We start from the raw sequence: 218,252 nt of genomic DNA, 5'->3' as shown, positions 1-218,252 counted from the left end.
TGTGCTCATGTCACATATATACTGTGCTCATGTCACATATATTACTGTGCTCATGTCATATATATAATGTGCTGCAATGCTCACATATATACTGTGCTCATGTCACATATATACTGTGCTCATGTCATATATATACTGTGCTCATGTCACATACATACTGTGCTCATGTCACATATATACTGTGCTCATGTCATATATATACTGTGCTCATGTCACATACATACTGTGCTCATCTCACATATATACTGTGCTCATGTCATATACTATACTGTGCTCATGTCACATAATATACTGTGCTCATGTCACATATATACTGTGCTCATGTCATATACATACTGTGCTCATGTCACATATATACTGTGCTCATGTCACATATTATACTGTGCTCATGTCACATATATACTGTGCTCATGTCACATATATACTGTGCTCATGTCACATATATACTGTGCTCATGTCATATACATACTGTGCTCATGTCACATATATACTGTGCTCATGTCATATATATACTGTGCTCATGTCACATACATACTGTGCTCATGTCACATATATACTGTGCTCATGCTCACATATATACTGTGCTCATGTCATATACATACTGTGCTCATGTCACATATATACTGTGCTCATCTCACATATATACTGTGCTCATGTCATATATATACTGTGCTCATGTCACATACATACTGTGCTCATGTCACATATATACTGTGCTCATCTCACATATATACTGTGCTCATGTCATCATACATACTGTGCTCATGTCACATACATACTGTGCTCATCTCACATATATACTGTGCTCATGTCATATATATACTGTGCTCATGTCACATATATACTGTGCTCATGTCACATATATACTGTGCTCATGTCATATATATACTGTGCTCATGTCACATATATACTGTGCTCATGTCACATATATACTGTGCTCATGTCATATATATACTGTGCTCATGTCATATATATACTGTGCTCATGTCACATACAGTGTGCTCATGTCACATATATACTGTGCTCATGTCTCATATATACTGTGCTCATGTCATATATATACTGTGCTCATGTCACATACAGTGTGCTCATGTCACATATATACTGTGCTCATGTCACATATATACTGTGCTCATCTCACATATATACTGTGCTCATGTCATATATATACTGTGCTCATGTCACATACATACTGTGCTCCATGTCACATATATACTGTGCTCATCTCACATATATACTGTGCTCATGTCATATACATACTGTGCTCATGTCACATACATACTGTGCTCATCTCACATATATACTGTGCTCATGTCATATATATACTGTGCTCATGTCACATACATACTGTGCTCATCTCACATATATACTGTGCTCATGTCATATATATACTGTGCTCATGTCACATACATACTGTGCTCATGTCACATATATACTGTGCTCAACTCACATATATACTGTGCTCATGTCACATACATACTGTGCTCATGTCATATACATACTGTGCTCATGTCACATATATACTGTGCTCATGTCACATATATACTGTGCTCATGTCATATATATACTGTGCTCATGTCACATATATACTGTGCTCATGTCACATACATACTGTGCTCATGTCACATATATACTGTGCTCATGTCACATACATACTGTGCTCATGTCACATATATACTGTGCTCATGTCATATATATACTGTGCTCATGTCACATACATACTGTGCTCATGTCATATACATACTGTGCTCATGTCACATATATACTGTGCTCATGTCACATATATACTGTGCTCATGTCATATATATACTGTGCTCATGTCACATACATACTGTGCTCATGTCACATATATACTGTGCTCATGTCATATACATACTGTGCTCATGTCACATATATACTGTGCTCATGTCATATATATATACTGTGCTCATGTCACATATATACTGTGCTCATGTCACTTACATACTGTGCTCATGTCACATATATACTGTGCTCATGTCACATACATACTGTGCTCATGTCACATACATACTGTGCTCATGTCACATACATACTGTGCTCATGTCATATATATAATGTGCGCATGTCACATATATACTGTGCTCATGTCACATATATACTGTGCTCATGTCACATACATACTGTGCTCATGTCATATATATATACTGTGCTCATGTCACATATATACTGTGCTCATGTCACATACATACTGTGCTCATGTCACATATATACTGTGCTCATGTCACATACATACTGTGCTCATGTCACATACATACTGTGCTCATGTCATATATATAATGTGCGCATGTCACATATATACTGTGCTCATGTCACATATATACTGTGCTCATGTCACATATATACTGTGCTCATGTCATATATATACTGTGCTCATGTCACATACATACTGTGCTCATGTCACATATATACTGTGCTCATGTCACATATATACTGTGCTCATCTCACATATATACTGTGCTCATGTCATATACATACTGTGCTCATGTCACATACATACTGTGCTCATCTCACATATATACTGTGCTCATGTCATATTATATACTGTGCTCATGTCACATACATACTGTGCTCATCTCACATATATACTGTGCTCATGTCATATATATACTGTGCTCATGTCACATACATACTGTGCTCATGTCACATATATACTGTGCTCAAGCTCACATATATACTGTGCTCATGTCACATACATACTGTGCTCATGTCATATACATACTGTGCTCATGTCACATATATACTGTGCTCATGTCACATATATACTGTGCTCATGTCATATATATACTGTGCTCATGTCACATATATACTGTGCTCATGTCACATACATACTGTGCTCATGTCACATATATACTGTGCTCATGTCACATACATACTGTGCTCATGTCACATATATACTGTGCTCATGTCATATATATACTGTGCTCATGTCACATACATACTGTGCTCATGTCATATACATACTGTGCTCATGTCACATATATACTGTGCTCATGTCACATATATACTGTGCTCATGTCATATATATACTGTGCTCATGTCACATACATACTGTGCTCATGTCACATATATACTGTGCTCATGTCATATACATACTGTGCTCATGTCACATATATACTGTGCTCATGTCATATATATATACTGTGCTCATGTCACATATATACTGTGCTCATGTCACATACATACTGTGCTCATGTCACATATATACTGTGCTCATGTCACATACATACTGTGCTCATGTCACATACATACTGTGCTCATGTCATATATATAATGTGCGCATGTCACATATATACTGTGCTCATGTCACATATATACTGTGCTCATGTCACATACATACTGTGCTCATGTCATATATATATACTGTGCTCATGTCACATATATACTGTGCTCATGTCACATACATACTGTGCTCATGTCACATATATACTGTGCTCATGTCACATACATACTGTGCTCATGTCACATACATACTGTGCTCATGTCATATATATAATGTGCGCATGTCACATATATACTGTGCTCATGTCACATATATACTGTGCTCATGTCACATATATACTGTGCTCATGTCACATATATACTGTGCTCATGTCATATATATACTGTGCTCATGTCACATACATACTGTGCTCATGTCACATATATACTGTGCTCATGTCACATATATACTGTGCTCATGTCACATACATACTGTGCTCATGTCATATACATACTGTGCTCATGTCACATATATACTGTGCTCATGTCACATATATACTGTGCTCATGTCATATATATACTGTGCTCATGTCACATACATACTGTGCTCATGTCACATATATACTGTGCTCATGTCACATACATACTGTGCTCATGTCACATATATACTGTGCTCATGTCACATACATACTGTGCTCATGTCACATATATACTGTGCTCATGTCACATACATACTGTGCTCATGTCATATACATACTGTGCTCATGTCACATATATACTGTGCTCATGTCACATACATACTGTGCTCATGTCACATATATACTGTGCTCATGTCACATACAGTGTGCTCATGTCACATACATACTGTGCTCATGTCACATATATACTGTGCTCATGTCACATACATACTGTGCTCATGTCACATACATACTGTGCTCATGTCATATATTATAATGTGCGCATGTCACATATATACTGTGCTCATGTCACATATATACTGTGCTCATGTCACATACATACTGTGCTCATGTCACATATATACTGTGCTCATGTCACATACATACTGTGCTCATGTCACATATATACTGTGCTCATGTCACATACATACTGTGCTCATGTCACATATATACTGTGCTCATGTCACATACATACTGTGCTCATGTCACATACATACTGTGCTCATGTCACATATATACTGTGCTCATGTCACATATATACTGTGCTCATGTCACATACATTACTGTGCTCATGTCACATATATACTGTGCTCATGTCACATACATACTGTGCTCATGTCACATACATACTGTGCTCATGTCATATATATTAATGTGCGCATGTCACATATATACTGTGCTCATGTCACATATATACTGTGCTCATGTCACATACATACTGTGCTCATGTCACATATATACTGTGCTCATGTCACATACATACTGTGCTCATGTCACATACATACTGTGCTCATGTCACATATATACTGTGCTCATGTCACATACATTACTGTGCTCATGTCATATACATACTGTGCTCATGTCACATACATACTGTGCTCATGTCACATATATACTGTGCTCATGTCACATACATACTGTGCTCATGTCACATATATACTGTGCTCATGTCACATACATACTGTGCTCATGTCACATATATACTGTGCTCATGTCACATACATACTGTGCTCATGTCACATATATACTGTGCTCATGTCACATACATACTGTGCTCATGTCATATACATACTGTGCTCATGTCACATACATACTGTGCTCATGTCACATATATACTGTGCTCATGTCACATATATACTGTGCTCATGTCACATACATACTGTGCGCATGTCACATATATACTGTGCTCATGTCACATATATACTGTGCTCATGTCACATACATACTGTGCTCATGTCACATATATACTGTGCTCATGTCACATACATACTGTGCTCATGTCACATATATACTGTGCTCATGTCACATATATACTGTGCTCATGTCACATACATACTGTGCTCATGTCACATATATACTGTGCTCATGTCACATACATACTGTGCTCATGTCACATATATACTGTGCTCATGTCACATACATACTGTGCTCATGTCACATACATACTGTGCTCATGTCATATATATTAATGTGCGCATGTCACATATATACTGTGCTCATGTCACATATATACTGTGCTCATGTCACATACATACTGTGCTCATGTCACATATATACTGTGCTCATGTCACATACATACTGTGCTCATGTCACATACATACTGTGCTCATGTCACATATATACTGTGCTCATGTCACATACATACTGTGCTCATGTCATATACATACTGTGCTCATGTCACATACATACTGTGCTCATGTCACATATATACTGTGCTCATGTCACATACATACTGTGCTCATGTCACATATATACTGTGCTCATGTCACATACATACTGTGCTCATGTCACATATATACTGTGCTCATGTCACATACATACTGTGCTCATGTCACATATATACTGTGCTCATGTCACATACATACTGTGCTCATGTCATATACATACTGTGCTCATGTCACATACATACTGTGCTCATGTCACATATATACTGTGCTCATGTCACATATATACTGTGCTCATGTCACATACATACTGTGCGCATGTCACATATATACTGTGCTCATGTCACATATATACTGTGCTCATGTCACATACATACTGTGCTCATGTCACATATATACTGTGCTCATGTCACATACATACTGTGCTCATGTCACATATATACTGTGCTCATGTCACATATATACTGTGCTCATGTCACATACATACTGTGCTCATGTCACATATATACTGTGCTCATGTCACATACATACTGTGCTCATGTCACATATATACTGTGCTCATGTCACATACATACTGTGCTCATGTCACATATATACTGTGCTCATGTCACATACATACTGTGCTCATGTCACATATATACTCTGTGCTCATGTCACATACATACTGTGCTCATGTCACATATATACTGTGCTCATGCCACATACATACTGTGCTCATGTCACATATATACTGTGCTCATGTCACATACATACTGTGCTCATGTCACATACATACTGTGCTCATGTCATATACATACTGTGCTCATGTCACATACATACTGTGCTCATGTCACATATATACTGTGCTCATGTCACATATATACTGTGCTCATGTCACATACATACTGTGCGCATGTCACATACATACTGTGCTCATGTCACATATATACTGTGCTCATGTCACATACATACTGTGCTCATGTCACATATATACTGTGCTCATGTCACATACATACTGTGCTCATGTCACATATATACTGTGCTCATGTCACATACATATTGTGCTCATGTCACATATATACTGTGCTCATGTCACATACATACTGTGCTCATGTCATATATATACTGTGCTCATGTCACATACATACTGTGCTCATGTCACATATATACTGTGCTCATGTCACATACATACTGTGCTCATGTCACATATATACTGTGCTCATGTCACATACAGTGTGCTCATGTCACATATATACTGTGCTCATGTCACATACAGTGTGCTCATGTCACATATATACTGTGCTCATGTCACATACAGTGTGCTCATGTCACATACATACTGTGCTCATGTCACATATATACTGTGCTCATGTCACATATATACTGTGCTCATGTCACATACATACTGTGCTCATGTCACATATATACTGTGCTCATGTCACATACATACTGTGCTCATGTCACATACATACTGTGCTCATGTCACATATATACTGTGCTCATGTCACATACATACTGTGCTCATGTCACATATATACTGTGCTCATGTCACATACATACTGTGCTCATGTCACATATATACTGTGCTCATGTCACATATATACTGTGCTTATGTCACATACATACTGTGCTCATGTCACATATATACTGTGCTCATGTCACATACATACTGTGCTCATGTCACATATATACTGTGCTCATGTCACATACATACTGTGCTCATGTCACATACATACTGTGCTCATGTCACATATATACTGTGCTCATGTCACATACAGTGTGCTCATGTCACATATATACTGTGCTCATGTCACATACAGTGTGCTCATGTCACATACATACTGTGCTCATGTCACATACATACTGTGCTCATGTCACATATATATTGTGCTCATGTCACATATATACTGTGCTCATGTCACATACATACTGTGCTCATGTCACATATATACTGTGCTCATGTCACATACATACTGTGCTCATGTCATATATATACTGTGCTCATGTCACATACATACTGTGCTCATGTCACATATATACTGTGCTCATGTCACATACATACTGTGCTCATGTCACATATATACTGTGCTCATGTCACATACATACTGTGCTCATGTCACATATATACTGTGCTCATGTCACATACATACTGTGCTCATGTCACATATCATACTGTGCTCATGTCACATACATACTGTGCTCATGTCACATATATAACTGTGCTCATGTCACATACATACTGTGCTCATGTCACATATATACTGTGCTCATGTCACATACATACTGTGCTCATGTCACATATATATTGTGCTCATGTCACATATATACTGTGCTCATGTCACATATATACTGTGCTCATGTCACATACATACTGTGCTCATGTCACATATATACTGTGCTCATGTCACATACATACTGTGCTCATGTCACATATATACTGTGCTCATGTCACATACATACTGTGCTCATGTCACATATATACTGTGCTCATGTCACATACATACTGTGCTCATGTCACATATATACTGTGCTCATGTCACATACATACTGTGCTCATGTCACATATATACTGTGCTCATGTCACATATATACTGTGCTCATGTCACATACAGTGTGCTCATGTCACATACATACTGTGCTCATGTCACATATATACTGTGCTCATGTCACATACATACTGTGCTCATGTCACATATATACTGTGCTCATGTCACATACAGTGTGCTCATGTCACATACATACTGTGCTCATGTCACATATATATTGTGCTCATGTCACATATATACTGTGCTCATGTCACATATATACTGTGCTCATCTCACATATATACTGTGCTCATGTCACATACATACTGTGCTCATGTCACATATATATTGTGCTCATGTCACATATATACTGTGCTCATGTCACATACATACTGTGCTCATGTCACATACATACTGTGCTCATGTCACATACAGTGTGCTCATGTCACATATATACTGTGCTCATGTCACATATATACTGTGCTCATGTCATATATATACTGTGCTCATGTCACATACATACTGTGCTCATGTCACATATATACTGTGCTCATGTCACATACATACTGTGCTCATGTCACATATATATTGTGCTCATGTCACATACATACTGTGCTCATTCATGTCACATATATACTGTGCTCATGTCACATACATACTGTGCTCATGTCACATATATATTGTGCTCATGTCACATACATACTGTGCTCATGTCACATATATATTGTGCTCATGTCACATATATACTGTGCTCATGTCACATACATACTGTGCTCATGTCACATATATACTGTGCTCATGTCACATACATACTGTGCTCATGTCATATATATACTGTGCTCATGTCATATATATACTGTGCTCATGTCACATATATACTGTGCTCATGTCACATATATACTGTGCTCATGTCACATACATACTGTGCTCATGTCACATATATACTGTGCTCATGTCACATACATACTGTGCTCATGTCATATATATACTGTGCTCATGTCATATATATACTGTGCTCATGTCACATACATACTGTGCTCATGTCATATATATACTGTGCTCATGTCATATATATACTGTGCTCATGTCACATATATACTGTGCTCATGTCATATATATACTGTGCTCATGTCACATATATACTGTGCTCATGTCACATACATACTGTGCTCATGTCATATATATATACTGTGCTCATGTCATATATATACTGTGCTCATGTCACATACATACTGTGCTCATGTCACATATATATTGTGCTCATGTCACATACATACTGTGCTCATGTCACATACAGTGTGCTCATGTCACATATATACTGTGCTCATGTCACATATATACTGTGCTCATGTCACATATATACTGTGCTCATGTCACATATATATTGTGCTCATGTCACATATATACTGTGCTCATGTCACATACATACTGTGCTCATGTCACATATATACTGTGCTCATGTCACATACAGTGTGCTCATGTCACATATATACTGTGCTCATGTCACATATATACTGTGCTCATGTCACATACAGTGTGCTCATGTCACATATATACTGTGCTCATGTCACATATATACTGTGCTCATGTCACATATATACTGTGCTCATGTCACATACAGTGTGCTCATGTCACATATATACTGTGCTCATGTCACATATATACTGTGCTCATGTCACATACATACTGTGTTCATGTCACATACATACTGTGCTCATCTCACATATATACTGTGCTCATGTCATATATATACTGTGCTCATGTCATATATATACTGTGCTCATGTCACATACATACTGTGCTCATGTCATATATATACTGTGCTCATGTCATATATATACTGTGCTCATGTCACATATATACTGTGCTCATGTCATATATATACTGTGCTCATGTCACATACAGTGTGCTCATGTCACATATATACTGTGCTCATGTCACATACAGTGTGCTCATGTCACATATATACTGTGCTCATGTCACATATATACTGTGCTCATGTCACATATATACTGTGCTCATGTCACATACAGTGTGCTCATGTCACATATATACTGTGCTCATGTCACATATATACTGTGCTCATGTCACATACATACTGTGTTCATGTCACATACATACTGTGCTCATCTCACATACATACTGTGCTCATGTCATATATATACTGTGCTCATGTCACATATATACTGTGCTCATGTCATATATATACTGTGCTCATGTCATATATATACTGTGCTCATGTCACATACAGTGTGCTCATGTCACATACATACTGTGCTCATGTCACATACATACTGTGCGCATGTCACATATATACTGTGCTCATGTCACATACATACTGTGCTCATGTCACATATATACTGTGCTCATCTCACATATATACTGTGCTCATGTCATATACATACTGTGATCATGTCACATACATACTGTGCTCATCTCACATATATACTGTGCTCATGTCATATATATACTGTGCTCATGTCACATATATACTGTGCTCATGTCACATATATACTGTGCTCATGTCACATATATACTGTGCTCACGTCACATACATACTGTGCTCATGTCACATATATACTGTGCTCATGTCACATATATACTGTGCTCATGTCACATATATACTGTGCTCATGTCACATACATACTGTGCTCACCTCACACTGCATACTGTACATTGTGCTCAACTCATGCTGCACTCACGTCACACACAACTCTACTCAGGTCACACTCACACTACTCACTGTACTCATGTCACACTCAAACTGTGCTCACATCACACTGCATACTGTATACTGTGCTCATGTCACATATATACTGTGCTCATGTCACATACATACTGTGCTCATGTCACATATATACTGTGCTCATGTCACATATATACTGTGCTCATGTCACACTGCATACTGTACATTGTGCTCATCTCATGCTGTACTCATGTAACACTCACACTGTACTCATGTCAGACTCACACTACTCACTGCACTCATGTCAAACTCACACTGTATTCGTGTCACACTCATACTATACTTATTTCACACTCACACTGCACTTGTACACTTCGCACTCTATTCATACCACACTCATTGCTCACATTTGCTGGAGATATACTTTGCATTTACACTGTACTCTTAATTACATGATACTGGATATCACACAGGAATCTACATATAAATACTCACTGCACATATTCTGTACTTACAGTATCCTATGTACACTCCTGCAGTATAAACACTACACCCACAACGTTATACACATACCTCAACATTTCACTACTGTCCCCCATCACTCCATCCATTCAGACGTTCCACTGTCCTCCATCACTCCATCCCCTCATTCTTTCCCCACTGTCCTCCATCACTCCATCCCCTCATTCTTTCCCCACTATCCCCCATCACTCCATCCCCTCATTCTTTCCCCACTGTCCCTCATCACTCCATCCCCTCATTCTTTCCCCACTGTCCCTCATCACTCCATCTCCTCATTCTTTCCCCACTGTCCCTCATCACTCCATCTCCTCATTCTTTCCCCACTGTCCCTCATCACTCCATCCACTCATTCTTTCCCCACTGTCCCTCATCACTCCATCCACTCTTTCTTTCCCCACTGTCCCCCATCACTCCATCCCCTCATTCATTCCCCACTCTCCCTCATCACTCCATCCACTCATTCTTTCCCCACTGTCCCCCATCACTCCATCCCCTCATTCTTTCCCCACTGTCCCTCATCACTCCATTCCCTCATTCTTTCCCCACTGTCCCTAATCACTCCATCCACTCATTCTTTCCCCACTGTCCCTCATCACTCCATCCCCTCATTCTTTCCCCACTGTCCCTCATCACTCCATCCCCTAAGTCTTTCCCCACTGTCCCCCATCACTCCATCCCCTCATTCTTTCCCCACTGTCCCTCATCACTCCATCCCCTCATTTTTTCCCCACTGTCCCTAATCACTCCATCCACTCATTCTTTCCCCACTGTCCCTCATCACTCCATCACCTCATTCTTTCCCCACTGTCCCCCATCACTCCATCTCCTCATTCTTTCCCCACTGTCCCCCATCACTCCATCCCCTCATTCTTTCCCCACTGTCCCCCATCACTCCATCCACTCATTCTTTCCCCACTGTCCCTCATCACTCCATTCCCTCATTCTTTCCCCACTGTCCCTCATCACTCCATCCCCTCATTCTTTCCCCACTGTCCCTCATCACTCCATCCACTTAGACTTGTCCCACTGTCCCTCATCACTCCATCCCTTCATTCTTTCCCCACTGTCCTCCATCACTCCATACCCTCATATTTTCCCCACTTTCCACCATCATTCCATCTCCTCATTCTTTCCCCATTGTCCACCATTACTTCATCCATTCATACTTTTCCCAATGTCCCTCATCAATCCATCCCCTCATTCTTTCCCCACTCTCTCCCACCACTCCATCCCCTATTTCTTACTCCACTGTCCCTTATCTCTAATTTCCCTCATACTTACCCCACTGTCCCTCATCATTTCATCTTCTCTTACTTTCACCACTGTCCCCATCACTGCATTCACTCATTCTTTCCCCACTGTCCCCCATCACTCCATCCTCTCATACTATCCCTACTGTCCTTCATCACTTAATTACTTTATACTTATCCTACTGTCCCTCATCACTTCATCCTCTCATACTATCCCTACTGTCCCCCATCACTACATCTTCTCTTACTTTCCCCACTGCCCCTAAGCACTTAATCCCCTCATACTTTCCCCATTGTCCCCCATCACTCCATCCCCTCATACTTTCCCTACTGTCCCTCATCACTCCATCCCCTCATACTTTTCCTACTGTCCCTCATCACTCCATCCCCTCACACTTTTCCCACTGTCGCCATCACTCCAACCATTCATACTTTCCCCACTGTCCCCATCACACTATCCCCTCATACTTTTACCACTGTCCCCCATCACTCCATCCCCTCATACTTTCCCTACTGTCCCTAATCACTTAATCCGCTCATACTTTCCCTACTATCCCTCATCACTCCATCCCCTCATTCTTTCCCACTGTCCCCATCACTCCATCCCTTCATACTTTCCCTACTGTCCCTCACCACTACATCCCCTCACACTTTTCCCACGTACCCATCACTCCATCCATTCATACTTTCCCTACTGTCCCTAATCACTTAATCTGCTCATACTTACCCTACTATCCCTCATCAATCCATCCCCTCATTCTTTCCCACTGTCCCCATCACTCCATCCTCTCATACTTTTCCCACTGTCCCTCCTCACTCCAATTTTGCATACTTTACTCACTTTCCCTCATCACTTCATCTTCTCTTACTATCCCCAATGTCCCTCATCAGTTCATCCCCTCATTCTTTTTCCACTGTCCCCATCACTCCATCCCCTCATTCTTTCCCACTGTCCCTAATCACTTAATCCGCTCATACTTCCCCTACACAACCTCATCACTCCATCCCCTCATTCTTTCCCCACTGTCCCCATCACTCCATCCCCTCATTCATTTCCTACTCTTCCTAATCACTTAATCTGCTCATAATTTCCCTACACTCCCTCATCACTCCATCCCCTCATTCTTTCCCACTGTCCCCATCACTCCATCCCCTCATACTTTCCCTACTGTCCCTAATCACTTAATCCGCTCATACTTTCCCTACTGTCCCTCATCACTCCATCCACTCATTCTTTCCCCACTGTCCCCATCACTCCATCACCTCATTCTTTCCCCACTGTCCCCATCACTCCGTCCCCTCATTCTTTCCCACTGTCCCCATCACTCCATCCCTTCATACTTTCCCCACTTCCCCATCACTCCATTTCCTCATTCTTTTCCCACTGTCCCCTATCACTCCATCCTCTCATACTTTTCCCTCATCACTTCATCTTTTCTTACTATCCCCAATGTCACTCATCAGTCCACCCCCTCATTCTTTTGCCACTGTCCCTATTACTCCATCCCTTCATACTTTCCTCACGTCCCCATCACTCCATTTCCTCATACTTTCCCTACTGTCCCTAATCACTTAATCTGCTCATAATTTCCCTACACTCCCTCATCACTCCATCCCTTCATACTTTCCCCACGTCCCTATCACTCCATCCCCTCAAACTTTCCCTACTGTCCCTAATCACTTAATCCGCTCTTACTTTCCCTACTGTCCCCCATCACTCCATCCCCTCATTCTTTCCCTACTGTCCCCATCTCTCCATCCCCTCATTCTTTCCCACTGTCCCCATCAATCCATCCCTTCATACTTTCCCCACTTCCCCATCACTCCATTTCCTCATTCTTTTCCCACTGTCCCCTATCACTCCATCCTCTCATACTTTCCCCACTGTCCCTCATCACTTCATCTTTTCTTACTATCCCCAATGTCACTCATCAGTCCATCCCCTCATTCTTTTGCCACTGTCCCCATCACTCCATCCCTTCATAATTTCCCTACTGTCCCTAATCACTTAATCTGCTCATACTTTCCCTACACTCCCTCATCACTCCATCCCTTCATACTTTCCCCAAGTCCCCATCACTCCATTTCCTCATACTTTCCCTACTGTCCCTAATCACTTAATCCGCTCATACTTTCCCTACACTCCGTCATCACTCCATCCTCTCCTACTTTTCCCACTGTCCCTCATCACTCCAATTTTGCATACTTTCCTCACTTTCCCTCATCACTTCATCTTTTATTACTATCCCCAATGTCACTCATCAGTCCATCCCCTCTTTCTTTTGCCACTGTCCCCATCACTCCATCCCCTCATTCTTTCCCACTGTCCCCATCACTCCATCCCTTCATACTTTCCCCATGTCCCCATCACTCCATTTCCTCATACTTTCCCTACTGTCCCTAATTACTTATTCCGCTCATACTTTCCCTACACAACCTCATCAGTCCATCCCCTCATTCTTTCCCCACTGTCCCCATCACTCCATCCCCTCATTCTTTCCCACTGTCCCCATCACTCCATCCCTTCATACTTTCCCTACTGTCCCTAATCACTTAATCTGCTCATACTTTCCCTACACTCCCTCATCACTCCATCCCTTCATATTTTCCCCACTGTCCCCATCACTTCATCCCCTCATACTTTCCCTACTGTCCCTAATCACTTAATCCGCTCATACTTTCCCTACTGTCCCCCATCACTCAATCCCCTCATTCTTTCCCCACTGTCCCCATCTCTCCATCCCTTCATACTTTCCCCACTTCCCCATCACTCCATTTCCTCATTCTTTTCCCACTGTCCCCTATCACTCCATCCTCTCATACTTTTCCCACTGTCCCTCATCACTCCAATTTTGCATACTTTCCTCACTTTCCCTCATCACTTCATCTTTTCTTACTATCCGCAATGTAACTCATCAGTCCATCCCCTCATTCTTTTGCCACTGTCCCCATCACTCCATCCCTTCATACTTTCCCCACGTCCCCATCACTCCATTTCCTCATACTTTTCCTACTGTCCCTAATCACTTAATCCGCTCATACCTTCCCTACACAACCTCATCACTCCATCCCCTCATTCTTTCCCCACTGTCCCCATCACTCCATCCCTTCATACTTTCCCTACTGTCCCTAATCACTTGTTCCGCTCATACTTTCCCTACTGTCCCTCATCACTCCATCCCCTCATTCTTTCCCCACTGTCCCCATCACTCCATCCCCTCATTCTTTCCCCACTGTCCCCATCACTCCATCCCCTCATTCTTTCCCACTGTCTTCATCACTCCATCCTCTCGTACTTTTCCCACTGTCCCTCATCACTGCAATTTTGCACACTTTCCTCACTTTCCCTCATCACTTCATCTTTTCTTGCTATCCCCAATGTCACTCATCAGTCCATCCCCTCATTCTTTTTCCACTGTCCCCATCACTCCATCCCTTCATACTTTCTCCACGTCCCCATCACTCCATTTCCTCATACTTTTCCTACTGTCCCTAATCACTTAATCCGCTCATACTTTCCCTACACAACCTCATCACTCCATCCCCTCATACTTTCCCTACTGTCCCTCATCACTCCATCCCCTCATTCTTTCCCCACTGTCCCCATCACTTCTTCCCCTCATTCTTTCCACACTGTCCCCATCACTCCATCCCCTCATTCTTTCCCACTGTCTTCATCACTCCATTTCCTCATTCTTTTCCCGCTGTCCCCTATCACTCCATCCTCTCGTACTTTTCCCACTGTCCCTCATCACTGCAATTTTGCACACTTTCCTCACTTTTCCTCATCACTTCATCTTTTCTTGCTATCCCCAATGTCACTCATCAGTCCATCCCCTCATTCTTTCCCCACTGTCCCCATCACTCCATCCCTTCATACTTTCCCCTCGTCCCCATCACTCCATTTCCTCATACTTTCCCTACTGTTCCTAATCACTTAATCCACTCATACTTTTCCTACACAACCTCATCACTCCATTCCCATTATTCTTTCCCCACTGTTCCCATCACTCCATCCCCTCATTCTTTCCCACTGTCCCTATCACTCCATTTCCTCATTCTTTTCCCGCTGTCCCCTATCACTCCATTCTCTCGTACTTTTCCCACTGTCCCTCATCACTGCAATTTTGCATACTTTCCTCACTTTCCCTCATCACTTCATCTTTTCTTGCTATCCCCAATGTCACTCATCAGTCCATCCCCTCATTCTTTTTCCACTGTCCCCATCACTCCATCCCTTCATACTTTCCCCACGTCCCCATCACTCCATTTCCTCATACTTTTCCTACTGTCCCTAATCACTTAATCCGCTCATACTTTCCCTACACAACCTCATCACTCCATCCCCTCATTCTTTCCCCACTGTCCCCATCACTCCATCCCTTCATACTTTCCCTACTGTCCCTAATCACTTGTTCCGCTCATACTTTCCCTACTGTCCCTCATCACTCCATCCCCTCATTCTTTTCCCACTGTCCCCATCACTCCATCCCCTCATTCTTTCCCCACTGTCCCCATCACTCCATCCCCTCATTCTTTCCCACTGTCTCCATCACTCCATTTCCTCATTCTTTTCCCACTGTCCCCCATCACTCCATTTCCTCATTCTTTCCCACTGTCTCCATCACTCCATCCTCTCGTACTTTTCCCACTGTCCCTCATCACTGCAATTTTGCACACTTTCCTCACTTTCCCTCATCACTTCATCTTCTCTTACTATCCCCAATGTCCCTCATCAGTTAATCCCCTCATACTTTCCCCACTGTTCTTCCTCACTTCATCCCCTCATATTTACTCCACTGTCCCTCATCACTTCATCCCCTCACCCTTTTCCCACTGTCCCCATCACTCCAACCATTCACTCCATCCATTCATACTTTCTCCACTGTCTCTCATCACTTCATGCCCTCATACTTTCTTCACTGTGCTTCATCACTTCATCTTCTCTTACTTTCCCCACTATCCCGCATCACTTCATTCCCTCATACTTTCCCCACTGTCCCCCATCACTCCATCCCCTCATAACTTCCCCACTGTCCCTCATCACTTCATCTTCTCTTACTATCCCCATTGTTCCCCATCACTTCATTCCCTCATACTTTCCCCACTGTCCCCCATCACTCCATCCCCTCATAACTTCCCCACTGTCCCTCATCACTTCATCTTCTCTTACTATCCCCATTGTTCCCCATCACTCCATCCCCTCATACTTTCCCCACTGTCTCTCATCACTCCATCCCCTCATACTTACCCCACTGTCTCTCATCACTCCACCTCCTCACACTTTCTCCATTTTCCACTCATACTTTCCCCATTGTGTCACACACAGTTTGGCCGAACGTTTCCTCCCATGTGTCCGGACCCTCTCCGTTTACCTCTCCAACAAGTAGGCTCAACTTAAACTATTTTTATACTTTATGCCCAATGTAGGATCTTTTCTTGCTACAGATGATTTAGACGGACTGCGAATGAAATGGGAGACAGATTTGGGTCCCGTGAATGATGAAGACTGAAACTTTATGCTGCATAGTGCTAGAAACACCACGTCCCCCACTAGATTTAGACAAATCCAGTTTTACGTCCTTCATAGGGTTTATCATTCTCCACCGGATTAAGGGGGGGCACAGGGGGCATGTGCCCCGGGCCCCCCTCTCTCCGAGTGCCCCCCGCCACTGCGCGCATAACCTCTGATGATTTTTTTTTTTGTTCTTCCTCTTTTATTTTTTTTAATGGCGACGGCGGCGGCGGGGGGGGGGGGGGTTTGCGGGCGGCCAGGTTCAGGGCTCCCTTCGTTGGTGGGGGGAGCAGGGAAACAAAAAAAAGAAAAAAATATATACTCACCTGATCGCTGCGCCGGCGTCCCTCCTCCTCCCTCCTCCTCCCTCCTCTCTGCACTGTTAACACTGAATGCCAGGCATGATGTCATCAAGGCACGCCTGTCATTCAGTGAGGAGCAGCACGGAGAGGACCAAGAAGACAGAAGAGAAGAAAGAAGCTAAAAGAAAGGTAAGTAAAAAAAAGAAAAGGGAATAACGCAGAAAGGCACAGTATGGAGGAAAAAGGGGGAGAAGAGAGGCACACAATGGAGGAAAAAGGGGGAGAAGAGAGGCACACTATTGAGGAAAAAGGGGGAGAAGAGAGGCACAGTATGGAGGAAAAAGGGGGAGAAGAGAGGCACACTATGGGGGAAAACGGGGGAGAATAGAGGCACACTATGGAGGAAAAGGGAGAAGAGAGGCACAGTAAGGAAAAAGGGGGAGAAGAGGCACAGTAAGGAAAAAAGGGGGAGAAGAGGCACAGTAAGGAAAAAAGGGGAGAGGCACAGCATGAGAAAAAAAGGGAGAGAAAGGCACAGTATAAGAAAAAAGGGTGAGAGACACAGCATGAGGAAAAAGGGGGGGGAGAGAGGCACAATAGTGGGGACAATTAATTAATTTAAGATGGGGTGGTTTGGGCGCTACTGAATGTGGGGGTGAGTTTGGGGAGAATGAGGTCCCTTTATTAAATGTGCCTATGAATTATTTAATGGCAGTGACGGTTGCGGGAAATAGGTATATTTCTGAAATGTAAATACTATTAATTTATTGCTGGGGCTGTTTGTAGTGAGGGAAATAGGTTTATTTATTAAATGTGAATACTATTATTTTAATGTTGGGGCTGGAGGAAGGCCTAATTATTAATCATGGGTGGTACTTATTTAACGCCGGGGTGGCTGTCATTTTCTAAATGTACCCATTTTTTTTTCCAAATAGGGCCCCTAACATTCCAGGATCTAGATAAGCCACTAAAGAAACCTGCAGCACAGGTGGTGAAAGTGAGAAGAACAGGTAGGAGAGAGCAGCAACGTCTGTGAAATGTTGTGATTCTAGTGGGACAATCCCAATTTTTGGTGACCGTTCAATGGTGTACACAAAAATGCAGGGTTTTTTTGTCTGTAGGAGGGTGGCCTGGCCATGCCCAATGATGCATTATCAATGGTATTTTAATTTGCGGTATCATTGCTAGTTTTAATGTGCATTATAAATTTTATTTTTAAAGTGCGGTATCATTGCTAGTTTTAATGTGCATTATAAATTTTATTTTAAAAGTGCGGTATCATTGCTAGTTTTAGCGTGCAGTATCATTGCTAGTTTTAGTGTACGTTATCAATGGTATTTTTAATGTGTGATATCATTGCTAGTTTTAATGTGTGGTGTCAATACCCATTTTAATGTGGTGTTTTGGTGATTGTTTTAATGTACAGTATTTTAGTTTGTGGAAGCAATGATTTTTCTTATGCAGACAACCTAAGCGAGCCCTCTGGGAGAGCTGTAAGTGTCATACTGTGGGCTGTAGGTGATGTAATGCAGGATGTGTCCCTATGCCCTTAATTTTAGATTTTAGGGGCCCCCCTGTCTTAAGTGCACCGGGCCCCCCGAAGCCTTAATCCAGCTCTGATTCTCCACGTGCTTCAGATGGGTGCGAGGATGATTCAATTTGTCCTAAATGCAGAGACACATCTGCCACATTTTAACATCTACTCTGAAGCTGTCTTATGGTGGGAGATTTCTGGTCAAAGGGGATACATACTACGAGTATTGATATTCCATTGTTATTTCATAGGACGTGCTTATTTGGTATAGGGGTGAACTTGTTAATGGGTAGAAATACAACCCGATATGTTATTAATCTTCTTACTTTAGCTAAAGTTATTATCTCTAGAATGTGGATGGCTCGGGGATGCCCCTAATTTTAATGCATGGGTGACTTTAGTTAATGAAACCGTGGGACATAAACGATTTACTTATCAGTCCAGAAATACGATGCCGAAATAGTTTTTCAAAATAGACTTTGATTTAGATTTTGATTCTGGCTAGAAACCCTTTTCTCCCTCCTCCTTCCCTTGATCTAACATCTAACACTAATACTATTTTTATGATATCACTCTCACTGCTTATATATTTCATCTTTAATCAAACAAACTAAATAGAAGTTATTATGTATACTCTTATTTATACTATGTTAATATTTTAATATCTATTCTCTTCTGCAAGAAGCTGGAAACAAACAGATTGAAATCCTCAATGTCAAATTCCCATATATTGTTATTACTATATCATCAATTTGAAAACATATAAAATATATATTATATTACATTGAATGTTATATACATTATATATTTTTTGATAGCAATATATTTTCTTTAAATGTAAAGTTGTATTTAATGTAATGATAAATCTTGAATAAAAACATTTGATAAGGATACTACGTTTATAGAACAGGTATATGGTATAATAAACAAAACTCTGCACTGAGAGGAAATAACATGAAATATAATATACAAATATCAAGCATTCAAAACTGGTTCCAAACTGCAGGTGACTATATTCACAACAGTAAATACTATTCAGTAGTATAATGGACTAAATAGCTGAACGAAGTAATCACCAATAAACGTGCTAAATTATGAATCCTTGTTGATGTGTCACATAGGCAACGGCTATGTAGTGGCCCCTCTGGAGCCCATATAGATATACACCCAGGATATTTCACTGCAGTTTTAGTCCCGCTGGCTTCTGCGATTTGTATATGCTGTTATGGCCAGTAGCAGAATAAACTTTCTGGTACAATGTGGCAATAAATAGACAATACCCAACGCGTTTCGCCTGACAAATGGGCTTCCTCAGGGATCATTGAAGTACCAAGGCCCATCTAGACCTATATATAGACCTGATTGAATGTAGATCAGTGATTGATTGGTTCTGCTCAGAATGCTGCACGTGTGTTAGTTTGTCTGCACCAATCAGCTCCTTGTTCAGCATGAGTGTACATCCTATGTGGATTCAAAAGTCCTCTTTGTCCTTAAGGACAAATAGTCACATGTTCTGATTATTGTGCTTCTATTTTCTGTACATATTTGGTTTGCATACTATTTAATGTGTGTGAGCCAGCCTTCGGGCATTAAGAGTGTATTTTCTATTTACAAACCTGAATTCTGTGATTATTTGTCCCTAAGGAAATAACAAAGGGAACTTTTGCATCCACATGGAGGCTCTTAGGACAAGAATCTGGTCCATTTATGATATGGAGCATATGACCGGCACCGGGAGGAACTCATCTGTCTCCTTTCTTGGTGAACCACAAGTACCAGCATGCCCTGGCACCCAGAGCCCCCTAGGGCCTGTAGTGCACCAGAAGAAAACGTGAATAAATAACACACACACACGGTCTTCTAAAGTACTTTAATTGGAATATAGGCTCACCTTCATCATCCTCGTTCACCCTCTTTATTTCTCACCTGGGTCCGGTTGGCATCTTTAAGTAAAAGTCAACGTCTTGGTAAAATAATAAACCATTAATGAGGCGCCAGTAGTAACAGTAGTGGTTATACAGTTATTTTTATGACCAGGGGATTTTCCAACCTCTGAGGTCAGGTAGTAGGTAATCTCCTGATTATCAATATCAATCAACGGGAGGAAACTACGGGACACAGTGTGGACTTAATCTGTATATTACGTCAAACTCTACTTAAGCCCACAATGTCCAAAATCTCAATTTCTACATTATGGGCCTTGAGTCCTGATCGGACGTGACTACATACAAGTTGCGCTTAAAACAAAGAGTACGGAACTTGTGCATAGTTCCAACCGCATTCAAATCCAAACGGATCTCAGGATGCCTTTCAATTTGAATCTGGGTGTAAGTTCGCTCTGAGTAGCTGCTTGTCGTATGTAGAACAGACTGCAGGATATACGCACAAGCATATGTGTAATATAAGGTCTCATTAGATCAAAAGAATGCTTATTATAAAATGAATGAACAGTTCTATACATTGTAATCATTAATAAAATATTGATTGTTCAAATACATATTTTATTTATTTACATTAAATACATAAAGATGCTCTCAGTGCGCACTGTGCCCTGTCACCCGCCCTGTAGCTGGTGGAAGGGAAGCGGCTAAAGCCAGAAGTACTTACGAGATCCCAGGACTTGAATCGTCAGTATCTCCATCTGAACGCCCTGGCGCACCCTGACTGTACGTCACCTGTTAGTCTGTCCCTGCCCTCCCCTGTTCCGCATATAAAGTCGTAAGCTGTCGTTAATGTCATTTTAGTTTCGGACATGACTTGCATGCAATTGTGTCATTGGCATGAAGTCCATTTTAAAGCTCACGCAGAGCAATATCACGCAAGATACGACACATCATCACCATCATCTTCATCACCATTTATTTATAGAGCACCACTAATGCCGCAGCGCCGTACAGAGAACTCACTCACATCAGTCCCTGCCCCATTGGAGCTTACAGGCCAAATTCCCTAACACACACACACACACACACACACACACACAGACAGACACACAGACTAAGGTCAATTTTTTTAGCAGCCAATTAACCTACCAGTATGTTTTTGGAGTGTAGGAGGAAACCGGAGCACCCGGAGGAAACCGGAGCACCTGGAGGGAACCCACGCAAACACGGGGAGAACATGCAAACTCCTCACAGGTAAGGACATGGTCGGGAATTGAACTCATGACCCCAGCGCTGTGAGGCAGAAGTGCTAACCACTGAGCCATCGGACTGCATCTGAGCATGAGTCAGGCCCACAGTACAGATGTGTGTTTCTGTAGAGATTATAGCACACTCTATTTCTATAGAGGTAATTGTGGACTGTACGCCTGTAGATTTACTATTCTGTATTTCTGTAGCGGTTATTGTGGACTATACTTCTATAAAGGTTATTGTGGACTGTACTTCTATAGATTTTATTATTCTGTATTTCCATAGAAGTTATTGTGGACTATACTTCTATATATAATATTATTCTGTACTTCTGTAGAGGTTATTGTGAACTATCTTTCTATAGAGGTTAATGTGGACTGAACTTCTATAGAGGGCACTGTAGACGCTACTTCTATCGAGGTTATTGTGGACTATCTTCCCATAGAGGTTATGGACTGAACATCTATAGAGGGTATTGGGAACTGTACCTCTATAGAGATTATTATTCTGTACTTCTGTAGAGGTTATTGTAGACTGAATTTCCATAGAGGAAATTGTGTATTGTAGTTGTATAGAGGTAATTGTGGACTGTATTTTTCTAGAGGTTATTGTGGACTATACTTCTATATAGATTATTATTCTGTACTTCTGTAGAGGTTATTGTATACTATCTTTCTATAGAGGTAATTGTGTACTGTACATCTGTAGATTATATTATTCTGTATTTCTGTAGCGGTTATTGTGGGACTGTACTTCTATAAAGGTTATTGTGGACTGTACTTCTATAGATGTTATTGTGGACTGTACTTCTATAGATTTTATTATGCTGTATTTCCATAGAAGTTATTGTGGACTGTAATTGTACAGATATTTTGTGGACTGTATTTCTGTAGATGTTATTGTGCACTGTACTTCTATAGCGATAATTATTCTGTACTTCTGTAGAGGTTACTGTAGACTGTACTTCTATATAGGTAATTCTAGACTCCTTTTCTAGAGGTTATTGTGGACTATCCTTCTATAGAGATTCTTATTCTGTACTTCTGTAGAGGTTATTGTGGACTATCTCTCCATAGAGTTAAATGCGGACTGAACTTCTATAGATGGTACTGTAGATACTATTTCTATAGAGGTTATTGTGGACTATCTTTCATAGAGGTTATTATGGACTGAACATCTATAGAGGATATTGTGGACTGTACCTCTATAGAGATTATTATTCTGTACATCTGTAGAGGTTATTGTGGACAATCTTTCCATGGAGGTCAATGTGGACTGTACTTCTACAGAGATTATTATAATGTACGTCTGTAGAGGTTATTGTGGATAAGTGCTGGGACCAATACAGACAATGTTCAACTTTTGGCTTTTGTCAATTAGCAATTTAATTACCGCTAACTTATGTCTATTTGCAGTGAGAGAACTAAATTCTACAAAAAATCAGATGAGATGAGTGCTGACCCCACATTACTGATATTTTGGGCAGTTTAATAGCATTACTCAAATGTGCACATCTACGCTAAAAATGCAGCAACCAATCAGCAAGCAGCTTGTATCTGTCTATTGCAAGCTAGACAATGAAAGCAAAACCTGTGATTGGTCGCTATGTTTGCAGTGAAGAAGCTGTGTTTTTGCATACCTCACAACTGTCCAAATTGCAGCGGTGCAGTCCCAAATGGCTGATCTAGAAAGGGGTGGGGATTACATGACAAGGGGCGGAGCTTCACATAAAAGTGGGCAAAAGTCTAAGGGCTAGATTTACTAAGCTGCGTGTTTGAAAAAGTGGGGATGTTGCCTATAGCAGCCAATCAGATTTTAGCTGTCATTTATTTAGTGCTTTCTACAAAATGACAGCTAGAATCCGATTGGTTGCTATAGGCAACATCCCCACTTTTTCAAACACGCAGCTTAGTAAATCTAGCCCTAAATGTTGGGAGGTATTGTTTTTGTATGTTTTCTATTTACCCGGCAAAAAACAAAACAAACAGGGATTTAATGTTTGAAAATATGATGTAAATAAAATAACGCTTTTATTTTCTGAGCAGCAAAGTTACATTACCTTAAAACTCGGCATCTTTTGAGATTTATTGACTTTCAGTTAATTTTAGCCTCTCTTTGTGTTTATTCTCCTGACATGTAAGTAGGACGCTTCTAATTTTGTCTCACTTTAATGTCTGATGGGTGATCAGGTTTCTTGCAAAAAACTATTTCAGAGAAATAAACCTCTATGTAAAGGTTAGAGCAACAGTGAAATATTCTTAGCACACAATGTCATGTTAGAACATGCTACACTTATTTATAGGACCTAAATGCAGGAGGGGGGGTAGAAACCGGAAAAATACTTTGTTTGTCCTACTTTGATGTGGCCATTTTTTCACCAGTTCAGCAACTTACCGGCAGAATGTCTGTCACTGGTCAGACTGGTTTCTGCTGTGTGATTCTCAGTGTATCCTGAATATTTGCTGTTCTGAAGCTCGGTCTACTCATCTTGTTGCTCCTGTCCTTGTATCGTTTGCCCTGCTCACAAGTTTACAATCTATGGGCATAAAACTTTCAATGTGGTTCTCAAAGTTCTAAAGTTTGAAAAGTTGAAACACATTCGAAAAATTTGAGCAATGTGAACCAGTTCGATCTGAGATCTCTACACTGTATTGCTTCTCTATACAAATGGCAAATTTCGGCGTTCAAACGCATTAATGTTCGCCGTGCAAATTAAAAAGTTATTATTTTCAATGCTATGGAATGTACCATCTGTGCACCAGAAAAAAAAAAAACATGTTTTGGTTTCTTTTAACTGTGAGCTGCAAACATAATAGAGTTCAAACTTCAAATTCAAGTTACCAGTCCAGCTCTGGGTGGTGTTTCTTTTCAGGATTGGTTCGGCCAAAAGTTTGAGTAGTGGAACTGGTTTGAAATAGTTTGAGTAACTCTGCTCGGAGTCCATCCCTGGACAATATTTTTTAAAGGTCAGAAAGTCAGTGTACTGTCAGCTGCTGTATAAAATTATACCATTGCGATAGACATAAATGAAATAATAAATAAGTAAATAAAATAATCTCATGAATGTCGAATTCTATTCTAAAATAACATTAAAATGGCTTACAAAAATTAAAATAAGTAGATCGCTAAGACGCTGGCACAGTCTGACAGACTAATGAGTCCTTTACGTTCCATTCTGATGATTTTTGAAACACTAGATCATTGGATAAAACGTTGGCACCTATTTCATTAAGGTATATTTAGGTCATTATGGAAGTACGGAGCTAGGACTATAAATATATATATATATATATATATATATATATATATATATATATATATATTCCTCAGTATATTAACTAATTGCATCAATTCTACAGACAAGACAATTGCATCTCCTCTTCTTTAGATTACCCCCTGAGTTCATTGTCATTAAACTGTAATCTTGGCTGAAGTGATGAACCAGATAAAAAACATGGGGATAAAATTGTGATTGAACAATCAATGTGTTTTTTAAATTTATTTAGTGGTTTGTTTAATGCCGATTTTTGGGAAGGCGCAGTGTCTACATAATCAGCCCTCAGCTTTGGGCTGTACATACCGTATGTATGATGGATATAAAATGCAACAGTCAGTAGTCAGTGCATAAAATATACTCAGAAGTTGCAACATGATGAAACTGTATTTTCATTTTTTGCACACAACAGCAAAACATAGTGAGATGTGATTACTGAGATAGAGCAGTCTCTTTAAGCTGGGTGCACACTACACAGTTTTCATCCAATAATCGGCTAAATCAGCCGGCATACGCCCGCTTGTTCAAAAGTCGGGTCAGTGTGTGCAGTTACACGATGGTCGAAAGTCTGCCCAAATGGACGATCGTCGCCTCATTTAGTTGGTCGTACCGTTTAATATTTTCGTTCCAATCTCATTTCCGCTGTGTAGTGCGTAGAAACTTCCGACCGATCCACAACAATGAGTACGAAATTACATTTATTGCTCACGACAACATGGCTGTAAAAAGTCGCTAAAGGGACGTCCGCTCTTCCTTTATCGTCCTAAACAAGGCTAGTGGGTATGCAGTCCATGGACCAAGCGATCGGAACATCGATCGCATGTGAAATCGATCGACATAAAAAGTTGGTTGAAATTTCTGTAGTGTGTACCCAGCTTTACCCTGTTCACTTGAGAAGTTGTCTGTTCCTTAATTAATCTGTGCTAGATAAAAAAGGAGAAATTTTCCTGTCACCAATGACACATATTGACATCGGCACAACTTGTATGACTCCTCAGTACCGACATTATAACGTCACATTAATATTGCTTTCACGGTGCACAGAGAATATGAGACCACCTCCTATCGTCATCTTGTGTTTATTGTGCAGGAGAACAGGTTATGTGGCCCCCGCTGTGGTCTGAGTTCCTCAGTGTCGTGTCCAGGAAATGTCCCGAAAATTAAACAATAGGTTAAATGTCATCTAATTTAATATAAACCAACTATGAACGAGTTACTGTACACAAATATGACCTGCTCCTGCACCTCTGTTTAATTACCTCTGTATAGAAATGCTTTATATATTTAAACACTAGGAGCCTGATTCATTAGTGATCTTATCTTGTGCAAAAGATAAGATGCTTATTTTAAGAAGAAGCGGGGAGATAAGAGTGAAGTTAAGAGGGATTTTCATCTTAACTTAAGAAATTATTCACTTACACAGTGGATTTTGCTTCTTATCTCCCTTTTCTGAGCATGCACAGAGTGGATTTGCTTAAGATAAGCAAAAAACGGCAGATAAGATCACTAATGAATCAGGCCCCAGTTTATTAAAATGTTGAATTGATAAAAGGTATTTCTACATTTTGTTTTCAAATTAAATTGTATTGGAGCACCGTTCACATTAGTAAATTGCCAAAGTGTTTCAAATTTAACAAACCGTCTCGAACGCAAAGGAACCTGTTAAGACTATTTCAATTTTCTTTACATTGTTCTAACAACCCAAGAAATTCAAACGAGCTTCTGGAATTTTACAACTGTTTCCACGGACTCAGTTCAAGAACAGGTATGCGGCTGGTTCGTTCGTCTGCAGATATGAGAAGAGAAAACCATTCAGCTCAACGATGAGCGTAGGAACAGATCTAACCTTCAAGTTTCCCCGTAATTCCCATTTCAGTTTTGATCTGGAGAAGCGGCTGTTTAAGTAAAGGTGGTGCACAACAAGTCCCAGCGTTGAGCGAGACAGCTAGGGATCACATTACTACATGGCTTTGTGTTGGGGCTTTCTACAAGCTTTGATAAGTTGACATTCCAGGCCTACGCCCAATACTCTAGACAATGGCTTTGTAAACAATGTTCCTGTGCTTTTGGACTAAAGATGTTGAAATCAGTCATTTATGGTGGATAAACAGAGGTATGTGTCTCCTTATCCTGTGGCATGAACACATTGTGTGTACTTCAGCCTCAGGAGTTGTCCCATTCAGTTCAAGACTTTGTCCCTACAGGTCTGGGTGGGTCATTGTTACTGAGGACAATGTGGCAAGCTTATAAGCCACAGATACACAGATAAACACTGGGGCACGTTTAGGAAATACCTGGGACCTTACTAATCCACACAAAAACATCCCAGATATAAACAAGTTTGAATAATGCTCATGTTTCCCAACAAAAGATTTTGTGCTTGGAATTGATGTGTTGTGAGGTCTCAGTGACTCCCGAAGGCTCATATTTAGAAGCACTATGAACTCTGTAACAGGGGTGGGTTATAAGAACTGTTCTACAGGTAACTGTGTAGAAAAGGTGGTGTTGCCCATAGCAGCCAATCAGATGCTGTCATCTTCTGTAGATGAAAGGAAACGTCTCATTGTTCTCTACGGAAAAACACCAACTCTTCCTTCAAGTTTCCCGATAAACGTCCGTTCTAGTGGCCTCGGAAGTTCCAGCCTCCTCACAAGTGACCACTCACATGAGCTCCAGCAGCAGAGATGGGGTAAAGGTGGCAAGTAGAGCAGTAACCGCCCAGGGCACAACGCTGAAGGGTGGGTGCAGTGTATGAATATTTTGGGTTAATTTGGTTAAAATTGAGGGCAACAGTTCTCTTTCTTGCCCCAGGCTCAAAAATTTTAAGTTACGGCTCTTGTGTGCCGTGGCTCCCTGGGGTGCCTCGGCGATCTCACAGGGGTGCCTCGGCCAGGGCCAGTGGTAAGCAAGGCGGGGGACTTCTTGGTAAATATTTTGGCTTAGGGGTGCCTTGAAAAAATTATGGACACCCTAAGGGTACCTCGAACTGAGAAAGTTTGGAATCCACTGGGTTAGACCCTGCAGCACAATGGTAGTATGTACGCACTTTACTTATTCTGTGACAGAATTACTAGGAAAAGAGTCGCAGTTTCAGATTACTTATTAAAGTGCAATAAACTTCTACGCCCGGCTAAGGCAACCATTTTTTGAGCATAAATCATTTAAATGCAGCCTATCAATCCTCTAGTAAGCACTGGATATTTCGGCTGGATTCCCAATGCTTCAGTGACGCTTCCTCGTGATTTTGTAAGAAAACTCGCTTAGAGAACTGTTATTTCCCCTCAGCCAATTACACAACCAGATATAGCCAGTTAATAGCACAAACACAGATAAATATGTAGAGCGATGTAATGAACATGACATGACTGTTTGAATCCTATTAGATCTCATCACTGCAAGATATGGAGCAACGTCTTCTCCACTGCAGGATTTGTAGAGGGTGGGTGGGGGGGTAAAATTTTACATCTACATTTCTAATTTCCTACTGATGACTATTCTACTGACCATTCCCCACATATTTCCATAGAGCTCCAGTATGTGTAGCGTATCTGGTATGAAAAAACTGGGCACTTGCATATGCGCCCGTGAAGATTTACGTGAATCTACCACTTATGCCAGCCTGCCCCCAGAAAGGTGGGACGGGGCGTTCTAACGTAGGCGGAGTACAGTTTGGGTGTGTTTGTTGAGAGACATATACGGTTGAGAAAGCCATATTGTTTGCCATTTTCTTTGCGGGTGGTCAGGGACAGTTGCAAATAGCATATGAGGAAGATGATGGTCTCTGACAGACGCTGATTGGTGATGTCGCCGGGGCATATACTCTTTTGTGTGCGTGTTTAAGGAAAGATTTTTTATTTTTTGCGCATGAGATACGGAGTTCTTTCAGCTGTGTTAGAGAGGTTTTAGCAATTTTATTGATGCCTGATACATAACGTGTTCGTTGCACATAGAACATGGGCACAAACGGGACATAAGTGTCTGTGACATGCCTGGTGTAAACTGAGAGCATATCATCATCATCAACATTTATTTATATAGCGCCAGCAGATTCCGTAGCGCTTTACAATTGGGAACAAACATTGATAAGACAATACTGGGTAATACATACAGACAGAGAGGTAAGAGAACCCTGCTCGCAAGCTTACAATCTATAGGACAATAGGAGTTAGAAACACAAGGGCATGTGCTACGTCATATTGCACAATGGACCAGCTAGAACGCAAAGGTAAAAGTACTGAGTGGGCTGTGTGTGTTGCAATGTTGGTCAGAGGGTTGTTGTCTTGTGTTAGCAGTGTAGAGGGTGGTAATAGGGTAATCTAGGGAAATTGCTACTTATAACGACTTGCGCGGGTCTTAAGATGCATACGGCTCAGTATTTTTCCGTAAATAGGCTATTTTTACATCCGACATTTTAGAGCGCAAATTACGCCCAAGTTGCGACCAGCCCTGCATCAGGCCCAAACTATTCCTAACTTGCTTTGTTGTGGGGTATCCTGCTAGGCCCAGATGTTCAAGGGACTGTTTTATTGAAGCGACACCTGGAGCTGAAATCTTTATTACTGTTGCTCTGACGTTGCTCAAATAGGTTATTTCACCTCTACCCTGTTATCCTACAATGAAGACTTGCACGACACGATTAGACAATCTGACTGTACGAGGATTGTGTTACTGGCGACAAATGAGCCGTGGAAGACTGAAATATGTGAGAAAATCTAAAGTAAATATTCCCCTGCACTTACAACCCGTGTCCTCTGACCCTGATCTCTCCCTGGTTTCCCATGTAGGAAAATCCATAATCCACTCAGCAGCTATTAGCTGTGTTTCCACAGTTTGCAGGAACAAGCTGCAGACCCGGACAATGATTAGTAACTTACGTCGTGCAGCCAATTTCCTGAACATTCTATTCTTCCCTGGGCAGCCTTGTATGACCTCCAGGCGGTCCCTCCTCTGCTGGGCGTCTTCCAGCGTTGTTTATTACTACAAAGCATAATACCCTGCTATAGAGACATAGAGCCACTGTAATGGCAGCAGATATTCCTTGTCGGGCCATTATTCACGTGGTCCAAAGATGTTTGTTACTGTTAATAAATAAAAGAAGAGGTTATCTCAGATGGGTTGATTCAGATGGGGACCTCACTGTCTAGAGTCACACCCTGGACCACATACTGATCCAATAAAGGTTTGGCATAGACATCCCAGTCTTGATGTTTCTAAGGAGAGTGGTCTGTCAAACGGAGAGTGGTCTTATGTCAGAGAGGCGTTATCTATGTGGGTCAGGGCATGGTTTAATATTCGGATCAAGACATGGTTTAGTACTTGATTCAGGCATCTTGGTAGTTGTGTGGTAGGTTTAAATCTGTCTGGATACTTGAACCTGCTAGGCACTTCAGCTGTGTCTTCCTCTGTGAGGTGATTGGTAGACTCCGCTATTTAAAGCATTACCTGTCATACACTCATTGCCAGTGATAGTGTTGAACACACTAGCTTCCTGGTTCCTATACCTGTGTTCTATTTTTCCTGACCTTGCCTCTGTTGTTCCTGGCTCTGCATTCATTTGCATCCTAATAACTGGATTTCATCATACAAGTCTGCTGGTTCCGGGCCCTGCTTATATTGGACTCCTGATGCCTAAATTAGATCATACAAATCTGTTGATTCCTGGCTCCTGTTTTCTGGTCTCCGTATACATGCTATTCATATATAGCGCTACTCATAATCCCCAGGCATGTATTTATCTTTAGCTCTCTTGATGGGCTACATGGTGATTATTGTACTCTGTGTAAATCTGCATCAGCATTGCTTCAAAAACATTGTTTATTATTTGCATTCCCTCAAGCTATATAAACTTTCATCAGTATTTCTTCAGATATATTGTTTACATCTGTGCTGTTACAAAAAACCTGTTATACAACTGCATGATTCCTACATTACATTGTGGTTAAATACTTATCCTTGTTTATCGGTCTGCTCTTGATACTGCAAATTCCATGTTTGTTTTTTTTTACTACAATATAACCTCTTATTCCTTTGATTTCCTAACAGTGCTTATACTCCTGGAGATGAAAATGATCACTCACATCTTTAGCCAAAAGGAAACATTAAACAATGACAATGATACAGACCAAGATCTCTGGTGGGTATACTATACTGACCCAGATCTCTGATAAGCAGACACAAAAAAAACACAAGAAAAAGTGTATTTATGTACCAATGTTATCGCTACAAATTAAGTTATATGAGATTACATACAAACATCTGTTGTTTTCCCCTTTAAAAGTTCGAATCGCCATCAAGCAATCAGAAGCGGGGAGATAGTGTTGCCGATCATCATCATCATCAATGCACCTGTCCCTCCGGTTAGTCGTAATTACATGAACACGTCCTTTCTATTCTTGGCCTACAGTCCTTCCCTCTCCGATTCCTCTTTACCAAGCATAAAGAGTGTAAGGTCCAACAAAGTCTGTGAACGGATGCCGGCGTATCCATTTTTAGTGCGCATGTATAGTATGGAAAAGTGAATTCTATGCAAAAAAATAGACATATATTCATTTCTTTATGAGCCCCTAAATGTTCTTCACCATCAGCAGTGACAAGAGTGACACACGCTGGCTGTAGAAGGTAATACACCCATCATCATCATTAACATTTATTTATATAGCGCCAGCAAATTCCGTAGCTCTTTACAACTGGGGGCAAACATCATAATAGACAACTGGGTAATACAGACAGAGAGGTAAGAGGGCTCTGCTCACAAGCTTATAATCTATAAGTAAATGGGAGTCAATACATGAGGTTAAATCTACATATTGCATATTGGTCCAGCCAGAATGCAAAGGTAAAAAGTGATTCATATGCTATATGATCCAGTCACACAGAAATATTGGGCTGGGGTCATAGGTTTGTAGTCTTGTGTTAACTGCGTAAAGAGTGGTAATAGGGTAACCTAGGGAGGTTGAAAAGGTGGTTAAGGAATTTTATAAGCTTGCATGAAGAGGTGGTTTTTTTTTGTGAAGACCAGAGGAAATTTTTGTGGGTGCAGCCTGACATATTCATGTTTACACCCATCATATAACCAGTTAATTTTTTTCCATAACTTCAGAAATATTTCACAGTAACTGAAATACCCTCGTTATATCTAACACAGGGAACAATATATCAGCAATGATGTGCAATCTGCCTATTTTCCTTTAAGAGCTTCTAACAGCCTGCACACATGGAGGCAGACCTGGATGTTACTTGCTCCCAGCTAAAACATTCACCTGGGCTATATACTCTCATTGTTTAACACTAACAATACACAACTATTAATCATGTTGTCTCTCTGCAGCTCCTGGCTGATTAATTCTCCCTGTGACCTGGTGATAGGACCCTGCCCTCCCCCTCACACCTCCCTCACTGATACAATCAGGAGCAGCCTGTAACTCTGTGTAACAGTAACTGGAGCTGACAAAGTGAAAGCACTCAGCCATGTGACAGCTTCTCTGCCAGTAGTGTGATCTGCACCATGTGTCTGCACCCAGGGAGGGGGAGATAAGGTCATGTGACAGCATCAGTGCCTGTAGTGTCACCAGCACCATGTGTCTGCACCCAGGGAGGAGGGGGATAAGGTCATGTGACAGCATCACTGCCTGTAGTGTCACCTGCACAATGTGTCTGCACCCAGGGAGGAGGGGGATAAGGTCATGTGACAGCATCACTGCCTGTAGTATCACCTGCACCATGTGTCTGCACCCAGGGAGGGGGGGGGGGGGGGAGAAGGTCATGTGACAGCATCACTGCCTGTAGTGTCACCTGCACCATGTGTCTGTACCCAGGGAGGGGGGGATAAGGTCATGTGACAGCATCACTGCCTGTAGTGTCACCTGCACCATGTGTCTGCACCCAGGGAGGGGGGGATAAGGTCATGTGACAGCATCACTGCCTGTAGTGTCACCTGCACCATGTGTCTGCACCCAGGGAGGAGGGGGATAAGGTCATGTGACAGCATCACTGCCTGTAGTGTCACCTGCACCATGTGGCTGCACCCAGGGAGGGGGGGGGTAAGGTCATGTGACAGCATCACTGCCTGTAGTGTCACCTGCACCATGTGTCTGCACCCAGGGAGGGGGGGGGGGGATAAGGTCATGTGACAGCATCACTGCCTGTAGTGTCACCTGCACCATGTGTCTGCACCCAGGGAGGGGGGGATAAGGTCATGTGACAGCATCACTGCCTGTAGTGTCACCTGCACCATGTGTCTGCACCCAGGGAGGAGGGGGGATAAGGTCATGTGACAGCATCACTGCCTGTAGTGTCACCAGCACCATGTGTCTGCACCCAGGGGGGAGGGGGATAAGGTCATGTGACAGCATCACTGCCTGTAGTGACACCTGCACCATGTGTCTGCACTCAGGGAGGGGGGGGGGATAAGGTCATGTGACAGCATCACTGCCTGTAGTGTCACCTGCACCATGTGTCTGCACCCAGGGAGGGGGAGATAAGGTCATGTGACAGCATCACTGCCTGTAGTGTCACCTGCACCATGTGTCTGCACCCAGAGAGGGGGAGATAAGGTCATGTGACAGCATCACTGCCTGTAGTGTCATCTGCACCATGTGTCTGCACCCAGGGAGGGGGGGATAAGGTCATGTGACAGCATCACTGCCTGTAGTGTCACCTGCACCATGTGTCTGCACCCAGGGAGGGGAGATAAGGTCATGTGACAGCATCACTGCCTGTAGTGTCATCTGCACCATGTGTCTGCACCCAGGGAGGGGGGGATAAGGTCATGTGACAGCATCACTGCCTGTAGTGTCACCTGCACCATGTGTCTGCACCCAGGGAGGGGGGGATAAGGTCATGTGACAGCATCACTGCCTGTAGTGTCACCTGCACCATGTGTCTGCACCCAGGGAGGAGGGGGATAAGGTCATGTGACAGCATCACTGCCTGTAGTGTCACCTGCACAATGTGTCTGCACCCAGGGAGGAGGGGGATAAGGTCATGTGACAGCATCACTGCCTGTAGTATCACCTGCACCATGTGTCTGCACCCAGGGAGGGGGGGGGGGGAGAAGGTCATGTGACAGCATCACTGCCTGTAGTGTCACCTGCACCATGTGTCTGTACCCAGGGAGGGGGGGATAAGGTCATGTGACAGCATCACTGCCTGTAGTGTCACCTGCACCATGTGTCTGCACCCAGGGAGGGGGGGATAAGGTCATGTGACAGCATCACTGCCTGTAGTGTCACCTGCACCATGTGGCTGCACCCAGGGAGGGGGGGGGTAAGGTCATGTGACAGCATCACTGCCTGTAGTGTCACCTGCACCATGTGTCTGCACCCAGGGAGGGGGGGGGGGATAAGGTCATGTGACAGCATCACTGCCTGTAGTGTCACCTGCACCATGTGTCTGCACCCAGGGAGGGGGGGATAAGGTCATGTGACAGCATCACTGCCTGTAGTGTCACCTGCACCATGTGTCTGCACCCAGGGAGGAGGGGGGATAAGGTCATGTGACAGCATCACTGCCTGTAGTGTCACCAGCACCATGTGTCTGCACCCAGGGGGGAGGGGGATAAGGTCATGTGACAGCATCACTGCCTGTAGTGACACCTGCACCATGTGTCTGCACTCAGGGAGGGGGGGGGGATAAGGTCATGTGACAGCATCACTGCCTGTAGTGTCACCTGCACCATGTGTCTGCACCCAGGGAGGGGGAGATAAGGTCATGTGACAGCATCACTGCCTGTAGTGTCACCTGCACCATGTGTCTGCACCCAGAGAGGGGGAGATAAGGTCATGTGACAGCATCACTGCCTGTAGTGTCATCTGCACCATGTGTCTGCACCCAGGGAGGGGGGGATAAGGTCATGTGACAGCATCACTGCCTGTAGTGTCACCTGCACCATGTGTCTGCACCCAGGGAGGGGGGGATAAGGTCATGTGACAGCATCACTGCCTGTAGTGTCACCTGCACCATGTGTCTGCACCCAGGGAGGGGGGGGGGAGAAGGTCATGTGACAGCATCACTGCCTGTAGTGTCACCTGCACCAAGTGTCTGCACCCAGGGAGGGGGGGGATAAGGTCATGTGACAGCATCACTGCCTGTAGTGTCACCTGCACCATGTGTCTGCACCCAGGGAGGGGGGGATAAGGTCATGTGACAGCATCACTGCCTGTAGTGTCACCTGCACCATGTGTCTGCACCCAGGGAGGGGGGGGAGAAGGTCATGTGACAGCATCACTGCCTGTAGTGTCACCTGCACCAAGTGTCTGCACCCAGGGAGGGGGGGATAAGGTCATGTGACAGCATCACTGCCTGTAGTGTCACATTCGCCATGTGTCTGTACCCAGGGAAGGGGGGGATAAAGTCATGTGACAGTATCGCTGCCTGTAGTGTCACCTGCGCCATGTGTCTGTACCCAGGGAAGGGGGGGATAAAGTCATGTGACAGTATCGCTGCCTGTAGTGTCACCTGCACCATGTGTCTGCACCCAGGGAGGGGGGAGAAGGTCATGTGACAGCATCACTGCCTGTAGTTTTACCTGCACCATGTGTCTGCACCCAGGGAGGGGGGATAAGGTCATGTGACATCATCACTGCCTGTAGTTTTATCTGCACCATGTGTCTGCACCCAGGGAGGGGGGAGAAGGTCATGTGACAGCATCACTGCCTGTAGTGTCACCTGCACCATGTGTCTGTACCCAGGGAGGGGGGGGATAAGGTCATGTGACAGCATCACTGCCTGTAGTGTCACCTGCACCATGTGTCTGTACCCAGGGAGGGGGGGATAAGGTCATGTGACAGCATCACTGCCTGTAGTGTCACCTGCACCATGTGTCTGTACCCAGGGAGGAGGGGGGAGAAGGTCATGTGACAGCATCACTGCATGTAGTGTCACCTGCACCATGTGTCTGCACCCAGGGAGGGGGGATAAGGTCACGTGACAGCATCACTGCCTGTAGTGTCACCTGCACCATGTGTCTGCACCCAGGGAGGGGGGGGATAAGGTCATGTGACAGCATCACTGCCTGTAGTGTCACCTGCACCATGTGTCTGCACTCAGGGAGGGGGGGGATAAGGTCATGTGACAGCATCACTGCCTGTAGTGTCATCTGCACCATGTGTCTGCACCCAGGGAGGGGGGGATAAGGTCATGTGACAGGATCACTGCCTGTAGTGTCACCTGCACCATGTGTCTGCACCCAGGGAGGAGGGGGATAATGTCATGTGACAGGATCACTGCCTGTAGTGTCACCTGCACCATGTGTCTGCACCCAGGGAGGAGGGGGAGAAGGTCATGTGACAGCATCACTGCCTGTAGTGTCACCTGCACCATGTGTCTGCACCCAGGGAGGAGGGGGAGAAGGTCATGTGACAGCATCACTGCCTGTAGTGTCACCTGCACCATGTGTCTGTACCCAGGGAGGGGGAGATAAAGGACAACATTTCCCAGCATGCACAATCTGTATAAGTCACATTATCTCCACCATTTGTTGCAAAGTGCACAATACCCTCTTGATTCAGAGCATTCACGTGTGATTGATTTAATAATAATTATATTGATATAACTATTTGTACAGGTAGGCATTCCAAGTATTCCATTACTGCTATAAACAGCTGTTAAATATCCCACTAGAAGCACCAACATTGTTCTTCTTCTCTTTGTCTTCCTCCTGCCCCCACCTGTCTATGCCACGCCCCTTTCATCATACAAATAGAATTATCTTACTTTCCTATCAGACATTTGTTTAGATGGAGGACAATGGAAGAGAAGAGGAGGAAACAGGTGAGACCACCGAGGACCTCTTATGGCTGCCGGCTGTAATCACACTCACTGCCTCACACAGGTATGTCTGAACTTACTCAGATGATTTTTCCAAACTGTGTAACAATCCTAGAACTGCCATAAACTCTTAGTTTTATATATTAATAGACATTAGGGTTTACGGACTTAAACTTAATTTTTTAAAAAATCATGATTACTCTTTGAATGTGATGAAATTTGGTGAACTTTCCCTTTTTGACCCTACGGTCACTATTTGCTACGTAATATGTTGGTGATTGCTTCGGAAAATATTTTGATTGCAAAAAAATGTTGTGAATGTAAAATATTCCCAGCAGTTTAGATATCTCCTCAATTTTCGAGAGAATAGTGAAATCCTGGTCATGAGTGTGCTCAGTTCAGGCCTGAGGTGCAGGAGCCTGGAATTTGTATTTCCGCATCATCTGACTCTCATGTTACTGATCTTTCCATGGAAGACTGACACCTGCTGGTGGGAACCGGCAGTACAGGGTGGAACTATGCACAAGTGGTAGATGCTTATTTCCAGCTACAATTCACTATTTACCTTCAATTTGGAGAGGCTTAACCCTTTCATGGCTGTAAGTGGCGTGAATCTGGAGGACTCAGGCAATCTTTGCATTTTTGGCACTAGGATAAGCTTTTTTATTTTGTAGCCTCACTTAATGTTCACACTTTATACTGTTACTGACAGAATTTGATACATTTACTTTATTATGTTATGGGCATTAGATACATAAACATTAAGCAAAATCACAAATAATACTCAGCTCCTGTGTTGTTTGTAAAAGTAATGTTTGAAATATACAATTAACACAACCCAAGAAAGTGACCTCAACATGATATTGCCTAGTGCTCCCGAGTATGAGTGTACCAGGTATATACACTTTATACAAGTTTTGACATCATTATGGGGGCAGAAATTAAAAATAGCTGTGTTAGGATCCTGGCTCCAGTCTTCGGTAATCTGCTGTGTTAGGATCCTGGCTCCAGTTTCCAGTAATCTGCTGTGTTACGATCCTGGCTCCAGTCTCCAGTAATCTGCTGTGTTAGGATCCTGGCTCCAGTCTCCAGTAATCTGCTGTGTTAGGATCCTGGCTCCAGTCTCCAGTAATCTGCTGTGTTAGGATCCTGGCTCCAGTCTCCAGTAATCTGTTGTGTTAGGATCCTGGCTCCAGTTTCCTCCAGTAATCTGCTGTGTTAGGATCCTGGCTCCAGTCTCCAGTAATCTGCTATGTTAGGATCCTGGCTCCAGTCTTCGGTAATCTGCTGTGTTAGGATCCTGGCTCCAGTCTTCGGTAATCTGCTGTGTTAGGATCCTGGCTCCAGTCTCCAGTAATCTTCTGTGCTAGGATCCTGGCTCCAGTTTCCTCCAGTAATCTGCTGTGTTTGGATCCTGGCTCCAGTCTCCAGTAATCTGTTGTGTTAGGATCCTGGCTCCAGTTTCCTCCAGTAATCTGCTGTGTTAGGATCCTGGCTCCAGTCTCCAGTAATCTGCTATGTTAGGATCCTGGCTCCAGTCTTCGGTAATCTGCTGTGTTAGGATCCTGGCTCCAGTCTTCGGTAATCTGCTGTGTTAGGATCCTGGCTCCAGTCTCCAGTAATCTTCTGTGCTAGGATCCTGGCTCCAGTTTCCTCCAGTAATCTGCTGTGTTGGGATCCTGGCTCCAGTCTTCGGTAATCTGCTGTGTTAGGATCCTGGCTCCAGTTTCCTCCAGTAATCTGCTGTGTTAGGATCCTGGCTCCAGTTTCCTCCAGTAATCTGCTGTGTTAGGATCCTGGCTCCAGTCTCCAGTAATCTGCTGTGTTAGGATCCTGGCTCAGTCTCTGGTAATCTGCTGTGTTAGTATCCTGGTTCCAGTTTCCTCCAGTAATCTTCTGTGTTAGGATCCTGGTTCCAGTTTCCTCCAGTAATCTGCTGTGTTAGGATCCTGGTTCCAGTTTCCTCCAGTAATCTGCTGTGTTAGGATCCTGGCTCTAGTCTCCAGTAATCTGCTGTGTTAGGATCCCGGCTCAGTCTCTGGTAATCTGCTGTGTTAGGATCCTGGTTCCAGTTTCCTCCAGTAATCTGCTGTGTTAAGGATCCTGGCTCAGTCTTTGGTAATCTGCCGTGTTAGGATCCTGGTTCCACGTTCCTCCAGTAATCTGCTGTGCTAGGATCCTGGCTCCAGTTTCTTCCAGTAATTTGCTGTGTTAGGATCCTGGCTCCACGTTCCTCCAGTAATCTGCTGTGTTAGGATCCTGGCTCCAGTCTCCAGTAATCTGTTGTGTTAGGAACCTGGCTCCAGTTTCCTCCAGTAATCTGCTGTGTTAGGATCCTGGCTCCAGTTTCCTCCAGTAATCTGCTGTGTTAGGATCCTGGCTCCAGTCTCCAGTAATCTGCTGTGTTAGGATCCTGGCTCAGTCTCTGGTAATCTGCTGTGTTAGTATCCTGGTTCCAGTTTCCTCCAGTAATCTTCTGTGTTAGGATCCTGGTTCCAGTTTCCTCCAGTAATCTGCTGTGTTAGGATCCTGGTTCCAGTTTCCTCCAGTAATCTGCTGTGTTAGGATCCTGGCTCTAGTCTCCAGTAATCTGCTGTGTTAGGATCCCGGCTCAGTCTCTGGTAATCTGCTGTGTTAGGATCCTGGTTCCAGTTTCCTCCAGTAATCTGCTGTGTTAAGGATCCTGGCTCAGTCTTTGGTAATCTGCCGTGTTAGGATCCTGGTTCCACGTTCCTCCAGTAATCTGCTGTGCTAGGATCCTGGCTCCAGTTTCTTCCAGTAATTTGCTGTGTTAGGATCCTGGCTCCACGTTCCTCCAGTAATCTGCTGTGTTAGGATCCTGGCTCCAGTCTCCAGTAATCTGTTGTGTTAGGAACCTGGCTCCAGTTTCCTCCAGTAATCTGCTGTGTTAGGATCCTGGCTCCAGTCTCCAGTAATCTGCTGTGTTAGGATCCTGGCTCCAGTCTTCGGTAATCTGCTGTGTTAGGATCCTGGCTCCAGTCTTCGGTAATCTGCTGTGTTAGGATCCTGGCTCCAGTAATCTGCTGTGTTAGGATCCTGGCTCCAGTCTCCAGTAATCTTCTGTGCTAGGATCCTGGCTCCAGTTTCCTCCAGTAATCTGCTGTGTTGGGATCCTGGCTCCAGTCTTCGGTAATCTGCTGTGTTAGGATCCTGGCTCCAGTTTCCTCCAGTAATCTGCTGTGTTAGGATCCTGGCTCCAGTTTCCTCCAGTAATCTCCTGTGTTAGGATCCTGGCTCCAGTTTCCTCCAGTAATCTGCTGTGTTAGGATCCTGGCTCAGTCTTTGGTAATCTGCTGTGTTAGGATCCTGGCTCCAGTCTCCAGTAATCTTCTGTGTTAGGATCCTGGCTCCAGTAATCTGATGTGTTGGGATCCTGGCTCCAGTCTTCGGTAATCTGCTGTGTTAGGATCCTGGCTCCAGTTTCCTCCAGTAATCTGCTGTGTTAGGATCCTGGCTCCAGTTTCCTCCAGTAATCTGCTGTGTTAGGATCCTGGCTCCAGTCTCCAGTAATCTGCTGTGTTAGGATCCTGGCTCAGTCTCTGGTAATCTGCTGTGTTAGTATCCTGGTTCCAGTTTCCTCCAGTAATCTTCTGTGTTAGGATCCTGGTTCCAGTTTCCTCCAGTAATCTGCTGTGTTAGGATCCTGGTTCCAGTTTCCTCCAGTAATCTGCTGTGTTAGGATCCTGGCTCTAGTCTCCAGTAATCTGCTGTGTTAGGATCCCGGCTCAGTCTCTGGTAATCTGCTGTGTTAGGATCCTGGTTCCAGTTTCCTCCAGTAATCTGCTGTGTTAAGGATCCTGGCTCCAGTCTCCAGTAATCTGCTGTGTTAGAATCCTGGCTCAGTCTTTGGTAATCTGCTGTGTTAGGATCCTGGTTCCACGTTCCTCCAGTAATCTGCTGTGTTAGGATCCTGGCTCCAGTTTCTTCCAGTAATTTGCTGTGTTAGGATCCTGGCTCCACGTTCCTCCAGTAATCTGCTGTGTTAGGATCCTGGCTCCAGTCTTCGGTAATCTGCTGTGTTAGGATCCTGGCTCCAGTTTCCTCCAGTAATCTGCTGTGTTAGGATCCTGGCTCCAGTTTCCTCCAGTAATCTGCTGTGTTAGGATCCTGGTTCCAGTTTCCTCCAGTAATCTGCTGTGTTAGGATCCTGGCTCTAGTCTCCAGTAATCTGCTGTGTTAGGATCCCGGCTCAGTCTCTGGTAATCTGCTGTGTTAGGATCCTGGTTCCAGTTTCCTCCAGTAATCTGCTGTGTTAAGGATCCTGGCTCCAGTCTCCAGTAATCTGCTGTGTTAGAATCCTGGCTCAGTCTTTGGTAATCTGCCGTGTTAGGATCCTGGTTCCACGTTCCTCCAGTAATCTGCTGTGTTAGGATCCTGGCTCCAGTTTCTTCCAGTAATTTGCTGTGTTAGGATCCTGGCTCCACGTTCCTCCAGTAATCTGCTGTGTTAGGATCCTGGCTCCAGTCTTCGGTAATCTGCTGTGTTAGGATCCTGGCTCCAGTTTCCTCCAGTAATCTGCTGTGTTAGGATCCTGGCTCCAGTTTCCTCCAGTAATCTGCTGTGTTAGGATCCTGGTTCCTGTTTCCTCCAGTAATCTGCTGTGTTAGGATCCTGGCTCTAGTCTCCAGTAATCTGCTGTGTTAGGATCCCGGCTCAGTCTCTGGTAATCTGCTGTGTTAGGATCCTGGTTCCAGTTTCCTCCAGTAATCTGCTGTGTTAAGGATCCTGGCTCCAGTCTCCAGTAATCTGCTGTGTTAGAATACTGGCTCAGTCTTTGGTAATCTGCTGTGTTAGGATCCTGGTTCCACGTTCCTCCAGTAATCTGCTGTGTTAGGATCCTGGCTCCAGTTTCTTCCAGTAATTTGCTGTGTTAGGATCCTGGCTCCACGTTCCTCCAGTAATCTGCTGTGTTAGGATCCTAGCTCCAGTTCCTGGTAACCTGCTGTGCTAAGAGTCTGGGCAGTGGGAGGAAGGCTTTGGACAGCCTAGTTAATGATGATAAATGTTTCTCCCATGAATAATAGCTCTCTGGGGAACCACTTTATGTGGTGAATGAAGATAAATAATAAGGTTTGTGTCTAGAGGTCGCCCTCCTGAGACATGATCTGGGAGACAACATGAAAGGGAAATGTTAGCTTCCTGAGAGTGACCCTATTAATTAATGCAATTAACCTCCCAGTTCTGGGGTCACTGCAGACCAGTCATCATCTTTAGAACTCTATTACGTGAGTGGTTAATGGTTAGTTAATGAGATGCTGAGAGCTGGACTGACACTAGATGTGGTTAATGGCAGGATGTGTATCAGAGTATAGTGTGTGTGTGTGTGTATATATATATATATATACTGTATATATATATGGTACCTTCCCATCTCTGTATTCTCCGTACTGGTAACGCTTATTAGATACACTCACCCAGGTGCCTCATTATGTCCCCAGCAGCTGCCTGTGGCACACGGGGTGGTAGCCCCATAGGCTTCACCCACTTCATACTCGAGGCGTCCAGCTGGGCAGAGATATTCTTATTTTCCCCAGAGAAGCCCAGGGCCGTAACTTCCTGCACTTTATTATTATCAAGTTATTTATTACTTTTTGTCACGTTCACCTTTGTATTTCTTGCTTGGACTTAGTGTCTGAAAGTTCCCTTACACGCTCCAATGCCAGATCTAGGGGAGGTGGTGTGGCCCTCACGTTCCTGCCTCTTTGACCTCAGCGAGGATCTTTAATAGGTTGGGGGAGATCCCGTGAATCCCAGGGTAAAGGGACCGAGCTAGCCTATTGGTGAAGGGGGAATAAAGAACCTTGCCCAATATGGATCTTGTGACATCAGGGGCCCTTTTTCTTATGATTAGGGCCTGAATGGTGCGGTGATTGTTGGAACAAAACAATGGTACAATACACTGGTGCAAATCAATGGTACAATACACTGGTACAATATAATGGTACAATACACTGGTACAATACACTGGTACATTATAATGGTACAATACACTGGTACATTATAATGGTACAATACACTGGTACACTGTACACTGATACAATACAATGGTACAATACACTGGTACATTATAATGGAACAATACACTGGTACACTGTACACTGATACAATACAATGGTACAATACACTGGTACATTATAATGGAACAATACACTGGTACACTGTACACTGATACAATACACTGGTACATTATAATGGAACAATACACTGTTACAATACAATGGTACAATACACTGGTGCAAATCAATGGTACAATACACTGGTACATTATAATGGTATACTGTACACTGATACAATACACTGGTACAATATTATGGTACTCAGGAAATATACTGGACAAGATAATCCATAGTTGCCAACTCTGCAGACATTCTCACTAGGAGGCTGCGTCTCTGTGGCAGCTGCATCTCTGTGGCGGCTGCGTCACTGTGGCGGCTGCGTCTCTGTGAAGGCTGCGTCACTGTGGAGGCTGCGTCTCTGTGGCGGCTGCGTCACTGTGGAGGCTGCGTCTCTGTGGCAGCTGCGTCTCTGTGGCGGCTGCTTCACTGTAAAGGCTGCGTCTATGTGAAGGCTGAGTCACAGCGGAGGCTGCGTCTCTGTGGCAGCTGCATCTCTGTGGCGGCTGCGTCACTGTGGCAGCTGCATCTCTGTGGCGGCCGCGTCTCTGTGAATGCTGCGTCTATGTGAAGGCTGCGTCACTGTGGTGGCTGCGTCTCTGTGGCGGCTGCGTCTATGTGAAGGCTGCGTCACAGCGGAGGCTGCGTCTCTGTGGCAGCTGCATCTCTGTGGCGGCTGCGTCACTGTGGCGGCTGCGTCACTGTGGCGGCTGCATCTCTGTGGCGGCTGCTTCAATGTAAAGGCTGCGTCTATGTGAAGGCTGAGTCACAGCGGAGGCTGCGTCTCTGTGGCGGCTGCGTCACTGTGGCGGCTGCGTCTCTGTGGCGGCTGCGTCACTGTGGCGGCTGCGTCACTGTGGCGGCTGCATCTCTGTGGCGGCTGCGTCACTGTGGCGGCTGCATCTCTGTGAAGGCTGCGTCACTGTGGCGGCTGCGTCACGGTGGCGGCCGCGTCTTTGTGAAGGCTGCGTCTATGTGAAGGCTGCGGCACTGTGGCAGCTGTGTCTCTGTGGCGGCTGCGTCTCTGTGGCGGCTGCGTCTCTGTGAAGGCTGCGTCACAGCGGAGGCTGCGTCTCTGTGGCGGCTGCGTCTCTATGAAGGCTGCGTCACTGTGGCGGCTGCGTCTATGTGAAGGCTGAGTCACAGCGGAGGCTGCGTCTCTGTGGCGACTGCGTCTCTATAAAGGCTGCGTAACTGTGGCGGCTGCGTCTCTGTGAAGGCTGCGTCACTGCGGAGGCTGCAACTCTGTGACGGCTACATCACAGCGGAGGATGCGTCACTGTGGCGGCTGCGTCTCTGTGGCGGCTGCGTCACAGCGGAGGCTGCGTCACAGCGGAGGCTGCGTCACTGTGGCAGCTGTGTCTCTGTGGCGGCTGCGTCTATGTGAAGGCTGCGTCACTGTGGCGGCTGCATCTCTGTGGCGGCTGCGTCTATGTGAAGGCTTCGTCACAGCGGAGGCTGCGTCTCTGTGGCAGCTGCATCTCTGTGGTGGCTGCGTCACTGTGGCGGCTGCATCTCTGTGAAGGCTGCGTCACTGTGGCGGCTGCATCTCTGTGGCGGCTGCGTCTATGTGAAGGCTTCGTCACAGCGGAGGCTGCGTCTCTGTGGCAGCTGCGTCTCTGTGGCGGCTGCGTCTCTGTGGCAGCTGCGTCTCTGTGGCGGCTGCGTCTCTATGAAGGCTGCGTCACTGTGGCGGCTGCTTCACTGTAAAGGATGCGTCTATGTGAAGGCTGCGTCTATGTGAAGGCTTCGTCACAGCGGAGGCTGCGTCTCTGTGAAGGCTGCGTCTATGTGAAGGCTGCGTCACTGTGGCGGCTGTGTCTCTGTGAAGGCTGCGTCTATGTGAAGGCTGCGTCACTGTGGCGGCTGCGTCTATGTGAAGGCTGCGTCTCTGTGGCAGCTGCTTCTCTGTGGCGGCTGCGTCTCTGTGGCGGCTGTGTCACGGTGGCGGCTGCGTCTCTGTGAAGGCTGCGTCACAGCGGAGGCTGCATAACTGTGGCGGCTGCGTCTCTATGAAGGCTGCGTCACTGTGGCGGCTGCGTCTATGTGAAGGCTGAGTCACAGCGGAGGCTGCGTCTCTGTGCCGGCTGCGTCTCTATGAAGGCTGCGTCACTGTGGCGGCTGCCTCACTGTGGCGGCTGCGTCTCTGTGAAGGCTGCGTCACAGCGGAGGCTGCGTCACTGTGGCGGCTGCGTCACTGTGGTGGCTGCGTCTCTGTGACGGCTGCGTCACAGCGGAGGCTGCGTCTCTGTGGCGGCTGCGTCTTTGTGGCGGCTGCGTCTCTGTGACGGCTGCGTCACAGCGGAGGCTGCGACACTGTGGCGGCTGCGTCTCTGTGAAGGCTGCGTCACAGCGGAGGCTGCGTCACTGTGGCGGCTGCGTCTCTGTGAAGACTGCGTCACTGTGGCGGCTGCATCTCTGTGAAGGCTGCGTCACTGTTGCGGCTGCGTCACGGTGGCGGCCGCGTCTTTGTGAAGGCTGCGTCTATGTGAAGGCTGCGTCTCTGTGGTGGCTGCGTCTCTGTGGCAGCTGCGTCTCTGTGGCGGCTGCGTCTCTGTGGCGGCAGCGTCACGGTGGCGGCCGCGTCTCTGTGAAGGCTGCGTCTATGTGAAGGCTGCGTCACTGTGGTGGCTGTGTCTCTGTGAAGGCTGCGTCTATGTGAAGGCTGCGTCTCTGTGGCGGCTGCGTCACTGTGGCGGCTGCATCTCTGTGAAGGCTGCGTCACTGTGGCAGCTGCGTCTCTGTGGCGGCTGTGTCTCTATGAAGGCTGTGTCACTGTGGCGGCTGCCTCACTGTGGCGGCTGCGTCTCTGTGAAGGCTGCGTCACAGCGGAGGCTGCGTCACTGTGGCGGCTGCGTCACTGTGGCGGCTGCATCTCTGTGACGGCTGCGTCACAGCGGAGGCTGCGTCTCTGTGACGGCTGCGTCACAGCGGAGGCTGCGTCACTGTGGCGGCTGCGTCTCTGTGACGGCTGCGTCACAGCGGAGGCTGCATCACTGTGGCGGCTGCGTCTCTGTGAAGGCTGCGTCACAGCTGAGGCTGCGTCACTGTGGTGGCTGCGTCTCTGTGAAGGCTGCGTCTTTGTGGCGGCTGCGTCACAGCGGAGGCTGCGTCTCTGTGGCAGCTGCGTCTCTGTGGCGGCTGCTTCACTGTAAAGGCTGCGTCTATGTGAAGGCTGAGTCACAGCGGAGGCTGCGTCTCTGTGGCAGCTGCATCTCTGTGGCGGCTGCGTCACTGTGGCGGCTGCATCTCTGTGAAGGCTGCGTCACTGTGGCGGCTGCGTCACGGTGGCGGCCGCGTCTTTGTGAAGGCTGCGTCTATGTGAAGGCTGCGTCACTGTGGCGGCTGTGTCTCTGTGAAGGCTGCGTCACTGTGGCGGCTGCGTCACTGTGGTGGCTGCGTCTCTGTGAAGGCTGCGTCTCTGTGAAGGCTGCGTCTATGTGAAGGCTGCGTCACTGTGGCGGCTGTGTCTCTGTGAAGGCTGCGTCTCTGTGGCGGCTGCGTCACTGTGGTGGCTGCGTCTCTGTGAAGGCTGCGTCTCTGTGAAGGCTGCGTCACAGTGGAGGCTGCATAACTGTGGCGGCTGCGTCTCTGTGGCGGCTGCGTCTATGTGAAGGCTGCGTCACAGCTGAGGCTGCGTCTCTGTGGCAGCTGCGTCTCTGTAAAGGCTGCGTCTCTGTAAAGGCTGCGTCACAGCGGAGGCTGCATAACTGTGGCGGCTGCGTCTCTGTGGCGGCTGCGTCTATGTGAAGGCTGCGTCTATGTGAAGGCTGCGTCACAGCGGAGGCTGCATAACTGTGGCAGCTGCGTCTCTGTGGCGGCTGCGTCTATGTGAAGGCTGCGTCTATGTGAAGGCTGCGTCACAGCGGAGGCTGCATAACTGTGGCAGCTGCGTCTCTGTGGCGGCTGCGTCTCTGTAAAGGCTGCGTCTCTGTGGCAGCTGCGTCTCTGTGGCGGCTGCGTCTCTGTAAAGGCTGCGTCACAGCGGAGGCTGCATAACTGTGGCGGCTGCGTCTATGTGAAGGCTGAGTCACAGCGGAGGCTGCGTCTCTGTGGCGGCTGCGTCTCTATGAAGGCTGCGTCACTGTGGCGGCTGCCTCACTGTGGCGGCTGCGTCTCTGTGAAGGCTGCGTCACAGCGGAGGCTGCGTCACTGTGGTGGCTGCGTCACTGTGGCGGCTGCGTCACTGTGGAGGCTGAGTCACAGCGGGGGCTGCGTCTCTGTGGCGGCTGCGTCTCTGTGACGGCTGCATCACAGCGGAGGCTGCGTCTCTGTGGCGGCTGCGTCTCTGTGACGGCTGCGTCACAGCGGAGGCTGCGTCACTGTGGCGGCTGCGTCTCTGTGACGGCTGCGTCACAGCGGAGGCTGCGTCACTGTGGCGGCTGCGTCTCTGTGACGGCTGCGTCACAGCGGAGGCTGCGTCACTGTGGCGGCTGCGTCTCTCTGACGGCTGCGTCACAGCGGAGGCTGCGTCACTGTGGCGGCTGCGTCTCTGTGAAGGCTGCGTCACAGCGGAGGCTGCGTCACTGTGGCGGCTGCGTCTCTGTGAAGGCTGCTTCACTGTAAAGGCTGCTTCTATGTGAAGCTGCGTCTTTGTGGCGGCTGCGTCACAGCGGAGGCTGCGTCACTGTGGCAGCTGCGTCTATGTGGCGGCTGCGTCTATGTGAAGGCTGTGTCACAGCGGAGGCTGCGTCTCTGTGGCAGCTGCATCTCTGTGGCGGCTGCGTCACTGTGGCGGCTGCATCTCTGTGAAGGCTGCGTCACTGTGGCGGTTGCGTCACGGTGGCGGCCGCGTCTTTGTGAAGGCTGCGTCTATGTGAAGGCTGCGTCACTGTGGCGGCTGTGTCTCTGTGAAGGCTGCGTCACTGTGGTGGCTGCGTCTCTGTGAAGGCTGCGTCTCTGTGAAGGCTGCGTCACAGCGGAGGCTGCATAACTGTGGCGGCTGCGTCTCTATGAAGGCTGCGTCACTGTGGCGGCTGCGTCTATGTGAAGGCTGAGTCACAGCGGAGGCTGCGTCTCTGTGGCGGCTGCGTCTCTATGAAGGCTGCCTCACTGTGGCGGCTGCGTCTCTGTGAAGGCTGCGTCACAGCGGAGGCAGCATCACTGTGGCAGCTGCGTCTCTGTGGCGGCTGCGTCTATGTGAAGGCTGCGTCACAGCGGAGGCTGCGTCTCTGTGGCAGCTGCGTCTCTGTGGGGGCTGCGTCTATGTGAAGGCTGCGTCTATGTGAAGGCTGCGTCTCTGTGGCAGCTGCGTCTCTGTGGCGGCTGCGTCTCTGTGAAGGCTGCGTCACAGCGGAGGCTGCGTCTCTGTGGCAGCTCTATCTCTGTGGCGGCTGCGTCACTGTTGCGGCTGTGTCTCTGTGGCGGCTGCGTCTATGTGAAGGCTGCGTCACAGCGGAGGCTGTGTCTCTGTGGCAGCTGCGTCTCTGTGTCGGCTGCGTCACTGTGGCGGCTGCGTCTCTGTGAAGGCTGCGTCTCTGTGAAGGCTGCGTCACAGTGGAGGCTGCATAACTGTGGCGGCTGCTTCTCTATGAAGGCTGCGTCACTGTGGCGGCTGCGTCTATGTGAAGGCTGAGTCACAGCGGAGGCTGCGTCTCTGTGGCGGCTGCGTCTCTATGAAGGCTGCGTCACTGTGGCGGCTGCTTCACTGTAAAGGCTGCATCTATGTGAAGGCTGAGTCACAGCGGAGGCTGCGTCTCTGTGGCAGCTGCATCTCTGTGGTGGCTGCGTCACTGTGGCGGCTGCATCTCTGTGAAGGCTGCGTCACTGTGGTGGCGGCCGCGTCTTTGTGAAGGCTGCGTCTATGTGAAGGCTGCGTCACTGTGGCGGCTGTGTCTCTGTGAAGGCTGCGTCTATCTGAAGGCTGCGTCTCTGTGGCGGCTGCGTCTCTGTGGCGGCTGCGTCTCTGTGAAGGCTGCGTCTCTGTGAAGGCTGCGTCTCTGTGAAGGCTGCGTCACAGCGGAGGCTGCATAACTGTGGCGGCTGCGTCTCTATGAAGGCTGCGTCACTGTGGCGGCTGCGTCTATGTGAAGGCTGCGTCTCTGTGAAGGCTGCGTCTCTGTGAAGGCTGCGTCACAGCGGAGGCTGCATAACTGTGGCGGCTGCGTCTCTATGAAGGCTGCGTCACAGCGGAGGCTGCATAACTGTGGCGGCTGCGTCTCTATGAAGGCTGCGTCACTATGGCGGCTGCGTCTATGTGAAGGCTGAGTCACAGCGGAGGCTGCGTCTCTGTGGCGGCTGCGTCTCTATGAAGGCTGCGTCACTGTGGCGGCTGCCTCACTGTGGCGGCTGCGTCTCTGTGAAGGCTGCGTCACAGCGGAGGCTGCGTCACTGTGGTGGCTGCGTCACTGTGGCGGCTGCGTCACTGTGGCGGCTGAGTCACAGCGGGGGCTGCGTCTCTGTGGCGGCTGCGTCTCTGTGACGGCTGCGTCTCTGTGACGGCTGCGTCACAGCGGAGGCTGCATCACTGTGGCGGCTGCGTCTGTGACGGCTGCGTCACAGCTGAGGCTGCGTCACTGTGGCGGCTGCGTCTCTGTGAAGGCTGCGTCACAGCGGAGGCTGCGTCACTGTGGCAGCTGCGTCTCTGTGGCAGCTGCGTCTATGTGAAGGCTGCGTCACAGCGGAGGCTGCGTCACTGTGGCAGCTGCGTTTCTGTGGCGGCTGCGTCTATGTGAAGGCTGTGTCACAGCGGAGGCTGCGTCTCTGTGGCAGCTGCGTCTCTGTGGCGGCTGCTTCACTGTAAAGGCTGCGTCTATGTGAAGGCTGAGTCACAGCGGAGGCTGCGTCTCTGTGGCAGCTGCATCTCTGTGGCGGCTGCGTCACTGTGGCGGCTGCATCTCTGTGAAGGCTGTGTCACTGTGGCGGCTGCATCTCTGTGGCGGCTGCGTCTCTGTGAAGGCTGCGTCACTGTGGCGGCCGCGTCTCTGTGAAGGCTGCGTCTATGTGAAGGCTGCGTCACTGTGGCGGCTGTGTCTCTGTGGCGGCTGCGTCACAGCGGAGGCTGCGTCACTGTGGCGGCTGCGTCTCTGTGAAGGCTGCTTCACTGTGGCGGCTGCGTCTCTGTGGCGGCTGCTTCACTGTAAAGGCTGCTTCTATGTGGCGGCTGCGTCACAGCGGAGGCTGCGTCACAGCGGAGGCTGCGTCACTGTGGCGGCTGCGTCACAGCGGAGGCTGCGTCACTGTGGCGGCTGCGTCTCTGTGGCAGCTGCGTCACAGCGGAGGCTGCGTCACAACGGAGGCTGCGTCACTGTGGCAGCTGCGTTTCTGTGGCGGCTGCGTCTATGTGAAGGCTGTGTCACAGCGGAGGCTGCGTCTCTGTGGCAGCTGCATCTCTGTGGCGGCTGCGTCACTGTGGCGGCTGCATCTCTGTGAAGGCTGCGTCTATGTGAAGGCTGCGTCTCTGTGGCGGCTGCGTCTCTGTGGCGGCTGCGTCTATGTGAAGGCTGCGTCACTGTGGCGGCTGTGTCTCTGTGGCGGCTGCGTCACAGCGGAGGCTGCGTCTCTGTGGCGGCTGCGTCTCTGTGGCGGCTGCGTCTCTGTGGCGGCTGCGTCACTGTGGCGGCTGCGTCTCTGTGAAAGCTGCGTCACAGCGGAGGCTGCATAACTGTGGCGGTTGCGTCTCTATGAAGGCTGCGTCTCTGTGGCGGCTGCGTCACTATGGCGGCTGCGTCTCTGTGACGGCTGCGTCACAGCGGAGGCTGTGTCTCCGTGGCGGCTGCGTCACTGTAGCGGCTGCGTCACTGTGAGGCTGCGTCACTGTGGATGATGAATAACATTGTTCTCAGCAGTGGGTAATTTACACGCTCACTGCTGGGGCGGCCGAGGATCACACCACGTCTATACTTTCTGCTAGGAAACCTATTTTTAATTAACCTAGTTCTATGTTATTTTTATATAAAAATGACTTTATGGAAAATAGAGATAAAAAGGTGCAAATGTTACATAGAAAGAGAGAGGGGCTTGTAAACAAACAAGCCCCTCTTTTTAGAAAAGATTTTATAGTGTTACTAAGAAAGAAACCCATGAAATTTAATGTTTTCTTGTTTTTTCTCGTTTTTCTCTGTTGGAACGGGTGTGAACCAGGCTGAATGCTGCTGAACAGGCTCAAACATGGTTGAACCTCTTCTACTTTCTCAGTTTTTTAACTGGTTCTATAATTTCAGAAATTCTGTAAAATGTTCAAATATTAGAACTGATTCCCCTCAGGAACGGTGAGCGGCTCCAGCGTGTCTAGTCGGCATGAATGTATAAGGACCATAGCTGGGGTTTTCACATGCGACAATGTCATGGGTGTATCAAGAATACGCCAGTGGCGGTCCTGCGGGCAGACTAATAGGGAAAGGAGCTGCTGGAGGCTGATCATTGGAGGTCACTGGAGCAGAGTAATAGAGATATTGCAGTCATCTAACAACTGAGTAGAACAGGACACCTTGTTGTATCTCCTCAAGGATGGAGAACGTCAGATGACAACCCAAAGGACTCCTGTCCTACCAGCATAAAACAAAGAGGTTCGGTTGCAGTATAGTGAGGAACCCAAACACTGGTTTCTGGAGGAGCAGAGAAACATCACCTGCGCTGGTGAATGCGAGTTTCTACTGTGTATCACTCATGGAAGGACCAGAATAGGGTGATAACCGCATGGGTCAATGGACAACAACCTTCTGGGTGCTAACAATGTAGACTTTTGGTCCCCCATGTAGTGGTGCAGAGATACCTTCTTTCAAGGGCACAAACTTTGTAATGCTGCATGATATCTGCACATTAATATAGGGACCTCCCCAGTCACCAGATTGCAATCTTCTTTAGCGTAAGTGGAACAAGTTATTCCAAGAGGTGTCAGTAAGTCCGCGTTTCCTTACACATGGACATGTTTGAGGCTTTCCGTATGCACGCTGGGCCCTGGAGCCAGTGTCTCGGGATAAGAGAACACATGGGGAAAGTCGATAATCCACTGGTAGGACAGGATATGGTTCAGCTGTTCATTCCTAACATTACTTATATAAACATGGCAGATAGGCCGCGCATTAACTCTTCTGTCACCTGATACACGATGGCTACTCTGTCCTTTCACAGTGACAGGTCATCTTATTGTTGCAAGATATGTAAATATATTATCTCTATTTATCTCAGCTGATCTGAGGATTGTAAAATCTGGGACTATTATTCGAGGACAGAAATACAAACTCAGCCAGTTCTAATCTCTCTGAGGAGGATTTATTACATTCCGTGATCATAACTATGTGGCTAGATTACACAGGACCCCAGGGTTATGTTCTTCAACGGGACTGGGTGTATAAGTAGGGATATAGGAGCCTGCGGGGCTGGGTGTATAAATAGGGATATAGGAGCTTGCGGGGCTGGGTGTATAAGTAGGGATATAGGAGCCTGCGGAACTGGGTGTATAAGTAGGGATATAGGAGCCTACGGGGCTGGGTGTATAAGTAGGGATATAGGATCCTGTAGGGCTGGGTGTATAAGTAGGGATATAGGAGCCTACGGGGCTGGGTGTATAAGTAGGGATATAGGATCCTGTAGGGCTGGGTGTATAAGTAGGGATATAGGAGCCTGCGGGGCTGGGTGTATAAGTAGGGATATAGGAGCCTGCGGGGCTGGGTGTATAAGTAGGGATATAGGAGCCTGTGGAACTGGGTGTATAAGTAGGGATATAGGAGCCTGCGGGGCTGGGTGTATAAGTAGGGATATAGGAGCCTACGGGGCTGGGTGTATAAGTAGGGATATAGGAGCCTGCAGGGCTGGGTGTATAATACCGGTTTCATACTGCCGCCCCGGCAATATCCCGGGTTTTTGCCGGGGCTCGGAGCGTCCCAGCTCAGAAACACCATTCATACTGCACCTCGGAACCCAGGAATTTCCCGGGTTGACCCCATTCATACTGCACAAGTCTGTGCCCTGGCAATATGTGGGTGTCATCACCAGAGCAGTTTTCATTGGCTGAAAAATGGTGATGTCATTGAAAGGTGACTGGTTTTCACGGGCTCCCACCGATGACATCATCCTCCAGAGACAGGCAGACAGCCAATCAGCTTGTTTTCTGTGAAACCCGGGTTGAAAAACCCGGGTTGCACCATTCATAGTGCAGGCAACCCGGGTCCGACCCGGGAATTACCCCTCGATAAATCCCGGGTTGAAGACCCGGGTTTTTAGACCTGGGATTTTTGATTTGTACCATTCATACTGCACCAAGACCCGGGTCGTTTGAGCTCGCCCCGGCAAAAACCCGGGATTTTGGTGCAGCATGAATGGGGTATAAGTAGGGATATTGGAGCCTGCGGGGCTGGGGGTATAAGTAGGAATATAGGATCCTGGGGGGCTGGGTGTATAAGTAGGGATATAGGAGCCTGCAGGGCTGGGTGTATCATTAAGGATATAGAAGCATGTGGGGCTGGGTGTATAAGTAGGGTTATAGGAGCATGTGGGGCTGGGTGTATAAGTAAGGATATAGAAGCATGTGGGGCTGGGTGTATAAGTAGGGATATAGGAGCATGCGAGGCTGGATGTATAAGTAGGGATATAGGAGCCTGCGGGGCTTGGTGTATAAGTAAGGATATAGGAGCATGTGGGGCTGGGTGTATAAGTAAGGATATAGGAGCATGCATGGCTGTGTGTAAGTAAGGATATAGGAGCATGTGGGGCTGGGTGTATAAGTAGTGATATAGGAGCCTGCGGGGCTGGGTGTATAAGTAAGGATATAGGAGCCTGCAGAGCTGGGTGTATAAGTAGGGATATAGGAGCCTGCAGGGCTTGGTGTATAAGTAAGGATATAGGAGCATGCATGGCTGTGTGTAAGTAAGGATATAGGAGGCGGAGGGGCTGGGTGTATAAGTAGTGATATAGGAGCCTGCAGTGCTGGGTGTATAAGTAGGGATATAGGAGCATGTGGGGCTGGGTGTATAAGTAGGGATATAGGAGCATGCGGGGCTGGGTGTATAAGTAAGGATTTAGGAGCATGTGGGGCTTGGTGTATAAGTTAGGATATAAGAGCATGCATTGTTGGGTGTATAAGTAGGTATATAGGAGCCTGCGGGGCTGTGTGTATAATTAGGGATAAAGGAGCATGTGGGGCTGGGTGTATAAGTAGGAATATAGGACCATACAGGTCTTGGTGTATAAGTAGGGATATAGGAGCCTGCGGGGCTGGGTGTAAAAGTAGGGAAATAGGAGCCTGCAGGGCTGGGTGTACAAGTAGGGATATAGGGGCATGTGGGGCTGGGTGTATAAGTAGGGATATAGGAGCATGTGGGGCTTGGTGTATAAGTAGGGATATAGGAGCCTGGGGGCTGGGTATATAAGTAGGGATATAGGGGAGCATGCGGGTCTGGGTGTATAAGTAAGGATATAGGAGCATGTGGGGCTTGGTGTATAAGTTAGGATATAGGAGCCTGCGGGGCTGGGTGTATAAGTAGGGATATAGGAGCCTGCGGGACTGGTTGTATAAGTAAGGATATAGGAGCATGTGGGGCTTGGTGTATAAGTTAGGATATAGGAGCCTGCGGGGCTGGGTGTATAAGTAGGAATATAGGAGCATGTGGGGCTGGGTGTATAAGTAGGGATATAGGAGCCTGCGGGGCTGGGTGTAAAAGTAGGGATATAGGAGCCTGCGGGGCTGGGTGTAAAAGTAGGGAAATAGGAGCCTGCAGGGCTGGGTGTATAAGTAGGGATATAGGAGCATGTGGGGCTGGGTGTATAAGTAGGGATATAGGAGCCTGCGGGGCTGGGTGTATAAGTAGGGACACAGGAGCCTGCGTGGCTTCTGAAGAAAGTGTAGAACACTGAAACTATTGTTGGATATGATTCTGTAATGTATCCTTACTTATACACCCAGCCCTTTATTTAATGTGTTGATATTTTTTTAAAACCTGTGCTGGTCGGTTCATATATATTGAACATACATGGATTTTTTTTGATCACTTTCTGACAATATGATAGTAATAATAATAAATCTGGGGCTGCATTTAGCAGAGAGTTTGGGGATGTGGGGATATTTCTGTGCTGCATAGATTGCAGGTCTGTGGATATACTCCTCAGCTCTCCCCACTGTTGCTCATAGGTTACTATCAGAGGTGCCTGATTACATTCTGGCTGCGGTGAGGTTCGGAAGCATCCGTGTGGCTCTGAACATGTGATATAAGATGGCAGCACTGATGTAGTAATGTGAATATATTGGAATATGTAATAATAGAATTGCTGACGTCGGGTTCAGCCAGCATTAGTTTTGTAAATGCAGCTTATGTTGTGCATAGGATAAAAGTGTGTTAGTGACATTAGAGTCAGACACAGAACATAGCGGTGCGAGGATGGAGGGCTGGGATACAATCAGGCCATTTAGTTCTAGGAGATAAGAACAAGATCTCCCAGGCTGTATTTATCCAGCAAACTGGTCTCTCCCCAGTGTCCTTAGATTGTAATACGAACATTGTGAGTATTATACGCCCCCTAGTGTCAGTTGTGAGGATATTACAAGTGACTGGTGAATGTTATGTCCGTATAGAGCAGACGTAGGCAACCACTGAATTTTTACCTAGCAAGCCACAGACTGCCCCCTCCGCTACAGGGCTGGTCATGTCATTAAAGATGACAGTAGGGAATACGCTAGTGTCTCTAATGTTCACACATATATATATATATACACACAGCATACTTGTAACTTCTTCTATGCTGCCGGTGGGAGGTGGGCGTGCGGGGGGCGGGGACCTGAAAATCGCGCCGTTTTGGACCGTAATGACGCAAACGTATCATTTTACAGTGGGAGGCGGGGCCAAATGCTGCGATTCCCATTGAATCGCTGCATTTTGGACTGAATTCTGCCCACTTCACTAGGAAGTGGACAAATGCGGGAGACTGCCATACACTCCCGGGAGACCCACCCGGAATCCGGGAGTCTCCCGGACATTACAGGAGAGTTGACAAGTATGTAATATACAATATATGAGTGTGTATAAATATAATTGGGGCCACTAACAGAAATCTCAGGCCCTGATACATTAACTTCTTGAGGCCCCTTCCATAGCCACCAATGAGGGTGAGGCCATTCCAGCTGGCCCCTCCCACTACGCAGGCAGGCCACTGTACTTTATACCTGCCCCCGCTCTATATAATAGTCACACAGCACCCATGTACATGTATGTATGAGCACACGTATGTACTGCATTGCACTGTGTGTCTGCAGCAGCTGGACCCTCATCTATATTTACACGGTGACCTCTCTGGACTAACTGGGATTCCCTGCACTGCAGCCACCATCAGCTCCCCGCGGATTGTCCTGTGTTCCTCCATTTGCACGGTGCATTCTCCACACATCACATTCCCGCTCTGCAGTTATTTGTCTTTCTCTAGACAGAGTTTTACGAGTGGGGAATCTGATTCCAGACAGAGCTCAGTAAACAGCTGCACAGACCGGCTTATAGATGGGAAGAGGCTCAGACTGCAGGAGGGTGTTTCTGTCTTGTCAAACATGGGGCCTTAGGTGGGCTGTGAGAATGTGCAGACCCCAGCAGCTGTCCCACAGACGTGTATCTGTACAGGATATACAGGGCCTGCGCCACAAACGTTATCAATGTGCAGCATTATACAGTTATCAGTCTCACGGGGTAATTCCCACACTGAGGACCAGGGGATCACAGTTATACCTGGTCCAAAGTGTGATCTCGTTATGACTGAGATGGCGAAATAATGTGGGAGGCTGAGGAGTAATCATCACATGAGATGAAGGGAAGATTCTTTACAGGGCAGGCCCAGAGCCTGGGACTAACAAATTGTATTATATAATTATAATTAATATATATATATATATATATATATATATATATATATATATATATATATATATATATATATATATAAATATATAGAGCTGGTAATCGTACATCCACCATCATAGGATGGATTCTCATAGATGATTTATGGGCCTCTGCTCCACTCAAAGAAATGGGATACTCAGGATTTGTGTCAGATATTAATATGGAAAACACTGAATTGCTCTCACAAGTTCCAGTACTGACCATAGTGACAGATTCTGCAAACCATTTCCTGCCTGTCAGCTTCCTGGATACAATATAATTGCACCATTTCCTTCCTGTCATCTCCCTGGATACAATATAACTGCACCATTTCCTGCCTGTCAGCTCCCTGGATACAATATAACTGCACCATTTCCTACCTGTCAGCTCCCTGGATACAATATAACTGCGCCATTTCCTGTCTGTCAGCTCCCTGGATACAATATACCTGCACCATTTCCTACCTGTCAGCTCCCTGAATACAATATAACTGCGCCATTTCCTGTCTGTCAGCTCCCTGGATACAATATAATTGCATCAACTTCATTCCTGTCAGTTTCCTGCATAAAATATAACTGCAGCACTTCCTGCCTGTCAGTTCCCTGGATACAGTACCACTGCCTTCCTGTCAGCTCCCTTGTTTTATTGTGTCATTAACTAAACCACACCTATTTTGTACTGAATGGGGGTGGGATGTGTAACTGAACAAATTGGGATACACTCAGTGGCCAATTTGAAAATTGAGAAGTGACTGTAACCGTCCCAGCTGAATACAGAGGAAATGCAGAGTGCTGGATCCTAGCTGTAGTATAAGTGTTACTACTAATAATTAATAAGCAGATTGATGTAGGATAGAGGTCTGAAGAATTTTTTTCTCCTGTGCTGAGCTGAAGCCAGGAAGGGTGTTCCCAGCCAGTACAATGTCTTGGGAGAAGCTGGATCACAGATGTTTCCAATACCAGATCCATTACATACTTGGAACGATAGCAAATGATTTGTTAGTAATCTACCCTACCAAGCTCGATGTGAACAGTGTAACTCTGCCTCTCATCAACTCTGAACTGTAGGACTCGGCCTGGAAACCTGTACCGGGTCTTTCAAGGCTGCGCACGGAGAGCCATCAGCTGGACACAGCTGTACAGTCTCTGTGATCAGAACCAATGAGGATTGTCTGGATCCTGACCTTAGGAGTGATGACAGATGATGTGTGTTGTGTGAGGGTTTATAATACACACGATACAAAGAATTACATTCCAGTACAGATGAGGACATCACAACTGCTCATTTTCTCAGTCTGAGTCATGTCTGCAGTGTTATTTCTGGCCCAGAACCTATTCTTAGAACAGTGCTACATTTGTCTCATGGCATTACTTAGTGACCTAACGTAATACTAGAGCTGCCCCGGGATACTAGGAGCCGAGACACATGATCATCTCGCAGCTGACATATCATATGGAGCATTGTCTATATAACTATATTACTGTAAAATGCTCATCCAGCAATACAAGAATGAATTAAGGACCTTTTCACAGTAGGACAAACCCTGTTTATATATGTCCCCAATGTGTAGCATGAAGGAAAATCCACTTTTATGTAAGCTTGATGTCCCAGTGGAGATTTTACTGGCTTCAGGTAACGGGGGGAGGGCTTGAGCAAGAACTGTACCTGCTGTTACCAATTGGTGCCAGAAATTACTGCAATGCCTTTAATTACCAACTACCATGAGCCAAGAAATAATGCTGCACCTGTAATCACCAACTGCCCAGAGCCAGGAAGTAGTGTTGTACCTGTAATCACCAACGGACTAAAGCCAGGAAGTAGTGTTTTACCTGCTATTACCAACAGCTTGGAGCCAGGAAGTAGTGTTGTATCTGCTATTACCAACAGCTTGGGGCCAGGAAGTAGTGTTGTATCTGTAGTCACCAACGGACTAAAGTCAGCAAGTAGTGTTTTACCTGCTATTACCAACAGCTTGGGGCCAGGAAGTAGTGTTGTACCTGTAGTCACCAACGGACTAAAGTCAGCAAGTAGTGTTTTACCTGCTATTACCAACAGCTTGGGGCCAGGAAGTAGTGTTGTATCTGCTATTACCAACAGCTTGGGGCCAGGAAGTAGTGTTGTATCTGCTATTACCAACAGCTTGGGGCCAGGAAGTAGTGTTGTATCTGCTATTACCAACAGCTTGGGGCCAGGAAGTAGTGTTGTATCTGCTATTACCAACAGCTTGGGGCCAGGAAGTAGTGTTGTATCTGCTATTACCAACAGCTTGGGGCCAGGAAGTAGTGTTGTATCTGCTATTACCAACAGCTTGGGGCCAGGAAGTAGTGTTGTACCTGCTATTACCTACTAGTGTCATGCCTGCCAACACCTGGACCTATAAGACAGCACTGTACCTGTAATCACCAACTGCCCAGAGCCAGGAAGTAGTGTTGTACCTGCCATTACCAACTGCCTTGAGTCAGGAACTAATGCTGTACCTACCAGCTGCCTGGAGCTAGAAGATAGCACTGTACCTGCTGCTTCTCCTGTGGTTATCAGCTGCCAGTAACTAGCTCAGTATCTATATCTACCAACTGCCCAGAGCCAAGAATTAGCACAGTGCCTGTATCCATGTATCTCTGGCTGTATCCATGTATCTCCACCTACAGCTATAATTGTAATTCTGCTACCTTATGTCTCAAGTGTTCCCTCACCTCTTACATTGTAAGCTCCTGTGGGCAGTCATCTTTACCTTCAATTTCATGTATGGAATGTGTATGAAGATCCCATCCATGTACAGCTCTCTTGGCGGTTTATAAATATGAGATAATACACTGAGCCCAGTGTGACAATTTCCTAAGAATGAAGAACGACTGTGTCTTTTCTACCTCTCCCACAGCTGAGCTGTTGCTTTCTGTAGGGCATGGATTTTCTATGTAGACATATCTATCACAATAACATCATCAGGGCGCAGAAATCTAATGGATTTATAATGACTTTAGTTTTACTCTTCGTATGAGTTTGGATAGTCATCGGAATTTCTGAGAAAACATGGACATAGATACCGAAGGAGGATCTCTGTGAGGATGTTATAATCCAGTGTGACGTTTACTTAGGATGGAGTCAGGAATCTCATGTTTCTTGTCTCTTACTGATTACATGGCGTTTACCTGGCTGAGAAATATCTCCTGAGGCTTTGTCCCATAGAACCATGTTGTTGCTCTCCTGCGTGACTGAACTCAAGGCTGGAGGTGAGCAGAAGGAAGGTTCTCCTCAGGCAATGATATTACTAATGTTACAGCCAAGCATGTCTACCAGCAATGTACTGTGTGTCCACATCTGCCAACACTTGTTCAACATAACAGCTAAAAGGCCACAAGAGGAAAACTACTTATTTGAGATATTGCCTTAAAAGGCTTCTGTTAAATGGAATTCATATCTTCTCATTATTAGGTGAAACATCCAAACCAGTCCTGGACAACTTGTGGCTCTCGTCGGGCAAAGCATTCTGGGGATTGTAGTTTTACACCACCTGGAGAGGAACGGGTTGTTTTGGCCTGCTCTATACTGAACGTACCAGTTTCCCAGTGCTCTAGCCAACCACTCCCGACCCTTGGTTTGGAAATCTATGGTTTAACATGACTCCATTTACTACAATGTGACGCTACAGGAAAATGCTCATTAAAGATATAAGCACTATTCTCTAGAAGATACTGTGTTCTGCAGGTAGACAATCCACACCTAGGCTCTATATATGTCCACTGTTGGGAGTAGTCATTCTACGGCTCCCGATGAGTGTCTGATGGAGACGTCCCACTGATTTACCCGCCTCCCAGTTACACCAGAGCAGCCGGCATCACAGAGAACAAATCTAAACGTGACACAAAGTAAAAGAAATGCAAAGTGAATTTTTCTCAATGAATGTTATTTATTCAGATATTTGGCAGGTGGCATATGTTAAAGGTTTGCTTCCAAAATATACAGTTATTTCAATTTACAAGCTACAAATAAACAATGTACACTCTCATATATCCCTTCTATAATATTACTTACATAAAAGCCAGCCGTGCCACAGACGGTTACCAGGGCATGTCCTGTAGAGGTTTGTATAAGCTCCATCATACCAGACTAACGTGTAATAGAACTGAAATCACAACTGACTTGATGATCATGTGTCTCTGGAACACATAACTTCATGTCAATTTCACAGACGGACAGATAACGGGTGGGAGATTACTGCGTGGTGTAATAATGGACAGAATTGTACATATAAAAGGGATTTACCACATATATAAGTATCGCTGCTTGGGAAGATGCGTATAGAGTGGACAATGTGACACATCAAAAGTCATTAAGAACTAATTTTAAATCCATAATATGGTTAAATCTTTACTTTTATTACTCCTAATTACATGAAAACTCCACCAAAATCCAAAAGTGTAGTTTTGGATCTAACTTAGGGAGATACTATAAGGAATGTAACCGTACTCACCATAGATGTGCCACTCACGGCATTTAGTGTTAGGTGGATATAAATCGGCCCCATGGAGATGTCTATGCGGCCACGTTGTAATAGGAGGCTGACTGAAATCCATACAAAATTAAACTTTTAGGTGTGGGTGGAATTGTTCTTTAATTCTAAACTGGCCTCTGCACCTCCACCTATATAGACTGGGAGACACAGATTATCCCGGTACTTGGAGATATGGATCATATGGAATGTGTGAGGATATAACTGTTCTTCCATCCACTGAATACACAGATTTCCCTAAACTTTCACTCATAAATAGTGCTGAGTTGCAAGTGACATTTCATTCATAGTAATAACCACACAGTGAACCCAAACATACCATTATCCCATACAGGAAAGTACCCAGCCCTTCATATCACCAGATAGTTCTCCTAATTCCATCATAATCCCATACAGGACAGAGTCCAGCACTCCATATCACCAGATAGTTCTCCTAACCCCATCATTATCATCCCATACAGGACAGCGTCCAGCATTCCATATCACCAGATAGTTCTCCTAACCCCATCATTATCATCCCATACAGGACAGCGTCCAGCACTCCATATCACCAGATAGTTCTCCTAATCCCATCATAATCCCATACAGGACAGCGTCCAGCACTCCATATCACCAGATAGTTCTCCTAACCCCATCATTATCATCCCATACAGGACAGCATCCAGCACTCCATATCACCAGATAGTTCTCCTAACCCCATCATTATCATCCCATACAGGACAGCGTCCAGCACTCCATATCACCAGATAGTTCTCCCAACCCCATCATTATCATCCCATACAGGACAGCGTCCAGCACTCCATATCACCAGATAGTTCTCCTAACCCCATCATTATCATCCCATACAGGACAGCGTCCAGCACTCCATATCACCAGATAGTTCTCCTAATCCCATCATAATCCCATACAGGACAGCGTCCAGCACTCCATATCACCAGATAGTTCTCCTAATCCCATCATAATCCCATACAGGACAGCGTCCAGCACTCCATATCACCAGATAGTTCTCCTAACCCCATCATTATCATCCCATACAGGACAGCGTCCAGCACTCCATATCACCAGATAGTTCTCCTAATCCCATCATAATCCCATACAGGACAGCGTCCAGCACTCCATATCACCAGATAGTTCTCCTAATCCCATCATAATCCCATACAGGACAGCGTCCAGCACACCTAATCACCAGATAGTTCTCCCAAACCCATCATAATCCCATACAGGACAGTGTCCAGCCCTTCATATCACCAGATAGTTCTCCTAATCCCATCATAATCCCATACAGGACAGTGTCAGGACACTATCACCAGATAGATAGTTCTCCCAAACACATCATTCCATACAAGACAGTTCCAGCACACTATATCACAAGATAGTTCTCCCAAACACATCATCATCCCATACAGGACAGTGTTCAGCCCTTCATATCACCAGATAGTTCTCCTAACTCCATCATTATCATCTCATACAGGACAGTGTCCAGCACAATATATCACCAGATAGTTCTCATAATCCCATCAACATCTCACACAATCAAGTGTGCGGCACAACAGATCTGTTTGAGCTTCATAATTTGCTGGTACAATCTAGAATTCATAGTTCCATCAATGAGGGCAAGCTATACTGGTCCCTTAGCATCTAAACAGCCCCAAACTATGATATTGCTACCACCATTTTTCATGGTTGGCATTAGGTTCTTATATTAGAATAAAGTGTTTGAAAGAGTAGTGGCTTTCACCTTGCTCTCATCCCATTATTCTTGTACAATATCTGCCTGACAATGGATTGGTGAAGCAGTTAGAAATCATTTTGCCTCCCTCCTTCTCCAGCCTAATGAGCATCGACAACTCTTTTTTGAGGTTCTCAGAAATTGACTTTATCGAGGCATGGTATTCATTCACAAACCCCTGTGGTAAAGACTCAGGTTTTTGTTTTTTTAAATAGGGCAGTGCCACCCAAACTCACATCTGGGTGTCATCCCATTGATTGACACTCTGGGATCTAATTACCCCTTGATAATCCTCACGGTTACCAATTTTTTCTGACAAAGAAATTTAATGTTGGAACATTTTGATTAATAACTACATGAACAAGTGTATAACTGTGTGTAATATGATTTATGGGTTCTCTTTATCTATGTTTATATTAGATGAAGATCTAACTACTTCCGGTCACATTTTTGCTTAAATTAAAAAAACTCTAAAGTTCTCACAAACTGTCTAGTCACTAGGTTCCCAAAGTGTGCGCCGCGGCTCCCAGGGGTGCCGTGGCCAGGGAAAAACCCCAAAACCTACCAATCCGGCAGCCCCGGGACCCAGCATTCTCCTCTCTCCACGCCTCTCACTGAATGCCGGGCGTGACGTCATCACGTCAGACATATTCGGTGAGAAGCGACGGAGAGAGGAAGATGCTGAGTCCCGGGTGCCGCCAGATAGTAAGAAAAAAGAAGAGAAGACAGAAGGAATAGAAGAGAGAAGGCCAAGTATAGTAAGTAAAGAAACGGAGGGGAAATGGTGATAGTAAACAGCAATGTAAAAGCAAAAGAATGAAGGAGGGGGCAGAGTGAGGATGAAGGGGGAGAGTGAGGATGCAGGAGGGCACAGACTGTGCATAAAGAAGGGCACAGACTGTGAATGAAGGAGGACTACAGAGTATGTGGATGAAGGGGGCACAGATTGTGTGAATGAAGGGGGCACAGAGTGTGTGGATGAAGGGGGCACAGAGTGTGTGGATGAAGGGGGCACAGAGTGTGTGGATGAAGGAGGGCACAGACTGTGGATAAAGAAGGGCACAGACTGTGAATGAAGGAGGACTACAGAGTATGTGGATGAAGGGGGCACAGAGTGTGTGGATGAAGGGGGCACAGAGTGTGTGGATGAAGGGGGCACAGTTTGTGTGGATGAAGGAGGGCACAGAGTGTGTGGATGAAGGAGGACTACAGAGTGTGTGGATGAAGGGGGCACAGTTTGTGTGGATGAAGGAGGGCACAGAGTGTGTGGATGAAGAAGGGCACAGAGTGTGTGGATGAAGGAGGGCACAGTGTGTGTGGATGAAGGAGGGCACAGAGTGTGTGGATGAAGGAGGGCGTAGAGTGTGTGGATGAAGGAGGGCACAGAGTGTGTGGATGAAGGAGGGCACAGAGTGTGTGAATGAAGGGGGCACAGAGTGTGTGGATGAAGGGGGCACAGAGTGTGTGGATGAAGGGGGCACAGAGTGTGTGGATGAAGGGGGCACAGTTTGTGTGGATGAAGGAGGGCACAGAGTGTGTGGATGAAGGAGGACTACAGAGTGTGTGGATGAAGGGGGCACAGTTTGTGTGGATGAAGGAGGGCACAGAGTGTGTGGATGAAGAAGGGCACAGAGTGTGTGGATGAAGGAGGGCACAGTGTGTGTGGATGAAGGAGGGCACAGAGTGTGTGGATGAAGGAGGGCGTAGAGTGTGTGGATGAAGGAGGGCACAGAGTGTGTGGATGAAGGAGGGCACAGAGTGTGTGAATGAAGGGGGCACAGAGTGTGTGGATGAAGGGGGCACAGAGTGTGTGGATGAAGGGGGCACAGAGTGTGTGGATGAAGGGGGCACAGAGTGTGTGGATGAAGAGGGCACAGAGTGTGTGGATGAAGGAGGGCACAGAGTGTGTGGATGAAGGAGGGCACAGAGTGTGTAGATGAAGGAGGGTACAGTTTGTGTGGATGAAGAAGGGCACAGAGTGTGTGGATGAAGGAGGGCACAGAGTGTGTGGATGATGGAGGGCACAGAGTGTGTGGATGAAGGAGGGCACAGAGTGTGTGGATGAAGGAGGGCACAGAGTGTGTGGATGAAGGGGGCACAGAGTGTGTGGATGAAGGGGGAACAGAGTGTGTGGATAAAGGGAGCACAGAGTGTGTGGATGCAGAGGGGGCACAGAGTGTGTGGATGAAGGAGGGCACAGAGTGTGTGGATGCAGGGGGCACAGAGTGTGTAGATGAAGGAGGGCACAGAGTGTGTGGATGAAGGAGGGCACAGAGTGTGTGGATGAAGGAGGGCACAGAGTGTGTGGATGAAGGAGGGCACAGAGTGTGTGGATGAAGGGAGCACAGAGTGTGTGGATAAAGGGAGCACAGAGTGTGTGGATGCAGAGGGGGCACAGAGTGTGTGGATGAAGGAGGGCACAGAGTGTGTGGATGAAGGAGGGCACAGAGTGTGTGAATGAAGGAGGGCACAGAGTGTGTGGATGAAGGAGGGCACAGAGTGTGTGGATGAAGGGGGCACAGAGTGTGTGGATGAAGGGAGCACAGAGTGTGTGGATGAAGGAGGGCACAGAGTGTGTGGATGAAGGAGGGCACAGAGTGTGTGGATGAAGGGGGCACAGAGTGTGTGGATGAAGGGGGAACAGAGTGTGTGGATGAAGGGGGAACAGAGTGTGTGGATGAAGGGGGCACAGAGTGTGTGGATGAAGGGGGGCACAGAGTGTGTGGATGAAGGGGGCACAGAGTGTGTGGATGAAGGGAGCACAGAGTGTGTGGATAAAGGGAGCACAGAGTGTGTGGATGCAGAGGGGGCACAGAGTGTGTGGATGAAGGAGGGCACAGAGTGTGTGGATGAAGGAGGGCACAGAGTGTGTGGATGAAGGGGGCACAGATTGTGTGAATGAAGGGGGCACAGAGTGTGTGGATGAAGGGGGCACAGAGTGTGTGGATGAAGGGGGCACAGAGTGTGTGGATGAAGGAGGGCACAGAGTGTGTGGATGAAGGGGGCACAGAGTGTGTGGATGAAGGGGGCACAGAGTGTGTGAATGAAGGGGGCACAGAGTGTGTGGATGAAGGGGGCACAGAGTGTGTGGATGAAGGAGGGCACAGAGTGTGTGGATGAAGGGGGCACAGAGTGTGTGGATGAAGGGGGCACAGAGTGTGTGGATGAAGGGGGCACAGAGTGTGTGGATGAAGGGGGCACAGAGTGTGTGGATGAAGGGAGCACAGAGTGTGTGGATGAAGGGGGCACAGAGTGTGTGGATGAAGGGGGCACAGAGTGTGTGGATGAAGGGGGCACAGAGTGTGTGGATGAAGGGAGCACAGAGTGTGTGGATGAAGGGGGCACAGAGTGTGTGGATGAAGAGGGCACAGAGTGTGTGGATGAAGGGGGCACAGAGTGTGTTGATGAAGGGGGCACAGAGTGTGTGGATGAAGGAGGGCACAGAGTGTGTGGATGAAGGGGGCACAGAGTGTGTGGATGAAGGGGGCACAGAGTGTGTGGATGAAGGGGGCACAGAGTGTGTTGATGAAGGGGGCACAGAGTGTGTGGATGAAGGAGGGCACAGAGTGTGTGGATGAAGGGGGAACAGAGTGTGTGAATGAAGGGGGCACAGAGTGTGTGGATGAAGGGGGCACAGAGTGTGTTGATGAAGGGGGCACAGAGTGTGTGGATGAAGGGGGAACAGAGTGTGTGAATGAAGGGGGCACAGAGTGTGTGGATGAAGGGGGCACAGAGTGTGTTGATGAAGGGGGCACAGAGTGTGTGGATGAAGGGGGAACAGAGTGTGTGAATGAAGGGGGCACAGAGTGTGTGGATGAAGGGGGCACAGAGTGTGTGAATGAAGGGGGCACAGAGTGTGTTGATGAAGGGGGCACAGAGTGTGTGGATGAAGGGGGAACAGAGTGTGTGAATGAAGGGGGCACAGAGTGTGTGAATGAAGGGGGCACAGAGTGTGTGGATGAAGGGGGCACATAGTGTGTGGATGAAGGGGGCACAGAGTGTGTTGATGAAGGGGGCACAGAGTGTGTGGATGAAGGAGGGCACAGAGTGTGTGGATGAAGGGGGAACAGAGTGTGTGAATGAAGGGGGCACAGAGTGTGTGAATGAAGGGGGCACAGAGTGTGTTGATGAAGGGGGCACATAGTGTGTGAATGAAGGGGGCACAGAGTGTGTGGATGAAGGGGGAACAGAGTGTGTGAATGAAGGAGGGCACAGAGTGTGTGAATGAAGGGGGCACAGAGTGTGTGGATGAAGAGGGCACAGAGTATGTGGATGAAGGGGGCACAGAGTGTGTGAATGAAGGGGGCACAGAGTGTGTGGATGAAGGGGGCACAGAGTGATGATTTTTGTTTGTTCCTCTTAATATTAGCTGTAAATTATTCTTTGACAGAAATATAATCGAAAAAAATATATAAAAATGTTCTTTTCCCTTGCATTTATGTGTATTATTTTTGCTAACAACATCCTAAGTATTTCTGTCCTGACCTAAATATTTATTATGTTATTTTGACCCAACTACTTATAAAACATGACTGCTTGCTAATTATTTTGGAGGGGTGCCTTGAAAAAATTATGGAGACCCTAAGGGTGCCGCAAACTGAAAAAGTTTGGGAACCATTGGTCTAGTCCCATTGTGGTTCTCCCAATCCCATCTTCATTCTATACAAGACAAGATACCAGAGCACCATACCACTGGATCGTTCTCTCAACCCCATTATCATCTCATACAAGCTACTCACTAGCACACCATATAAACAGTTAGCAATCCCAAGCCCATTGTGATCCTATACAAGCCAAGAGACCAGCACAACATATCACTGGATAATTTTCTCAATCCCACTATCATAACCATCACACCATACCACCAGTTCTCCCAATACATCTATGACCAGCACCGTATCACCGGATAGTTCTCATCCCAAATAAATCAGTGACCGGTACATCGTACCACCAGATAGTTCTCCAAACCTCACCCATCATCCCATACAGGACAGTGTCCAGCCCTTCCTATTACCAGACAGTTCTCCTAACCCCATCATTATCATCTCATACAGGACAGTGTCCAGCACTCCATATCACCAGATAGTTCTCCAAACCTCACCCATCATCCCGTACAGGACAGTGTCCAGCCCTTCCTATCACCAGACAGTTCTCCTAACCGCATCATTATCATCCCGTACAGGACAGTGTCCAGCCCTTCCTATCACCAGACAGTTCTCCTAACCGCATCATTATCATCCCGTACAGGGCAGTGTCCAGCACTCCATATCACCAGATAGTTCTCCAAACCTCACCCATCATCCCGTACAGGGCAGTGTCCAGCACTCCATATAACCAGATAGTCCTCCAAACCTCACCCATCATCCCATACAGGACAGTGTCCAGCCCTTCCTATCACCAGACAGTTCTCCTAACCGCATCATTATCATCCCGTACAGGGCAGTGTCCAGCACTCCATATCACCAGATAGTTCTCCAAACCTCACCCATCATCCCGTACAGGGATAGTTTTCCCAGTCCCATCAATACTCCATATAAGCCAGGGACCAGCCCGCTATATAACCGGATAGTTCATGTTAGTCTCAAATTAGATCAGCTCATTCACTAAACCAATACTCTGAGCTCCATTGGTTGGAATCTATGAGTCTCATCACCTGATCCATGGTTTGGTGCAGACAGAACTGAAGTAATTGAGAACCATACATGATATTGATGTGTAATAAGGTTTCCATTGCGCGTTTGGAATGGACTCATTCATCAACCGTACTTACTCTGTTTTTATGTGTGATTTGTACCTTGTATTATGTGTATGGCCGACTGACTGGGCAGCAGGGTTTTGCAGTACCTTACACACAAAAAAATGATGATGATGATGATGATGATTACAAGTCATAAAGTACTAGACCTAACAACTGGTGAAAGCTCAGCAGGAGGCGGAGCAATAAGATGATACGGCAGCAACTACATATAGAGCAGTACTGACCAAGTGATAATGTTGGGTCTGGAATCACACTGTACACTACAGAAAGGTGATCATATACCATAGGGGTCACAGCCTGGCGCTGTGCAGGGATTGGAGGCTGGGGAGGTCAGGTGACATTACTTTATGTTGTGCTTTGTACACCAATGATAATATCTCACAGCATGTCACAGCTAATCCTCAGTTACATCTATATAAAACATGTGATAATCTTATTGAGCTGCCTTAATAGTGCTCCATCTGCACTAAATACATGTGACCTGGAACAGAATGTGTATGTCTGACGTACAAAGCTCTACAGAACAGCCATCTCTACATTGTAAGGACACACGTGTCACGTGACTGCTACTGCCTGAAGATATCGTATCACATGACTGCTACTGCCTGATGACATCATATAACATGTCACATGACTGCTACTGCCTGATGACATCGTATAACATGTCACATGACTGCTACTGCCTGATGACATCGTATAACATGTCACATGACTGCTACTGCCTGATGACATCATATAACATGTCACATGACTGCTACTGCCTGATGACATCATATAACATGTCACATGACTGCTACTGCCTGATGACATCATATAACATGTCTGCTACTGCCTGATGACATCATATTACATGTCACATGACTGCTACTGCCTGATGACATCATATAACATGTTTGCTACTGCCTGATGACATCATGTCACATGACTGCTGCTGTCTAATAACGTCATACAAATATTAGCCATAAGACTGGCATGTTGGGGTAAAACGCAGCACACAGAGATTTGACAGACAGACACATTTATTATTTGTAAACATTGGACCATGAAATGTACCACCTTCCTGCCCGCGGATCCACACACACCGGATATATACCGAGATCTTCCTGTGTTGCTCAGTCCATGTGAAGAACACGGCACGTGTCCATGTTAGTGGGATCACAGTGTCCCAGGCCTCTTTACCCATGACAAGCACACACACACACTCGCTCCTTCCAGCTTCTGCAGACATGTTATGGCCCAGTAACACGCATGTTGTATGTTACATCGAGAACCGAGCATGCACTAACAAGGTTCCCTCGCCGCTCATATCTCTGCTGGCCGCGGCTGGTAAGATGTGTACATGGATATAGGAAGGCTCGCTGTGCCTGAGGAGAAAGAGCTGGATGTTACACTGCCCGGGACAGCAAAGGTGAGGGGGACACGTAGAGGACAGGTGAGGGGGACACGTAGAGGACAGGTGAGGGGGACACGTAGAGGACAGGTGAGGGGGACACGTAGAGGACAGGTGAGGGGGACACGTAGAGGACAGGTGAGGGGACACGTAGAGGACAGGTGAGGGGGACACGTAGAGGACAGGTGAGGGGGACATGTAGCGGACAGGTGAGGGGGACATGTAGATGACAGGTGAGGGGACCACGTAGAGGACAGGTGAGGGGACCACGTAGAGGACAGGTGAGGGGGACATGTAGATGACAGGTGAGGGGACCACGTAGAGGACAGGTGAGGGGACCACGTAGAGGACAGGTGAGGGGACCACGTAGAGGACAGGTGAGGGGGACACGTAGAGGACAGGTGAGGGGGACACGTAGAGGACAGGTGAGGGGGACACCTAGAGGACAGGTGAGGGGGACACCTAGAGGACAGGTGAGGGGGACACCTAGAGGACAGGTGAGGGGGACACGTAGAGGACAGGTGAGGGGGACACGTAGAGGACAGTTAAGGGGAACACATTGAGGACAGTTGAGGGGTACACATAGAGAACAGGTGAAAGGTATATGTAGGGGACACTTACTTGGATCACCTTATTTTTCGGTGCAGGTTATTTAACCTGAAAATTAGAGAATGACAGAAAGCCATGGGTTATTACCTGACTTATGACCTCTTGTGTGGAGGTAAAATCATCTTTGTAGGACATTCTGGGGGGAAGTTAGGTCAGGGTGAAGAAAACTTGAAAGGTGTTGGCACAGAGATCACAAACAACTAATTTGCATTTACAGAGACTTTCTAGCTCTGACATCATGGTGTAAGGGGAGGTGTCCCTTTATTCTGCTTCTCCCAGAAACTTGATCCTTCACAGGTTTATAATTTCTGTGTTTTATTCCTTTATATTTTAAAATAAACTATAGTTTTATATCTATGTATGTCATTTTGTTAATCTTAAACGTTGTTGATTTAATCTCCATATTAAATTACACTTAATAAGCCTGAGTCATTAAGGAGAGCAAAGCATAAAAAAGGAGAAACTTTGCACCTGGGCAAAACCATGTTGCATTGGAGGGGGAGGCAAATTTAAAATGTGGGGACAGATTTATAGTTAGGGTAGGACATGACCTAAATGATATTTAAATTTCAGTTTAAAAGTAAAGCTATTAAGTATTTGTGTGCTACATGAAAAAGCAAACAGTATTTTCCTCATGTGCAAAATAATAAACTAATTTGGACCCCTTGCATTGTAACATGGTTTGTCCTGGAGAAAATTTACTCGTTTTTTGCCTAAAAAAAATTAACGTGTCAGACTTAGCTTGGTTTTATAACGCTACATATTGAAACAGGGCAGATCATCTGGTTTATGATAACTCTTAGGCTTTCTGAGTAAACAAAAAAACTTGGTGGTGGCAGAGACAGTGTGTGATAGATTGGGAGCGTTTTAATCATTTTAAACAGCCCAGGTGGTTGTTTTTCGCTTACCCTTTTGTCCCACAAGCTCAGGTGAGTGCTGGATTGTGACACACAGTATAAACCCAGATACTAAGAATTACATCCAGCATACAGGACATGAGAATGGTCCATACATACAGACACGATCAGAGACTAAGAATTACATAGAGAATAAGGGAAGTAGCACTGTGGAATTGTCATATACTAAGAACTAAGCTCAGGATAAAGGATCTACAAACAGAGAAAGAGCATGTAACGCTAAGGAGTGTATGTACATAGGATAACGCTGCGCGGAGACACAATACCCGTTCACCTCTATCCTTCCCGTTCTGTATCTCCTTCTCCTCCTCATCGGCTCCATCGTCAGCTGCAAGAGAGGGAGACGGTGTTCATGAATGGAGGTGACATCACCAGGGGCAGGGTCACAGCAGAGTAGATGGGGCGCTGGCGGCCGTGCACTTACCTGAGTGCAGCTCCTTCACCAGGGAAGACATGGTGTTAGTAATAGAATCTGCAGCCACCAGTAAATCACTGCGGAGATTTCTCCTCGTACCTGTAAACCAGTCCAAACATAAATGTTACCCTGATCACAGTGACCCATAGCTTCACTAGGAGCCAGGGCCTCACAAGTGATGGGGGCCACATTAAGGTGTATTTCCACCAATATAAGTCATCCAGTCTACGGCTATCTATGTAGAAGGACACTTACCGTGTGCAAAGGCTTCCTGTACATCTCCTAGTCCGGCTATAGAGTCCTGAGGAACGTGGGTAGGTGTGGAGCTGGCTGACGTGGAGCGGACTGGCATGGGCATGGAGCGATTGGCACCATGACTCGGTGAGGAATGAGGAGACCCAGCTACTTGTGCCTAGAAAAGACGACAAACACCCAGGGTGTGACTATGATATATATGATGTGTGCTATATGTGGTACAGGGGGGTGATCTGTAGTGTTTTATTGCCCCTTACATGCCAGATGTTTACTCATTATTCAGTTGCTTGCTGAGCATTGACATATGTCTGTGAATGTACACCTCACATTTTAAATCACTGATTTGGCACAAACGATTTCTAGAATCTTCATTTAAAATGTTTGTAGATTAGAATTAGAAAAACAAATAGAAATAATAGTAGACAATTAGAGCAGATCTCAGTGTATACATCACATTGCTGCTCGCTTTAAGAGAGAGCACTGCGGCTGAAGCTAGAGGCTGGACGTGTATAACAACCTGATCACATCAAACGTATGAAAAGCTGTCCTATCTCATACGCTGGGACCACCTGCACAAGAATACAGCAACGCTTTCCATCTCGCTGTGTCTTTGTGTAAGTTGTAGATACACCACCATCTCCCTGGGGATGTAGTCAGAATGTCAACAATGGACACAATGACATTCAGAATGTTGACATCATAATTTTGACAGTCAGAATTTCATACCCAAACCTCTCCGAGCCAAAATACTAATACTTATTATTGTGTAGTTACTGAATGCCAGAGGGGCATACAAGCAATCTCCTTATAAAGCTCTGATAGTCCTTTACCCCCGACCCCTTGGGACATAAGACTCCGACAGGGGTAAGGGGACTCCCTGGACTATCGCCCTCCTCCCCAGGAGGAGACGAACAATAAATGTAATAAATAACCAGGTATAATGTCATGCCAGAAGGCCAGGGCAGAGGACGGCGGGCACAGGCTAACAGTGGAGTGTGACAATGAAAGATCGCCCATGTCAAACTGCCGTCACCGTGGATGTTGGGGCACTCACTGCTCAGACAGCACAGGGAGGCCACATGACCTGCGTCGGTGCCTCACCGAGAGTGGTGCCTCAAACCCCAACTGCTGACAGGCACCTCTACACTCCATCTGAGCCAAGTGGCAGAAGGATCCACAGAGACCAGACGTGTATGCTGGCAGCGTCGCTATGATGCTCTCTGGGAATCGGTATGTGACATCCGGTACGCCAGCATTACATGATCATACAACGCCTGTTATTCATCACACGGAGTAAGCGTTACAATGTAACAATGAGACAGGAAACGGCTGAAGGTCTATATACCGGGTGTCTGAGATGACCGACTCACTCCACTGTTCGGCTACGTCTCCAGCTACGAGCAGTCTGGCAGCTGGGTCAGCTTACATTGTATTATTATTACTGCAGTACAGGCCTCATCTGACTGCATTCAGCTGGAGAGCAACGGAGGCCGGGACTGAGCTCTGTCACTGGTCAGAGCAGGGAAGTCACACAGCTTACTAGTAAGAAACGTCAAGCAGGAAACTAGAGGAGGATTATTACAATGTGACACTACCCCACAGTCCACCTCTTTATAATAATATCCTGTGTCTGCCATCATGGTGGTTCCAAGCCCCAGCATGGAAAACGTTTCATTGAGCTATAATATAATAAAAAGGTTTAACAACAACCCAGACGACACTGGATAGACGAGTGAAGTGTATAAAGTATAACATGTACCATCGTCCTATACATCCAGTTATACGTTGGATACATCCACGGCCTCTGCCAGGTGGAGATCGGAGTATTTACAGGAGAGGACTGTACTAGGATCATTATTCCAGTTTATGGAACATAGGTTCTGATGTCACAAAATGGTATAAGTATCATCACCGTACACACGTGTCCATGTAACATCTATAGTCACAAACAGAGAGGGTATTATCACACGGTGCGACTCCAACTACACTCCTAACTCGTGGTTCTTATTTATGTTACTATTTAACGCAGCGGTTTATCATCTTCTACACTGAGTGTGATGAGAACAGCAGCTTGTACATGGGAACAGGGACAGAGAATCACGATTGTACATAGCGGGTTGGGACATCACCCGCAGAGCCCTCTTCAGCCATGCGTATGTGGTGTCAATGAGCTGGCTTCCTCCATTCATGGCATCAACACTAAATCCATCAGCCTGATTCATTAAAGCACGTAAATGCCGATACGTGTCATATGCTGCGTAAAATCACTCTAGGAATGCCCAGAACCGGTCTGTCCGCCAATGAACGCAGCAACATCCAATTCATCTTCAAGCGCAAATGACTCTTACAACAACCTACTATCTCACGGGTGGAATGGGGAGGGAAGAGCCACATGCACGTAGTCAGTACCAAGCTCTCCAGCGCATCCAGCAAGGTCTGATTCAAGCTTTGGGAAAGGTACGTATTTTTCTGTCGTATGCAGCATAGAACATGTCCTTGAAATCCAGATCAACTTTAAAAATTAAAAATGTATTTGATGTACAGTAGACATTCATAATATCCTAATAAATATATTGAATGGGAGGGTTGTTTGTAAAATGTTTTGTCATTAATGACTATATTATTAACAGGGGACGTTAATTGAATAGCTTATTTTCTGTGCGTTCAGTTGGGACTTTATATTCCACATATATTCTATATCAGTGTACTGTCTGTTAGAGCAGAGCGGACCTAGACTCGTAGTCACCAACAGACGTCTCTTCAGAGGTGCTCATGTCTGATCTATGTGCGCTTGTACAAAAACTTAACACATACGTTAGTTTTACGTGAATTAATGAATCGAGCCCAGGTGAGGCTGGAGTTGGCCAGACTGTGATGTGCAGGAGACGTCCCTCACCTAGTGCATCACACACTAAGGGGTATATTCAATTAGCCACGTTACTCGCAAAAGTAACGCGGCGCTAATAGTATTACCGGTATTACGGTAGTTCTAAGCCGGATTTCAGCTCGCAGCTCCCTGAAAGCCGGCGTTAAAGGTACCGTAATAACGATAATAGTGCACAAGCCGCGTTACTTTTAACAGTAACGCGGCCAATTGAATATGCCCCTAACAGCGGACTACGTTGAAAGTAATTAAAATAAACAGACCTCTGAAAACATCAACACAAAACAAACTAATAATAAAACACAGATGGTTGGAGGAAAACTTGGAAAAACTCCCAGACAAAGCTGAGACGATATCTGAATCTTCTCGTGAAGACGTTTTACTGAGATAACGGACTTGTGAGTAATGTGATGTATGTGTGGAAAAGTGATTCTTCTCCTCCTTCAGTCCCAAATTATTACCAGCCACTGTCATGTCTTACAGGGGGAGGCTGCCGACATGAAATACATTAACATGAACAAAAGAACCTAAACAATGCCAGAGATCATACTGGAATCATAACGAGGGCAACAAGTGTAATAAACATGACACTCAAACTACATTCTCCATTATGAGGACAGATAGAAGCACTGGCCGGAGAATACTCCACTCTCCGATATAAGGACAGATAGAAGGACTGGCCGGAGAATACTCCACCCTCTGATATAAGGATAGATAGAAGCACTGGCGGGAGAATACTCCACCCTCTGATATAAGGATAGATAGAAGCACTGGCGGGAGAATACTCCACTCTCCGATATAAGGACAGATAGAAGCACTGGCCGGAGAATACTCCACCCTCTGATATAAGGAGAGATAGAAGCACTGGCGGGAGAATACTCCACTCTCTGATATAAGGAGAGATAGAAGCACTGGCCAGAGAATACTCCACTCTCCGATATAAGGACAGATAGAAGGACTGGCGGGAGAATACTCCACCCTCTGATATAAGGACAGATAGAAGGACTGGCGGGAGAATACTCCACCCTCTGATATAAGGACAGATAGAAGGACTGGCCGGAGAATACTCCACTTTCTAATATAAGGACAGATAGTAGGACTGGCGGGAGAATACTCCACTCTCCCACATAAGGACAGATAGAAGGACTGGCGGGAGAATACTCCACCCTCTGATATAAGGACAGATAGAAGGACTGGCGGGAGAATACTCCACCCTCTGATATAAGGACAGATAGAAGGACTGGCGGGAGAATACTCCACTCTCTGATATAAGGACAGATAGAAGGACTGGCGGGAGAATACTCCACCCTCTGATATAAGGACAGATAGAAGCACTGGTGGGAGAATACTCCACCCTCTGATATAAGGACAGATAGAAGGACTGGCTGGAGAATACTCCACCCTCTGATATAAGGACAGATAGAAGCACTGGCCGGAGAATACTCCACCCTCAGATATAAGGACAGATAGAAGCACTGGCCGGAGAATACTCCACTCTCTGATATAAGGACAGATAGAAGCACTGGCGGGAGAATACTCCACCCTCTGATATAAGGACAGATAGAAGGACTGGCGGGAGAATACTCCACCCTCTGATATAAGGACAGATAGAAGCACTGGCCGGAGAATACTCCACTCTCTGATATAAGGACAGATAAAAGCACTGGCGGGAGAATACTCCACCCTCTGATATAAGGACAGATAGAAGCACTGGCGGGAGAATACTCCACCCTCTGATATAAGGACAGATAGTAGGACTGGCGGGAGAATACTCCACTCTCTGATATAAGGACAGATAGAAGGACTGGCTGGAGAATACTCTACTTTCTAATATAAGGACAGATAGAAGCACTGGCGGGAGAATACTCCACTCTCTGATATAAGGACAGATAGAAGGACTGGCCGGAGAATACTCCACTCTCTGATATAAGGACAGATAGAAGCACTGGCGGGAGAATACTCCACCCTCTGATATAAGGACAGATAGAAGCACTGGCGGGAGAATACTCCACTCTCTGATATAAGGACAGATAGAAGGACTGGCCAGAGAATACTCCACCCTCTGATATAAGGACAGATAGAAGGACTGGCCAGAGAATACTCCACCCTCTGATATAAGGACAGATAGAAGGACTGGCCAGAGAATACTCCACCCTCCGATATAAGGACAGATAGAAGCACTGGCCGGAGAATACTCCACCCTCTGATATAAGGACAGATAGAAGGACTGGCGGGAGAATACTCCTCTCTCTGATATAAGGACAGATAGAAGGACTGGCCGGAGAATACTCCACTCTCTGATATAAGGACAGATAGAAGGACTGGCGGGAGAATACTCCTCTCTCTGATATAAGGACAGATAGAAGGACTGGCCGGAGAATACTCCACCCTCTGATATAAGGACAGATAGAAGCACTGGCGGGAGAATACTCCACTCTCTGATATAAGGACAGATAGAAGGACTGGCTGGAGAATACTCCACCCTCTGATATAAGGACAGATAGAAGCACTGGCCGGAGAATACTCCACCCTCAGATATAAGGACAGATAGAAGCACTGGCCGGAGAATACTCCACTCTCTGATATAAGGACAGATAGAAGCACTGGTGGGAGAATACTCCACTCTCTGATATAAGGAGAGATAGAAGCACTGGCGGGAGAATACTCTACTTTCTAATATAAGGAGAGATAGAAGCACTGGCGGGAGAATACTCCACTCTCCGATATAAGGACAGATAGAAGCACTGGCCAGAGAATACTCCACTCTCCGATATAAGGACAGATAGAAGGACTGGCGGGAGAATACTCCTCTCTCTGATATAAGGAGAGATAGAAACACTGGTGGGAGAATACTCTACTTTCTAATATAAGGATAGATAGAAGCACTGGCCGGAGAATACTCCATCCTCTGATATAAGGACAGATAGAAGCACTGGGGGGAGAATACTCCACTCTCTGATATAAGGAGAGATAGAAGCACTGGCGGGAGAATACTCTACTTTCTAATATAAGGAGAGATAGAAGCACTGGCGGGAGAATACTCCACTCTCCGATATAAGGACAGATAGAAGCACTGGCCAGAGAATACTCCACTCTCCGATATAAGGACAGATAGAAGGACTGGCGGGAGAATACTCCTCTCTCTGATATAAGGAGAGATAGAAGCACTGGCGGGAGAATACTCTACTTTCTAATATAAGGATAGATAGAAGCACTGGCCAGAGAATACTCCACTCTCCGATATAAGGACAGATAGAAGGACTGGCGGGAGAATACTCCACTCTCTGATATAAGGAGAGATAGAAGCACTGGCGGGAGAATACTCTACTTTCTAATATAAGGAGAGATAGAAGCACTGGCGGGAGAATACTCCACTCTCCGATATAAGGACAGATAGAAGCACTGGCCAGAGAATACTCCACTCTCCGATATAAGGACAGATAGAAGGACTGGCGGGAGAATACTCCTCTCTCTGATATAAGGAGAGATAGAAGCACTGGCGGGAGAATACTCTACTTTCTAATATAAGGATAGATAGAAGCACTGGCCGGAGAATACTCCACCCTCTGATATAAGGACAGATAGAAGCACTGGCTGGAGAATACTCCACTCTTATTTTACACACATTAATAAAAATTGTTAAATTGACTGCAAATGAATTATTCAGCAGAATACATAAGAAAAATAAAAACAGTTGAATTTTGGCTAAAATAAGTCCTAGAGGTGAAAGAGCGCCACCTAGTGAGTGGTATACAGCAATACATAACATTTACTCCCACACACATGAATGTCTGGCAAGCAGCATTGCACTCTCTTACTTTCAGATGTTATCTTCTCCACACATCAGCTCAGGTTATTGTAAAGGGTGATGACAACGTAACCACATGCACAAAACCTGATCATTAACTGAACTTTCAAAGCCTCCTAAAATGCTAACTTTTCCCAGGAAAAGTTTGGCAGAACATGAAAGAGGTTTTCACTTGAAGGTCGTAATGTCCGGTCTGATGGAAGGAGGCAGAATTCATTCATTACCAGGATCCCAGGTGCAGCATCTTCCTGGGAAATCCTTCATTTCACCTCAGGAACTCATATGGAGCAAATATACTCTAAGAAATTCTCCATCACACAAGGATACCAGATCCATCTTCTATCTCAGTTAGTATATCTACAAACAGCCCCTTCTTCATCCATCTGTCTATATTAGACTCATGCGGCCGGATGATAAGAGAACCATGCTTGTATGGATGTAGTAAGCTTCATGTCTAAAGAGTCGGCTGTATTTTAATTGACAAACATGAGTAATTTATGGTGAAAATATAAAAGTTAGTAAAAGCAAATTCAGCCAGGAATGTGCAGATTTTTTCAAATTCAATTAGTACTAAATAATGCTCTATATTATATTGAAAACATGCAATACTATATAATTATTTGTTATGCCACCTCTTGCACCGGTAAAATAAACTCCCAATAACACAGTCTCACACCACTTGGGATGGGGCTGAGGGTGGTTTATGGATGGGGATCTATAGTAGGGACAATGCAGTCTGTCCCCCCCTTGCTCTGCTAAAGGAGAGGGAAGGAGAATATCACTTGGTATTAAGCCAGTAGTCACATTTATCTCATTAAACATGATATGGCGAGCTCTGAAGTCAAACTCATGTTATTTACTAATGAAGCGAATTCCAGATTTGATGATGTTTAATTTTGCGTATGTTAAAGTGTATCTGTCAGTTGGCTATTTTCTTATCTGTATACATATTCATGTGCATGCAGCCTATCAATCCTCTAGAAGTATCAGTTGTAGAACATTACGACCAAAATAATTACATTTCCAGAATCCCACCACACTTCCATCTCTACTTACTGTAGGTGTCTTCTCTCCTTCATTGTCTACTATTTATATTATTCCCTAGTTGACAATTTTGATTATTTTTTTGAAACCCCGCTATTGTCATTTCTTTCTCCCGCTCTATTTGTTGGGAAACACGCTCTTCATGTTTACAGACAAGATGCTGCCCTGCTGGACGGGGATCAAGTATCTCCGAACCTATTCAGGGGAACATTTCTATGGTAGAAACCTAGCAGAAGTTGGGGTGAGGGAAACATAATCTGACACTATAGACCGAGCTGCTGCCCGGGTTGATGAGGCTCTGATCATTAGAAGAGACTACAGGCTGTCCCAGTCCACTACGTCCCTGTTACTAAACTGTCACCCGGTCACACTACAAGGAGTCGTGCCAATTTACACAGTCCATACTGATCTCCTCCAATTTACGAACAGCGACTCATGCGGGATTAGTGCCAAAACAGAGATACCACAATTGTGAGCCAGGACATCTGCAATCTTATCAGGCCTGAGAAAAAGCCTCAACACCACAAAAGTGACATAGAGTATGTAGAAGTCCTACAGCAAGGAGAGCAGCTACTTCTACCACAACCTGAGCGTGAGTCGTAATAACCGCTGACCTGAGGGAAGAGCAACCAGAAACTATGTACCAGGGGCAAGGAATGTCTATCCAGCTAGTGAGGGGTGCCAAACGATGGGGTGCACTTAGACAGCAGCGTTGAAGTAAGACAGTGTTGATTGGGATGGGATCTTCCTACCAATGTCCTCCTGAGGAACAACTTAAGGAGGCCACACAAGGGTCTGCTCAGTAGGGTTGTACGTGGTTACGTTTTACAACACACTACTGGAGATCCGCACTGGAATACATTGGAGGATACAGGATGGACAGAGATTGGGTGATGAGGAGACCAGTTCTGGAATATATCGCAGGACATAGACAATGGAATAATGATTAATAATATGTTCTGGAATTAGATTAACGTGATGAATGCAGAGGACGGTATAAAGTTGAGGCCAGTCTAGGAATATATTGGGGGACGTGGGATGTACATAGACACTGGAACAATGAGGAGATGAGTTCTTCTGTTACAGAATACTATGAATGTTACCAAAACATTGATTCCCAGATAATAATCTGGATTGGGCAAATATATCCTACAGAAGATCTCACTACAGTTAGTAGGTTTATGGACCCGTGTGCAACAATATATCTACAAACAGCACAATTAAGAAGCCATTGCTGTAAGAAAAGCTTGTTATCACAGGCTGCTGTATGTTAGGCAATCGGCAGCATGCAAATGTCAGTGTTATCACACCAAATAACTGGTGAACATCTCACATTCCACTCGCTAATGGCTGAGATGAACGTGCTGCATGCAATCAATGCAATGACTTACTGTCTGTTTCTGCTCCTCCTCCTGGGGTAACATTGGGAACAGAATGAAGAAAGGAGAAGCAGGTTAAAGTGACAGCAGCAATCTACAAACTGCACTCAGAATGTGACCACATAATTATATATCAAACAGAGACTAAACCAATGAGCAACATATCAGAGGATACAGGATGTACAGAGACTGGTATAATGAGGAGATTAGTCCTGGGATATATCAGAGGATACAGGATGTACAGAGACTGGTATAATGAGGAGATTAGTCCTGGAATATATCAGAGGATACAGGATGTACAGAGACTGGTATAATGAGATTAGTCCTGGAATATATCAGAGGATACAGGATGTACAGAGACTGGTATAATGAGGAGATTAGTCCTGGAATATATCAGAGGATACAGGATGTACAGAGACTGGTATAATGAGGAGATTAGTCCTGGAATATATCGGAGGATACAGGATGTACAGAGACTGGTATAATGAGGAGATTAGTCCTGGAATATATCAGAGGATACAGGATGTACAGAGACTGGTATAATGAGGAGATTAGTCCTGGAATATATCAGAGGATACAGGATGTACAGAGACTGGTATAATGAGGAGATTAGTCCTGGAATATATCAGAGGATACAGGATGTACAGAGACTGGTATGAGGGGATTAGTCCTGGAATATATCAGAGGATACAGGATGTACAGAGACTGGTATAATGAGGAGATTAGTCCTGGAATATATCAGAGGATACAGGATGTACAGAGACTGGTATAATGAGGAGATTAGTCCTGTAATATATCGGAGGATACAGGATGTACAGAGACTGGTATAATGAGGGGATTAGTCCTGGAATATATCAGAGGATACAGGATGTACAGAGACTGGTATAATGAGATTAGTCCTGGAATATATCAGAGGATACAGGATGTACAGAAAATGGTATAATGAGGAGATTAGTCCTGGAATATATCAGAGGATACAGGATGTACAGAGACTGGTATAATGAGGAGATTAGTCCTGGAATATATCAGAGGATACAGGATGTACAGAGACTGGTATAATGAGGGGATTAGTCCTGGAATATATCAGAGGATACAGGATGTACAGAGACTGGTATAATGAGGAGATTAGTCCTGGAATATATCAGAGGATACAGGATGTACAGAGACTGGTATAATGAGATTAGTCCTGGAATATATCAGAGGATACAGGATGTACAGAAAATGGTATAATGAGGAGATTAGTCCTGGAATATATCAGAGGATACAGGATGTACAGAAAATGGTATAATGAGGAGATTAGTCCTGGAATATATCAGAGGATACAGGATGTACAGAGACTGGTATAATGAGGAGATTAGTCCTGGAATATATCAGAGGATACAGGATGTACAGAGACTGGTATAATGAGGAGATTAGTCCTGGAATATATCAGAGGATATAGGATGTACAGAGACTGGTATAATAAGGAGATTAGTCCTGGAATATATCAGAGGATATAGGATGTACAGAGACTGGTATAATGAGGAGATTAGTCCTGGAATATATCAGAGGATACAGGATGTACAGAGACTGGTATAATGAGGAGATTAGTCCTGGAATATATCAGAGGTTACAGGATGTACAGAGACTGGTATAATGAGGAGATTAGTCCTGGAATATATCAGAGGATACAGGATGTACAGAGACTGGTATAATGAGGAGATTAGTCCTGTAATATATCAGAGGATACAGGATGTACAGAGACTGGTATAATGAGGGGATTAGTCCTGGAATATATCAGAGGATACAGGATGTACAGAGACTGGTATAATGAGGAGATTAGTCCTGGAATATATCAGAGGTTACAGGATGTACAGAGACTGGTATAATGAGGAGATTAGTCCTGGAATATATCAGAGGATACAGGATGTACAGAGACTGGTATAATGAGGAGATTAGTCCTGTAATATATCAGAGGATACAGGATGTACAGAGACTGGTATAATGAGGAGATTAGTCCTGTAATATATCGGAGGATACAGGATGTACAGAGACTGGTATAATGAGGGGATTAGTCCTGGAATATATCAGAGGATACAGGATGTACAGAGACTGGTATAATGAGGAGATTAGTCCTGGAATATATCAGAGGTTACAGGATGTACAGAGACTGGTATAATGAGGAGATTAGTCCTGTAATATATCAGAGGATACAGGATGTACAGAGACTGGTATAATGAGGAGATTAGTCCTGGAATATATCGGAGGATACAGGATGTACAGAGACTGGTATAACGAGGAGATTAGTCCTGGAATATATCAGAGGATACAGGATGTACAGAGACTGGTATAATGAGGAGATTAGTCCTGTAATATATCAGAGGATACAGGATGTACAGAGACTGGTATAATGAGGAGATTAGTCCTGTAATATATCGGAGGATACAGGATGTACAGAGACTGGTATAATGAGGGGATTAGTCCTGGAATATATCAGAGGATACAGGATGTACAGAGACTGGTATAATGAGGAGATTAGTCCTGGAATATATCAGAGGTTACAGGATGTACAGAGACTGGTATAATGAGGAGATTAGTCCTGGAATATATCGGAGGATACAGGATGTACAGAGACTGGTATAACGAGGAGATTAGTCCTGGAATATATCAGAGGATACAGGATGTACAGAGACTGGTATAATGAGATTAGTCCTGGAATATATCAGAGGTTACAGGATGTACAGAGACTGGTATAATGAGATTAGTCCTGGAATATATCAGAGGATACAGGATGTACAGAGACTGGTATAATGAGGAGATTAGTCCTGGAATATATCGGAGGATACAGGATGTACAGAGACTGGTATAATGAGGAGATTAGTCCTGGAATATATCGGAGGATACAGGATGTACAGAGACTGGTATAATGAGGAGATTAGTCCTGGAATATATCGGAGGATACAGGATGTACAGAGACTGGTATAATGAGGAGATTAGTCCTGGAATATATCGGAGGATACAGGATGTACAGAGACTGGTATAATGAGGAGATTAGTCCTGGAATATATCGGAGGATACAGGATGTACAGAGACTGGTATAACGACAATATACAAGTAGTGGATAAAAAATGGAATCATCTGAGTAAATGAGGGGTACCAAGTATATTGAAAGCAGGTTTGGTTCATGCATTAATAATACATGTAATATCTCAGCCTGTACACGGTCATGTATAGACACACTGCAGTCCTGTGTCCGCCTATAATTAGGGCTAGTGTGGCTGGAAGAGGTTGGGGTGCGTTTCTCAGGCGTTTCAGTGAACAAGGCAGCTGAACCTGCAATGTGTTATGACCAGCAGTCTCTAAGGTGATCTCAGAATGTAACTGTGAGGGACAGATATCCTCAGCGACGGATAATACTGGGTGGAAGCGCATCCTCCAGGGCGGTCACATCCGCCTATAACTTGATGTGTAACGCAGCGACCAACTACTGAGTTATTGGCTGTAAATACGCCCCGACAAGATCTCCCCAGAGGAAGATGGTCATAGTCCGGTGGCAGCGCACCAATCTGCACGTTTGTGAGATATCTGGTGTGAGGAACCACCGGAGAGGAAGGTGATATGGACAGAGGAATCATTTTTTTAACCATATTTTTGAGAAATGGATGCGTGAACGTGTGGTGCCAACTTGGAGAGGTCGGCAGCCCTGGTGCTACTGGAGGCCGTAGTGTTGGACCTCCGTCCACCAGTGTCCGTACAGAGACTTCCTTGTGTCTGTCCTGCACAGTTCCCGGCATCGGTAGACTCAATGTCACATACAGGTCGTACTGGCCACATGTGGTCCCCCAACGCGCTATTAAATAACTTTATATTGGTGATTCTATTTTTTTGACCAGTACCGGTGGCTTGTGTGTCATTGCTCAGTTATTGGTGGCACAGGAGCGTAGTACACATCACAGGAAGTTAAATAAAGATATAAGTGAAATAATGGCGCTAGGTTAATATAAGTTTAAATCATAAAATACTCCACACTGAGAGTACCCATGACCCCAGCACTGTGACTCAGTACTGAACCTCACCACCAGTCCTAGAGGAGCACATCTAACACGTCTGTCCCCTCAGCCACTATTTACCGCCTGTCCTTCCAATTATAACTATCTTCTAAAACATTAAGGGGTCTTTTTAAAAAAAAATTATTGCCCAATTTACTATTAAAAAGTCACAGGAGCAGCGATGCTCAGCTCCCTGGAGATACTGTCTGAGTGGTAAGAGTACTCTGCACATTGCACCAGACAGGGGAGATTCCCTCTACATGTGTGTAACAAGCACTGACGGTTCTCACATGTGCAGCGGAACCAGAATCCTGGACTCTCGCTGGGGAAAAAAAATAGAGCTAAAAAACCCCACAAAACTTAAAAATAAAGGGACATCCAGTTAAGGGGGGGAAGGGGCTGACAAATTACAGCCTGGGGGGCAAGACTTGACTCAGCAGCCTATTTTAAAGGGAAAAAATGCAGGTGGCCCAGTGACCCAGCCCAAGGTAGCGCAGGGCTACCTTGCCCCCCCCCACCACCTCTGCCTGCCCCTGGCCGGACCTAGAGCTTTCCCCTACTTATAAGTAGACCCCTAAATCTGATCATTCTTGTCGGGACACTTCTAGGATATTAGGAAAGGACAGTCATAGACCACTAGGTGGCAGTGACAGTGAGAACTGCACTCCATGTAGATTATAGACTGTAATGACGTCTTAACCTGCTCAGTACCTGGTGTACTGATATAATGATCACATAATCACCAGTAAGTGACATAAACACAGTAATATCAGCAGAATGTGTGAACACAACACTGGAATAACCGTCAGTAAAGTCACCACCACTGGTTACTGGCAGAACCGTTGTTTAAAGTTTCTAACAATATTACTCAGTGCATTTATTGTTACATGTTAGTAGAATGACTTGTTCCATTATCATTACTGTCAGAATATACGGTTATTAGTAAGAGTTACTGGGAGGACTCCCGCTTAAGGCTCAGTGTATCAAGGTGTGTAATAACCATCATCATCATCCACATTTATTTATATAGCGCCAGCAGATTCCGTAGCGCTTTACAATTGGGAACAAACATTAATAAGACAATACTGGGTAATACATACAGACAGAGAGGTAAGAGAACCCTGCTCACAAGCTTCAATTTATGGGACAATGGTTGGATACACAAGGGCATGTGCTACATAATATTGCACATTGGACCAGCTAGAATGCAAAGGTTACAAAGTATGTAGTGGGCTGTATAATCAGTCACACAACTATGTTGGTCAGAGGGTTGTCTTGTGTTAGCTGAGTAGAGGGTGGTAATAGGGTAACCTAGGGAGATTAAGAGGGTGGTTGAGGAATATTATAAGCTTGCCTGAAGAGGTGGGTTTTCAGTGAACGCTTGAAGGTTTGAAGACTAGAGGAAAGTCTTACTGTGCGAGGGAGGGAATTCCACAGAGTGGGTGCAGCCCGAAAAAAGTCCTGTAACCGGGAATGGGAGGATGTGATGAGAGTGGAAGAGAGAGACGCAGATCTTGTGCAGAACGGAGGTGTCGAGTTGGGAGATATTTTGAGACAAGTGAGGAAATATATGTCAGTGCAATTTTGTTGACAGCTTTGTATTTCAGTAGAAGAATTTTATATTGGATTCGTTGAAAAACAGGCAACCAATGTAGAGACTGACAGAATAACCAGTATGCTTGTAGTCGAGCTGCTACTTCTAGAAAAGACAAATACTTCAGTCTACGGACATCATTCTCACCTTCAGCAGCTTCATCAGTCCTTCCAGTTGTACCATGAGTTCCCTTCGACTCTCCTGAAGAGCTGACATTCTCTGTTCAAGCTCGTCTTTTCTCTGTCTGCATACACAATGGAAGGAGAACAAAATTATCACATTGTATTAAACGATCAGGCGTGTAGAGCAGGCTTACATATATACCGTTACCAATAAATACCGACAAAGCGGTACCAGAATGTAAGATTCTAAGGAGAAGGGGTCAGGAGTAAGAGTAGAGCAACGGACAGCCCAGGTATGGTCTTAGTAGTAATACTCTGTCTGAACGGGGAAGAACTCAGTCTGGATGCAGATAGCAAACTCTGCTGGTGGTGTCATACTGTATCTATATGCTGGTATCTGTACTCCCGAATCTTCCTCAAGCCGCTATTACGCCTGCTGTCCCGTCTGCTAATGAACTGGCTTCTAGCTGTGTGCAGAATAGGATCAGATTTACTCTCTTCCCTGTCATAGATGGTGAAATAATAAGCCCACGCTCGGTATATCCCATATTGTATGTGGTACCAGCTGCATGACAATATAAATGCCCATATTATACAAAACAAATAGACAGTTGTCAGCGCTTATCCTTTACACTGCACATCTGTGTGTGTCTAGCAAAAAGAAAACAAAAGGTATTAGTTCATATTTTGATCACAACATTTATGCCTGCATCCCAGCGTCAAACACTGACCTATATGCCAGTTGTCAGTGGTTTTCTTTTAAAATACTGCCTTATTGCCATGGCAGATGTCCAACAAGCCTATTTAAGGCACATTTGGGTGTGGCTCACAAGCCAGCCCTTGCTAGATGTAAACCCCTATAACTGGGAGGTGAGTGCATCTGATTTTAACTGCATTTTAATAGTGTTTAAAGCATATAGGTCAGTGTAGGACCTGCATATAATGAGGTGCCCTTGACGTTGGAATGCAGGCTTAAATCTTTTGATCAAAATATGAACTAACACCTCATGTTGTCATTCTGCTGGATACACACAGATATGCAGTGTAAAGGATAAGAGCTGACAACTCTCTTGTTTGTGCTGTCATCGCTGGTGCCTGGGTGAAGGAACGAATGGTTCCGTCTATTCACAGAGCACTGGGGGATGTTGTACGTGTGACTCTGGATGACGGCCGATACGTCCTCTGTGCAGACAGCATGAAGGAGTCACCTTCAGTGTCATTAGGTCAAAAGTCTGAGATGGAAATAGATGTCCTAATATTATCCAGCTTCTCCCGGTTATGGCTGATCGCTGTCACCTATACATAGTGCTGTCCAACGTACACCAATGTATTGTTCATAAGTACGTCTCCCGGGTGATAGACAACAGGAGGCACAGAGGGAAGGGAGATAGGGGCTACTGGAGTATGGGACACTAGTGTCCCCCAAACAGAGCAGCCACTGTGAGTAGGGATTAATGTGAGTTTTACGGCCGTGTCGTGAGGAAGAGATAGGGAGAAGTACCAGCCAAGTGTCCCCAGTGACCACTATATCCAGTAGGGATGACAGCGGATAAAATGAGGAAAGAGACTGGTAGATTAAACTAAGTGCAAGAAGAACTGATATCAGATATCAGGACATTGAAGGGGGACACAGGCTGACCCCATAGCAAGCCAGATTCTAAAGACAAGTGAATCACCCAGCAGATTCATGTCTACAGAAGCCGGGGCCACCGTAAGAACGGAGGTGTAGTGGGCTCACTTTTGGAGACTTTGGGGTACTATAAACGTTCTGTATTCAGTATACCTTTACTGAACCCAGAGGAACCTGTGGTACTGTTATATTTCACATTTCCTTTTATGTACAGAAGATATAAAGTGTCTGCATGTTGACATCTACATAAAGGGGAACGGAGGCTGCGGATGGGACTGACCAATGATACATAAAATGTTGTTCCACGGTCACGTATAAATCAGCCGTGATCTACTTACCGCAGCAGCCGGAGTTCTGCCAGCAGCGTGGGGTTCTGCTGGGCCTTCTCGGGGGTGGGCTGGGAGGCCTGCTCGTGCTCCAGGCGCAGGCGCTGAATTTCCTGCAGTATTTCTCTGTAAGAAGAAGAGACGTTTGTTGCTGTGAGTGACACTATGCCCCCTATGTATGTACAGCTCAGGGGTCTATCATACAGAATGGTCAGTAATGTGAGCACCATGCCGGAAGCTCCAGGAACAGAGCTGGCTCTGTATCCCCGGACAGGGTGACATTCACAGCACCGTGAGATGAGCTATTTTGGTCTCACAGTGCTCACCGTAGCTCCAGGCACCAGATGTGCCTCAAAGTACAAATACTCCAATATTACAGACATCTATTCCCGGAACACATTCAATGCATTGTGATTTACACGGTCAGCGCGGTACGGTAAATTCCTGGACATGCCGGGGAAGAGGTGCATTTATTTTGGCAATCACGGTTATGGAGGTTTGTGCGTTACACAGTGCACATATTACAGCATCACGTTTACCTGTTCTTATTCTCCAGCTCGGCGATCAGCTGTCGCTGCTGCTTGTTCGCATCAAAGCTAAAGCTGATCTCGGTGGTCGGACGAGGCTGAGGAACACAGACAATTTATATCATCACTCTCGTACCCCCCCCTCCCCCACCTATCCTGTATGTCCTGCACTCCACCTGTTATTCAGAGACTAACCTGTGTATAGCTCTGTATACCGGGATCTCCACTACAGCATGGAGGAAGAATGCAACATATCCGGCAGTATTACAACCAGTACACATGTATATCTCCTTATAGAAAGACTACAGCAGAGTTATGTTATGGTTAGTGAGCTGTCTCTGCAGCCCAGGATGATCAGTAATATCCATCCCTCACAACATATACACAGGCCTAATTATTACCTTCACTTGTTTCCTGACCGGCAGCTTCACTGTATGCAGCTATTTACAAACACTAGTCTCTATGCCGATAATAAGAGTGATTACTGTAGATCCATCGTCATGGATACGGCTTTACTCTCACAACATACGATGGAGGCCAGAAGCTGCTACTGAGGGTACACACTGCACCCATTGTATAGGCATCAATTATACTTACTAATATTATATATCATGAGGTGAAATATACATAACATGTAGATCACGACTCTCTGCCATCTGTATTCTACACAAGAACAGAATATCAGCCATGTTATCCGTTCACATACTCACCGAATTCCCAGCTTCAGCGGCCAGTCGGGCAGCGTATCGAGCGATCAAGCGATGCTCTTCGTCCAGTCTGCTGGGGCTGTCCAACACGCTAGAAACATGAATACAACATGCTGAAAATGGAAACGCCGTCTGTAATCATCTGCAGCGAGAGCGTGACTTAGGATACACACAGGGCGACATTTCTCCCCCACTTGCGTTTACTAACCTCTCTGCCTCCCGTGTAACAGTCATATCTCTTATTATTCCGTACAAGTGACACAATCCCCAGGTTGTCCTATCCTGGTTCTCATCCTATCTAATCACTCTTTCTGTGTTCATCTCTCCGAATTTAGACTTTAAGCTCCAATGGGGCAGGAATTGATGTGAGTGAGTTCTCTGTACAGCGCTGCGGAATCAGTGGCGCTATATAAATAGCTGATGATGATGATGGATCCACCTCTGCTCCGCTTCCTTTATCAGTTGGAGACCACAAGGCTCGGTGCTAGGTCCTCTGCTGTTCTCTATCTACACCACTTCTCTTGGAAAACTAATAAGCTCCTTTGGATTTCAGTATCATCTCTATGCGGATGATACAGAAATCTATCTATCCTCTCCTGATCTGTCACCATCTGTGTTGTCTCGCGTTACTGACTGTCTTTCTGCCATTTCATCTTAGATGTCTTCTCGCCAACTCCGACTCAATCTTTCAAAAGCAGTTAATAATATTCCCACCCACCAACAGAAGCTTCCTGCCTGACATTTCTATTTCTGTTGATAACATGATCATAGATCCCACCCTGCAAGCTCTCTGCCTAGGTGTAATCATTGGTTCAGAATTATCCTTTATTCCTGACATCCAATCTGTATTCATATCACCTTACACATATACCTCACACAAGACTGCAAAAATGAATTCATGTTTTCCCCCAATCTAGAATCTATTCTACAGGCAGCGGCTAGAGTCATTATGTTCTCTACTGCTCTGCCAGTCTCTATATTGGTTGTCTGCATTTACTGAATACAATATAAAGTACTTCTACTAACATACAAGGCCAACAACAAAACTGCACCAACATAATATATCTTATCCCAAAATATCTCCCAACTCGACGCCTCCGTTCTGCCCAAGATCTGCGTCCATCTTCCACACACATTATCTGCTCCCGGTTACAGGACTTTTTTTTGGGCTGCACCCACTCTGGGTAGTATCCTCCCTCGTACAAGACTTTACTGTAGACTCCAAACCTTAAAGAATTCCCTGAAAACCCATCTCTGTATACAGACTTCTCTAAGCCACCTTCTTAACCTCCCTAAGAGATTCCTTCTGATTACTCTTCTCTTACATTTATTCTCCCCCTATGCTCACACAAGGCTCTGACCCCCTGACTGGACCATATAGCCCCATAGTCCCCCTTTGTTGCTTTATCAGCCCCCTCTCTTGTGCAAAGGCTTCCATTAGATCCTGGAGTATGGCTGCTGGGAGTTTATATCCATTCATCCACATTAGTGAGCCCAGGCCCTGAGATAAAGTGCGGTGTAATAGAATCACACATTACATCTCTCTATATACCGTGCAGGAGCGCATGAAACCAAACCACATAAGTAGTATATTGTTCTACATGTACAACGTCCGATCTCACATTGTGCAGGAAGGAATAATGTTACTGTCATAGTCATCGCTTTCATTATTGTCCATGTGATCATTATCACCAAAGACACTTCTCCTGCATACAAGACAATCAGTGTGGGATCCCACGTACAGTGGCCACAGGGCCACGGTCTATGAAATGACAGGATTCATACATCTATCTATCGGTATGTGAATCCAGATGGTGCATCAACACAAGGATTACTACTTGCAGTGCACACAGTGAGCACAATCAGATCATAACACTTCAGGTCCTATAAACAAATAAGCCCTCAGCCTCAGTAATTTAGTGGAGCGCCACGCCACTAAGAACGCACTCAGCGGACCTGCAGAAAGTCTCTCCATGGTGTCTACTCCACTCAAGTCACTGCTCCAGCTTCTGTATAGTAAACCAAATGACTGTGAAGATGAACATTTCTCCAGACTCCTGCAGAGAACCCTGTCGTCTGAGGAGAGTAGGTGATGATGGGATGATGGGTGACAGACTGGTGAGTTGTAGTGCTGACATGTTCCTGTGTTCCTTTACTTGTGGGCAGTCATGTTAGATGCGTAGAGAACGTCGTTCCCTCAATATGTTCAGTTGCTGATGTGGGCACGGCCGATGAGGACACCTCTGCTGCTTATATTATGCATCCCAATTGTGCTCTTACTGCCAACACGTCTAATTCCACCTCAGAATTTAAATTTACCCACCAATAAGAAACAAGACAGAAAAGGTCATTAATAATACATGTGATTAGCGCAGTGACTCTCACACTGATTGTGATTAGGGCAGTGACTCTCACACTGATTGTGATTAGCGCAGTGACTCTCACACTGATTGTGATTAGCGCAGTGACTCTCACACTGATTGTGATTAGCGCAGTGACTCTCACACTGATTGTGATTAGGGCAGAGACTCTCACACGGATTGTGATTAGGGCAGTGACTCTCACACGGATTGTGATTAGCGCAGTGACTCTCACACGGATTGTGATTAGGGCAGAGACTCTCACATGGATTGTGATTAGGGCAGAGACTCTCACACGGATTGTGATTAGGGCAGTGACTCTCACATGGATTGTGATTAGGGCAGAGACTCTCACACGGATTGTGATTAAGGCAGTGACTCTCACACGGATTGTGATTAGGGCAGAGACTCTCACATGGATTGTGATTAGGGCAGTGACTCTCACACGGATTGTGATTAGGGCAGTGACTCTCACACGGATTGTGATTAGGGCAGTGACTCTCACACGGATTGTGATTAGGGCAGTGACTCTCACACTGATTGTGATTAGCGCAGTGACTCTCACACTGATTGTGATTAGGGCAGAGACTCTCACACTGATTGTGATTAGGGCAGTGACTCTCACACTGATTGTGATTAGGGCAGTGACTCTCACACTGATTGTGATTAGGGCAGTGACTCTCACACTGATTGTGATTAGGGCAGTTACTCACACACCGATTGTGATTAGGGCAGTGACTCTCACACTGATTGTGATTAGGGCAGTGATTCTCACACGGATTGTGATTAGCGCAGTGACTCTCACGCTGATTGTGATTAGCGCAGTGACTCTCACGCTGATTGTGATTAGGGCAGTGACTCTCACACTGATTGTGATTAGGGCAGTGATTCTCACACTGATTGTGATTAGCGCAGTGACTCTCACACTGATTGTGATTAGCGCAGTGATTCTCACACTGATTGTGATTAGCGCAGTGACTCTCACACTGATTGTGATTAGGGCAGTGACTCTCACACTGATTGTGATTAGGGCAGTGACTCTCACACTGATTGTGATTAGGGCAGTTACTCACACACCGATTGTGATTAGGGCAGTGACTCTCACACTGATTGTGATTAGGGCAGTGATTCTCACACGGATTGTGATTAGCGCAGAGACTCTCACACTGATTGTGATTAGCGCAGTGACTCTCACACTGATTGTGATTAGGGCAGTGACTCTCACACTGATTGTGATTAGCGCAGTGACTCTCACACTGATTGTGATTAGGGCAGTGACTCTCACACTGATTGTGATTAGGGCAGTGATTCTCACACTGATTGTGATTAGCGCAGTGACTCTCACACTGATTGTGATTAGGGCAGTGATTCTCACACTGATTGTGATTAGCGCAGTGACTCTCACACTGATTGTGATTAGCGCAGTGATTCTTGGGATACACCATGTACTACGAGGTAATAGACTTGTTCCTCTGAGGAGGGCAGGAAGTGAATTAAGGAACTAGATTGGGTCTCCCATATCTATATTGTCAAATCTAACAATAATGTTAGTGACATGTTACAAATACAATACATAGTTATTAGTTGTAGTAAATTATTATCAATCACCAACAGGTGTTTTCTTATTGCGAAGGGCTAATAAATGTTCCTAAAACTAACCGTGTCTCATTGCGAAGCCGCGTCACATAGTCGGCTATCAGTGCGTGTTCATCGGGTACCCGGCCGGCCGTGTCCGAGCTGTTATGTAACCTAGTGACAAGCAGCAAGAAATGAGACACAATGTTACCAGGATGATGGGACCAGGGGCCCTTGGGGGCCGCAGCCTCCAGGAGCTGTGATGAATGAAACAGACAATAGTACATTTACATGAGATGAAATACATGCATGTCTCTCTAGTATATGTCAGACATGGTTATGTTCCTCATAGATGTCCTCCTCCATGTGGTCTCAGAGTACATACATCTGACGTGTGCTGTGCGTGTGCTCAGTGGTCAGGGGAAGGTGTAAGTAACGGATGGTGATGATGACAAACATCCCAACCCCAGGTAATTATTGTGAATGATGATTCGCCAACACTTACTGAGACTTTTTAGTCACTCGGTCATCGATTAGGACTGGTCACGCGTGTTGTACCAAACATACAGACATGTATTTATGTTGTACACATGTATGGAGCAGTCCAAGCTGCATGACCGAGGTTATACAAGTTTAACTCATACTTCATAGCGATGGGATTCTTACAATATAAAATAAAAGATTTCTGTACATGTTCACAAGCTGGGCGCATCATGAACTCTGAATACTAACGCTGTCAGTCGCACACACTGTGTGTAACGTTGTCAGTCGCACACACTGTGTGTAACGCTGTCAGTCGCACACACTGTGTGTAACGCTGTCAGCCGCACGCACTGTGTGTAACGATGTCAGCCGCATGCACTGTGTGTAACGCTGTCAGCCGCACGCACTGTGTGTAACGTTGTCAGTCGCACAGACTGTGTGTAACGCTGTCAGTCGCACAGACTGTGTGTAACGCTGTCAGTCGCACGCACTGTGTGTAACGTTGTCAGTCGCACGCACTGTGTGTAACGCTGTCAGTCGCACGCACTGTGTGTAACGCTGTCAGTCGCACGCACTGTGTGTAACGCTGTCAGCCGCACGCACTGTGTGTAACGATGTCAGCCGCACGCACTGTGTGTAACGCTGTCAGCCGCACGCACTGTGTGTAACGCTGTCAGCCGCACGCACTGTGTGTAACGCTGACAGCCGCACGCACTGTGTGTAACGCTGTCAGTCGCACGCAGTCGCACAGACTGTGTGTAACGCTGTCAGTCGCACAGACTGTGTGTAACGCTGTCAGTCGCACACACTGTGTGTAACGTTGTCAGTCGCACACACTGTGTGTAACGCTGTCAGACGCACGCACTGTGTGTAACGCTGTCAGCCGCACGCACTGTGTGTAACGTTGTCAGCCGCACGCACTGTGTGTAACGCTGTCAGACGCACGCACTGTGTGTAACGCTGTCAGACGCACGCACTGTGTGGAACGCTGTCAGCCGCACGCACTGTGTATAACGCTATCAGCCGCACGCACTGTGTGTAACGCTGTCAGCCGCACGCACTGTGTGTAACGCTGTCAGCCGCACGCACTGTGTGTAACGCTGTCAGTCGCACCCACTGTGTGTAACGCTGTCAGACGCACACACTGTGTGTAACGCTGTCAGCCGCACACACTGTGTGTAACGCTGTCAGACGCACACACTGTGTGTAACGCTGTCAGCCGCACGCACTGTGTGTAACGCTGTCAGCCGCACGCACTGTGTGTAACGCTATCAGCCGCACGCACTGTGTGTAACGTTGTCAGCCGCACGCACTGTGTGTAACGTTGTCAGCCGCACACACTGTGTGTAACGCTGTCAGTCGCACACACTATGTGGAACGCTGTCAGTCGCACGCACTGTGTGGAACGCTGTCAGTCGCACGCACTGTGTGGAACGCTGTCAGACGCACGCACTGTGTGTAACGCTGTCAGCCGCACGCACTGTGTGGAACGCTGTCAGCCGCACGCACTGTGTATAACGCTATCAGCCGCACGCACTGTGTGTAACGCTGTCAGCCGCACGCACTGTGTGTAACGTTGTCAGCCGCACGCACTGTGTGTAACGCTGTCAGCCGCACACACTGTGTGTAACGCTGTCAGTCGCACACACTTTGTGTAACGTTGTCAGCCGCACACACTGTGTGTAACGTTGTCAGCCGCACACACTGTGTGTAACGTTGTCAGCCGCACACACTGTGTGTAACGCTGTCAGTCGCACACACTTTGTGTAACGTTGTCAGCCGCACACACTGTGTGTAACGTTGTCAGCCGCACACACTTTGTGTAACGTTGTCAGTCGCACACACTGTGTGTAACGCTGTCAGTCGCACACACTATGTGGAACGCTGTCAGTCGCACACACTTTGTGTAACGTTGTCAGCCGCACACACTTTGTGGAACGCTGTCAGTCGCACACACTGTGTGTAACGCTGTCAGTCGCACACACTATGTGGAACGCTGTCAGTCGCACACACTTTGTGTAACGTTGTCAGCCGCACACACTTTGTGGAACGCTGTCAGTCGCACACACTGTGTGTAACGCTGTCAGTCGCACACACTATGTGGAACGCTGTCAGTCGCACGCACTGTGTGGAACGCTGTCAGTCGCACGCACTGTGTGGAACGCTGTCAGTCGCACACACTGTAACGCTGTCAGTCGCACGCACTGTGTGTAACGCTGTCAGTCGCACGCACTGTGTGTAACGTTGTCAGTCGCACGCACTGTGTGTAACGTTGTCAGCCGCACACACTGTGTGTAACGTTGTCAGCCGCACACACTGTGTGTAACGTTGTCAGCCGCACACACTGTGTGTAACGCTGTCAGTCGCACACACTTTGTGTAACGTTGTCAGCCGCACACACTGTGTGTAACGTTGTCAGCCGCACACACTTTGTGTAACGTTGTCAGTCGCACACACTGTGTGTAACGTTGTCCGTCACACTGAATGAGGCCCTTTGTGGGCAAGTCCTTAAATACACATCTTCCTCAATACCCTTCCCAGGCCCCAGACAAGACTTCCTGAACCCTAACAGGACATATAAGTAGCAGATAATCTGGGTGAATCAGGTTACTTATGTCTGAATACTGCTAATCAACTGTAAGATTAGTTTCAAGCAGATGTATTAAAGTAAAAAATTACTATTTTTCTGTAACTGTTTGTGGCCGATATGTCAAACCAGTAATCAGATTAGTAATATTGTGTGTATCTAAGTTGTGTACTGCACACAACAGTTTAATCTGCGCAGTAACTCTTACAGACCCGGCGGTGTCCGGTCTCACCCTGCACACGGGGATCAGATAATTGTGAGTAGTAAAATTCATGAGAGATTAAAGCGCTTTGGTAATAAAAATAATAAAAGTGATATAGAGACGATACTAAAAACGTCTAACTATACAAGTGCTCAATGTGTAAGATCTACAATCAGCCAGATGGAGGGGATTAGTGTAAAGAAAGTCTGTAATTAGTTCCACTAGAGCTCATTATAAAACAGGAGGGAGAGTTGTAGGGTAACAGCTATAGAAAGTACCAGCATTGGATTTCCAGTAACGAGCGCTGAACAGGACTGAGCGCCTACATCGTACCTCCTGCCTGTCATGACGAGGGCGCCAAGTAACTGAGGTCAGTGCACGGAGCGGGGATAGAGGTAGCACATGGAATCATTACTCACATAAACTACAAATACAGTTCCAGTAAAGTCACTACATCATAATAATAATAATAATAATAATAATAAAACAATTTGTCCTGAAACCGCTACTTGGGGCCTCAATAAAAAAATTGAGAAGTAAATAGAATATTTCTCATATCATCCTTATTCCTGGGTGGGTAGAGATCACAAAACACAGCCATGGAGTAAACGAGACACAGGACAGCAAACGCTGGGTGTGAGTGCGGTACAGATGGATAACCAGAAGGGGTTATACAATATCCCCTGTGAGTAGCTTCTATATAATCAGAGAGGGGTCTCCCACTGCCGCTCTGACAGTTAATTAGGTCATTGTGGGCAAAACTAGCCACAAATGGCAGTATGTATGGGTCAGACCCGATGGATCAGTGTCCAGGCAGGGATGGATAGTAAGGCAGTATATACACGACTGATCACCGACACTGGGAGGCCTCTCTCAGATTTGGCCATGTACGGTAATAAGCGTCTGGCCAAATATGAAAGACCAGACAGTTCCATGCACATGTAGACTCACATTAGGATATCATTAGTGTGGTGGGACGATGACCACATTTAATATATTATCAGATGTTGACTGGCAGACAGAACACACATCAGTTTATGGGCAATTAGGTCTTAAACAGCCCACCAAAACCCCCACATGTATGGGCACATTAAATGGACAATGGCTGAGTATGTGGTCATCATTGATCCATGCTACATCTCTTGGGTTTGTCCACACATACATACCAGGCAGGTGAGGTGTGGAGCGGCCAAAACCAAAATGGAAATCGTTTCGCACAGTTGATCGTTCTGATTATGCTGGTATGGTTATGGTAAACCTCACTCAATAAACCCTCCCTTGACCCTACTCCCCTTTCTCCCTTCATGACTTCACTTCCAAGCTTCTTGATCGGGTTGTTTACAGCTGTCTCACCTCCTTCCAATCCCTCCTTGACCCACTTTAATCTGACTTTTGCTCCCTCCACTTCAAATAAACCCCACCCCCACCAATGATATTCTCACTGCTAAATCTAAGGGTCACTTAACTCTGTTCTTATCCTTCCCGACCTCAGGAACATCTCCGGTATCCCACCCTTTGTCACCTTGGAAGGAACCAAAACTCTCATTCACTCCCTCGTAATCTCCTACCTAGACTACTGTAACCTCCTCCTCTCTGCCCTCCTCAAGACTACTGCTCGCCTTATTTACTCTCCGGCCGTGGTACCTCTGCTGACCCCATCTACCAGTCACTATACTGGCTCCTTATATCCCACCCCTCCGCTTTGCCACCAACCACCACCGTCTTGCCCCACTAATTACCTATTTGCACTGCTGCCTCCAGGATTTTGACGGTGCTGCTCCTGGGCTGTGGAACGCACACCAACGCCCTATTATGTATCTCTTCATTCAGTCCTATCAGCTCTCCTCCTAACTCATCTGGCCTATGGCAAGCGGGTGCTACTTATAAATAAAAGATAACAGTAATCCCCTGACTATAACCGGGCTGGCAGCTGATACTACACATGGGGCACATGCTCCGTTGATAAGCTGAGTGGCAGGAACGTACCTTTTAGTGGGTGTGGGCGCACCAGAGGAGATGTGAGTCACCATGGCATCGTTCATGTTCGTTAACTGGCGTGCTGGGCTGAAAGAAGAATAAAATCAAATTACCAAACTAAACTAAAAATGTGCTATAATATTATTTCACACAGAGAACTATTATTATTACAACATGGTTACACCAGACCTCCCTGGGTAAGAGAGACAGATTAGGGACTATGTTCGGGTGGCACAGGGGTACAGTGGCATTTCTGCCTTGTACAGCTTGTCATGGAAAAGGGAATTATTGTCTATAAATGAGATCTCTGCAAGAGCTGGACGTTCCCATAGGTGATTTTATTTACTCGGGTCTATGGTGCTTCCAGAAATCGCATGGAGTTATATTGTAATGCAATGAGAGGCATCATTTATCAATGTCCCTGTATATACCTTCTACTGTAAGAGGAACGGCCTAGAGAACAAGACGTTCCACACTTGGATACATCTGGTGAAAGCAGCACATGTACAAGGACAGCGCTGGTCTCATGTGACAGAGACGTTTCATGGATAACAGCCGTACGTAGGTGTATATTAAGAACACTCCACTAGTGGGGTACAATGGGATATCACATGTTATGTGTCCCTATAAGCTGCACAGAAATACAATGGCAAGAAGAAGAAACTAACATTGTTTTCTGCAGGGATTTGAGCACACATTGTTTACCTCCTACCATGTACTATTTTACAGGGGGTGCATCTTTCAGGACCCCACTGTTACCAGATTCCAGTAGCGTACTGAGAGAGCGGTCAGTAAAAACAGGAGAGGAGATTCAGGCTACCGCTCCGCATACAGTGAACACGACTTTCCATTGGACAACAGTCACGGCCAACCCAACAAGGAGCTGCCTTTAGTACACACCCATCAGGAACCGGTCTACAGTTAGAACAGGCGGAGTCTGCCAGCCTTGGCACCTCTCACTTCTCCCTGTTGGAATAGCTACCAGATCTATGCCTACGTTCTGGTAACAGGCAGTCTGAGTACAACCGCTAAGGGTGCACGGTGAGGCCGGGGGGAAGGGGGATCCATAACTACCGGGGGCTGTCTAAGGGCTTAAATAAATGAAACAGTCCGTAACAAGAGACACAAGTCTCATGAATCCCTTGTATGCAGCCATCCACCTCCTTCGGTCGTTTACAACAGGAGGTCCTCAGACATAAACAAACCCACACACTGTATCGTTTACAAAACAATCACAATTTTGGATTGTACATTGTATCAACTGCACCACACAAAGTACATGTCTATGAGAAATGGAATGGAATGGAGTGGAGTGGAGTGGAGTGGAATGGAGTGGAATGGAATGGAGTGGAGTGGAATGGAGTGGAGTGGAGTGGAGTGGAAGGGAGTGGAGTGGAATGGAATGGAGTGGAATGGAGTGGAGTGGAGTGGAATGGAGTGGAGTGGAATGGAGTGGAATGGAGTGGAGTGGAATGGAGTGGAATGGAATGGAGTGGAATGGAGTGGAGTGGAGTGGAATGGAGTGGAGTGGAATGGAGTGGAGTGGAATGGAGTGGAGTGGAGTGGAATGGAGTGGAGTGGAATGGAGTGGAATGGAATGGAGTGGAGTGGAGTGGAGTGGAATGGAGTGGAGTGGAATGGAATGGAGTGGAGTGGAATGGACTGCATCTACTAAACAAAACTGAAATGTTTCCCCACAGACAGCCGACATCTCTCTCATTAAACACAACATGGGCAGTCAGTGACAAAGCAACAGATCCGATTCATTAAAATATTTTCTACTCACCCCATTTATCCAAAGTAATTGTATTATGTGAATGAATTTGATTACTGGTCGTCAACACACAGATACATTTCTGAACAACTCAATTACATTGTCTGACCAGAAGCTGCTGATCTCACGCTGACAACAAGCAGAGTCTGCAGCCTGGAGACAGACAGCAGAATAAAGATCAGACAGCGCCCGGCACCAGCGCAATGAGGAACGGAAGAGGCTGTTAATACTTATCCCCGGAGAATGGCGTTCTAGATACCATCAATTATCAGCCCAACGTGTTTCCAGTATCCTCTGACAATAACTTTACTGTTAACTCTGCCCTGTCATTGTCCCCCCTCCTACAATGAGACAATCAGACATGTCTCCCCCTCCTACAATGAGAGAATCAGACATGTCTCCCCCTCCTACAATGAGAGAATCAGACATGTCCCCCCTCCTACAATGAGAGAATCAGACATGTCTCCCCCTCCTACAATGAGAGAATCAGACATGTCTCCCCCTCCTACAATTAGAGAATCAGACATGTCTCCCCCTCCTACAATTAGAGAATCAGACATGTCCCCCCTCCTACAATGAGAGAATCAGACATGTCCCCCCCTCCTACAATGAGAGATTCGGACATGTCTCCTCCTCCTACAATGAGAGAATCAGACATGTCTCCCCCTCCTACAATGAGAGAATCAGACATGTCCCCCCTCCTACAATGAGAGAATCAGACATGTCCCCCCCTCCTACAATGAGAGATTCGGACATGTCTCCTCCTCCTACAATGAGAGAATCAGACATGTCTCCCCCTCCTACAATGAGAGAATCAGACATGTCTCCCCCTCCTACAATCAGACATGTCTCCCCCTCCTACAATGAGAGAATCAGACATGTCTCCCCCTCCTACAATCAGACATGTCTCCCCCTCCTACAATGAGACAATCAGACATGTCTCCCCCTCCTACAATGAGAGAATCAGACATGTCTCCCCCTCCTACAATGAGAGAATCAGACATGTCTCCCCCTCCTACAATGAGACAATCAGACATGTCTCCCCCTCCTACAATGAGACAATCAGACATGTCTCCCCCTCCTACAATGAGAGAATCAGACATGTCTCGCCCTCCTACAATGACAGAATCAGACATGTCTCCTCCTCCTACAATGAGACAATCAGACATGTCTCCCCCTCCTACAATGAGACAATCAGACATGTCTCCCCCTCCTACAATGAGACAATCAGACATGTCTCCCCCTCCTACAATGAGACAATCAGACATGTCTCCCCCTCCTACAATGAGACAATCAGACATGTCTCCCCCTCCTACAATGAGAGTGTGACAGGATGGACCTCCTATGCCACCCTGTTCATTTTGCTGGGGACTGGCTGGGCTTGTCCCCTTTCTTTTTTTCCAAAATGTGCCCCTCTAACACACTAGTAGTGGCTTTCTGCTGCCACCACTAGGCTCCTTCAATAGCAAATGCTTCCTTTTGGGTATCTCTTGCTGCAAAGGTACCCCCTTGCTGGTACACCTGGGCTGGTACCCCTGACCTCATTGCTTTCAGATCAGGGTGTGTGAATGGTTCCCCCTGGTATATCACACTGGCCAGAGTTGCAGGGTAGTGGGCAGAGCGTTGGTACTGGATGCAGAATCTCAATCTCAGAACAGCCAGATAACAGATTAGATTTGGTCTAATCTGTAGGTCACAGGAAATACCGCAGGTAAGTAGTCGTCAAAGCAGGATCTTGCAGCAGTGATGTTTTTAGCTCAAGTATCCTAATAAGGACAGTTACACGCTAGTTTGAGGTACTAGCATACATACATCCAAAAAGTTACAGATGGGCCGATACATTATATGGTCAAACAGGCTCTTTTTATACAGTTTTGGGGACACAGGCTGGCAGGAAGTAATCCAGCCTCCTGTCCCAGCTGGCACCTCAACGTCTGATATATTACTCATTTTGTAACAGGTTGTGATATATCCTCTAAGCTTGGATTTTAAATGCAATTTATACTTAACAAAATTTACACCAATGTTTGAGTTCCCAAATGTCAGGCGCCGTCCCACGATCTCTCCGGGACGGTCGCCTGTGCTGAATCCTCGCACGTCACTTCCGCGATGATTCAGTGCGTCCTCTTGGACGCGCAGGTCTAGGTCTCAGTGGCAGCTGATGACAGCGCTGCCACTCTCCAGCTCCCCATTGGCCATTCACACTATTTAAGGCACTTCCTGGCTACCCCCTGTCCCAGAGTATCAGGTCCACTTACCTGCCTCCAGTGCTCCAGTATTCCTGTACCTTGCTTGTATCCGACTCTTCTGCCTGCCTGTGACCCTTTGACACGGACCGTTTGACTACCTCTTTTGGATCTCCCTGTTGTACTGTTCTTCCTGAACGTTACCGACCCGGGTTGCCTCACCATCCCTCCAAATACTCCTTGTGTACCTCCATTAACAGCACAGTTACCGACCCGGCTTGTCTGGCAACTCTTCTCTCGTGCCTCGCTATCTGACTCGTGGAAGGACCGCGACCTGCGTGTCTCCTGCAGCGGAGACCATACCTCCTTGCGGGGGTCCCTGGTGTATACCAGGGGCACGTTAGATTCCGCACCTTCCTCCAAGTAGTGCCAACAAAAGCAGGTACGCAAAGCTTAGTCGTGACACCAAATCACTTGCTATAAACTTTATTCACGTAGTTCGTCTATCTTGCTAACAAGGCAGGATACAGGTAACTACCCCCGGCTGTTTATTCAGGCTAAAAAAGTATTGGTCACTCACAGATGAAAAATGTCTTATTAGCCTAATTGGGACTTCGTCTAGAGAGAGCTACAAAACCATATCATTACATATTGTCTCAAAAATAAAACATTTCCATACAAAATAGTTACTAATACAAAAATCGGTACATTTGCAATGATATAAATTGGCGCACAGCGCTACTAATTTAAATGTATTCATACAATAAGTTATTTATAAGTGATGCAGCCACCCCCCCCTCCCCCCTTGTTCATGCGAGCCACCAGCGGGCCGTATCACCACGATTTGGCTCCTGGTTCCACAGTTTCTTGAGCATAGACAAATTAGGCAACCGGCTTATCGGGTCTCACCAGAGGCCAAGTGTATATACTGGGAGGTGCAGGAGATGCCTGAGCTAGGTGTGATCCAGGATTCAGCTCTTACCGCCGTGACAGTCTGTCCGCATTGCTGTGGGCCTTTCCTTGCTTGTGCACAATATGAAAGTCATAAATTTGAAGTGCAAGGCTTTCACCACAACAGTCTGCCATTCACCCCTGAGGTGTGTTGTAGCCAATTTAGAGTCCGTCACCACCGTGAAATGTCTTACATACAAATAAAAGTCTCTTCACTGCCAAAACAATGGGCAAACATTCAGTAGATCATCATCATCATCAACATATATTTATATAGCGCCAGCAAATTCCGTAGCGCTTTACAATTGGGAAGAAACATTAATAAAACAATACTACATACAGACAGAGAGGTAAGAGGGCCATGCTCGCAAGCTTACAATCTATGGGACAATGGGAGTTTGAAACACAAGGGCACCTGCTTAGATAAGCCAAGGGGCTCCTCCCCATCTAGCCCCACCTGGCTAAGTACTGCTCCCAGTCCATACCGTGACGCATCAGTTTGCACAATAAAGTCCTTGACATAAATGGGCGCCAACAGTCTTGGAGCTCGCACCAGGGTTTCCTTCAATGATTGAAATGCCAGCTCACAATCGGGTGTCCAGTCAACTACTTTGGGGAATTTTTTTTTAGTGAGATCTGTCAGGGGTGTCGCCACAGTACTAAAGTCTGGGACAAAACATCTGTGGTACCCTGGGATCACAAAGAAAGCCAGTACTTGCTTATGGGTAGTGGGCTGGGGCCAGTCATGGATTGCCTCTACCTTAGCTAGTTTGGACCTAACCCTACCTCCCTCCCACAAAATGCCCCAGGTACTGTAACTCTGACATCCCGAAATGACATTTGTCTGCTTTGATGGTCAGACCTGCCCTACATGGTTCAGATGGTCCTCCCAGGATTTATTGAAAATGGCAATGTCATCCAAGTAAGCCTGAACAAAACCTTTACACCCTACCAGCAAGTAATCAATCACATGTTGGAAGGTGGCTGGCACTTTCTTCATCTCAAATGACATTGATGTTCCTGAGCCTCTGGTGTCTACCAATACCCCTTGCTCAAGTTAAAGGTTGAAATATCCTTTGCCCCAGTTAACTCGTCTAACAGAGCGTCAAGGCGGGGCATGGGACAGGCATCAGAAACGATCACTTTGTTCAACCAGCGATAATCTATGCAAAACCGCATTGTCTTGTTCTTCTTGGGAACCCAAACAGCGGCGAGCGCCTATTGACTGCACAATAGCTGGATCACACCTAGCTCAAGCATCTCCTGCACCTCCCTGTATATACGCTCTTTGGCCTCTGGTGAGACCCGATAAGCGGGATGTCTAATTTGCCTATGCTCACCACTGTCCCCGTGGTGCATCACCAAGGAAGTCCAGCTCTGCTTTCTAGTAAACTGAGTTGCAAAGAGCCGTAGCATCGGCTCAAACTGCTCACTCTTGCGGGCACTCAACTGCTCATCCCAGCCCTCTTCCTATACACCACCTTCACCCTCTGGCATCCGCGAGGAGGTCAGGTAGTGGGTCACTTCCTGGTTCCTCAGTCGGTAAGCAGCAAACCACTGGTACAGATTCCATACGCTTGTGGTATGCCTTCAACATATTCACGTGGTATGTCCGTTGCGGACTACCATTGCTATCAAATGACATCACATAGGTGATGTGACTTAGACATTTTGAGATCATGTACGGTCGAGCCCTGGCAGCCTGGAGCTTGTGGGCATAGGAACAAGAATCTTCAGCCCTATCTCAAATACTCTCACGCACTTGCTGAGAGGTTTGGCAGGCAGCATACTCAGTCCCCCCCCCCCCCCCCTCCGAAGTTACAAATTCCCATAGCATGTGCTTCAGAGTGCAGGTGAAACGCTCGCACAGTCCGTTAGTCTGGGGATGGTAGGGGGCAGTACGAAGTTACCGCACTCCGCCCAGAGACACTGGCTAGTTCACTCATGAACTATCTCTCTTGATTGGTTAGGATCTCACTTGGGAACCCTACTCTGCTAAATATTCCCAGCAGCGCGCCTGCTACCTTTTCCACAGTGATGTTGGAAAGAGCCACATCCTCTGGATACCAGGTAGCGCAGTCCACCACGGTGAGGATGTACCACTTCCCCGATCTAATGGGCAAAAGCAGTGGACTTACAATGTCCGCAGGCACTCGCTGGAAAAGTTCCCCAACTATTGGCAAGGACCTGAGGAGAGCACGAGCACACGCCACTGACACACATCACAGGACTTACAGTAGGCCTGGACATCATCCAACATTCCAGGCCAGAAAAAGTTCTGTATCAGGCACTTCAGTGTTCGGTCACTTCCCTGGTTTCCAGCTATTGGGATTTTGTGGGAAAATGATATCAGTTGCACGCAAAAGCTCCGTGGAACCACCAGTTGAACTTGTTCCCAGACTGGTCTATCCCCATCTACCTTCCTAGCTGCCTGGTACAGCAGCCCTTTACGTCAACTCACACTCCCCACCTCCATCCTTAAAAGGCCACTGCCAGCTTGGGATCATGCCTCCCAGCGAGGTATCAGAGAGCTGACCTGTCCTGAACTCCTTCCTGTGACCCTCACTATCATCTAAGTCGGGACACTCTGCAGGGTATCTAGGTTAGGGTTACTAGGGTCAATCAAAGGAAGGTTACTGTTGTCAGATATACTGTGGTCAGCTATACTCACTGTCAGAGCTGGCATACAGCTAGGGGCAGGAGCATCACCGGGCACCACGACCATATCAGATTGGCTTGAAACAACATCCTCTGCATTGCTAAGTGACATAGGGCTAGATTTACTAAGCTGCGGGTTTGAAAAGGTGGGGATGTTGCCTATAGCAACCAATCAGATTCTAGCTGTCATTTTGTAGAAGGTACTAAATAAATGAAATCTAGAATCTGATTGGTTGCTATAGGCAACATCCCCACTTTTTCAAACCCGCAGCTTAGTAAATCTAGCCCATAGTCTTTCCAGAAGCAAAGAGCTGGCTGGTTACTGACGAACTAGCAGCTGTGATCTTTTCCTCTAGGCTGGTATGTGCAGGGGGAGATCCTGAAGATTGAGAAATGCGGTTACAATTCCATTCCCAACATCGCTGCCCAAGTTCACATCGGTTGGGCCATACATGACGGCAACATTTCGCCATTTCTGGCCATCTCCTCAGTCCAGATACAGCCTTGCTACAGGCACTTCCATTTCCAGTCCATCTGCCACAGTAACTTTGGCAGTGCGACTCTGCAATACTGCGGCAGGATCAATAAGATGGGGACTCACTATAGTGATTGAGGCCAGAGTCTCTTAGTCCTTCTTCCTGCAGGGGTCCCAAATATTCAGGCTGCAGGTTCCTTCATGTGTTTTTATGGGGAATATTGGACAAACAAGTGACTCTTTCCTCCAAGTCACGCCACACTCCGTTGGGCTGGCAGGGGTGGAAAGAGTCTCTACAGGCTTACCTTCAATAGTTAGGCAAGTCAGCCGGGACCCAGAACCCAGAGATTAAGGGCACGAGTCTGGGGTCCTTGGTGTGACCGGTTTTCCCGCAGCTGTAGCACTTCTTCTCCAGCCTGGGCTCAAATGGTCTCTGATAACTCCCAGTGACAGGGCAGGACAGTGACTGGTGAGAGGACACTTGCTTTTGGGAGGGAGTATAAAAGTGGTGTCCCCGATTGTACAGTCCTTTGGGGTTGGCTGTTAACCTGGCGTTTCTGCCAGTGTGGCCTAACAGTCACATAATGATCTGCTAACTGGGCGGCATCTTCCTCCGGAGCGCACCAGCGGTTAAACTGCTCTTAGCACATTAAGTCTATTACCTCCTCCACGGCCTGTGCACCAGCTCCGTACACCCACTGGCCGACTCCACAGCCAGCTGGAAAACTCATGGGTAGCGTGGAGGTTCTTGGCACGGTCCCAGAACTTTTTTCGATAGGTTTCTGGGGTAATAGCGTACCGTTTGAGGGTCATTTTTACTATATCATAGTACACACAGTCCTCTGATGACACTCCACGATAGGCCTCCACTGCACGTCTTTGCAGTGTGGACACCAAATGCTTGACACATTCCACTTTGGGTACATCATGCAGCCTGCAGGTCCTTTCAAATACTTGCAGATACTTGTTAATATTACAAACACTGTCCTTAAAGTTAGGGATAGGTAAAGATGATAATCCTGATCTGCTGGCACCTTTCCCTTTTGGCGCCATGCCTCGATGACCTGTAACGGCTCAGCTGCAGTTGCCTTATCCCCTAAGGCCTCCAGCTAGACCCTAAGCCCAGCTGCTCAGCGCTCATTATAGGACAGAGGGGCTGGTTCTGCTGGTATCGTCTGTTGAGAAGAGTGCGCTGCTGTCTGGGGGTCTAGTTCACCTTGTTCTCGGTTTTCAACTGGGCTGCCATCTTGGCCACTGCCACCATCAGTTTCCACCACCGGGGTACCATGCCCTCAGCGGCTCTCTCATCTCCGCCCTCTTTGGCGAATTCCAAACAGGGTGGAGATGAGAGAGGCACTGCACAGAGTCTGAAGGTCTGCCCTGGAAATGTTGGTGTAATCAGACATCCTGTGTATTCTCCTGGCTACAGTTATTCCTCTACTGAATAACTCGGCTCTCCTGACTGGTGCATAAAAGCCGCCTGGGGTAATCCCACCGCTGCCACCAGAAATCTGTGACAGGATGGACCTCCTTTGCCACCCTGTCCATATCTCTGGGGAACGGCTGGACTTGCCTTGCTAACGTCTACTTTCATTAACCCAAAATGTGCCAGCACTTATAATGCCACTAGTATTATAATCCAGACTATACACACAGGGCTGATGAAAAGATGGCCGCAATTGTGCCCCATATTGAAGACGCAAATCGCTAAAAAAGCTGCAATTACCGCAAGAAACGTGCAGACCTACACCCTTAGCACATGCACCAGGATTACGCCAGGCATTTGTCACGTACACTTACATCCACGTTTATAACCATTTATATCGTTTGCAAAATATATATTTATTATTAGAAAATAAAACTTCAGAACCTCTCTAATACAGGAGAAACCACTCCCCGTCTTGTGTATATGGGAAAAAAAAAGAAACAAAAAAAAGAACACACACACACACAAAAGTAACAAAAGCACCTATCAGCGTCAGCAGAGAGTACACAAACAGCCAATCACAAGAAGTTTACTATCATCATGTGCAAATAATGCGACTTGGAAAGACTTATACGAGTCCTGCCCTGCACTTGTTTGAATCTGCGTAGTCAGCTCTTACTGTATCCGCCCTACGTTACAAAGGGCTCCCTCCCTCCTCCGTTCCACAGAAATCAGCTGCCCTCTTTCCCGGGCAAGCGCAGAGAGATTTCATGTAAGATACACTATGGAAACTGGCGTAGCAATCACTCTGCATCAGGCCGTGGTCTCACAACCAACCAAATTAACTGCAATGTCACAAGCTGATAAATACTAGTCTGAAATGGAAACTGACTGAGGACTCAGCTGGTGGACAAGATACAATAAAGTGAATTATCAGAATCAATGGCTGGAGCTCTAAGAGTGGTCAGACAGGATATACATTTGTTCTACCATGTCTATAGACAAGCCAGTCATATCCACAGGCTAGCAGTACACGTGATATTCCAGTGTACATATAAAAACGTGGCACAGGAAGACCGCAAAATAAGAGCTGCTGAAAACGAATAAGAAAAAATGTCTCCATATTATCATACAAGTTAACCCGTGCATGATACTCATGCATTCTAGTCAAATCAAGCTACTTAAGGTCTTAAAAAGGTTCTTGTCATGCATTTGGGCCTAGCCCAGGCCTCCTCAGGGGAAGAGCGTTACTTCCCGAAGCAAGCGCCCTTTTTTAACGTGGTTTTGTCCACATGTCACCACCTCATCATTCTTCTCCATCACCTCATCCTTCATCTTCATCGCCACATCCTTCATCAAGCTACTTAAGGTGTTAAAATCTCCCCACTGTCACCCCCGACAACCACCAACCACTCCCAACTGTCACTTCTCCTTCAAGAAATATATAGGTCAGTGTATAACTCTGCCCAGCAGGTGGTGCTGCAGCTTGGTTTTTTTTTTCCCACACACGCCACTTGGCATTTATATAGTAGATAATGCTAAGAATTTAGTAGGTCAGTGTATAACTCCGCCCAGCAGGTGGCGCTGCAGCTTGTTTTTTTTTTCACACACAGACTAACACACGCCGCTAGGCTTATATATATTAGATCAGCCCAACGGACTGATTATAATAGATGCAATTCACTGTGTAAGTCTCAGAATTGTCTTTTGTTCCCCACATCCTATCTCTCTTGAAATCCTGACATCTAAGAAACAGTTTCAGAATACGCACATATTTCACACAAGTCACTTTAACACAAGAACTCACAATATCCCGCAGTGACTATTGCAATTCCCTAACCAGACTGTTACCTCTACAATCGATTTTGACTAATTTTCCCCATTATAGAGACACACGTGGAGGAGAGGGGACACTACTGTGACTCACGAGGAGGAGAGGGGACACTAATGTGACACACGAGGAGGAGAGAGGACACTACTGTGACACACGAGGAGGAGAGAGGACACTACTGTGACACACGAGGAGGAGAGAAGACACTACTGTGACACACGAGGAGGAGAGAGGACACTACTGTGACGCATGAGGAGGAGAGAGGACACTACTGTGACGCATGAGGAGGAGAGAGGACACTAATGTGACGCATGAGGAGGAGAGAGGACACTAATGTGACACATGAGGAGAGAGGACACTAATGTGACACATGAGGAGGAGAGAGGACACTAATGTGACGCATGAGGAGGAGAGAGGACACTAATGAGCCACACAAGGAGGAGAAGGGACACTAATGAATGTGACACACCAGGAGAGAGGACACTAATGTGACACACAAGGAAGAGAGAGGACACTAATGTGACACACGAGGAGAGAGGACACTAATGTGACACATGAGGAGGAGAGAGGACACTAATGTGACGCATGAGGAGGAGAGAGGACACTAATGTGCTGCACGGCGAGGAGAGAGGACACTAATGTGACGCATGAGGAGGAGAGAGGACACTAATGTGACACACGAGGAGAGAGGACACTAATGTGACACACGAGGAGAGAGGACACTAATGTGACGCATGAGGAGGAGAGAGGACACTAATGTGACACATGAGGAGGAGAGAGCACACTAATGTGACACATGAGGAGAAGGGACACTAATGAATGTGACACACGAGGAGGAGAGAGGACACTAATGTGACACATGAGGAGGAGAGAGGACATTAATGTGACACATGAGGAGGAGAGAGCACACTAATGTGACACATGAGGAGAAGGGACACTAATGAATGTGACACACGAGGAGAGAGGACACTACTGTGACACATGAGGAGGAGAGAGGACACTAATGTGACACACGAGGAGAGAGGACACTAATGTGACACACGAGGAAGAGAGGGGACACTAATCAATGTGACACACGAGGAGAGAGGACACTAATGTGACGCATGAGGAGGAGAGAGGACACTAATGTGACACACGAGGAGAGAGGACACTAATGTGACGCATGAGGAGGAGAGAGGACACTAATGTGACACACGAGGAGAGAGAACACTAATGTGACACACGAGGAAGAGAGAGGACACTAATGTGACACACGAGGAAGAGAGGGGACACTAATCAATGTGACACACGAGGAGAGAGGACACTAATGTGCCACACAAGCAGGAGAGGGGACACTAATCAATGTAACACACAAGGAGAGGGGACACTAATCAATGTGACACAGGCTTAGAATGAACAGAAGCAGCTGCCAGTCATTGTATAACATGCAGTAGGGGGCTCAGAGCTGAGATCTTACCCCCGAGTTACTTTATATGACGTCCCACACATCTCACATCTCTATAGTCTGAGTATCACACAGACATTCAGTTCTCATCATGTCCTAAGGACCTGACATTACCCAACTATTAAACACCTGAGTCTATGTAACTGGAGGCACTTGGACAAATAACACAGTGCATCAGTGAAAGGGTTAATGACAAGCGATACACGATGAGAAACACAATACGCTGCCTACATTCATAGATCTGAGGATATACAGACACATAACACACATATAATCCGTTCACACATTACAGAAAGTTACCAACATGCAGGAGACAGACCTTGCAGAGACGCCTCTCGCCTGCTCTCTCGGACCAGCATCCTCATACACTCCACTAGGCTGTGTCTCTAAGGAAACGGCTGCTCATGTGACCAGGAATCTGGTACAGGAGCTTGGATGATGGATCTGTCAGAGGGAGGCAGGGGCAGTACTTACCCCGTACAGTCAGGTGAGGTGTAGTGTAATCTGCTGCGCGGTGATTGCAGACTGATCATAATAATCAGCAGCGATGCCCAGGGGGGATGTTCTACAGCCCAACCTCAAAGATCAGCGACTCGGACAGCTGCATCTACATCTAACACCTGTTCCATTCTGCGCTTTCGTGCAAAATGTTTAACTTCACACAATTGTTCACATTTTTGCAACCAAAATAAGGAGTGGTTATGTAATTTCCCCATAGAAAGCATAAGGGCGGCACAAAAAGTTTTCTTTAATTTATTGTGCACATTACTTTCATTTACAAGCAAAGAATTGTCAGACTTATACCCCTTTCTCCCCAAAATCCGAGTCAGACACAGTATAATGAACACGGTTTCAACCCGAGTCGCAACCCTTCACACCACACTTAGGTCTTGGGTATATCCCTGGTCGCCTGGACGTTAGTCCTCCACTCTTCTGGGCTTTTCACTAGATTTAGGAACATGGCTGCAGGGATTCTCTTCCACCCATCAGAGTATTAGTGAGGTTGGGCACTGATGTTGGGCGATGAGGCATGGGGTGCAGTCAGCATTCTAATCCATCCCAAAGGTGTACGATGGGGTTAAGGTCATGGCTCTATGTAGACCAGTCAGTTCTTCTACACCGAACACTGGGAAACCATTCTTTAATGGACCCCGTACATGGGGCATTGTCATGCTAGGACAGGAATGGGCCTTCCCCAAACTGTAGCCACGAAGTTGGCAGCACACAACTCTGTAGAATATCATTGTATGTTTCAGCATTAAGATTTCTCTTCACTGGGACTAAGGGGCCCAGGTCAAACCATGAATATCAGCCCCAGATCATTATTGCTCCTGTACCAAACCTTACAGCTGGCAGAACACCTTCAGGTAGGAAGCATTCTCCTGGCATCTGTCAAACCCAGATTCATCCGTCAGATTGCCAGATGGTGACACATGATTCATCACTCTAAGGAGCGCGTTCCTACATCCAGAATCCAATGGCGGTGTGCTTCACGCCACTCCCGTCGGTTGCCATTGCACTTGGTGATCTGAGGATTGTGTTTGGCTGCTCAGCCATGGAAACCCAATCCATGAAGCTCCCTACAAAACAGTTCTTGTGCTGACGTTGCTTCCAGAGCCTGGTTAGAGCTCTGTAGTGAGTGTTGCGACCGAAGACAGATGTTTTTTTACCCGCTTCAGCCCTCAGTGGTCCTGCTCTGTGACCTCGTGTGACCTAACGCTTGGTGGCTGAGTGGTTGATGCTCCTAGATGCTTCCACGTCACAATAACAACATGTACAGATGACCTGAGCAGCTCTAGCAGGACAGAGATGTGATGAACTGGCGTGTTGTAAAGGTGGCATCTTACGCTGAAAGTCACTGAGCTCCTCCGTACACCCCGTTCTACCCCTAATGTCTGACTATGGAGACCACATGGCTGTATGCTGGATTTTATGTACACTAATTAGGAGAGGTGTCCACATACTTTTGGTGATGTAGTATATATATATAATTTCCTGACTATGTCCGCATGCTTGACCTGGGGCCTAGTGCTTGTATGGGGATATGTTCCGCAAAAATATCAGTGAAAAGAACTCGCGGCTGCTGCTACCGGACTGTGGATCTGTTCTACACTCTTACCTGCACCTAGCACAGTGTTCGTAAATGTCCACAATATGGTACAAAGCAGAATATATAATTATACACAATTATCCTAATAGCTTTTTGCTTCTAAACGGAGAGCACCATATCACCACAAATAAGGAGACCTCCCGGTAAATACAGGAAAAATTAATCTATTACAGTATATTTAGTCTAGGAATGTATTCAGTAATATTATGCAGAACTATGATTGAAAGGAAGTCAATGTCAGACAGCACCATAACATGGAATCCATCAGCAGATAGAGAGCCTCACATTATCCTACTATCTCAGACATAGCCTCGGCCCCTGGACGTAGAGAGAGAGCAGAGACAGCACAGCAGCCATTACTGATCCTGGCATACAGCAGCCATTACTGATCTGGCACACAGCAGCCATTACTGATCCTGGCATACAGCAGCCATTACTGATCCTGGCATACAGCAGCCATTACTGATACTGGCATACAGAAGTCTTACTCCTGTCACATTCTGAGTTATGAAGCCACAGGGAAGACATGCTGTATATAGTGTATAAAACACACACAACGCTGTGTAATACAGCAAATTAGGCAGTATGTGTGTGATGTGCTATTAGGCAGAGTCTTTATTCTCCATCCCACAACTATGAACCATGACCATACACCAGCATTTCCATATACAGAATGTAATCCTATATGTATAATGTGACTGTGACAGGATGGACCGCCTATGCCACCTCTGTTGTTGCTGGGGACTGACTGGGCTTGCCTTGCCACCGTCTCCTTTATCCCAAATGTGCTCTCTAACCACAGCAGGAGGGCCTTGCTGCCACCACTAAGCTCTTTCACCGTCACCTAGAACCCCTTCCTTCTGGGTAACTCTTGTTGCTAGTGTACCTCCTTGCTGGTACACCTGGGCTTGTACCCCTGACCTCTTCCTTTATATCAGGGTTACTGTGGATGGTCCCCCTGGCCTATCACAATCAGTCCCTGCCCCATTGGAGCTTACAATCTAAATCCCCTAACATACATACACACAAATCGAGAGACTAAGAGCAATTTAATAGTAGCCAATTAACCTACCAGTATGTTTTTGGAGTGTGGGAGGAAACCGGAGCACCCGGAGGAAAGCCACACAAACACGGGGAGAACATACAAACTCCTCACAGCAAAGGCCATGGTCAGGAACCAAATTCATGACCCCAGTGCTGTGCGGCAGAAGTGCTAACCACTGAGCCACCGAGCTGTCCATCATAGACCCGTCTCTCATCTCCACACTACACAGAACAAGGGAAACGTGTACATGTAAATCACGTATAACCCTTCACGCATCCCTCTGTTTGCAGCCTTCGTTTCCCTCACACTGGAGAACATTATTACCATCCCAGTGTTCAGAAAGCAGCAATATCTTATACAAGTGCACAGACATCACCAACCAAGACATAAGGGTGAGGAGGAACCAGTGAGCGGTGTGGGCTGAGCTGTGGGAGGATGAGCAGAATGAAACTGGTGAATGGAGAGGGTAAAGCAGGATGCTGGGCTAAGACGAGACAGGTCTAATGGGGAGAGGAGTCCTGTAGACAGGTGTTGGGCGGCTAGAAGACTACTTAGACATGAGGTTGCAGATGTTGGTTGATTGACAGAATTGAGGATTAGATGCTTCAATGCCAAACTTCCGCCAATAGTATGAAATAAAAAACCCTCATACGTGACACAGCGCCAGCTCCTAAGAGCTCATTTAGCTCTTACAGCAGTTCAGTCATATTTCTAACATTGGGATTTCCCGGTTTGAACTCAGGTCTTGAGATTAAGCCGAGGGAAATCCCCATCATCATCATTTATTTATATAGCGCCAGCAAATTCTGTAACGCTTTATAATTGGGGACAAACACAGTAATAAACAAACTGGTGGGACAATGGGAGTTAAGTCTACATATTGCATTTCAGTTCAGCCAGATTACAAAGGGAAAAAACAAACAAAAACAGAACAAAAGGGATTAGTATGTTATATGATCCAGTCACACAGCGGTGTTGGTCTGGGGATCTGAGGGTTGTTGTCTTGTGTTAGCTGTGTAAAGGGTGATAATATGGTAATCCAGTGAGATTAAGAAGGTGGTTGAGTAATATTATAAGCTTGTCTGAAGAGGTGGGTTTTCAGAGAATGCTTGAAGGTCTGTAGACCAGAAAAAAGTCTTGCTGTGCGAGGGAGGGAATTACATAGAGTGGGTGCAGCTCAAAAGAAGTCCTGTAACTGGGGATGGGAGCAGGTAATAAGAGTGGAAGAGAGAGGCAGATCTTGTGCAGCAGAGATGTCAAGTTGGGAGATATTTTGAGACAAGAGAGGAGATGTATGTTGGTACAGCTTTGTTGATGGCCTTGTAGGCTAGTAAAAGTATTTTATATTGGATTTGGTAGAAAACAGGCAACCAATGTAGAGACTGACAGAGTGGTTCAGCAGAGGAAGAACAATTTGCAAGGAAAATCAGTCAGGCCGCTGCGTGCAAAATAGATCATAGGGGCTTGAGTCTGTTTAGGAGAAGACCAGTAAAGAGGGAATTACAATAGTCAACGCAGGAGATGATGAGTGCATGAAGTTTTTGCAGTGTCTTGTGTAAGATATGTGCGCATTCTGGAATTTTTTTTAGATGTATGTAACATGATTTAGATATAGAGCATGTGGGGAACAAAGGATAGTTGTGAGTCAAGGATCACAACTAGGCAGCGAGCTTGTGGGGTGGGATTTAAGGTCATGTTGTCAACAGAATTAGAAATGTCAGGTATACTCTTGTTGGTGGGTGGGAATATTGTATTTGAAAGACAGCCAGTATCGCGAAACACAGATGGTGACAGATCAAGAGAGGATAGATAGATTTGTGTATCATCTGAGTAGAGATGAGACTGAAATCCAAAGGAGCTTATTAGTTTTCCAAGAGAAGTGGTGTAGATAGAGAACAGCAGAGGACCTAGGACTGAGCCTTGTGATAAAGGAAGCGGAGCAGAGGTGGATCCAGAGAAATTAACACTGAAAGAGCGATTAGATAAGTAGGATGAGAACCAGGATAGGACAGTGCCTTCAAGACCTAGGGATTGTAGCGTTTGTATGAGAAGAGAGTGGTCAACAGTGTCAAATGCAGCAGAGAGATCCAGGAGAAATAGAAGAGAGTAATGGCCTTCAGTTTTTGCTGTGATCAAATCATTGACAACCTTGGTCAGCGCAGTCTCTGTGGAGTGTTGTGAACAAAAGCCTGACTGAAGAGGATCCAACAGGTTGTCTGCGAAAAGGAAGCGTGTGAGGCGAGTGTAGTCAATTCTCTCTAGTAGCTAAGAGGTGGGTGGGAGCTGAGAGATGGGGCGGTAATTTACGAGAGAGTTTGGGTCAGAATTTAGTTTTTTTTTAGAATAAGAGTAATCACTGCGTTCTTGAATAGTGATGAAAAGATACCAGTAGAGAGCGAGAGATTACAGATTTTAGTTAGAGGGGGAATGAGCACAGGAGGACAAGGACCAATTTGTGAGGGAATGGGATCAAGAGGACAGGAGGTAGAGAAGGAAGATGAGAAGAGAGTAGAAACTTCCTCTTCATTTGTGGGATCAGATGAAGAGAGAGTGTCAGAGGCTGCTACAAAGGAATTGAGCCGATTGCTTGTCGAGGGAGATGATACCATTTCAAGTCTGATCTTATCAATCGTGTCCTTGAAGTAGGAGGCAAGATCCTGAGCAATGATCGCAGATGGAGGGTTCGGGGTGGGAGGATTGAGAAGAGATTGATTTAGGTGTGTTAAAAATGTGTTTGAGGTCAGAAACCTGAGCATAGATGAGAGATCACAAGTATATTATATATCTGGTTGAACCGCCGTAAAATCTTATAGGACCTAGTGCTGTCGCGAATGACAGATATGTGCAGGGAAGGGGATAATGATGCAGACATATCACACGCGCTGATGCAGTGCTATGAAAGACAAAGATGGCAAAGCTCTGTTTGTGGAAATGCCAACAAAAAATCCATTTGGTGGTAGCTTATGTAAAGACAGAAAGTAGCCCGTAAGACATGAGCTGTGCCCAGAGTGAGGTACCCAGCAAATCCCCCGCACTACTGGAGAATAATGGTCTCTGCACAGAGAACGGACCCTGCATAATGCTTGTTTCATGCATATGATAATAAGAGCAGCTGCTCACTGCTGGAGAGAGAAGGAAGTGTCATCATCTGCAGAGACCCTCTAAGCTGGGGCTGTGCTGCCCAATCACTGCAGGAGAGAGCCTGTGCCAGTCATCATCAGAGACCCCCATCATCTGCAGAGACCCTCTAAGCTGGGGCTGTGCTGCCCAATCACTGCTGGAGAGAGCCTGTGCCAGTCATCATCAGAGACCCCCATCATCTGCAGAGACCCTCTAAGCTGGGCTGTGCTGCCCAATCACTGCTGGAGAGAGCCTGTGCCAGTCATCAGAGAGAGAGAGACCCCCATCATCTGCAAGGACCCTCTAAGCTGGGGCTGTGCTGCCCAATCACTGCTGGAGAGAGCCTGTGCCAGTCATCAGAGAGAGAGAGACCCCCATCATCTGCAGAGACCCTCTAAGCTGGGCTGTGCTGCCCAATCACTGCAGGAGAGAGCCTGTGCCAGTCATCATCAGAGACCCCCATCATCTGCAGAGACCCTCTAAGCTGGGCTGTGCTGCCCAATCACTGCTGGAGAGAGCCTGTGCCAGTCATCAGAGAGAGAGAGACCCCCATCATCTGCAAGGACCCTCTAAGCTGGGGCTGTGCTGCCCAATCACTGCTGGAGAGAGCCTGTGCCAGTCATCAGAGAGAGAGAGACCCCCATCATCTGCAAGGACCCTCTAAGCTGGGGCTGTGCTGCCCAATCACTGCTGGAGAGAGCCTGTGCCAGTCATCATCAGAGACCCCCATCATCTGCAGAGACCCTCTAAGCTGGGGCTGTGCTGCCCAATCACTGAGAGTCATCAGAGAGAGAGAGACCCCCATCATCTGCAAGGACCCTCTAAGCTGGGCTGTGCTGCCCAATCACTGCTGGAGAGAGCCTGTGCCAGTCATCATCAGAGACCCCTATCATCTGCAGAGACCCTCTAAGCTGGGGCTGTGCTGCCCAATCACTGCTGGAGAAAGAAGGAAGTGTCATCATCTGCAGAGACCCTCTAAGCTGGGGCTGTGCTGCCCAATCACTGCTGGAGAGAGCCTGTGCCAGTCATCAGAGAGAGAGAGAGAGACCCCCATCATCTGCAAGGACCCTCTAAGCTGGGGCTGTGCTGCCCAATCACTGCTGGAGAGAGCCTGTGCCAGTCATCATCAGAGACCCCCATCATCTGCAGAGACCCTCTAAGCTGGGCTGTGCTGCCCAATCACTGCTGGAGAGAACCTGTGCCAGTCATCATCAGAGACCCCCATCATCTGCAGAGACCCTCTAAGCTGGGGCTGTGCTGCCCAATCACTGAGAGTCATCAGAGAGAGAGAGACCCCCATCATCTGCAAGGACCCTCTAAGCTGGGCTGTGCTGCCCAATCACTGCTGGAGAGAGCCTGTGCCAGTCATCATCAGAGACCCCTATCATCTGCAGAGACCCTCTAAGCTGGGGCTGTGCTGCCCAATCACTGCTGGAGAGAGAAGGAAGTGTCATCATCTGCAGAGACCCTCTAAGCTGGGGCTGTGCTGCCCAATCACTGCAGGAGAGAGCCTGTGCCAGTCATCATCAGAGACCCCCATCATCTGCAGAGACCCTCTAAGCTGGGCTGTGCTGCCCAATCACTGCTGGAGAGAGCCTGTGCCAGTCATCATCAGAGACCCCCATCATCTGCAGAGACCCTCTAAGCTGGGGCTGTGCTGCCCAATCACTGCTGGAGAGAGCCTGTGCCAGTCATCATCAGAGACCCCCATCATCTGCAGAGACCCTCTAAGCTGGGGCTGTGCTGCCCAATCACTGAGAGTCATCAGAGAGAGAGACCCCCATCATCTGCAGAGACCCTCTAAGCTGGGCTGTGCTGCCCAATCACTGCTGGAGAGAGCCTGTGCCAGTCATCAGAGAGAGAGAGACCCCCATCATCTGCTGAGACCCTCTAAGCTGGGGCTGTGCTGCCCAATCACTGCTGGAGAGAGCCTGGGCCAGTCATCAGAGAGAGACCCCCCATCATCTGCAGAGACCCTCTAAGCTGAGACCAGAGTATCAAGTTAAGCAGTTGTCAACTATTAACTAGCAAATAAAGGTACATTGCCCTCATCACACTTACAGAGGTATCCGGCCACACTAAGTGACAAAAATCAACGCCTGTATATTGGACGATAACCATGAGATGTCTCTCCTGGATCAGGAGACAGAGCACTGCCCAGTATAACCTGGAATACTGGCTCCGTCTTCTGAATGAACTGCTGGGCAGCGCAGAATGCTTTTATATATCTTATGGTACTTTAAACAAATAAAAAAAATAAGAACAATCTGCAGACAAATAATGAATTCTAAGTTTGAAAATGTACTTTAGGACCCTACAGTTTCACAATAAAACTTCTGTCTGTAACGGAGTGCCCTTTGTAACACAGACATAGCTTAACAAATCACCCAGCGGGCACTACACAGTGAACAATAATGGTCCATTTGATAAATATATTAAGTGAAAGGAAAGAACTCATATCACTAATTACATCATTTGTCTCCAGTTACAGCTCCGCTCATTACTGTCCTGAGATTTCATACAGCAAGTTACAGTGACGAACAAACAATTCTATCTATGCTGAATCACATCCACAATAAGTATCACTCTCTGTTGTATCCATTACACAAACTGTAATCATTCCAAGAATGAGAAATAATGGCCGACTTCTGCCAAATACTTGTCACATTGTATCACCGTCCGCTTCTCAGACGTTACCTCAAACTATACAACTGTGTGACAGCGGTGATACATTAAACCAGCATATAATATACACATTATACCCAGATACACATTATACCCAGATACACATTATACCCAGCATATAATATACACATTATACCCAGATACACATTATACCCATCACACAATATACCCAGCATATAATATACACATTATACCCAGATACACATTATACCCAGCATATAATATACACATTATACCCAGATACACATTATACCCATCACACAATATACCCAGCATATAATATACACATTATACCCAGATACACAATATACCCAGCATATAATATACACATTATACCCAGATACACAATATACCCAGCATATAATATACACATTATACCCAGATACACATTATACCCAGCACACAATATACCCAGCATATAATATACACATTATACCCAGATACACATTATACCCAGCACACAATATACCCAGCATATAATATACACATTATACCCAGATACACATTATACCCAGCACACAATATACCCAACATATAATATACACATTATACCCAGATACACATTATACCCATCACACAATATACCCAGCATATAATATACACATTATACCCAGATACACATTATACCCATCACACAATATACCCAGCATATAATATACACATTATACCCAGATACACATTATACCCATCACACAATATACCCAGCATATAATATACACATTATACCCAGATACACATTATACCCATCACACAATATACCCAGCATATAATATACACATTATACCCAGATACACATTATACCCATCACACAATATACCCAGCATATAATATACACATTATACCCAGCACACAATATACCCAGCATATAATATAGACATTATACTCAGATACACATTATACCCAGCACACAATATACACATTATACCCAGCACACAATATACCCAGCATATAATATACACATTATACTCAGATACACATTATACCCAGCACACAATATACCCAGCATATAATATAGACATTATACTCAGATACACATTATACCCAGCACACAATATACACATTATACCCAGCACACAATATACCCAGCATATAATATACACATTATACTCAGATACACAATATACCCAGCATATAATATACACATTATACCCAGCACACAATATACCCAGCATATAATATACACATTATACCCAGATACACATTATACCCAGCACACAATATACCCAGCATATAATATAGACATTATACTCAGATACACATTATACCCAGCACACAATATACACATTATACCCAGCACACAATATACCCAGCATATAATATACACATTATACTCAGATACACAATATACCCAGCATATAATATACACATTATACCCAGCACACAATATACCCAGCATATAATATACACATTATACTCCGATACACATTATACCCAGCACACACTATACACATTATACCCAGCACACACTATACACATTATACCCAGCACACAATATACACACTATACATTATACATGGTCACACCAGCATACACTATACATTATACATGGTCACACCAGCATACACTATACACTATACATGGTCACACCCATCTAGCTACAGACGCTAGTAAGTCACCTGCACACGGCTCCTACGTTCCTCTCCATTACACCGGTAAGATCTGTACACCGGGGCTCCCAGAAGGAAATCAGGTTGGAAATCGCTGTAACCTTTATCAGAGCTGTCAGTGTCGTCTCTTCCCCACATTACGTTCTCTCCTTCACGGTCATTAACACAAGTCTGAGAGACATCTAATGTCAAAGTCTACCTGCTCAGGTAATATTTTACAGACTTGTACACTCCTTACATTATAACGATACCTGTTCTGTAATAAGGACAGCGCCACTCTACTCATTACAGTGCGGGGGACTTACCCGGCTGGTTACACAGTGTCTCATACAGGCTCAGCCAACGCCACGGGCTGGTTACAGAATAACTAAACTATTCCCGTTACAGCTCGGACAGGAGTGTCTGTAATACAGTCTATTCTGACGGGATCACTGATCCCTACACTGAAATACTTACAGAGCATTTATCACTTGTCACTCTGTGATCACACACTGTCCAGACATCCTATGTGCACAGCAACAGAGGGACGAGGTCCGTGTCCTCACATACATACATACATCATACATGTGTGATGGGCTACAGAGGATCTAAGCTGTGACTGATAGGTCCCGGCACACAGGAGATAAGTAAGGAGCACTAGACGTTACTAGAAGGAGCTACGTGACTATATAAAGGATACCTTCCCCAGCTTACTGCTTTTATATATATATTAAAATATTAACCAGGCAGTACCTTACGTGTTACAATAGGAGCAATAAATAAAATCCACGCATATTGGGGAGAACTGAATTGGCCACGAGGTCACGCAATGCGTCTCAGAATAGTCCACGAAGAAACGCGGAGTTCGAGGTTTTATAAAATCTCTGCTCATTTTTCCTTGCATCCCATGGAGGGAAATTAAGCGGAGATTTCTGTACGGTATTAGCCGGCAACGAGCGCAGCTGGACATTGAGGCACCGCGCAGCTAACTTGAACCTGCGCCGTTAAATCTTACACATAATGGTATATAAGACACAGGTTGAAAAATACAACACAGTAAGCACCATGAAGCTAATAGCACAGGACGACCTTCTCTGTCACTCACTGACTTTAAAGATAATAAAGCACTGATTAAACAATACTCACAGCTCCTCTGCTTCATTCCTCTGCTCTCAGGCAGAGTTTACATAACCAGTGCCCCACGCTGCATCCTGTCATACAGTCCTCTCACATGACACACACGTGACAGCTTTCTGTTCTCTCATTGCAAAATATAAAACTAAACAAAAAACTACATATATCAAAACATTATTTAATGTAGATCCCCAATTACCCACATATAACTTACAGGAGACCAGAAGGGGGTAACATCCTTGGCGTTTCATGCCCATATAACGGACAATCTGAGGGTTTGTATACAGGCCAAAGAACTGTCAGGTCACTTCTCATATAATTACAGCTGATAGTACAAGATATATTATTGTCATAATTAAGGTTGTACCCAATCCACTAGTTCAGGCTGAGCACTGAAACATCAGAGATGAATCCGAATCTTGTTGAAAGCATCCATGCCTGACCACAGGACACATACACGTATGTCACAGGATCATACCTAAAGGTAACCGGTCTTACGAGAAGTGTTATTGGATTATAATACTAATATTGCGTCCATTAGTGTGTGTATCCTGCGTGAATTCTCTCTGCGCATGCGTCAGAACGGGACTTACGCCAATAAACGCAAATGCTCGCTATTCATGTCTGGACACAGGTGACACTTGCAATTACTTACGAATCAAAGGGCGGAACAGGGGGTAGGAAGGTGGTGATGAACATAGGCGGTATACAGTACGCGCGTCCTGAGGGCGGTCCGATGGAGATTCGGACAATTCAAGTCCAGGGTTTCTCGTGAGTACGTGTCTTTCAGCCGTATCATCTGAACCAGCTGCAGGGCAGGTGTCAGTGCTGACTGATAGTGATGGGTGACACAGCAGAGCCTTTGTATAAATCCTACATGTATGCGTGCTTCTAGCTTCCACAGAACATGTGTGTACAAGGAGGATAGACTATAGCAATGCATTGTATGTACAGTGCTCATTAACATCATAATTTATGTGTTCAATATTTGTATCAATAATTATAGTATTATGTGTTGCTTATTTATTTGCTAAAATACTTTTGTTGCATACGTGTATCCTGCACTCTGTTCTCATGTTAACACACAGTAAGTAACGTTTAGGCAGAGTGTACTTTTACCAACATTATTATTAATTATTATTATTATTATTAATTTTTATTTATAGGGCGCCACAAGGTGTCCGTAGCGCCGTACAGGGACAAACGAGTTACAGTACACGGTGAGACAGCACAGTACAGTAAACAGTAAGCACAGTAAATCAGTAAGCTCAATGCACAGCTAGAGAGGGTGGGGGAGGGGGGAGGGAGGATCCGCAACCAACGGAGCCCAAGAAGGAGGGCGCGGAAGACAGGGAGACCCCCAGAGGGGACGGGGGGTGGAGGGTCCTCGAGGAGGAGGGCTAAGTAGCTGGAGAGCAGAGTTAGAAGTGGTGGAAACAGGAGGAGAGATGGCCCTGCTCAGAGGAGCGTACAATCTAACATTCAAATGGAAACGCATCTGGAGATCTGCGTGGACAATAATACCGGCAGAATTACGCTTCAGTTCTGTGCTATATTATAATCACAAGTTGGGTTCGGTAATAAATCAGAATCTAGATGTCTAAAATGCTTTAATTAATAAGTGAAACAAATTGGTTACAGTATTGGAGGATAAAACATGAGGACGTGAGCTGGGGAGAGAGGAGTTAGTACCTATATAGCTGGAAGCCCCTATGTGGAGGTCATAAAGCCCGCCCACTTGTGTCACATGACTACAAAGGAATGTACAATGTGAAGCACACCCAGTCCAGGGTCACTGGGCAGCTCTGTAGGGGATATCTGCCAACAGCACAGAATGTCCCACAAGAGACCATTTCTGGTGTCTGAAAGGGGCGTGGATTACCTGGAGAGACGCAGGCTGGGGGGCGTGGATTACCTGGAGAGACGCAGGCTGGGGGCGTGGATTACTTGGAGAGATGCAGACTGGGGGGCGTGGATTACCTGGAGAGATGCAGACTGGTGGGCGTGGATTACCTGGAGAGACGCAGACCGGGGGCGTGGATTACCTGGAGAGACGCAGACTGGTGGGCGTGGATTACCTGCAGAGACGCAGACCAGGGGCGTGGATTACCTGGAGAGAGGCAGACTGGGGGGGCGTGGATTACCTGGAGAGATGCAGACTGGGGGGCGTGGATTACCTGGAGAGAGGCAGACTGGGGGGCGTGGATTACCTGGAGAGAGGCAGACTGGGGGGCGTGGATTACCTGGAGAGATGCAGACTGGGGGGCGTGGATTACCTGGAGAGAGGCAGACTGGGGGCGTGGATTACCTGGAGAGATGCAGATTGGGGGCATGGATTACCTGGAAGACGCAGACTGGGGGGCGTGGATTACTTGGAGAGAGGCAGATTGGGGGCATGGATTACCTGGATAGATGCAGACTGGGGGGCGTGGATTACCTGGAGAAAGGCAGACTGGGGGCGTGGCCTAGAATATGGCAGAATATGCCTGAAGATTAATGTGCAAAATAAATTTATAGTTTTTATCAGAAGCTTGAAATATGGAGACATTTTCATTATCTACCAGTATACAGGAGAAGCGTTTACTGGAAAGAAGAGACATTCACAATACGCGGCCGCTGGAGGGGAGGCTGGAGGTTCTGCTGCACTGCGGCACAAACTGCTGGAGTCTCTACCTATAAATAGCATTCACACAACAAAACCAGATTCTCCTGATAGTTCAATTAACAATGCATGACACAATGACTGCTCCGCGGAATAAACACATGCAGTTTACTGACGGAGACTTTCTCTGATACAGTGAGACAGCGTTCTGTATAGGACAGATCCCAGACTAATCCCACAGGACACACACAGGATTCATCCGAATGGACTACGGAAACATGGCTGCCTGGTGGGGTATAAGATGTAATGTACCTGTCTGGTGACACAGGTGACTGACCCCAGACAGAGAGGTACCATAGTACTGTACTAAATAGAGAGGACAAGTGGAAAACATACGAGACATAGACGTGGAGGAGGTGCAGAGGGTGAGATGAAGGTATTAGCAGTGATACTGGCCATGAAATCTCAATCAATAACATATAGATTCTACGACAATGATCATTATATTGCTGCATAGGACAGAACAACAGATTGTGCGGTTGTGTAAAATAAATTGTTACAGCAGGTTTCCAAAGCAGCGCTGGTTAAATGGGTGATGGCAATATACACGTCTGAGCTATGTGTACATCTAGAAGTGTATGCCAGTCCACAGGGGGTGCCAGTCCACAGGGGGTGCCAGTCCACAGGGGGTGCCAGTCCACAAGTGTTGCCAAGCAGAAAGGGATGCTAGTCTGCAGGGTGTGCCAGTCCGCTGAGGATGTGGCACTGGAAACAACACAGCTCATCTGTGTTTCTATCACACAGATATCTGCCTGCTGGCACTGCCATCCGTTACCTCCTTATCACACAGATATCTATCTGCGGGCACTGCCATCCGTTACCTCCTTATCACACAGATATCTACCTGCTGGCACTGCCATCCGTGACCTCCTTATCACACAGATATCTACCTGCTGGCACTGCCATCCGTGACCTCCTTATCACACAGATATCTACCTGCTGGCACTGCCATCCGTGACCTCCTTATCACACAGATATCTACCTGCTGGCACTGCCATCCGTGACCTCCTTATCACACAGATATCTATCTGCGGGCACTGCCATCCGTGACCTCCTTATCACACAGATATCTACCTGCTGGCACTGCCATCCGTGACCTCCTTATCACACAGATATCTACCTGCTGACACTGCCATCCGTGACCTCCTTATCACACAGATATCTATCTGCTGGCACTGCCATCCGCGACCTCCTTATCACACAGATATCTACCTGCTGGCACTGCCATCCGTGACCTCCTTATCACACAGATATCTACCTGCTGGCACTGCCATCCGTGACCTCCTTATCACACAGATATCTACCTGCTGGCACTGCCATCCGCGACCTCCTTATCACACAGATATCTATCTGCTGGCACTGCCATCCGCGACCTCCTTATCACACAGATATCTACCTGCTGGCACTGCCATCCGTGACCTCCTTATCACACAGATATCTACCTGCTGGCACTGCCATCCGTGACCTCCTTATCACACAGATATCTACCTGCTGGCACTGCCATCCGCGACCTCCTTATCACACAGATATCTATCTGCGGGCACTGCCATCCGTGACCTCCTTATCACACAGATATCTACCTGCTGGCACTGCCATCCGTGACCTCCTTATCACACAGATATCTACCTGCTGGCACTGCCATCCGCGACCTCCTTATCACACAGATATCTATCTGCTGGCACTGCCATCCGTGACCTCCTTATCACACAGATATCTACCTGCTGGCACTGCCATCCGTGACCTCCTTATCACACAGATATCTACCTGCTGGCACTGCCATCCGCGACCTCCTTATCACACAGATATCTATCTGCTGGCACTGCCATCCGTGACCTCCTTATCACACAGATATCTATCTGCTGGCACTGCCATCCGTTACCTCCTTATCACACAGATATCTACCTGCGGGCACTGCCATCCGTTACCTCCTTATCACACAGATATCTATCTGCGGGCACTGCCATCCGTGACCTCCTTATCACACAGATATCTATCTGCGGGCACTGCCATCCGTGACCTCCTTATCACACAGATATCTATCTGCGGGCACTGCCATCCGTTACCTCCTTATCACACAGATATCTACCTGCGGGCACTGCCATCCGTGACCTCCTTATCACACAGATATCTATCTGCGGGCACTGCCATCCGCGACCTCCTTATCACACAGATATCTACCTGCTGGCACTGCCATCCGTGACCTCCTTATCACACAGATATCTACCTGCTGGCACTGCCATCCGTGACCTCCTTATCACACAGATATCTATCTGCTGGCACTGCCATCCGTGACCTCCTTATCACACAGATATCTACCTGCTAGCACTGCCATCCGTGACCTCCTTATCACACAGATATCTATCTGCGGGCACTGCCATCCGTGACCTCCTTATCACACAGATATCTATCTGCGGGCACTGCCATCCGTTACCTCCTTATCACACAGATATCTATCTGCGGGCACTGCCATCCGTGACCTCCTTATCACACAGATATCTATCTGCTGGCACTGCCATCCGTGACCTCCTTATCACACAGATATCTATCTGCTGGCACTGCCATCCGTGACCTCCTTATCACACAGATATCTACCTGTGGCACTGCCATCCGTTACCTCCTTATCACACAGATATCTATCTGCAGGCACTGCCATCCGTTACCTCCTTATCACACAGATATCTACCTGCTGGCACTGCCATCCGTGACCTCCTTATCACACAGATATCTACCTGCGGGCACTGCCATCCGTGACCTCCTTATCACACAGATATCTACCTGCTGGCACTGCCATCCGTGACCTCCTTATCACACAGATATCTACCTGCTGGCACTGCCATCCGTGACCTCCTTATCACACAGATATCTATCTGCGGGCACTGCCATCCGTGACCTCCTTATCATACAGATATCTATCTGCGGGCACTGCCATCCGTGACCTCCTTATCACACAGATATCTACCTGCTGGCACTGCCATCCGTGACCTCCTTATCACACAGATATCTATCTGCGGGCACTGCCATCCGTGACCTCCTTATCACACAGATATCTACCTGCTGGCACTGCCATCCGTGACCTCCTTATCACACAGATATCTATCTGCTGGCACTGCCATCCGTGACCTCCTTATCACACAGATATCTATCTGCAGGCACTGCCATCCGTGACCTCCTTATCACACAGATATCTACGTGCTGGCACTGCCATCCGTGACCTCCTTATCACGTTACTGGATGTCTGAGCACACAGCCAGCAGCTTCTACAGCACACGCTGATTATATGCTGAATCCTCACACCACATACGATATAACAGTTTCTGTGCTATATTACGTACAGATGGAGCACGCTGACCTTTATGTACTAACACTAAAACACAATATAATGGAGATATAACAGAAACCAATTGGAACAAGGACCCTGATCGCAGGAGCTTACAATCTAATAGGAAAATTAGCCTGAACACGGTGGGCTAGATTCATCAAGGCATTAATACTGAGCGCAACGCGCGTTTGTTTTATAATACACATACATTGGGCATACGTTTGTCCAACAAGGAGCGGAAGTGAAGATACGTGCGCTGATGTATACGTGTGTAGGTCTGCTCAGCTGTACTACACAGACACTGCAGGTACGTCCTATACATATGAGGAATATACATTCACAAACAAGCACACAGGAATAATACTAAAAAAAATCCATTAATGTCACCTGTTAATAATATAATAATATAAGCATTAAGGAAAAAACAGTTTACAAAAAGATTTTTTTTAAAAAAAACAAAAACATAAATTTACATTTTTACAGTTGTTCCTGGTTGCAAACACATGTTATAGCATGCATGCGTGACTGTCATCACTACTGATCAGGGCTTAGACTAGACCTGTAGCTGGTGCAAGAGATACGGCAGAGCTTGAGTCAGACGTGGCTGCGTGCGCTTGTGTTTGGCACGCCCTTATTCTGTACTGACTGTGGCAAAACGCCCCCTCCTCACCCTGTTTACTCCCCGAAATCGTTGGCTGTAGTAAGTGTCCTTTGTGTACAAAGATGAATTGAACATTGCTGTGTTTAGTGGTCCGGGGTTCTGGCCAAGCACAGAGATATTTTGTGTATAATACACTCAACATCGTAGGATACGTGTCTGTGAGGTATATCACACATCAGTGAGGAGTGTAGCTGCAGTAGTCATCACAGATCGGAGAGGAATCAGACAGAGGACGGTGGTACAGTATATATGATAATATGATGCATTAATTTGTAGCTGACTCGTATGTGTTAAATACAACTGAAGATTTGAGACTGAATACGGAGAGTGAACAACGGGCCAGAATTGAGAACAGGAGCAGAGAACACAGAAGGACTAATAGGATAATGAGGAATCAGTATGAATTATAGTCTATCCCTGGACCCCGTCCACAGGAAAGTGGCTGTCTGGTGACTACGTCACCTCGATGCGGTGGGATTCTGTGACTGGGATATGACCCACTTACTGTATTCAGTGTCCCGCTCATCTGTTCATACGCTGCTTATTGGCCAATCAGCTCCTATAAATGTTCACAGCACCACAGAGTATTAGAGGAGACTCTGGCGGGCTGGGGGTCCCCACGATTGAGCGACAGCCCAGTCACTCTAGTATGAAGGACTACACACTTCTGGTCACCCTGTGGTAGTGTAGGCCACAGCCCAGGCTATATGGAACTGATGCTGATTATGGATTTTAGAAGGGGACAAGCAGGTTTTAAAAAGAAAACAATATTAATACTAAAATATACACAAGTCATCATCATCAACACATTCTTGCTCCAGGCTTAGAGACACGCAGAAGACACGTCTGAAAATATACCAGAAACTGTAAATATGACGCAGTGCACTGTACTGTACTTGGAGGTCAACGCTCCTGATCCGCCTCTTGCCAAGGAAATCACTGTAATTACTGTACATACTAATTAATTGTCAATATAGTTATGATTTCAGTGCGCCAATGATTGTATATACGGGAGGCTCTTCCCGCCGCTGGCCCTTGAGCAGGTGACGTACAGCCGTCCGTGTACGACGCTCGCTACCCTCAAGTTGATCTCAGACGCTTTGCAGGACTCACCCTAAGCTCTGTTCATGGTGATGGCAGACCACAGCTTGATGGGGAACCGCAGACGTTTGATCACCCAGCAGTGGTCGCTGGGTATGAAGCCCCTTGTACAAGCTGCTAGTATGGTGGTCTCATGCCCAGCTCCGTCAGGTTCAGTTGCAGAGATTTGGGACATTGAGGTTCTGCAGAAATATAACAGGGGCTCTAGTCTACAGTGTCAGTCCTGGTGTGGTGGGAGAGAGGAGGAATTCCATTGGGAAGACAACTGAATCTTCATCATTTGTTGCCCTGTCCATTATCATCATCATCATCATCATCATCATCGTTTATTTGTAAGATTCCAGAAAACTCTGCAGCGCCGGACGGTCAGAATTACAGATCACACAATAATATGTGACCACTGGCTCCTGTGTCCTCTCTTCACCCGGGAAATAATGTAGCGAGTACTCACTGGTGCCTGTGTCATTCTTTGGTGTTTAAACCACCACAATAATTAGTGGAAATGTTTAAGCCTAAAAATATGCAAATTTCCCTGTAAGATAAAGGTGTTCAACGATATTTTCCTACATATCATAAATACATGACCGATGTTAAGCTCAACATTATTTTCATACAAAATTAAGGTTAAAATAAGCTTACCTTAGACTAAGGGATGTCATATCCACAGACACAGATATAAACAATGTATATATATATATATATATATATATATATATATATATATATATATATATGTACTCTGCTGATTAATGACTGTTCTATACCAAGCAGGGACCTTTATATCACAGCTGAGTGACATCACAAAGACTGGTTATGATGTCAGTTAGTCACATGGTCAGTCTGTTCTCTGGTTATGATGTCAGTCGGTAACATGATGATTGAGCTGTTAAATCTCAGCACTTTGCATTTTGATACTGAATGACAGGATGCTCCTTACAGGGGAACAGAGTTTATATTAGGCGTCTAGTTGTTGTGGTATTGGCCAAATGACTTGTAGCTCCACAATATTGATTTTCTAGGAGAACGCCGCTATTCACTGTCCTGGCTTAGAGATTAGACACCAATCCCAGAACAGACTTGTTTGACCTCTACATCCTGTACGCTTCATTCATAATGCTTACATATTACAGGCAAATCAGACAACCTGGGGATCAACCACCTCGAAACCCCTTCATTTATCCAGGAATTCATAGTATCAGACTAATGTCATCTATCAGGGCTCATAGGACAAAATAAGCTACTGTCCCCAAAATATGATATTAAATGACGGGTATGAGACCATGGGGTAAATGTATCATAGTGCGGGTTGTACAAGTCGCCGGAAATCGGTGAGATGACAGCTTAAATTTAAAGCGGCGCTGCCTTGTAAAGGGAAACTTACCTTTACAAGGCAGCGCCGCTTTAAATTTAAGGTGTTATCTCGCTGATTTCCGGCGACTTGTACAACCCGCACTATGATACATTTACCCCATGTGTGTCCCAGTCATCTGCCTCCTCCCACTTGCAGTCCTGATGCTGGGTAATGGAATGTCTGGTGGAGGGGGGGTGTAATCAGCAGCACGACTGACCTGTACGTTCACAATACAGAGAAAGCACAGCAATGGGAGCGTGTATAGGACCCTTCCACAGGAAGAATGTACCATCACAGAGGATGGGGGTGTAATCAGCAGCACGACTGACCTGTACGTTCACAATACAGAGAAAGCACAGCAATGGGAGCGTGTACAGGACCCTTCCACAGGAAGAATGTACCATCACAGAGGATGGGGGCGTAATCAGCAGCACGACTGACCTGTACGTTCACGCTACAGAGAAAGCACAGTAATGGGAGCGTGTACAGAACCCTTCCACAGGAAGAATGTACAATCACAGGAGGGGGGGGCAGGGCGGGGGTGCTTGATCATGATATTTACATCTATTTTGGTAAGATACTGGAGATGCTGCCATGGATTGGGTAATCGGTGCACTGGCTGAGGTATCTGATGTTATACTTGTACTTGCTGAAGCATTAGTTGGGGTTTAAATCTTCAAATTATTAACTTATCAATGAGTTGAATGTAACTGTCAAAATTTAAAAAATAATTAGTAGCTTAGAAGTTCTTCTAACACCCCCATAAGGGGGCTGCCCAGTGTCATTTTTGTTTCTATACAAATGTGATCTAAATCCATCCAGTGTAACGGTCAGAATAGGCTCCCGAGGTCAAAGTTCTGCCCAGCGTACGGGAGGTCCTACTGGACCACCACCCATTGGTTTCATCCCAATTGGTGAAGGGGTATCCAAATGCTCAACCAGACAGACAAACAAACAGACCAATAAATTTTATATGTAAGATATTTAGAGTGCTGTTTCTACGTAATATAATTACGAACGTTTCGCTAAGAGAATGAAGAAAATTTCCCTTAAAATACAGCAGTGTCCTGTCTACACACATTACACAGCATTTTATTGTACAAATGCAGCCTCTTATCTCAGATAGTTATCTGAGTAATCCAGCTGCTAAACCAGACAGTTCCTTGTTTCATTTCCATCAGCGCAGTCTCTCCCTGCGAGAATATAAAGCTACATAACGACACACGATAAGAGAAGGATCACTGTCCTCCCGGTTATAGAATGAATGACATTAAATAAAAGATAAATATTTAACAATTTTGAACAATATTTCTCTATTTTCACAGCAATGGTGCTGTCACAGCACAGAAAATTTGTCAGCAAATTTATAGTTATTGTTTTTAAACATGGATAAATATTCCTTATTCGAATAATTGTGAATTAATGTGTAAGCTATGACCTTTATAACACCCACAAGACAGATGGCTACAGCCTAGATGACCAACCAATAAAAACCTTCTAAGTCTCCTCATTCAGAGACCTCTTCTGCCAACCACGGACGGCGCCACGTTTGGAAATAAACATTATTTTCAACAACACATCTCTCCTTTCCTTCAACAAGAACCCTGTGAGCGATGAATCCTCTGGCAAAGCTTTAACCTAATTGGCCTTAAACGTGTGTGCGCTCCCTCTGCCAGCTCTCAGGCTCCCCTGGCTGGTTCCCTCATGTTTATTCATGTAGAGTAACAGCTGATAAATCATTCTGCTCCCTCTGATAGTTCCTCTGTTTCTCATGGTCATGATTGGAGTCTAATTAGGATTATCTGCTAATGTAGTTACAATCTATATCCTAATATCTAAAGTTACATTGGTCAAAATAGAATCCGGCAAATCCTGTTGTGTAAGCAAGCAAAGGATTAATGTATTTCAGTGAAGGGAAAGGACATACTTCAGGGGTTTGCTATGTGTCCCCTTACCCTGACTATATCCTGGGAGAAGCCCCATTATCACAGAATAACAACCCAGATAAGAGTTCCAAGGACCCTAAAAGACTGGCTGCAATATTTAGGTCAATCCAAATTCAGGTTATATTCCTTATCAGAAATATAATGGATCAAAGCAATATTGCCCTTAATACACGTTTGCATAGACCTCTGTATATATACATAACCCGATAGAGCAAATTAACAACATATACCTATAGAGACATGTGTCCATGACATATGGGGCCTATAGGGATGATGTATCGCAGGACTTTGTAACAGAGATAGGTTTGGTGGGGGGAGACGGTTTAGTCCATGTTAGACCAGTCCGGTGATTTTGTGGTGATTAACCCCTTCACGCCCACGTCACGGGCGTAGCACACGGCTGTATTCCTTCACTGATAAATTGGAATTTCCCTCTCAATACTGAAGGCACCACGTTGTGCTTAATGGGAGCCAAGAACGTGTCATAACAGAACTGCTTGGCACCGTTTGATTCTTCTGGATATAAATACACTGAAAGTCTGTTGTAAAATTCATTAATGCCCAACGGGACAGTTTATTTATTTATTTGGTTGAAGTCAGTGACTTGGCACAAATAGTGTGCAATGAGCATCTAAATGGTTTTCTGACAGCATCGGATGAAAATAATGAGTGTTTTTATCCCCTACAGTTCTAAGTTCTGCAAGGACCCTGCACAGCAGCCAGCTCTCAGTGCGCTACACAGAACACTACTCACCACACAGCACAGTGATAGGTGACAATGATATCACAGCGCCACCTATAGGAATACTCTGCAGAACAGACATCTGCTGACATCTAGGTTTATACATAATAAGGGTACAAATCCAGGAAAACATCTGTACTCACACGACATGAGATAGCTCAAGCGGTTTCTCGGGGTGCTCTGGGAATACGGGGCGATGCGGCTCTCTGCTGGGGACGCAGCCAAGAGATTTACTGATGGCGTGACTGAGCTTCTTAGCAGGAGACTTCTGTAGAGAGACAGACAGACAGGACATCATACAGGGGCTCCTGACAACACACTGTGTAAGGAGGGAGCAGAGGGGCAGGGAGGGGTCCATGGCTGAGATCAGATAACGTATGTAGCTATATAATAACATGTATGATAATGAGGGAAGCAGCATGTCTGGATCTGAGGTTCTCAGCCTGTGGTACAAGGACACTTTACATAGATTTAAGGGCCCTGATTCATTAAGGAAACAAAGGCAAAAAAATGAGCAAGTTTGTTCCTGGACAAACCATGTTACAATACAAGGGGTGAATATTAGTTTATTTTGCACATAAGTTAAACACTGGCTGTTTTTTCATCTAGTGCACAAATACGTGATAGCTTTATTAGTACACTGACATTTAAAGTTGCTCTAGGACCTGACCTACCCCAATTATAAATCTGTCCCCACATTTTAAATTTATATCCCCCTCCAAAGCAACATGGTTTTGCCCGGGTGCAAAATTATTCCATTTTATTTTTGCTTTACTTTCCTTAATGAATCAGACCCAAGGGATACAAAGTAGCAACAATCCTAACGAGTCATTTCAGAGCTGTAGTTTCACATTCTGATACTAACGTAACTTTCTGAATCAGCATTATGGGCCTGATTCATTAAGGAACTTAAATGAAGATGTTTCTTATTTAAGTCTCCTGGACAAAACCATGTTACAATACAAGGGGTGCAAATGAGTGTTCTGTTTTGCACATAAGTTAAATACTGGCTGTTTTTTCATGTAACACACAAACACTTGATAGCTTATTTGTACACTGAAATTTAACGTTGATATGTTTGTGCTACATGAAAAAACAGTCAGTATTTAACTTATGTGCAAAACAGAATACTAATTTGCACCCCTTGCATTGTAACATGGTTTTGTCCAGGAGACTGAAATAAGAATCCTCTTCATTTAAGATCCTTAATGAATCAGGCCCCTATGTTTTGCATGTAGTACCAGTAATGGCCTCTTGGGGCACTCTGATACACTGCTATAGTCATTCATAAAATCCAGGTGCCCATTGGAAATAAATTATAGTGTGCCACCCCCATCCCCATATGAATAACCTGCACCAGTGCCTATATATTATACTGCAGAGGTACAAGGTGGCGATCTGGGCTGGCTGGAACATGTAGTTCCACACAGTGAACTGATGGTAAATAAAAACACACCCACTCTCAAAGCATTTACAGAAATACCCCCCAGACCTCATTAACATTTTAATCAGCACCTAGATATAAAGAGATGACCGCAGCCGCTCCGTGATGAGCCGCTAGGACTGAATGGACCCAAGTGACGGAATATTCAGTGTGGATGGGGCGATGATACAACATACAGTGCTGTAATAGTCATGTGAGGATCACCGGAGTACATATATGAACGCTGTGTCATCTACATGTTACATGTGTTACAGATACGTCAGGTTATGTAGTAACGTTTTATCTGAGCACCTGATTTGTCAGCGCGTCAGTAATAGAGAAAAAACAAACCAAACATATAACTTTGTAATATACACATTTATTTCCATGTTTCAGATGTGTATCATTTATGAATATATCTTTAACTCATGTATTAATGTTCTGATATTTCCTACAGAATGAAACAATGACCCATTAATAAATAAAGATAAATGTTCTACTGCACGGTACAGGATAGAAGTGATCATACAGTATATTATATTACACAGAAGGAGACTGATGAAGGGGGCTCAGTGTGCACAACCGCAGAATGATTAGCCCCCCATTGCTGCATTTACTCCACAGTGCAAACTACCTAAAAACCGTGCACGGAACCACTTCAAAACAATGCTCATTGTGCAGGATAATGCACTGACCGTACAACATGTTACATCAGTGTGTACTGACCATACAACATGTTACATCAGTGTGTACTGACCGTACAACATGTTACATCAGTATGTACTGACCGTACAACATGTTACATCAGTATGTACTGACCATACAACATGTTACATCAGTGTGTACTGACCATACAACATGTTACATCAGTATGTACTGACCATACATGTTACATCAGTGTGTACTGACCATACAACATGTTACATCAGTGTGTACTGACCGTACAACATGTTACATCAGTGTGTACTGACCGTACAACATGTTACATCAGTGTGTACTGACCATACAACATGTTACATCAGTGTGTGCTGACCATACATGTTACATCAGTATGTACTGACCATACAACATGTTACATCAGTGTGTACTGACCATACAACATGTTACATCAGTGTGTACTGACCATACAACATGTTACATCAGTGTGTACTGACCATACAACATGTTACATCAGTGTGTACTGACCGTACAACATGTTACATCAGTGTGTACTGACCGTACAACATGTTACATCAGTGTGTACTGACCGTACAACATGTTACATCAGTGTGTACTGACCGTACAACATGTTACATCAGTGTGTACTGACCGTACAACATGTTACATCAGTGTGTACTGACCGTACAACATGTTACATCAGTGTGTACTGACCGTACAACATGTTACACCAGTGTGTACTGACCATACATGTTACATCAGTATGTACTGACCATACAACATGTTACATCAGTGTGTACTGACCGTACAACATGTTACATCAGTGTGTACTGACCGTACAACATGTTACATCAGTTTGTACTGACCGTACAACATGTTACATCAGTGTGTACTGACCGTACAACATGTTACATCAGTGTGTACTGACCGTACAACATGTTACATGAGTGCGTGCTGACCGTACAACATGTTACATCAGTGTGTACTGACCATACAACATGTTACATCAGTGTGTACTGACCATACAACATGTTACATCAGTGTGTGCTGACCATACATGTTACATCAGTATGTACTGACCATACAACATGTTACATCAGTGTGTACTGACCATACAACATGTTACATCAGTGTGTACTGACCATACAACATGTTACATCAGTGTGTACTGACCATACAACATGTTACATCAGTGTGTACTGACCGTACAACATGTTACATCAGTGTGTACTGACCGTACAACATGTTACATCAGTGTGTACTGACCGTACAACATGTTACATCAGTGTGTACTGACCGTACAACATGTTACATCAGTGTGTACTGACCGTACAACATGTTACATCAGTGTGTACTGACCGTACAACATGTTACATCAGTGTGTACTGACCGTACAACATGTTACACCAGTGTGTACTGACCATACATGTTACATCAGTATGTACTGACCATACAACATGTTACATCAGTGTGTACTGACCGTACAACATGTTACATCAGTGTGTACTGACCGTACAACATGTTACATCAGTTTGTACTGACCGTACAACATGTTACATCAGTGTGTACTGACCGTACAACATGTTACATCAGTGTGTACTGACCGTACAACATGTTACATGAGTGCGTGCTGACCGTACAACATGTTACATCAGTGCGTGCTGACCGTACAACATGTTACATCAGTGCGTACTGACCGTACAACATGTTACATCAGTGCGTACTGACCGTACAACATGTTACATCAGTGCGTACTGACCGTACAACATGTTACATCAGTGCGTACTGACCGTACAACATGTTACATCAGTGCGTACTGACCGTACAACATGTTACATGAGTGCGTACTGACCGTACAACATGTTACATCAGTGCGTACTGACCGTACAACATGTTACATCAGTGCGTACTGACCGTACAACATGTTACATCAGTGCGTACTGACCGTACAACATGTTACATCAGTGTGTACTGACCGTACAACATGTTACATCAGTGCGTACTGACCGTACAACATGTTACATCAGTGCGTGCTGACCGTACAACGTTACATCAGTGCGTACTGACCGTACAACATGTTACATCAGTGCGTACTGACCGTACAACATGTTACATCAGTGCGTACTGACCGTACAACATGTTACATCAGTGTGTACTGACCGTACAACATGTTACATCAGTGTGTACTGACCGTACAACATGTTACATCAGTGTGTACTGACCGTACATGTTACATCAGTGTGTACTGACCGTACAACATGTTACATCAGTGTGTACTGACCGTACATGTTACATCAGTGTGTACTGACCGTACAACATGTTACATGAGTGCGTACTGACCGTACAACATGTTACATCAGTGTGTACTGACCGTACAACATGTTACATCAGTGTGTACTGACCATACAACATGTTACATCAGTGTGTACTGACCGTACAACATGTTACATGAGTGCGTGCTGACCGTACAACATGTTACATCAGTGCGTACTGACCGTACAACATGTTACATCAGTGTGTACTGACCGTACAACATGTTACATCAGTGTGTACTGACCGTACAACATGTTACATCAGTGTGTACTGACCGTACAACATGTTACATCAGTGTGTACTGACCGTACAACATGTTACATCAGTGTGTACTGACCGTACAACATGTTACATCAGTGTGTACTGACCGTACAACATGTTACATCAGTGTGTACTGACCGTACAACATGTTACATCAGTGTGTACTGACCATACAACATGTTACATCAGTGTGTACTGACCATACAACATGTTACATCAGTGTGTACTGACCATACAACATGTTACATCAGTGTGTACTGACCATACAACATGTTACATCAGTGTGTACTGACCATACAACATGTTACATCAGTGTGTACTGACCGTACAACATGTTACATGAGTGCGTGCTGACCGTACAACATGTTACATCAGTGCGTACTGACCGTACAACATGTTACATCAGTGTGTACTGACCGTACAACATGTTACATCAGTGTGTACTGACCATACAACATGTTACATCAGTGTGTACTGACCGTACAACATGTTACATCAGTGTGTACTGACCGTACAACATGTTACATCAGTGTATACTGACCATACAACATGTTACATCAGTGTGTACTGACCATACAACATGTTACATCAGTGTGTACTGACCGTACAACATGTTACATCAGTGTGTACTGACCGTACAACATGTTACATCAGTGTGTACTGACCGTACATGTTACATCAGTGTGTACTGACCGTACAACATGTTACATCAGTGTGTACTGACCGTACATGTTACATCAGTGTCTACTGACCGTACAACATGTTACATCAGTGTGTACTGACCGTACAACATGTTACATGAGTGCGTACTGACCGTACAACATGTTACATCAGTGTGTACTGACCGTACATGTTACATCAGTGTGTACTGACCATACAACATGTTACATCAGTGTGTACTGACCGTACAACATGTTACATGAGTGCGTGCTGACCGTACAACATGTTACATCAGTGCGTACTGACCGTACAACATGTTACATCAGTGTGTACTGACCGTACAACATGTTACATCAGTGTGTACTGACCGTACAACATGTTACATCAGTGTGTACTGACCGTACAACATGTTACATCAGTGTGTACTGACCATACAACATGTTACATCAGTGTGTACTGACCATACAACATGTTACATCAGTGTGTACTGACCGTACAACATGTTACATCAGTGTGTACTGACCGTACAACATGTTACATCAGTGTGTACTGACCATACAACATGTTACATCAGTGTGTACTGACGATACAACATGTTACATCAGTGTGTACTGACCATACAACATGTTACATCAGTGTGTACTGACCATACAACATGTTACATCAGTGTGTACTGACCATACAACATGTCACATCAGTGTGTACTGACCACAGAACATATAAAAATATAAATGGTGTACATACATAAGGCGCCAATCTTAGAACACATCAAGATGAGAGGCAATTTTCTTTTCCTTAATAACCATCAATGGTAAAATGTAGTTCTCACTAAAACTCAAAAAGAATCAACATGGTGTAATATGTTCTTACAAATAAGATGGAAAATAGAGTATGTAAAATCCCTATATCCACCAAGTGCCAATAAATGGAGATTACACCCGGAAAGAGTGAAATCTGTGACTCTTCTGTTCCACCTTGTCCCCAGAGGACATATGCTTACAATGTGTCCTATGGATGTGCGCCTTTCAGAAAAGATCACAAATATTGTCCTCCTTCTTCCACTGGGAGATCATCCTTTCCTCAGCATGAAACATGAAATTATAACAAAGGAGGAATCTAGTGCATTATCTTTGAGACTTTACTCCACAATTAAAAATATTAAAAACATTTAAAAAACAAACATATAGTGAAAAGGATTCACAATCAGATAAATGCAGGGACTCGTACCAGAAGATTCCAGAAAATAGGCATGGATGTTATAACCAAAGTCTGTCATCAATCAATCCTATTCACTATATGTTTGTTTTTTAAATGTTTTTAATATTTTTAATTGTGGAGTAAAGTCTCAAAGATAATCCACAACCTTGCTGGACTGATGTAGTATCAGAGGAACAATTAAGACTATTCATTTGGCGCACTGTATATCTGTTATATATATATATATATATATATATATACACACACACACACACACACACACACACACATACATTCATAAACATTATATATATATATATATTACACATATACAGTTTATCTGTATTGAGACAACAAAGTACCATCAGACCGGACACTGTCAGGCATAGGTATTTATTGCATTGTAGTTGCGGATTCTGTCTGAGTCTGGTGCAACAATGCCACATACTTGATGCACGAGGCTTCTCTGTACCTCCACTCAGTTCCCTGTCACTCAGCTATCAGACAGATCATCTAATGTGTCCTACGTGGATGATAACAGCAGACTGGGGTAACAGTATTTGTATTTCCCTTTTTATTACATTGTTATGAGGACTACTGAGCAGGATACTATTACAAGTGGTTACCGCAGTAAAGGTTATTAATAATAATAATAATAATAACAATAACAATCAGTAAGTTTCTCTCTGTAGTCTTGTGCAGCTCTCGCTCAGCACACATCCGTGGGTCAGGGATACCGTACAATATAACAATATAACAGCCTTGTTCTCCTGTCAGAGGTGGAACCCCCTCTACAAATGACGGGCGTCCTTGGCTTGTTTACACGGAATCTACATTGTGAAGATCGCTTCCCATACAATAGCTCACAGTTTGTACCACATTCAAAACATATTTTTACAGGTACAATAAGCTTTTTCTATCCCTTAAGGACTCTGTGTTCTCTATTGTGAACTAAAAAATAAACCCACCGCACTATAACAACGGACACAGAGATGACGAACCTCGCGTTGAATGTCCTACAGACAGCCTGTTTCATCCTAGTTAGGACCCTGAGTGCAGGATGAGGAGGTTTAAAGACAGCACTTGAGACACTATAAAGATGATAAATTATTTTGAAGACCTGCAGGAATCTTTAACCCGACTAAATGAACCAATCCAGAACATCACTGCTACAGTACTACTTCCAGTATTTCTTTTTGCCAAGTGGCCGAAAAATTATTAACTTAGCTTCGACTCAATCCATGCGAAACGAGACTGACAGACTAACCACACACAGCCATCCGAGACACTTTGCATCTGTCCAGGATAATAATATGAATAATTTAACTTTTAGAGGAATTTGTTTGATGCCCATAAAAGAGACAGGTGGTGAACGAGAATTGGAATTAAATGCAAATTCTTTTTTATTTATTAATTGAATTATTTGTCAATGAAGGGCTAGATATAGTCTCATTTTTAACTAGTCTTGTATTTCACAGATGTTGTTGGTGTTTATTCATGTTTTCATTTATATTTGGGTCTGTAATTTTTCTAAAAAAAATTCTGCATTGTGTAAACGGCTCAGTGTGTAGCGGATGTTGGACGAGTGAGTGTAGCTTCATCCACTAGGTAAACACTTCTTAAGTGGTTACTAGAATCATCATCATTTATTTATATGAACCAGCAAATCCCAGAGCACTTTACAACTGGGGACAAACACAGTAAATAAAATAATACTCAGTAATACAGACAAAGAGGTAACAATTAACACTTGCATTAATATCTGTATCAATTCCGAGTTTTATTGGCATTCATGTGAGTCCCGCTAGTTGCTCAGATGGACTGACACGTGATTAGAGAACTAGAACATACAATTCCATCACACTGTCCAGACATACACACACCATGGCACCACGGTGGCTCAGTGGTTAGCACTTCTGCCTCACAGCACTGGGGTCATGAGTTCAATTCCCGACCATGGCCTTATCTGTGTGGAGTTTGTATGTTCTCCCCGTGTATGCCTGGGTTTCCTCCGGGTGCTCCGGTTTCCTCCCACACTCCAAAAATATACTAGTAGGTTAATTGGCTGCTATCAAAATTGACCATAGTCTCTCTCTCTCTCTCTGTGTCTGTCTGTGTGTGTGTTAGGAAATTTAGATTGTAAGCTCCAATGGGACAGGGACTGATGTGAGTGAGTTCTCTGTACAGCGCTGCGGAATCAGTGGCGCTATATAAATAAATGGTGATGATGAATTCTTCACCAATTTCCAAGAGGATGGAAATTCGTTGCACTGTATCGTGTATGGACACTGTGATTGGCTTCAAGGAAGCTTCCAACAAATAAGATAGTAATTTATTTTCAAATTTACGCTGCTTTTTTTCAACATAAGTCTGATTAGACACTGGATGCTCCACTATGTGCGCCATTAGCACACCTGCGTTATGGTGACAGGTGTATCGCCCCACAGCTGTTGGTCTGTTTCCACCAACTTAGAATCAGAGTTTTGGGCCTCACCCTCAAAGTTCTCTAGAACAACGGACCTGTCTGCGTCTCGTCTCCTTGACCCGCTGATACTTTCACCAATTCCTGACTACATCCCGTACACAGGCAGACCTTGTGCCGCTGGATCTATGCCCACATTGTGCCCAGAGGGATCTTATTAGTTCAGTGGGATAATATCTGCACAACGTGCTGCCAGATCACAGCCAATAAGGGCCATTATCGCTACTAAAACTAAAATAGACCGGTAGCGCAGCCGCTGTTTTGTGACATCACAGCCTATGTATACATGAACGCCATCTTTGTTACGGGGACATGCATGAAACTGTGGCCCAATCTGCCAGGATAGCGGGGTTCCTTGTTGGGATCAGACTAGGTGTGTGAATCCTCATAGCTATGCACAAATATACGGTATTATTATTAATTTTCATTTATATAGCGCCAACATAAGATGTTGCACTTTACATAGAAAGCCCCATTGGAGTTTTCAGTATGTTCAGGGAGGACACCGGAGCACATGGAGAACACCTACATAACCTCTATGCAGATGGGGCCCTTGTCAGAATAGAACGCTGTGATACAGCAATGCTAACCACTGTGCCACTCAATAGATAGTATTCTAGGAGTGGAGACGGTGTACTTAGAGCATGTTTCCTTGTTTAATAAGGAGGAATATCTCCCCGTAGAAGTATTAGATCGTTACAGATCCTCGTTATGGTGGTAATCAGGCTATAAGTCTGGAGGGAAGTATGTTTCAGGAAAGCACCCAGCTGGTCGCACCTCTACTAATGTAAGAAAAAGCTACAAACACAAACGTTCTACATGTAAGTCCCACCGTCCCCCTACAGGGGGGTCCTAAACTGGAAGTATAAGGCTGTGAGCCTTCTTCTTGTTACAGAAGACCAGAAAACCTGTTGTATTGGAACTACATTGATTGAACGCTATGAAAAGTCTTTGATGCAATTTAGATGTTTCTTCGGTACAGATTACAGCGTGAATGTCATAAAGGTGTCAGAATCAGCTGAGATTTTATAAGGTACAGAGTCTATTTTTAGTATATATATCTTTTATATCCAAAATGACACAATGATTTTCTTAACCAATCAAAATACTTCTTAATTATGTATAATGTTTGTTTCAGCACTTTTGGTAAAATTCTGCGTTATATTTAGACACTGACTGGGTGCCCCGCTATTTCTTTATCTGGCTTTATCAGACTTATTATACTGACATTCTTCGATTTCTACCCCTTATCCTGTCTATACTCCTTATTCCTGTATTCGGCCCTCATCCTGCTATTCATTTTATGACATTGACCATAAAATGTATTGTTTTGTTATCAGACCAGGTCACGTAGACCTTGTGTAAGATAAGTAAATCATTTCTTAAAGTGCAAGTATTAAAACATAATATTTTCTGTGCTTTTTAGTATGTTTATATATATATATATATATATATATATATATATATATATATATATATATATATATATATTTAATGAATACATATTGTGATAATATAGATTATTGTGAATTATTATTTCCACAAACCTTACACAAATAGAGATTTATTGAACATCGCAGACTTTCCATTAGACATACATAACGTCCAAGAAGATGTGCAGCAGCCGTTTAATCGCTCAGACCTTGGATTTCTATCAAGTATTTTCTTCCTTGAGCTGTATTGCTAATACATAAACATATGCAGCAGTACTACAAGGACTGGGTCCTCACGCAGCACAATGTATGGGGTAAAGGTACCAGGCTGCTCCTGTAACCATGGGCCCATGGCTGGTGTGCAGCAGTACTACAAGGACTGGGTCCTCACGCAGCACAATGTATTGGGTAAAGGTACCAGGCTGCTCCTGTAACCATGGGCCCATGGCTGGTGTGCAGCAGTACTACAAGGACTGGGTCCTCACGCAGCACAATGTATTGGGTAAAGGTACCAGGCTGCTCCTGTAACCATGGGCCCAGGACTGGTGTGCAGCAGTACTACAAGGACTGGGTCCTCACGCAGAACAATGTATGGGGTAAAGGTACCAGGCTGCTCCTGTAACCATGGGCCCAGGGCTGGTGTGCAGCAGTACTACAAGGACTGGGTCCTCACGCAGCACAATGTATGGGGTACAGGTACCAGGCTGCTCCTGTAACCATGGGCCCAGGACTGGTGTACAGCAGTACTACAAGGACTGGGTCCTCACGCAGCACAAAGTATGGGGTAAAGGTACTCAGGCTGCTCCTGTAACCATGGGCCCATGGCTGGTGTGCAGCAGTACTACAAGGACTGGGTCCTCACGCAGCACAAAGTATGGGGTAAAGGTACTCAGGCTGCTCCTGTAACCATGGGCCCATGGCTGGTGTGCAGCAGTACTACAAGGACTGGGTCCTCACGCAGCACAATGTATGGGGTAAAGGTACCAGGCTGCTCCTGTAACCATGGGCCCAGGACTTGTGTGCAGCAGTACTACAAGGACTGGGTGCTCACACAGCACAATGTGATTAATGGTACCAGGCTGCTCCTGTAACCATGGGCCCATGGCTGGTGTGCAGCAGTACTACAAGGACTGGGTCCTCACGCAGCACAATGTATGGGGTAAAGGTACCAGGCTGCTCCTGTAACCATGGGCCCATGGCTGGTGTGCAGCAGTACTACAAGGACTGGGTCCTCACGCAGAACAATGTATGGGGTAAAGGTACCAGGCTGCTCCTGTAACCATGGGCCCAGGGCTGGTGTGCAGCAGTACTACAAGGACTAGGTCCTCACGCAGCACAATGTATGGGGTAAAGGTACCAGGCTGCTCCTGTAACCATGGGCCCATGGCTGGTGTGCAGCAGTACTACAAGGACTGGGTCCTCACGCAGCACAAAGTATGGGGTAAAGGTACTCAGGCTGCTCCTGTAACCATGGGCCCAGGACTGGTGTGCAGCAGTACTACAAGGACTGGGTCCTCACGCAGCACAATGTATGGGGTAAAGGTACCAGGCTGCTCCTGTAACCATGGGCCCAGGACTGGTGTGCAGCAGTACTACAAGGACTGGGTCCTCACGCAGCACAATGTATTGGGTAAAGGTACCAGGCTGTTCCTGTAACCATGGGCCCAGGACTGGTGTGCAGCAGTACTACAAGGACTGGGTCCTCACGCAGCACATTGTATGGGGTACAGGTACCAGGCTGCTCCTGTAACCATGGGCCCATGGCTGGTGTGCAGCAGTACTACAAGGACTGGGTGCTCACACAGCACAATGTATGGGATTAATGGTACGCAGGCTGCTCCTGTAACCATGGGCCCAGGGCTGGTGTGCAGCAGTACTACAAGGACTGGGTCCTCATGCAGCACAAAGTATGGGGTAAAGGTACCAGGCTGCTCCTGTAACCATGGGCCCATGGCTGGTGTGCAGCAGTACTACAAGGACTGGGCCCTCACGCAGCACAATGTATGGGTAAAGGTACCAGGCTGCTCCTGTAACCATGGGCCCAGGACTGGTGTACAGCAGTACTACAAGGACTGGGTCCTCACGCAGCACAATGTATTGGTTAAAGGTACCAGGCTGCTCCTGTAACCATGGGCCCATGGCTGGTGTGCAGCAGTACTACAAGGACTGGGTCCTCACGCAGCACAATGTATGGGGTAAAGGTACCAGGCTGCTCCTGTAACCATGGGCCCAGGACTGGTGTGCAGCAGTACTACAAGGACTGGGTCCTCACGCAGCACAAAGTATGGGGTAAAGGTACCAGGCTGCTCCTGTAACCATGGGCCCATGGCTGGTGTGCAGCAGTACTACAAGGACTGGGTCCTCACGCAGCACAAAGTATGGGGTAAAGGTACCAGGCTGCTCCTGTAACCATGGGCCCAGGGCTGGTGTGCAGCAGTACTACAAGGACTGGGTCCTCACGCAGCACAATGTATAGGATTAATGGTACGCAGGCTGCTCCTGTAACCATGGGCCCAGGGCTGGTGTGCAGCAGTACTACAAGGACTGGGTCCTCATGCAGCACAATGTATGGGGTAATGGTACCAGGCTGCTCCTGTAACCATGGGCCCAGGGCTGGTGTGCAGCAGTACTACAAGGACTGGGTCCTCACGCAGCACAATGTATGGGTAAAGGTACCAGGCTGCTCCTGTAACCATGGGACCAGGGCTGGTGTGCAGCAGTACTACAAGGACTGGGTCCTCACGCAGCACAATGTATGGGGTAAAGGTACCAGGCTGCTCCTGTAACCATGGGCCCATGGCTGGTGTGCAGCAGTACTACAAGGACTGGGTCCTCATGCAGCACAATGTATGGGGTAAAGGTACCAGGCTGCTCCTGTAACCAGGGGCCCAGGACTGGTGTGCAGCAGTACTACAAGGACTGGGTCCTCACGCAGCACATTGTATGGGGTACAGGTACCAGGCTGCTCCTGTAACCATGGGCCCATGGCTGGTGTGCAGCAGCTATGGATACGGGCAGTACCCACCCACCCAGCCTGGCTCTATCAGTCACACACCACCCTGACCCGAGGGTGCCCTCCTCACACAATTAGGGGTAGAGAGAGGGGAGAACCAGGGTATACGTCTGCCAGAGTAACGCACACTGACCTCTGCATTATCTGGATTACCATAAAAAGCTGCGTACGCTGCAAATAAACGTATAACGCCATGTCCTCCTCTCCTGGTCAAAATTACATGAACTGATGCACTGATGCCCCCTGCTGGGGAGTAAAAGAACAACTATTCAATGTAAAACACATTTATAAAGGACATGCTTGTTACCTAGTAAGCGCGACACTTATTGGTGACGTGAAGGAGGCAATGCAAGTACGCGCCGACAAGACAATAGTTTCTAGTAATCCTTACTGATCATTCCATTTACCACATAAGTGTGATATCTGTATCCTCCATACTGCAGACCATCCACTGTATGATTACACAAATGGAGACGCTCCCGTAACACTTACACTAAGTGACTATGTTTGGAAATCAGGGCTTTAATTAGGTGAATCCAAATTCTGATTTCTAGAGATACAAATGTTACAGTTCTACCATCCGCTTTGATTGCTGGAATTAAGCAAATAAACCGACTGTGGGAAAAACTATTTAATGAAATCTGCTAAAAGAATATACAGGAAACTAATGTTGATACTGAACAGCTGCCGCTGGTTACACGGTAACTTCTCTCAGTTCAGAAGAATCCTGAGGGAGAGTGACAGCGATGTGCGATATTCTACGTTCATGGCCTGCGTATAACAGAGGACTGTAAGCTGCGGGCACGGCCCTCTCACCTCTCTGTATTACCCAGTACTGCTATATTGCTGTGTTTGTTCCCAATTGTACAGCGCTATGGACTATGCTGGCGCTATATAAATAAATGTTGATGATGATGAAGACAATCCTTTGCTCCAAATGAGAAAGTACATCCTGGAAATTTCACATGTGTGGCTGGATCACTTATAAATAACTTATTGTATAAATTTATTTCAACTAGTGGTGCAGTGCGCCGATGTATCTCACTGCAAATGTACTGATGTCTGTATTAGAAATTGTCAGGATAAGGGTGTAAAATATGATATGATGAATTAGAATATTAAATGTCAGGGCCCAAATAAAATATTACATTGATAAATAGAAGTGAACATGAACATCCCCTCTGATAAGTTTGTTTCCTTTTTTTTAAAACATTTGGTCAAGTAGCCTAGTGGGAGGTAATTAACTTAAGATATGCAGATCACAGACATCCATGGTTTTTGATCATGTATTCCACTTCCTAATTGACTTCCTTTCAATAGGTAGTGTAAACACAAAATAACCACTAGGGGGTAAATGTATCAATCTCGGGTTTTGTCAACTCCCACAAGTTCGTCCAGATGACAGCTTAAATTTAAAGCGGCACTGCCTTGAAAAGAGAAGTTTCCCTTTACAAGGCAGCGCCGCTTTAAATTTAAGCTGTCATCTCGCCCAACTCGCGGGAGTTGACAAAACTCGAGATTGATACATTTACCCCTAGGTGTGAATCAGGGAGAGCCATGTGCCTAGGTGAGAATCTTGGAGACAGAAGGTAAAACCAGGTATTTAGAAATAGTAACTTCAAAGAAATGCCTTCATATTTCATATTTTGGGAAATCCATGTGCCACTCCGTACTGAGGGGCAAAAACCACACAAGGGTTTTAAAACATAGATACTTCGGGATGAGATCTGTAATTCATCATCATCATCATTTATTTATATAGCGCCACTAATTCCGCAGCGCTGTACAGAGAACTCATTCACATCAGTCCCTGCCCCATTGGAGCTTACAGTCTAAATTCCCTAATATAGACACACACAGACAGACAAAGAGGGAGATTGACAGACAGGGAGATAGACAGACAGAGACTATGGTCAATTTTTGATAGCAGCCAATTAACCTTGCAGTATGTTTTTGGAGTGTGGGAGGAAACCGGAGCACCCGGAGGAAACCCACGCAAACACAGGGAGATATATCTGAGAAAAGTTACCAAAGGTAAAAACTTTAGGAATAGTTTTGAACAAACCCTAGGTGACACCCAGGGGACATTTCCGCCCCCTACATTAACATCCACACTGCCCTGTGAATGCCGTCCCAGTTCATTTTGCTTAAAAACCTGTGTTGTGAAGGGACAAATTGTCAGTTTCTTGGGGATCAATCTAATTGAAGGACTGTCCATCTTTTCTGCCTGCCCCAGGCATACAGATTATTATATGTAAGTGATGCTCTGTACTTTCATCCCATTTGATTTTATAACTGTTTGCAATTTTTTATTTGTATGTCAAATCTTTATCTAATTGTTTTTTTATTATGTGCAAACATCGTACTTTTTGTATATTAAATCTAAAATGTAATAGTTCTGTCCTTATTGCTTTAGACAAATCCATTGCCTGTTAAGGAGAGACAGATTGCTTGGCTGGATTAACTCTTTAGAAACCAGTGTGTGAAGGGTTAACTGTTTAGCTACCAGAGCACAGAGTGTGCGCAATTGGATAATTAAGTCATAGGTTTGCTATGGGCCTTATACGTAGCTGATGGCAGTTACTGTGGAGCCTGCGTCTGTTGGGAAAAGGACCAACGAAATCTGTAGCCTTAGAGAGAGGTGAGTGTGAGGTTTAGGCTGGAATCCTGTGTGTTCACTTACAGTAAGTTTCCAAGTCACGAGTGCGCAGAGGGCGGTTTGTGACAGATGAAGGGGTCCAGGAGCGGTTTCCTGACAAAATAGACTTTCATCCTGTGTCTTAGAGAGATAGGAAACCTAACAGCAAGTAATGTAATTTAGGAAAACACAGATTGATGTCAATTTTGTTAAGTTTAAATTAAAGTGTATTTAAATCCAAGTTTAGAGAACATATTACATCCTGATACTAATCATTGAATGTGATCTCTCAGACCGGTGGTAGTTATTTCTACGACTTCCATAACACTGACACTATTTACCCTGATATCCTGATCACGAAACTATTATTCTTGACATCTTCCTATTCCCGACTGTTGAAAAAGCTGAATTGCAAGTGTTTCCATCCACGCACAGTGGGGCACTATTATTGAGGAGGAAGTGCAAGTATGCGTCGGCAGGACAATGTAGAAGGATTACTAGAAACTATTGTCTTGTTGGCGCGTACTTGCATTGTCCCCTTCACGTCACCAATAAGTGTCGCGCTTACAACTGACGTCAATCTGTGTGCCGCACTGTGCGTGGGTGGAAATACTTTGCAATTCAGCTTTTTCAACAGTCGGGAATAAGAAGATGCCGGGGATAACAGTTTCGTGATCAGGATGTCAGGGTAAGTAGTGTCCGTGCTATCATCATCGAAATTTAGTACTCAACCCTCTCGGACTTTGTGGTGCCAAATAGGAAAGGGGGCTGGTTTATCCACTGTTAACATGTGTCAGAAACAGTATTTAGAGAGCTCTGTTTGGCCATGTAATGTATTATACCATCTGTACTTCTGGATTATCACTCGTACCTCCAACTAGTATGTATGTAATAGTCCTTGTAAGGCCTGGAAAAGTCAGTGAATATCGGCGAGTAGCAGATTAATACATTTACCCCTAGATATGACTCACATGCTCTCTCCCTCCTTTGCAGGCTGCCATGTTGGGAGGGAGGGCCTTCCCTAACAGCACAGAATGACTGACAGCTTGGCATACAGAAATGCACTGTGTGGATTGGCTGACTTACAAAAGGGCGGAGTTAGTGATGGTACAGCAAATCTGCAGTGTTAGGTGTTTGACCTATCTCTGATCCCACAAGCACACACCCCAATGATGTTGGAGGAGCTTCAGTTGTGTGTAATGAAGTGGGACAGTGATACTGAAAGCACAGGGTATTATAAACACCTGGGGCAGGATAACGCAGGGTAGTGTACAGACACCGGGGCAGGATAACGCAGGGTAGTATACAGACACCAGGATAACGCAGGATAGTATACAGACACTGGGCCAGGATAACGCAGGGTAGTATACAGACACTGGGGCAGGATAACGCAGGGTAGTATACAGACACCAGGATAACGCAGGATAGTATACAGACACTGGGCCAGGATAACGCAGGGTAGTATACAGACACTGGGGCAGGATAACGCAGGGTAGTATACAGAAACTGCAGGACAACAGAGGGTAGTATACAGACACTGGGGCAGGATAACGCAGGGTAGTATACAGACACTGGGGCAGGATAACGCAGGATAGTATACAGACACCAGGATAACGCAGGATAGTATACAGACACTGGGCCAGGATAACGCAGGGTAGTATACAGACACTGGGGCAGGATAACGCAGGGTAGTATACAGAAACTGCAGGATAACACAGGGTAGTATACAGACACTGGGGCAGGATAACGCAGGGTAGTATACAGACACTGGGGCAGGATAACGCAGGATAGTATACAGACACCAGGATAACGCAGGATAGTATACAGACACTGGGGCAGGATAACGCAGGGTAGTATACAGAAACTGCAGGATAACACAGGGTAGTATACAGACACTGGGCCAGGATAACGCAGGGTAGTATACAGACACTGGGGCAGGATAACGCAGGATAGTATACAGACACCGGGGCAGGATAACGCAGGATAGTATACAGACACCAGGATAACGCAGGATAGTATACAGACACTGGGGCAGGATAACGCAGGGTAGTATACAGAAACTGCAGGATAACACAGGGTAGTATACAGACACTGGGGCAGGATAACGCAGGGTAGTATACAGACACTGCAGGATAACGCAGGGTAGTATACAGACACCAGAATAACGCAGGGTAGTATACAGACACTGGGGCAGGATAACGCAGGGTAGAATACAGACACTGGGGCAGGATAACGCAGGGTAGTATACAGAAACTGCAGGACAACAGAGGGTAGTATACAGACACTGGGGCAGGATAACGCAGGGTAGTATACAGACACTGGGGCAGGATAACGCAGGATAGTATACAGACACCAGGATAACGCAGGATAGTATACAGACACTGGGCCAGGATAACGCAGGGTAGTATACAGACACTGGGGCAGGATAACGCAGGGTAGTATACAGAAACTGCAGGATAACACAGGGTAGTATACAGACACTGGGGCAGGATAACGCAGGGTAGTATACAGACACTGGGGCAGGATAACGCAGGATAGTATACAGACACCAGGATAACGCAGGATAGTATACAGACACTGGGGCAGGATAACGCAGGGTAGTATACAGAAACTGCAGGATAACACAGGGTAGTATACAGACACTGGGCCAGGATAACGCAGGGTAGTATACAGACACTGGGGCAGGATAACGCAGGATAGTATACAGACACCGGGGCAGGATAACGCAGGATAGTATACAGACACCAGGATAACGCAGGATAGTATACAGACACTGGGGCAGGATAACGCAGGGTAGTATACAGAAACTGCAGGATAACACAGGGTAGTATACAGACACTGGGGCAGGATAACGCAGGGTAGTATACAGACACTGCAGGATAACGCAGGGTAGTATACAGACACCAGAATAACGCAGGGTAGTATACAGACACTGGGGCAGGATAACGCAGGGTAGAATACAGACACTGGGGCAGGATAACACAGGGTAGTAGACAGACACTGGGGCAGGATAACGCAGGGTAGTAGACAGACACTGGGGCAGGATAACGCAGGGTAGTATACAGACACTGGGGCAGGATAACGCAGGGTAGTATACAGACACTGGGGCAGGATAACGCAGGGTAGTATACAGACACTGGGGCAGGATAACGCAGGGTAGTATACAGACACTGGGGCAGGATAACGCAGGGTAGTATACAGACACCGGGGCAGGATAACGCAGGGTAGTATACAGACACCAGGATAACGCAGGGTAGTATACAGACACCAGGCAGGATAATGCAGGGTAGTATACAGACACCAGGGCAGATAACGCAGGGTATTACAGACACCGGTTGCAGAATACAGAGAACATGTTAGTTACCCAGGACGAATGCTCCTTCATCTGATGCTGGTTGCTGTGCGGACCGTTGGCGTGACCCCGCCAGAAACAGTTCTGACAAAGCTGGTAACTGTGGCACTGCTGGCAGCGGTAGCGGAAACCCATCATACTTTCACACCGACAGAAGGAACATTCCACAGGGTGGAAGACTGCAGAGCGAGAGAGAGAGAGAAGGGTTAAACACATCTAATGTAATATTACATTTAAAGCCCATAAAAATAAAGCATATGGCCACGTGGAAACTTAGGTGCAAGGTCAAACAAATTTCTTCCAAACCACAATCAGAATGACAAAACGAGACCAAGCACAAGTAGAACAAAAAAATGCAAGGGTGGAAAAAAGAGATTGAGGGTAAGATCAATTGTGGAAGAGATAATGTAGGATGACATCAAAGGAGGAGTAGAGGGAATGTAGAGTCACGTCCGAGTGGAGAAGAGAGAATGTAGAGTCATGTCCGGGTGGAGAAGAGAGAGTGTAGAGTCACGTCCGAGTGGAGAAGAGAGAATGTAGAGTCATGTCCGGGTGGAGAAGAGAGAATGTAGGGTCACGTCCGAGTGGAGAAGAGAGAATGTAGAGTCATGTCCGGGTGGAGAAGAGAGAGTGTAGAGTCACGTCCGAGTGGAGAAGAGAGAATGTAGAGTCACGTCCATTGTGAAGAAGAGAGAATGTAGGGTCACATCCATTGTGAAGAAGAGAGAATGTAGGGTCACGTCTGGGTGGAGAAGAGAGAATGTAGGGTCACATCCATTGTGAAGAAGAGAGAATGTAGGGTCACATCCATTGTGAAGAAGAGAGAATGTAGAGTCATGTCCGGGTGGAGAAGAGAGAGTGTAGAGTCACATCCATTGTGAAGAAGAGAGAATGTAGGGTCACATCCATTGTGAAGAAGAGAGAATGTAGGGTCACATCCATTGTGGAGAAGAGATAATGTAGGGTCACATCCATTGTGGAGAAGAGATAATGTAGGGTCACGTCCATTGTGAAGAAGAGAGAATGTAGAGTCATGTCCGGGTGGAGAAGAGAGAGTGTAGAGTCACATCCATTGTGAAGAAGAGAGAATGTAGGGTCACATCCATTGTGAAGAAGAGAGAATGTAGGGTCACATCCATTGTGAAGAAGAGAGAATGTAGGGTCACGTCTGGGTGGAGAAGAGAGAATGTAGGGTCACATCCATTGTGAAGAAGAGAGAATGTAGGGTGACATCCATTGTGAAGAAGAGAGAATGTAGGGTCACGTCTGGGTGGAGAAGAGAGAATGTAGGGTCACATCCATTGTGAAGAAGAGAGAATGTAGGGTCACATCCATTGTGAAGAAGAGAGAATGTAGGGTCACGTCTGGGTGGAGAAGAGAGAATGTAGGGTCACATCCATTGTGAAGAAGAGAGAATGTAGGGTCACGTCCGGGAGGAGAAGAGATAATGTAGGGTCACGTCCATTGGGGAGAAGAGAGAATGTAGGGTCACGCCCGGGTGGAGAAGAGAGAATGTAGGGTCACGTCCAGGTGGAGAAGAGAGAATGTAGGGTCACGTCCGGGAGGAGAAGAGATAATGTAGGGTCACGTCCATTGGGGAGAAGAGAGAATGTAGGGTCACATCCATTGTGAAGAAGAGAGAATGTAGGGTCACGTCCGGGAGGAGAAGAGATAATGTAGGGTCACGTCCATTGGGGAGAAGAGAGAATGTAGGGTCACGTCCAGGTGGAGAAGAGAGAATGTAGGGTCACATCCATTGTGAATAAGAGAGAATGTAGGGTCAGGTCCGGGTGGAGAAGAGAGAATGTAGGGTCACATCCATTGTGAATAAGAGAGAATGTAGGGTCAGGTCCGGGTGGAGAAGAGAGAATGTGTCACTCACCGGACTGTGAGTGCTTCTTCCCGTATGTTTAGGAACCGTGGCCGTCCACCATCCTGAGGGTCTGCGCATGCGCAGCCCTTTCAAACCCTTCAGTACCTGTTCCTTTAACTTAATTGGCTGATCAGGCAACACTCCCCATATTAAGCACCTGTGGTCAATACCACGTTGCCTGATCTTGGAGTCATTCCCCATGAGCCTCTGAAGGTGTTCCTGTGTTTCCTCGTGTATTCAGCGCTGCTGATTCCTGTGGTTTCCAGACCACTTCTACTCCAGTGGTTTCCAGACCACTTCAACCCTCCTGTGTTTCATCGTGACTGTTAGCTGATTCCTATCCGCTGCCTCCGTGCACTACAGTCTTCAGACCACTTCAACCCGCCTGTGTTTCATCGTGACTGTTAGCTGATTCCTATCCGCTGCCTCCGTGCACTACAGTCTTCAGACCACTTCAACTCTGCTGTGTGTCATCGTGACTGTTAGCTGATTCCTATCCGCTGCCTCCGTGCACTACAGTCCTCAGACCACTTCAACCCGCCTGTGTTTCATCGTGACTGTTTGGCTGATTCCTATCTGCTGCCTCCGTGCGCTTCAGTCTTCAGCTCATCTCATCTCTCCCGTGTTTCCTCGAGACTGCTACAACTGATTCCTATCCGCTGCTCTCCGTGCTCAACAGTTCCAGCTCAGCTCTGCTCTCCCGTGTTTCATCGTGGCTGCACCTGCTGGTTGCTATCCGCTACCTCCGTGTACCTGCAGAGTCCTGCTGGCTGCTACTCCTCAGCTCTACTTGTCTCTACAACAGCTGATCCGCTCTCCGTGCTTCTCAGTGTTCCTGCTGGTCTCTACTCGCCAGTCTGCATCGGATCTGCGCCTCACTGCTTTCATCTCGTCTAGACCATCGATACTCGTCAGGGTCCTCCAGGAGTCCAGTTCTACATACTACTGCTTCCTGAGTATTTGTTCCCCTGCTGGTCTACCTACCTGTGCGCTGCACCTACTTGATTACCGCTTCACCCTCCAGGGACTTCGCATCCTGCCGGCCTCCAGCCGTTCAGGTATCTCTGCACTCCTGTCTGACAGCCTGCTCCTGAACCACGGTATGCATACTTCTCATTGACTGTGCTGGTGTATTGCATATCTTGCTGGACTGAGTTGTTCTCCTCTGGAGTTTACTATCCGCTGAGACTATTGCCATCATTGACTGTGTTATCTTTTGCCCGGATTGTTTCTGTGACTTTCTATAATTGCTGTGCTGTTCAGTCATTACTATATTGTGCATGTCATTGTGGATCAAGTTCTAGGTGCCCGTGTATCTTCTGTATTGCAGTCTCTCCCCGTGCTCCTCCTCACATATATATTCAGTGGTACAACTTGCTAGAGGCAGACCACTGATCCCTGTTTCCTGTGTCACCTGTTCCAGTATCCTCTCACATAGCAGTGGTACAACTTGCTAACGCAGACCACTGACTCCCCGGATACCTCCACTTGGATTCCATTCCTTCACCCAGACAGCGGTACAACTTGCTAACCGCAGACCGCTGACTCTCATCACCTCCTCGTTTCTGTTGGACATTCCTCCTCACTATAGCAGTGGTACAACTTGCTACCGCAGACCACTGACTACCCTCACGTGTCCTTTGTCCATACAGTTCCTTGTGTATTACTACATATATATTACCAGTGCTGCTAGTCATAGACTTTCCTGAGCATCTCTGTCATCTGCTGTTTCCTGGTCCGTGATCACCCTGCTACCAGAGTACCATATTACCACCTATACTGCTCTGGTAAGCTTATCACCTGGTGATCCCTGGGTAAAGACTCCTAGTGCCCGTGACAGAATGTAGGGTCACATCCATTGTGAATAAGAGAGAATGTAGGGTCAGGTCCGGGTGGAGAAGAGAGAATGTAGGGTCACATCCATTGTCAAGAAGAGAGAATGTAGGGTCACGTCCGGGTGAAGAAGAGAGAATGTAGGGTCACATCTGGGAGGAGAAGAGATAATGTAGGGTCACGTCCATTGGGGAGAAGAGAGAATGTAGGGTCACGCCCGGGTGGAGAAGAGAGAATGTAGGGTCACGTCCAGGTGGAGAAGAGAGAATGTAGGGTCACATCCATTGTGAATAAGAGAGAATGTAGGGTCAGGTCCGGGTGGAGAAGAGAGAATGTAGAGTCACATCCATTGTGAAGAAGAGAGAATGTAGAGTCACGTCCAATGTGGAGAAGAGAGTGTGTAAGGTCATGTCCATTGTGGAAGAGAGAGAATGTAGAGTCACGTTTATTGTGGAAAAGAGAGAATGTAGGTTCATGTCCATTGTGGAGAAGAGAGGATGTAAGGTCATGTCCATTGTGGAAAAGAAAGAATGTAGAGACACATCCATTGTGGAAAAGAGAGAGAATGCAGAGTCACGTTGATTGTGGAAGAGAGAGAAGGTACGGTCACGTCCATTGTGGAGAAGAGAGAATGTAGGGTCACGTCCATTGTGGAAGAGAGAGAATGTACAGTCACGTCCATTGGGGAGAAGAGAGAATGTAGGATCACGTCCATTGTGGAGAGGAGAGCATGTAGAGTCACGTCCATTGTGGAGAAGAGAGATTGTAGGGTCACGTCCATTGTGGAAAAGAGAAAGAATGCAGAGTCACGTCCATTGTGGAAAAGAGAGAAGGTACGGTCACGTCCATTGTGAAGAAGAGAGAATGTACAGTCACGTCCATCGGGGAGAAGAGAGAATGTAGGGTCACATCCATTGTGGAGAGGAGAGAATGTAGAGTCACGTCCATTGTGGAGAAGAGAGATCGTAGAGTCACGTCCATTGTGGAGAAGACAGAATGCAGAGACACATCCAGGTAGGAGAGAACATAGGGTCATATCCACAGTGAAGAAAAGAGAATGTAGAGTCACGTCCATGGTGGAGAAGAGAGAATACAGGTTCACATCCAGGATAGAAAAGAGAGAACAGAGTGTCACGTCTATGGTGGAGAAGAGATAATAGGGGACAAAAGTCCAGAGTGAAAACAATATATTACATATATAACCACTATTCAGTTTCAAACAGAACTAACTATAGTTAGCATTTGATCAGCAGGAGAATGTTCTGGTTTTCACTGTAAATTACATGTACAATACACAATGTTATAGAACCAACTCTTATTATTTGCTTTACAGATTTTTCCATAAGAAATACAATGCAACAATACGGGTGGGTCCAAATCTATCAGACATTGTAATGGAATATCCCAGGAATCAGACAGCAGACGGGCGTATAACCAGTAATTGTCAGTTATCACGGAGATTTATCTTAGAATAGAAGTCATTAGTTTGTGGGCTCACTCACTACACTATCGGAAGAACCCATATAACACAACTCAGATACATCGGATACTCACCATTTTCTACATGAGCAAGTCTATGCATTAGAGGTAACCAGACAAGGCACTGGGGAGGGGGGTCAGCCGTTAATGTGTCTAAAAACATGTTCAGCGCAATCTTCTTCTGCAAAACATGAATTCAACAGGTCAGTTTAATGGTGGGATGTTATTCACAGAAATACAGACAGAGCTGTGTGGCTTATAAGAGAGACAGGACACAATTAGAGGGCACAAGTCATGTCTAGTCTGATACGTCGTTCCTTTACAGATATGTATATTAACCAGTCTATAACCACCCTGTGTCATACATCCCAGGAAAACTAATATGGTGTAGAAATGTCACACGCACAAATCCCTCATGTCCCCCATGAAAAGAGATCCCAGGACTAAGGCTGCTGTGAGGGAACTGAAGAATAAAGTTGTTTCTGGTGATGGTCTAGGGATGGGTTTCTCATTTTATGACGGATTGTAATTGTACATTGAAATAAATATCCATGACATTGGTGAATAATGTAAAGCAAGACATTGATGGTAATTGAGGATTGTGATTGATGTTTATGAATGGTCAACGATCCTCCACGGAGCCTCTAGTGAAGCTCATGGTGACTCCGGTGGAACCAGTCTCTCCGTGTGGAGGCCTACCAGATTGGTTTTCTAATTGTATAGATTAGATTTTGTGAGAGTCTTATAAGCATTGATACAACACTGTGGCTGTTAATGGTACTTATAGGGACGGGTACTGACGGAGTACCTTGTGGGGTTCGGAGTCACAGACTTTACCCGATGCAATGTGAGGGATGTCCATGGTGAGCTATATTAATGGGTGACAGATACACTCCATTGTACCGGTCTGTTATCATGGTCATAGATCTGTGATTGGATCAGCTGGAGATTTGTGGTTTCTATACACTTTTTACCAATGGAGATCATTGCTGTTACTTTAGTGGACATTTGATTTGCATAAATCTTTAAAGTTGGCTGCTCTATCTTGTGTAAGTCGCCATTAATGGACCTTGGTTGTCCGTTAACAATCCACAGGTTCGTGACATAGGCCGGAACCGATAGGTTCAGCTTCTGCCCTCCCGATCACACAATGTAAGCACGCTGCTCAGAGAGCAGGAGCCACCCAGCACATCCACGTTTACTTTAGTAGTACAGGGAAGGCCCACGTCAAATCTCCTGTTATACCAACACTATAAGCTGCAGTGCAGCCGCATGTACGCTGTTATCACAGGCTGACAGAGTCAGTATGCAGGGGATATATGAACAAACCTCCACTCACATCAAAGGGTCTCCCTAATATACAGTGACAGTGGATATAAAGGGTCTGCACACCCTTACTGACGTTGCAGGGGTCTGTGATGTAAAGCCTGGGGTGACTGAATGTATATTTCTTCAATCTGTAGACAGGATTGGACGTTCTGTGAGCGATGGCTTCCGCCCTGCCACCCTAACCCACAGCTCAGACATGGGAGACTATAGTCAGGCGGAGGCAGTGACTGCCCTGATCAGTGTTCTACCCGTCCTGTCATCATAATCAGAGGGACGTCCTGATCTTGCCATGTCCCTTCTGTGACACACTGATTTATACCCCTCTCCTGATTGGTACCTTCCAACCATGAGATCCAGTAGATGTTCTGATCGCTCCCTGAGGACCACGGCTGTCCCAGTAACACTGCCGGGGGATCCTACAGGAACAGCTGATCACTGTCCCAGTAACACTGCTGGGGGATCCTACAGGAACAGCTGATCACTGTCCCAGTAACACTGCTGGGGGATCCTACAGGAACAGCTGATCACTGTCCCAGTAACACACTGCAGGGGGATCCTACAGGAACAGCTGATCACTGTCCCAGTAACACTGCAGGGAGATCCTACAGGAACAGCTGATCACTGTCCCAGTAACACACTGCAGGGAGATCCTACAGGAACAGCTGATCCCTGTCCCAGTAACACACTGCAGGGAGATCCTACAGGAACAGCTGATCACTGTCCCAGTAACACTGCCGGGAGCTCCTACAGGAACAGCTGATCACTGTCCCAGTAACACACTGCAGGGAGATCCTACAGGAACAGCTGATCACTGTCCCAGTAACACTGCAGGGAGATCCTACAGGAACAGCTGATCACTGTCCCAGTAACACACTGCAGGGAGATCCTACAGGAACAGCTGATCACTGTCCCAGTAACACACTGCAGGGAGATCCTACAGGAACAGCTGATCACTGTCCCAGTAACACACTGCAGGGAGATCCTACAGGAACAGCTGATCACTGTCCCTGTAACACTGCCGGGAGCTCCTACAGGAACAGCTGATCACTGTCCCAGTAACACACTGCTGGGAGATCCTACAGGAACAGCTGATCACTGTCCCAGTAACACTGCTGGGGGATCCTACAGGAACAGCTGATCACTGTCCCAGTAACACACTGCAGGGGGATCCTACAGGAACAGCTGATCACTGTCCCAGTAACACTGCAGGGAGCTCCTACAGGAACAGCTGATCACTGTCCCAGTAACACACTGCAGGGAGATCCTACAGGAACAGCTGATCACTGTCCCAGTAACACTGCCGGGGGATCCTACAGGAACAGCTGATCACTGTCCCAGTAACACTGCTGGGAGATCCTACAGGAACAGCTGATCACTGTCTCAGTAACACACTGCAGGGAGATCCTACAGGAACAGCTGATCACTGTCCCAGTAACACTGCCGGGGGATCCTACAGGAACAGCTGATCACTGTCCCAGTAACACACTGCCGGGAGATCCTACAGGAACAGCTGATCACTGTCCCAGTAACACACTGCAGGGAGATCCTACAGGAACAGCTGATCACTGTCCCAGTAACACAGCCGGGGGATCCTACAGGAACAGCTGATCACTGTCCCAGTAACACAGCCGGGGGATCCTACAGGAAGAGCTGATCACTGTCCCAGTAACACACTGCAGGGAGATCCTACAGGAACAGCTGATCACTGTCCCAGTAACACACTGCCGGGGGATCCTACAGGAAGAGCTGATCACTGTCCCAGTAACACACTGCAGGGAGATCCTACAGGAACAGCTGATCACTGTCCCAGTAACACTGCCGGGAGATCCTACAGGAACAGCTGATCACTGTCCCAGTAACACTGCTGGGGGATCCTACAGGAAGAGCTGATCACTGTCCCAGTAACACACTGCAGGGAGATCCTACAGGAACAGCTGATCACTGTCCCAGTAACACACTGCCGGGGGATCCTACAGGAAGAGCTGATCACTGTCCCAGTAACACACTGCTGGGAGATCCTACAGGAACAGCTGATCACTGTCCCAGTAACACACTGCCGGGGGATCCTACAGGAAGAGCTGATCACTGTCCCAGTAACACACTGCATGGAGATCCTACAGGAACAGCTGATCACTGTCCTAGTAACACTGCAGGGAGATCCTACAGGAAGAGCTGATCACTGTCCCAGTAACACACTGCATGGAGATCCTACAGGAACAGCTGATCACTGTCCTAGTAACACTGCAGGGAGATCCTACAGGAACAGCTGATCACTGTCCTAGTAACACACTGCAGGGAGATCCTACAGGAACAGCTGATCACTGTCCTAGTAACACACTGCAGGGAGATCCTACAGGAACAGCTGATCACTGTCCCAGTAACACACTGCTGGGAGATCCTACAGGAACAGCTGATCACTGTCCCAGTAACACTGCTGGGGGATCCTACAGGAACAGCTGATCACTGTCCCAGTAACACACTGCAGGGGGATCCTACAGGAACAGCTGATCACTGTCCTAGTAACACTGCAGGGAGATCCTACAGGAACAGCTGATCACTGTCCTAGTAACACACTGCAGGGAGATCCTACAGGAACAGCTGATCACTGTCCTAGTAACACACTGCAGGGAGATCCTACAGGAACAGCTGATCACTGTCCCAGTAACACTGCCGGGGGATCCTACAGGAACAGCTGATCACTGTCCCAGTAACACTGCCGGGGGATCCTACAGGAACAGCTGATCACTGTCCCAGTAACACACTGCAGGGAGATCCTACAGGAACAGCTGATCACTGTCCCAGTAACACTGCTGGGAGATCCTACAGGAACAGCTGATCACTGTCCCAGTAACACTGCCGGGGGATCCTACAGGAACAGCTGATCACTGTCCCAGTAACACTGCCGGGGGATCCTACAGGAACAGCTGATCACTGTCCCAGTAACACACTGCAGGGAGATCCTACAGGAACAGCTGATCACTGTCCCAGTAACACTGCCGGGGGATCCTACAGGAACAGCTGATCACTGTCCCAGTAACACACTGCCGGGGGATCCTACAGGAAGAGCTGATCACTGTCCCAGTAACACTGCTGGGAGATCCTACAGGAACAGCAGATCACTGTCCCAGTAACACTGCCGGGAGATTCTACAGTAACAGCTGATCACTGTCCCAGTAACACACTGCAGGGAGATCCTACAGGAACAGCTGATCACTGTCCCAGTAACACACTGCAGGGAGATCCTACAGGAACAGCTGATCACTGTCCCAGTAACACTGCCGGGGGATCCTACAGGAACAGCTGATCACTGTCCCAGTAACACACTGCAGGGAGATCCTACAGGAACAGCTGATCACTGTCCCAGTAACACACTGCAGGGAGATCCTACAGGAACAGCTGATCACTGTCCCAGTAACACACTGCAGGGAGATCCTACAGGAACAGCTGATCACTGTCCCAGTAACACTGCCGGGGGATCCTACAGGAACAGCTGATCACTGTCCCAGTAACACACTGCAGGGAGATCCTACAGGAACAGCTGATCACTGTCCCAGTAACACACTGCAGGGAGATCCTACAGGAACAGCTGATCACTGTCCCAGTAACACACTGCTGGGAGATCCTACAGGAACAGCTGATCACTGTCCCAGTAACACACTGCAGGGAGATCCTACAGGAACAGCTGATCACTGTCCCAGTAACACTGCCGGTAGATCCTACAGGAACAGCTGATGACTGTCCCAGTAACACACTGCCGGGGGATCCTACAGGAACAGCTGATCACTGTCCTTGCGGAAGGTGGATGATAATTCCCTTTAACATGATTTTGAATGTGAGTAGTTAACTCTGAACACAGCTACAATAAAGGTGTGATCACTTATGCAACCAGCATATTGTAGAATTTTTATGTCCACTTCTTTCTCCTAACGTCTATTTGTTTTTCATCTGAATTGTGTTGGTTACAAGGTGACCGTAAGGCGGAGAAGGGTCTCATGACATCTGCATTTCAGGGTGTGTAGACTTTTTAGATCCACTGTACATGTGAAACCTTGGACCCTCATATCAAGCGGCTCTGCAGCACCGTTTTATTTTATTCACTTTGTTACACTCAGATATTGTATTATTTATTCATTATCACATTAATATAGATTCTATATAACCATTCACATCCCAGTGGCACTAACAATCTTACGGGTAATATACCCAGAAATGGGGACATGAAGTGCCCAATGATTGCTGATCAATGTCTATAGGGTACTAAACTCCTCACACCCCCCGTGTCATGTGACTTGTCTGTCCGGTTCCCACACTGTACAGAACGTACCCGACTGCTCACTATACAACACTGTCACTACCATGGCCTGTAACCTGATTACACTGGGCTTTGTCCCAACACCAGCTGTGGGCAGCACGGTGGCTCAGTGGTTAGCACTTCTGCCTCACAGCACTGGGGTCATGAGTTTGATTCCTGACCACGGCCTTATCTGTGAGGAGTTTGTATGTTCTCCCCGTGTTTGCGTGGGTTTCCTCCGGGTGCTCCGGTTTCCTCCCACACTCCAAAAACATACTGGTAGGTTAATTGGCTGCTATTTAAAATTGACCTTAGCCTCTTTCGATCTGTGTGTCTATGTTAGGGGATTTAGACTGTAAGCTCCAATGGGGCAGGGACTGATGCGAGTGAGTTCTCTGTACAGCGCTGCGGATTTAGTGGCACTATATAAATAACTGATGATGTAGATGAATTCTAAGCTAGCCTGGGCCCCCACATGAAAGCATTACACGCCAGTCTGTGCCACCCGAAAACGTATTACAAGCCAGCCCGTGTCACACAGTAATGTATTACACGTCAGCCCGTGTCACACAATAATGTATTACACGCCAGCCCGTGTCACACAATAATGTATTACACGTCAGCCCGTGTCACACAATGTATTACACCCCAGCCCGGGTTCCCCACCAATTACATACCAGACTTTCGCACCCACAAATGATACTGCACCCGGCCTGCAACACCAGTCTGCCTGGTGCTCCCGTGTGACCGGAGACTTGTAACACCCGGATATATCTCAGCAGGTGGAGCATTATCCCATACATACAGGGATCACACTGATAGTTTATAACACTATAATCTCCGCCCTACCTGCGGTGTGAAGCACGATCGCACAGAGTGCTCAGTGTACCCAAACGAGGGGCCCTCAAACACCGTCGTCGGCAGCTTCAACACTTCCCTCAGGAACTGGTCGAACTTAGCGAAGACCATGCAGCCGCTGGAGTCCGACACTTGGGAGAAGATATCTGGTAGAGGAAGAGAAGAGCGGGGGTTACAGGGGTGACACCACGCACATACAACCTCGCTTCAGTCTCATGTATGATCATAGTCATGTGTAATATGTTAATGATCCCGATTACACACAGACTCGGGGTCAGTACGTGCTGTATACAGAATACCGCTGTGTGCCTATAGGCCCCACCTGTCCCTCCGACGTGTCCGGTCCTCCCATCCCGTGCACAGATTATATGTACATGACACGAAGGACAGAGACTCTCCACGCTCTATATACCCTCAGTCACTACATCTACAGGGGCCCGCACTGAGCATCTCACCCCCGTAAGAGCGTGGACGCTGCATTGGGACTAGCGCAGGGTTTGTACCTCTCACACGGTGACTTACTGGCTGCTCGTGCTGGAGGAGACGGATGAGTGACCAGCTAGGGCCACACTCAGTGCTCTCTGTAGGGAGTGAGCGGCACAGGGTGTACAGGGGGCAGCAGAAGGTGACTCTCCAGCTGTTCTACAAGTCACAAACTTGTCTGCCAGCAATTTAGGGAACAGAAAGTGAAGTGATGAAACGCACCGACCGTTACCTCCGGCTGTAAATGATGATGTTACAGGACGCAGCCCTGTCTGGTGGTCCTGTAATAGTCTTCATCATCATCTGACATCAGCATTGGGAGTATGAACACTACAGAGGGGACAGGACACTGAGCGGTTACATATCCACAGCCGGACGAGCAGGGGGACGTGTGAGGACATGGGATCTGGTGACACAGACGTGGAGCTGCATCCGTCCGCCTGCACGCAGCGCTGGTGTGACGGGAACAGGTTTAGCTGCGCACATCACCTGCGTCTGACACAGTCTATAACATACACAACATTATTACACGTGTTGTCTCCACGTAACCCCCCTTTTAGTCAAAAATACAGAAAAAAGCAAGTTAAATCAATGTAAACGTTGTAGGAGGGTACGAACACACAAATAAATTAAAGTTGTCAGAAGGGAGGGGGGACACATTAAACCTTAAATACACGTACTCTATAAAGTGCCACTGGGAAATCTCCCAAATATCGGAGCAGGAATGTTTTACCAAGAAAGGCTGAGATTTGTGGGGGAACAATTGTGTCCTGTGCACACCACATTACCGGGCAGGTGTAGGCCTGGCTCAGCGGCCGCTAGGACAGAGGACGAGGTTGTTAGGTTTGGATTTAGTGCACTCGCCCACAATCTCGCCAGATGTGTGTTACGTGGTTAGCGGCCAGTGACAGATACACACCGTGCTGGATAGTTATGTCTTGGTGGCAGAGTGATGTTAGTAAGTAGTAAATCCATCTCTACACACCAACCTGACCACAGTTTCTCCAGCAGGGGGCACTAGCCGACTGAAAATGTTCTGGAGTCTAATGGAAGATAAAATACCAATTAAGAGATAATGATGATTTAAGAGAAACCTCTCCTGGCAATGCACATAGTGTAAAGCACAGGTAAGCAACTGGAGCTCTGTGGAACTATAAGTCACAGCATGCCCTAGCAGCCAGTGGCCTGCCGTCCCCTAGACTGTAAGCTCTCAGTAACAGACCCTCTGTCTCATATCTGCTCCTCTTTTTCTACCCGGAATGTACTTAATATGTATATGTGTGATTTATATGTTTCCATTTTTAATTTGTACTTGTGTGATTTGTAACTATGGTAAATTAGTTTTGTGTGATCTGCATGATGACGGTGTGATTTGTGGCACCTCACAGATACACAATGATGGTGACTATATGTTAGAGAGCCCAGACCTGTTCTGGTTGTATCGCTAAACCGGACACTATCTGGCATCATGACAATTAAGAGCATGACGACACGGAAACAAGAGGCTGGCAGAGCTTGCTTGGCCTTGTAATTCCACAACACCACAGGTTTCCAGAGCCTGGTGTACGCTACTAATAAACTAAACTCGGGCTGTATTGTGCAAATATAGATATACAAAGGATTAAATACCAGAGAATACAATGTATAAACAAAGGAACGCATATAGCCATTTCCTCCATGGATCTGACCTGTGATAAACGCTGTATGTCTCTAGTTTATTGTACATATACACACAGAACTGTCCCTAAACTAAGCACACAACAAGTGACTGAAAACAGGCTGTGTACTTGCACATTCCTCCAGCAGAGGGCGCTATATGTACTGTGACCAGCATCCCACCAATCCCACACTGTCTACAAAGAGGAGGCTCCCAGCCCTCCCTTATATTATGTGCAAACTTACATCTCAACTTGTCCAGGATCTTCCCACCAGACATGGTGGCTAAGATGGCTTTCACTGAGAAGACGGTCAGCTTCCCGTGGCCCTCACTGCAACACACAGAGCAGAACACGATCAGCCAGGAAAACGAGATTATGGGTAGTATCAGCAGATACATCTAGCTTGACGGATGTCTGGTCGGAGTATTAATATATATATGTAATTAGAGTAAATAAGCCAGACCAGAAGAGAACAGACTTCAGGATGAGGAAACACCTGAATGGCTGGTGTATAAATGGTATTTCCCAGACAAAGAGGCTTATTACAATACATTTAGGCTGTAGACCATACCCCCCCCTAGCTGACCATATAACACAGCTGGTGGATTCCAGGTACAGGTCACTCTCTGGGATCACCCTAGGATCAGACACTCGGGAGGATCACAAGCCCGGCACACATGAAATGTAATCACCCTCTTACAGGAAGAGGGGACACTTCTTACCCATCAACAATTAAAGATACTTGTTGGTCACTCTAATAAAGAAAGTGTAATATTACTTCTGGTGCATGTTGTAGTGGACATGGTTACAGATGAAGGATTATGTCTGTGACGGCAAGCAGACAGTCAGTGACTGCCAGGAGAGGGAGAGTGTGACAGTCACTGCGAGAGAGAGAGGGAGATAGAGAGACAGAGGGAGAGAGAAAGAGAGGGAGAGTGTGACAGTCACTGAGAGAGAGAGAGGGAGATAGAGAGACAGAGGGAGAGAGAAAGAGAGGGAGAGTGTGACAGTCACTGAAAGAGAGAGAGGGAGATAGAGAGACAGAGGGAGAGAGAGAGAGGGGGAGATAGAGAGACAGTGATAGAGGGAGATAGAGAGACAGAGGGAGAGAGAAAGAGAGGGAGAGTGTGACAGTCACTGCGAGAGAGAGAGGGAGATAGAGAGACAGTGATAGAGGGAGATAGAGAGACAGAGGGAGAGAGAAAGAGAGGGAGAGTGTGACAGTCGCTGCGAGAGAGAGAGGGAGATAGAGAGACAGTGATAGAGGGAGATAGAGAGACAGAGGGAGAGAGAAAGAGAGGGAGAGTGTGACAGTCACTGAAAGAGAGAGAGGGAGATAGAGAGACAGAGGGAGAGAGAGAGAGGGGGAGATAGAGAGACAGTGATAGAGGGAGATAGAGAGACAGAGGGAGAGAGAAAGAGAGGGAGAGTGTGACAGTCGCTGCGAGAGAGAGAGGGAGATAGAGAGACAGTGATAGAGGGAGATAGAGAGACAGAGGGAGAGAGAAAGAGAGGGAGAGTGTGACAGTCACTGAGAGAGAGGGAGATAGAGAGACAGAGGGAGAGAGAAAGAGAGGGAGAGTAAGAGAGAGAGGATAGTGAGTGAAAGAGAGGGACAGTGTGACAGTCACTGAGAGAGAGAGAGGGAGATAGAGAGACAGTGATATAGGGAGATAGAGAGACAGAGGGAGAGAGAAAGAGAGGGAGAGTAAGAGAGAGAGGACAGTGAGAGAAAGAGAGCGAGGTCTTACCCGCTCAGCACTCACCTGTCGTATGCGGCAATCATGAAATTAAGCAGAAGGCTGATGGACTGGTCCACGCTGATCTGGTGGGTGGATGGAAGGCGTTTGTTTAGCTGGTAATAAATGGAGGATATAATGGTTTCTAGCCGAGACACATTGATTTCAGTGTTGTTATCCAGTGTGTTAAGGCCATTGTCACGGAAGGCTTCTATCATATTCCAAATGTCAACTAGGTGGACTGAAAAATAAAGAGAAAGTCTGTAGTCAATGCGGAGACAGAGGAGATCCTGTCAATGCTCATTTCATCTTAGTTAAATCACCAAACGCTGACCCCCCCAGCTTAGTGGTTAGCACTTCTGCCTAACAGCACTAGGGTCATGAGTTCAATTCCCGACCATGTCCTTATCTGTGTGGATTCCCGACCATGTCCTTATCTGTGAGGAGTTTGTATGTTCTCCCCGTGTTTGCGTGGGTTTCCTTGTGTGTGTGTGTGTGTGTGTGTGTGTGTGTGTGTGTGTGTTAGGGTATTTAGATTGTAAGTCCAATGGGGCAGGGACTGATGTGAGTGGTGAGTGAGTTCTCTGTACAGCGCTGCGGAATTAGTGGCGCTATATATAAATAAATGGTGATGATCACTAAAGCGTTCCTACAGGTCACTTGGAAATTCCCAGCTGGCAGTGTATAATGAATGCTACCTACCTAGATCTAGGATTCCTTCTGTCCAGTGCTTTAATCATGTGCGGACCTGGTGATCGAAGAAAAGCCGCAACTTATGGAGATATATCCGTGATCTAGTGATAAAGACGCTATCGCGCTCTAGTGACAGAGACACTGCTGCTTTCAAGTTATAGAGACACTACCGCGTTCTAGTGACACCTCCGTGTTATAGTAACAGAGACATTACCGTGTTCTAGTGACACCTCCGCGCTCTAGTGCCAGAGACACTACCACTTTCAAGTTATAGAGACACTACCGCGTTCTAGCGACAGAGACACTACCGCGCTCTAGCGACAGAGACACTACCGCGTTCTAGCGACAGAGACACTACCGCGTTCTAGCGACAGAGACACTACCGCGCTCTAGCGACAGACACTACCGCGTTCTAGCGACAGAGACACTACCGCGTTCTAGCGACAGAGACACTACCGCGTTCTAGCGACAGAGACACTACCGCGCTCTAGCGACAGAGACACTACCGCGTTCTAGCGACAGAGACACTACCGCGTTCTAGCGACAGAGACACTACCGCGCTCTAGCGACAGACACTACCGCGCTCTAGCGACAGAGACACTACCGCGTTCTAGCGACAGAGACACTACCGTGTTCTAGTGATACCTGTGTTCTATTGATAGAGACACTACCGTGTTCTAGTGACAGAGACACTACCGTGTTCTAGTGACAGAGACACTACCGTGTTCTAGTGACAGAGACACTACCGTGTTCTAGTGACAGAGACACTACCGTGTTCTAGTGATACCTCCGTGTTCTAGTGACAGAGACACTACCGTGTTCTAGTGACAGAGACACTACCGTGTTCTAGTGACAGAGACACTACCGTGTTCTAGTGACAGAGACACTACCGTGGTTCTAGTGATCGAGACACTACCGTGGTTCTAGTGACAGAGACACTACCGTGTTCTAGTGACGGAGACACTACCGTGTTCTGGTGATGGAGACACTACCGTGTTCTAGCGACAGAGACACTACCGCGCTTTAGCGACAGACACTACCGCGCTCTAGCGACAGAGACACTACCGCGTTCTAGCGACAGAAACACTACCGTGTTCTAGCGACATAGACACTACAGTGTTCTAGTGATACCTGTGTTCTATTGATACACTACCGTGTTCTAGTAACAGAGACACTACCGTGTTCTAGTGATACCTCCGTGTTCTAGTGATACCTCCGTGTTCAAGTGATACCTCCGTGTTCAAGTGATACCTCCGTGTTCTAGTGACAGAGACACTACCGTGTTCTATTGATAGAGACACTACCGTGTTCTGGTGACGGAGACACTACCGTGTTCTGGTGAAAGAGACACTACCGTGTTCTGGTGAGAGAGACACTACCGTGTTCTGGTGAGAGAGACACTACCGTGTTCTGGTGAGAGAGACACTACCGTGTTCTGGTGAGAGAGACACTACCGTGTTCTGGTGAGAGAGACACTACAGTGTTCTAGTGACAGAGACACTACCGTCTTCCAGTGACAGAGACACTACCGTGTTCTAGAGACAGAGACACTACAGTGTTCTAGTGATACCTCCGTGTTCAAGTGATACCTCCGTGTTCTAGTGACAGAGACACTACCGTGTTCTATTGATAGAGACACTACCGCGTTCTAGTGACAGAGACACTACCGTGGTTCTAGTGATAGAGACACTACCGTGTTCTAGTGACAGAGACACTACCGCGATCTAGTGACAGAGACACTACCGCGATCTAGTGACAGAGACACTACCGTGTTCTAGTGATACCTTCCTGTTATAGTGACAGAGACACTACCGTGTTCTGGTGAGAGAGACACTACCGTGTTCTGGTGAGAGAGACACTACCGTGTTCTGGTGAGAGAGACACTACAGTGTTCTAGTGACAGAGACACTACCGTCTTCCAGTGACAGAGACACTACCGTGTTCTAGAGACAGAGACACTACAGTGTTCTAGTGATACCTCCGTGTTCAAGTGATACCTCCGTGTTCTAGTGACAGAGACACTACCGTGTTCTATTGATAGAGACACTACCGCGTTCTAGTGACAGAGACACTACCGTGGTTCTAGTGATAGAGACACTACCGTGTTCTAGTGACAGAGACACTACCGCGATCTAGTGACAGAGACACTACCGCGATCTAGTGACAGAGACACTACCGTGTTCTAGTGATACCTTCCTGTTATAGTGACAGAGACACTACCGTGTTCTGGTGACGGAGACACTACCGTGTTCTGGTGACGGAGACACTACCGTGTTCTGGTGACGGAGACACTACCGTGTTCTGGTGACGGAGACACTACCGTGTTCTGGTGACGGAGACACTACCGTGTTCTGGTGACGGAGACACTACCGTGTTCTGGTGACGGAGACACTACCGTGTTCTGGTGATAGAGACACTACCGTGTTCTAGTGACAGAGACACTACCGTGTTCTAGTGACAGAGACACTACCGTGGTTCTAGTGACATAGACACTACCGTGTTCTATAGACAGAGACACTACCGCGTTCTAGTGATACCTCCGTGTTCTATAGACAGAGACACTACCGCGTTCTAGTGATACCTCCCTGTTCTAGTGACATAGACACTACCGTGTTCTAGTGACAGAGACACTACCGTGGTTCTAGTGACAGAGACACTACCGCGTTCTTGTGACATAGACACTACCGTGTTCTATAGACAGAGACACTACCGCGTTCTAGTGATACCTCCGTGTTCTAGTGACATAGACACTACCGTGTTCTATAGACAGAGACACTACCGCGTTCTAGTGATACCTCCGTGTTCTAGTGACATAGACACTACCGTGTTCTATAGACAGAGACTCTACCGCGTTCTAGTGATACCTCTGTGTTCTAGTGACATAGACACTACCGCGTTCTAGTGACAGAGACTCTACCGCGTTCAAGTGACAGAGACACTACCGTGTTCTAGTGACGGAGACACTACCGTGTTCTAGTGACGGAGACACTACCGTGTTCTGGTGATGGAGACACTACCGTGTTCTGGTGATGGAGACACTACCGTGTTCTAGTGACAGAGACACTACCGTATTCTAGTGACAGAGACACTACCGTGTTCTAGTGACAGAGACACTACCGTATTCTAGTGACGGAGACACTACCGTGTTCTAGTGACGGAGACACTACCGTGTTCTGGTGATGGAGACACTACCGTGTTCTAGCGACAGAGACACTACCGCGCTTTAGCGACAGACACTACCGCGCTCTAGCGACAGAGACACTACCGCGTTCTAGCGACAGAAACACTACCGTGTTCTAGCGACATAGACACTACAGTGTTCTAGTGATACCTGTGTTCTATTGATAGAGACACTACCGTGTTCTAGTAACAGAGACACTACCGTGTTCTAGTGATACCTCCGTGTTCTAGTGATACCTCCGTGTTCAAGTGATACCTCCGTGTTCAAGTGATACCTCCGTGTTCAAGTGATACCTCCGTGTTCAAGTGATACCTCCGTGTTTAAGTGATACCTCCGTGTTCTAGTGACAGAGACACTACCGTGTTCTATTGATAGAGACACTACCGTGTTCTGGTGACGGAGACACTACCGTGTTCTGGTGAAAGAGACACTACCGTGTTCTGGTGAGAGAGACACTACCGTGTTCTGGTGAGAGAGACACTACCGTGTTCTGGTGAGAGAGACACTACCGTGTTCTGGTGAGAGAGACACTACCGTGTTCTGGTGAGAGAGACACTACCGTGTTCTGGTGAGAGAGACACTACCGTGTTCTGGTGAGAGAGACACTACCGTGTTCTGGTGAGAGAGACACTACAGTGTTCTAGTGACAGAGACACTACCGTCTTCCAGTGACAGAGACACTACCGTGTTCTAGAGACAGAGACACTACAGTGTTCTAGTGATACCTCCGTGTTCAAGTGATACCTCCGTGTTCTATTGATAGAGACACTACCGCGTTCTAGTGACAGAGACACTACCGTGGTTCTAGTGATAGAGACACTACCGTGTTCTAGTGACAGAGACACTACCGCGATCTAGTGACAGAGACACTACCGTGTTCTAGTGACAGAGACACTACCGCGATCTAGTGACAGAGACACTACCGTGTTCTAGTGATACCTTCCTGTTATAGTGACAGAGACACTACCGTGTTCTGGTGACATAGACACTACCGCGTTCTAGTGACAGAGACTCTACCGCGTTCAAGTGACAGAGACACTACCGCGTTCAAGTGACAGAGACACTACCGCGTTCTAGTGACAGAGACACTACCGCGTTCTAGTGATACCTCCATGTTCTAGTGACAGAGACTCTACCGCGATCTATAGATAGAGACTCTACCGCGTTCTAGTGAAAGAGACACTACCGCGTTCTAGTGAAAGAGACACTACCGCGTTCTAGTGACAGAGACACTACCGCGTTCTAGTGACAGAGACACTACCGCGTTCTAGTGACAGAGACCCTACCGCGTTCTAGTGACAGAGACACTACCGCGTTCTAGTGACAGAGACACTACCGCGTTCTAGTGACAGAGACACTACCGCGTTCTAGTGACAGAGACACTACCGCGTTCTAGCGACAGAGACACTACCGCGTTCTAGCGACAGAGACACTACCGCGTTCTAGTGACAGAGACACTACCGCGTTCTAGTGACAGAGACACTACCGCGTTTTAGTGATACCTCCATGTTCTAGTGACATAGACACTAACGCGTTCTATAGACAGAGACACTACCGCATTCTAGTGACAGAGACACTACCGCGTTCTAGTGACAGAGACCCTACCGCGTTCTAGTGACAGAGACACTACCGTGTTCTAGCGACAGAGACACTACCGCGTTCTAGCGACAGAGACACTACCGCGTTCTAGTGATACCTCCATGTTCTAGTGACAGAGACACTACCGCGTTCTAGTGACAGAGACACTACCGCGTTCTAGTGACAGAGACACTACCGCGTTCTAGTGACAGAGACACTACCGCATTCTAGTGACAGAGACACTACCGCATTCTAGTGACAGAGACACTACCGCGTTCTAGTGATACCTCCATGTTCTAGTGACAGAGACACTACCGCGTTCTAGTGACAGAGACACTACCGCATTCTAGTGACAGAGACACTACCGCATTCTAGTGATACCTCCATGTTCTAGTGACAGAGACTCTACCGCGTTCTAGTGACAGAGACACTACCGCGTTCTAGTGACAGAGACACTACCGCGTTCTAGTGATATCTCCATGTTCTAGTGACAGAGACACTACCACGTTCTAGTGACAGAGACACTACCGCGTTCTTGTGACAGAGACACTACCGCGTTCTTGTGACAGAGACACTACCGCGTTCTTGTGACAGAGACACGACCGCGTTCTAGTGACAGAGACACGACCGCGTTCTAGTGACAGAGACACTACCGCGTTCTAGTGAAAGAGCCACTACCGCGTTCTAGTGACAGAGACACTACCGCGTTCTAGTGACAGAGACACTACCGCGTTCTAGTGATATCTCCATGTTCTAGTGACAGAGACACTACCGCGTTCTAGTGACAGAGACACTACCGCGTTCTAGTGATATCTCCATGTTCTAGTGACAGAGACACTACCACGTTCTAGTGACAGAGACACTACCGCGTTCTTGTGACAGAGACACTACCGCGTTCTTGTGACAGAGACACGACCGCGTTCTAGTGACAGAGACACTACCGCGTTCTAGTGATACCTCCATGTTCTAGTGACAGAGACACTACCGCGTTCTAGTGACAGAGACACTACCGCGTTCTAGTGATACCTCCATGTTCTAGTGACAGAGACACTACCACGTTCTAGTGACAGAGACACTACCGCGTTCTTGTGACAGAGACACGACCGCGTTCTAGTGACAGAGACACGACCGCGTTCTAGTGACAGAGACACGACCGCGTTCTAGTGACAGAGACACTACCGCGTTCTAGTGACAGAGACACTACCGCGTTCTAGTGACAGAGACACTACCGTGTTCTAGTGACAGAGACACTACCGCGTTCTAGTGACAGAGACACTACCGTGTTCTAGTGATACCTCCGTGTTCTAGTGACAGAGACACTACCATGTTCTAGTGACAGAGACACTACCGTGTTCTAGTGACAGAGACACTACCGTGTTCTAGTGACAGAGACACTACCGCGTTCTAGTGACAGAGACACTACCGTGTTCTAGTGACAGAGACACTACCGCGTTCTAGTGACAGAGACACTACCATGTTCTAGTGATACCTCCGTGTTCTAGTGACAGAGACACTACCATGTTCTAGTGACAGAGACACTACCGTGTTCTAGTGACAGAGACACTACCGTGTTCTAGTGACAGAGACACTACCGCGTTCTAGTGACAGAGACACTACCGCGTTCTAGTGACAGAGACACTACCGCGTTCTAGTGACAGAGACACTACCGTGTTCTAGTGATACCTCCGTGTTCTAGTGACAGAGACACTACCATGTTCTAGTGATACCTCCGTGTTCTAGTGACAGAGACACTACCGCGTTCTAGTGACAGAGACACTACCGCGTTCTAGTGACAGAGACACTACCGTGTTCTAGTGATACCTCCGTGTTCTAGTGACAGAGACACTACCATGTTCTAGTGATACCTCCGTGTTCTAGTGACAGAGACACTACCGTGTTCTAGTGATACCTCCGTGTTCTAGTGACAGAGACACTACCATGTTCTAGTGATACCTCCGCGTTCTAGTGACAGAGACACTACCGTGTTCTAGTGATACCTCCCTGTTCTAGTGACAGAGACACTACCGTGTTCTAGTGATACCTCCGTGTTCTAGTGACACAGACACTACCGTGTTCTAGTGATACCTCCCTGTTCTATAGACAGAGACACTACCGCGTTCTAGTGACAGAGACACTACCGCGTTCTAGTGATACCTCCATGTTCTAGTGACATAGACACTAACGCGTTCTATAGACAGAGACACTACCGCATTCTAGTGACAGAGACATTACCATGTTCTAGTGATACCTCCGTGTTCTAGTGACAGAGACACTACCGTGTTCTAGTGACAGAGACACTACCGCGTTCTAGTGACAGAGACACTACCGTGTTCTAGTGATACCTCCGTGTTCTAGTGACAGAGACACTACCATGTTCTAGTGACAGAGACACTACCGTGTTCTAGTGATACCTCCGTGTTCTAGTGACAGAGACATTACCATGTTCTAGTGATACCTCCGTGTTCTAGTGCCAGAGACACTACCGTGTTCTAGTGACAGAGACACTACCTCGTTCTAGTGACAGAGACACTACCGCGTTCTAGTGACAGAGACACTACCGTATTCTAGTGATACCTCCGTGTTCTAGTGACAGAGACACTACCGTGTTCTAGTGACAGAGACACTACCTCGTTCTAGTGACAGAGACACTACCATGTTCTAGTGATACCTCCGTGTTCTAGTGACAGAGACACTACCGTGTTCTAGTGATACCTCCCTGTTCTAGTGACAGAGACACTACCGTGTTCTAGTGATACCTTCGTGTTCTAGTGACAGAGACACTACCGTTTTCTAGTGACAGAGACACTACCGTGTTCTAGTGATACCTCCGTGTTCTAGTGACAGAGACACTACCGTGGTTCTAGTGATACCTCCGTTTTCTCGTGACAGAGACACTACCGTGTTCTAGTGATACCTTCGTGCTCTAGTGACAGAGACACTACCGTGTGCTAGTGATACCTCCTTGTTCTAGTGATAGAGACACTACCAAGTTCTAGTGACAGAGACACTACCGTGTGCTAGTGATACCTCCGTGTTCTAGTGATAGAGACACTACTGCGTTCTAGTGATAGAGACGTTACCGTGTTCTAGTGATAGTGGTTCTATGTGATAAGAGCATGATTTATTTTGTCTATGTCTGTATACCATACACCCTAGGTTCCCAAACTGTGCGCCATGGCTCCCAGGGGAAGAGGGGAAAAAACAAACAAAAAAAAAAACTTACCAATCCGGCGGCATCGGGACCCAGCATCCTCCTCCCTCCTCGCTTCTCACTGAATGTCGGGCGTGACACCATCATGCCCGACAATCAGTGACAAGCGACAGGAGAGAGGATGCTGGGTCCCGGGCGCCGCCGGATTGGTAAGTTTTTGTTTTGTTTTTTCTTGTTTGTTTTTTTCTTTCTTCCTGTCTATGGCGGGATGCAGAGGGGGCACAGAGTGTGTGGATGCAGAGGGGGCACAGAGTGTGTGGATGCAGAGGGGGCACAGAGTGTGTGGATGCAGAGGGGCCACAGAGTGTGTGGATGCAGAGGGGCCACAGAGTGTGTGGATGCAGAGGGGGCACAGAGTGTGTGGATGCAGAGGGGGCACAGAGTGTGTGGATGCAGAGGGGGCACAGAGTGTGTGGATGCAGAGGGGGCACAGAGTGTGTGGATGCAGAGGGGGCACAGAGTGTGTGGATGCAGAGGGGCCACAGAGTGTGTGGATGCAGAGGGGGCACAGAGTGTGTGGATGCAGAGGGGGCACAGAGTGTGTAGAGATGCAGGAGGGCACATAGTGTGTAGAGATGCAGGAGGGCACAGAGTGTGTTAGCTGTAAATTATTCTTAGACAGTAATTTAATTGAAAAAAATATATAAAAATATTATTTTCCCTTATATTTATGTGTATTTTTGCATACAACTAAATAAGTATTTCTGTCCCGACCTAAATACTTATTAAGTTTTTTGACCCAGCTACTTATAAAATGGGACTGCTCAGTAATTATTTTGGAGGGGTGCCTTGAAAAAATTATGGAGACTCTAAGGGTGCCGCGAACTGCAAAAGTTTGGGAACCACTGCCATACACAGATATCTGACGAGATAACAGTGCGCAGCTCTCTGCAGGAACCCTACAAACCTCGGAGGAAATCGCTAGATCTGCGCATAGAACGTTCTACTACTGCGTTCTGTGTGTGACGGTCTCTTACCGCGCTAGGTGTGTGACGGCCTCTTACCGTGCTGTATGTGTAAATGTCTTAATTTCTGAGGTATTGACTTGTAACTTCTGAGACAGGATGTCATTATTGGATTTGTATAACTTTTCTAAAGAAAGACCCGCCTGTTAATTAGACCTTTTCATCTCAGTGGCCAGCACGTCTGTTTAGCCTATATACATAGCAGGGGGCCGCTGCTATGTCCAAATAATGCAACAAGCAATTTTTAGGATAAAAGATTAGTGTCAATTTTGTAAACTTTGCATTGCATTTAAATCCATGTTTTGGGAAACATATTGCATCCTGATACGAAGATTAACTCAGACGTGGCGGAGCCATCCCGGATCAGGGGGCTGGCTGACCCTCTGCTGACGTATGTCGGAATGTGTATAAAAAGAGCACTGGCTTGTACTGAAATGTATCATTCTATCTGCACCTTTCTGGATGTCACTAGTACCTTCAACTAGTGGATGTAACTGTCCTTTTTAGGACTTCCTGAGCTGATAAACATCACTGCTAAGGAACCTGCTTTGATGCCTAATCCCTGTGACTTACAGATCAGACCCAAATCTAATACGTTATCCAGCTGTTCTGAGGTTGAGACCCAGCATCCAGAACCAACGCTCTGCCGCTACCTGCAGCTCTGGTCAGTGTGATAGGCCAGGGGGGATCCATCCACAGCAACCTGGATCTGAAAAAGAGGTCAGGGGTACCAGCCCAGGTGCACCAGCAAACGGGTACACTGGCAGCGTCAGTTACCCAGAAGGACGCGGTTCTGGATGCAGCTAAGGAGTCCAATGGTGGCAGCAGCTTAAGCCCCTCCTACTGCGGTTAGAGGGCGCATCTGAGATAAAGAAAGGGGATGGTGCCATGGCAAGCCCAGCCGATCCCCAGCAACACAACGGACAGGATGGCATAGGAGGTCCATTCTGTCACAGTGATCTTCTCTCACAGGCTCAGTTTAGACTGAAAGGGACATCACCATGAATTATTATATTCTATGCTTTTAATTTAGAAAATCAGTTGAACGTTTTCCTCTCTGATTTCTTGTCTTTAAGCCGTTGTATGCGGAGGTTCACACTGTCTCCCCAACAGCCCTGTGACATCACACATAGACTTATCACTCTGCGGAACACCAAGTAGGCCTCACGTCCTGCACTCTATCACTAAGCCTCTACGTGTGCATTGTCCCTGTATACATACATATATATGTTTGTTTTGCTGCAGCTCTGTGTTAGTGACTGCAAAACAGCATTGGAAAAAAACTGAAAAAATAATGCACCATCTTATTCCAATTAAGTTTAATGTATTCCCTATATACCTATATACCACACACAGAAATATCCCATATTAGCCCTTCCTGCCCTCACTGCCCAGTGCTGGGGTAACGGTGCAGCTCTCTGCAGGGTCCCTACAATGTACAGGGGTCAGACATCAGGTGATGTACGAGCAGGGACTGGGGTAAAACACACAGGAATAAATATACTTACGGTTGCAGCGCTTCTGTATAAATCTAAGCTTGCACGCCGTCCGGTAGGTAGACAGCCGAATCACATCGTAATTCTGCGCCCCTAAAATGTAACATTATGCAGCTATTAGTTCCCCATAAACCCTGCAGTACCCACCACCAACTAACGAACAGCGAGGGTTCCGCCATCAGGTTTCCACTGAAATGTTAAATCTCAAAGCATCTCACGTGGATTTCATTTTGAACCATAAATATCCCACAGATTACAGAACCTCGTCGCTAACTGAATTGGCCCCAAAAAATGAACAGTGATTTCTGTACCCTGAGCGCTGTATTGTGCACAGGAACAAGGGGAGCACACAACCAGATACCACAAGACCAAACTCTTGTGTTTCACTTTATTAATTAAAGCAAAAGTGAAATTAATAATTTACACATCTCTCTTAGTGACCAGTACAATGCTGTGAAGATAGACACAAGGACAAGTACTGAACTGTATACAGGTCAAACAAAATTAATAAAAATGTTTTTTACCCTCAAACACCGCTGACAACAGGTCAACAACAGAGATTTAGGATGGACATACTGAGAAATATGGCAGTGTCCGGTAGCGGTGTTTCCAGTAAGACAGGTAGGTTCACTTTCTGATGTCAGCTATACACACAGACAACTTACTCATTTCCATGAAGAGCTGCCGCTTCTCGGCCATCGTCCTCCTCCGTTTTCCGCTCTCTTCAATCATCCTGCAAAGTAAATCACACAGTTAGTCATTGGTCAGCACTGGGTGTATTTACATGAATGACACATTACCGCACATCAGCAGGGACAGTACGGCCTTCGCATACACTATAACTGTACGGGTCAGCACTGTGTTCTCAGAACAATCACCAGTAACCATCAGACATCACTATCGGGTCCCTTAGTATGAGTGGTTTGGGTGCACAGTGACGGTCATTAATGCTGGACATGGAACTGAATGAACGTAGGCATTGGACGGAACAGACAGGCAGGTAACCTGTGGCTTGTCCCAGCGTGCTTATGACCAATACTTGTAGTTCAACAACCGCCAGAGACGCAGAGGTTGCCTAGTCCGCATCTAGCATAGGACAATTACCATTCCATCCAGCTGTATCAGAATACCACATGGATGGGGGAGCGTACACACTATACCTGCATGTAAACAATAGGGGGCATAGTGCTCACTGACAGTGCACGGGTCCCTGCGTTCTGAATTAAGGGAGGTAGATGGGAAGTGTTCTAGTTATTTGGGGTCCTATACCCTCTGCTGATATAACTTAAAGACTGTAGAAGGTTTAACAGGGCACCAGACTACAGACTATTATTATTGTCATTGGTTTGAAAGGCGTCACACAGAGCATAGAACAGGGAGAACCCTGCTCCAGAGAGCTTACAATCTAGTGGGTAACACATGAAGTGTAGTATAATATAAACCATAGGTCGTCTTTGTAATACAATCCATCCATACCAACTTAAATTTGGGTCCTGAGACATTGGGGCTTTAATGTACTTGTGACTGGATCACTTATAAATAACTTATTGCATAAATATATTATTAGCGCAGTGTGCCTATTTATATAATTTCAAATGTACTGATTTTTGATACTGTGTTTTAGAAATGTACTGATTGCTGAGGTATTAATTTCTGAGACAGTATCTCATGTTTGGATTTTGTCACTTTTCTATAGGAAATCCCCAGTAAGTATATGTGTGCAGGGGATATGTTTTTCCTGTCTGGAGACTGGTAATCTCATGTTAATTAGACCTTTTTTATTGCTGAATTACCAACACATCTGCTGAGCCTGAAAGCACAGGAGGGATAAATAGACTTGCTGGAAGACCTCCTATGTGTAAGACTCAGGATGCAACTGATCATAGATTAATGTGAATTTTGCAAGTTAAATTGAGTTAAAAGCAAAATTAGAGAAAATGTTATATCCTGATGGTAAACATTCAATATAAAACCTCAGACGTTGTGGTGCCGCTAGCAGCAATGTAACAAGGAGTTAAACCCCTCCTGGCTGAGTTATGTGCAGGATGCATGAAGCAACTGGATTGGTTAGAGGGGCTGGAGGCTGGATTACCTCATGCCAGGGTATCTGTGTAAATCTGTATAAAAAGCAGACTGTTTGACCATGCAATGTATCATTTCATCTGTACCTTCTGGAGATCACTAGTACCACAAACTCGTGTAACTGTCCATATAAGGGCTACATGAGCTAATAAACATCACTGCTTAAGGAACCTGCTTTGATGCCTACTTACCTGCTGTAATTCCTGTCAACTACAGATTATACCAATCTAACCCGTTATCCAGCTGTTCTGAGGTTGGGGCCCAGCATCCAGTACCAACGCTCTGCCCGCTACCTGCAGCTCTGCCCATTGTGATAGGCCAGGGGGAACCATCCACAGCAACCCTGATCTAAAAGAAGAGGTCAGGGGTACCAGCCCAGGTGCCCAGCAAGGGGGTACACTAGCAGCGAGATACCCAGAAGGAACGAGTTCTAGGTGACGCTAAGGAGCCTAATGCTGGCAGCAGGCCCCTCCTATTGCTTTTAGAGGGGTGCAATTTGGGATAAGGAAAGTGACCGGTGGCAAGGCAAGCTCAGCATGTCCCCAGCAACACACGGACAGGGTGGCATAGGAGGTCCATCCTGTAAATATAACAAAAATGGTGATATAGTCTGTAATAACCAATAAAATGATTGCCTTCATGTTATAACCTGAGGAAATAACAGCTAGACTCCAACTGGTTGTTAGGGGTTATAGCTACATTCCAATTGGTTGCTAGGGGTTACAGGTAGAATCCAAATGATTGCTAGAGGATATAGCTACATTCCAATTGGTTGCTGTGGGTTACAACTAGATTCCAATTGGTTGCTGCGGGTTACAACTAGATTCCAATTGGTTTCCAGGGGTTACAGCTAGATTGCAATTGGTTGCCAGTGGTTACAGCATCTGTTTCCTGCACTGTAATCTGCAGCCTCTATGAATACAACAATTGGGTAACACTTGTCCTGGAAAGTAGAAGCACATTAAGAAGACTGTATACACAAGATGTGTGGCTGGTTTACTCTGTAATTGCTGCACCACAGTTATGTCCTCAATGTGACCACAATGACTGACACGTCAACCCCAGATTGTCACCACAGAGCAAACCCAGAATTACAGGGAAAACCACCAGAGAAAGTGATATTTATGGCCGTGATCCCAGTTATATAACTGTCTGTACAGGAAAACTCCCAAAGTCGTCTGATGCCAAAAATTACATCACCGGCATCCAAAGGACAGTAACACCCGTCTACGTCATCACTATATAACACTATGATCAGAGAGCACCCTGCTGTCACAGGACAATACAGTAACACCCGTCTACGTCATCACTATATAACACTATGATCAGAGAGCACCCTGCTGTCACAGGACAATACAGTAACACCCGTCTACATCATCACTATATAACACTATGATCAGAGAGCACCCTGCTGTCACAGGACAATACAGTAACACCCGTCTACATCATTACTATATAACACTATGATCAGAGAGCACCCTGCTGTCACAGGACAATACAGTAACACCCGTCTACATCATCACTATATAATACTATGATCAGAGAGCACCCTGCTGTCACAGGACAATACAGTAACACCCGTCTACATCATCACTATATAACACTATGATCAGAGAGCACCCTGCCGTCACAGGACAATACAGTAACACCCGTCTACATCATCACTATATAACACTATGATCAGAGAACACCCTGCTGTCACAGGACAATACAGTAACACCCGTCTACGTCATCACTATATAACACTATGATCAGAGAGCACCCTGCTGTCACAGGACAATACAGTAACACCCGTCTACGTCATCACTATATAACACTATGATCAGAGAGCACCCTGCTGTCACAGGACAATACAGTAACACCCGTCTACATCATCACTATATAACACTATGATCAGAGAACACCCTGCTGTCACAGGACAATACAGTAACACCCGTCTACGTCATCACTATATAACACTATGATCAGAGAGCACCCTGCTGTCACAGGACAATACAGTAACACCCGTCTACGTCATCACTATATAACACTATGATCAGAGAGCACCCTGCTGTCACAGGACAATACAGTAACACCCGTCTACGTCATCACTATATAACACTATGATCAGAGAACACCCTGCTGTCACAGGACAATACAGTAACACCCGTCTACATCATCACTATATAACACTATGATCAGAGAGCACCCTGCTGTCACAGGACAATACAGTAACACCCATCTACGTCATCACTATATAACACTATGATCAGAGAGCACCCTGCTGTCACAGGACAATACAGTAACACCCGTCTACGTCATCACTATATAACACTATGATCAGAGAGCACCCTGCTGTCACAGGACAATACAGTAACACCCGTCTACGTCATCACTATATAACACTATGATCAGAGAACACCCTGCTGTCACAGGACAATACAGTAACACCCGTCTACATCATCACTATATAACACTATGATCAGAGAGCACCCTGCTGTCACAGGACAATACAGTAACACCCGTCTACATCATCACTATATAACACTATGATCAGAGAGCACCCTGCTGTCACAGGACAGTACAGTAACACCCGTCTACGTCATCACTATATAACACTATGATCAGAGAGCACTCTGCTGTCACAGGACAATACAGTAACACCCGTCTACATCATCACTATATAACACTATGATCAGAGAGCACCCTGCTGTCACAGGACAATACAGTAACACCCGTCTACATCATCACTATATAACACTATGATCAGAGAGCACCCTGCTGTCACAGGACAATACAGTAACACCCGTCTACATCATCACTATATAACACTATGATCAGAGAGCACCCTGCTATCACAGGACAATACAGTAACACCCGTCTACATCATCACTATATAACACTATGATCAGAGAGCACCCTGCTGTCACAGGACAATACAATAACACCCGTCTACATCATCACTATATAACACTATGATCAGAGAGCACCCTGCTGTCACAGGACAGTACAGTAACACCCGTCTACGTCATCACTATATAACACTATGATCAGAGAACACCCTGCTGTCACAGGACAATACAGTAACACCCGTCTACATCATCACTATATAACACTATGATCAGAGAGCACCCTGCTGTCACAGGACAATACAGTAACACCCGTCTACATCATCACTATATAACACTATGATCAGAGAGCACCCTGCTGTCACAGGACAGTACAGTAACACCCGTCTACGTCATCACTATATAACACTATGATCAGAGAGCACTCTGCTGTCACAGGACAATACAGTAACACCCGTCTACGTCATCACTATATAACACTATGATCAGAGAGCACCCTGCTGTCACAGGACAATACAGTAACACCCGTCTACGTCATCACTATATAACACTATGATCAGAGAACACCCTGCTGTCACAGGACAATACAGTAACACCCGTCTACATCATCACTATATAACACTATGATCAGAGAGCACCCTGCTGTCACAGGACAATACAGCAACACCCGTCTACATCATCACTATATAACACTATGATCAGAGAGCACCCTGCTGTCACAGGACAGTACAGTAACACCCGTCTACGTCATCACTATATAACACTATGATCAGAGAGCACTCTGCTGTCACAGGACAATACAGTAACACCCGTCTACATCATCACTATATAACACTATGATCAGAGAGCACCCTGCTGTCACAGGACAATACAGTAACACCCGTCTACATCATCACTATATAACACTATGATCAGAGAGCACCCTGCTGTCACAGGACAATACAGTAACACCCGTCTACATCATCACTATATAACACTATGATCAGAGAGCACCCTGCTGTCACAGGACAATACAGTAACACCCGTCTACGTCATCACTATATAACACTATGATCAGAGAGCACCCTGCTGTCACAGGACAATACAGTAACACCCGTCTACATCATCACTATATAACACTATGATCAGAGAGCACCCTGCTATCACAGGACAATACAGTAACACCCGTCTACATCATCACTATATAACACTATGATCAGAGAGCACCCTGCTGTCACAGGACAATACAGTAACACCCGTCTACATCATCACTATATAACACTATGATCAGAGAGCACCCTGCTGTCACAGAACAGTACAGTAACACCCGTCTACGTCATCACTATATAACACTATGATCAGAGAGCACTCTGCTGTCACAGGACAATACAGTAACACCCGTCTACATCATCACTATATAATACTATGATCAGAGAGCACCCTGCCGTCACAGGACAATACAGTAACACCCGTCTACATCATCACTATATAACACTATGATCAGAGAGCACCCTGCTGTCACAGGACAATACAGTAACACATGTCTACATCATCACTATATAACACTATGATCAGAGAACACCCTGCTGTCACAGGACAGTACAGTAACACCCGTCTACATCATCACTATATAACACTATGATCAGAGAGCACCCTGCTGTCACAGGACAATACAGTAACACCCGTCTACATCATCACTATATAACACTATGATCAGAGAGCACCCTGCTGTCACAGGACAATACAGTAACACCCGTCTACATCATCACTATATAACACTATGATCAGAGAGCACCCTGCTATCACAGGACAATACAGTAACACCCGTCTACATCATCACTATATAACACTATGATCAGAGAGCACCCTGCTGTCACAGGACAATACAGTAACACCCGTCTACATCATCACTATATAACACTATGATCAGAGAGCACCCTGCTGTCACAGGACAGTACAGTAACACCCGTCTACATCATCACTATATAACACTATGATCAGAGAGCACCCTGCTGTCACAGGACAATACAGTAACACCCGTCTACATCATCACTATATAACACTATGATCAGAGAGCACTCTGCTGTCACAGGACAATACAGTAACATCCGTCTACGTCATCACTATATAACACTATGATCAGTGAGCACCCTGCCGTCAAAGGACAATACAGTAACACCCGTCTACATCATCACTATATAACACTATGATCAGAGAGCACCCTGCTGTCACAGGACAATACAGTAACACCCGTCTACATCATCACTATATAACACTATGATCAGAGAGCACCCTGCTGTCACAGGACAGTACAGTAACACCCGTCTACGTCATCACTATATAACACTATGATCAGAGAGCACCCTGCGGTCACAGGACAATACAGTAACACCCGTCTACATCATCACTATATAACACTATGATCAGAGAGCACCCTGCTGTCACAGGACAATACAGTAACATCCGTCTACATCATCACTATATAACACTATGATCAGAGAGCACCCTGCCGTCACAGGACAATACAGTAACACCCGTCTACATCATCACTATATAACACTATGATCAGAGAGCACCCTGCTGTCACAGGACAATACAGTAACACCCGTCTACATCATCACTATATAACACTATGATCAGAGAGCATCATCAACAGACGTTCCAGTGAAGATAATTTGATGAGAATATAAACCTAGGTTTTGGTTAATTCCGTTTGCAGAATCAAATAACTGCAGTAACATTGTGTGTTTTTGTTGCTTTGTGTTCTCTGCTAACATGGGAGTCTGCTCTCAGACACACTGTGGTTAGTATATACAGGTACAGCTCTGGGATTCTGTATACCAGCTGCACAATCATCATCATCAACAAAGAAGCTCCAGAGAATAGGGGCCAGAATCAGGAGCAGAGTGCAGTCTTGAATCTCCGTTATGTCATGTGTCAATGCCAAAAATGATAAATGAGTTTCAAGTAACGATTATAAAACACTCTACATTACGACTTGTCGGACAACGTAGGGATAGTGGGTCCCTCAACGCTGCATTTTCTGCGGATGTCAGTGGTTTATAAATCCCTGACTTGAATAGTTTTATTCTGGAGAAGGAATCAAAGCTACTCCTCCTAAAAACAGAGTTCTGTTAGATACACAATGCTAGAGCCGTATCCAACCAACCAAGTCAGGCATCAACTTGCAAAATCCACTCTCATTTCCTGTACTGAACGGCTTATACTTAGAACAAGGCCATGTTTATACAACTAAACTCCTTCCATTCATCTTCATCTGCTGACGGTGACCTTGTGATACAGGATCTGCTCTCAGAGCTACGTCACAGGACACTAGTGGAATACTGATAATTATACCTACAACTTAGGAGTGCGCTAATCATTTTCATAATCAAAGCGGCAGGTAGAGCTGCTCCCAGCAAACTTCACCTTGTCCACCCGTCACATAACCTTCACTACATAATTACTAGCTGGGAGACAGACGCAGGGACAGTCATGACTTTTCCCTTTCACACCATTGAACTGGAAAGAAAAATAGAATTTTATATATTTTTAAAGGATTTACAGTGTTCTACTTTGTAGAAATAAAAGTACAAACTTCTCTCGGCATACGCTTGTTGACATTAGTTAATATTCAGTGATGGATGTGAACAATCCTTACACAGCATTAATTAATGAATTAACAGATATAAGGAGCAATTAACAAGAAGCATCTGAAGTAAACATCCCTAATCACCTAAACACAGTGGATGCTATCATTCTGTGAGCTGTATCAATATTCATTTAAATGTGAGCGATTGAGAGTGCAGCCTATCCAGTCCCTAGGAACCAGTGACATCACTGAGAGTGCAGCCTATCCAGTCACTAGGAACCAGTGACATCACTGAGAGTGCTGCCTATCCAATCACTAGGAACCAGTGACATCACTGAGAGTGCAGCCTATCCAGTCCCTAGGAACCAGTGACATCACTGAGAGTGCAGCCTATCCAGTCCCTAGGAACCAGTGACATCACTGAGAGTGCAGCCTATCCAGTCCCTAGGAACCAGTGACATCACTGAGAGTGCAGCCTATCCAGTCACTAGGAACCAGTGACATCACTGAGAGTGCAGCCTATCCAGTCACTAGGAACCAGTGACATCACTGAGAGTGCAGCCTATCCAGTCACTAGGAACCAGTGACATCACTGAGAGTGCAGCCTATCCAGTCACTAGGAACCAGTGACATCACTGAGAGTGCAGCCTATCCAGTCCCTAGGAACCAGTGACATCACTGAGAGTGCAGCCTATCCAGTCACTAGGAACCAGTGACATCACTGAGAGTGCAGCCTATCCAGTCACTAGGAACCAGTGACATCACTGAGAATGCAGCCTATCCAGTCACTAGGAACCAGTGACATCACTGAGAATGCAGCCTATCCAGTCACAAGGAACCAGTGACATCACTGAGAGTGCAGCCTATCCAGTCACTAGGAACCAGTGACATCACTGAGAGTGCAGCCTATCCAGTCACTAGGAACCAGTGACATCACTGAGAGTGCAGCCTATCCAGTCACTAGGAACCAGTGACATCACTGAGAATGCAGCCTATCCAGTCACAAGGAACCAGTGACATCACTGAGAGTGCAGCCTATCCAGTCACTAGGAACCAGTGACATCACTGAGAGTGCAGCCTATCCAGTCACTAGGAACCAGTGACATCACTGAGAGTGCAGCCTATCCAGTCACTAGGAACCAGTGACATCAATGACAGTGCATTATTGACTCTAATAAAAAAAACCATTAGAAAGCCATATATAAACATAATAAGTGTATAGGTATATTCAAATAGGTATTATATTCATATTCATACCATATAATATATCAGAACACTATGGGCCTGATTCATTAAGGAACTTAGGCAACAGATTTCTTACTTAAGTCTCTTGGACAAAACCATGTTACAATGCAAGGGGTGCAAATTAGTATTCTATTTTGCACATAAGTTAAATACTGGCTGTTTTTCATGTAACACACAAATACTTGATAGATTATTTGAACACTGAAAATTAAAGTTGATATTTGTGTGCTGCATGAAAAAACAGTCAGTATTTAACTTATGTGCAAAACAGAAAACTCACTTTCACCCCTTGCATTGTAAGATGGTTTTGTCCAAGAGACTTAAGTAAGAAATTTCTTGCCTTAATGAATCAGGGCCTATGTTATTAATGCATTAAAATGTATTAAAACCAGTTAATCGACTTATATCACGGTCTCATAAATATTAAATTATAATGGCCTCGATTTGTAATAATTTCCATTTTTATCGTGGTTTTCTGAGAGTCAGCGACCTTGAAGCATTATACTGTGAGGGTCTAATACACATATCTATCCAGTGCTTCTTTATTCAATAGACCTCTCCATAACTGCATAATATACTGTACACGGAAGGAGGATCTTTACTCTTCTTGTAGTGCAAACAATGACAACACTACACAAAGACTCTCGCTGACGTGGAACACACAGGTTATGGAAAGAACAACACATAAAACCGGAACATTATGCAGAACATCATTTTCCTTTACCGTACACGGATCCCAGGAGGTTACACCTATATTGGCTTATATACGGCCACGTCACCAGGCTGAACAGTATTCTGGCATGTGACAAGAAACATGGCCGCCGTCATTGTAGTATTTTGGATGGGTTATTACACCATCTCTGTTCTTTGCTCACTGTCCTTAAGACAGGACAATACAGGGCTGGATGATGGCGAGACACAGACATGGAGACAGTATATACAATATTTTTAACTGGAAAGTAATAGAGTTAGTTAAGGTTTGTTTTGGTTTTATTTTGGCTATTTGGCTACAACTTTCAGGGCAGCACGGTGGCTCAGTGGTTAGCCCTTCTGCCTCACAGCACTGGGGTCATGAGTTTGATTCCAGACCATGGCCTTATCTGTGTGGAGTTTGTATGTTTTCCCCGTGTTTGCGTGGGTTTCCTCCAGGTGCTCCGGTTTCCTCCCACACTCCAAAAACATACTGGTAGGTTAATTGGATGCTATTAAATTGACCCTAGTCTCTTTGTCTGTCTGTGTGTATGGGGATAGATGTGAATGAGTTCTCTGTACAGCGCTGCGGAATCAGTGGCGCTATATAAATAAATGATGATGATGATGATTTTGGTGAGCAAAGAAAAAACTGGACAAACCTTTGAATTAGATAACGGGACACTTAGAATAATATCTTGAGACCATACCATACTTCACCGAAACACACAACTATACAGTTAGTATAAGGAAATGGGAGAGTTGTTTGTATAGCGTTCTTCCCTCTTACAATAGAGGAGCTGTTCTAGCTATAGTAAGAGGAATCACAGATATAACGTTTAATCCGGGTGACAGTAGGGTACATACACAGTGGCGTTAATGCTAAATCTGTGCCCAGTTACTATAGGCTACTGTTGGAAGGCTCCTACACAGAGGCGTTGAAATGCAACACTACTTACAGTGTAGATAACCCCTTTGTCCTCGCTTTACTGTAGCATTAAAAGCAGGATCATGGTGCACTATGTAACTAAATGAGCACTAACATAAAAGACTATCACATTTTATAACGCTTTTCAAAGTAAACCTTGAAATGGGTGCTAGGCAACAAGAGAGCGCTCGTGGTAAAGTCCGTCTGCGGCTCCATCCACGTCCATTGTTTTTGGGACTATAATCGTTAATGCCAAACTACTGCAAAATCATGCACTTGGGTCTCAAAAACCCAAAGGCTAAATATAGTATAATGGGAACTACTGCGGAGGAAAGGGATCTAAGAGTCACTATTTCAGATGACTTAAAAGCAGGTAAACAATGTAACAAAGCAATGAGGAAGGCAAGTCAGATGCTGGGTTGTATAAGGAGAGGAATCAGTAGCAGAAAGAAAGAAGTAATAATACCCCTGTATAGGTCATTGGTACGGCCTCATCTAGATACTGTGTTCAATTCTGGAGGCCGTATCTCCAGAAGGATATAAATACATTACAGACTGTACAAAGAAGGGCAACTAAAATGGTGCATGGTCTACAGCACAAATCTTACCCGGAAAGAGTAAAAGATCTTATTATGTATAGTTTGGAGGAGACAAGGGAACGGGGGACATGATAGAAACTTTCAAATATATCAAGGGTTATAACAAGGTGCAGGAGGGAAACATTGTACAAAGGAAGAGAAGAATTAGAACACGAGGACATGTACTGACACTGGGGGGAAGAGAAGTATTAGAACATGAGGACATGTACTGACACTGGGGGGAAGAGAAGTATTAGAACACGAGGACATGTACTGACACTGGGGGGGAAGAGAAGTATTAGAACACGAGGACATGTACTGACACTGGGGGGGAAGAGAAGTATTAGAACACGAGGCCATGTACTGACACTGGGGGGAAGAGAAGTATTAGAACACGAGGATATGTACTGACACTGGGGGGAAGAGAAGTATTAGATCACGAGGACATGTACTGACACTGGGGGGAAGAGAAGCATTAGAACACGAGGATATGTACTGACACTGGGGGGAAGAGAAGTATTAGATCACGAGGACATGTACTGACACTGGGGGGGGAAGAGAAGTATTAGAACACGAGGACATGCACTGACACTGGGGGGGGAAGAGAAGTATTAGAACACGAGGACATGTACTGACACTGGGGGGAAGAGAAGTATTAGAACACGAGGACATGCACTGACACTGGGGGGAAGAGAAGTATTAGAACACGAGGACATGCACTGACACTGGAGGGAAGAGAAGTATTAGAACATGAGGCCATGTACTGACACTGGGGGGAAGAGAAGTATTAGAACACGAGGACATGCACTGACACTGGGGGGAAGAGAAGTATTAGAACACGAGGACATGCACTGACACTGGGGGGAAGAGAAGTATTAGAACACGAGGACATGCACTGACACTGGAGGGAAGAGAAGTATTAGAACACGAGGACATGCACTGACACTGGGGGGAAGAGAAGTATTAGAACACGAGGACATGCACTGACACTGGAGGGAAGAGAAGTATTAGAACACGAGGACATGCACTGACACTGGGGGGAAGAGAAGTATTAGAACACGAGGACATGCACTGACACTGGGGGGAAGAGAAGTATTAGAACATGAGGACATGCACTGACACTGGGGGGAAGAGAAGTATTAGAACACGAGGACATGCACTGACACTGGAGGGAAGAGAAGTATTAGAACACGAGGACATGCACTGACACTGGGGGGAAGAGAAGTATTAGAACACGAGGACATGCACTGACACTGGGGGGAAGAGAAGTATTAGAACACAAGGACATGTACTGACACTGGAGGGAAGAGAAGTATTAGAACACGAGGACATGTACTGACACTGGGGGGAAGAGAAGTATTAGAACACGAGGACATGCACTGACACTGGGGGGAAGAGAAGTATTAGAACACGAGGACATGCACTGACACTGGGGGGAAGAGAAGTATTAGAACACGAGGACATGCACTGACACTGGGGGGAAGAGAAGTATTAGAACACGAGGACATGTACTGACACTGGGGGGAAGAGAAGTATTAGAACACGAGGACATGTACTGACACTGGGGGGAAGAGAAGTATTAGAACACGAGCACATGTACTGACACTGGGAGAAGAGAAGTATTAGAACACGAGGACATGTACTGACACTGGGGGGAAGAGAAGTATTAGAACACGAGGACATGCACTGACACTGGGGGGAAGAGAAGTATTAGAACACGAGGACATGCACTGACACTGGGGGGAAGAGAAGTATTAGAACACAAGGACATGTACTGACACTTGAGGGAAGAGAAGTATTAGAACATGAGGACATGCACTGACACTGGGGGGAAGAGAAGTATTAGAACACGTGGACATGTACTGACACTGGGGGGAAGAGAAGTATTAGAACACGAGGACATGTACTGACACTGGGGGGAAGAGAAGTATTAGAACACGAGGACATGTACTGACACTGGGGGGAAGAGAAGTATTAGAACACGAGGACATGTACTGACACTGGGGGGAAGAGAAGTATTAGAACACGAGGACATGCACTGACACTGGGGGGGAAGAGAAGTATTACAACACGTGGACATGTACTGACACTGGGGGGGAAGAGAAGTATTAGAACACGAGGACATGTACTGACACTGGGGGGAAGAGAAGTATTAGAACACAAGGACATATACTGACACTGGGGGGAAGAGAAGTATTAGAACACGAGGACATGTACTGACACTGGGGGGAAGAGAAGTATTAGAACACGAGGACATGTACTGACACTGGGGGGAAGAGAAGTATTAGAACACGAGGACATGTACTGACACTGGAGGGAAGAGAAGTATTAGAACACGAGGACATGCACTGACACTGGGGAGAAGAGAAGTATTAGAACCCGAGGACATGTACTGACACTGGGGGGAAGAGAAGTATTAGAACACGAGGACATGTACTGACACTGGGGGGAAGAGAAGTATTAGAACACGAGGACATGTACTGACACTGGGGGGAAGAGAAGTATTAGAACACAAGGACATGTACTGACACTGGGGGGAAGAGAAGTATTAGAACACGAGGACATGTACTGACACTGGGGGGAAGAGAAGTATTAGAACACGAGGACATGTACTGACACTGAGGGGAAGAGAAGTATTAGAACACGAGGACATGCACTGACACTGGGGGGAAGAGAAGTATTAGAACACGAGGACATGTACTGACACTGGGGGGAAGAGAAGTATTAGAACACGAGGACATGCACTGACACTGGGGGGAAGAGAAGTATTAGAACACGAGGACATGTACTGACACTGGGGGGAAGAGAAGTATTAGAACACGAGGACATGCACTGACACTGGGGGGAAGAGAAGTATTAGAACACAAGGACATGTACTGACACTGGAGGGAAGAGAAGTATTAGAACATGAGGACATGCACTGACACTGGGGGGAAGAGAAGTATTAGAACACGAGGACATGTACTGACACTGGGGGGAAGAGAAGTATTAGAACACGAGGACATGTACTGACACTGGGGGGAAGAGAAGTATTAGAACACGAGGACATGCACTGACACTGGGGGGAAGAGAAGTATTAGAACACAAGGACATGTACTGACACTGGAGGGAAGAGAAGTATTAGAACATGAGGACATGCACTGACACTGGGGGGAAGAGAAGTATTAGAACACGTGGACATGTACTGACACTGGGGGGAAGAGAAGTATTAGAACACGAGGACATGTACTGACACTGGGGGGAAGAGAAGTATTAGAACACGAGGACATGTACTGACACTGGGGGGAAGAGAAGTATTAGAACACGAGGACATGTACTGACACTGGGGGGAAGAGAAGTATTAGAACACGAGGACATGCACTGACACTGGGGGGAAGAGAAGTATTAGAACACGAGGACATGCACTGACACTGGGGGGAAGAGAAGTATTAGAACACGAGGACATGCACTGACACTGGGGGGAAGAGAAGTATTAGAACACGAGGACATGTACTGACACTGGGGGGAAGAGAAGTATTAGAACACGAGGACATGTACTGACACTGGGGGGAAGAGAAGTATTAGAACACGAGGACATGTACTGACACTGGGAGAAGAGAAGTATTAGAACACGAGGACATGTACTGACACTGGGGGGAAGAGAAGTATTAGAACACGAGGACATGCACTGACACTGGGGGGAAGAGAAGTATTAGAACACGAGGACATGCACTGACACTGGGGGGAAGAGAAGTATTAGAACACAAGGACATGTACTGACACTGGAGGGAAGAGAAGTATTAGAACATGAGGACATGCACTGACACTGGGGGGAAGAGAAGTATTAGAACACGTGGACATGTACTGACACTGGGGGGAAGAGAAGTATTAGAACACGAGGACATGTACTGACACTGGGGGGAAGAGAAGTATTAGAACACGAGGACATGTACTGACACTGGGGGGAAGAGAAGTATTAGAACACGAGGACATGTACTGACACTGGGGGGAAGAGAAGTATTAGAACACGAGGACATGCACTGACACTAGGGGGAAGAGAAGTATTAGAACACGTGGACATGTACTGACACTGGGGGGGAAGAGAAGTATTAGAACACGAGGACATGTACTGACACTGGGGGGAAGAGAAGTATTAGAACACGAGGACATGTACTGACACTGGGGGGAAGAGAAGTATTAGAACACGAGGACATGCACTGACACTGGGGGGAAGAGAAGTATTAGAACACGAGGACATGTACTGACACTGGAGGGAAGAGAAGTATTAGAACATGAGGACATGTACTGACACTGGGGGGGAAGAGAAGTACTAGAACACGAGGACATGTACTGACACTGGGGGGAAGAGAAGTATTAGAACACGAGGACATGTACTGACACTGAGGGGAAGAGAAGTATTAGGACACGAGGACATGTACTGACACTGGGGGGGAAGAGAAGTATTAGAACACGAGGACATGCACTGACACTGGGGGGAAGTAGGTTCAGGGGAAATGTGAGGAAAAACTTCTTCACAGAAAGGGTAGTGGATAAGTGGAACAGCCTCCATCAGAGGTGGTAGAGGATAATACAGTAGAGCAATGTAAACATGCCTGGGATAGACATAAGGATCCTTACAAAGAACTAAGGATGAAATAGGGTTTGAGGTTACCAAAGGTTAAATATGGGCAGACTAGATGGGCCAAGTGGTTCTTATCTGCCGTCATATTCTATGTTTTAAAGAGCGTTTCATAGGCCCTGAGGACAGACTGTGTGTTCGGGGTCTTACTGCAGCTGATTTCAGTAATACACTAATTACAGATAGAGATATGTGTTATAGCAGCTGATGTTGTTCTTCCCACCGGTGTTTATACAACATCACAAGGTTTCCAGCAATAACAATCCCTTAATTCCAGGGCTACATACTGACAATTATGACATTGTTACAGCATGAGAACTGTACAATGGGACACAGCTGAAATACTGACATCTCTCCAGATCTGCAATGCAGTAAAACTTTCTACACAGTTTGTTTGGAATCCAGGATTCCCCAGGTATCACTCTGTAGACATCCCTGCAAACAGGGAGAGGTGTAACTCTTAATCTACTCTGCAATGATGATGATGTACACCAGCAATGTGTAACACTCTGACACTACAGCTAATCTCGTGTCATTACACCAATGTAGTCGGCTGGGAGAGGCGGACAGAGCCCATCAGACGACCAGTTCTTCCTGGTCATCCTCCCACTTCTCTGTCATCAGAAAGGTCACGGTGACAGCGGAGAGACGGACTGCTGTCCACGGCCTCCAGAACAGGATATCCTTAATGACTGTATTGGTAGCGCTGTATGGACACATTTATGGGAGAGATTGCAATTGAATAGAGGTGACAGCTGAGCACATCCAGGTACTTGGTGCTACAAAGAAACACAATATTGCAACATTAAGGAATTAATTAATAAAGACGGATTGGGGAGTTCTCAGAGCCGAATGTTGGACGATAGCAAAGAACAAAGTTTGTATAAATAACATCAATGTTCCAAGCGCCTACGGGCCTTTCTCATAATGTTGTCTACATTCTGTACTGGACCAAGCCTCCTTGTACGTCTCATTATGTAGACGGCGTTAGTGTTGGGCCAGATGTCCAAGCCAGTAATAAAAATGGATGAGATGGATGAATTTATAGACCACTGAACAATTCAAAAACCTTTTTTACACTGCGCTCCATCAAATGACTGCTGCGGCAATGTCTGGTTGGAGTTGAACATGAGATATGTTCACACCAATGTAGGGGATACATTGAACATGACACTTGCCTAGAAAGATGATTCTCTGGGCACACACTACAGGTATCGCACCCGATCATAGTGCCAATCCCACAATAAACGACTGTTAGGTCTAATATCGCATTAGTGTGTAAGCTCCCACGAGTGTTTCAGGGGCAAACGCAGGATTTGTAGAGGGGGGGGGGGGGTTTCCACACCGCGCCGCCAGTGGGCGTGACCAGCATGCATGGGGGTGTGGCTATAATTATAGACAGTGCTTGGCTGCTCTCCAACTCTTCCTATACCTATAATATACATGGGCAATGTTGCGCGCACTACTGTTAGGTGCAAGGAGCTCTCCCTTTTCAAGCAGAGCCATGTGAAGCGGGGGCAAGGTCCAGCCACCTCAATTATACTGTGCCCTAGACTTGGAGGCGGGTTTCCAGGCACTAGTAACCCCCCCCCCCCCCTCAGTTTGCCTATGTGTTTTATTGTACCAAAACTCAGACTATCGTTTGATTTGATTTTATAAACTGACTAAAATTCACCATCAATGGGGAGGGACAGATTCTGCAGTGTATACGCACTCACGACCAGCGGTGTAGACAGATATCTGTAGAGTGTACAGATGATGTACAAGTACACATGAATTGGTATGATCATTGGGAGGTTCAGTCGTTAAAGGGTTACAGATATCACATCATGAGCAGTTTTCTGTAGTGTGTTCACAGCTTTAGTATTAGAGAATTGACCAGACAAGTCAATGAAAAGGCTAATCTCAATGTTATCTTTAGAGCGCTATGAAGGTTGTAACTTATATCTATTCTTCGTGTTATTTAAGAAGGAGCTGTCCCCCAGTCTCAGCCGTGATCAAATCGGTCCAAGTTTGAGGAGAGTCCTAGAAATATTTTGTGTGAAGGACTTGTGCTACCCCTCTGGAGGACAGAATCAGAAGAACACAGCCCAGCACTGGACAGGTATCCATCCATCGATGGCTTAATGTCGGGGCACGGGGCTGAAGCGGATGGTATCTCACAGTTATGCTGAAGGACTTGGTGGACCTACAATGGAGTTGGTACTAGAGGCATTAAGGGGCGACTGTCCTGTACTCAGTTGGTCTTGTAGAACTAGCAGCATCATCATCTTCATGTAGAAGTATCATTTACGAATTAGAGCCTTGTGGGAATAACTTCTACACTTCCAGCCTCAGCCCTGCCATAGACTCAGGTGAGGATTGATCTCCTACCATCAGCAACTTACAAACCAGACAAAACTCCTTTCCAATTCACACGTCCTCCAAATGCTTGAAAGAATTGGAATCCTGGACTGAGATAGTGGTATCATGGAAAAACAAAACGTAAGTGAAGCAGACCTTCATTGCCAGGGCATCGGCTTAACCTGATCCAACTTTATCAGAGGTGGAACCAGAGGACTAAGAAAAACTGTTGGAAGTGTGACCAGGAGACAGAGGAACTTACTACTCATCAAGCAAGAAGATGACTGTGACATCTCCTCCGAGCGCCAGCTGAAGAGATGATCACTGCAACGTAGCCAGACCAAGAACTTCAATGGCCTATGAGCTGCACGGGTGAAAGAAGAAGAGTCTGCAGTGACTAGAGCACCCATCTGCAGAAGCAACCGGAACATCCCATTCACTAAAAGAATCTGGAGCCAATCTAGTCCTCTGGGGTCAGTAGGTGACAAGACCAGGCCAATGGTATGACAATCAATATGTCCAACTTCAGTAGATGTCTTGGAGCCCTATATACAAGCTGACATGTCTATGTTGGCACAAAACTGGAATTCCTTTGGTTCTAAAACAACTGGTAAAGTCAGAAACAAACTTTTTTAGAACATTATAGAAGTTTAAACAAATTGTATAATTTCGGTACGGCAGACTTCAAAGTCACAATGACCTATAGGCAGATGGCTGAGAGCATGTATCTTATTGATGTGAAGGAAAGAAGGGTACAAGAAAAGTGTAATTATACGTAAGGTTTAGGGTTCTCTCTCCCAGCGGGACGCGCTCCTCAGTTACTGTGCTGATCTCCCTCTCTAAATGGGAGGAGTACGAGCTGCACACGCTTGTTATTAAACAATGATATACATGTACAAGGTGATACAACTCCTACAACATCATTTGCACTTGACTTATTGGTGTCCGACATTTTAATGGGGGATCGTGTCATTAACCACCAGCTAATCAGAATCCTGACAATTAGCCAACTGACGAGAGTCAATAATTGCAACACAGCGTTCTGCTACTGGCCGCGGGTCCGTCGGAACATCTAGTAAATGTATAAATTACTTTCTTGGATGGACAGCTCACAGCGGGCGACGTGTTAGGTGGTGTCCAAGCCTCAGCAAGAAGAACAGACATCAGAGGAGAACAGCCTGATCTGTCCCACCTTCCACAGTTACGAATGTACTGGGACATTACATAGCGGAGAAGGACAGTTATAGTTGCTGGAGATGTTTTATGGTCTCTGCAGTGACTGGTTTATCGTTGACATCTCCAACCTCCGCCGTCTCTCCTCGTTACCTCCGTACCCACCATCGGTAGCTGCCAATCATCTCTGGCTGCCTTATTAGTGGTTGCTGATAATACTGATACCACATCCTCTCCCCTCTCCTCCAGCTGCAATTGTTGTTCTTATCCATCACTCTTAGATTGTAAGCTCATTTGTCCAGAGCCATCTTTACCTTCTGTTTCACGTCATTTTAGACCCCTGGAACTGTAGATTTTTGGAAATAACTAATAACTACAAAAGTTCCTTCTGGTTTTCAATAACATTCCTTGCACAGATGAAGTAACACAGTACAATAATCATCATCAGTTATTTATATAGCGCCACTGATTCCGCAGCGCTGTACAGAGAACTCACTCACATCAGTCCCTGCCCCATTGGGGCTTAGTCTAAATTCCCTAATATAGACACACACACACACAGACAGAGAGAGACTAAGGGCAATTTGATAGCAGCCAATTAACCTACTGGTATGTTTTTGGAGTGTGGGAGGAAACCGGAGCACCCAGAGGAAACCCATGCAAACACGGCAAGAAACTCCTCACAGATAAGGCCATGGTCGGGAATTGAACTCATGACCCCAGCGCTGTGAGGCAGAAGTGCTAAACACTTAGCCACCGTGCTGTCCTGGACAGTTACTGATGGCCGTAACCTGCCACCATGGAGCACAAGTCCTTTCAGTGCTGTTTATAAAACTATTACATAGGATATGTTTCAGAGCCCCGAGCAGACAATAACACATAGCTCATTACACAAGGCGTCACTCTGCACTTCCCAAACACAAAATCCAGGAATGGTCACATTGGAGAACGATGTGTTACACACAGGGCCTGTAACAGTAGACTTGTGGTTTTCAAATGTACTTTCTTGTATTTACAGGTCTAAGGCTCATAGGGTAGTTGTCAAACATGCAGAAAAACACTAAGGGGTATATTTACTAAACTGCGGGTTTGAAACAGTGGAGATGTTGCCTATAGCAACCAATCAGATTCTCGCTGTCATTTTGCAGAATGTACTAAATAAATGATAACTAGAATCCAATTGGTTGCTATAGGCAACATCTCCACTGTTTCAAACACGCAGTTTAGTAAATCTAGCCCTAAGACTAGGAGGAAAAGAAGTCGCACTTCTCTGCATTGCTATAAAGGATATCTTCAGGAGTGCAGAGAACACAGTGCGACATGGAGGTCAACTGAGAACATGTATTAGAATAACCAAGGCTGTAGGATAACTAACAGCCTGTCTACCTCATAACTAGACAGAGCTGAGCACCTCTCCTACTGCCTATAGAGTCTGCTCATGAACCAGCATCTTCTCTGGGGCAATGACTGCAATATTCTCAGAAACAACACAACATGCTATACAAATGTCATGCAAACACAAACAAACAGCCACACAAGAGGACACTCCACCAGATACTGCTATAGCAGAGCGCGGCTTCCAAAGTAAACACACTGGGGAGCAGTCGCCAAGTTTCAGCCCAATAAATGGCAGGTTCAGCCACACCCACTTTTTACACCACTAGTATCACCCCAGCACACCCGTGGTGCTTCCTCCCCTATGTCACAGCATCCTGTGCACCAGCTCCATAGATTCCCTGTCTGTACAATGACAGAGAAAAAAATGCTTGTGTACTGAGGGACAGACTTTCATAGAAATATGGTAATGTGCATGGAAATTCTAACAGATTTTCAGAGCAAAGATGGTGGTTCTGACATTCAAGAAAAGGTTGTTTCCTCCTCTACAACATAATTTCATTGTGGGGGGGATTTAGATCACCTTTAATCGGGTCATGAAACAGCGATTTTCAAATGCAAACCAGAAACGTTTGCATAATGACAGCGCAGGACCTGTCTACGTTCCTCATATGATGTGAGAGGGGTTTCCGGCTTCCAAAAGCACACATTTCCTTCCTGTTAGTACAAGACAAACTTAAACTGCATTTTATAACACCTAATATGTCTCGTATAGCAAAAAGAAACTGATAATATTACCACAATGAGGAACTGTGTCTACGGCGAGGGCAGAGGGCCCCACTCATCCTCCTGAGCAGATGTGAGCGTTACTGAGCCAATTCCAGCCACCCCCCCCCCCCCCTGACGTTCAGGGAGCAAAATAGACAAGCGAGGTACATCACTCACAATGTTATCTCTCCCTATAAGTCTACTAAAGTCCAGGGCAGCCCAGAGGAACCCAAATACTTTACAGTGGGTTTTACTGTGCCCCCGTTATCACTGCAACAGAGGAGCGAACTCTGCACTGCCTAACCTGGGTCATGGAAATAAGCCCCAGTGCAGATGCTGGCTAATGCTGAGGATGGCTAATGCTGAGGCTGGCTGGTGCTGAGGCTGGCTAGTGCTGAGGCTGGCTAGTGCTGATGCTGGGGCTGGCTAGTGCTGAGGATGGCTAATGCTGAGGCTGGCTAGTGCTGAGGATGGCTAATGCTGAGGCTGGCTAGTGCTAAGGCTGGCTAGTGTTGAGGCTGGCTAGTGCTGAGGCTGGCTAGTGCTGAGGCTGGCTAGTGCTGAGGCTGGGGCTGGCTAGTGCTGAGGCTGGCTAGTGCTGAGGCTGGCTAGTGTTGAGGCTGGCTAGTGCTGAGGCTGGCTAGTGCTGATGCTGGGGCTGGCTAGTGCTGAGGCTGGCTAGTGCTGAGGCTGGGGCTGGCTAGTGCTGAGGCTGGCTAGTGCGGAGGCTGGCTAGTGTTGAGGCTGGCTAGTGCTGATGCTGGGGCTGGCTAGTGCTGAGGCTGGCTAGTGCTGAGGCTGGCTAGTGCTGATGCTGGGGCTGGCTAGTGCTGAGGCTGGCTAGTGCGGAGGCTGGCTAGTGTTGAGGCTGGCTAGTGCTGATGCTGGGGCTGGCTAGTGCTGAGGCTGGCTAGTGCTGAGGCTGGCTAGTGCTGATGCTGGGGCTGGCTAATGCTGAGGCTGGCTAGTGCTAAGGCTGGCTGGTGCTAAGGCTGGCTGGTGCTGAGGATGGCGAGTGCTGAGGCTGGCTAGTGCTGATGCTGGGGCTGGCTAGTCTTGAAGCTGGCTGGTGCTGTGACTGGCTAGTGCTGAGGCTGGCTAGTGCTGATGCTGGGGCTGGCTAATGCTGAGGCTGGCTAGTGCTAAGGCTGGCTGGTGCTAAGGCTGGCTGGTGCTGAGGATGGCGAGTGCTGAGGCTGGCTAGTGCTGAGGCTGGCTGATGCTGGGGCTGGCTAGTCTTGAAGCTGGCTGGTGCTGTGACTGGCTAGTGCTGAGGCTGGCTAGTGCTGATGCTGGGGCTGGCTAGTGCTGAGGCTGGCTAGTGCTGAGGCTGGCTGATGCTGGGACTGGCTGATGCTGGGACTGGCTGATGCTGGGACTGGCTGATGCTGGGACTGGCTGATGCTGGGACTGGCTAGTGCTGATGCTGGGGCTGGCTAGTGCTGATGCTGGGGCTGGCTAATGCTGAGGCTGGCTGGTGCTGAGGCTGGCTGGTGCTGAGGATGGCGAGTGCTGAGGATGGCGAGTGCTGAGGATGGCTAGTGCTGAGGCTGGCTGGTGCTGAGGCTGGCTAGTGTTGAAGCTGGCTGGTGCTGTGACTGGCTAGTGCTGAGGCTGGCTAGTGCTGATGCTGGGACTGGCTGGTGCTGAAACTGGCTGATGCTGGAACTGGCTAGTGCTGAGGCTGGCTAAGGTTGGCTAGTGCTGAGGCTGGCTAAGGTTGGCTAGTGCTGAGGCTGGCTAAGGTTGGCTAGTGCTGAGGCTGGCTAAGGTTGGCTAGTGCTGAGGCTGGCTAGGGTTGGCTAGTGCTGTGTTCTCTCTCACCCTCCATAAACATACTGTATGTGTGCCAGGCAGGGAATTTAGACTATAGGCTGTAATTGACCAGGGACTGATGTGATTGTTTATAAATACACAATAATAACTAAGAGGTGGGGCCGCCCGGTGCCCTCAATGCTGGAGCTAGTTACACCTAAACCCTGCAACACGAAGACTATTGTACATTTATCTCTTTACATTTACAAACACAAAATAATAAAAATGATGTTTGTCTAACAGTAAATGTAACAAATCAGCTCTAACATGTATCATACCAATATCTCTTAATAACAACAACTGCGGCCATGTATTCTGTATGTGTAATACAATAACATACAAACAACCTAAACACCTCATTTTATTTCTCACCAACTGATTTCATATACATTGACCACTAATAAAACTATAGAGGACCCTCATTATAACAAGGGAAAGTGAGTCTGCTGCACACGTATGACGTTATTCTTAGCACACGCCAGGTACAGGATGACTTATCACCCTCCAAGATAAATAAACAGCATATCTGAGATACAGTCAGTCTGGACGTACAACATGTCTACAGATCGATAGGTGTACACGTGACACAAACCTCAAGGCTCCCCTGCAGCGCTCAGCGCAGAGAAACGCAGGTCACCTGCGTCCTGACAAGTCCTCGCTAAGTACGTGCTGGATGGACTTCCCCATCACAGTACACTATATCTATAATGTGCGATGAGATGTGTGTACAGGGCCTCTCACTTACATTATACTTCAGACTATAAACCTAACACACTTTATATAACGCCCATATGTAAGAGGTACAAGAATGAGTGAACGCTCTTCCGTTATTAAATATAACTATCCACCAGGTGATCTTCACACTACAAAGGAAGCTGGTATATAACAGATTACATTATATCAGGCACTAGCGCATTTAAACTCCAAAACATGAAAAGCTATTTGGAAACGTTATATAGGAGACTGCGATGCAGCTGCACAGGTCCGACTTCCAGCAGCTCTACAGCAGCCTCTGATCACCCAGACCTGGCACACGTCTCACCACAGTCCTCCCACCGGACAGCTCTGCAAACCTCACACACACAGGGGAGATGTAGAGAGAGGATTCCTCCCCCTGGGGACACCACACTTGTTTGTTCAACATGAAAACAGCAAAAGTAAAAACATGAAAAGCAAATGACGTAAGTGCACAATTGTACTCATGTGTATCCAGCCAACGTGTGCAGCAAAACACAAAGGCACAGAGCAGAATCCACTCTGGTAATATCACACGCCTCCTGTAATGAGATACTAAGGGGCGCCCCGGACTGTAATGAGATACTGAGGGGGTGCCCCGGACTGTAATGAGATACCGAGGGACGCTCCGGACTGTAATGAGATACTGAGGGGCGCTCCGGACTGTAATGAGATACTGAGGGGCGCTCCGGACTGTAATGAGATACTGAGGGGCGCTCCGGACTGTAATGAGATACCGAGGGGCGCTCCGGACTGTAACGAGATACCGAGGGGCGCCCCGGACTGTAACGAGATACCGAGGGGAGCCCCGGACTGTAACGAGATACCGAGGGGAGCCCCGGACTGTAACGAGATACCGAGGGGCGCCTCGGACTGTAACGAGATACCGAGGGGCACCCCGGACTGTAAGGAGATACCGAGGGGCGCACCACACTGTAACGAGATACCGAGGGGCGCACCAGACTGTAACGAGATACCGAGGGGCGCACCGGACTGTAACGAGATACCGAGGGGCGCTCCGGACTGTAACGAGATACCGAGGGGCGCCCCGGACTGTAACGAGATACCGAGGGGCGCCCCGGACTGTAACGAGATACCGAGGGGCGCCCCGGACTGTAACGAGATACCGAGGGGCGCCCCGGACTGTAACGAGATACCGAGGGGCGCCCCGGACTGTAACGAGATACCGAGGGGCGCCCCGGACTGTAACGAGATACCGAGGGGCGCCCCTGACTGTAAGGAGATACTGAGGGGCGCACCACACTGTAACGAGATACTGAGGGGCGCACCGGACTGTAAGGAGATACTGAGGGGCGCCCCGGACTGTAATGAGATACTGAGGGGCGCACCGGACTGTAAGGAGATACTGAGGGGCGCACCGGACTGTAAGGAGATACTGAGGGGCGCCCCGGACTGTAATGAGATACTGAGGGGCGCACCGGACTGTAAGGAGATACTGAGGGGCGCACCGGACGGTAAGGAGATACTGAGGGGCGCACCGGACTGTAAGGAGATATTGAGGGGCGCCCCGGACTGTAAGGAGATACTGAGGGGCGCACCGGACGGTAAGGAGATACTGAGGGGCGCACCGGACTGTAAGGAGATACTGAGGGGCGCACCGGACTGTAAGGAGATACTGAGGGGCGCACCGCACTTTCCTCTCTCCACATGGATATGATTTCTGCACCAGTCCTATGCTTTTATGGGATGTATTTTGCCCCTTCCACCATCTAGGTGAATCGCTGTAAAGTGACGTGTGGTGCTTTCAGGTCCACGGCTTGTACAGGTTTGGTAACTATATAATGCAGAGGTTATATTGTTGGTATAAAACTGGGTATTGCCACATATTACTGAACAGATAGCGCCGCGCCATTATCATTTTCTCTTACGCCGCAATCTCTGATCCCGATCGCCCTGCATATTAGTGACAGGTTAATTCAGGGTAAAATACTAAATGTAACACAACAAGCAAACCATGGCATTCAAAGGGGGAATTCAATTGACCGCACGGTTTCTTTTGTTAAGTCATTTTAACACAGTTTTCACTCGTTTTGGAGCGGGTTAACTTTACACGTTATTCAATTAAATTTTTAACGCACCTTTTTTTTACAGTCCTATCGCAGACAAGTAAATGATCCATTGAAAGAATAGGGAGGAAGGGAGAAGCGTTAAAAACTATTCAATTCTTTAACGTGGCGCAGTATACTGTCAAATCTCCAGTTTTATCTCGCACCTCTCAGCGCTTTGCAAAAAATTAAAAACATAAGAAAACTATTGAAATCATGTAATAATGTAAAAAAAAAAAAAAAAAATTAGTTTTCAGTAACGCAAAATATGGAAAAGGTGATATTTTTTTTTACAAAAAGCATGTAAAAAAAAAATTAATAAACACAATAATCACTAATTAATATATTTATGCATGTATGTACTGATATGTCTGCACTAATGTGTTTTGTCATGGTATAGATGATTGTATAGTAAAAAAAAAAAAAGTAAAAAAAAAAAATATAGTAAAAAAAAAGTACTGTTATGTAGGCATTATAAAATAAAAGATTGTGTAATGCAATACAAATGTATGCCAATGCATTTTATTAAAGATTACCGCGTTAAACGTCCCCTTCACTTCCCTAAAAATTTGTAAGCACCAACGATTAATGCACAGGGGCTGCCTAACTTCTTTTTAAATTGAATTGCACGATTTGTTACACGGCGTTAGCTAAAAACAGTCGCGCCAGTGGGTCAAAACCCGCGCGGGTACATTTTTTTTTTTTAATACAGCAAAAAATAAATACTGCAGTCAATTGAATTCCCCCCAAAGGCTTGTACCCGCAGGAACGTTATTATCATGCGATCCTCCGGCGTTCCTAAGACCAGTCAGAGTTACTAGAAGTGAACGGACACTTTCTGACAGGTGATTCCAGCATTGTCTGTGGGTCTGTGAGTCTTACCGATGGCTGCTGTAGAATAGGAACGCTCGATAAGAAATGCAGGGAGACTTTAAGGAACGCGCTTCTAATGCTCTATTAAAGTGAGGACAAAGTCACTTGTTTTCTCTCTGTCTGCCTATAGGAGCCCTTACACTGTAAGACACCCATCCATCATGGCATGGTATGTTACATGCACTAATCTACACAACAGCCATCACACAATGGATGCAAGGTGGAGGATTGTAGTCATACAATGAAATCACCGCTACAGGAATCAGACAATCACAATTATTCGCCAGCCGACATAAATTCCAGTTGTGACAGGATGGACCGCCTATGCCACCCTGTCTCTTGTTGCTGGGAACCGGCTGGGCTTACTTTACCACCGTTCCCTTTCGTTATCCCAAGTGCACCCTCTAACCGCAGTAGGAGGGGCTTACAAATGTAGCCACCACTGGACTCCTTACTGGCATCCAGTACCGGGTTACTTCTGGGTAACTGTCACTGCTAGGGTACCCCCTCACTGGTACACCTGGGCTGGTACCCCTGACCTCTTACTATGGATCAGGGAATCTGTGGATGGATCCCCCCTGACCTATCACACTGGTCAGAGCTGCTGGGCAGTGGGCAGAGCGATGGTTCTGGGCCCAAACTTCAGAAACAGCCGAGAACGGATTCGATTTTGGGTCTAATCTGTAGGTCACAGGACTTTCAGCATTGAAGACGTTCTCAAGCAGGTCTTTGAAGCAAGTGATGTCTATTTGCAGTCACACTGATTGAAGGTACCGGTGATCAGGTCGGATGGAACAAGAATGATGATACATTTCAGTGTACAAGGTCTCTCTTTATATACAGTATGGACACAGCCTCACAGGGTAAGCCAGCCCCCTGAGGTCTGAGTTATTGTTAGCATCAGGATACGATACATGTTTCCCAAACATGGATTTACGTGCAATGCAAAGCTAATAATATTTACACTTCTCTGTTATGTGCTAAAACTTTATTCTTGCATTATCTGAGATGCAGCCACGCCAGACAGCCAGGCAGCGCCCCCCTGCTGGGTATACAGACTAAACAGGTGTTTGTCACTTCACATAAAGACTTACTTAGCAGTTCCTGCTATCAGCAAACAAACTTCCTCTAGCAATGTTACAAACTCAAATAATGACACTTCCATATAAAACACATCCCATTGTAACACGATTAGTGCATTTCAAATTACACATTGGTGCCTGCACCTCTGATTGAAATACATTTCTACAATAAATTATTTCTATATGATCCAGCCACAAATAAGTTATTTATAAGTGATCCAGTCACACCACTTTTCGTTAAGAACGAGGTCAGGAATTAGTCTCACATAAAGAACACACTAACCATATACACAGAAACTTGTGACAGTACTAGCTGTACTCTCAGCACTGATTATGGACACTTGTAATTAGCCGCTGCGTACGTGTATACAGTAAATGTGATGTGTAGAAAGGGCACATTTGACAAGCATTACACAAGCAATTTTGCTGGCACGATTTTCTGCAATTAACTCAATTACGCAAACTGTAAGATCTGCAACTAATTGATTCCAATGAGGTATATGCTATATACACAATTATCAGTCAGATAGTGATGCGATAGTGTTACACAATGGCAAACTGGCGCTATTTAATAAGATCAGATACTGCACAAAGAAACTACACTCGTATGCAATTACGCTGTGTTCTCATATAGGATTACTACATGCAACGCCAAAGCCACTTCTCAAAGTACCCTACCCATAGAGGTAAGTTACCACCAGTGAAACTGACCAGAGCACCAGCAACCAGGAAAAATACATTAAACCAGAAAAACATCCCAAACGTTCATATATGAAGTAATCAGCTATTAAAGTGTAATAGATTAATACCGCCAATCCTACGTGATGAACATATTATAACCCCTACACAATACTGTTATAGGAGAAACAGTTGAAATGAAAATGCAGAGCGTGTCAGTTACTCTTACAGTGACAATACTGGTAATACATCTGTGACAGGATGGACCTTTTTTGCCACCCTCTCGTGTTGCTGAGCTTGCCTTATCACCGTCCCCTTTCTTTATCCCAATTGAGCCCCTCTAAAAACAGAAGGAGGGACTCTGCTGCCATCACTAGGCGCCTTCATCAGTGCCTAGAACCACTTCCTTCTGGGTAACTCTCACTGCTGACGTACCCCCTTGCTGGGCACCTGGGCTGGTACATCTGACCTCTTACTGTAGATCAGGGTCACTGTGGATGGTTCCCCCCCATGGCTAGAGCAACAGGGTAGTGGGTAGAGCGCTGATACTAGATGCTGGGTCTCAACCTCCAAACAGCCAGATAACGGATTTGATTGTTCTAATCTGTAGTTCGCAGGAATTACAGCAGGTAAGTAGGCGTCAAAGCAGGATCTTGAAGCAGTGATGTTTTATTACCTCAGGTAGTCCTTACAAGGACAGTTACACACTAGTTTGAGGTACTAGTGATCTCAGAAGTTACAGATGGAACAATACATAACATGGTCAAACAGGGCTCTTTTTATACAGTTTCTAACACACATTAGCAGGGTTGGACCCAGCCCCGTGACCCTAGCTGGCACCACAAAGCCTGAGATATTACATCCAACGTTTACTCTCAGGATGTTATAGTCTCTAAAAGTGGAGATAACACAATTTAAATTTAACAAAATTTATGTCATGCCTTAGGTTTTGTCTGTACCCGGGCTGTTATCCGACTCTGAAATAGGTGTGTTGGCTATGTGCAAGAAGTTGGATGGCCTGATTAGGTTTCACGTAGAAGAGAAAGAACTGGAACAGATGGCGGTTGCTGATAGTCCGGTGCCCAGGCACTGGTTTTGGAGGGAACTCTGAAGTGGAGACAGACAAGGCAGCATCCTGCAGGGGGACCTGAGACCAGTAGAGCCTGTGGACCGCAGGGACAATCGAGAAAGACAGCGGAGGGGTAAGTAATAAGACCTGAGACCAGCAGAGCCTGTGGACCGCAGGGACGGCGGAGGGGTAAGTAACAAGACCTGAGAGTCCCGTGCGTGACAATTTTCATCAATCTGTGATTTTCCAAATCACTGGTTGTTCCATTATTCAAACAGGTTCTAAGACAAAGGATAGAAAGCTACACAGGATAGAAAGGATAGAAAGGTAACGGATCCCTGCTGTGCATTCAGGCTAAAAAGATACAGATCAAAACACTTAATTTTTAAAGGAGTTGCTTTCTTAATTTCTTACAAAAGCAAGCTTTCTCCAACATGGTAGTAATATGCCATGTTGGAGGTAATCCTCATAAATCAATACATGAAGAATATGAATATAAATACATTTACACTCCCAGCGCTTGGACTGAGCCCATTCTGGCGCTGCGCACCGGTAAGCGCCGAGGTTTAACCCATTCAGCACAGCAACATCAGGTACCAACCTGGGAGGTGAGGGGACCAGGCCCCCACATCTCTGTGTAAACCCAGCAATGTGTAATAAGGATTTCTGTTACTTAGGAGACTGCAAGCCTATCACTTAGATTTCTGCATTGTCAACACTTCCCTTTACTAAGAAACCGTGTGGCTGGATGATTGGGATAAGGGGACACAATTACCTGACATCTATATCTCAGCTGTACGCACACATCCAACTACATAACATGTAATCCATAGAAATCCCTATGTTAGTAGCCTATACATACAGTGTGATATACAGGGAGGTCAGTATACAGTACATACAGTGTGATATACAGGGAGGTCAGTATACAGTATATACAGTGTGATATACAGGGAGGTCAGTTTACAGTATATACAGTGTGATATACAGGGAGGTCAGTATACAGTATATACAGTGTGATATACAGGGAGGTCAGCATACAGTATATACAGTGTGATATACAGGGAGGTCAGTATACAGTATATACAGTGTGATATACAGGGAGGTCAGCATACAGTATATACAGTGTGATATACAGGAAGGTCAGTATACAATATATACAGTGTGATATACAGGGAGGTCAGTATACAGTATATACATTGTGATATACAGGAAGGTCAGTATACAATATATACAGTGTGATATACAGGGAGGTCAGTATACAGTATATACATTGTGATATACAGGAAGGTCAGTATACAATATATACAGTGTGATATACAGGGAGGTCAGTATACAGTATATACAGTGTGATATTCAGGGAGGTCAGAATACAGTATATACAGTGTGATATTCAGGGAGGTCAGAATACAGTATATACATACAGTGTGATATACAGGGAGGCCAGTATACAGTATATACAGTGTGATATACAAGGAGGTCAGCATACAGTATATACAGTGTGATACACAGGGATGTCAGCATACAGTATATACAGTGTGATATACAGGGAGGTCAGTATACAGTATATACAGTGTGATATTCAGGGAGGTCAGAATACAGTATATACAGTGTGATATACAGGGAGGTCAGTATATACAGTGTGATATACAGGGAGGTCATTATACAGTATATACAGTGTGATATACAGGGAGGTCATTATACAGTATATACAGTGTGATATACAGGGAGGTCAGTATACAGTATATACAGCGTGATATACAGGGAGGTCAGTATACAGTATATACAGTGTGATATACAGGGAGGTCAGTATATACAGTGTGATATATAGGGAGGTCAGTATACAGTACATACAGTGTGATATACAGGAAGGCCAGTATACAGTATATACAGTGTGATATACAGGGAGGTCATTATACAGTATATACAGTGTGATATACAGGGAGGTCAGTATACAGTATATACAGTGTGATATACAGGGAGGTCAGTATACAGTATATACATACAGTGTGATATACAGTGAGGTCAGTATATACAGTATATACAGTGTGATATACAGGGAGGTCAGTATACAGTGTGATATACAGGGAGGTCAGTATACAGTATATACAGTGTGATATACAGGGAGGTCAGTATACACAGTATATACAGTGTGATATACAGGGAGGTCAGTATACAGTATATACAGTGTGATATACAGGGAGGTCAGTATACAATATATACAGTGTGATATACAGGGAGGTCAGTATACAGTATATACATACAGTGTGATATACAGGGAGGTCAGTATACAGTATATACATACAGTGTGATATACAGGGAGGTCAGTATACAGTATATACAGTGTGATATACAGGGAGGTCAGTATACAGTATATACAGTGTGATATACAGGGAGGTCAGTATACAGTATATACAGTGTGATAAACAGGGAGGTCAGTATACAGTATAAACATACAAAGGTAGTATAATACAGGATAGATATATGGGTATAGTGTACTGTATATATATTTATATATAGGGGGCAGGGTACAGATGTATATATCTATATATAGGGGCAGTATGATGGGTAAATAGGTATATATCGGGGGCAGGGTACAGATGTATATATCTATATATAGGGGCAGTATATAGGTATATATATATATATAGGGGCAGTATATAGGTATATAGGTGTGTATATATGTATGTATATATATATATATATATATACATAGAGGGCAGTATATAGGTATATAGATATATATATATATATATATATATATATAGAGGACAGTATATAGGTATATATATAGGGGCAGTATATAGGTATATATATATATATATAGATCTATATATATATATATATATATATATATATAGAGGGCAGTATATAGGTATATACATAGAGGGCAGTATATAGGTATATATATATATATATATATATATATAGGGGCAGTATATAGGTATATATATATATATAGAGGGCGGTATATAGGTATATATATATATAGAGGACAGTATATAGGTATATAGATATATATATAGAGGACAGTATATAGGTGTATATATATATATATAGGGGCAGTATATAGCTATATATATATATACATATAAGGTGCAGGGTACCGGGGTCTCACCTCTCTCGCGGTCTCCGCACACAGACACCGATGGGCACCGGCCGGGAGCGCGCCCTCCCTCTTCCTGCCAGTCTCGGCGGCGCGCTCCCCGGTGCACGTCCCCGATGCTCGCCCCCGCCGCTGTCAGGGCCCACGGTGCTCCGGCCGCCATCTTTGTCTCTGGCAGCGGCTGCAGCAGCGGAGACTGGTCCAGGTGGTGCCCTCTGGGTCCTGTCACATAGTGACCGTGTATTACATAGTACACAGCACAGGGTAAGGTGATAGGAGATGCTGTGGTCAGTGTATAAACATGGGGACAATCCGGGACTGCGCTTATAACCGAGGGATATAATATGGTCAGTGTCCCCTCACCTGGTGATACCTGGCTGTATCCTGTGGTGTCAGCACTGCCGGGGACCCCAATAAGGGACAGAACTTACTGAGGACCCCCCTGAGCTGTGCTGCAGGTACTGGTACAATATACACACTGACCGTCATCATCATCAGTTATTTATATAGCGCCACTGATGCCGCAGCGTTGTACAGAGAACTCACATCAGTCCCTGACCCACTGGGGCTTACAGTCTAAATTCCCTAATATACAGAGGAAGAGAGAGATTAGGGTCAATTTGTTAGCAGCCAATTAACCTACCAGTATGTTTGGAGCGTGGGAGGAAACCGGAGCACCCGGAGGAAACCCACGCAAACACGGGGAGAACATACAAACTCCACACAGATAAGGACATGGTCAGGAATCGAACTCATGACCCCAGTGCTGTGAGGCAGAAGTGCTAACCACTAGGCCACCGTGCTGTCCCAGCCACAGCATTACTACCACATATTATTATTAGTAGTAGTATAAGTCCCCCTTGTGCCCTCAGAACAGGTCATGGACTCCACAAGACCTCTGAGGTGTCCTGTGGTATCTGGCACCAGGACATTAGCAGCAGAGTCCTGTAAGTTGTGAGGTGGGGGCTCCATGGCTCGGACTTGTACTTCCAGCACATCCCACAGACGGTCGATCAGATTGAGATCTGGGGAATCTGGAGGCCAAGTCAACACCTTGATCTCTCATGTTCCTCAAACCATTCCTGACCAATGTTTGCATTTTAGGCACATTATCCTGCTCACAGAGGTCACTGCCATCAGGGAATACCGCTGCCATGAAGGGTCTACTTGGTCTACAACAATGTTTAGGTAGGTGGTACGTGTCATCCACATGAATACCAGGACCCAAGGTGTCCCAGCAGAACATTGCCCAGAGCGTCACACTACCTCCGCCGGCTGCATTCTTCCCATAGTGCATCCTGGTGCCATCTCCTACCTGGATGAATGACGCACCGGGCCGTTCACATGATGTAAATAAAACATGATTCAGACCAGGCCACCATCTTCCACCATGGTCCAGTTGTGGGGCTCATGTACCTGGGACCCTCTCTCACCTGGAATTGATAAACATTGTATTCCAACAAAATAAAACTAAACCATAATTATACCCATCACAGCCCAGCAGATTGTACTCATCAGTATTATGTATGTTTTGCTCAGTTCCTAATATGTTACACAGCTAATGACCAGAGGTCCA

At 45.9% G+C, this 218,252-nt stretch overlaps 1 protein-coding gene across 6 annotated transcripts; it reads right to left on the bottom strand.

Annotated features, from left to right (window-relative positions):
• Positions 1 to 70,975: 70,975 nt before the first annotated feature.
• DTNB (dystrobrevin beta) lies at positions 70,976 to 216,795 on the bottom strand. 6 transcript variants are annotated; one of them, XM_075201085.1, is made up of 21 exons: positions 216,689 to 216,795; positions 183,762 to 183,829; positions 183,109 to 183,189; positions 172,000 to 172,213; positions 170,478 to 170,563; positions 168,084 to 168,238; positions 161,690 to 161,795; positions 156,442 to 156,608; positions 137,144 to 137,268; positions 100,803 to 100,880; positions 95,629 to 95,718; positions 91,613 to 91,700; positions 90,915 to 91,000; positions 90,388 to 90,501; positions 88,445 to 88,541; positions 82,688 to 82,708; positions 73,561 to 73,717; positions 73,315 to 73,404; positions 73,165 to 73,218; positions 71,986 to 72,021; positions 70,976 to 71,338 (listed from the first exon to the last, which is right to left on the bottom strand). In XM_075201085.1, exons 2-20 carry the CDS (start codon positions 183,826 to 183,828, stop codon positions 72,017 to 72,019), a joined length of 1,881 nt encoding a protein of 626 aa, XP_075057186.1. In that variant the 5' UTR covers position 183,829; positions 216,689 to 216,795; the 3' UTR covers positions 70,976 to 71,338; positions 71,986 to 72,016. The 6 variants fall into 6 exon arrangements, 4 of the variants coding, with proteins under 4 accessions (XP_075057186.1, XP_075057187.1, XP_075057188.1 ...); XM_075201086.1 differs by lacking the exon at positions 82,688 to 82,708; XM_075201087.1 differs by lacking the exon at positions 95,629 to 95,718.
• Between the last annotated feature and the right edge of the window lie 1,457 nt (positions 216,796 to 218,252).

Source organism: Mixophyes fleayi, chromosome 3 (assembly GCF_038048845.1).
Source record: "Mixophyes fleayi isolate aMixFle1 chromosome 3, aMixFle1.hap1, whole genome shotgun sequence".
NCBI lineage: Eukaryota > Metazoa > Chordata > Amphibia > Anura > Limnodynastidae > Mixophyes > Mixophyes fleayi.
The sequence above is the reverse complement of the archived record's forward strand: the minus strand, read 5'-3'. Positions and strand labels throughout refer to the sequence as shown.

What these genes read in the sequence shown, in the direction of transcription:
- DTNB (XM_075201085.1), bottom strand. Translation starts at nt 183,828, where the DNA reads ATGATTGAAGAGAGCGGAAAACGGAGGAGGACGATGGCCGAGAAGCGG. An exon ending in GAGCTGGAGAATAAGAACAG is followed by an intron (nt 90,502 to 90,914) that starts GTAAACGTGATG and finishes TTCTTCTTACAG; the next exon opens with AGAAATACTGCAGGAAATTC. An exon ending in ACAGGAAGCCTTTGCACACG is followed by an intron (nt 73,405 to 73,560) that starts GTAAGTGTCCTT and finishes ACTGGTTTACAG; the next exon opens with GTACGAGGAGAAATCTCCGC.